The sequence below is a fragment of the Danio aesculapii genome, chromosome 12, assembly GCF_903798145.1.
Source record: "Danio aesculapii chromosome 12, fDanAes4.1, whole genome shotgun sequence".
Classification (NCBI taxonomy): domain Eukaryota; kingdom Metazoa; phylum Chordata; class Actinopteri; order Cypriniformes; family Danionidae; genus Danio; species Danio aesculapii.
This window is the reverse complement of record NC_079446.1, coordinates 30,660,944-30,949,301: the sequence shown is the minus strand read 5'-3', so window position 1 is coordinate 30,949,301 and position 288,358 is coordinate 30,660,944. Positions and strand designations below refer to the sequence as shown.

General features: G+C 36.0%; 7 protein-coding genes and 1 long non-coding RNA gene across 9 annotated transcripts in view; 4 read left to right on the top strand and 4 right to left on the bottom strand.

Annotated features, from left to right (window-relative positions):
* The window catches only part of nrg3b (neuregulin 3b), a 304,468-nt gene extending 298,096 nt beyond the window's left edge, over positions 1-6,372 (top strand). The window contains exon 9 of the mRNA XM_056470054.1: positions 5,177-6,372. Coding sequence (XP_056326029.1) covers positions 5,177-5,843 — 667 coding nt within the window. The 3' untranslated portion in view covers positions 5,844-6,372. The remainder of the gene's footprint in view (positions 1-5,176) is intronic.
* A 43,191-nt stretch (positions 6,373-49,563) lies between these two features.
* Positions 49,564-60,903, top strand: sh2d4bb (SH2 domain containing 4Bb). The gene is made up of 7 exons (XM_056469915.1): positions 49,564-49,742; positions 49,911-50,064; positions 55,285-55,423; positions 55,521-55,830; positions 55,951-56,078; positions 58,035-58,255; positions 60,702-60,903. The coding sequence occupies exons 1-7, from the start codon at positions 49,564-49,566 to the stop codon at positions 60,792-60,794; spliced, it is 1,224 nt and encodes a 407-aa protein (XP_056325890.1). The 3' UTR covers positions 60,795-60,903.
* Positions 60,904-73,170: 12,267 nt separating this feature from the next.
* Positions 73,171-107,983, bottom strand: bms1 (BMS1 ribosome biogenesis factor). Its single transcript, XM_056469508.1, has 23 exons — positions 107,857-107,983; positions 107,163-107,348; positions 106,800-106,990; positions 105,262-105,341; positions 103,538-103,726; positions 103,318-103,460; positions 101,916-102,037; positions 101,189-101,382; positions 100,818-100,957; positions 98,854-99,374; positions 96,286-96,387; positions 95,862-96,016; positions 95,681-95,762; positions 92,468-92,547; positions 92,165-92,383; positions 91,562-91,750; positions 90,260-90,440; positions 86,312-86,370; positions 86,053-86,175; positions 82,698-82,845; positions 79,426-79,601; positions 76,448-76,609; positions 73,171-74,229 (listed from the first exon to the last, which is right to left on the bottom strand). Exons 2-23 carry the CDS (start codon positions 107,339-107,341, stop codon positions 74,002-74,004), a joined length of 3,663 nt encoding a protein of 1,220 aa, XP_056325483.1. The 5' UTR covers positions 107,342-107,348; positions 107,857-107,983; the 3' UTR covers positions 73,171-74,001.
* A 2,268-nt stretch (positions 107,984-110,251) lies between these two features.
* mxtx2 (mix-type homeobox gene 2) lies at positions 110,252-111,464 on the bottom strand. Its single transcript, XM_056468925.1, has 3 exons — positions 111,422-111,464; positions 111,088-111,260; positions 110,252-110,982 (listed from the first exon to the last, which is right to left on the bottom strand). The coding sequence occupies exons 1-3, from the start codon at positions 111,447-111,449 to the stop codon at positions 110,290-110,292; spliced, it is 894 nt and encodes a 297-aa protein (XP_056324900.1). The 5' UTR covers positions 111,450-111,464; the 3' UTR covers positions 110,252-110,289.
* Positions 111,465-114,850: 3,386 nt separating this feature from the next.
* Positions 114,851-126,302, top strand: si:ch211-214e3.5 (zinc finger protein 518A). The gene is made up of 2 exons (XM_056469367.1): positions 114,851-114,912; positions 119,876-126,302. The coding sequence occupies exon 2, from the start codon at positions 119,894-119,896 to the stop codon at positions 124,136-124,138; it is 4,245 nt and encodes a 1,414-aa protein (XP_056325342.1). The 5' UTR covers positions 114,851-114,912; positions 119,876-119,893; the 3' UTR covers positions 124,139-126,302.
* A 12,123-nt stretch (positions 126,303-138,425) lies between these two features.
* On the bottom strand, positions 138,426-180,752 carry adgra1a (adhesion G protein-coupled receptor A1a). Its single transcript, XM_056470150.1, has 7 exons — positions 180,488-180,752; positions 179,842-179,997; positions 161,991-162,118; positions 155,456-155,579; positions 147,081-147,232; positions 142,867-142,962; positions 138,426-142,696 (listed from the first exon to the last, which is right to left on the bottom strand). Exons 2-7 carry the CDS (start codon positions 179,842-179,844, stop codon positions 141,247-141,249), a joined length of 1,953 nt encoding a protein of 650 aa, XP_056326125.1. The 5' UTR covers positions 179,845-179,997; positions 180,488-180,752; the 3' UTR covers positions 138,426-141,246.
* Positions 180,753-228,183: 47,431 nt separating this feature from the next.
* LOC130238992 (uncharacterized) lies at positions 228,184-241,757 on the top strand. Its single transcript, XR_008838665.1, has 3 exons — positions 228,184-228,312; positions 231,389-231,450; positions 241,669-241,757. It is a non-coding gene; the product is annotated as an uncharacterized LOC130238992 (long non-coding RNA).
* Positions 234,215-278,352, bottom strand: gabrz (gamma-aminobutyric acid type A receptor subunit zeta). 2 transcript variants are annotated; one of them, XM_056470115.1, is made up of 10 exons: positions 278,135-278,352; positions 270,774-270,851; positions 255,748-255,848; positions 255,418-255,485; positions 253,898-254,115; positions 248,602-248,684; positions 241,906-242,043; positions 241,661-241,813; positions 237,562-237,755; positions 234,215-235,054 (listed from the first exon to the last, which is right to left on the bottom strand). In XM_056470115.1, exons 2-10 carry the CDS (start codon positions 270,824-270,826, stop codon positions 234,719-234,721), a joined length of 1,344 nt encoding a protein of 447 aa, XP_056326090.1. In that variant the 5' UTR covers positions 270,827-270,851; positions 278,135-278,352; the 3' UTR covers positions 234,215-234,718. The 2 variants fall into 2 exon arrangements, with proteins under 2 accessions (XP_056326090.1, XP_056326091.1); XM_056470116.1 differs by lacking the exon at positions 270,774-270,851.
* Between the last annotated feature and the right edge of the window lie 10,006 nt (positions 278,353-288,358).

Sequence of the window (288,358 nt, the reverse complement as noted above, 5' to 3'; positions counted from 1 at the left end):
TTACTAATATGGAGGTCAATGGTTATAGGTTTTCAGCTTTTCTTAAAAAAACATTTTTCTGTCAGAAGAAAGAAACTCATAAAGGTTTACAACCACTTGAGAGATTTTTTTTTTTTGGGGGGGTGAATTATAACTTTAACTGATGCTTAATGATAACAAATATTTTGTTAATGCATTAACTATCTTTACTTAACCATGAGCAATAGATTTGTTCATTGTTGTTAACAGTACTTTATAAAAGTCAACAACCTTCATAATCCATAATCATGCATAATACATGATCATACAATCTTCAGTGCCAACCTTAGCTTGGATCCATGAAATAATTTTCACATACATTTATAGGCTATTATTCGTCTCCCCTGTTAATCTCCAAAATATATTGACTTTGTTATGAAATGAGCCAAATAAAATGAGTAAAGTTCACAAGACCAAATGTGCCCATAATTGATGGATGGTCAAGATTCTAACCCTCAAGTCAGAATCCTACAGAACACACAAAACGCAGCCAGAAAGCGAAACTAGATTTCATTGACTGGCCCCATAGCATAAATAATGTCCCTCAGTTAAGTAGGGTATATTTGAGCAAGTTGTGCTTAGTCTTGAATTTCCGAGCAATGTTCTCATTACCACTCCAACTTGATCCAGCTTCAGAGTGACTTGTAAACTCCTCTCACTGCCAAACTCTCTCTCTATTTGACCCATTTCCATAATTTACATTCTTAAACAGTGCAGCTTTGAGCTTGGAGACTGTGATCAAGCACATATGTACTAACACGCTTTACAGTTTTTAAAGGGGGTTTTCTATTTCCCAGTGTGTCAGCAGCAGGGATCTCTGTGTTATGTTAAGTCTGCTGGGTTAGTTGGACTTTTGCCTAATTAATTTAAGCACAAGTCAAAAAGCATTGTAGGGGTCCACAGTATTCAGCTATTGTTATTATTGTTCATGATTAATGAAATATTGATAAGCCTCTCTGAACCTTTCTCAGGCCAGTCATGGTCGGCCCGGAGAGAGACAGGCTGGGGCTGAACTGACCTATTTCTAGACTTAACAGCTTTAAAACACCAACACCATCCCCGAACCTCTCTCTTGTTGCCATGGAGACACCCTCCAGTCTAATGGAGAAAAAAGAAGCGAGGAGAGGGGAAAGAGAGAGAGATGGGCACACAAACCTCGCTTATCCCTCTCTCTATGACAGCAGGACCCCCACAGAATGTTGTCAGATTTATATAAATAAAAAAAATTCTCTGCAAAGACACATATTTACCTGTCAGAGATGAAATATGGATCGAAACTGTGTGTGTGTGCGCGCGTGTGCCATTGCTGTGGTTATATTTAGATATTGTTTTGATTTGCTGAGATATGCCGGATTAACCTGCAGCGAGAATACACTTTTAATACCCGTGCATTGTGTTATAGGGCTCAATTATTTAAGCCCTGTTATTTAACAGTCTTTGATGTCAGACAATAACTCAGTGGTTAGACGAACTGGGGGTTTTGGGAAGTGACAAAACATAGCATTTGAGGCTTTAATATTCACTTTTTACCAAAAGCAAAAGTGATTTGGTGCTGTATTTAAATGTCATCATGTCAAGGTTTAGATGAGATGGCGATAACAGTGCCAGCATAAAGAAACCCACTCTATTTTCTATGATTTTTACATCTGACAAACCCTAGATAACCCACATGGGTCACATCACAAGATCTGATTGCTACTTCATGGCAGACTCCCAGCAAAAAAAGAAAAACAAGGTTTTGTGCTTTGTCACCACAAGGTGTGCTGGGTTTGATAAGCAGTCGCCTCCTGCAGATCAAAACACAGCTAAATCAAATAGTGTAGTCTATATTAACTCATAGGTCTGGCTGAGGGATACACAGGCTTAAATGTCAATGGATTAAATCCACTGTATGATAAACCCAGCAGAATTGAGAAAAACCTCAGTGTAATGAGCATGTAATTAAAATCTATTTTCTAGATGCGTATTACAAATCTTATTGTGAACAATTAATCTCTGTATGTGTCATTTTGACCTAATAATGTTTAATCAAAATGTAATTTACTGGTCTTTCCAGAGAAAATATTTTTGCTTATCATAGAGTCTGTCAAATAAAGATCCTCCAAGAGTTTGACACACCCACATCCCAACATCCAATCAGCAATCAATGCACAGAATTAAGCAGGGTACATAAGACCCCGCATGTCTCCATACATTCGTTTCCATAAGGTTTTTGAGTCACAAATAGTATTTTTGGCAGAGTATTATTAATTAGCATTATATTTATTACTTAGAAGAAACTAAAATAATGCCTAAAACAACCGGTCTCAACTTTCAAACGTTAACAAAATATGCAAAACCGTAAATGTAGAGATAAACAAAGAGATGAACAAAGACACAAATTAAATAAATGGGCTATATGCAGAGCTACTGTTTTTAGCCAATGATGAACTTCCGGTGAAAAGTTTGTCATTGTTTTAAATTTCATAAGGTTCCTTTTCCAGCATCGATGTTGTAATGTAATTCAGATATAATCAGTTAAATAGACTTAACCAACCATTTGGTTGTTAAAGTGTAAAAAGAGACGAAATACTGTTTAAACGCAGGCTCTATCATTAGCAACAGGCTAGCTCAGAAACTCCATTGAAAAAACTGGGCTAAAATTCATTTCCATGTTTTAAAGAAAACTATTGGAAAAATATTATTTAATGCAGTGCTTCTTGTTTGGTCTGAAACCCACTTCATATAGTATCTCAGCCAGGCAGTGAAGATCGCTGTTTTTTTTTTATAATTTAAATCAGATCTTAAACATGGTGATTTTGGATAGGGGTTGCCAATTCACCGGAACCTCTGGGACTTGTTGACTGAAATTAAAAGTCTGTGTGCATATACCGTATTGTTTTGCAAGTTTTCCAGGGACACCCTGGTTTACATAGAACTTTAAAAGGGAAGGTTTGTGAAAAAAACTCACTATTTACTAATCCTCATGTGGTTTTAAACCTTTATGAGTTTCTTTATTCTGTTGAACACAAAATGAGAGATTTTAAAGAAAGCTGAAAAACTAATAACAAAACAAAAAAACACTGTGAAAGTCAATGGTTAAATGTTTCCAGCGTTCTTAAAAAATTGTTGGGTTCAACAGATGAAAGAAAGTCAAATGGGTTAAGTAAAATAGCATAGCCCTAACTGTATATATTTTGAAAATGATTATGAAAGTAATTTAGTCAAGAGCAGTGTGTGATTCTCTTAATTAACAGCTGCAGTCATATTAACACCTAATGTACTAACCCAAAATACTAATATGCGTGCACTCTTTCTCAAGTGTTAACATTTAATTAGAGAGATTTACCCAAAATTACTCAAAAAAGAAAAATTACCATTTACCTCCCCTTAAAGGGCACCTATGATGAAAATCATCTTTTGTAAGCTGTTTGGACAGAACTGTGTGTAGGTATGGTGTGTCCACCGTCATATTAGAGTGATATAAACTCAACAAGTCTCTTTTTTTTTAAATTTACTGACGTTAAAATAGGATCCAAATCTCACTGATTTTGAGGCCCACAGCAATGTGATGTAGGAGTGTGGTTTTCTCTGCCGACCGAACTGATAGACAGGTGCCATGTCTTTATAATAACATGCATACACATGTCCACAGAACATTTTTTGCAAAGAACTGGGATTAAAACATGTTACAGCTCTCTGTGATCAGCTGCACCTCAATAATTAATTAATATACATAACATCAATATGTAATTCTTAACCGCTATAATCACCACAGCCGCATGGTCAGTAAACGGGTATATATAGGTGTGTGTACTGCAAATGGCATTTGTGTGTGACTAATCATTTCAGAAAGGCTTGAATAGACTTCACCACAAATACATCAAATAAACCTACTTGGTATTTTTGACCAGTGAGCTTATTTCAGCTTCATCCGTATCTTACATCTTGTAAAAGGAGTAAAATAGTTGAAACACAACACAAGTCAATTAAGAAAAACGTTGGAAACTTGCAGCCATTGATATCCATAGTAGGGAAAATACTATGGAAGTCATTGGCTCCCTTTTTCCAACAATCTTTAAAAATTTTGTTTTTTGAAGAAAGGCAGATTGTATGTCTCCAGAATGTGTCTGTAAAGTTTCAGCTCAAAATACCCATCAAATTATTTATTATACCTTTCAGAATATTAGAATTTTCAGCTCTGAACACAATGTAGCTGTTTTTGTTGCCTGTGCTTTTAATGCTAGTTCTCACTGCCCACCATTCCCACATGCCTCAATCTCCCGCAGTGTGCAGCAGATAAACAGCACAGTGACAGACACGAAGCAGATCTCATGTAACATTTGTGAGAAATACTACAGTAAAAACTAATGATTCTTTGATGTATTAGATGTGAAGGTAGCTCAAGCCCTTCTGCAACAATGAGTCACAATATTGTTACAAAGTTCACGCACATACACACAGACACACACAAACAGCGTGTGCGTTTAACTTTGCACTGTTTTTGCACGACAAATGTGACAGGACACATTAATATCACTGCTGTATGAATATCCATTATGTTAATGTACAAAATAAACCTGATTTAATGTCCACAAAACGGGATTGAAGCGTCTTTTTTATAATTATACTGACAGCTGTGGTGATAAAGACGGTAAAATCGCTGTAATTCATTACAAACATAAAGGTTATAAAAACATTTTAAACTTGAAAAGCTCATTCTTGATCACATTTGATGATGATTGATGATCACAGAGAGCCGAACAGATCTTTTAATCGCAGTTGCTTTGCGCACATCCTGTCTTGTTGATATTATACATGTTACTACGGAAACATGTTAATACATGGCGGTCAATCAATTCGGTGGGAGGGGAAACCGCACTCCGTCGCATTGCGGTCAGGCTCAAAATGAGAGGGATTTGGATTTTATTTTAACGTCAGGAAATTTTAAAAAGAGACTTATTGGACATCACTCCAATATGACTGTGGACACACTACACACAGTTCTGTCCAAACAACTTACAAAAAATAACACATGAAAGTTTGTGGTGTTATCTCAGTTTGATATTTGAATGTTGTTGCTTCTTGTGGACGGATGGTTTAAAATAGCAAAATCCACAAAATAAATGTATTTGATAATGAGATGTAAACAATAATTCCCTGTTTTTTTGTTCTCTAGGTGCCAGTCTCACTTGGACAGCAATCAACAAAACCGTTGCAATTTGAATATGCAAATTATGCTCTCCGCCCATTCCAAAGGGAAGATGGGCTACACCGATGTTCCGTGCACTCGTCTCGACCAGGGAACGACCTTTCCTCCCCCTTCTTTCCGAGCCCACTCTGTACCCATAATCCCCTCCGTCCAGGGACCAGATTTTGGGGGCGGAGGCGGGAACAAGCTGCATAATGGCGGTATGGGATCTTCCAGCTACAACCCAATCAATCCTGAGACTGAGTCAGTGGCAAATTCCAGCCGATCACTTGCCAGCTCCTCTGCAACGGTGCAGGAGCCACAGACACTCACCTGCTCCGAATCGGCACTGATGTCAAGGGGCCAAATCAAACACAAAAGCCTTGTTACCTACACAACGGCCTTGGGATCAGGCACAAGCTCGAGGAGAGCTAAGACTGTCATTTCAATGACTGTGCTGGGAACAGGGGTGAAAACCACGCAGTACGCTGCCAGCCTGCTGTCTAAGACTACCGCAGGACAGGAAGAGCAGTCCGCTTTTGGGGAAGTAAAGCAAGGTGACGGTTTACAAACTCCATTCATGGGGGATGAAAAGGACAGCTCGTTTTCCAGTGGGGTAAGAGGCGAGACTTCCCTCGACCATCCCAAGAGCTGATTGGATAAATGCAAAGATGGCTTGGAAAACTCTATATGGAAGGGGCCAGGACGTCCCCGTTTCTTGTGCAAGACACTTATTTTTGGAACTATTTTACTGCATTGTGAAGTACTACAACTACTGATTTAAAACACTGAATTATTTGACGACACAATGTGAATAGATATATGAAAGAATGAAGACTTTGGTGGGATGTTGATCTAAAGAGGTACCCAAGAAGATTTATATGCCACTATTTAACAAAAAGCTTCAATTTAGAAACCAAATAGTGTGTCATCTCAATGTTGTTTCTCTACTGTAAAGAAGAAAAAAATATAATAGGTGTCAAATCTATATGTATGTCATATATTCCGATGTATATGACATACTGAGTGACGAAAATAAAGATGCAAAACATGGTAATGCCGAAGCTTTTTTTCCAATAACTGCAGTTCTATAATCTCAACCCAGCTCTGTCTTTTTGTCTGTTTTGCTTGAGGTCTTGAGAAGAAAAAAAAAACACAGCAGTTTCTGAATAAAATCTGAATGTCACCCTGTCATTTGATCAGAGTATGTGACCGTGCGATCGATGTTCTGCTTCTAACACCTTTTGTTTTTAGCAGGGAGCTCTCAAGCAGGTATGCGCAAATATCGCCTGAAACGATCCGAACGAACGTGCTGAATAGAGAGAAACCGGCAGAGTCACCGTCTGTCTCCATGGCAACAGAGTCAGATGCGGCAGCCTCTCTATCCAACAAGACCATCAACGGATTTAATCATTTACTTGTTTATCTCCTGTGAAAGTAGCTCTTGCTAATTAAGCCCAGACTCATTATTTTGCATCAGCTATTTTGAAACCGCAAAAGGGAAGGGGGAAAGAAAAAAACTTTCCTTAACTAGCTCGATTTTTTTTCAGGTGAGGGTGGAATTAATCAGCAGAAAGATTAAAGCAAAGTGTCACTGATGTCTCTCATCGTGTTTACCTCAAACGAGGGCAACACCAGCGAGTCGCACCCTGAACGCTTTATGAATTATCGGGCTAATTTTCTGAGCGTGAGCCTCAGCGTGAGGTGACATTATAATCCAAATAGGAAAAAACAGAAAGAAACACACAACCGCTGGCTGTCTGCGCAAACAATTTCTTCCACCCAAGTCCCAAAGAAGCAACATTTGGCGTTTTTTTTATTAATTTGCAGGCAAACATATTTGTTTTGTTCTTAAGCCTCGTCACAGATCTTCTGTGAGCCAATGGCTTTGAAACTCATAATGAATGATCCTTTCATTTTGTGAGAACATTACATATATTCATCCAAAAGCTTAATATTCAATCTCAAGTCAATCTCTACTCCAGTGGGAGGAGGCCATGGAAACAAGGATGTGATGTACAAAGAGCTGGAGTCCTGTGTGGATTTTTTTGGAACACTGCAGCAATGCTATTGCATGTGTTTGGGTTTCTCCTCTATACTGATATATTAATAAAGGCAGGATGTTTCTTCAGGCAGACTGCTAACATTAGAGAGAGTACTAAAGAGTAGACCAACAGATGCTGCTGGGAAATGAGTGCAGCGTGGAGCACAAAGCGCAGAGAACGCAGACGCAATGAGGGCAGAGGCAAGAAGTGAAACATATCTGTCACCTAGAATGAGCTGCGGTAACTTTTTAAATTACTCTTTTCACACCAATGTACCCTTGGTTTATCTAGTTACCTTTTTTGATTCATTTGAAGAATTCTCTCTCTCCTTCGCTCTAGACGACTGGCTCAGAATTAAACTTGTGTGGAAGATCTGTAATTTTCCTAAGAATGCTATAAGGAAAAAAGTGTTCACGATTCAAATCACAGCCTGAACCGAAAGACGCTTTGTGATGGATGACTTGCTTTTTCATTATTCAAGAGATAAAAGATAATGAATAATGAGTGTGTTCAGCGATATGCTAGAGATAAACAGATTGCTTATTTAAAATAGTTTTGAATGGATGTGAAGAAGTTCTCCTGTTTGGAAACAACACGTTTTATATTGCAAATGGGATGTTAAGCAATGTCAACTTGCAAATAGTGCAATGAAGTCTATGATGAAGTGGAAGTTATCTGCACGTTTCACAAAGAAATAGGAGCAAGATTTGTGGTTGTAGCATATGAAAACAATCTCACTAAACAGGCAGTTTTATTTATTTGTTTACGGCTGACTTTTTTAATATGTATAGTTTGTCTTGTGTATAGGTGTCAGTCTGGTTTGGCTGTTTTTCATGCACATTACACAGATACCAGTGAGTGTTATTTTACAATAATTAATGACCTTAAATTTCTTACAAAAACACAGAAATAACAGAATTTTCTTAGACATTAATTATTTCCATGTTGTAAAAAAAGCATCTGAAAATCTAAGATCTAATAAAAAGAGAGTACTGTAGTTTAATGAGGGAGGGAAGTAATGAATGATAGATATAACAATGAAATATAGATATTAATCTACTGATTTATAATTATTTATATTGAAACACACACAGTTGAAGTCAGAATTATTAGCCCCCCTTTGAATTTTTTTCTTTCTTTTTTAAATATTTCTCAAATTATGTTTAACAGAGCAAGGAAATTTTCACCCTATGACTGATAATATTGTTTCTTTTGCAAAAAGTCTTATTTGATTTATTTCAGCTAGAATAAAAGCAGTTTTACATTTTTATACACTATTTTATGGTCAAAGTTATTAGTTGTTGTTGTTTTTCGATAGTCTACAGAACAAACCATCATTATACAATAACCTAATTACCCTAAGCATCAGACAGCGTTTCAAATGTGTTTGTCTTGGTTATAGGAGCTTCCAGTACAGAAAGAACAAACAGTACAAACATATTGCAGACATAAATTATAACATAATAAATAACAATAGTAATAAAAAATAGATATAACATTTATTTTCCTATAGACGGTGTTCAATGTGCATATGTGGTATTGAAAGGTGGTTCAGGTGAGAAATGAGCATGGGGATGGATGTACTTGTGTTGTTTTCACATTTAAACTTAAGCGGTTAGATCACTGTAGTAGTCAAGGGCTGGTAAAAGAATCTGACGGTATGATAACATTGGACAAAAATATCACGGTTTCACAGTATGATTACTGCTATAAAATATGATATTATTAAACGTCTGGGTAAAAACAACAAACTTTTTTCCCCATTGAAGACGATATACATAACAAATAACAGAATTTTCTTTGACATCAATTATTTCCATTTTGTAAAAGCGTCTGAAAAATCTGATAAAAAGAGAGAGTACTGTGGTTTAATGAGGGAAATAATGAATGATAAATATAACAATGAATGATAGATATAAATCTACTGATTTATAATTAGTTATATAGAAACACAGGTTTTACATTATTATAGCAAAAATTTTCATACATTTACAGGGCTTGTTAAATAAAATTAAACACCCTTGTCACTTATAAGTTACTAATCTCATATATAAACTAATTTCAAATAATAGTTCTCATTTTCCTTAAACATTTGTTAAACTTAAACAAAAATTAATACTTTACTATTAAATTACTCAATAGTCTATAATGAAGTGAGAGTTATCTGCACGTTTCACAAAGAAATATGAGCAAGGTTTGTGTTTTTATCGTAGGAAAACAATCTCACAACAGGCAGTATTATTTATTTGTTTACGGCTGACTTTTTTAACATGTATAGTTTGTCTTGTGTAGGTGTCAGTGTGGTTTGGCTGTTTTTTTATGCACATTACACAGATACCAGTGAATGTTATTTTACAATAATCAATTCCCTTAAATTTCTTACAAAAACACAGCAATAACAGAATTTAGACATTAATTATTTCCATCTTATATAAAAGCATCTGAAAAATCTAATAAAAAGAGAGTACTGTGGTTTAATGAGGGAGGGAAGTAATGAATGATAGATATAACAATGAAATATAGATATAAATCTACTGATTTATTACTATTTACAGTAAAAAGAAACACATATTTTACTTTAATATAACAGATTATTCATATTTTTACTGGGCTTGTTAAATAAGATTAAACACACTTAAAAAAGTGAATAACCATATATAAACTAATTTCAAATAATATCTCTCATTTTCTTTTAAAGTTTGTTAAACTAAAACAAAAATTAATACTTTACCATTAAGTTACTCATAAACAAAATCACTAAAACTTTACATAAAATTAAGCTTATCAAAGTTAAAAAGCTTTCCAGAATATTAATGGAGAAAAGCTATCATTTCTAATCATAAAATCTGAATTAGACAGCGTTTATTGCCAATGTGCTTCCAGTACAGAAAGAACAAACAGTACAAACATATTGCAGACTATATGAAATACAAAATAATAACATAATAAATAACAATAGTAATAAAAAAATAGATACAAATATTTTTTTTTCTAGAGACAGTGTTCAATGTGCATATGTGGTATTTAACTCCCCATTCACACAGGGTGTCAGAATCAACACTTCCCATTCACTTTGAATGAGCTTTTGAATCAGCTACTGTCTGAGCTACTGTCTGAGCTTTTGAATCAGCTACTGTCTGAGCAACGCACCAACAGACCCACAAATCAGTTTGGAAGCGTTGGCGCTGATGCTCTGTGTGAATGGGGCATTAAAGGTGGTTCAGGCGGTTCATGGGGCAAAAAAATTAAAATGTTCTTGTGTTTATTTTCATATTTATATTTAAGCGGTTAGATCACTGATGTAGAAGGCATGGTTCGGTGTTAGGGATGCTCAAAATAATCCATTAACCGTTAATCGAAAGGGTGCATTTGTAACCGATTAATGGTATCAGTTAAACTATTAAAAATATTATTTTATATATTTTTAGTTTGGCTACAGGGGCCGATTGAATCTGCTTTTGCGTTAAGAGGGGCATCTTTTGAATGGTTTACTAACGGCTGCAATTGTTTTGCACACAGCTCATCCAAGAGCAGAAGTTTGTGTTGTCAAGACAACTACAGAGAACTTTTAAAGAGCATGGTTTCCGCTACATTCATTCTTCCATGGCGGGGCGCCACAGCGTTTTGTAATATAAATTAATCATTTGTAGAAAATAATTTAGGGCAGGCCTATTTATTTTATTTAGTTTATTCTGTTTTTCTATGCTATTGGAAACACTGCAGGTGCTTAAAGATGCTCTGTTGTTATGCTCTGTTATTAATATGCTAGCATGTTAAAATAAATCAGTATTTTAAAATACAATATTTAATGCGTCAGACACAAAATAGACACGTCAATTTGTTAAAAAAAAATGTAATAGTAACCAGTTAACGGTTAACCGATTAATGAGCGGAGGTTGTCGGTTAGCAAAATTAACCGAAATGAGCATCCCTGGTCGGTATAAGAATCTGATGGTATGATAACATTGAACAAACACATCACGATTTCACAGTATATTGGATTACTGCTATAAAATATGATATTATTAAATATCTGTGTAAAAACATTTTCCCCCATTGAACACAATATATTTTATTAAAAGGAACATTTAAGATACTTGACATAGATATAGTCTATAGATATAGATATAGTCTTTTGTTGCTGGAGATACTGTTGCCCTAAAAAAAGTCTCACAACTTGAAATCAAAAAAAGAAAAACATATATACACAGCAGAAACGGTATAACAAAAAAAATTAGCAGTTTTAAAACCGTGACTGTGATTTTTCCAAACAACCTTAAACCTTGAAACTGCTAATCGTCCGGTGCCCATCGATTTGATTACCTAATTTACAGTGCGTAATGGGAGTTAATAGAGTTCTTTTGGTCTCTTTGCTTGTCAATTCTTTGATATAGGAAAACATGATAAAGACTCATGGATAAAATATTGAGGTGCTATATGAATATATAAAAATTAGATTACAATAACACAAATCAGTTATAAAACAACCCTCAAAGTAGGTCTGTTTGAGTAACTTTTTAAGATAAGTTCAACTAAAGATAAAATGATGGGATCTGGGGGATTTTGAGCACAATATTTAGAAGGTGACGAGGGGCATAGATAGCTTTTTAACAAATCTACTCCAAGCACAAACTTCATCTCATGTAAGCATATCGTTCTTGATGTGTAATACTTTATAAATGAGCACCAGAGACCTGAAGGCACATTTGGTTCATTTACACAACAGCACTATCAACTAAAAACTTTTTCCACGTCATGTTCAGTTTAAACACATGAAAACGCAAACCGGTTTCAAAGTCTAAGCTTCTGAAAGTAAAGCCACTACCACCTCTGTAAATGATGAATTCTTATAAAAAAGTTTTTTTATCATAGACGTATTTTGTGTTGACTTCACAAATGTTTTCCAAAAGCTTTCTGTTTTTAGTAGATTGTCACTGTATAAATGCATCCTTTAGAGTTCTTCAGGCTGTAGAGCTCCACATGCATAACATTCTGCTTTTCCTTAAAGCATTTAATATCTCAAAGAGCTCTTGGTACAGCAGATGAAAGGTATGCATATGCACAACGGGATGAATCTGAATTCCTCCCAGGTGAGACGGAGCTTTCTGATGTAAGGCTCACATTGAGGTTTGGCTATATGGAGGGAACTGAAAATACATCCCAGCGGTGGATCATAGAAGCATTTGTGCCTATTTTAATGTACTTCATCGTCATAAATGTGGAAATGCAATGGAAATAATGCTGTTATTATAAAAGAAAGCTCAGTGTAGCAGGAAATAATTTTAGCAGGACTTATTATGCAAAAATCACTTTTATAGGGGTTTAAACACAATGGTGGCAACAGTCTGTGATTATAACCAGCTTGCTGAGGTATGCAGAAGACCATCTCTGAACGCATAACACGTCCAACCTTAAGGCGGATGGGCTACAGCAGCAGAAGACCACAGCGAGTGCCACTCCTGTCAGCTAAGAACAAGAAACTGAGGCTATAATTCGCACAGGCTCACCAAAATTGGACAATAGATCATTGGAAAAACTTTGCCTGGTCTGATGAGTCTCGATTTTTGCTGTGACATTTCTTATGGTAGAGTCAGAATTTGGCATCAACAACATGAAATCAAGGAGCCATCCTGCCTTGCATCAACGGTTCAGGCTACTGGTGGTAGTGTAATGGTGTGGGGGATATTTTCTTGGCACACTTTGGACCCATTAATACCAATTGAGCATCGTGTCAACGCCATAGCCTACCTGACTATTGTTCATCAATCATCTCAGACTGGTTTCTTGAACATGACAAGGAGTTCAGTGTACTCAAATGGCCTCCATAGCCACCAGATCTAAATCCAATAGAGCACCTTTGGGATGTGGTGAAACGTGAGATTCGCATCATTAATGTGCAGCCAACATATTTGCAGCAATTGCGTGATGCTATCATGTCAATATGGATCACAAACTCAGAGGAATATTTCCAGTACCTTGTTGAATCTATGCCATGAAGGATTAATCAGTTCTAAAGGCAAAAGGGGGTTCAACCTGATTCTAGTAAGGTCATGTTTACCTAATAAAGCGGCCAGTGAGTATATATTTGTAAGGTCTTTATGCATAGTATATAGAGCTGCACGATTCTGGCTAAAATGTGAATCACGTTTTTTTGTTTGTTTCTTTTGCTTAAAATCAAGATCACGATTTTCTCACCATTCTGTAGATGTAAAATAAAGGTTAATATTGGTAGGCTATTATTGTTGTTAATTCTCAAACATATGGTAAAATAATAATAATAATAATAATAAGCCTATGTCTAGGTCTACTGTTGGTTAAAATGCAAAGTTTTGTATAGTCATTATGGTGAACTTGAAGAGACTTTCAATATGTCCTTTTTGTTAATTCACAGTAAAATGATGACATCAGAATATAACTACTCATTCTTCTGATGTTGAATTATTATATGTTTGAGAAATGCTTGTCATCTGTCATTGACATCATTATTAGATCATTTGTGTACACTGGTAAAATGAGACATTTGTCATTATCAGATTCCCTCTTGCATTATATTCAACATTATATAGGCTAGTTATACTGACACAGTAAACAGTTATTTTCATGCACAACAATTTATGTTAGCTATGAAAGAAAAAACATATCAAATGCTTGTCGTACTGAATGTTCTCGGTAGTCAAACAGCTCACGGACCGGTCACCTCATGTGATTTCGCAGCCGTGAATACCTCATTACATTTAGACAGAAATGACATTTCTGGGTGAATTATCCCTTATAAATACAGTATGTGACACTTTTAATGCCATTTGAAGGTGTCCAGGTTGCTGTGAAGACTTGTGCGTCCACCTTTACTCTTCTCTCCTGACCTTGAAAATATAATTGGCTGAATTGTAGAAAAGCTGAATTGAGATTGTGTGTGGGGTCGAATCGAGATTGTGATCTTTTTTCGATTAATCGTGCAGCCCTAATAGTATTTATTGTGAAAGGGGAAAAACGATACATTGTTATATGAATGCTGTAATGTTTAAATAATTTTTCATTAAAAAAAGTGAAATTCAAGTGACCATCTGGAAGATTACATCAACTCATTTCTCACTGGATGCATTGTCTGTTCTAGCAGTCTCCTGAGTTCATTCTTTCAAGGTAACTTGGCAAAAACGGTGCATAAAAGGGCAGTATTAAAAAGTTATAAAACATTGTTTGTGGGGTATTTTGAGCTGCAGAAACTTCACATACACACACTAATCAGAGAATTATTTTACATCTTGTAAAAAGAGGCCCTTTTAAGACACATTTATATCTGCCTAACCCAGCAAGATACACATTTTATTCAGTGTCTGAACATAAAGCTGCCATAAAATACAGTGAAATTACTTCATATCACGGAGTTGATTAAAAAAATGTACCAGTGAGAATACAACCAAAGTATGTGATAGATAAAATACAGAAATATTTAAATTGACTTCAGGGTAAATACAACCCATTAAATTGGATTTTCACAATGAAATGCACAGTGAATAGACTGTTTTCAATCATCAGGATTAGTGTCGTGACAAAGCTTAGGCTGTCAATATCATAATGAGATACATATGATTTAAAAAATGATTTACTGTAAGCCTTTCCTCTGGCAACGAAAGAACCAACAAACAACAGATGCAACTCATTTGTTGCATCTGTGTTGCTCTCCAGTCCAAACTGACTTTGTCCAACTACACAGACAGTGATGGACGCTTCACTGACCACCGCCTGATCAGTCCAGCTGACAGACACTACGGTAAATAACAGACTAATTCGTTTATTAAATGACATGCTCTCGCCCCCTGTTCAGCACAAAGCGTATCAGTGTGAGCTCATGAATATTCACATAAAAGTGAAACTGAAACATATGATGTTGACGTATTACCAGCATCGAAGAATAAACAACATTGACAACATAGAAGCAAAAAGCTACACTTTAAAATCAAATAGCTTTCCTGACTTACATATTGTTAACAGGATGGTAAAAAGGAAGAATTGTTTCATTGTTGCATTTGGAATGACACTACATTCATATGCTGTTGAGTGTGTAAGTGCATAGTGTGTCATTCGGGACACAGCACATGTCAATAGATGACAAGCCAAAAACAATTTGCTAAAAATCAGTAACAGCTAATGCTAACGCCAGTATGTGAGGAAATACATAGATATATATCCTAGACATTGCATAAGGACCCTGAGCATGCGTCAATAGTGCCGCCACATTTGTACAGTGCTCCCAGAACAAATGTCATTCAACCACACTAGTCAAGACAGTGTGCCACTTTTGTGCCAAGTATGAACTTTTGTGCTAAACAAGTCACTTTATTGATGATAATAAAGTCACTTACTGCATCACGATAAGGCAAAGCAGCACCGACTCGCAGGTACTAGGGCTTATGCTAGTTTTGTTTAATAAAATAAGCAGACAATGCAAAAGAAATATGACAACAAGATGCTGCGGTGCTAGAAGCTTGTACTTATTGTCGACTAAGTGAACGAGTCGTTCATAACAGAGATTCATTTACAAACTAATGGATCTCTCTGTTAGCATGAGAAGTGAAAGTAGGAGAGGGGGTGTGTTTCAGGACACGGATTAGATCAAATTTATATGTGTATATCTCTGGCTCTGAACGGCCACAGTCCTGCACTGCACCTTGGTCCCGCATTCATTTCAAAGGAGCGCCACCCTGTACTAAAATGACAGCTCTATTGACGCATTCCTTCCAATAGACAACAACAGGGTAGGCAACATCTAATGTAAATATCTATGGATAAGAGACCAGGGGCCATTTTGTTTTAATGGAAGTCAATGAAGGAGAGGAATCACTATACGGAATAAACTTCTGCGAGGAAATAAGTTATCATTTAATCAATCGAAAGTCTGTTCGCTAATCTTTTAATCATTGAACACTCAACAACACGTTCATGGAGAATCAAGTGTATATTTTACAATTTATGTTTAAATTAGGGGTGTTACGGATCACAGTTGATCCCTGATATGTACAGCTCACAACCCACAGTTCGGAATGCACGTGACCCACAGATTAATAATTTTTTTGAACTTGAATGTTAATCCAACATTTATGACAATTGCAGAGAAATCGCTTCCCACTCATTCAAATCATGTGTATGAAAGCATTTTGGCTTCCTTGTAAAATATTATGATGACGGAAAAAGTGGTGTGACATAAATGCTTTTTTAGGTGTCTTAGTGTTATCTGTCACTGTTTGTTTAGCCTGCATTAATGCATTCAGCGTAAAGCTGCACAAATGAAACATTAAAAGATTGATTGACAAAATTTATTATCAATTAATTCATTAAAGAAAGATTGACTCAATTCCAACCCGCGCAACATGAATGATAAATGATAATGATTTGCACAAGTTTATTAATCCTTCGAAGCGCTGCATTCAAATCTGCACTTGATCAAGAGAAATTCAGTTTTTACACTTTTTCAGTCAGTTACAAACAATTAAATAACACAGAAGTACTGGAAGAACAGTTTATAGTTCAGATATAAACACTGATGTCTATGGTAAAGATTAAAATCGCTGTTTAATGGAACTTGACACTTGTGAATGTTGTAGCAATTGCATTGTGTAAAGCAATGGGTGGCAATAAACAACCATTCAAATTATGTTACTGAACAGGTTTGAAGTTTTTGTGTGAATTGCTGAATCATTAATTGAAAATAAATATGATCTGTTGTACAAGATGTTGGATTTCTATATTTAGCATTATCAGCAACAGCAGCAAAGATCATTTTTCGTATTGAATAGTTTCCTTTTTTTAGCTGGTTGTTTCTTTTTTTTTTTTTTTTTATTAAACTTACATGTTCTGAGTTCTGTTTTTTAAAACCAATGGGTTTTGCATAAATGGAAAGCAAATGACATTTGTCTCCTCCTTTTTTGCTGATCAAAAAAAGGTCTGATCCGTGAATCAAAAACCGTAGTGTGATCCGAACCATGAGATTTGGGATCCCACTAGTTTAAATGTTATTTACTGAATTGTAAAAGCTGTTGAGGACCTATCAGTAGGATATAAGCTAAAAGACTTAACACATTTATGAATCCATAAAAAGACAAATTGTGTATTTAAAGAGATCGTTCACCCAAAATTGACGCGAAATTCTGTCACCATTTACTGACTCTCCAGCTGTTTGAAATTTATTTGAGTTCCTTTCTGAAAAAAAAAGATAAACAGAAAACAGAGAAGATAAAAAACTGAAAAAAAAAAGATGAAGCCATTGGTTTCCGTACTATTTTTAGCTGTTTTCCAAGCAACATAATGCTTTTAAGTGAGTTAAACTTTAAGGTTTTAATCACTGAAAATGTTCCTGCTCCATTAACACAATCTTGTCTCATTGAAAAGAAAAATCCAAACATTAGCAGGATGCAATCGAGATAAAAGAGAGCCAGTGGCATTTCCCAATCAATCCTGATGTAACACTTATTCGGTAAGTAATTTTAATAGTGTTTGTGCCTCAATGTGAAGAGATTGTAACTTTGTAGATTAACTTTGGATTTAAATGCTTAGGAATGTCCGGCTGGGTGCTTAAACACGTCCTAAGAAAAGCTGTGATTGTGAAAATCATAATACAGCAAGTATGCCATAAAGAACATGTTAAAATAAGCCTATCACTGCACATGTGTGACTAGTTTTGCATATGCACATTTATTTAAATCAGCGCCTGAAGTGTGATCTACCTACTGTGCCAGCTGAGATTCTCCCAACGTTTATTCTTCATCCCTCAAGACATCTTTCAGAATTTTTACACTCTTACACTCTCACTGGGGAGCTTTAAAACAGTATTTTTCAGTAAAGCTGTTTTATTGTGAAAAGCAGCATGAACAAAATGACTTAAGCAGCAACTTCTGTTTTAGTAACCACACACGTTTCCATTTCTCATCCACAAATCAGATAAAAGATAAGCATTATGGGCTTCGGCTTTGTGATGCCTTTCCCCACTGATGTTGGTGTGCTTTTTGAACTCGTGTACAGCAGAATTGATAAGAGCAATGAGATTATGCTTATGAGCTTAATTAGAAAGATGGTATCTAATTTCTCATGCAAATACCATTACAGGAAATCATGAGCTGAAGGGAGAAGGGGCTTTATGCATGAGTGCAGAGAGGCTACATAACATATCCCGCTCTCACGTCCAAGAAATTACAAGCTGAAATATACAATTATTTCTAAATTAATAGACATGATTATTTGCCATGGTTTGTGATGGGAGAGACTCGCCACCGTCAGATCAATCCCAAATAAACAAAGATGGAGTACCTGCCAAAGCACTTGAATGTTTAACGACAAAATAATATGATTAATAACAAAACCAAGAGTCTTTCAATAATTCAGTGTTGTTATTGTTCATTAAATGATAAAGCTATTCAAAGCAAGTGATTTACTGTAACTCATAAAAAGGCAAGTGTGTGTGTGTGTGTGTGCGTGTGCAAGTGTGTGTGTGTATAAAATTATAATTTTATTACGTCAGCTTAAATGCATTCAAAATTTTATTATTGTATTATATTATAATATATCATATAATATTAATTGTATATATACACATATATACATACATATAAAGTTGAAGTAAGAATTATATATATATATATATATATATATATATATATATATATATATATATATATATATATAATATATATATAATATATAGTATATATATATATATATATATATATATATATATATATATATATATATATATATATATATATATATATATATATATATACATACATACATACACACACATATACACACAGAAATACATACATATATATACACAGATATACATACAGTTGAAGTGAGAATAATTAGCCCCCATTTGAATTTTATATATATATATATATATATATATATATATATATATATATATATATATATATTTATAAAAAATACACGATAATGCCGTCGAACTGTTGTATAAACGCAATATCATAGCTGTGTATATAGCTGTGTGATATGGCTGTATATCAGCACTAGTGGGAGGCGTGCGTCGGCCGCAGGCCGAGTGCCTTAGTGTCACACCAGTGATACTTCAGACGCTGATTTATCACTCATGTGATATTGCGTTTATACAACAGTTCAACGGTATAAATCACGTATATAAAAAAGAAAATCAAACACGGAGAGTCTAAAAATCTTTTGTATGAGGAACTACTTTCTTCCGCCATTCATTCACAACTGCAGCTGATGTCAGAACAGCAGAAACTCTTACTATATCACCAACGTCACTTTAGATCCAGTATTTGAATGACGCTCTTAATTTTTAAAGTGATGACAAAACAGGTGATTTTGCTGACATTTTAGGATTATAAGGCTGAACGGCATGAAATGCCATCAGTCTACTAAGATTTCCCAGTATTTCTCGGTTGCAATGGGGAGATCACAATAATTAACCCCAAAAAAGCCAAAGCAGCGCAAACACCATAGCTTGGCAAAAATGATTAAAGTGTCAAACTCACCACAGATGAGAAGAAACACATGCAGAAACATCATGAACTAGATTACTGTTGTGTATACGACAAGGAAAATCACTCAACACATGCGGGCATTTCTTCTTTCTTTTTGTTTACTGAACTAGTCTGCAAGAATGAAAACAGGAGACTCATTAGAAACAGATGGCCAACCAAAAAGTAACTCAGGGTTACACAAAGAGTGGCCAACACAAAATACATGCATTCCCGATATGCGAGTCCAATCTCACACTCAACACACTACAATTACAATGGTGTAAAAACAGCACAACAACATACAAAAGAGAGAGATCTATACATCCATTCACACGCACACTTAATATAATTTAATTTAATATACATTTATAATACATTTAAGCTGAAGTAATAAAATTAAATAAATTCATGCTTAACAGAAATACGAGATAAAATAATAAAAGATCTAAATCACTCTAGCTTTAAATAGGAAATACTAAAATAACACAGATTTATAAAACAATAATAATGCACGGTAATTCTTAAAGTGATTGTTCACCCAACAATGACAATTCTGCCATCAATATCACAAGATATTTTAAAGAATGCTGGTTGCTGGCACCCATTTACTTCCATAGCATTTTATACTATAGTATCCCACTAAGAATGTCTATGCAACCGGGATTCTTCAAAACATCTTTTTGTGTTCAACAAAAAAAAAAAGAAATTCATAGGTTTAAAACCATATGAGGGAGAATAAATGATGATGTAATATTCTTTTTTGTGTGAACGGTCCCTTCAAGAATTTATTTATGGCTTGTTATGTCCTGAGACATATATTTTGGTGTGCACAATGTGCTTTTGTGTTTTCTCTCTCTCTCTGTGTCTCTCTCTCCCTGCAGGTAACTGTGTCCACCTGGTAGCGATCATTGGATCTTTCCAGTGATTGGCTGTTGGGAGAGGAGAGAGAGTATTTAACCTGATCTACACTTCAAACCACTGTTGGTGGTGGCTAGATTGTGCAGTGGCTGAACTTTTCTCCACATACAGACCTTGTGGTTGTTAGAGCTTTCAAAATTTGATTTGACTTCAATATTTACAGTGTGGTAAAACTATTTAAGTCAGACTTCTACTTTCAGTGATCTTCTTGTTAACATCTAATAATTCACCTAAAGAGAAGTGAGTCTGGTTGGTTTGTTTGTTTATTTTGAGGGTTAAGTAGAAAGGTGGGTGCTATTTTGTTTTGAATCAGTTTTCTCCTGTTTATGTTAGTAGAGGTAGTTAGTTTGTTTGTGTATTTTTGTTTCTTTTTATTTCAGATTAGCAAAAAGTTCATATTAGGCGTTCGCTTGTTTTTGTTTGTTTTGGCCTTGCCCCCTTCTGAATTAATACCCTGTTTTCTTAGTTATATTTTAATATGTAAATAAACTCCTCTTTTCTTGATTTGACCTTGTGTTTTAAGTCTCTAGAAATTCTGTTTGAGGAGATGAGTTATCAATCTGTCTTTTTCCAGCCATTGCACATAACCCACCACCCATCATTCATTTTCTGTTGCGGTCACATCCCTAGACCTGAAAAAGTCGTAACAGGCTTGACTAGCTGGTTCAGGTGTGTCTAATTGGAGTTGGAGCTAACATTTGCAGGACACCAGCCCTGATATAAATGCACAAAATGACAGTAAGCTATTTAGACATACACATAGACAATTTTGCAACAGAAGAAGGTGCCACAAAACCTTCAAAGATCACCCTACGCCAACAGCGTGGCCTGCCAGGCGCTGTTCTGCTGCAGCTCTACAGATAAAGTCATCTAAACACAGTTTCACTAAAGAACTTTTAAAGCAACCAGAGGCATCACCTCTGGCTAAACTGCACTGGCTTTGCATCTTATAAACCGCCTCATGAAACTTTCATATGCTACAAATAATCATCACAATTACATATATTTGATCTTTTGCTCCATGCACACGCCTGTTCCCTGAGGTTTCCTCAAACAAAACTAACCCCAGTTTTCTAGATCACTGGTCTCGTCGACTCATCCACTTCAGTGGAAGGAAAAGCAGATCTTTTGCAAAGAGGACAAGAAAAGAAGATACAGAGTGTTAAGGGAGCTCTGCATGATCTCTGGCAAATAAACACACTTCTGTAAGCTATTTTTAGTCTTGTGTGAATAAGACAAAAAAAGAGAACAGAAGGAAGATAGTGAGTAAGAGTCTCAGACATAGAAAGGCACAAGAGAAATTAAGTGACAAAGACTAGATGATTTATTTGTCCCTGGATCCTTGTTGAAAACTAAAGGTGACAGAGCTTTTTTAGTTACTGCCCCTCGTCTATGGAACCAGTTGCCGCTAGATTGGCACCTTGCACCTACCATTACTATTTTTAAAATCAAGGTTGAAAACATATCTTTTCACTTCAGCATTTTAATTGTATTCTCTTTGGTCTTTTCTTGTTCGTTTTGTTGGTTTGTTTTCATCATTTTAGATAGCTTTGCTTTGTAAATAAATGTTACTTACGTTTACTATGATTATGTCATATTGACCTTTCAGGTAAAAGCAGGCACATCCATCAGAACCCCTTTGGCTTGAGACTTCCGTTTTCATTCAATTCCATTGATTTTTAGCTGTAAAAATAAATAAATACACTGTAAAAATTCGTGTTAAATTAACAGTAAGTTACTGACAAGAATTATCCAGTAGTTGCAGTATTTCACAAAACATTCAAATGACTGTAATACTAATTACAATAGTATTACATTTACTGTAAAATGTAATACGTCATTTTACTGTTGTTTTTTTACTGTAACACTTATTACAAAAGTGGTACACACACTGAAAAACTGAAAACAGTATTTTACTGTACATTTTTACCATGCAGAACTACAGTATTTTAACGTTACTTTCAATATTAAAGTATTTTAGAGTTATCAAATGTTATTTTATTTGACTTAAGTGCTACATTATAAAGAGTAAAATGTTTAAAAATTGCACAAGTGTTATTTTAACTGTTTAATGAATACAAGATAAAAATAAAAATAAATTTTGAGATTTCTGATTACAACACCTATACAGCTATAACATTTTAACACGTGTATACACTACTATTTACATTTAAACTTGATTATATTTAAGAACACAACGTAATTGAGGTTCTTCATGAATAAAAGATTTAATTTTATGTAAGCTTCCATCACATGGAAAGAACAATCGCACTGTATTTCGTAAACTACACAGTATTTAACTGTAATATGAACTGTATGTTACTGTAGGACAGTTAAGCAGAATATTACTGTATTTTAAGGTTGCATTATGAAACGTACTGTATATTACTGTAAAAACATATACATCAAGATAAATGGTTATGTAAATACAGTACTTTTGCTGTAATTGATTTAACAGTTAACAGTTTATGTAACATTTTGATGACTGAAATCACATCGCTGCATGTTGCTTTGAATCAAATAAAATGACTAACAGCACATTAATGATTTCATACATGAAATGAAATGTTCATAGGCCTGTATTTGACAAAAGAACAAAATGCATTAGTTTATGCGCACTGAATGAGAGCTGATCTCTAAAGCAGACGCAAGAAGGCTGTATTTGAAAAATGTCTTTTTGTCACACACAAACCCTTAATCTGTCTGATTCACCCCTTTTCATTTTCTAGCTAAATTTCATTTTTGCATTGATATGCAAAATTCAGTTCTACGTGTACCTAATACTACAGTATTTTTCAATTTTCCATCATTACCTTCTGATGAGAATAAATTTGTAGTGATCAATGGTAAAATCAGGAACCCGACAACTGTGGAAATTTCAAGTTTCATTACATTTTACATGGGAACAAATGCCATTTTAACGTTGAATAAAGTAATGCTTTAACCCTAGGAATTGTTCTGTTCAAGGTTATCATTTGATAACAGAAATGAAAGTCACTGTTCGGTGATCACAGAATGAACCATTTGTATTTTGTTCAAAATTGTATTTTTCACCCACTGGGAAACCACTGACCAACTTGTAGAACTAGTTAGAACTGATCCACCAAGTCAATGATCAGCCTCATCAAACTGGTTTTGGTTTGTGTAATCATTTAGTCATGATAATGAAATCACAAAACATTTTAGTTCATCAAGTGGACACCAAATGGAGCAAATCCACTACAAATTTACATAACCATATATACACTTAACCTTGTTTATTAATGTATACATATGAATGCTTATGTCAAGTTCAATATTACATAGTGTTTTTTATGTTTTCAGCACAATGCTTCGGTTAATCTGAAATTGGTTTGAAGAAGCATAACCAGAAGTGAGTGCCTCCTTTAACAATTTCATCTTCAAAGGACCCACGTCTGCATGATCCAGATTGTCCAGATTGCACAAAGCTTCAAGACCTTCACCTCCAGAGATCCGGCTACTTCCTACTGCACTAAAGCAGAAGTAAAGATGCCACTTTATCAAACCTCTTATCAGAGACCTTGGTAAAGTGTATTTCAGTAGAAGATATTCTAATTTTCATTAGATGCCAGTAACTAATAACACAAGCTTCATCATAAGTTTACCTTATTAGATTTATCTTTAGAGAAGAAAAACTCATCACACAACCTCCAACTGAATCACATTCAGTATTCATTCTTATGCCCTTCATTTATTGTCCATTTAGTTGTTAGTTATTCTTGTTTAATCTTTTGTTAATAAAACTTAATTTAATCCAATCGTGTCTTCCTTGTGTTGACAACTGAGTAAGAGGCAAAAAAATCTCACAAATCCTTCAGATTGGCATATTTCACCAATAATTGATTGTTAATTATAGCAGTGAAATTCACACTCACCTTAAGTAAACTGAAATCAAAATCTCAATATTAATATATAATATTAAATAAATATTGATGTTAATATTTGAGACCACATTATCACTTATTTGGTGGCATGTATGAGACAAGGCAAATATCGCTACATATTATTGTGTATTTTACTACTCCTATAACTTTGTCTTATATTATTTTCTACATTGTGAATTTACCATTGTGAACTTATGTTTTTATAGCCTTATATCGTTATCTTGATTTATTAAGTATTTCTTTAACATTATTTTGTCCATCGTGAATTTATCTTTAAAAACACAAATAAATTATACATTTATTCATTTTTTAATATTACCACATGACGTAAGTGATATTCAGAGATTTCACAAAGGTATTATATTATTTAGTATGTTCTGTTTTTTAATAAAGTCACTGAATACAATAGTGTATAAACATAAAAAGTAGAGCTGGGCGATTAATTGAAATGTAATCGAAATCGACATTCAGAACCAATAATCAATCTAATTTTTCCAAGTCAATTTTTAGAAAATAATTAAGTCGCCCCGTGTGGAGTCACGTGACCCTGCTCTGTTCGTTACTTTTGTGTTACTTTGTACTACATTGATGATGATTGCAAGCTGAGTCAGAGATACCTTATTTTACATTACATTAAAATTATTATTTACATTAAAACGTTTGTTTACAGAAGATACAAGAGATGTACTGTTTAAAATATTATTTACAGGATATACAAGAGTTTCAAAAGTACTAGGTATTTATTGTGACTTTTTTTATAAAAACACAGTCACTATTGGTTTTAGGCAATGTGTGTTTTAATTTCAGTTGTTCAACGTTAATGTACAATAAATAACCATACATAGTAGATAGTGTGCATTTCCTTCAATTGTTTTAAAATTAAGTAATGCACCCTTCATTCAGAAATCTCACACTTGTAATATGTGAGCATATTTACTGTAGAAAACCTGTCAGTGAACTATGAGGGCAAAAAAATTAAATAAATAAAAATAATAATCGTTCATTAAGCGTAATCGAGTTAAAATGTTCAATTAAACGAGATTTTGATTTAGGTTAAATCGCCCAGCCCTAATAAAAAGAGACAATAACAAAAAAAATATATATATATATATATATATATTACTGCTTCTTATAGCCTCAAGATATGCCAAACGATGTGAATGTGTTGTTTAAAGGGCACCTATGATGAAAATCATCTTTTGCAAGCTGTTTGGACAGAACTGGGCGCAGGTATAGTGTGTCCACAGTAATATTGCAGTGATATAAAGACAATAAGTCTCTTTTTTTTAATTTCCTGATGTCAAAAAAAGGATCCAAATCCCTCCCATTTTGAGGTCCACCGCAACAGGACGTAGAGGTGCGGTTTCCCCGCCCACCAATTTGATTGACAGTCATGTATTAACATGTCTTCATAGTAACACGTATAATCATATCAACGAGACAGGATCTGCACAAAGCAACTGTGATTAAAAGATCTGTTCAGCCCTCTGTGATCATCAAATGTGATCAAGAATGAGTTTCACAAGTTTAAAACATTTTTAAAACAGTGCATGTTCGTAAAGAATTACAGCGATTTTACCGTCTTTACTTTATCACTACAGCCGCATTTCAGTACAATTATAAAAGAAGACGCTTCAATCCCAGTTTGTGAATGTTAAATCAGGTTTATTTTGTACGTTAAAATAACGCATATCCATGCAGGAGTGGATAATAACATATATCCTGTCTAAAGCTCCACGATTAATCGAAAAAAAGATTGCGATCTCGATTCGACCCCCACGCGATCTTAAGCCAGCATCTCTACGATTTAACCAAGTATATTTTCAAGGTCAGAAGAGAAGCGTAAAGGCAATCGCACAAGTCTTCACGTTGTTTTATAAATGCTGCTCAGCAACATGGACACCTTCAATTGGTTTTAAAGAACGTCATATACTGTATTTATAAGGTATAATACACCCAAAAATGTCATTTCTGTATTAATGCAATGGTGTATTCGTGGCAGCAAAATCACGCATGAGCTGACGTACTGTTTGTTTACCTCAAAGAGGACATGCGCTTGCCCACCATCTCTACTTTAGTGAACAGAACCTGCATAGGCTGTGAATAACAGGTAATAAAGTTGTAAATAACGTTTAGTTTGTTGCACAGAGCGATCGTTTGAGAGCCGCACACGTATGTTTTATTTCTCTGAGTGACTGCAGCCATGACATGAACGCACTTGGCAGTGAAAGTAAAACCAGGGCGCACATCACTTAAATGAACATATCGCATTTTAGAGTTAAGATTACGTCAATCGCTTGATATGTTTTTTCTTTTGTAACGAACATAAAGTGTTGTGCATGAGAATAAATGTTTACTGGGTCGGTATAAATACTCTAGCATATAATGTTGAATATAATGCAAGAGGGAATCTAATAATGACAAATACCTGATTTTACTAGTGAAAAAATGGTACAATAATGTTGTCAATGACAGATTGCAAGCATATGTCTCAAACACAATAATTCATTGTATTCTGATGTCTTCACTTTACTGTGAATTAACAACCAGGTCTATTCAAATCCAGTTCCATACATGTCAATACAAAATTTATAATTGTAACTAACAGCAGACCTACACATAGGCCTGATATTATTTTTGTTGTTTTAGCATGTTTGAGAAATAACAATAATAATAGCCTACTCATATTAACCTTTATTTTACATCTACAGAATCGTGAGAAAATCGTGATCTTGATTTTAAGCAAAAAAAATCATGATTCTCATTTTAGCCATAACCGTGAAGCCCTAATCCTGTCACAGTTGCTGTGCAAAAACAGTGCAAAGCTAAACGTGAACTTTGTGTGTGTGCGCCTGTGTGTATGTGCGTGAACTTTGTAATGGCATTGTGTGTACATCAAATAATCATTGGGAAAATTCTTATTGTAGTAATTCTCACAAACATTATGTGAGATCAGCTTCCTTCATGTCTGTCACTGTGCTGTTTATCTGACATAGCCGAGGCGGAGATTGAGGCACACTCTGACAGGCACATGGGAACAGGTGGCAGGGAGAAATAGCAATAAAGGAACAGGCAACAAAAACAGCATTGTGTTCAGAGCAGAAAATTCCAATATTCTGAAAGGTATAATAAATAATCTGATAGGAATCTTAAACTGAAACTTTACAGACACATTCTGGAGACATACAATCTGACACACACAAGACTTATATTACATCTTTAAAAAATAAATAATATATGTGCTCTTTAAGAATTGTGATGGGCAAGGGAATGTTTATATTTGTTTATAGTATATATATATATATATGTAACACTGTAATCCAAAATCATTTCAAACACATCTGGAAGTGTTTAAAAGTGGACAAGCTCAAATGTTTTATACCCCATTGTATCAATTAAAACCCAAAGAAATAAAATCCAGGTGAAAACAGGGCCTTTATAAGCTGTCTTCAGTAAATCTCATTAACACAGAGAGGTATCCAAATTAGCCTAATTGAGTTCCAGTTATCTTCTAGAGATATTGTTCATGTGCTGTGTGCATTAGTATTGTTATTTCATTCTCAAGCTGCAAAACAAACAAGCAAGCTGAAAACAAAGAGAGCGAAAAATGACAATGACACATGGAAGAGGCTGGGGAGAGGAGAGACAAAGGTTGAGGGAAGAGAGAATGAGAGAGGAAGACACTGGAAGAAACAATGAAGGGAACAGGAGAGGATAAAGCTCTGAGAGAGTCAGCCATTTGGAAGATTTCCCATCGCGGGGTCACAGGGTCAACACAGCTTAAACTAGATCTGTTGACCTCTTGGTCTCTTGGCCATGAAAGTGTTTGTTTAGGTAGCCTGGCCTGGAGGTCAATGTTTTATTTGGACATGCTCCATCCTCGCCTTGAAAAATTGTTTCTTTGGCTGGAGATAATCCATCATTCCCTATTCACTGCGAGGAATAAACACTTATAGATTTACAGGTTACAGCAGTCTTTTAAAGGTCGTTCTGGTTATACTGTATGTTTTCATTTGTGCAATATATTTTATCAGATATATTATATTAAAGCATAAACGAAGCAGATGGATTTTAATTGCTTTTAATTCTTCGGTTCGATGAGACATTTCAAAATTTTCAAGATCACTTTGCTCATTCCTTTTCACTGCGAGGAGCGCCACTTACACATTTAAGGATTACAGCAGTGACTTAAAGGTCATTTCTGTTATGCAGTATATTTTCATGTCTTCAACATTTATTATATTATATTATATTATATTATATTATATTATATTATATTATATTATATTATATTATATTATATTATATTATATTATATTATATTATATTATATTATATTATAGGGCGATGCAGTGGCGCAGTAGATAAGTGATGTCACCTCACAGCAAGAAGGTCGCTGGTTCGAGCCTTGGCTGGGTCAGTTGGCGTTTCTGTGTGGAGTTTGCATGTTCTCCCTGCGTTCGTGTGGGTTTCCTCCGGGTGCTCCAGTTTCCCCCACAGTCCAAAGACATGCGGTACAGGTGAATTGGGTAAGCTTAATTGTTTGTAGTGTACAAGTGTGAGTGAGTGTGTATGGATGTTTCCCAGAGATGGGTTGCAGCTGGAAGGGCATCCACTACGTAAAACATGTGCTGGATAAGTTGGCAGTTCATTCTGCTGTGGCGACCCCGGAATAATAAAGGGACTAAGCTGAAAAGAAAATGAATGAATGATATATTATATTACATTATATTATATTAATTAATTTTTAGTTTCCCAGTGATGTGTTGCAGCTGGAAGAGCATCTGCTGTGTAAAACATATGCTGAATAAGTTGGCGGTTCATTCCGCTGTGGTGACCCCTGATAGTCAGTGACTGAGCTGAAAAGAAAATGAATGAATGAATTTCTATGCTTTTTATGACAATTTTCTTAAGGAATCAATTTAAATATAATTGAATTTAAAAAGGTAATTAAAGGGTGACTTCAATTTCAGTCGCATAAAGACTTAATATACAGATAAAGAAAGTAATACTGGTTTGTATGAGTGTCTACAGTAGGGAAAAAATAACATAAGTGACATCAAATTATAACACGAAATTTAGTCACATTTTGAAAAATTTACATCCCTCTGTTTGAAAAATAGTTTATTCATTTTCGTTCAGCTTTGTCTCTATTTCAGAAGTCACCACAGCGGATTGAACCGCCAACTCATTCATTCATTCATTTTTTTTTTCGGCTTAGTCCCTTTATTAACCTGGGGTCGCTACTTATCCAACATACGTTTTACGCAGCCGATGCCCTTCCAGCTGCAACCCATAACTGGGAAACATCCATACACTACGGACAATTTAGCTTAGCCAATTCACCTGTACTGCATGTCTTTGGACTGTGGGGGAAACCAGAGCACCAGGAGGAAACCCACACAAACACAGGGAGAACATGCAATCTCCACATAGAAACGCCAACTTACTGTGAGGCAACAGTGCTAACCACTGAGCCACCGTGCCACCAAAATACAGTTGCAAACTTGCAAATTATATAAAGTAAATGACAACTTAGAAAGTCATTATTTGACAAATCATAAAGGAGGAAGATTTAGATTTAAAAAGTCACTGTAAAATAAAGCCTAAAATACATTTTTAATAATCTGAAACAGAGATCAAACAAAAATAGTGACTGAAACAGAAATAGTGATCTTGAAATATAGACCACAATCATTAATTGTGTTTAAGAAAATCAATATTACAATCTAAAATCAAAATTACGAGAAAGAAATCGGAAACTGTGAGAGATACTGATATTGTGAAATAAAATTATGAGAAATAAATGTGTAATGGCACGTCAATAATGAGAGAACAGTTTGAAATTGTATGAATAAATCCCCATTATGAGCAATAAATTAATAATTCTCTCAGGAACAAAAATCCAGGGGTTACACAGTTCTTTCATGTTGTCCCAGCACAAATCCATTAACTCAACGTAACTAATTTAAGTAGATCGAACATAAATCAATTAAGTTTCCCAACACAAATCTCCAGACTGGTGTTGTTTCAGCTCATTTTAGAAGTCGTTTAAACAAAATCATTTTTGAGTAAATAAAGTTACACTGTGATAAACAAAACTGCAATTACGAGGAAACTGAAACTGAAACTGAAAAAGCGAAAATCACCATCTGAGATATAAAACCATAATTATGAAAAACAAATGATAAATTGCAGCACGATCAAAATAAAAGTTGTTCAAACTGTGAGAAATCTCTCCAATTTGATCATTATTGCAATAATTTGAATGTTAGATACAATCCATCTTTTGGATGAGACATTAAACCGAGGTCCTGACTTTCTGAGGTTATTAAAATCTCATGGCCCTTCTCGTAAAGAGTAGGGGTATAATCCCAGTGTCCGGGCCAAATTCCCTGCATCATGGCCTCCCAATCATCCCCATCCACCGAATTGGCTCTGTCACTGTCTCTCCACTCCACCTATAGCTGTTGTGTGGTTTGCGCACTGGCGCCGTTGTCCTGTGGCTGCCGTCGCATTATCTGAGTGGATGGTGCACACTGGTGTGGAGAGACTCCCCCATCCCCCCACCCCAATGATTGTAAAGCACTTTGGGTGTATGGCCATACACAACAAATGTGCTATATGAAAACACATTACATTACTATCCCATATTGTAAAATCCTTCAATGTTTCAGTTCAGTTGCAAAACAACAGCATTATGTATTTTTACTCTGAAGAAAAAAAGGTCACATCACGTAATTCAAGCTATACCAAACATCAAGAACAACCCTTAAATCACACCCACTCATTCAAGGCCATCCATATTACTTACAGGATGAACACACAAGTAATGTATTGAAGAGTGATATAAACCAGTGTTGTATAGGGTGGAGTACTGTTATCAGCTCTCCAGTGTGTTACACGCGGCTACTTATTATAGCACAGAGCACTAGTACTACATCACCATTAGTAACCTCCGATACCGAAAAGAGGATTCCACCCCCACTAATGCTTTATAGCCTGACAGTGCTAGCAAGCTTGATAAATGTCCACACGGCTGTTATTCCAACCAGCTCCACTCTCACAACGGAGCAAAAAAAAATAATAAAAAATGTGCGCAAAGCAAGCTCTGACAAAGTCTTTACCAATGCAATAATTCAACACGATAATTTTCTTTCAGCACAAACAATTCCCATGTGGAATTTGTTTGTTTACAGTTGGTTTTCCTTCCCAAACTGCTTTCAAAATATGCCAAGGATCCAGTTTGTGAAACACAAACTCTTTGTCTCTGTAGCCCAAGGTTTAATACAACAGTAATTCGTCATGAATGGCAGTTCATGAGGTCCCACCAGGCTTTGGATCTTCTCCGCAGTCTAGACGGCGCTTTTAAGATGGCTGCCCGGCCCCGCGACGAGATTGCAAATGACTCTTGAGTGTAGTCTGCAAAAGCTGACCCCGCCGTGGCCCGAGCTCTCGTTCGCTCACACTGGCAGTGATCCAGTTGTCAGGTGCTGCCATCTCCACTTCAATCAGGAGCCAACGCCGCTAAATGCATCCAGATACTTGCTTAATTTATTCTAATTAACGTCAACACAAAAACAACAACAAAGCATTCCGGTCCAAACCCACAACCGTGTGAGACAACAAATAGGGAGAGGTTTAAACAAATCAGACATTAGATCTGCATCAATTAGCAGTCTTACAGAGAACAAGGGGAAAAAAACAGATGAATCTAAAAAATTTTTAGGGGAGGACAAATGAGGGCAGAATAATTTGGAGGGTTTTTTTGACTAATATATATATTTAATTTGCATTTTCAGTGCAAACCTACAGTTGAAGCCACCTAGTATATTTATTAATTCATTTTCTTTTTGACTTAGACCCTTTATTAATCAGGGGTCGCCAAAGTGGATTGAACCGCCAATTTATCCAGAAATTTCTAATAACAGATTTCTTTTATCTTTGCCATGATGACTGTACATCTTATTTTACTGGGTATTTTTCAAGACACTAGTATTCAGCTTAAAGTGACATTTAAAGTCTTTACTAGGTTAATTAGGTAGGTTAGGGTAATTAGGCAAATCATTGTATAAGTGTTTTGTTCTGTAGACAATCAGAGAGGGCTAATAATATTGACCCTAAAATGTTTTTTAACAAATTAAAAACTGCTACAGAAGATAAAATGTGTGAAAAATTCCAGTTAAACATAATTTTTGAAAATTTTTGAATAATAAAAAAAAAATTCACACAATTTTAGCTTTAACTGTATGTGATGAAGCTTATTAGTATGCAGACATCAAGATACAGAGGCAAAACTGACCTGTACAAGTTATTGTTTTTAGCCTATAGTCTGTTATCTAAATTGATGTCAAGTTCACTTACAAACCAGTTCTGTTTTTGCTTTATTTCATCAATACTGCCCCAAAGTCAAAGCAGAATATTTGTGCTTCTAAGATCAACACTGCGGTGCTTCATTATGAATTAATCTCTTATTGAATAAATCTTTTTCAAATGATTTTTGTTTTCTCTGCAGATCACAAATCAACTCAGTGACCAAATTTCAGTATTATGTTTTCATAATGTGGTATATATAGCAGAAAGAAAATCTAGCTTCAAGCCACTTTTGGATGATATTAGTACTGGTATTTCCTTAAATTCACAGCTACAAGTTTATGTCAGATTTTAGTGCAATACTCTAACTTATTGACCTTATTCTTCAATGTGGAAGTACGGTCGTTTTTGCGATTGTTTTAGAACTTCTGATTTAGATCCCTATGGGAGAAATGGCTAGGAATAATAAACTGCAGAACGGTCAAATGACTCGCTCTACAAACAAGTGTTTGCATGATTATACAAACAAAGCAGAATCATACAATAAGAAAATATCAGTTTGCAACATCAAGCAGCAGAACGAGCTATTTTTAACGTCTAAAAATGAAAGGAAGTGAATGAGACCGAAAGTCTCAAGCCTGGAAAGTAAAGCTGTATGATATTATAAAAAATATGCGATATTGTTGTTGAGTATTGCGATAATGATATTTTTTAAGATATAACATTTCCTAAATGCTATTTTTATTAGCTGTTTTTAAATCATTTATTTATTTCATGATATTAAAATAAACAGGTAAAACATGTCATTTTTAGATCTTATTAATTCTAATTCAGACTAAAAACTGTTAAGGTGCAAACAATACTCTGCGCAGATTCTGATTGGCTGTTTTTTCCTCTCGTCTCGACTCCAGCCTTAAGTATTTATTTTCAGGTCTGGGTTCACCTTTGGGCCGCTCCAGTCAATAGCAGAACAGCAACTACATGGGGAGGTAGGGATAAAGATAGTAACCTGACTGGTCAAATTTCAATAAACAACCAATGCATTAAATAAATGCGATTCATCACACATCAGCGATACATATATTGCATTAACTACTATCGCAAAACAATACTTTTGCAGCAAAGAAAGGAGCGCATTATAAAATCTTGACAAGGGTACCAAATTAGTCAAGAATGGCCCTGATTTTAAATCAGAGATTGTTTTAGGAAAACACTGTTAGTTGTAAACTTTGTGGTAACATCTTTCCACACATGCAAACACACACAAAAGAACAGACACTAATACTATTGTTCAATTAAGTCAAAATGTTATAATTATATTATCAAACTAATTAGAGATCATTTTTACCTACCATCCTCCGGCCCTTTTCAATATTAACACTTTCAGACACATTCTATTAACACTCAGACATCAAGTGCCATTGTTCACCTAAAAATGGAAATTATGTCATCATTTAATCACACATCTTGCTCAAAACCTTTTTTCTTCAGGGGAGAAAAGATTATATATTTAATTGTTTAATTCATTTAACCCTTGTGCACTGTTCAAATTTACTACCCTTTTGTTATGTTACAGATGAAAACATCCACTATTTTTTGCATAAATCTGTTAATCAACCTCAGTCCTGATCAAAACTAGTAATTTTTCAAAATAATTTATAGGATTTTAACTCTTTAATTGCAAAGTTCACATATTATGTCACAGAGCTTGTGAAAAAAAACACACAAAAGGTATTTTCAATATAAAAATTACTGTGGACTGGATAGTTTTACCTTTTATCACAGTCTTAGACATGTGAACGATTAGTAACAACATTGGCTCTGATGAATTGTTAGATTTTTATTTTTCTCTCTAATTTACTGTTGGTGGCTGTTTTTCTCCACTGACTTCCATTACAACCACATTTGATGGTGCATAAACACAGTCTTTGCTTTTGTTTACTTAGTTCTAGAGATGCATATTTTGATTTTCTCAGAGACATAAAGGTAAGTGCGTAAAGGTCACTCTCACACACTCACAGACACACATACACACTTTAATTTGCTGTTATACTTCATATAAAATACAGAAACGAAGCTTTTCTTTTGCACAGGCCTATCTAGGGTTAATGTTGCCAACTGATGATTAACAGTAAAAATGACAACTTTTACCTTATCCCAACCAGGAAAACCACCAATAATCAAAACTGCATGATTATAGTGTCATGGCAAAAACAGCCACCAACAGAAAATTAGAAATAAAAAATGAAAATTAATCAAAAACAATGCATCAAAAGCAATGTTGTTTCACAGATACAAAGTCTGTGATAAAAGGTAAAAAAAAATCCAGTACACATTTTCTTTTTATATTGAAAATACGTCATTTTGTGTGCCTTTTCACCAAATCAGTGACATCATTTATGAATTTGGCAATTAAAGAGTTAAAATCCTGTAATTCTCTAAGCAATTTAGTAGTTTTGAGGTTAATTAACAGATTTATGCAAAAAAACTTTGAAAAAAATATTTATTTGATGCATTTTTACAGCGGTTTAATTCAGTGGATGTTTTCATCCCCAACATAAAAAATGTGTAGTAAATTTGCCCAGAGTGTATTGTTGTATTTTTATTCCAATTTAAAGCATTTTCTCAAAACGTGTCAAAATAACCGAAAATCACCAAACATCATTCTGCCAGCTGAAACACAGAAAATGTTGTGGTCAAACTAAGACTCAATTACATCAACATCCCTGACAGCACATAAGGGTAATTATTTTATTTAAAAAAATGACACTTAGATTATATTTTATTATGTGCATATTGCATTTTAACATGTAAACCAATATTAAAACAACCATAAATCTCAAGAAAAATGGATATCAGTGGATATTTGTCTTTTTTTTATTTTGCTGAAAACATTATGATATTTACATGTACTCGTTAGCACATACCATTGTAGTGACATCCATTGTTCTACATGCGATTCACACTCCAGTCTAGCAGCTGGCAGAGATTTAACATTCTTACTCTTACAATATAATCCCCTTCTGTTTTCTTTTATTCTTTCAATTATATTTTAATGGCAGCAAAACAAGAGAAAGTTCACAAGTGTGAGAATGGTTCATTTAAGCCCCGGTTAGTCTCCTTTGCTCACCAAGACTTCATTTATTTAATCAGATATTCATCAAAACTATCATTGTGAAATACTTTAAAACAGTAAATTTATTTCAAAATCTAAACTTTCAGCAATGATTCTACAGTCCTCATAATTTGTAATATAATTCTTCAGAATTAATTCTTTAATTGGTTAAGTTTATGCTAAATAAGATTTAAAAATCAATTTAAAGCCTCCTCGCTCAATAAAAACATTAATTTCTTCCATGCAAATTGAAAACCTTTGAACATAAGTGTATATGATCACATAATTGTCATTTCTACAATTCTACACAGTTCTACACCTCCATCATTGAATCAGTCATCTGCACATCAATAACTGTCTGGTTTAGCTCAGCTACTAAATACGACCTCCAAAGACTACGTCGAATAGTTCGGACTGCTGAGCGAATCACTGGTACAACCCTTTCTACTCCCCAAGAACTGTACTTATCCAGAGCGAGCAGAAGGGCTGCCAAAATCCCTCTGGACCCCTCACACCCAGCACACTGCCTCTTTGAACTTTTACCTTCTGGTCGACGCTACAGAGCACTGCGCACCAGAACAGCCCGACACAGAAACAGTTTCTTCCCTCAGGCAATCCATCTCATGAACACTTGATGATAATAATTGTGGAGCCAACATCACTACTTGCTATACACTTTTATACACATATACACTTATTTAACAACCCACTTCACATGCCAATTTGCACATAACAGCTGCACATATATTGTTGTATATAGTAATAAACATGTACATACACTTGTCAATCTGTATATTTGCACTCACTACTTCTATTTTTTTTTTAAATATATTTATTATCTGTTTTTTGTCCTGTCTCTGTAATCCTGTTGCACTGTAGAAGCTCTGTCACGAAAACAAATTCCTCGTATGTGTGAACATCCCTGGCAATAAAGCTCTTTCTGATTCTGATTCTGATTTTTTGTGCACTTTACCTTTTGTTCTGTTGCACTATATATTTTAACCTGCTTGAATGCAGCATATGCACACATCAGCGATTTAATACTTTTGATTTAATTAACAGCACTTAATTAAAATGCTAAATCAACATCCCTAACACAAAGGTGCAGCGAAGCATCTAAAAAAAGACCATTTTTATCTAGTCAGATTCATGCCTCCTTAATTCTTTCTTTAAAGGCCTCATGGGGAAAGTGAAATCAGCCCTATTTCAACATGAATGCATGCAGATGAAAAAGTGTGAAAAACAGCCTAAACATCAGTGCCACAGCATCAAAATATGATGTTCAACCCACAGAACACGCAACAGAAGATCAAAGCTTTCTAAGCTCACATTCGCACATACACACACTCTCCCTCCTGCTCAGGCCATAAATCAAAGGTTTGGAAATGGAGCCCTGGATAGTGAGGGATAGAGGAGAAGAATTAGGCTTGAGTGACAGAGCAGTAAAAGGCTGCTGCTGCGCGATGCTCCCTTGGCCTGTCCACTCTGATGGGACCTGTTTGCCTTTTCAGCAGTGTGGGGTGAAGCGTGTATCCGCTGAGAGGCATCCCAGGAGAGGTCGTCACAAGGGTTATGTTTGCATTGTCACGCATTAACAGACATACACACAGTCGGAAATGCACACACAGTGTGTTTGTCACTCCATGTCAGCGTCTGTGTCAGTACAGTGGAAAAGAAGCTGAAAAAAGGGACAGAGGGTCATCTATAGGAGCTAGACGGCAGAAGCCCATCAAAACGTAACACGGCACATCAAAAAGTGTTTTGAGAAAACACTCTGCGTGAATGACAGAAGAAGAGCAAGAGCTTGTCACATCTTAGTGCCTTTGTTCGAGAACAGTGTTTCATCTCGACTGATTCTTTTCTGCTGTTTCAATCTGGGAGCCGCTGTATTCGCCCAGTGAACACTGTCAGTGATGCTCTATGACAAACAAGTCGGTGGAGACTTCACTGAGTAGGGCTGGGAATTGAGAACGCTCCATTGAAGAAAACAAACTGACTCAAATGGGGTGTGCGATATTTGTCTAGAATAATGTTGTAATTGTTTGGGTTTTTTCTTTTTTTTACAATGTGCAAGCTGATATTACAGAGTTTGTCACTTTCCAACAAACATTTTTTTTAATTAACCATGATTTTAAACATAAAACTGTAGTTATTGTAGTTAAAAGATGGTGACCACCAATTAGCTATGGTTTAACAACACAGACTATTGTATTTGTATTATAACTGTGGTAACATATAAATGTTAATCAATGTGTCGAATGCACTATTAGTATAATAAGAGTCTGTATAATTCAAGTTGTGGAAGCAAAAATATCCCTGAATGTGTTTTTGTTTTAGCAATATAGTTAGGCCTACTATCAAATTTCCAAATATTAGCAAGTAAGAATGTTTATACTGTATAGACTTCCACTGTGCATAAAATAAGAAGTTGATACTGAGTGACTCCAACTATAATAGTTACTGAGGTAAAGTTGGTTTTATATTCGCACATTCTCCTTAATAATATAATTTGCGAAAAGTATTATTTGCAAATTCTGAATAGGAAAATCATATTAGCAACCGATGGCTATCAAATGACTATCGATGTTACAAATGGATAGTTGAAGCTTGACTCCAATTATTGTTTCAAAACAGAACTAAACACCATTATATTGCTGTGTGGTGTACAATGTTTGGAACTATTTACTGAGATAAAATTAGTTTTATATTCGCACATTCACTCAATTTCCCTGCTAAAAAAAAAAAATCAGCATATGCTGTTATGTTTTGATGCTGATATGCTGGTCTTGCTGGTCTCTATGCTGGTTTGAATGCTGGCCAGGACCAGCAAGACCAGCATTGAGGCCAGCACTGAAATCAGCAAGACCAGCATTGAGACCAGCAAAACCAGCATTGAAACCAGCAAATGTGCGAATATAAAACCAACTTTACCTTAGCAAACATTGTGCACCACACAGCAAAATAATGGTGTTTAGTTCTGTTTTGAAACAGTAATTTGAGTCAAGCTTTAACGATCCATTTGTAACATCCCTTTTTCTAAATATATATCAGCCATTTTGAACAAATCGTTTGAACTTATGCAAAGAACTCGAACTTTTTCTGCTACCTACAATGTAGCGTTAACGTAGCTAAGTACCATTACTCTGCATAATTTGCAGTTATTTAAAAAAATACGCAACATGAAACGTACTTAAAAAAGCATGCCAACAGCCAATAACTGAATATAAATTTATTGTACTCACTTGTAAAGCACTCCAATGATTTTGAAGTTCGTCACTGAATTCAATTCATGTTCAGTTCATACTCCGACACGACAGAACACAGCAACGCGAAAGCACCCATCTTAAAACTCCACGCTGTTTACACTTGTTACACACCACACCAACATACACAGCAGTGATAGCAGTTTGATTGACGGATAAATGACTCGGTGAATCAACGAATCAAACTCATCGGTCCGAAACGGTGGCATGTGAACTGTATGCAGACTGAATTAGACAGGATCTGGTTATGAATACATTTTTGTGTTAACTAAAAGGTCATAAATAACTACATTAAACGGAAGATAAATGCAGCTAAGTTAAAACAGGCCTACTATTTTTATATTGTTAACTAAAATATGTCAATAGGTTTTAAGTTTTTCTGTTTCATATTTACCATGTGGAAACAAAGTTACATTTTGTGTATCAAAATAATCGTTTGTAACATTATAATTCTTTATTATTTTATTTTAAATCACAGTTCTGTATCACAGAATATGAAATATGAAGCAACTTTCATCAACACTTTCCCAGTGATGGGTTGCAGCTGGTAGGGCATTTGCGGTATAAATATGCTGGATACGTTGGTGGTTCATTCCACTGTGGCGACCCCTGATTAATGAAGGAACTAAACCGAAAAGAAAATTAATGAATACATGAATGTCATCAACACTGATAATTAGTCATGTTTATTAAGCAGCAACTTATGTTCATGCTGAAAATTAATAGCTTTTAAGTTTTAAGACAACTGGTTTTATTGGATCTTTTATTGGATTTTTGATCCTGTAAATGCAGTATTGGTGAACAAGCCTTAATTTTTCACAATTTACCAAATTTTTTATATAAAAAAACGTGCTTTGTTATTTGTCATGCCTCAAAGAAGATGATGTTTAGGCACATGCAAGCTAAACCTATAGAGAAATAAGTGAGCATTTGTGTATGACCTCGACCCCTGAGACAAAGTGATGCTGAAAAACACCTTCTCCACCTCCATCTCATGGGTCACAATCAAAATCGGGCAAATCAATAAATAATAAAACACAACTCACAATCATAAACGTGAAGGGCACTATCCCAACCTTCCCAGCAGAGGCATAAAAATATTTATCAGATTCACAGTTTCTGTCATTCCCTATCTCTTTCTCCATTTCTCTCTGGTTTGTTGTCTGTCTGCTTTGGTCAGGAGATGACAGGCTCTCATGTTAAATTTGTGTTGACAGCACAAGTGCCTTATTTATTGGAGCTGTCAATCGAATGAAAATTTTAATTGAATTAATGACATCATTTGGTGCGAGTTAATCTGACTAATTGTGTACGTCAATGATTGCAGAGAAAAATCGCACAAATTAAGGCAAAAAATGGCCATTATAAAAAAAAAGCCTTTGTTTCAAATGGCTGAACATACAGCAGTACATTTCACAATCAGATTTCTCTCAACCATTCAGACAGATTAATTAAATTTTTGCATGCTTTTCCTTTTTTAATAATTAACACAACATGTTAAATTTCTACTTAGTTTTTTAAAGTTTTTCTGCTTTTTTTTGTGGGAACATTAAAACCTTTTGTGTATAAATCAAAATCTTTTGTAACATTATATATATATATTTTATTTATTGATAGATTTATGTATGTATGTACAGTATATTTTAAAAATGGAGCTTTTGAATGTAATATATCACAGGTCCCACAGGAATGGGAAGCAAGTGTTATAAACACTGATAATCATGAATGTTTCTTGAGCAGCAAATCAGCATATTAGATTGATTTCTATATATAATAATGCTGAAAGGATTATTTAGCATCCAACTCCTTCCCATTTTGGTCTTTTGATTTTGTGTGTGACTCAACAACATTGTGTGTGACTCATTGTTGCAGAATTAACTCCACAACAAATACATCAAACAGACCCTCTAGTTTTTCATGATTTTTTAAATGATTTTTTGTGACTGAATTAGTGGTGGTAATTCCCAGAACTTTGCGGACAATTTAGCGATTAAAAACATATATATACATATAAAATAGATCTAAAACAGTAGGGATTAAACCAAAAGAAGGTTGTATAGCTCTTTTTTTTATCCATGATCTTACTTTCTCTCAGATTTCACTCAGTGGAGAATCTGACATGTAGGCTACTTCACTCAGGATATGTGTTAGGGCTTCCCCTACCATAATACACCTAAAACATGGATTGCCATAAAACTCGTCAATGGCAGGGAAGCGTTTTCTCTTGTTAACTGCAGGAAAAGAGTTAAACAAATTTTTTTTTTTGATTTTACGCACACTATAATACCACCCATACATGTAAAACACAAATAGTGTCCTTTAATTCGGTCACGTCCAGCGGCTGTTATCCTTGAACCAATCTCCATCTTTGTAAGCTGCTTGCTTTTCTGTCTGTTCTACTGCTCCATTTGTTTGCTCAAACTTTCTTTTGCAGTCTGAAGTGCGTTAAATGCACAAAATACCCTATTCGCACCACAGAATGCCAAATCGCATATTTGCATTGACTTCACATGTAAATCACTCATGCTTCATCAGCATCTGCTTACTGCACAGACTGTAAAACAATTCCGCCCCATTCCTTGTAATATTAGGATTGTGAGGGCGCAGGTGAGACGTCATTTTTTGAGAGACACTCAAATACATCACATGCACTGTGTATGCAACGTCTGTAAGTCACGTAAAACAATTAATTGCAAACTGAAATAAATTTAATTTGATTGTATGGTTTGAAATTGGATGTTTTATGAGATTATTTATGTTTTTTGCGATTATTTTGCATTTAATTAAAAAAAGTTTAAAAATTGCAAGTTTTTTTGTTGGTTTTGCATTGGATTGAGCAATTGCAAAATCACGAAAAAATAAGGGGTCTGATAAAATAATCATTGGGAAAGTTCTTACTGTAGTTCTGCTTCCTTCATGTCTGTCACTGTGCTGTTTATCTGATGCAGCCTAAGATGGAGACACTCTGACAGGCACGTGGGAACGGTGGGCGGGGAGAAATAGCATTAAAGGCACCTGCAACAAAAACAGGCTACATTGTGTTCAGAGCAGAAAATTCCAATATTCTGAAAGGTATAATAAATAATCTGATAGGTGTTTTGAGATGAAACTTTACAGACACATTCTGGACACACAAAAGATTTTTCTTAAAGCTTGAAAAAGGGATAAAATAGGTGGTCTTAAAATCATGTGTTAAATTATTCACATAGAAAACAATAAAACAGAAACAGTATTTTAACAAAATAATATTTCACAATATTACCCAACTGCTGCTATTGGATTTTTGATCCAGCAAATGCCTCATCCACAGCAGTGCACTTCACAATCACAATCGTCTCAAACCTTCACACAGATTAATTGCATTATTTAATCAGCACGAAAAGTATGTGTTAAATTGCTACTTTTTTCACCTTCCCTCGAAGAAATCTTGACAGGCTGCAAATAAAAATGCCCATCTATATGCTGGTTCTTCCAAGGCACAGCTGGCGCAGATGACAGACTCTGACAGAGGCTTCCTCAGGAGAATGACCTGCAGGAGGCGAAAGGGGACATGTCCTCTGAGGTGCCGAGGAGAAAAGCAGCAGGGTTCTTCTGCGACGCCAAAAAAACTGATTCGCATACTGTGAAATGAAGGTTTAGTTTTAGACACTTTTACTGCCTCCATCATATTATGTAAAAATGAGGTATGTGTGACCTTTGCGGTGTAAATGAGATCTGAATACAGAATTAGAAGCATCAAGCCAAGCGCAGTGTGACTGCTGTGTATGTGTATATGATTACCACCCATGTCTGTTTCATCCCCAGGTCAAATTGACATGCCATGTCAGGCTGTGTGTGTCACTATTGTCTCTCATTTTCCTCCACTTTCATTTCCAGAGCCGTCTGAGTTGTTCTCATTACCACTCACAGGAAGAGTCTACCGGATGGGGCTTGAGCCGGCTGGACCAATTCTGCCTGCAGTAATTATGTTTTGAGAGGGAGGCAAGGGCACAGACTTATAAGCAATGATGGGGCTACTACAGCACCCTGCTGCGAATGCACTGAAAAACAGTGGCCTCTAGTGGACACGCTTGAATACAGCAAGCATTCTGTCGACACAGATCTGTTCAATCTTCTTCATGTTGACAATTTTTTACACTCATGCCTGCATTTAAAATATTCCACGATTGCAGAGATCAAACAAGGGCAGGGTATGTGGCTGTACTACATTAAATAAACATGTATTAAGCATCAATGATGATGCGAGATGCGCAGCGATCACATAGGGTAAATAATCATTATTTAATGGCCTTGCATGGAAAGCAGCACCTCCTAGTCCTCTCTATAAGGGCCAATTTGGCTGACAGGTCTTCAGATGAAGATGAAAAGTGCTTCTGTTTTATTAAGCACCGCTGACATGAATATCCAGGGCACATCTTTGATAATGCTGTGTACTGCAGTAGTGGTTTTAAAAGCCAGTGCTTTGCGCATAATGGAAGCAAGGCCCTCTCAGGTCGCAAGTCTGCATGGATGAACGGAAAGCTGTGGTGGCTTTGAAAGGAAAGTAAACATGCAGAATGCTGGCTGTGTGGTGCGAAAGGCTAAATTACATAATTAGTCTCGATCTTGGCCCAAATTCGCCCACCATGAATTAGCTGCAATAGTGTAAACACTAAGCTTTGGACAGGCATGACAGGGTTTTGTTTTTGACTAATTGCATTTGATAACGAGTCTCACTGTTAGACATGATTATTACATCAATGGAATAATTAGCATTTGTGTTGGAGTTCTCCCATGAACGCAGGAGCCTCTTCGACAGGTTTTGGCAGATGTGGAAATATTAGCTTTTTTTTGACTGTTAAAATTCCCCCTAAAACATTTCACTTTGTCAATTAGTGGACGCATTCATTTAATTTCACTTGAATTCTTTCTCTCATTCTTTATTCTGTTTCTATTGCTCTCATTCCAATTTCCCTTTGGCTAATAGTGACCAGGATGAATAAGTGACACTAGAATAATAGTCAGGAGAGAGAAGAGTAATTACGAGGTCATGAGGGTTTTATGCAGAACATGAAAAGCCCCTTGTAGAAATCAGGTCCAAAGGGCGACGGGGGACGAGAGGTGAAGAGACATGAAAATGAAAACACTGTCATCAGAAAGACAATTAAACAGAACCAGTGCTGGAGCAGCTATTTTGAAATTGGTTCAAGAAAATAACTGTCAGGTCAAATAACACTTTTGAAGAAGTGGCAAGATAAAAACTACTGTATGAACCACAATCAGTTGCATTAAAGCTCTCTCATGGGGGCCTCTGGTAAAGGTATACATGGAGGTACCCCACATGAAAAAAAACTGCAGTAATTTATAGTAAATACTAGTGTTTTTGAGCCATAGTAAAGTGACTGTATGAGTATTTACTACTATTTGTTGATGAATGCTACAGCATACTGTAGTATTAACTATTGTGAACTGACAAACTGTAATAAATACCGTCATATACTTTTGTATTTATTACACTAAACTGTTTTTTATTGTAGTGTAATATTTATAATTTTAAAATGTATACATAATTTGGTCATTTGTTTATATCACTACTAGTTTTTGTATACTGTTTCCATAGCGGTAACTACAGAATTTCTACAGTACAGATTAATGTATGTACTGAACTATAGTATTGTTCAATAACACAGAAGTATTTACTATATTGCCACTGATGGTATGAAAGTAGTGGTTTGGGTAAATACACTACCTGTCAAAAGTCTTTTCGCCTATCCAGGTTTTAGAAACAAATAATAACTTGACTTCTAGTTGATCATTTGGCATTAGAAGTGGCTTATATGAAAGGCAAAGGCCTCTAGATTACGCTTATTTTACCATAATAAAATGTGATCATATCTTGATTTTTAATTATTTAATTAGGACAGTAAGATCTGACTTTGCTTGTCACTGAACAGAAATAATGAACAGTATAGAATATAGTCATGGTGCAGTGGAAAAAGAATTAATATTGTGTATGACTCCCATGAGCTCGAATGACTGCATCTATACGTCTCTGCAATGGCTCAAATGACTTATTAATAGTCATCTAGAATGACAAAGAAAGCGTTCTTGCAGGACTTCATCAAGATTCTTTAGATTCATCTTCTATGCCTGCTCCTTCATTTTAACCCAGACATGCTCAATAATGTTCAAATCTGGTGAATGAGCGGGCCAATCCTGGAGCACCTTGACCTTCTTTGCTTTCAGGAACTTTGATGTGGAGGCTGAATTCATACAAAAATAGCCTACAGGAATTCTGCAGGATTTTCATTCATGTGGAGGCTGAAGTACGAGAAGAAGCGCTATCCTGCTGAAGAATTTGCCCTCTCCTGTGGTTTGTAATGTAATGGGCATCACAAATGTCTTGATACCTCAGGCTGTTTATGTTGCCACCCACTCTGCAGAATTCTCGCATGCCCCCCATACTGAATGTAACCCCAAACCAGGATTTTTTTCTTCACCAAACTTGACTGATTTCTTTGAGAATCTTGGGTACATGCGAGTTCCAATAGGTCTTCTGCAGTATTTGTGATGATTGGGATACAGTTCAACAGATGACTCATATGAAAAATCTGCCACTTTTCCAAATGATCAACTAGAAGTCAAGTTATTATTGTTTGTCTTTCAACTGGAATTGATGACAAGACTTTTGTCAGGTAGTGTATATAGAATAATAACATAGTTTGTGTATATGTGACTCTTTCAGTTCTATCCTCTTTAAATGGGATACAAACAAGCTTCCATTGATTGTTTGACAATTATTTAAAAAACTATTCATAAAATTGATAACTGGATGGATTGATAGATTGAAAGGAAGGAAGGAAGGAAGGAAGGAAGGAAGGAAGGAAGGAAGGAAGGAAGGAAGGAAGGAAGGAAGGAAGGAAGGAAGGAAGGAAGGAAGGAAGGAAGGAAGGAAGGAAGGAAGGAAGGAAGGAAGGAAGGATGGATGGATGGATGGATGGATGGATGGATGGATGGATGGATGGATGGATGGATGGATGGATGGATGGATGGATGGATGGATGGATGGATGGATGGATGGATGGATGGATGGATGGATGGATGGATGGATGGATGGATGGATGGATGGATGGATAGATAGATAGATAGATAGATAGATAGATAGATAGATAGATAGATAGATAGATAGATAGATAGATAGATAGATAGATAGATAGATAGATAGATAGATAGAATCTAATTTGGTATTAGGAACATGTACTTGATAAAATGGCCAGTGCGTGTGTGTTTATGCTTACAAGACAACATAATAATCAGATGTAATCAGAGCACTATTTATCAGGCACAAAAATTAATAAGGATGTCACACAGAAAAAAAAGCATGTGAACAGATAAATGTGGCACACTAGAAAACGAGACCTTATAAATTATACTTGGTGAACCACAGTCCATTTAAGTAAGTAATTACGGCATTATTGTCTTCTTAAGGGCTACTTGATAACCAGGGTTAAAAGCGGGGGGTTGTGGGTGGGTTAACACCATCTGCTATTGCAGCACTATGGCAATATGAGTCGCAGATGTAAGATTACACCATGAAATGTTAGGGAGAAAGGGACAGGTCAGATAACACACACCACATAAACACACACACATACAGTGGCTTTATATTAAATCATCGATTTTTTTGTTCACGTTCCATCTTAATTACATAATTACACTGAAAGTCCTCCCTTAATAGTATGTCTCTTTCATAATCTGACCTCCATGAGTAATTGCTTGCAAATAGCTGATATTAGTCTGTCATTTGAAGTAATTATTGTGACATACGGTTGGAAACTATTTCTGTGCAAGCCAATCGATGCACAATCATGTAGATATGTATGTGTTTAATATGCAAATGTGCAGGAAATAACAGATTAGAAGTGTCACATTTAGTGTCAGACTCACCTGGCCAGTAGGGTCACTGCAGGAGATGGATAGAGGGGGGAGAGGGTGAAATGAAACCCCATAAAGCCTCCAAACAGAACAAAACACCAGTGCAGGACGCCAGTACAGTGGAAGAGACCGGGTTAAGATTAAAGGAAGGGATGTGGTTGTGATCAAGTGGGTGAAAGGAAAGAGAAGGCTTATAGTGGTGATAATGACACTCTTAAAAAGAGCCTACAGTGCATTACAGTGGACAATCTCTGGGCCTTCAGCCAGCGAAGACTAAGAAACAGACAGACAGACACTTGGACTTACAGTTCACGGTGATAAGAAACAAAGGTCAAAAGACCAAAGAGAGACATATCTGTCAAGATGATGCAGCAGATTCTTCAGGAAATGTATATAGAGCCTGACCTGTTGGCTGAACTTAACGAAGAGCAGAAGCAGATCCTCTTCTATAAGATTCGGCAGGAGCAGGTGCGACGCTGGAATGAGAGGGAGAGAAGAGATCCGAGTTCTGCAGGGAAAAAGAAGAGTGAGTCCTTGGTTCATTTTGTGGCTTGTGTGTGTAATGTCAATGAAACATGAGTGTTTTTAATAAACAGCGGTTGTAAGAAGATTTTGACATTTAAGGCATAATTATAGATGTCTTTGCATTGGATAACAAATTATTATACCAACTGGCATTTATTAAAGCAATACATTATGCAGAAATGTCTAACTAAAGTTATTAAAAATGCTCTGGCAATATTTAGATGTAGATGGCATATATTTGGATAACTTGCGATGGAACATATTTTGTATTATTCAATCCAAGATAAAGACGTGAATACATATTTTTTATGGGATATTATTTATTTTACTGCACTTGCTTGCGCACAAAAAAATAAAGAAATAAATTGTCCCATGTGCAGTATAAATAAAAAAAATCTCCAGTTTTCACACAATACCTGTGTAATCACTTAAAAATTAATTGAATTTACTTGATTTTAAAATAGAAATATAATTATGCAAAAGTATTGTAATGAGATATGCACAATGTTTGATTAGTTTTACAATATTAAACTGTCTGCATGAACACTGCATATGCAGGACTTTTGCTAGCTCATGTGCATAGTGGAAAGCAAACGCCAAAAAGTGCCGATATCAATAATTAAAATGTACTTATCAGACAATGCTTACCAAATGTTTATTAAAAATCCCTTAAATGTTTAGTTTACAATACCTATAGTTTTGTTTTACCAGTTGTTTTGTATTATAGAACTTAATAATTAATGTTTATGAGTTTCTTTAAACATATGCTTTTAAATTATGATTCTTGTTTTAATATGAAAACTATTCATAAATCACTTATTTATTATTTAAATAATTTAATATATTATTTAAATATTTATTTTCATAGATATTGTAATAAAGGAGTTGTCCATAAATTGTGTACCTTCATTTCAATTGTACCATAAAAGGTACAGAACAGTATCAGTAACAGGTGTTTTCTGTACCATATAAGGTACAACTTTTACAAAGGTACAAAACTGTTCCTTAAGGAACATTATTTGTACTGTACCACTGTGTAACTTTTTCTGAGAGTGTAAGGGATTTTAATTCGTATTATTATTTTACCCTTTAAAGCAGTTAATAAAATTAAACAAATAATGATAGTTTTAGGTCGCTAGTTCGAGTCCTGGCCCTGTGTTTGTATGGGTTTCCTCTGGGTGCTCCGGTTTCACCCACAGTCCAAAGAGATGCGCTTTAGGTGAACTGAGTAAACTAAATTGGCTGTAGTGTATATGTGGGTATGAGTATGTATGGATGATTCCAAGTACTAGGTTGCAGCTGGAAGGGCATCTGCTGTGTAAAACATATGCTGGATAAGTTGGTTCCCCTGATCCCCTGTTGGTTAAACCCCTGATGAATAAAGGGACTAAGCTGAAGGAAAATGAATGAATGATATAGTTTTAAAATATCCCTCAAGCTATCTTTGTTCTGAGAATCTGACAGATGCAGACCTTAAACCTGTATAGGACTGATTGTGATGCTGAACGTGGAATTACATAAGACGCCTTTTAGGAGAAACAAAAACAAAAAGGTATTTTATTATATAGGATATATATGACAGCCAAACTGAAGGTAATGGTGCAAATGAGCAGGATGTCGCAAATACAGTCCCATTGCATCAAAGAGGCATCACTGATTTGTCTATGCATTGACAGGTAAAGTTCCTTTGTTTTCAGAAGTTCTTACATTATCTTTTCCAGTTGTCATGTTCCCTTCAGTGTATAAAGAATCCCAGTAGGATAATCTCTTCCAGCTTTGTTGCGCCGTGTGTGTTATTTTGTCTTTATCTTATCTGAATACGGTCTGATGGCTCTGGAAAGTGGAGCAAATATGTTTCCCATGCTATCATTTCGCTGTTTGCTATGTGGTGTCTCTTTCCAGGCAACCGCAGAGGCATTCAGTGGCTTCTGGGCTCAGATGGAGAGGTGTGGGTTTGGGTAATGGGGGATGCCCTGGGGGACAAGCCTTTTGAAGACATTGTGGAAGAGCTGATGGAGGAGAGAGCCAGGAAACAGGCCCAGCGAGAGGCGCAGGAACTCAGGTGAGAGAACTATGGGACAGGGTCAAGGGATGGGAGCAACGGGACATTAGGGGTGGGTGAGGATTGACAGATGTGATTCAGTTAAAAATTGAGAAAGAGGAGGGTAATAATGACAGAAGTACAGGGGCATAGAAAGTGCATCACTCAACCCCTGCTGAATTTCCTGAGGCGTGTGAAGGAGGCAGAGATTGAAAAGAAGTTTCGAGATGCCATGGCGAAGGAAAAGGCTCGCTTCGTGGCAGAAAAATGGAAGGAGGAGACGGATGACAGAAAGGCAGCCAAGCAGGAAGAAGATGAAGATCGCATTAGAGAGGAACTGGAGGTGGGTTTGGCTGGAGTGCGTTTCTTTGAGTATGTGACAAAAAAACACAGAATATTTTATGAGAAGGTGGCGCAGTTCTAAACACAACATCAAATGAAATGTCGTGCCTTGTGTCTTTTCAGATTTTAAAGCCAAGAGGATTTCTAAAGGTGAACGAAGCAATTTTGTCCTCATTAAAAAGTTTTGCTCTTTTAAGCACATGAAAAGTGCCTTTGAAAAATATGTGTAATTTTTAAAGTCCGCTAGACTTAAACAGTTGAGTTTTGCCATTTTTGAAACCCTTTAGCAGATCTCTGGGTCTGGGAAGAGCACTTTTAGCTTAGCTTAGCTTAGCATAAATGTTTTAATTAGATTAGATTATTAGCATTTTGCTCAAACTTTTCAAAAAAGAGTTTACTCTTCAGTAGTTAGATTCATTCATTCATTTTCCTTCGACTTAGTCGCTTTATTAATTAGGGGTCGCCACAGCGGAATGAACCACCAACTTATCCAGCATGTTTTATGCAGCGGATGCCCTTACAGATGCAACCCAGCACTGGAAACACCTATACACTCTCGTATTCACACTCATACACCACGGCCAATTAAGTTTATTCAATTTGCCTATAGCAATTTGCCTATAGCACATGTCTTTGGACTGTCGGGGAAACCGGAGCACCCGTAGGAAATCCACAGCAACAAGGGGAGACCATGAAAATTCCACACAGAAACACCAACTGACCCACCTGGAGCTCAAACCAGTGACCTTCTTACTGTGAGGCGACAGTGCTAACTACTGAGCCACCGTGTCGCCCAGCTCTGTAGTTACATTAGCCGCATTTCCACAGTCGGGCCAGTGCAATCCAGGTCTATTATCGGGCCATGCCATGTCAATAACCCAGGAGCGCGAGCATTGAGGGCGAAATCATGTCGCGTTTCCACTGTCGGGACAAAAACTTGCAACCCAGCACGCAAACATCGCACCGGAACGTCCCTCAAGTCAAATGTCATACAACCCATCCAGTTCAGCAAAAATCAGGCAGATAAATACACCAACTCATCATCATGAAACAATTAAAATTGAGACAACCGAAATTAACACATTACACTATATGGTATACGCATAGGCCTATGTATTTTCATTCATTATATTGGTTTTTTTCACCAAATGACTGTTGGCATCGTGCATCGAGTGGTCTCGCCACTAATGGAGGGATGAACCAGCGCACCATCCATAATATAATCACAAATAATATGGCGCATGTACTTGTGTGTGCGATCCGAAACTAGTGTAATGGCAGCATTCCATCTTTACCAGACTCGGGCAAACTCCACCTCTGGTTTTACTCTGACTCGAAGCTCCAGCTGGCCCTCTTTGGTCCAAGGTATTCAGGGCCAAAAAAAGGCCGGCCGCTGGCCCTGAGAAAGTCCTGCTTTGGCCCGATCAGGCCCCGGAAGGGACTGTGGAAACGCGACTGGTGCAGGCTTGCACTGGCACGCTCACTTTAGGCGCGACAGTGGAAACATGGCTATTGAATACTAAAACCAGAGAAAGTTGAAAAGGAAAATGAAAAGTTACTAGAAACTATCCTCTCATTACAGGCGTAATGATCAAGGGATTTTGTTGCAGTACCGTGGCTGATAATAAACAGCACCTGAATATAGTCCCCCCCAGCTAGCTAGTTCTGTGTAATATCATTGCTCTTATCGTTGTTTCTTGATTAGTATGTCAAAATATGAGTATAGTTTCTAAATCCACCTAGAAAATAGAAACTTTTCATGTTCTGTCACTCTCTACAACATATGGGCCGCACGATATTAAAAAAATCTGACATTGTGGTTTATATTTCGTTTTGGTTTTTTTGCCACATTATATATTGCGATATGGAGAAAATTTCACCTGATGATAGCTCTATTTGGAAAAATGTCATTAAGGGATAATCTAGTCTTTTTCCAAGTATTCAAGAACAGAAATTGAAAAATCGAATGTAAAATGACATGGTCATCTTTGTATAAATAATTTAAAAATAGTGATATTTAATAATATATTTATTTTTTAACCTTTACTAAATAAACTAATCCTGCAATGCAACTATTGCAGATACACATATTGCAATGTTAATGCTGAAACGATATATTGTTTAGCCCTAGATGTAACTACAGAACATTCACGCTTTAAATACAAAAATTATTGAAACTCTTAGTGAAATGCTAATCGTCTAGCCCAGTTAAATGATTTATGCTAAGCTAAACTAAAAGTGTTCCCGCCCACACGTGGAGATCGGCTAAACAGATTCAAAAATGGTAAAACTCAACTCTAGAAGAATTGTAAAATGAGCCTATTTCCAAAAAAAAAAGTGCAGTGTTCATTTAAACTCTAGGCTGCTTTCAGCCAGTATAAAACATTTGCCATACTGGCCAGTTAAAAATAAACAACAACAAACAACATCCTGTTCCAAAAGAAGCATTCATGATTGGATCGGGTCACAACCAATGACACGGCACAGTCACTGAACATTCGACTCCTCCAGCTGAGGCCAGCCATTCACATGCAACCAGTGCTGGCCAACTCACCTCAGGCCATTACAGGCACAGACACCACCATCGCTACAGCAGTCCAGTCACACAGTCGCTCACAGAATGGAAAAATCTATGATAAAATCAATAATAAATGTTCTGGACCAAACTGTGAACATTAATTTTATTAAAAAATAAACATACTGTCACTTGTGATAATGCATAACTATGCTAAAAGAAAGTATTACATTTTATCTCAAATATCTCCCCCATTCATTCAATCACCATCCATTTTAAAAATTCACCTTTATAGTATCAAATTGGACTCTTTTTCCCTTTAGAATTTAAAGTTCTTTAGAGATTTTGTATCCATACAGACACGAAAGCAACACGCAACATTTCCAATGTGAATCTCCTATTTCTCTAAATTCCAAGGGTGCTCTATTGGATTGAGACCTGGTGACCATTTGAGTGTAGTGATTTCACTGTCATGTACAAGAAACCAGACTGGAATGATTTAAGCTTTGTGACATGGCTTGATATCCTGCTCAGAGTAGCCATTATAAGAGTGTGGTCATAAAGGGATGGGCCTGGTCAGTGACAACATATTCTCAGAAATAAAGGCATAAAAGCCTTCACTGGGGAATTAGATAGGCCGTTTGTAATTAAAGGATAGTTCACCCAAAAATTACCTCATCATTTACTCAACCCTGTGTGGTTTTAAACATTTATACTTCTTTCTTCTGTTAAACACAAAAGAAGATATTTTGAATAATGCTGGTTGTTGGAAGTCATCAACTTCTGTAAAAAAAAAATCGGCAGCTGGGGTGCCGGAAATAAACCGTAAAATAACGGCGGTTAAATTACAAAGATTTACTGTAAAATAACGAACATTAAATTACAGAAATTTACCAGAAATTTAAATTTAAGACAATTTCTGTAATTTAATGTTCGTTATTTTACAGTAAATTTCTGTAATTTAACGGCCATTATTTTACGTTATTTACATGTAGGGAAAAAATACTATAGAAGTTAATGGTCTCAGCAACATGCATTTTTCAACATATCTTCTTTTGTGTTCAACAGAAGAAATAAACTCGAATAGGTTTTGAACTAGTGAAGGGTGAATAATTCATGACAGAATTAAATTTTTGGAAGAACTATCCCTTTAACAAGCTTTTTTTTGATGTTTTGATGTACATGGTGTAGAATATACTCACCGGCCACTTTATTAGGTACACCTAATACCTCCAGAACTTCCTTAATTCTTCATGGCATAGATTCAACAAGGTACTGGAAATATCCCTCAGAGATTTTGGTCCATATTGACATGATAGCATCATGCTGTTGCTGCAGATTTGTCAGCTGCACATCCATGATGCGAATCTCCCATTCCACCACATCCCAAAGGTGCTCTATTGGATTGAGGATCTGGTGACTGTGGAGGCCAGTTGAGTACAGTGAACTCATTGTCATGTTCAAGAAACCAGTCTGAGATGATTTGTGCTTTGTGACATGGTGTGTTATCCTGCTGGAAGTAGCCATCAGAAGATGGGTACACTGTGGTCAAAAAGGGATGGACATGGTCAGAAACAATACTCAGGTAAGATGTGGCGTTGACACGTTGCTAAATTGGTACTAATATGCCCAAAGTGTGCCAAGAAAATATCCCCCACACCATTACACCACTACCAGCAGCCTGAACCGAATTGCAGCCTCAGTTTCTCGTTCTTAGCTAACAGGAGTGACACCCTGTGTGGTCTTCTGCCGCTGTAGCCCATCTGCATCAAAGTTGGACATGTTGTGCGTTCAGAGATGCTTTTTGAGTGGTTATTTGAGTTACTGTTGTCTTTCTATAAGCTCAAACCAGTCTGGCCATTCTCCTCTGACCTCTGGCATCAACAAGGCATTTGCGCCCACAGAACTGCAGCTCACTGGATATTTTCTCTTTTTTAGACCATTCTCTGTAAACCCTAGAGATGGTTGTGCATGAAAATCTCAGTAGATCAGCAGTTTCTGAAATACTCAGACCAGCCGGTCTGGCGCAAACAACCATGTCACATTCAAAGTCACTTAAATCACCTTTCTTCCCCATTCTGATGCTCAGTTGACTAGAAATTTACGTTACGAACAGTTGGACAGGTGTACCTAATAAAGTGGCCAGTGAGTGTATATGTATCCATATTATTGGATTTCGACCCAGAAATAAAGGGGTAGACTAACATGTCCAACGCATACATAAATGAAGAATTGCTAATTTGTCTTTTCATGGGTCATGTCTCATCTAACTATCAATATAATAAATGTATACCCCCCTAAAAGCAGCATGGCATTTGTGATCCCAAGTTGTGACAAAAGATCTAATAGTTAAGGGTGTTTACTTTTATTCTTCAACCAGCCTCTTAATTAGGGTCTCATAATAGAGATTGGGGTTAATTAGACTTAATTACTATGTGTTCCATGTTCTGAAAATGAATTATTTAAAAGTTGGCAACCTCTCAGAATGTAGATAGTGATCTCCGAGACACAAGGCCAGCATTTGTACGCCTGATCTATAATAGAGTTGAAGGCGCTGATGTTTGGGTTAATGACATTGTCCCGCGAATTAATCATTTATATTCCCAGCTTAATGACACCGAAAATGAGAAAACTAAAGCATGCTGGGGCCAAACTTTTGTGCCTTTGTGTTAGCTAGGGCTGATTCCTTCTCCCTTTTTGTTACAGAAATGTGAGGAGGAAGAGAGACAGAGAGGCGAGGAAGAAATCCGTCAAACCGAGGAAAGGAGAGCAAAGGAGCTGTACATCTCTCTGAAGCAGGAGGAAAAGAGGAACGAAAGAGATGACAAAGAATGGCAGGAACAATGTGAGAGAACAAACGGAATGGGAAAGAAAATGGGTAGTTCGCCTGCTCTAATATAAAGTAGCTTATTTCTATTTAAATTCCTCCCTGCTTCCCACAGTGCGGCGCTCCAAGGCGGCAGATGAGGAGATGAAATACAAAGCACGAAGGGCTAGAGATGAATACAAGCGGCAGTCTCTGTGGGCCGCCGAGAAGGGTCTAGTGGCTGGACTCAGTGGTCTGTTCCATAAGACACACCTGAACGGATTGGGTCACAACCGACGACACGGCACAGCCGCTGAACATTCGACTCCTCCAGCTGAGGCCAGTCATTCGCATGCAACCAGTGCTGGCCAACTCACCTCAGGCCATTACAGGCACAGACAACACCATCGCTACAGCAGTCCAGTCACACAGTCGCTCACAGAATGGTAAAATCAATGCTGAGATCAATAATAAATGTTCTGGACAATACCTCTCACATACTCTGGCCTGTAATGCCACAATAAAGCGAAACAAACAGGCATTTGATTGTCTTCATTGCTTTTCAGTCCTGTCTGGATTCGTCCGACCAGACCAAACTCACGTGAATCCATCATCCGCTGGTTTAAGGAAGAGCAGAGGCCGAGACGAGCAGGTTATGAACGAAACAGCAACACCATCGCACCCTGGTTTCACGGTAAAGAAATATTAAGGCCTATTCACAGCTCTTGGCACTATGCAGCACTGTGACCTTTATACAGTAAGGTAGATCCAATGGAAGGGCAATTTCAGGAGTTTGTAAATGCATACAATTGAACAACAAGTATGAAGTATGAACAACTTGTTATGAATGGTTTAAAAATATGACAGTTTGAAATAAAGTTCACATTTTCTATAAATGCAGCAGATTTGACATCAAAAACCCAAAAAAATATTCTAAGGTAAGTTTTGACATTGCTGGTCAGGACCACCTTAGAACCAACAAATGAACAGCAAAGAAAGAGCAAAACTAGCACATCACCAGCATAAACCAGCTCATGACCAGTAAGAACCAGCACATGACCAACAAAGAACCAGCATATCCAGCAAAAAGCCCTAGCATAACCCCCCCCTGGAGGCACAGGTCATCAACATGACGTCATCTTGGCATTGTACGCCAACGTAACCCAACATTGTGGGGGCGTTGAATTGTCTTTGGAAATGAAAATCGTGTTGACGTCAATGTCCAACGTTCAACCTAAAATGAACCAAATATCAACGTCTAAACATGTTACACCTTGATGTTGTGTGGACGTTACCACTATGACATCTATCAGACATTGGATTTTGGTCACTTTCCAACACAACCTAAAATTAACCAAATATCAACATCGTTATTGGATGTCAAAAAAACGTTGTCCTTAGATGCTGGTTAGACATTGACGTCATGACCTAAATCCAACCTAATATTACCATATGTTGTGTGCCTGTTGGGACATGAGCAGCACATCACCAGCAAAAATCAGCTCATGACCAGTAAGAACCAGCACATGACCAGCAAAGAACAAGGTTAAAGCAGTAAATGTATAGCAAGGAAGTAGGTTAAACCAACACTAGCATAAACCACCAAATGCCCAGCAAATAACCAGCATGAACCCTCACACAACCAGCAAAAAAACAACACATGACCAGCAAAGAACCAGCATAAACCATCATATGGCCAGCAAAGAACCATCAAGAACCAGCAAATGACCAGCAAAAAACCATCTTAAACCAGCAGCCATGTGTCAAAACCCACCTAACCAGGAAATGCAGGGCTTTCTCCAGAGTTTTTAAATAATGTTTTTAATAATGAGCAAAATTAGGTCACAATATTCCACAATATTATCATTTTACTGTATTTTTGTATTGGTGAGAATAGGAGTTCTTTCACAATCATTCAAAAAAGCCCTTCCAACCCCATACTTACGAAAGATCTGAAAGAACCAAAATATGTATAAATAATTACAAGCGGAGATTGTTTTAAAGACAAGCTCAAACGTTTTAAAGACAGACACATCATGAACACTGTCCTTTTACACCACTGACTGCACTCCGAAAGGTCACTTGCAAATGGGGTCAGCTGAAGTTAGAGTTGAAATAGTTTGAACTTTATGTGGCGCATCACAACGCTTGACCTGGTGCTAACGTAACGCTGATGCTGCACTCCACAGACTTTAATGCTCCGGGGCGTCGTTGACAAGAGTCACGTAAAACAGCCTCTGGTGTACTTTTCAGAAATGGACTCTGAAGTCCCAGTCTTCTTGGAACGCGCAGTAGTTTAGTGGTTGCAACGATAGAAAAACATTGATTAGTTCAAGAAAATAATAATGAAAGAGACAGAGAGAAGAGGAAAGCAGCAGACAGGAAGACTCAATAATTTGCAGCTTGTTGGAGGCACAGTGTGTGGCCTCTGATTGGTCAATGATAAGATTAACGACCATCTGAGTGATGCCATTCGATCAGGAAACACAAGAATGTCACTCTTGAGATCAGAGCACAACACCTGCACTTCCAGCTGCTCTCTCACTCAATCTCTCTCCATATCTGCCTCCTCCTGTCTGTCACTCCGCCTCACGTTGTCTCCGGCTCTCCATCTGTCTATCTCACTGTCACCCATCTCCTTCCTCTGCAGGAATAATATCCCGGCAGGAATCAGAGGCTTTGCTGACAAATGCGGCAGAAGGCTCTTTCTTGGTCAGAGTGAGTGAGCGAATCTGGGGTTACACGCTGTCCTACCGCAACCCCTCGGGCTTTAAGCACTTCCTCATTGACGCCTCGGGTGATCATTACAACTTCCTAGGTGTTGACCAAAACCGCCACGCCACCTTAACTGACCTCATCAACTTCCATAAGGTAAACTTTCCTATTGGGCACCTTGAGGTCAAAATGACATCAAGCATGATGACAGCACAAAACACATCAAAATGCAAATCAACTTGATCTCAAAACATTGAATTCCATTTGACATCTAAACATTGATGCTCTTTTGACCACCAAAATAACGACACAAAAGTATTATGATATCTGAAAGCTTCAATTCCAAATTGCAAATTGACACTAGATTTTGTTTCCCTGCAATGCATGTAAACTACCTTGAGGTCAAATTGACATCTAACATTGGCATCAAAACCATATCAAAAATCAATTACACAGATGTCCCGTAATCGATTTTTGATGCGTTTTTTAACACCAAATTTGGTGGCAAGCGGGACTGACACAGTGCAAACAGTGTCTGCTTGTCTCCAGCAAAAAACACTTTGCGTGATGTTCTGGATGTTTTTAATGAGGGAGGGTTTGCGGCAGATAGACGCAAGTGGCTCTCTGTATTTTGGTTTTGGTATCATTTTGGTAACAAAACCAAAAGATTCATTTAAAGCTGAATGACCATGATATGCGGACGCCTCTAATTTAGCGCTTTGCTTTAGTGGCTGTCACCTCAGAACAATAGCTGTACACAGAGCTGTTGCTGTTCAGAAGGAAAAAAGACAGAGTGAAAACAAACCAGCCGTGAAGGTGGCAAGGGGCGACGATCAAACTTGGGTTCGGTCCAAGCAATTGAACCAAGTGTGAAAGCACCCTTTTTACATTTACAGTATATTCAATATTCCGCTGCAAGTGAATCACATTATACAGTGCTCAGCATATATATATATATATATATATATATATATATGTACACCCCTCACAAATCTATCTTTTAAATTGATATTTTTAATAGGAAGCTATACAATATTATATTTGTGCATATACATTAGATTAGTCAGTACTGAAGCCAAATCTGGAGCTTATCTAACAAATTAACTTACGATAACAGCTCAAAATCTAGTACACCTGAATATATATGTTATAGAAAAATATTAAATACACATTTAAAAAAGAGGAAAAATCAAGAGAAGCAAAAAAATAAAAATAAAAAATTTTGTTACATTTAGTAGGTTGAAATTTATTTTGCAATATTTTGATTGAATTTAATTTTATTATCTTTCAATGTCTAAATATGTTTGGTGACTAAATTATTTTCTTAATAAATATATCTGTTTTATAAATCTGTGGCCGAGAAAGCTTAACACGCTGCAATTTAAGAAAGCACATGCAATTACAAAAAACACCAGCAAATAAAGAAACAATCTTCATCCATTTGACAGCACACGTGTTGCAAATTGTTCACAACACAAACAATTGAAGAAACGCGCAGCAAATTGGTCACAACACTAGCAAATATCCACGTAACACAACAGAAATGTTTCTAGGGGACCCAAAACCACGACGGATCCTACTGAGATATGGATGTGTTATTATGCCGTGACTGTTGCTCAGTGCAGTGATTGGTGGTCTTTGAAACGTGAGTTGTTTTCCGCTTATTTTAATATCTTGATTACACGACATAACAACACATATTTCAGCAGGGTCCGTCATGTTTTTGAGTCCTCTAGAAACATTTCTGTTGTGTTATGTGTATATTAAGTGTTGTGACCAATTTGCTGCACGTTTCTTTACTTGTTTGTGTTGTGATCAATTTGCAACATGTGTGCTGTCAAGTTGATGAAGATCGTTTCTTTATTTGCTGGTGTTTTTTGTAATTGCATGTGCTTTTTTAAACTGCAGCACGTTAAGCTTTCTCAGCCACCTTAGATGTGTAAATGCCCCAAAATACATTGCCTATATTCATAGAGAAACGGATAAAAATATTCATTTTCAAAATGTGGTGTAGTCAGTTATGCTAAGCACTGTACGTATTCAAAAAGTCACATTTTTGTAGTTTATGCAGAGATGCTATGTATCGTTTTTCAAAAACTAACACCTGAATTTTCAGGCCCCCGAAAATGTTTTATCATGTAAATGAATGATCAAAACGCATATAGCGTTTCTTTTTTTGTTTCATTGTGAAAACGTCTTCCAACTGAAGAATGATAAAGGATAAGCTTTTTTTAAATTGCCAATCTACTCAATAAAACATTTTGGCTGAGCTTGACACTAGAAAAGAAATGCTTCTTCAGCACCTGAACAATTTATTATAAAGGATTGCTGAAGAATCCTGCAATACTGAACACTAAAAAAAGGGGTCTTTTTCTCTAAACTTCTTCTATAAAGCCAATAGCAGGCCTACTGTTGTAGCAGGACAGAAAAACATGCTCACGGGGCGACTGCAGGCCCCATGGGGCATGAGGAACACAGACGTGGCGAACACACCTGTCCTTCCATCTGTGCAGCTGATGCAGAGAATTGATGGTGTTGCTAATGCATGGCTGTCCCAGAACTGATGTTGATTTTGTTGGCTGATGGTCTCCTTATCCACCAGGAGGAAGTGATCACCACGTCTGGAGGAGAACTACTCCAGGACCCCTGCAGGCCCAGAAGCTCCGCAGCAGACCACGGAGAACTGTTTCTGTGATGTTTTCCATTGATGTGAATCTCAGAAGGCATCAAAGCTCAGTTTGTAGGCCGTATCGCTGGAGTCCACATCCTTTCAGTGCCGCTGCACAGCTTTTACTTGTGGTCAGCCAAGCTGCTTCTGTCAAATGTAAATAAACACTTTTTACATGTGTTACTTGTATTGAGTGTGGGTCGCAATAGATTCCACTGTGAATGTGCGCAAAAGCATTTGATGTCGCACTAAATAAATTTAAAATGTACTAACAATTTTGACAGCTTTTCCAATGTCAGTATTAAGCAACTGAGCATCTCACTTTCTATATCCAAAGCTGATTGAGTTTTTGACATGTTAGCTGGTAAACTGGTTTTTAGACTGCTTATCCAGCAGTGCTTGGTCAGAAATTTCATCAGAATTGTTCACGTTTTGGAGCCTGAATCTCACTGGCCTTTTCTCAGTGAGCCCAACTGAAGCTTTCCTCAGAATTGGGGTATAAATGAAAATATAACACCATCACAAGCTGTTAAATTCACTATAATCTGTGCTAAACACAAACATTGCACATCCCGGTGTTTCTCCAGGCAGTTTGGTACTACTTTTTTTTTTTTGCTTTTCACAGTACCTGGAGTGATTCTAGCACTGGCAGCGTGTATAAACCTGTTCTTTTTAGAGATAAGTTGAAAGTGAAATACTTGATTCACTTGCATGCTTAAAACCTTTCTCAAGCACAGTTTTCCATATTTAATCATACAGAGAAATATAGTAAAAAGTTAATTACTACAATATTCAATATAAATTGCCATAGACAGGGCTGGCATTTCTTCAGCTCAGCTCTATATTAAATTAAGTTTTTATAAACAGTGTTAAACCAATTTTTCTGGCTTAACCACCAATTGAGTGGAATGGTACTAGATCAGACAAAAAACAGAAATCCACAATCAAACCATGTCTGTAGGGCACTCAATTAGAACCTTCGTTCCACTAAATAGCATCAGAAGAAGGCACATTTTGTCTGCTGATTCCCTCCCTTGTTCAAAGTTTCAAGGCGGTATTGAAACAGCATCAGCCAGCTAACTAATAGGGGCATTATTTGTACCAAATAGTAATAGAAGTTCAGTAATAGAAACTATCACCAGGCTGGCCCCCAAGCACTAATAATCTCTTCCATATTCTAGGTTGTATTCGCTCTGTCTAAAAGAACTCAGTAGTCATGTAAAAAGCTACATTTGTTTTCATTGTGTGTCATGGGTTTCATGAAAATGGAGATGGATACAGACAACTTTTTGAGCAATGTTTCTGGGTAACTGAGAAATTGCTATCTCATGGCAATTCGTAACTTTTGATTTTGTGACGATCTCATTTTGTACAATTTAGTATTATTTGTTTATCCCCCAATGACGGTTGGGTTTAGGGGTGAGGTTCAGTGCCAAGCCTCCTTTTTAAATAATACATTTTCATATGAATTCATATGAATTAGCCACTAAACTGACAACACGTAAAATACTTATGTTTCCTCGTGAGATCAGGCTGAATTATGCCATAAATAGGCAACCAGGTGAGACACAGGGTAACTGATCAGGGCAATGGGTTACAGATACAATAGTGTTGCCCAATCTTAATAGAAAAGTAGCCAAGCAACATCGCTCTGCAAAATTGCCCGGCAAAATTGCTCAAAAAGTTACCCTGTCTATCATCAGCATAAAAGTTGGGCACTATTCTGAAGTAGGAGTTAAAGGTGCTGCATGTATGTTTTTGACTCTTCTAAAGCAGAAAAATACCATATCATGTTTGCAGATTCAAGAAACATGCTACGTAAACATAGTTGTTTATCTGAAAAACAATGCTGAAGTCAGATATTCTGCTTTGAAAATGTGCGTTACGTGTCATAACAGGTGTTTTTGTTTGGTTCTTTTAACCCACCCAATGCCAGTTTAGCTAATTATATTTCAGCAAATAGTATAAATATTATGAATGTAAACATTGTAACCGCGTGTCCTAACAACATGCTACGTGACAAAATTTGTAGTGATAAGCAGTTTGGCCATTTTACACCAAACGAAACACGACAGAAATTTAAATACAGCCATTCAGAAGCACAGAATAGTGCACTTACTGCACTCCAACTAAATGGTAATGTTTATTATCTAATTAATACATAATAAACCTCTTTAGCATTAAATGTACATGCTGAATCACTGATAAGTCTTGGCTTTCACTGTTCAGTCACAGTTCTAAAGTTCAATTCCAAACGGTTTAGTTTATTTTCAAGATCTGAGGGGAACTATCTGCTGCTGTATTCAGTAGTATGGCAATAAATGTCATGTAAAATGGCATTAAAACTCACATTATTAGCAATAAACACTGAATAAAGCACATAAGGTGTACTTGAGGTAAAAGATTGTCAGTTTATCCTGGTGTCCAGCTGCAAGAAATAGAAGCTGTTTCTAAAATATAGCCTAAATTTCAGGTGTTACAACAAAAGCTCTGTTAATATGAAAAATATTCCTTCTATCATGTGTCCTTGCTTTCATTTAGAATACAGTTTAAATCAACATTCAATCTGCACTTGCGTGTGTTTTAAACCAGACCTAGCTCAAACTCACATACTGCAACTTGAATATAGTTCCCCAAAAGTCTTTCCAATAGCCAATATTGTTTTGAGTAGTTTTTGTCTTATTTCTAGTATAAATATCTAAATATTCTTAAATCAAGAAGCATAGTCAACGTGTTTATATATATTGTTTTTGTCAACATTAATGAGTTTTTACTTAAAATGAACAAGATAATGTGCAAAAAGAGCACAGAAATCAGCTCAAACTTGAAACTGTCAATATGTCAGCGTTAACAGGTTGGTTCTGGTCCTAGTGTGCTGTGTTCAAGTGATCATGTGGAATCTGGATTTACAAGACTCAGATTAGTCAAAAGCAACAATAATGTGCCATATAAAAAAAAACCTCTATGCATATTCGCAGTGTAATGTGACCATCTCACCCCTGTAATGTTTCAAGCGCTAGCCTTTCTGCCAATTTTCCAGCCTACACAAGTGTCCCTCTATGATTCTGCTTGTCTCATGTCCCTGAGCTCCAGCAGTTCCCTCTCTGACTTCCTGCGCACTCCCACAGAGGCCAAAGGGGGATCAGGTTTCAGTGAAGTGCATGGCTGACCTTGCTAATCTGCACATTGTTCAAGGGGAAGGAGCTATTTCAGCTTGCAGCAGCGACAAAGACCTGACAAACACTGGGTACAGTTGAGTAGAGGTGCAGGGTGGCAGACAGAGAAACTGTGATGAAAGAGGATGGGGGAAAAAAAAAACTAATGCAAGGTTTCAGTTTACCCATATATTTCCAGTCAAGCTGGTGTTTTTCCGATGACCATCAGCAATTGATAAGGCCGTTGGGTGTTTATGTGCATATCTCAATGGAAAATGAGATACTTATTGATACAGCAGGCAGCCAATGACAGTCAGAAAACAATAACAAAGCCATTATACCGGACACAAAGGATTCCAGTCAGTGTAACACGATGCTGATAGGCTTCAGGGATAACTGACTCGATGAGCTTCACAACCTGCTTAACCCAAACACATTCACTTAATTAAGAGTGTATTCATTCTTGTAGTTCGGTTCATTTGGTGCGGACCAAAAAAAGAAAATACATTACATTTACATGATAAGTTTAGTCACGGTTCACTTAGCTTTCACATGCCTGCTTTCAATGTGTCATATTTTGCATCAGAACTTGCAAAACAATTCAAAACAATGCAGTGTGCTGGGCTATAAAAGGTTGTTGAATGTGCGTACATGTGGTGGTATTTCTATCAGGAGAGAACTTGCGAAGAGCTTATAAAATGTGTTAAAGGATCAAAACAGCATTAGGAACTCATCATACACATCAATGAGCTGAGAAAAAAAACAACTGATCTTTTTATTGTCGCATCCTGTGACATCATTTCCTGTTTTTGGTTTGTTTAGATGTCTTTGTTCTGTGTATTGTTCATATTTCCGATAGACTGCACCAACCAAAGGCCATCTATTCAATGGTCTCATTCACTTGTTCAGTGTTTACACTAACATTTACATGTAACACACTTACTTTAGGTACCTATTCCCACTATTAACTGTTGGCTTATTACACGCCTATTAATAAGATATTGGTTGTTTAGTAGTACTTATAAAGTACGATCTTATTCTACATTTATAAATCGACAATCGACAATTTTTTGAAATTAAAAAAGTATTTTATTGTAAGACAGAAATTCAGTATGTTACTGTATTTTTTATATTTATTGTGTATTTTAAAGTATATATATTTTTACAGTATTTTACAGTATTTTACAGCATACCCAATATCTAAACCCAATTACTTTATTATTAATAAGTACTTAATGATTTGTTACTAGAAAGAATTGTACCTTAAAATAAAGTGTGACCAAAATAGCTTTTGCCGGCCAGGTACACCTTACTAGTATCGGGTTGGACCCCCTTTTGCCTTCAGAACTGTCTTAATCCTTCGTTGGCATAGATTCAACAATGTACTGGAAATATTTCTCAGAGATTTTGGTCCATATTGACATGATATCATCACTCAGTTGCTGCAGATTTGTTGGCTGCACATTCATGATGCAAATCTCCCGTTCCACCACATCCCAAAGGTGCTCTATTGGATTAAGATCTGGTGACTGTGGAGGCCATTTGAGTACAGTGAAATCATTGTCATGTTCAAGAAACCAGTCTGAGATGATTCGCACTTTATGGCATGGTGCGTTATCCTGCTGGAAGTAGCCATCAGAAGATGGGTACACTATGGCCATAAAGGGATTGACATGGTCAGCAGCAATACTCAGGTAGGATGTGGCGTTGACACGATACTCAATTGGTATTAATTGGCCCGAAGTGTCCTAAGAAAATATCCCCCACACCATTACACCACCACCAGCCTGAACCATTGATACATAGCAGGATGAATCCATGCTTTTATGTTGTTGTCACCAAATTCTGACCCTACCATCCCAATGTTGCAGCAGAAATTGAGACTCACCAGGCCATATCCTGAGCAGCTGCTGTGGTGGTCATGGAGGAGTGGAGAGCATGATATTGATTCCAGTGAGACTCCAGGGACAGACGAGTCTTTGCTGACGTCCAGCATTCTCTAGCCTCCGGCGCCTAGACTGCAGCGCTGCACAAGACGTTTGGCCATAAGAGAAATGGTCGTGCCCAACTGAACCTGGTTTCTCTCAAGGTTTTTTTATCCTTCACTTTCGCCAATTGGTGAACTAGTTCGGGACTTGTAGAGCTGAGCATCGATAGATTTGCTCTTCAGTGTTTGGACTCTCAGCAGTGAATATTAAACCACACTGAACTGAGCTAAACTGAACTGAACTTAAACTCTGAAAACTGAACTGACACTGTTTTAATTCACTATAATCCTCTATGTTTAGCTGCTTTGACACAATCTACATTGTAAAAGCGCTATACAAAGAAAGATGAATTGAATTGAATCAACGTTTTCCCAATCTTCTATTGTCTAATTTTGGTAAGCCTGTTCGAATTGTAGCCTCAGTTTCCTGTTCTTAGCTGACAGGAGTGGCACCTGGTGTGGTCTTCTGCTGCTGTAGCCCATCCGCCTCAAGTTTAGACGTGTTGTGCATTCAGAGATGCTCTTCTGCATACCTCGGTTGTAACGTGTGGTTATTTGAGTTACTGTTGCCTTTCTATCATTCTCCTCTGACCTATGGCATCAACAAGGCATTTGCGGCCACAGAACTGCAGCTCACTGGGTATTTACTCTCTTTCGTACCATTCTCTGTAAACCCTAGAGATGGTTGTGTGTGAAAATCCCAATAGATCAGCAGTTTCCGAAATACTCAGACCAGCCTGTCTGGCGCCAACAACCATGCTACGTTCAAAGTCACTTAAATCCCCTTTCTTCCCCATACTGCTGCTTGGTTTGAACTGCAGCAGATTATCTTGACCATGTTTACATGCCTAAATTTACTGAGTTGCTGCCATGTGATTGGCTGATTAGAAATTTGCGTTAACAAGCAGTTGGACGAGCAGAGTGTACCTAATAAAGTGGCCAGTGAGTGTATGTATGCATGTATGCATGTATGCATGCATGTATGCATGTATGCATGTATGCATGTAGGTAGGTAGGTAGGTAGGTAGATAGATAGGTAGGTAGATAGATAGATAGATAGATAGATAGATAGATAGATAGATAGATAGATAGATAGATAGATAGATAGATAGATAGATAGATAGATAGATAGATAGATAGATAGACAGATAGATAGACAGATAGATAGACAGATAGACAGATAGATAGGAGTAGCAAAAATCCATTATGTAGCAAAAATGTGCCACCTGTCCCCAAATTGTGCAGGTACCTTCAGAACATTTCACTTAGCTTGGATCACATAGACTAAAAGACAATAGTTTGTAATAAAATGCTGGTAAGACGCAATAGATGACCTTGGGGTAAAAATGAGTATATCTCAACTCGACATGAAACAAGCTATAAAAAAGAGACTTTCAAAGACTTTGAGACTTTCAGAAACTTCACCATCAGCTTTTCCTTTAACAGCATGAGCTACCATACAATACCAGCCAGAGATAAATAAAAGAGGTATTTGAAAACAACAACAACAGAGCCTATGTTACTGTATGTAGTCCCACTCGATATTAGGTGACCTTAAGGAATATGTGCTTATACTGAAATGAATCACTTTTTACAATGTACTTATTGTGTAAATACATGTGGTTACATCGTACTTATGTTTGATTAAATACCTGATGTAATTACCTGTTAAACTGTTGACCATCCCTTACCCCTTAACCCACCCTTAAAGGTCCCATGAAGTGATTTGAAATGTAGCCCCTCCCCTTTAAAAGAACAGCCAATAGTGTTTAGTTTTTCTCACAGCTCTGCCAGTGAGAGTGGCTGAGCTCAAGTGCATCAAATATGAAGTGTCCTGAAGGGGGCGGGGCATGTCAGACACTGGAGAGCTTTTGATTAGTCATGATTCGATGAGATAAATGAGAAACGGTAAAGTCTAAATAGGATACAGCTGCGGATACGCACATCAATATAGCATCATTTTTGTGACATTGTATAACAATAATTAATATTTTTACAGTACTGTGATGGTTCGCTTTAGGGTTGGGTAGGAGTAGACGTTAAAAAATACAATGTATTGGGTAATTTAATAAATAAAATAATACTCGGTACAACTACTGTTTTTACATTACTGTGATGGTTGGGTTTAGGGTTGGGGTGGGGGTAGACGTTAATAAAATACAATTAATGGTGATGGTTTCGGATTTCTGTCTTCCAATGCGTCCCAGCATGGATCAACATTTATCCTTTTTCTCATTACTTTATTAATATGATTATTTGAGTAATGAATAAAGTTAACACATTGCTTAATGTAAGAATGTTCAGTGCCTGTCTCTTTGTAACTCTATTTTCAGGAGCCACCAAACTAGGTCAGAGGTCCAAGGAGACCTCGAGTGGAACTGAAGAGTGCTTGATGATTGAAAACAACTGTACAACTGTTTTCCTACTTGTATTGCGATGGGTTAATACTGTCCAAAGTGATCTTGATATTACTGTTATCATGTGTACATTCAGATTTTCCTTTTTATTCAAGATAGACTTTGTGTGGTAAGAATATAGCAGTCTGAATGTGGTTTATACCAGTTTTGAACTAGTTTAATAAGACAGATGAGAATACGAAGAAACAATCTTGGGTTTTTATAACAGATTGTCTCTTGCATGCGTATATGCATCTGATGGGCCAGTTCTACAGGTCTGAGACCAGCTATTAATTGTCTACAGGCGACTTGACCCAAGCCTCTTGTCTCCATCCCTATCTGGGTTTAGATACAACCCTGCATTGACGTACATATTTACAATTGTTTATCTTTGTTTTAACCAATCGGAACTGTTCCCTGAATCACACCCTTTCCGGTGTTGTGTAGAGAGTATAATTGTTAATGATTGGTGATTGTAAGCAGAGCGGCCTAGGAACTCATTGCAAGTGTTAAAGCTGGCTTCTGCTGATGAAATGGCAAACTATCTTCAGTAAACTTTATTTATTTATTTGAATCTCTGACTCTTCTTCATCTGTTTCTTTGGGTTAAATCTGTAAAATATCCCTACAATGGGAAATGTAATAAATAATACAAATAATTCGTATTAACTTCCAGCCGCAACCGTATCTGATCTAGCAACAAACATGAGAAACTGAAGGTATGAGGTGACGTGAATAAAACTGTTGATCCATTTAGGTGGAAGTGACAAACTACAAGCTTTACAAGTTTATATCAGTTTTATATCTCTAAACGCAAATGTTGTCACTGTTTTTGTGCGCACTAGCTTATATCTCAAATACTGATACTAACATCTAAAACATTTTATTCTAATTTCATGGGACATTTCAACCTACCACCAAACCTAAACCCGTATCCCATCTCAGGAGCACCAGAAGTGTTCTACAATACATTATGAACACAGTAAGCACATAGTTTTTATGCTTTGATGTAAGTAAATAGTAGTTAAAGCCACCCAATATAAAGTTAGTCCTGGAGGGCCAGTCCTGCAAAGTTTAGCTCCAACTTCCTTCAACACACCTGCTTGAAAATTCTAGTATAAAACAAGTGTGGAATGTTGGATAGCTCATGCACTCAACAGTTGCAGATTTGCTCACATAGCTGAAGAGGTGAAGCTATCAGGCTCTACTTTATTTTAGATTGTGAAAGCAAAACTCTCCTCATTGAACGATTATGCCGCCTCCTGATGGTGAATGCGGTTGTACTCCTGACAGGTATTTAATAGTTTGGTCTATTATTACACTAATTTGGCAACTGCTAAACATGGTCTGGAAAATGGTTTGAATTTCCATTAATTAAAAAACTTAGTGTTCCATATGTGACGGCACTAAACTCACACATACACAATGGCTCCAAATTACTGACGGTGCCACTGTAGTTTGCAAACGATAGTGTCGTCATTAATAGTTTGTCTACAAAAGATAATGTTGCATGTGGAAAAGTCACTAAAATGCTCACACGTTTGTGCAACAATAGACCATTTTATTTGAATAGTCTGTGAAGTCCTTTAGGTTGCAAAACTGTGTAGAATTCACGCCTTTTATGATAGCCTATTGCACCTTTTCTAACGCTTCAGTTTGAACGCACATCTGAATCAGTTCATTTCTGTTTCTGTTAAAATGATTTAGTAGCTACAACAACCACAACAATCTCTAACAAAGTGAAATTTTTAGTTACTTTGGATTGTTACCTGAGAAGACTGGAAAAAAAATAGACCCAAAAACAGCAACAGAACACATTGAAACAATTTTTGACCACTTCATATAGGCTAATATTGTTGGGAAAAATGCTCTTTTTGTAACATATTTCATTCGGTATAATTTGTATCTTTATTTTCATGTATTTTTTGTTGGTCAGTTATCTACAAAATAAACAAAAACAATGAATAAATTTTAGGTGAAGTGAGGGGCAGATAATACTTTTTGCCCTGAAGGGAATTATTAATTAAATTCAAGAAGGCCTATTATAACAAAATATAGTATTTCTGACAATTTTCTTTATAATTTGAGTTATGAATGACAGTATCACAATACTACTTGGTATCATGATACTTCAGCTGGTATAGTATTGTAAGATTAATTAACGGTATCGCAACAACCCTAGTACATGCAACCATATAGTGTATAAGTGCTGAAAGAGGGGAATTTCTGATGTATCTCCATGACACATCCTTTCTTATGACTTTATGATTATTAATAATGTTGAATTTGTGTTTAAGGGCCTATATCAGCGGTGTCCAAACTCAGTCCAGGAGTGCCTCTGTCCTGCAAAGTTTAGCTCCAACTTTAGCTTCAGCTTGGAAGTTTCTAGCATACCTAGAAAGAGCTTGATTAGCTGGTTCAGGTGTGTTTATTGGGTTGGACCTAAAATATGCAGGACATCAGCCCTCCAGGACAGAGTTGTTGTAGTACTAATTAAATAATATTATAAATGCATTTATTATTTTTAATTAGCTTTCATTTTTATATTAGCATTTATTCTCATATGCTTTAGTCATTTATATTAGCTTTTGTTTTGTACATTTCCGTTTAGCCTACTAACATTAGCATTTTATCTTGACATTAGCATGAGATTAAGTCTGTTATTTACATGCACTTCTAATCTCTGCTTAAAAAAAAAGTAGGACGGGACTTGTTATTATCCACTGGGAATCGATTGCTATTGGCTGATGTCATGTGATTGACAGATAGTCCTGTCATCATGTCAATAAACTAATCACCTGAGAAGAGATGAGGAGGGAGCAGAAGATATTTTGACAGATTAACGATTAAGGGCATGTGAATTACATACATTTCAACATATGAATGAATTGTTTACGAGAAACAACAATATTCCATTTAAAAAAATAACATCCAGAGGCACTCGGTGGCAAATAACTATATTTTCACCAACAAAATGATATGTTACGCTTCATTTTCAGAGTTATGTCTGTGAAATACTCTGAACCCCAGACAGATTCTAATTAGAGACACATTTTCCGCAATTTCCCCCTATGTTTTCTGTATCACTCTTCACAGGGACTGCCATTATTTCAATTAATTTCTCCATGATGGGCTGTTATTACGGTATAATGCATTTTAAATAAATCCCACTCTAAACAGCATACCAGTCGATATGCCAAAGGTCTGTCTGGATTTAGCGGCTACCCGCTATCTGAGTCAAGCACGAGACATTTAATGACCAATCCTGTGCGGTTAATTGCTAGTGACTGGAGACTGGTTCAGGAATCAGGACAGACATGCATTAGTCCTCAGAGAAGCTCGCTTATGCAGGACAATCTCTGTGATGTTTTCTTCCTCTAAAGACACCAAAACACCTCACATGCTTAATTACCAACGTCAATAAATCTCGATCACACATATGGAGACGCTCCCCACACTATTGAACATCTGTCCATACAATCCCTGACGCTGGCATTCTGCAGTACCGCTGCTATTCATAGGCTTTTCATCAACCTGCTGCCTGTTTTGCTTTGTGGGAGGAAAAAAAAACACAACATATATTCTAGAAAGCTTCTCAGCAGCAGGCAGCGGATTATATCTGACTCAATAACTCACACAAAAAAGCCTTCCAATTCAATAATAATGGTTAAAACAGGGCTGTCGTTTCAAATGACGGCGCACAGGACTACTTTTAAAGGCATAGTTCAGTCTAACATCAAAAGATTCTGTTTGTTTAATACTCACTGTCAGGTCAAAATGGTGACTATTTATTCAGTAGAACACTTACAGGTGCTCTATGTAAGTTTGACTCTTCTAAAGCATAAAAATCCCTTAATATGTGTGTAGATATAATAAACATGGTAAGTAAACATACTTGTTTATCTGAAAAACAATGCTGAAGTCAGATATTCTGCTTTGAAAATGTGTTTTCCGTGCCAGAACGTGTCTTTGTTTTGGTAATGCCAGTTTGCCTTGGTGGAAAACCGTGTATTTCATTCATTCATTCATTTAGAACCCCGGGTTGCAAACATTTGTACTGAATCCGATCACAGCGGCCGTCCGAAGCACGCTTCATAGTACAGTTACTAACAGTACCACAATACCCGGTTCTCAACAGTGTTATTCAGACACCTCACCCTCAAACATAACCCCCCGGTCTCCCGGATTTTCAGGTACAATTGTGGCAATGTGTTTCAGGGGCAATTTGGCTCTTTGCACCAGATGAAACATGACAGAAATGTAAATACAGCCATTCAGAAGCACAAAATGTGCACTCACTCATGCAATGGTAAGGTTTATAATCTATTTAATACATTTTAACCCTCTTTAACATTATTAAATGTACCCGCTGAATCACTCATAACGTTATGCGTATAGTTCTAAATTTCAGTTTCAAACGGTTACTTTTATTTTCAAGATCTGAGGTAAATCTGCTGCTGCTTTCAGTATGGCAATAAATACTCAAAAAGTGCATATATATATATATATATATATATATGAAAAAATATATAATAATTAGGGCTGTGCAATTTCATAATATATATATATTGTGTGAACTAAATAAACTCATATTGCCTCGCATTAAGTGCCGCTAGCCATCGATTAGCATTTTAAGACCCCTGAGTGACCACAGTTTCAGTTAAAAACCTGTTAATCTACTACTGAAGACTAAAATTCCCCTAAACATTGGATGAAATGTTTATTTCTGGGGTACTATTTCTTTAAGGACACATTGGGGAGGTTATTAGAGGACACTAGTGGGCGCATAAATCCCCTGAACCAGAATGCACTGCAAGCTGAACATTGACAAGCATCATTCTCTTCTATCTCTCACAAACACACCACTTTTAATGTCACACATTTTGACATTTATTGAAAATATCTATAATAAAACAAGTGTAAAGGATTTGATGTGATTATAAGAAATGGTTGTATTGACTTTTTTGGATCTTTCTGGCAACATTTCACAAAAAAAGGTTCAATTTATTAATATTAGTGAATGCAAATGAAACATAAGCTAATGAATAATAAAGAATAAATTAAATGTAGGTTATTATACACATATGCAATTTAATGTTTATTAAGTTGAAGAATGCACCCAAAAGTGAAAGTTCTGTCATCACTTATGCACGCTCATGTCATGCTAAATCTATATGACAAACTGACATATTTAAATAGAAAACTAAATATTCAGAAGATAAATCCTTTCCTATTGACTTGCATTGTATTGTGTTTTCAATCCATACATTGAAAGTCAATGGGAACTAAATCTTTTTTTATTTGTCACCGAAATTCTTCAACATATCTAGCATTTTTTGGGGAATATTATCTCTTCATCCTAGATTAATAAATGCTGCAATGTAATCCTAACAGTAGTTCATTATACCAAGTGCATAAACTAAATTTAACAATTGAACCTTATTGTAAAGAATTGCCAGCAACAGTTACCCAGGCAGTTCTGTGGAAACTGCATCTTTAATACGTCAACCAAACCCGTCTTCAGGTCTCATGCAGCGTCATCATCTCGACTCTTCATCCAGCTTACAAACAGCAGCTGCTGTGAGAATCCAATTATGGCGCATTTCAAACAGTCTAATATTGAGCGTAACAACCTGATCCGACGGGCTTGGAGTCTGTGTGGAACTGGAACTGAATCAGGTGTGAGCTGAGCTAGACTCAATTGTCCTTGGATGTTCCCTTCAGGCTGGATTTGAGCTTCTTCTTCTCCTTTTGTCCCATTGCGCGGTAGGTCTTCTTTTTCTCCACTTTGAGTCTCTGTTGCCTCTCTGCTTCCTGTTTTTCTTTCTGCTTCAGGAATTCTTTGTGTTTGGCGCGTTGTTCTGCATTAGCCTTCTTAGTCTTGTATGAGTAGACTGAGGTCAGAGCATCAAGCAATGCTGCCACCTGGTGGAGAAGGTTGAGGGATTTCATTAGAAAACATGTTTTGTCTATATACACACAAACACTTTTAAAAGTATTACCAATGTATTTGTATGCAGTTAATAATATTAAAACTATTAATAGCATAAATAAAACTGACAAAATGTATAGATATACATACACCCCCACACTCTCCTCATAACTTACACTTACACTCCCCATAAACACTGCATTATTTATTATTTAAAAATTGCACAATTAAAATTGCACTTATTTATCGTACTACATTGCACTAATTCATCTTGAATTGTGCACACGCACTGTACATTTACATTTGTAATTATGTTCATATCTATCTGATACTCTGATTATTAATGGCAACCTGTCCATATATTCATCTATTGTAAATCTCTGTTCATATTAATACAACTTTTATTTAAATGTTCATAGTACATCCATCTGTAAATATCACCATAGTTTTACTATAACTGCCCTTTATAACTTATATTTATATCCTGCACTTGCTGCTATTGCACTCTTGGTTAGACCTAAACTGCGTATTGTTGCCTTGTACTTGTACATTTGTAATGACAATAAAGTTGAATCTAATCTAATCTAATCTAATCTAATCTAATCTAATCTAATCTAATCTAATCTAGATGGTTAATTTGATTGACATGTTGTAAATATATAATTCAATATGAAAATAATTTAACAATAAATAACACATTTAAAATACATATTGCAACAAATAAATATATAAATATACATAATATGCATATGTTTTACAACACAAACATACACATTTTAACCATTTTAATTGTATATTGTTAGGCCAATAACCTCTTAAGGCCCAAGGTGATTTTTTTTTTACATACATCTCTTTGCTATTTGGGCTTATTAGAACCTAATTAGAATAAAAACCTAATTATCATCTTTTGATACGATGTACTTTTAGAGAAAAACTATGTCAATATATGTGGAAATTTATGTCTAAATTTACATAAAACCCTTTTCCCTGAATTTTTTAATGCATATTTAACATATAATTTATTTTTTTAACTTGCTTTGACTATCAAAGAGTCTTTTTTCCCCAATTTTAGACAGTTAAAAATAGTGTTTAGGACATTTCATACGCTGCAAAACAGTTGCAGGATGACACAATATGTCTGTAACCAAATATAAAACATTCAAAGTATTTTAAATAGCCACTTAAGAGCTAAAATGTGCTGACCACGTATGTGGACACTCAAGCCCTAGGAGGATAATAAATAATAATAATAATAATAATAATAATAATAATAATAATAATAATTTATTATATTACTTATTTAATTTAATTATTATTATCAGCTTTGTATTACAACAATATAATATAAACCTGGTAAAATTCCCTTTTTTGTGTGTGTTTCTATGTAATGCAGTTAAAAAAATTAAAAATAAAAAAGTAATAAAAGCATAACTAAGAACACATAAAATTTATACATAAATCATTTGATTTCAATTAACTTTTAAAAAGAAAGATTATATAATGCAATACGATAAGAATGTAATAATAAATAAATCACTTAAAATAAATATTACTACAATTAAATACAGTTGAAGTCAGAATTACTAGCTCCCCTTTGAATTTTTTTTATTTTATTTAATTTAGCCGTATTTATATATTATTTTCTTAGTAATTGCTTAATCTATACAAAAAAACATTTTTTTTTTGGTCTTTATTGATTTATTTCTTGCTTAACTTTTCAAAAAACCTGAGGTGTTATTGGCTCTTCAAGCAACTTGTCCATGTAATTACCTTTTTGTAACTGAATAAAACCTTTTAGTGGCAAGAATTAATACTGTGGCCTCCAAACGAAAGTCTTGCCGATTAAATGACGATGATGATTAAAAAACTCTTTATTACTTTGTCAAGTCAATGCTTGGAACAAGGAGCATGAGAAGAAATTGATTAAAAAATGTAACCCCCTGTGTCATCTTTTAGACAGCAGGATTTCAAAGGGGATTGGTGAAGAAATTGGCCAGCAAGCTGTCGTGGTATTTGCCAGGGACACGGATTAAAGAAATATGATATTTCTCAGCTACTCTGGAGGTTTCCTTGGTGGATTAGCTTTAGACTAATAGTGGATATTAAAAACATCTTTGTAAAATGACAGTAGGAAAGCTCAGTGGAGCTCACAAAAGACATGACATATGTAAAACAAAAAAGAAGGAGCTGGGCAAGTCAGAAAGCACTTACCTTTTTCTCGTGCGGCTCTCGTATGACAGCCGGTCTCTGCAGGTCCCGTGGGGTTTTGCCTTTGGCCTGCATATACTTGGGTTTGCTCTTGAAGGGAAGCGCCTTCTGCAGCTCTTTGGGAATGCGGAGTGGGTTGAAGTGCCGAACTTGCCTCTCAATTGGCTGTGAAGATTTAAAGATGGGAGGAAAACAACAAATTAGTGATGCATCAGAATGGATTTATTGCTAATATACAATTAGCCGATATTCAGCCAAACTTCTTTTGGCTGATAGCCGATAGTCGACACTGTATTGAAGTTTGATGGCTCCCTGGGCATCAGGAAAGGAGGCGGTGGAGAGCCGAAAACCCTCAATAATTTTTAATAATGAATATAAACTTAAAACAATTGAGCAGCGACAGTCTCTCATGGACGGCTGTCATTTAAACAGAAACTGAAAACAAAACAAGCTCCAGGCCTGGTCCTCTCGTATTGCACTGCAGTCTTTCCACTTTTTAGGTTTCCAGAGGGGGCAGTTAATGCATTGTGCCCCTAAACTGCCAGGCAACCCAATCACAGATTGTGTGCTTTGCATCGCCATGACGTGCATTTAAATTATATTAAATAGTGCATGTCAGGCTACAGCAAAGTTTATGCATATTTGTGATGCAGGTATATAATTTGGCCTTAAATGACGACACAAGTTTCATTCAGGAAGTGAATCAGTCCTTAAATCAAATCAAGGTGAAGATTTTATGACATAACTTCAATTCACTTTCACTATAAACTAGCGACTGTTAATGACTTTGGGTTTATACACAGAGTCATACCATACTCACATTCGCAAATTCAAGTTGGCAATCAAAAACACTGAACCTAAATCAGCACAAAGGCAAAATTTCACCAGACTGAGCAGACTGCTGACCCGATCGTACTTCTAGCAATCCGGACAAACAAATAAGTTACTGCAAGATCATGATCAACACGTCATCTTATTGATGCATGGATATATATATATAGATACAGGTGAAGTCAGAATTATTAGCCCCCTTGAATTTCTTTTCTTTTTTAAATATTTTCCAAATTATGTTTACCAGAGCAAGGAAATTTTCACAGTATGTCTGATATAATTTTTTCTTCTGGAGAAAGTCTTATTTTGGCTAGAATAAAAGCATTATTTTTTTTGTTTTAAATTTTTTTTATAAAACTATAAAAAAAAAAATAAATAAACAGGAGGGCTATTAATTTAGGGTGGCTAATCATTTTGACTTCAACTGTACATATTATATATGCTTATATAAATATATACATATATATCAGGCCATCATATTATAATTAAAGGCATGGATTTTCTGATGGGTGTCCGCTTCAGGATGCAGTAACATGTATAATTTCTTATGTCTTTGTGATTATTAAAGGGCATCTATGACGAAAATCTACTTTTGTAAGCTGTTTGGACAAAACTGTGTGTAGGTATAGTGTGTCCACTGTCATATTGGAGTGGACAAACACAACAAGTCTCTTTTTTTTATTTCCTGACATTAAAAAAAGAACCCAATAAAGAAAGTAAAATCACTACGTAATTCTTAACAGATACAATCACCACAGCCGCATGTGTGTGTGTGTGCACTGTATTTCAGCTTTATCCATGTCTGTCTCTATCACTTACTGCTGTTTATCTAATGTAACGCATGAGAAGCAGACAGACACGTGGGAATTGTGGGCGGAGAGAAGCAGCTCATTTGCATTTAAAGCCACAGGCTACAAAAATAGCTACACTGTATTCAGACAGCAAAATGCGCAGATTTTGAAGGCTATAATAAATTATCTGTTGGGTATTTTGAGCTAACTTTACAGACACATTTTGGAGACACCAGAGGTTTTTTTACATCATGTAAAAAGGGTAAAATAGGTGCCCTTTAATAAAGTTGAATGTTTAAGAACCTAGATTATATTTTGACTTTAGTGTCATCCCTCTTCAGAGTAAAACTTTAATGATATGAGTATCATTGCTTTTTCTGTATAATTAATTGTTTCCTCAGAATCTACCAAGCCACAAATCATGGACACTTGAAGGAATGAACCAACTGTTTTCTGACTTATTTGCCATTTGATGTGTTAATACGTTTGTAGTAAATTCTTTTGTATGCAAGATATGGTTTCTGTGTTTTAGCAAGATGCCAGTTTGGATGTAGATTGTACCAGTTTTGATAAAACAGCGGAGTCTACAAAAAACAGCCTCGAGTATGTAGTGCTAATTTTCTTTAAGGAGGCTCTGTCAGTGGTAAAGAAGACAAAGTCTTACCCAAAGTGTCTTTTAAAGTATTATTCTTTGCAAAGATGGCCACACAATCATAGAGCAACGCAGGTTTCTGCAGAGTGTGTGAGACGCCAAAACAGAGTGTGATCTCTTTTTATCTAGTTTGTAATACCCCCATGCCCATCAGTGACATACAGGATGAATCACAGTTACATCAGGGCTCAAAACTTCATTTATGACCATCTACATTTCAGCCTTACATCCCATCTGAACATGTAGCTTGTTAAATCACCATGTACTTATCCAGATCTTGTCTGGTGATAAACAGATGTTAAAGTGGTCACACTTGGTCTAATGTAAACAGTACATCCATGGAGGAATAAAAATTCAAGAACAGACCTTTAAAATGTATATAAATAAATTTCCACCACAAGTACGAAACAGATTGTACTCTGTGTGTGTGCGTGTTCTATTCATTTGTGGATTAGTATTACAGGTCTGAGGTCAGCTCTGAATATCGTAGCCTACTAACTCTTTGCGAGTGTTGAAGCTGGCTTCTGCTGATGAAACTGCAAACTATCCTCAGTCTCTGGGTCTCATTCATCTGACAGACTTGTTATTTTTGGGTTAAAAACACAATAATACTTTGCATACCACAAAATAATAATAATAATAATAATAATAATAATAATAATAATAATAATAATAATATGAATAAACTTTTCAATAAAAGGTCTTACCTTGTACAGCGAGTCCTGCTTGGGTTTGTTGTGGATGCCCAGGTCATGTTTAAGCTGTCCAAGGGTCCTCATTCCTGACCATGTGTGTTTTTGTCCAACCGGCATCAGTAAAGACGTCACTGGGTTATACAGCCGAGGAACAGAGACCGGATACCAGGAGCGCAGGAACACAATATCTAAAGACACAATAGTAATATTAAAGGCTGTTTAAAATTCTTCTTTGCCATTACCAAAATAAAATCCTTTTTTTTCATTTTTGTTTTTAAATGTAATAATATAATATTACAGTTTTTGACCAAATAAATTCACTGAGCAAAGAGGCTTGAATAATTATTAATACAATCTAGGAGTGTAGATGTTTGATCCGTAAATCGTAATCACAACTCAGAACACAGGTGACCCGTGGAATAATAGTTTTTCTTTACTGGTAGATTAATCCTAAATTGTAACGATCACAGAGAGATCACCTTTCGCGTCATTAAAATAAAATGTATGAAAGCAAAGATTTAGGCTTTCCTGTAAAAAGGAATAATGACGAAAGAAGTTGTGGTAAGTTGTTCAGTATGTGGTGGGTTTCTGCATTAATGCATTCCGTGTAAGCTGCACAATTAATTAGTAAAAGATTGGGATCTCAACACCCACACAACATAAATTATAAATGATGGTGATTTGCATATGTTTATTAATCTTTCGAATCGCTGCATTCAAATCTGAAAAAGCAAAAATCAAGAAAGATTCAGTCTTTAGTCTTTTGAGTTAGTTATGAAGTTACAAACAGTCAAATAACACAGAATTACAGGGATAACAGTTCATAGTTTAGATAAAACCATTGATATTTATAATAAAGATTAACCGTTATATGCACTTAACTTGAGGCTCAAAAATTTAAGTTGTAAGCAGCAATTACATTATTTAACCAATAGGTGGTGACAACCAGCCATCAAAAATATGCCACTGAATGATCCGAACCATGAGATTTGTGATCCGTTACACCACTAATACAATCATAACAATTATACAGGGTTCTAGACTAATATTTGAGAGAACTGGCATGGTGCCGCTAAGTTACACAGATGATGGCAGTAACACCTGATTTTGACATGTAAAATCAATAATATTATTGTCTCTAATATGGTCTTATAATTAAGAAGTCATAAAGTTATAACTGTCTCAGAGTTGGTGAGAGTGAGTTGGGTGTACAATGTAAATTCGTTTACAAGAAAAATAGAACTGTAATAGCTTTCTTTGTAACCTTTTATATTCATAAATATAAAAAGTAGGGGTGTAACAGAACATGTATTAAACCCATGCCATGATGGGTTTGCGATGAATACACTCAGTCCAGATGTGCATCACTTAGTTAAGACAGAAAAAGATATCAGCAGTAGAACAACTTAGCAGCCATTCACAAAGAATGACTCTTTGCATCTGAAAACACAAGATGCAGAGCTCAGAAATAGTTCTGCCATTTTGCCATGTCAACTTGGTACACAGAAACTCGTGAACAACTCTTTTCCCGCCACAAAGTTGTTCTGGTCCTGCTATGTAACTGACAGTTATGAGCGCCACTCATGTGCAATACTGGCGAGTTGATGTGCATTACCGGAATTTATTTATTTTTTCTTTAAAAAGCAGGAATGTCATGGTAACGACATTACAAACAATATTTCAGACATATGGACACATATTAGACAAGTGGAGCAAAGCCATAGCACGCGCAACAACTTGATCTTCCACAGTTAAATGAATTTGATAAAAAGTGTGCAACATTTTCACATTAGAAAGCATGTTTTTATTCAGGAATGTAAAAGATTTGCTGATATGTTGCAACGGCCGCTTTAAATATGAGATCAATGTAGCGAATTTGGACGCTCTCACCGCCGGAGCTGTGAAGGCAGACTTGTCTGTCACAAGATTAGGTTAGGCCTGTCACAAGATTTTTGTAGTACAATATATTGCACTCATTATATAATGCCAAAATGACAATATTAAATCAACACAATGTAAGTACACTCTTCCAAATAATACATAATATTATATTCCTGAGAATATTTAATTTAACAATTTAATAATTAGACATTGAAATCATAATGTGAAAACGCATATCCTAAACAAATAGTAATAAATGTTAACCAAAAAATTACAAGGTGAAAAGTAACAACGGCTGTGATATCTGCTACCAGATCTATTTTCAGTTGTCAGACATCCACATGAAAATATACTAAAGTAATTTATGGTAAATACTACAGTGTTTTTTTAACCACTGACACTGATACCACCAATAGAGATGTTGCACAATCAGCTGAAATGTTGCTAGAATTGGTTTTTATGCATGAATGATATATATCAAATCACCAAAAATGATTGAGGTCATGTCCATGTGTTGTGCGATAAGTAATTATATTGATTATTGTGACAGGCCTACTACCACTATGTTTCTTTGACATTGGTAATGAAAAACAACCTGAAGACATTTAGTACAAATACCATCTAATATGTCTTATTCACATACAATCCAGTAAACATATCACATTACCACTTTAAAATTAATTATAATATTCTATATGAATATTCTACATTTATGCCAAAATGTGACTATTAAAACATTAAAATATATCTAACTCCTGTAGAAAAAGTGGAAATAACGGTGTTCAGTATGCTCCCCATTTCAAGCGTAATGTAATGCTGTCATCATCTACTCTAACCTAATGTCATTTGCATGTTAATTAACAAGTCAAAACATTTAGAATTATGCAAAATGTTTCTATTTTGCCTGTACTTACAGTAGACATGCATCTCAACACAGACAGAACAGACTCATACACCTTTACTTTAAAACACATAGTGCAAGCAGAAACTTATTTTAATTAAATCACAGCCTTTTTGCAGGTTTAATACTCGCACAAGGCCATAACACGATCCCGATTTATTATTCAGATTAATTTCACAGCCCTAATACAAACAATCATCATCTAATTCAAAGACTTAATAAGCCTTGAATACGCAAACTGCCTCACTGCAAGAATTTCCACATGCCGTCTCTCCAGAGAGGAGCATAATAATCAGTAATAATACCCTCCATTTTAACAAGGTGCTTGTTTATGTACAACCGGGTTTCTTGAGTCATTCCCTTCGCATTCCTTTTTCTGATAAATAAAGCGCATTGAAGTCCCAAAGCATAGCTCGTTATATACAAATTCAAATACATAAATGCTGTGGTAAAAGCAGAGGCAGCAGACATATTTATGAATAGATTAAAGAGTTGGACTCACCGCTCATCAGCAGTCTGTCCTCAAACGTGGCTCTGAAGGCACCCGGCGGGGTACGCAAAGCTTTCTTTATCTGCCCTTTAATGCCACTGACTGTGCGGATGGACGCTCCCTCAAACTTCGCAACCTCCAGGATGGTGTTAAACATTCCCTTTGAAACAAACAAAACAAAATACCTTTACATTATACACTTCTTATGCCCCATGATGCTTTGTGTGAGTAACAGGAGTAATTTTTTATGAATATATCTGTTTAATAAATCTGTTTTGTTCAAATGCACCAAAATAGATTACCTACATTGACTGAGAAATGGATAAAATTGTTTGTTTTCAAAATGGGGTGTACTCATTTATGCAGAGCATTGTATATATCCAGTAATTTAATAGGGCACTATTAAGGCTAAAGAACTTAATTCTTATTTGCTTAATTTTTGCAGCCTAGGGCTATACTTGTCACCATGTATTGTCTCTTTTCTAAAACATACAGTTTAGTGTAAAAGCATGTTTATTACCAAGAAAACAAACAAAATTATAATTTAATTCAACACCACATCACACAAGGTACATATACAGTACCGTCCTATCTAGTATTGTGAAAAGGCAAAGCTGAAAATCTATGGTTAAGTGCCACCCAGGGGTCAAAAGCTGCTGGAGCACCTACTACTGCCGCAGCGATGGCAAGCACAGCGGTAGAGGGAACATATTGAAGTGGTGACATCTGTACAAACACGTTGATCTCCTCACCATTCATTTATCGAATATTAAAATGCAGCTTATTACAATTATTAAAACAAACTACTTTCAGCGGCCCATGAACAATCCCAAAATTCTACCACTGCTATATTACATGCGTATTGAATGTTACTGTATTGCAGGGAATACAAAGAGAAAATAATCAGGAGAAACAAAACACAATAAATTCAAAATAGATTTAGCTAAACATATTCTTGTGACATTAATGTCCCTTTAAAATACCAATATCACCAAATGAATTATTTGTACAGGGTTTCCACTTTAAGCCAAATATCATATTTATTTTCCTTGCAGCACCTTTTCTCTGACTATCACAGAAAAAAGGCTGAACTTCCATGACATCAACTGAACAGAAAAACAGTCAGCTGGTGTGCTTGTATATTGGAGCTGCTTGATTAATCATAAAAAGATTGTGATCTTGATTCGACCCTCCACACAATCTTAATCCAGCATTTCTACAATTCAGCCAATTATATTTTTAAGGTCAGGAGAGCAGCATAAAGGCGGTCACACAAGTTTTTACATTGTTTTATATACGTTGCTCACCAAATGATGTTGAAAAAGTCACCTACTGTTTTACCAAGGTGTATTTCACCCAAAAAATGTAATTTCTGTCTTCATGTAATGATATATTCGACCGCGAAATCATACATGAGCTGACCGTGAACTGTGCATTTACCATAGAGAGGACGCACGTGAATAAAGTCTACTTTAGTGAACAGAACCTGAATAGGCTGTGAATAACAAGTAATAAAGTTGTAAATAACGTTTAGTTTGTTGCACAGATCGATCGTTTGGGAGCCGTGCGGGAAGTATGATTTGCATGTATGTTTTTTAAGTGACAACAGCCATGACATGAGCGCACTCGACAGTGAAAGCGAAACCAAAAGCGCGCACATCATTTAAATGATCATATCACATTTTAGAGTTATGATTATGACATAATTTGATGTATTTTTTCTTTCATAGTGAACACAGAGTGTTGTGGGTGTGAATAAATGTTTAACAGTGTCAATATAACTACCCTAGCCTATATAAAGTTAAATATAATGCAGGAGGGAATCTGATAATGACAAATTTTACCTGTGAAAAAAGGGTCTAATAATGTTGTCAATGACAAATGGCAAGTGTATGTCTCAAACATAAGAATTCAACTTCAGCATTATGAATAGTTGTATTCTGATGTCATTGTTTTACTGTGCATTAACAACCAAGACAAAATTAGTCTATTCAAGTCCACCATTCAAAGTCTATATAAAATTTAGCATTTCCCAACAGTAGACCTACACATAGACCTAATATTGTTATTGTGGTTTTACCATATGTTTGAGAAATAACAATAATACCCCACTCATATTAACTTTTATTTTACATCTACAGAATCTTGAGAAAATCTTTTAAGCAAAAACATTGTGATTCTCATTTTAGCCAGAATCATGCAGCCCTATTTTATATAGTAGTTTGTATAGTAATATACCATATTTTATATAATAGTTTATCATTAAAATAATCATATATAATATGATAAATGACATTAAAATAATAGCTTTAGAAACATTTTGCATGGCTTCAATAGCCAGTATAATAACAACATTATATGAAATTGTACCTCAGATTTCGGGTGCTTCCTCTGTCATATTTGATAGCTCAGTGACAGTTTTACAAACATTGCATTTAGTTTTCTGTCATCCACTTTTTAAAATTTAGATTATCCTGGCATGTTACCATTAGTTAACAGCTTTTGTCTGGTGACTGCATTTGGCTGAAGTGACTGCCTGTTAACCGGAATAGGTACAGTTGAGTGAAAGGAATAAAATGCAGCTCAAAAATAGCCTATAACCATAACAATAGGTGTCAAAACGAACAAACATTTATTCATTTTCTTTTCCGTTTAGTCCCTTTATTAATCTGGGATCGCCACAGCGGAATGAACCCCCAGCTTATCCAGCATTTGTTTTATGCAGCGGATGCCCTTGCAGCTGCAACCCATCACTGGGAAACACATACACACTTATTCACACACACATACACTACGGACAATTTAGCCTACCCAATTCATCTGTACCGCATGTCTTTGGACTGTGGGGGAAACCAGAGCATCCGGAGGAAACCCACGCAAACGCAGGGAGAACATGCAAATTCCACACAGAAACGCCAACTGACCCAGCCGAGGCTCGAACCAGCGACCTTCTTGCGGTGAGGCGACAACACTACCTATTGCACCACTGCGTTGCCACGAAAAAAATATAGTATAGAAAAATTATATTTTGGTAAATGCAACTACATCCACTGATATTCCATGACAAGGACAAAAAAAATTGGCTGACTTTTAATGTCTGGATTAGACCTTTTCCATTATATTCCAGAAACACCATGACCAGCGGGAACCTAGCACCACATTATTGAAAATGACTTGTTTCATTTCTTTTAAATAGAAGCTCCCCAAAACCAGAAGTGCAACCCATAATATGAAAAGTAGTAGTCACATGTGAAAAAAAGTTGGATAACCAAAGATGAGAGCCTCCAATTATTCAGAGAGAGAGACAATTTATACAGTTCCCTGATGTGCTATGCGCAGAAACTCCTGACTCTGCAGGACTCCCTACCTGGATAAAGCAGGTGTTCTTAAAGATTTTATAAGGGTATCCAATCAGTTTGAGCTTCTTCACAATGGAAACTGATTTGTCCAAGTCCAGAACCACTCCTGTGGCAGCGATGCGGAAATTGGCCTGAGGGGAAATAAGATAGGATGAGTCCAAGAGAAAAGGGAAGCCTTTCATCTGGCTGTGCTTGTTGGACTGGGGACTGGGGCTGAAGCTGTGACCCAGGCTGCTCCTGCGTTCTCATAATATGCTGGTGTCTTACCTTAACGCCGCCAATCGTCTGCACTGCCAGGAAGCCTGTGCCCTGAGGTGTTATGGGTCCTGTTGAGCAGAGAAACAGTGGAGAGTGAGCATGAGATGAGGGAGAGCAGAGCTTCAGGTAGTTGCACATGGCTTGTTTTGGGTTTGGTAATTGATTTCACATTTTGCTTTGAAAAGTAAAAATCATTTTTTATAGATGTAGCAACTTTAAAATTCCTAAAAATGCAGATAATGATTTTCATAATGTTGCAATTCTATACAAAACACTGGCAGTTGAATACTGAATGTTGTGAAATGTATATTTTAAGGGAAATGTGACTTTTATTATGTCATTTAAACATTAAAACAACAGCATTTGTACAGCATGGAGTTACCCTACACCAAATTATTATTAATATTAATGGACCAGTATTGAAATTCCTATATGATAATAATTATCCCCATAGACGAACATTCTCTGCAATTTATAATTACAATGAAAGCAGATGTAAGGCGTGGAGGTTGCATTATACAAAAAGCATCATCATCACCATCATATCTATATAATTTGATGAAAAGGCCATTGGTGGTTACTTAAAGCTAATAATCCAAAAAGTATACATCCAATTTATTTTAAACTACATTTTGGTCACACATTATTTTTTTATGTACAATTCTCTTAATTAACAAACCCTTAATTAAGATTTGTAGCTCAAACAACTAACTAGTTGCTTATTAATAGTAAGGTAGTAGTTGTATTTAGGTAATGTGCAGGATGTAAAGTAAGATCATACTTTATAAGTGCTAACGAACACTTAATTTCTTAATAATGGGCAGGCAATAAGCCAGTGATTTTTTACTTAAACTAAAGTGTTACTTACATTTGAAAAATAAAATCATGGCATGCGAATATATATTTAGTTGTCCTAGGACAAATAATATTTTAACAATAATAAAATTCCAGTAAGAAAATACTTAAAGGTGCAGTAGGTGATTGTCTTTAGAGACATTTTTTGTTGTGCTGGTTGAAAGTCTTTTCACATTCCAATTGTAATGATTAAAATAAACAATCTAAATGTATTTATATGTACTTTTATATTCTGGGTAAGGCATGAGACAAAAAAATTTTCATCCAATTAAAAATCGGCAGGCCGACAAATAACTCAATTACAACAGGTAACTCAAACTGTCTGTCAACAAATTAAAATTTGTAGTTCTGCACAGCCTGTCCACGCAGACAGATCCGTCATTTGCGTGTACACATGAAGCATGGTCACCTAAAGCTGACAGAGAGACTCTGCATCGACCTGAACTTCTTTCTAAAAGACCAACGTGGCCTTGTATCCATGAAAAGAAAGATTGTTTTTGAAAGGGGTATTGGCAAAAAAAATGCAGAATCAAAACTTTTCTAAATCCTGAATCAATTTGAGAATTACTATTGCATGCTGGAGAGAAATGACATAACGACAACGAGCTAAAGGATAACACCAGGGCTGAAGTATTATTTTAGACATGTATGTTTTAAAACTATTTTAGTCATGCTAAGCTTATGTAGATTGGGTTCTTTTTTATGAATGAGTTCATATGCATCCAGGTGTTTTTCAGCCACTGAAAACGTCCAGCAAAAGAATGGCTACTTTGAAGTTTATGGAGTACCTTTTACAGCATCGATAACATAGTCGGGTAAATAGACATAAGCATTAATTTAGTTGCTCAAGTGTAAAAGAAGATGAAAACAAGCGATGTACGAGGATCAGCGAGCACAATTGAAAATGAATGTAAGTGTAATGCAAGGAGATGACAGGATATTTCACTTTTTAGCACTTCTCCTTTTTTTCTGATCTGATTTTTATTTAGTTGAATAACAAAACATAAGTAAATAGTGCTCTTCAGCCTAACCAGCTTTACTGAGGTGAAGTTTGATTTATATTCACACATTCATTCATTTTGAACAGTGACAACCTGTGACACGCTCCCACTCTAACGTCACTTTGAATATTGGGTCTGCAATAACATGTAGGTATAACTTACGCCCGATTCACACGATGCTTTAGAGTCAATGCTTGACAGAGGGTGTGTCTGAAGTTGGGGCTGACGCAATCGTCATAGCAGTGTCAGCCAATGAAATTAGTCAGCAATCGGCTGTATGAGCTGGTGTATTTGCAAACAGCGGTTCGCCAACATCTGACGTCACCCATTCAAAGTGAATAGGAAGTGTTGACACTGACGCCCCGTGTGAATGGGGCATTAATGACTTAAAGGTGCAGTAGGTGATTGTCTTCAGAAACATTTTTCTTTGTGCTGGTTGAAAATCTCTTCACATTCCAATAGTAATGATTAAAGTAAATGATCTAAATGTATTTTTATATTCTGGGTAAGGCATAAGACTAAAAAATGTTCATCCAATTAAATAGTGTCGGGCCGACATCGCCCATAATTCTGATAAGTAGCTCAAACTGTCTGTCAGCAAATGCAGATTTTAACTAATGCGCAGCTGTTAACGTGCAGATCCGCCATTTGTGCGTACATGCGCTGTGGGTTCATGTGAGAGAGAAAGAGAGAGAGAGAGAGAGAGAGAGAGAGAGAGAGAGCGGTAAAAACAAGCTGAATCAAAACTTTTTAAAATCCTGAATCAATATTGGAGTTACTTTTGCACGCTGGATGAAGGACGGCACCATGGCTGAAGTATTTCTGTTAGACAGGTAATGCTATGTTTTAAAACTATTTTAGCTTTACGCAAAGCTGATGTAGATGTTGCTGTTACAAATAGGTTATATGCACAGAAGAGTTCAGCCACTGAAATCTTCCAGCGAAAGATTGATTCGACTATTTTCAGTTTCATAAGGGACCTTTTACAGCATGGATAATGTAGATTTTTATTTAGTTTAACAACAAAACATTAGTGAATAGCGCTATTCCACCTAGCCTGCTTTACTGAGCTGAAGTTGCTTTTATATTCACATTGGTTCATTTTTGAACAATGACAGCTTGTGACAAGCTCCCTATATTGTTCACCATGCTACTCTAAATATTCGTTCTGAAATAGCATGTAAGTACGGCCAAGCACTAGTCGCTGATTGAGTGTAATTCCTGCACGCCGCCGGCCAAAGCTCTAGTCGCTGATTGAGGGTTCTGCTGTCATCTTGGGTTCTGCGCGCGCTTGTATTTCAGGAAGCGTGGCTTTGGACGGCAGGGGTGGGACTGTATTTCAGAGATTTATGCTAGCCGGTTAGCACTGTCGCAGATCACCTACTGCACCTTTAACTGACTGTGAACAATGTTATAGTTTATAGTCTTTAGCTGATTGTATGATTTCTCTATTTAGAATTTGTAAACAATATTTTTCTGAAATTATATTATTAAAGAAAAAATTCTAATTGTGTGGATATAAAACCAACTTTACCCCAATGCCAGCTTTAGGGTAATATAATTCTTGCACCCGCTGGCCTGTCAACAACTACGCTGGACAAAGTGTGTGTCTCCATAGAGTGTTCTAACTAGTAAATGATGATCTAGTGTTATGTAAGGTTTTCCATCTTCATCTATTCTGTGCGGGTTTGCACGTTCATTACTAAAGGAGGCGTGGCTTTGGACGGCAGGGAAGGGACATACATTTTCAAAATTATACTAACACAACATTCTGGCAGATCACCTACTGCACCTTTACTTATATGGCCATAAAATAGACAACAGAAAGATCTATAACATTTTATAACTATATAGAAAATATTTTAATGTATTCTTTTTTTAAAGCTGCAAGTACACTTAAGGCATCACAGGATTATAATGTACAGCACAAACATTCACTCATTCTGACATCTGCTAAGGATTACATTTTACCGTGTCGTGACATTTCAGAGTGTTTTAAAAATGTTTTTCAAGTGAGAATTAGATGATGGAAAATGTAAAAACGAGCATGTGTGGCTTTATTTCTAACACTGTAGAGGTGCGAGTTGGGTTTGTCTCTCACCCCATATGGTGGCACCACAGTGCATGTGTTCAGGTGTGTATTTGAGCAGGCGGTGACGTCCGTTATGGTCCTCGATGTAGTACAGAGGGATGGTCTGAAAGCGCCTCCAACCCAAAGACAGGATAAGAGGGTCACGGGTTTTTAAGATACGATTGTGCCAGCGGTGTTTCTTCAGACGCATCTGTGTGGAGGAGATAAAGAAAAGACCAGGAACAGTCCTGATTTGTAATGACATTTGGCTTTGAGTTTCATCAAGTGCCCTTCACTTTATTCACAAGGTTATCAACTATGTCTGAAGTTATTAAACAAGCAAATGTGGTCAAACTTTATATTTTAAGTCACAGTTCATGGAATTAAGAAACCAATAACTAATGCTTCAAGTTCAATAAACTACTAATTAGTTGTTTAATAATAGTTAGTAAGATGGAGGTTGGGTTTTGGGTAGGATTAGGGATGCAGAAGATCATACATACTTCTACTGAACAGTTAATATCTTAATAAAGTGGCTGGTAATAAGCCAGGAGTTAAATCACATGAATTGTTCTTACACCTTTTCCAACTTCAAATTCCAGCACTTTTTAAGCACTTTCAAGGTGCATTTTCCAGCTTTTCCAGCACCTAACAACCACGGTAAATTACGTTTATATATACAGTATGCACTTTTTCACATTTAAATCCTTTGTGCTATTTTAAAAAACACAATATGACATTTCAATTTCAATTGTTGAATACTTTGGAGCATAGATTTATTGTTATAGTTCACCCAAAAATGGTGGAAAAAAAGGTTCAGTTATTGGATGAAGTATACTTTTAAGTTTGAACTGTTTCTACCTGAAGTGGATATTTTAAAAGATGAGCTTATGGTAAGATTTTGTTTGAGTCTATTAGCAAGTTGACATGTCTGTTTGAAACTTTTCCTGAGCACTTCGTTTGGCGTTTTAGGTGCAAATATTCATTCTGTGTGAATGTCTCCTAAATACGCGCATGTGGTGAACATTTTGCTGTGAAAACTGGTCAGATGGCAACAATTTTATGCATTCGCACAAATGCTCCCAAATATATTTTGAGCTTGCATAGATAAAATTTTGGGTGCATATGCGGCCAAAACAGTCGCAATTTCGAGCCCTCCAATTTCAAATTCAAGCAGGTTCAAGCACTTTGTCCAAAATCCAAGGACTTACCTAACCTTGAAAACACTATATTTATAATCAAGAATTTTCCAGGATTTCCAGCACCCGTACGAAGTCTGTAAAGTGTTACCACATATGTAAACCACTAAAAACAGTCTGTAAACACACTTACCTGCAAGTAGCCAACATTGCCCTCACTCGCTCCCAAACCTCCAAGGATGGTGGGATAGTGAGGATCAAAGTTGGTGACAAACTCGCAAGGCACCGCAGGGATCTCCACACGCACATACATGCCTGGCCTGAAACCCTCATACTGAACCCGAATTTCATCATCAACATCTTCAAACTCTTGTCTGTTCAGCTACAACATTAAGAAAGGAGAGCTGGTGTAAGTCGAATTCTCAATTAAATGACTCAAAAATAACCATTTTGTCATCATTTACACTATGTCACTTCAAAGCTGTATGAATGGAAAACACTGTATGAATGAAGTGTTGATTATACATACAATGAAAATCAATTGGGTAACATCACTGAACCCCATTGGACTTTCATTGTATGTACAAACAACATCATGGTATGCTGGAACCCCATTGACTTTTATTGTACACAAAAAAATAATTAAATTTCTAAAGGAAGTTACACATGCCTGTAATATGGCATAAATCTAATTCATAGTTCAAATTTTAAATGCATTAGTGAGTAAATGAACAAAAACAATAAGGTTTACACTTATTATTATACTCCTCAATAAGGCTCAAGTTTGACCTCTGACCTCAGCCTGTTTCTGCATCTCCTCCTTCAGGTCATCAAAATATGTGGCATCTCCATCATCATACTGTGCATCGAACCTCTCCTTCAGTCGCCTCTTCTTTTCCAAACGCTTGTTCTTTTGAACTTCATCATCATCTAATTTCATTTGGGGAGCCTCCTCCTCTTCATCATCATCATCATCCTCATTGTCATCATCATTATCATTATCATCATTCTCTTCCTGGATTTAGATCAGGCAAGCGATTAATTAAATCCCAACACAAAACATGCGGAGGCAAATTAGATAATGTATTTATTTTAATACCTCAGCTTTGTCTTTATTTCCAGTCTTTGCTTTGTGAACTTCTCCTGTTTCCAAATCCTCAAAATCACCATAGAGATCATCTAGAAAGACAATGATGCAACATGGATGTCACAGTTCCAAAATGTCAGTGGCCAGAATCAAAACCAGTGATTTTTTTTCTTGATAACAGTTCTTATATGGGCAAAAACAATAATACACCAGTAAAAATCAATGGATAATATCAATAACAATGACACATTGCAACGCATCTTTAGAATGGTTTTCTAATGGCCGCAAGCATTTTGCACACAGCTTATCCACCCTGCGTGACTCACATTTTTGCCATTGGGCACGGTGCGTCCACAGGTGAAAAAAAGTCAACTCTGAGCAGACAACGCATGTTAAGTTAGTTGTCTCTTTTTCATTTTAATCAAAAGAAAGCAGAAGTGGGGTCTCTGGTGAGGTGACAGCAGTGTTTGTGTTGTCAAGACGACTACAGAAACTTTTAAAGATGGAGGAGAGACTTGTGGTCGCTGTTTCGAGTTATCCAGAGCTGTGACTTCATTGATCTTAAATATCACAATATTATTAAATATTACAAGTATAACAATATCAACAGCAATGCTCAAGCACAATACACAGCTGATTCAGTCGTTGTTCTAGCGACATAAAAAAAGTGCACTCCACCTCTTTTAATTTAAATTCTTGTCAACAAAAAAGATGGAAAAATGGAAAAGCGTGTTTGGTGTGATCAGCCCCATAGAAGTATTTGATAAAGAGCTTCATAAAATTAATAGGAATGTCATACATTTATCATCAAGTATTTTTTGTACTAAGAAGCATTTGAATTTTTTTTTAATGTAAAGACAAATTGTAGAACATTTTATAGTGTTAAATTATTCCAGTACTTATTCCAGTAATTAGTTACCTATTTTGCCAATAGGTGGTCACTTGAAAATATTTTTATAACCTAAATATTTTTATGAAGCATGAAACTGTGAGCAATATTTCTTTAGTAAACAAACTAATTCCAATAATTGCTGTTGTTATTGTTGTTGTTATTCATTCATTCATTCTCTTTTCAGCTTAGTCCCTTTACTAATCTGGGGTCGCCACAGCGGAATGAACCAACAACTTATCCAGCGCATGTTTTACACAGCGGATGCCCTTCCAGCTGCAACCCATTACTGGGAAACATCCATACACACTCATTAACACACATACATTATGGCCAATTTAGCCTACCCAATTCACCTACACCGCGTGTCTTTGGACTGTGGGGGAAACCGGAGCACCAGGAGGAAACCCACACAAACACGAGGAGAACATGCAAACTCTACACAGAAATGCCAACTGGCCCAGCCGAGGCTCGAACCAGTGACCTTCTTGCTATGAGGCAATCGTGCTACCCACTGCACCACCGTGAGGCCCAAATACTATTATTATTTATTTTTATTATTACTATTATTATTATTATTATTATTATTATTATTATATCAACTGCAAAATCACAAAACTAAACTTCATAGATGTCTTTCTATTTGTTTTCAAATGTTAAACAATAGAGGTTTTATCCTAGTGGTGTCAAAATTAATTGTTTCATCAATCATTTGTCATATAGCGGTAGATTACTATGGCGAGGGAAGAGACAGAGAGTAATTAAAACGCTCCAACTACTTAAAAAGCAGATAACTGCACAATTCACTACTTGTAAGTTTGCGAGACAGTCTTTCACTGACAGGGGAGTACATCAGAACCCAGCTAGGTAAAAATAAAACTGTAAACTCTCTCTGTCTGTGGCTCCTTTTACCAGCTGGAATGTTCATGAGGTAATGTTTTATCTCCTCTCTCGGCTGTTACAACAATAACATTACTTGTAGATCCAAACATGAGCGAGTATTCCTCATCGCGTCGCCGTCTATAATGGATCAGCTGATCACCGCAGCCGTTTAACATCAATGTCTGGGTCACTGTTTGCTGAACAGCTCCAGAGCTGCGCTGACCGTTAGGGCTAATCGGAGCTTTTTCTGTTGAGCGTGTGACCAATCATAGGCATTTAAGAACTCGCTCAACATCGCTCAAAAAGCAAGCGGGATAATATTTACATTTGTTTATTAGCTATAAATGCTCATGTTGTTCTGTGCAAGTTCTTTAGTTTTGTTTGATACATTCAAAATAGAATGTTTTCTTTGAGCAGGTAAAATTAAAGGTACAGTACATACAGTTGAAGTCAGAATTATTAGCCCCCGTTTATTTTTTTTTTCCCCAATTTCTGTTTAACTGAGAGAATATTTTTTCAACACATTTCTAATCATAATAGTTTTAATAATTCATTTCTAATAACTGATTTATTTTCTCTTTGCCATAAGGACAGTAAATAATATTTGACTAGATATTTATCAACATACTTTTATACAGCTTAAAGTGACATTTAAAATAAAATAAAAAAAGTTAATGTAGAACTATGTTAATGTAAGTTAATGTATAACTATGGTTTGTTAACGAAATTTGCTTAAAGGGGCTAATAATTTTGACCTTAAAATGGTTCACAAAAAATTAAAACCTGCTTTTATTCTAGCCGAAATAAAACAAATAAGACTTTCTCCAGAAGAAAAAATATTATCAGACATACTGTGAAAATTTCCTTGCTCTCTTAAACATCATTTGGGAAATATTTAGAAAAGAAAAAAAAATTCAAAGGGGGGCTAATAATTCTGACTTCAACTGTATATCTGACTGCTTGTATTTAAGGACAAAATTGTATTACAAATCATATACAAATGTAAATACATGTAAAAAAAATTATACATTTTAATGCAAGAATTATTGTTGCTAAGTAAAATATCAAATGTTTATTAAAAACATCGTCAATGCTCTGTGATGCATCGAGACATCAAATTGAACCGACTCGATGGCATGATAATCGTAACCGAACCAAACCGTGAGACCAGTGTAAGTTCACACCCTTATTTGATCCTGGTAAAACCTGATAATTAATTATTATTTAACAAATTTTAAAGCCTATTATGCTACTTTATAATACATTCACAGGCATTTTTAGAATTAAATAATGACCAACCACATGGCCACATTAAGAATTTCCTACACATTCCCAAAGCAAATTTGTACTCACATTTGACCCTTGATGAGCATTAAACTTAGATCTGTGCTATAAGACCCCAAGAACCCAACAGAGCAGAATATTCAGCAACAGGTACATTTGACTTTGCTCACCATCTTCCTTAAGCAGGGTTGCAGCATCTTTATCCTCCTCCCATTTTCCCGTCACAAAACAGTCCCTGATGGAGGCTAGCATCTGAAAACATACCATTCTTCAGTAAATGCAAAGGACACAGACGGCATATTTACATGCATTTACGTGTATATGCTAACGTGTTTTCATGAAGTCTCTCACCTCCTCCTGATCCCAGTCATGGCTGCTGTCAGGCTGAAACCGAGAGCAGTCCATCATATCAGCTCGTACTTTCCTACTCTTCTCTGGTCGACTGACTTTAAATAAACCGCCCAGCTCTTCATCATCATCAGAATCCTCCTCTTCCTCCTCCGCCACTGGACAAAAAAATACATAAATCAGATTCATGTGCTTTGCTTTATGTAAATGAATGCTGGTTTTGGGCCTTATTATTTTCCAGTGAGTGAATTTAAATGTCAGTCTCCAAACACAGCATCATCATTACCTCCCTGCATGCAATAAATACATATATAAACTTCAGATTAAAATAAAAAACGACATTGAAGATACAACTGCACACAAGACGGAGAAGAATGAGGAGGAGTAAAGAAAGGTTATTATGTTGGAGATTATTTTCTGTCCTCACCTGTGCCGTATACTAGCTTGCGCAGGTTTGGAGCGGCACGCTGTTGTCTTAAATATGCCTCAGTCGCTTTCTCAGCCAAGCCTTCCTTCCACCGTAATGCTCCTTCAACATAAACGTTCACAAGATCATTCAATAATGGTTCAGTTTCAGAGCAATACAATTATATTAAAATATAAAAAAAGAGGTACATGAGGGAGCTTGGGTGAAATTTTTTAAATAAAAGATAGATTAAGAAGGCAATTTAAAAGTAAACACAAAGAATGTTTTAGGAGATAATTTATAATAATGTGGCTAACTATGTACTAGGGCTGTGCGATTAATCTAAATTGAATCGCAATTGCGATTTGAAGCATTGTAATTAGCTAATCGCAAGAGGCTGCAATATGAAATATATATTATTTAACTTCCCCCACCCAGAGTAAATGCGTGACTGCCGTCTGTGTGTGACAGTCTTACTAGCCAATTGAGTAAGCACACTTTTGTTCTGCCCAATCAGAATTGCTCAACCAAACTATGAAGAACATCCACAATAAAAAAAAACCAAACAAACCGGAAAGCGCGAAAGAGTGAGATGATGGCATCTGCCGCTTCAGAAGCATTAATAGATGAATTAATATAATATCAAAGAGAAACAGCACGTCGGTAATATGGGAATATCGTCACAGACACCAAACAAAAGCAGGTCATTTGTAAGAGCTGTCACAGAATTGTTGCCACAGCAGGAGGAAATACAATAACTAGCACCTAAAAAAGCACCACAGGCGGCTACATGAGGAGCATCTTGCTAAAAAGCCAACTAAAAGCATTGCCAGTGACACTTAATCTAGTAGCAAGCAAAGTACAATTTCAGAGTTGTTTGCTCATATAAGTTGATATCTTTTCAGTTCCTTTTTTTAACGAACACACACTGCATTTTAGCAGTAAGAAGCTCCAATACTGGTCACTGAGCTGAAGGTTGACTACAAAATTAAATCGCAAATCAAATCGAAACCGCAATATCTGTCAAAAATAAATAAAATCACAATTAGATATTTTCCCCAAATTGCACAGCCCTACTATGTACTAACATTTAAACTAGGGCAGGACGATATGGGATTTAAAAAAAATCCTAGACTTTTTCACAAAAAAAATCGATTTATGATTTAAATAGATTTTTCCCCCCACAAAAAAAAGCTTGGAGTTGAAGGTTATTGACCTATATAACCTTATCATAATTATAGGATATACAAATGCTAAAGGAAAAAAAGCTGCCATTTAAAGACCAAATTTCACAAGCTCCATTTATAATAGCATACAAGACTTTTATAATAATAATAATAAAAATATAAATTACACCATTTTATACAACTGAACAGTGAAAGTAAACTACAGTGAAGGTAAACTCATAATCATTGTTAAAAAGGGACCTTTTTCAAGATGATTTATTTGTTTTTGTTCAATAAACATGCATTCGGAGCTTTATTCATTTTTATTTTGTGTTATATCAGTTCATATAAATTACTCACATTAGGCTAGTGAGCTGCATATTATTGCTGTTATTTGGAGATAAAGTTTTTTTACATTTTAAGTTTAAGTTTAACTTTTTATTTAAAAAACAAATGTTACACACATACTGTTTGCTATATGTAATGCCAAAACTTTGAAGCTCAATACCTCAAAATCATTCAGAACGCAGATGTCACCTTGGAATTAAAAGGTTCTGATATATTAAAAAGACACTTCTAATATCAGTGCGCTCTATTATCTCTATTATCTATTTAAATTTTAAATACATTAAACTTGGTCGTCTTTAAACAATTAATGAAATCTAATAAGAAGAATATTATTTTGTTAGTATGCACTATTTTGCTGGTTTTAATGCTCTATTATAAATAGCTGCTATTGGTGCTCAATTATTAAAAACGCTGAAATTTGTTTCTGCTTCATATTTTTGTAAAAAGCATGATAAACGTTTACTTTCAAGATTCTTTGATGAACAGACAGTACAAAGAAACAGTATTTATTTAAACTTTACTTTTCATCAATCAAATCTGACCTTCCTTGATGAATAAAAATGGTTTAATAATAGTATATTTGAATGTTACTTTATCATGGTTTCCACAAAAAAAATATGAAGTAACGCAACATTGAAAACTATTAGAAATGTTTCTTGGGCAGCAAATCTACATATTAGAATGATTTCTGAAGTATCATACGGCAATAGAGTAGTAATGCTGAAAATTCAGCTTTGAGTTACAGGAATGGTTAAAATTAAAATTATATACACACACAAAACTGTTACTTTAAAGTAATATTTCTCAGTATTACTGTCTTTACATTTTTTTCTCAAATAATAGTAACTTTTAAACAATACAGTAGTTACAGTATACCTGCCTAAAAATACTATCAGTTAATTACATATATTAAAACTAGGTTTAGATTAGGTTCAGGATTAGATAGCTCTGTCATGGTTATTGTACGGTCATTATTCTGTTTCTATAAAAAGCAAACATGTACTTGAGGAAAAAATAAGTGCTATTTATTCTTGTCTTAAAGCAGAGCATCTATAAATTATACATGACCACTTACCTGCTGTTTCAAAACCCATCTCTACTTCTTCTGTGTTTATATCTTCTTCCTCTGGATTCTTGCTCTCATCTCCATCTTCCTGCATATCAGAATCATCTTCTTCATCATCATCATCTTCCGAGCAGAGTCCAGAGTCTGGACCTGAGCTTTTCTTAGCAGGCTTCCCTTCTTCCATCTCCTCCTCATCCTCTTCTTCACTTTCATCCTCTTCACTTTCCTCTCCTTCACTCTTTTCCAGTTCATCTTCACTATCAGCAAAAGCAGGCATCTCCGCAGGATCCTCCACTTTCTGTTTCTTCACAGGAGGACCCATTGCAGTCTTATCTGGCTTTCCCAGTGTTGTCTCTCCATCTTCATTTTCCTCATCTTCATCATCATCACCATCCTCCTCCTCCTCTTCATCATCATCATCATCATCATCATCACCACCATCATCCTCCTCTTCATCAGCAAAGACAGCTCTTCTCCTCTCTCTCTGTGCTTTTTCATCCCATTCACGGCTTTCCGTAGGGTTCTGCTTCCTGAAGATTCATTTAGAGAAGCTCATGTGAGCATTTAAAAATGATGACAAAAGCTTTTTCCATTATAGTTCTCTGCTTTCAATTCTAAATTCTAAATGACTGCTGTTTAGAGGACAAGAATTATCAAATCATACTCATTGACTAAAATCTGAAGTTTCAGCATCATTACTGCAGTCTTATGCCAAGTTCAGACTGAACGATTTTCAAAGTAGTCACAGATGTTTTCACACTGCATGACTATATGGGGTAGCGTTCTGTCGGTATTGTGTTTACACTGTAGGATAGAACGGTGACAGGGGGGTTCATACTGCATGACTTTAAAATAGAAAGAATCGCCAGCAACTTTGTCTCAGTCCGCAAACCACGTCTCACAACCAAACACACGAGAGAAGTGACATAGAAACAACGTGAGGTCATAGTATATCTTTTGTTATTAACTACAAAATGAGAAAGAAGCCTTTAGTAGGGTAGAAAATGTACTTACTTTGCTCACCTGGCTTTTGAAACGAGCAATTTCTCCTTAACCTTTTTTTTTACTCAGTTGTGCTCCTGCCAAATTTACACTAGTGTTTCCTTCATTTCTTGGGTCCAAATAGACCAAAAATAAGTGCTTTTAACTTTTTCCCAACCTCCTGCTGGCCTGCAGATACCTATACTTGTGGATGCTGCTCGCTCATTGGCTGTAAGTGATCGCCGATGTTATTTTCAACCAGAAACGAAATGACGTGATTTTGAATCGCCAACAGCTCCAGATATTTAGCATGCCAAATATCTCAAAGGTATCAGCGACTCATTTGCGATTCTCTCAGATCATGTCTTTGATAGTTCACACAGTGTGATTGTTACTCACGTGAACGAGCACCGATTTGCCTGTGATTTCAGGCATTTGTTGATGATTTCTCAAAACCTGTTGGCGAGTCAAAATCATGGCTAAAATCATGCAGTCTGAACTCAGCATTAGTGTCACGTGATGAACTCATTGTAATATGTTGATGTGCTGCTCTATTAAAATGAATAAACACTGGCTTGCAATCTTTCAAAATTTTACGTATTAATGTTTAAAATGCTTGAGATATTTGTGGAAAATAAAAAATATATATTTTAAGATTCTTCAATTAACTTAAAAGTTCAAAAGAACAGTATTTAAAACAAAAACAGATAAATGTCCAATTTAATGGCCTTACCTTGATGAATAAAAGTATGTTAATAGTACTTCTGAATGCAAAAAAATTTAGTATGATGGTTTTCAAAGCTGGTCTTTTTTTTTGTGTGTGTGTAAAAATGACTTTTGAGAATGATTTCTAAAGTAAGACCACCACATAATTGAGGGGTAATCAGCTTTTAAAAGAAAAAACGGGCAAACCAGTTTTTATTATTGTTCTTTGCTGTCACATCTGATACATTACAACTCTGCTTTGGATTACAGTAATTAACAAATCATACCCGTTTTCCTCCACCTCCTCTGGTGTCAATGCAGCAGTTCCAGTAAACAGCGACACTTTGCTGGCAGCCATTTTTGCATCCAAAGTTGCTTGCGTTCCAATAAGAGACTGAACAAGTTCAGTGGTGGGCCGCACCTCCTCCTGGGACAGACATTTCTCACACCATTAAAACACTTAATATCCATCAGATCGCAAATCGTCTTTAAACCCCAAGGTCATATTCGCTGATGGAACAAAATTGAGTGTAAAAAGTGTTATTACTTGGTGTAATAAGCTGTGACTGCCCTGTAAACTGCAGACATTATTGCGACTGGTATTAAATCAGCTGTAGGTAATGTTGTCACGGGGGACGTGCTGAGACTGAAATCTGACCTGCTGCTTCTTGGCATGTCCGGAGGGCATATCGATGTAGACAGCATCCTTATCATAGACCAATCCCCCTACGCCAGCCATGGGGGCATATAATAACCGCTCCTTTACATTCAGTGCTCTCTTCTTGATCACCTCTGGTAAAGGACAGGGGTCCGGCAGGAAGCCAACATCTGAAACAGTGAAGTCTCCTACACCTGCAGACAGAGTTATAGAACATTTATCACCTGTTGAAATGATTGAGTTCTTTATATATTTTGTGGGAACCGGGATAACGTTGCTTTTCAGGACTCTTTGATGAACAGAAAGTTGAATAAACAGAAATTCATTTTAACACTGCAAAAGTTTTTTTTCTGCCACTTTTAATGCATCCTTGATGAATAAAAGTATAACTTTATTATCGCGTCCAATCAAATTTCATCTGTCATTTGGTAGAAGCAAGTCAAATTGATGATATACTAACATGGAGCATTTATGTGATTTGTCCTCATCTATTAAAAAAAACTGACTAAATTATGGAATGTGTAAAAGTTTTTAATTATATCTAGGTTCTCTTACAACAAAGCAGTAAAGTATTGGCTACAAACTGAGAGCATTCGGCTTTGTACTAAATGAGATACTGGTTTGCCATGTACAAAATGTAAAATCAGTTTCCTGAAACAAAATCTGTTGAGTTTTTAAATAATAACAATATCTGCAAGGAATTGGTCACGTTTTAAAGATAACTCACCAGGAATGTGGACCTGAGATTTGTTCTTCATAAATGTCCCTCGCAGGTATCCGTACAGAGAGACAGTTCTGTCACATTTGGGATTTAATCGAATAGCCTCAGGATCAGTAAGATCCTCCATACTGTATGGAACATAAACACATTACAAACCACTGCCAGTTACAAAAGGCACCACTATATGCTTTTTAATACAGACAAAATAAAGAGCATTGTTATTCTAACTTGTTATAGAAATTAATCAACGGGTCGGTGCCCAAAAAAATTTTTTTTTTTCATAAATCGGCCCACTTTGCTGGTTGTATTTACACCATCAATAGAAACTATGAATTGACTAAATGATGTAAGCACTAAAAATGTTACTTTTCCACACTTGCAGCTATCAAAGAATTGAGGAGTCAGTGATCAGACCTATTTGTTGTGGGATTTGTGATAAAAGAGATTGACAATAGGTGTAAAGTTTGTGACCACCTGTGGTGCTTAATTTCTCTAAAGAGCAGGACACACCAAGCCAATGCCAAACATCTAGTGATGATGAAAACCAACTGTGTTGTCACCTTGCACTGACTCACATCTGGTCCCATCTGGACAAAAAAAGCTGCATGTAAATACACAGAGCGGACGGCAGCAAGCTAAATTGAAAGACCGCATTCTGTGTCTGAGAGGATGTGTCAACTCGATCCAACATTATCTCAACAAGAGGAGAAGTGTGGAACACACCAAACCAACTAGCTGAACCAACAAATAAAAAAACACAATGTCACAGACAAAGCCAACAGGCAAATGTCATTAACATTAGCTTTCTTTATGTCTTCTAACACAAGAAGGTCGCTGGTTTGAGCCTCAGCTGGGTCAGTTGGCATTTCTGTGTAGAGTTTGCATGTTCTCCCCGAGTTTGTGTGGGTTTCCTCCACAAGTCCAAAGACATGTAGTACAGGGGAATTGGGTAAGCTAAATTGTCCGTAGTGTATGTGTGTGAATGGAAGTGTATAGGTGTTTCACAGTGATGGGTTGCCGCTGGAAGGGCTTCCGCTGCATAAAACATATGCTGTATAAGTTGGCGGTTCATTCCGCGGTGGCGACCCCTGATGAATAAAGGGACTTAGCAGAAAAGAAAATGAATGAATGTCTTGTTACACTTTAAAATACTGTGCCAGTGTTGTGGCATGATGTCACCAAGCAGCATCAATCACCTAATTCACCAGTAGTTCCTACAATGCTTCCGAGTTAAACCCTACTCTGAAGTAGGCGCTAATTAAGTTAAACTATAACACAATCCTATAATTAAAACTACTCTCAGTTACTGTGGTGCAAACACAGCATAAACTGGTACTTTATCCAATAGTTAAATGGGCACAATGTAAATGTTCCTCCAATGTAAACACTTGTTTTTCAGTTCACTCACCGGTCAGCCAGAACATAAGGGTGAGACGTCTGCCAGACAAGAGGCCTGAACTTCATGACTGAGATGAACCGGCCAAGATTCTTCACTTCCTGTATCTGGTACTCTCCATACACCATTCCGGACAGGTAAAAGAGTTTGGCGCCCTGCAAGAATTCACTGTTCAGACACTTTACAGGTCTTTTTAATGATAAGTCTGGTAAATAAAAGCTTGCTGACATACCTGGAAGACTTCAGTCCAGAACCGGTCTTTGAGGCGTTTCTTTGTTTTTCTGAGTGTCTTGTTGTTCTTGAAGGAGTCCAAATGTGTGAGGACCCCCATGATCCGAGGGAAGCCATGAACTTGGCAAATGTTCAGGAACTCAAAGGTCTCCATTTCAAAGCCAAAACTTGCATCAATCAACATCAGAACCTAATAAGTCAAATAACAGAACAGTCTTACAAGAAAACATAAGACAGTCTATTGGTCAAATAATGCTTTTTTCCCAATTCTGTTCATCATTTCTCTATAATTCAACACAGACTCTACTTTTGTTAAGCAAGGAAACACAGATTTAAAAGGAGACAATAAAGAAATCTACAATGTTTAAAAAGACTTCTGTTCAAAATAATGCTCTTCATTCAAACCTTCTATTCATCAATGTGGCACAATTTGGAAAACTATTTATCTGCACTTTTTAAATATTAATAATGTTAAGAAATGTTTCTTGAACATCAATTTATTCTTTTATTTTAATTTGTGGAAATTAAATGCCTGCTACAATAGAAAACAAACTTTTATTTACAGTAAATACAGTAATATTATTTATAGCAATAATATTTCACAATAACCACAAACCTTTGCAAGTATAAAATATTTATGACAGCAAAAAAAACTCTAAAATTTATAACAGCAGTATAAAAAGAAACACCAAACATTTGTATAAAAAATGATGCATGTTTTTTTACATAAAATGTTTTAATACACTTATAAATTAAAGCATTAATTTAATCTAGGATTGGGCGATATCAACCAATTTGGCATTGTATGATGTCGTGAAACATCGCCATGAATGATGACATTGTCGTCGAAGGCGGCGGTGAATTAATTATTCATGACTAATTAATTAATTCATAAATTAATTATTTGTAGCCAACAATTTTAACTACTTGACCCGCATGGTCTTTATTTTAGCCATAACCAAATCATAAATAAATAAAGAGAAGTTACACACAAATTACCACCTGTCAATCACTTTTCCGTGGGACACTGGCATGAATAGGCAGAGTGATCTGTCTCATTATAATGGCGTCGACAAACTTGGTTGTCAAAAAAGGTGCACAACCAACAGCAACCAACTAACAGTATCTGAGTTTTTCTCTAAAATTAACAAGTACAAGCGTGAAATTGAAAGATTAAAGCAGTGTACTGATGCTGTGACAAGTTACCTGATAGATTCAAAAGGCCGAAGAGTCGTTAGATAGAGACAAAATTAATTAAATATCATGTTTAACAGCCATAGTGAGATGCAATCTAGCAGTATATCCTTGATAATCTGTCCGACATGCACTGCTCTCTGGAGTTTTGTGCTCAAAGCTCAAAGTTTGTGCCTGGAGCTCAGACGTGGGCATTTGCTGCAGCGCATGCCTGTGTGGGGTCACGTGATGTGCGTTTCAGCAGTATAGTATAGATGTAGATCTTTTCATAAATGCTAGATGAAACACCAGTGTGGACGTGGATCAATTCGTTCTGATATGCCATTTTAAAACTAAGACATATAAGAGTAAACGGAGCCCAAGTGTGTATTTTTCGCAAGCGGGTTGCTGCTGTGACGGAAGGATCGCAATGCCGGCTCAGTATCACGATGTCTATCAGCCATCACTGATGGATGATGGCATTGTCTATAGACTCAACTTTAATTTAACCCAAATCAGTTTTACAGATGGATAACAGAGGTCTGCACTCACCAAATCAGCAACCTTTGCCAAATCTATCATGCTGTTGATGTCATTGTTGCATTCAATGAATGTCAAGCGGCGTTTCTTTCCTACAAACATTTGCAAAGGACAAAAAAGAAGTCATTTTACATCTTTCTTATTAAAAAAAGCAGTTAGAATGCTTTGAGACCAAAATAACCATCACTTATAATCTTACAACAAAAGAGACAACAACTTACAACAGTATGTTATGGCCCGTTTCCACTGAGTGGTACGGTATGGTTCGGTTTGGTACGCTTTTATAGCCGTTTCCACTGTCAAAAAGCGTACCGTACCGAACCGAACCGTACCGTACCACTTTTTCGGCACCCTTTCGAAAGGGTACCAAACACGAGAAAGGGTACCAAAAGGCGGAGCCACACACGCAGCTGAACGCTATTGGTTTACAGAGATACGTCATTCGCTTACGCAACAAGCCAGAATGAAAACAAAAAACCCGCCATGTTTGAAATACACGCACAGCGAGAGATTACAGCGGAATTATTTATACATATAATAACGAGCCATGGTCGACCCGGGCTCAAAATAACTTTGTCGTCTTGATAAACAGCCACAAAGCCATGGAGTAGAGCAGATTTACCCTGTGCCGCGAAGTTTTTTTACGAGACAGTCTGAGGCGCGAGCGGTTTCGCTTTCTTGCTAGCGCTCGCCCGCGTCTAACATTATATCTGAAATAACAAACTTCTTGAGCTGATGATAATAACCTGCGCATTATTATTGACGTGCTTTTGAAACCCGATCCTGTCAGACACTGACCAACGCGAGAGTGAAGCGCGGAAAAAACAAGAGAGGAGCCGCTAAAAAAGGAGCACATTATTTTTGAGCAGACGTGAACACACTGCCTTATTTAATTATTATTGTTATTATCACCTTTTGGACTAATATGAACTCAGAATGATGGAATTGTTCTCTAACAGAGGCTACATGTGCTGCTGAAGATTATAGACACAAATGAGAGGTTTTCGCTGACTGTAGGCTATATATTGTGCTGTTTTTGAACCTAAATACGGACGAAAAGTCTGTTGTGTGTAGTTCTTCTGTAATTGATAACATATCGAATACTGTAGGGGCTGTTTGTGTTTATATATGTTCATTTATTTAGTTATTTAATATAATTACAAACATTACAGTAGGCTGTTTCGCACTGTCATTGATCTGCAGTTATAATCAACTCATGTTCATTGAAGTTAGTAATAAAAATTTCTACACAAGTATTTATGTGAATAAAGCATCTGTTTTTATGAGAAGTGCTTTTCATATGATATGTAAGTGACCTGTACAGCTTTATTGTAGACATTTCCTCCAGCGAGAATGACGTCGACTGAAACTTTCTGTCGTACACCACGCCCACCAAAAGGGTACCCTTGTTAGTGGAAACGCAAGCTTGATAAAGGTGACCCGTACCAAACCGAACCGTACCGTACCAGTCAGTGGAAACGAGCCTTTACTAGCATGTTTAAATGAGTACGATCAGTCATAAGCCTTGCATAATGTATTACAAAACTGACCAGATACAATAGTCACAGGACCACAGATGTCAGAAAGCTTCTGGCGTGTGAAGTTTTTGATCAAACATCGAATTAGAGTGCTTTTGCCCACTTTTGGAGGTCCCATCACCACTATAACAACAGGCGGAGGCTCCAGAGGCGTCCGGTCAACAAGGGGAATGTGATGTTTCTTCGTTTTAATATCCTGCGCCCTACAAAACAACATTAAGAGACATTAAAACTAATGAAATTTAATCAAATTCTCCTTTAGTGAAAAAAGTAAAAGCTATGGAAGATTGATCATGAATTTGTTGTCATATGAATCTGCTGATAAACTGGATAAAGAAAAAAACAGTGGAAGTTTAACAATGCCTGAACACTGACCGATGGAAGGTTTTTGCCATGCGCACAGCTGACTGCACACTAAACGCCCGGGGGTTCCTCTTGCGCTCATCCTGCTCTGGTTCAGTGCTCTGTTCCTTCTTTCTGCTCTTCTTCTGGGCTTTGGGACCGCTGTGCTTGTGCTGGTGCCGCTTCTGCTCTTTCCTTTCCATCTTCTCCATCTTTGCTCTTGTGTGGAGAATGAGACAGATTACTGTCAGCAAAGAGCTTTGACTTCACAGATGCAGATGTTTCATATTTAGTAAATAACTGGGCTCAATTGTCATTAATTTGAATGGAAAATGAAAACTAGAGAAGCAAGGTTGATACATGTTTTATACTGCACATTAACCTGCAATGTCTGACATCAAAACATGTTAAAACATATTGAACATTCAACATTAGTATGACATTACTTTCTAAGCATTCACCAGTAACACAGTTGTTGAAAATTATAATCTACAGTTATAGTCTAAAACAGAATAAACTGCACATTATTTAATCTTTCTACCGTCAAACTGTTAAGCAATTACAAAGAAACATGGATGAACAAAGAAACCTAGAATTACTAACGTTAACTATGTAAAATGAATATAAAGAATTTAACATGAGAATGACATCAACACATATACGTTTGCCTTTTAATCAACTTTGATGTAACTGCTGTGCGCTTTTAGGAAAGAATATGCAGTCTCACCTTTCGCGGTTACAGTTTATTTAAATCCGATGCATGTGTAATCTCAGAATTGTAGGTGTTTATTAATGTTTTGATATAACAGGCACACAACGTGACTCTCTCCACTGTTTACACGTGTGCTGCACTTCCGGTTAGCAGTGGAAGTGGTTGCGTTCGGCACAGGCTATCGTGTGAAACACCAGGATCTTCATATGAAGATCCGTGTTACACGTTCCGCCTTTAGAGAATATTTTCTCTTTTAAACACAGTTGATGCTGATTTTATGGTTACGGTAAAACTGTACGATAGAGCAAGTTGTTAGGCAACATAAAAGCGATAATAAGTTAGTTTTTTGTGCATGCGTTCTTTGAGAGAAAACGGGGACTCTCTTCTGTTGAGTATCATCAATAAAGGGAGACGTGTAACACCAAATATGTACATTTAAAATGTGACTTATAGTATGTTAAAGTTAAGTTAAAGACCCAAAGTTTCACTTTGTTAAACATAATACAACGAAGGATCATTAATAATCAGGGAAAATGGAACTATTTTGCTTTAAGGCTAGTATTTTTAACTCATGAATTTCTGTGTATAGGCCTATATACTCAATCCAAAAGTTACTGAAAAGAAATTCACAATGATGCACAGAGGAATTATGTATGGTCCCCAAAGAACTGTGTGGTAACCATATTCATTACTAAATGAAAATAAAACAGGCGATTATGTTCGGCTCGAGACTTCAGCTCGAAAAATACAGCGCTCTTGGGGCCTCTACATTAAAAAAAATCACCCTTTTGTTAAAAATCTTTTTGAGGAATTTTTTTATTGACTCAGATCTGAAACTTGACAAGCATAAACTCTGTGGTTAGGGCCTTCTTCCAACCAAAGCAACTACGCAAGTTAAAGCCCTTTCTTTCTTTTAAAGTCTTGGAACCTGTTATTCACGCTTTTATCTCTTCTAGGCTTGATTATTGTAAGGCACTGTACACTGGCATCAGTCAGTCATCACTCTCACACTTACAAATAGTCCAAAATGCAGCAGCTAATTTTTTGGGGGGACAAAAAAGAGAGAACCTATTTCTCCATTCCATGGCTCTCTTAACTGGCTCCCTGTGAAACAGAGAATTGATTATAAAGTTTTAACGTATGTATTTATAGCTCTACATGGACTTGCCCCAGCCCATATATCTGAACTCTTAAGCACCAAAATACTAGCAAACAATACAGCAATTATACAGCACCAGAAAAAAACAATAAAAAAAATTCAGCCAGACTAGTGGAATAAAAAACAAAATAAAATGACATGTAAAAAGGAAGGAGAGAAAAAAAAATAAAGAGACATTTTTAACATCTGGGGTCCCATATTTTGTCATACATCTTCTGTTTGCCAAATCTAGAGAAACTTAATCTTTCCAGCTTGAGGGCAGAAACAATTTTAGGGATTCACCATGTTGTGGATTTCCACTCCATCAGAATCACTCTCTTGGCCAGCCCAGCACCATGCCAAACATAGTTGTTGATGTTTAGGCCAAGTTGGAGCCTGGTCTGAACATTCAAACAATGGTAATTCCATATTAATTTTCATTAAGTGTTTCTGTCAAAGCCTACCTCCTCTCTCTGGCCTATTGATAATTTAGGTTTTTTTAGGACTCATTGACTAAACTTTTTTTTTTTCATTATATTTAGTTTTTACATTTTACTGTATATATTGTACTGTATCTCTTGTTTTTTACTGTTGCCATGTTTGTTAAGCACTCTGGTCAATATTCATGTTGTTTTAATGTGCTAAGTTGACCTCTTGAAATAGGACTAACCATTTAAAAATACACTCTAAAGAAAATTTTGAGCAATTGGTTTTGTGGAAAGTAAATCGTTCTTTGCGAGATCATAAATTATTGAAGTTGGTAAGAAGTCACCCTGTAGGCTATGTCAGGGATTTAATATGTCCAGGCATGCTAGTGCATTCACTCAAGGTAACCAACTCTGCAGTTGATATTGATTGTCAAAGAACGATTCATCTTATTTCTCTTTGATAATGAAATATATGAAACTAGAAAAGTAAAAAAGGCAAGCAATCCAGAGGACATAAATTCATACATTTTAGCATTTTATTTCAAATAAATATACATTAATTTACAAAGTGACAGTATAGGTTGTGTGAACTGCATGAAATGTAGTAATAAATATCCCAACTGCACTAAAATACCTTTAAAAAGAGCATTAAGAATAAATAAGCTGGTGCAACCATAGGCTACTCGTTACGATCTACATGTTGATATAAATATAAATAAATAAAGTCCATTAAATAAAAGTCCAATGTGGATATCTGATATTGCTCTGTAACCTGCACTTGCACAATACCATGCATCCCATATAATACAATTCAAAAGTAAGAATACACCCCCTCAATATTAAAACACTGTTTGTATCTGTAGGTTATGGATGTTTGCAAGATTACTGAAGATCCATCTGGCCATTGAAGCTCCACCAGGCTGGCTCCATTTCCCCAAGCACATCCTCCAGACACTGAGAGGACAGATCTGGAAGAGGGGCCACTGGCTGCTCTTCTGTGAGCCTGTCCCATGGGCTGCCACAGCTGGTGTAAGGCACAGATGGAGAGCAGTTATCCAATCCCATGTCCCAAAATGCAGAATCAGAAGACGCAGGAGATGTTGAAAGCGACTCCATGCTTCTAACGCATCCAACTCTGGTGCTTCCATAAGGGTAAGGAGGTGGTGGATAGAGAAAAAACTGACTATCATCCTTGTAGGAATTCCCCAAATTCTCTGCTGCTTCATTCCATGACTCAGGAGAGATCTGTATGCTTCCTCCAGAGCTCCAGCTGTCTGGTGTTGCTTGCAGATCAGATGGAGAATAAGAGCTGGTTCCCATCAGTCTGGCTTGTCGAGGCTTTACAGCAGGTGTGCTGTAGTCGCTTGGAGGAAAGGTAAAGTGCTGTGGAGATGTGTGAGACATCTGGATGTTGAAGGGCGACTCTTGAATGCCTCTCTGTTGAGCGCTGACTCCCACAGAAGCCATGTGAGGAGGTAAGAAAGGGCTAGGAAGAGGAGATGTGTTCTCCAGCTGTGGGGAGCTCCGAATGGCTCTGTTCTTTAGGGTTCTGGCTCTCTTGTTCTGGAACCAGACCTGGGAGAAGAAGAGGAATTCAGTTAGATGTGAATATATTGGAATTTTTACACTAATTTAAGTTTATGAAAATAGTTTTTGTCATTAATATTGATTTTGACATACCTGAATACGTGATTCTGGAAGGCCAGTGGCTTGAGACAGACTTTCTCTGACACTAATGCCAGGATAAGGGTCTACGTTGAAAGCCATTTTGAGAAGCTCCAAGTGTTCTTTTGTGAAGCTGGTTCTCTTCCTGCGGCCTGCAATCTTACTGGCCTGTGAGTTTCCATCTTGAGCTGTAAAAGTATGCAGATATGTCAATATTATTCCATGGTAGAATTAAATATTTCTTAAAAATGTGTTTCATATATATTATATATATATATATATATATATATAATACATAAAATTAATAATTTATATATAAAATAAAGTAAAATTAGTAAGTAATTCTTACCAATGCAGTCAGTCCACATGTCTTTCATTGAAGATCTCTTGCAGAAAATAAGTAAGTCAAGCTTGTGGTTCCTCCTTGTGCTACTGATGAAGAACTGAGGGTAGCCACTATTTAAACCTGCCCAATTAAGTCCAGAAGGGGCTGTCCTAACACTTGGTCACTTTCAAGTTTGAGTGAGCTCTGTGATCCTTAATGGGCAAGTCACACCTTTATCTGTGCCACACCTTAATTTGCACTTCATTCTTCACAAACACTTGATCAATTTGCAAAACATGGCAGGGCAATTTGTAAGACTGTTGATGGAAACATAACTTATGACGTAAGCGTTAATGCTAACAGATTTTTGAAAACATGTCAAAACAAGTTGTAAGTATGAAAGATTAACTTATGATATGTGCTACTGCATAATACAAAAATAATAAATATTGAGTAAATATATATATTTGCTCATTATATTTCATTTATGCATCATTTTCTTAAATAAATACAATTAAGATTGGTTGATTTAAGGTTGATTTAATATTTAGTTAATGACAGTGTTTATTGAATTTAAATAAAAATGAACAAGTAATTTACTTTACATCTCGCTCTGTTGTGTGTCTAGAGCAGAATAATGATATTTATATCAATTTAATATGTATATTTAGTAAAGATAGATTTGTAAATAAATCACTGTGGCCATAAATTTAGCTAGAAATAGTTTGTGATCATTTAAAATATTAAACATAAGTATATAAGAAACATTTAAGCAATGATAAAAATATGTAAGTATTCACAACTTATACTGTTTAATATTTAATATCTCAATAATGTATGTTTATTTTATGTGAATTATGTGGTCATATATTTAAATTCATTATGCAGTAAGACATCATGTACATTTGGTAATTCATATTGAAGTTTAATGTAATATAGAATACATATTTAATAAAATATTTTTAATTACATTATGCATTAACTCTTTCAAAGATATGTAAAGGCTAATACTGACGTTTATTTGACTGAAAATATAACAGAAGTTTTACTAAAACATTTCTCAATATTTAGTATTGAGACACTGTCAAACCCAATAAGTTAAGGTAACTCAAACTGTTTGAGAAAAGTGATTGCAACAAACAATTTAAGTTCACAAACTAATCCTATTAAGTACTGAGCTTAATCCATTTGAATAAACGAAGAAATCTGAGCACAGTAAAACCCAATAAATGAAGAGAACTCAAACCAACTGAGGAAAACAAATTTATACGAGTACTGTGAACTTACTCCATTTAAATTGTAGTAATGAGGTATTTGATTAACCAGCCTGATCTCACGAGAAAACGTACGTATATTACGTTTTGTCAGTTTAGTGGCTAATTCGTACAAATTCATACGAGTTCAGTCGTACAAAATTGTACAAATTTTAAAAGGAGGCGTGGCACCTAACCCCACCCCTAAACCCAACTGTCATTGGGGGATGAGCAAATCGTACTAAACTGTACAAATTAGATTGTACAAATTCATACGAATTAGCCACTAAATCAAAAAGTTTTGAATTGCCGTGAGATTGTGTTGGATTAACTCATTACCTTCAACACTGAGTTCAAAACTGTTTTCAAATGAGTAAAATTTACTTTCAGTCAATTTTGAGTTAACTACACTCATTTCATTTGATTCAAGTTGACTGTTGGGTTTTACAGTACAGGAACATTTATAATCATTTTTTTAATCATTGCACAATGTTTTTCCTCATTACTTTAATTTAAAGCAAGCAGTTAGTATTAAATAAAGTGACCTTAAAATGTAATAAGTAGTGTGGTTGTGTTAGAACATTCTCTCAATTATGAAAAAAACATATACTCTATAATTTAGAACAAATTAATCAATATAGTTTTACATATGCAATAAAGAGGAAGATTAATCTGCCTCCAAATGTCAGCATTTTGTGATAATCAGAAAGGATTTTGACTTCTGTCATAGGTGTCAACAGGTTTGATGAATGTGTTTACACCTCTTTGATTGATATGCCCCAATCAGTCTACACAATAGCTCATGTAGAACTATTTTATACCATTTAACAACTGTGGATATCCCTTTATTAATATGAATAGACCTCTGTCACAGGTGCCTATATGATTTTTTTTCTGACAATAATAGTGATGTGATTAATTCCTAAGCTACTAAGGCATACATTTTTTTTAATGATCTTATAAAAACATTGAATAATCTAACATAGCTAACTTTGTGGCTTGCAAATTTTTGTTACATACGCTTCATGAGTATTTAGGACAAAGCTAAATGTTCCCTTTTATACTTTTTTTAAGATTGGAAATGCATCAAATTCAATAACAGCCTGGTGACCTTCCAAGGCCTGGTAAATTTCTCATCTGGATTAATATCCCTTTTTGGTTTAAAAAAGAATCTTTTATTTGAGTAAAAAAGCAATTTGTATGGTCTTCCTATTTGGAGCAAAATGTAAAATCATTATAAACAGGTTATTATTTATTAATATATTATTTTACAATATTAATCCATTTATTTTGAAAAAGGGTCATCTGGATCTTTTGTGAGTCCAGCGTTTGTTATATAAATCTGTTACATAACCATAAAAAGTCATACACACATCTGAATCATAAAGCAGCATGTTACAATAAGCACTTCAGGTTAAACTTTATGTGTTGTTATAATTGCGGAGTAAAATTACAAACTACACGTACTTAAGAGTTAGCCGACTATAATTATGCATAATTTATTGTTATTATACGTGGAAGATGTGTAACAAGGACACTGTAATCATAGCTGTATTAAACTACACATTAGCAAACAACAGCCTAGGATGTTTTCTTTGTGAGGAAAATAAATTGTTACATTTATATTGTGGAACAAAATGTGAAAACTTTAAGCAGAACTGTGACATTCATTTCAATAACACTATTACCCATTTTATTCATAGGCTATGTTTATTATTACAACATTATGATTAACCTGATGTTTGTTTTGTTACATAAATCTGTTAGATAACGGTCTACCGTGTAACGTATCATTACAGTAAAACAAGGATTCATACAGCGATGCGGACATATATTAATATTTAGGTTTTAATACCGTAGTAAACGTTATATTAACAGTGCATGGAGAAGCTAATGATAGTAGGTCAAGATGGCGTGCCATGATCTAGAATGAGTCATGGCGTCTCTAGAGTCTACAAAACAGCAGTAATGCATGGCCACTTTAACACACAAACAGAGTTAACTATAAATGACCGAAAACTACACGGAGTTTGGGTTAAACAACAAATCCAGCTCACTAATTGACCGAAGTGACTTCGTGTTCAATTTAAAGTACTTGTTTTGGGGTTTTAAACGAAATACAGATGACCTAATGAGTCTTTCAGGTAATCCATATTCATCCGCTCTGAGTTCCTGCCTGCCTCACGCGGCGAAGGGAGCGGAACCCGGATGAAACTGTCATGGCTGCCGTCACTGACCTACCAGTCTAAAGAGAAAAGAGAGGTAAATATCTATAAACTAAGCATATTAAGCACAGCGGTTTCAAATATAACATAGCGGCATTCAATTCTAGTGTGACGGTCACTTTTTTGAGCGGTGTGAGCTCGCGCTATATTCTTTGTTTTTAATCGTTTGATTGCATCCAGCGTGGGTGGGGGCGAGTTGCTTTATTTTTGTTGATGTGGATAAATAGCGTGGCTTGTTATGGAATGACTTTTGTGGATGTGTTCGCGGAGAAAGAAGCGGAAGATAGTCCGTGTGCATCGCAAAATGCTCGGCCATAATTGTCGTGTTGAGTCGATTGACATGGCACTTCCTTTTAGTTGGCTGTGTATTGTGCGTGTCCGCGGTGCACAAAGTTGTTGAATGTCAACTTCATCTGGAAAAAACGACTTGGGTCATTCACAGATGCTGCTTGGCTTTGTTGTTTGTGCCTTGCTGGGTTTGTGTTTTGTACTTAAAAAGTTTGTTCGTTGTGCCTCTGTGGAATGATTGTGATGTAGAGAAATCCTGGTCTAAAGTTTGGCTAGTATGGCAGAATCCGTAGAGACATAGACGTTCATTGATGTACATATGAGAATGTAATCAGGCTGATAAAGTTTACATGCGAAGTGAAGCATGCTTTTTCCCATCATTTCACATCATCACTTTCTAAATGCACTAAAATTCAGAGTCATGTTTTAAAACATAATAGCATATAAATGCCATGCAATCATCAGCTCCTAAAATAAACTGCTTGCATTTCCTAGTTTTGAACATGTTGGTGATGCTGGCCACAGTTACATTGATTGGCAGTCAGACTAGTTAATTAGACACTACAGAACATTTAAAACATTAAAGAGTACATTTACAAATATATATATATATATCAGTTAGTTGTTACTGAATATACAGTGCTCTGCAAAATTGAGGACACCCCATTTTGAAAATGAATGTTTGTGTCCGTTTCTCAGTGAATATAGGCAATGTATTTTGGTGCATTTAAACAAAACAGATTCATTAAACAGATATATTTATTAAGATAATATTTAAGTCACCAAACGTATTTAGAAATTGAAAGATAATACAATTAAATTCAAGCAAAATATTGCAAAAAACACTCTTGATTTTTCCTTTTTTTAATTTGTATTTAATATTTTTCTATAACATATAAATTTGGGTGTACTGATTTTTGGAATTAAGGTAAAGTTGGTTTTATAGTCGCACATTTTGACTTTCACCCTAATAATAAAATGTCAGCATAGTATTCTTCGCGAATTCTGAAAAAGAAAATCATATTAGCAGCCAATGACTATCTAAGTACATCATTGTTTACAGTCAATGAAATAGTGCTGATGATGTTTTAAAGTCATACTTGCATGCGATTTTCAGATCGAATATTCAAAGTAGCTGGGTAATCAATAATGGGACAGTTACAGTGAGTTACCATTATTGTAAGTTATTTAGTTAAAAAAGCTCCAGACAGATTTGGCGTACTGACTAATCTAATGTATATGCACAAATATAGTATTGTATAGCTTCCTATTAAAAATAAGAATTTTAAAGACAGATTTGTGAGGGGTGTACATAAATATGCTGAGCAGTGTGTGTGTGTGTGTGTGTGGTATGTATGTATGTATGTATGAATGTATGTGTATACACATACATTCATACATACATACAGTTGAAGTCAGCATTATTAGCCCCCCTGTTTATTTTTTGCCCCAATTTCTGTTTAACAGAGATTTTTTTTTCAACAAATTTCTTAACATAATAGTTTTAATAACTCATTTCTAATAACTGATTTATTTTATCTTTACCATGATGACAGTAAATAATATTTTACTAGATATTTTTATTATAAGGTAATTAGGCAAGTTATTGTATGACAATGGTTTGTTCTGTAGACAGTTGAAAAAAAATTAGCTTAAAGGGGCTAATAATTATAAACAAAAAAAAAAAAAACAGTTTTTATTTCTATGTTTTATTCTAGCCGAAATAAAACAAATAAGACTTTCTCCAGAAGAAAAAAAATGTTATCAGACATACTGTGAAAATTTCCTTGATCTGTTAAGCATCATTTGGGAAATATTTAAAAAAGAAAAATTCAAAGGGAGGCTAATAATTCTGACTTCAACTATATATATATATATATATATAATATGAGCAATTCCATGCAAATGTCAACCTTGCCATGAAATAAATTAAGTTTTCACCAAAATACGGAAACCATTTGTAAGTTTTTTTTTTTTTTTTGTGTGTGAGCAAGTGGCAATTTCACATCAGTCACATCCATAACGGAGAGACGTCACATCCATAGCGACACTTTTTCCTCATAAATGCAAAAATATTAAATAAAGTCAATTTTTGTTTCATAGAGAGACATATTTTATCATTCTGATTATCATTATTTCTTTTGGGTTGTGCTGTTTAATTCACAGAATTTCTACAAAGTATGTTGTATACTGCAAACTCGAATACTTTTTTGGTCACATCCATAACACATGTTTATTATGTTTACAGATTGAAATTTTTCAGATGCCGTAACTCTGTGGTTAGTTGTTTTGGAAAATATAAACCGATGTTTCACTATAACGTTAACATAAACTTTCTATGTGAATTTATGTTTTGAGTTTTTACTGCAAATGTCACATCCATAACGCTGGAATTTCTCATATATATATGTTTTTGTCATGTCTGCTTTTATGGAGAATTGATAATCATAAGTCAGAGGGATAAACTACAATTATAACTGTAGTTGTGAGGCCATGGGTGGTTTACACCTGTAATAATGATCACGCTAAATCATGGCCATCTCCACCGTCATATAGTGTTGATAACTATGTGTAAAATATATCAGTAACTCATTTCAGACTCTTGACTTAAAAGTACATTTTGCCCACATTTGCAGTTAGATTATATAAGTACATGGAACATTTGAGATTGCACTCATTTTTGTAGTATTGTTAAATCACAACATTTTTTACATCTAAAAAAAGTAAAACTCTTTGTGTGTGTGTATGTTTATGTATGTAATTTTAATTGTAATATGTATGTTTGTATGTATATAAAATATTCTGTATATATTTTTTTGTAATTATTTGGGATATTACAAAACATTATTACATTTTACTGGCAACAGTAGTTAAATTATGTTAGTCATTTCGAGTGTACATTTCAAAATATTATTTATGTAAACAATATTACAGCAGTTATGTGACTTCTACATTTGTAACATGACATTATGCACTGCATGTTTAATTCATCAATGAGGAGCGATTTATCATCATACAAATAAAAACATATATTCCATACACTGGAAATAGGAAGTGCTATATCCTGCACTAATAAATCTAGGGCCTACTGTTTTTTATGCATTTCATGTAAGATTTGCATACTGTGTGCAGTATACATGTTAAAAACTCTAGCAGCAGGAAGTGTAGTATTATAGCATGAATTGTTGATTTTTTAAAAAATGTTGGTTGTTTAAATTCTGCGAAGTAAGTTGTACAATTTAGGCACTAAATTCTGGCACCTAATTAATTTTTCATTAAATTTTCATGTAATGTTTCATAGTAGTATTGTATAAGCATTCATAGCTAAGGTTAATTGAATCTTAATTTGACAAGGAGAAACATTTTTGTTTACATGTGATTTTAATCAATGTCTTTTGTCCGCCTTCGTCCAGATTGCCAACAAAAAACTAAAATTAAAATAATTATACTCTTGTTAAGAGACTCTAAAAGTTTTTTCCATATTTCTTTTTGTGTAGTATTTATGTATGAGGCTTTGGTGTGTGAAAAAGCATGTATAAGGAATTACGGTTGAATGATATTGAAATGTTTTTATTCTGCTTTTTTGATGAACTCAAAGAGAAGAAGCATACAAGAAAAGAAGTAGCCTGTAATTGTAAGCAAATACTAGTTTTGTAGAATGCACTTAGAAGTAAATTTTTTATTTATTCTTTTGTAATGCCTGTATGGTTCCTTTTCACAAATCTAGTATGGCGCATTTAACTGTCATCAGCATCTTAAATTCTTTACATTTTTAAATTTTTTAAAGATTTTTTTTAATTGTATGAACATTTATATGCATTTATGTATGTATTGGGTCATATTTGCATTGAATTACAAAAAACGAATTACTGCTTATGTGAAGCGTTTGAACTGCAGAGCGTATGGGCAGGACAGTAAATTTGACATTGTTCTTTCTTCGGGCTATTGTTATCAGTCTCAACCAATTTTTTTGTTTTTTTTTTTACTATAAGTATTGATAATACTATTGTTGAGTTTCTTTTATTATTTCAGCAAATTGGATTGTAAAAAAAATGTTTGTTGTACGCTCCCATTTACATCGCTTTAAGTTTACCCAACTATGACGACTTCCGGTGTTGAGAAACTCGGAAATGTGAAAAGGGTCAATTGTGCATGTTTTGCTCACAAAGTAAATTAAAGCTACGCTGTAGAACCCAAAAAGTTAAGGTAACTCAAACCATTTGTGGAAGCCGATTGCAATAAACCATTTAAGTTCAAGAATTAATCCTAATGAGTACTGTGAACTATTTGAGTAAATGGAGCAATTTGAACACAATAGAATACAATAAATGAAGAGAACTCAAACCAACTGAGTACTGTAAAACCCAAATAGTTAAGGCAACTCAAACCGTTTGGGGAAGCTGATTGCCACAAACCATTTGTGTTAAAAAAAAACTAAACTATATGAGTACTGTGAACTTCATTTAAGTTGAAATAATGAGGTATTTAATTAACTCATTACCTTCAACACCAAGTTCAAAACTCTTTCCAAATGAGTTAACTACAATCATTTCATTTGTTAAAGTTGATTGTTGGGTTTTACAGTGTAGGTAACTGTGTTTTTAATAGGGATGGTTTTCTTAAATGCTATAACATTAACTGCACTGTTGTTTCCCTATATTGCAGTTATCAAATAATGTTTTTTTTGTTTGTTTGTTTTTCTAAAACTGCAGGAGCTTTTATTGTAAAGCATGGAGGTTGACCTGACAACATCAGATGATCCCCCTGAAAACCATGACCAGAGCCAGCATGAGGACACCTCACTGGACCACACTTTGCCTGTTGAATTGGTGCATCAGCTTCCAGAAACAGCCTCTTGCAATGAGCATTGTGACCAAGATGAAACGGCCCCTGAGGACTCAGCCACGGATAATCTTCAGACAGACGGCAAAGCTTCTGGAAAGACTCCATGTAAGATGCAGCAGGGTGCAATCTTCTCTGGAAAAATACTGAGTTTTTGTTGCTCTGAGTGCAAAGACGACACCACTTACAGCCCTAACGACTTGCTGAAACATTTTCAAGGAGTACACAAGGGGACTCCTCCAACTTATCCTTGTGATCTATGCTTGTTTGTCACCAATGAATTCTCATCTCTTCAACGACATCGCATTGGGCATCGAAACACATTGGTCACTTGTGAGATTTGCAATGATGGAGTGCAGTATTCACTTCTTTTGCTTACCAGGCACTTTACAAGCTGCCACAGCCGTAATGGACAGTTTAGCTGTAAAAAATGTGAGTTCTCCACCCGAGATGCAGGAACCTTTGTTCAGCACATCCATCATCACAATGAACTCAATCACAACGCTCGCAGAGAGTACCTGACCAAACATCTTACTGTGGCACATGGTGAGGAAATGAACAAGTGGAGACCAAATGAGGACAATTCATCTGGTCTAAAATTGTTGCTTAAAAAGTCTCCTCCAGGTGGAGGATCCAGGGAATCACAGTGGATGTCGAAACTTAATGCTATTCCTGGTGTAGGTCTTTTTGATAATAACGGCAGGCTGTTTAATCCTGAAAAAACCTTGGAGGACACCCAGCAGTTTCTTGAAAGAGCTGTTGGGGTTAAAAAAGAGAGTAATAAATGGACAAAGTCTCCCCTTAAAAGTGAGCCACAAATTTTGCAGCTCATTCCCTCAGCAACACCGCAACCAAAGTTACAAGAGCATGAGATTAGTCCTGGAAGTCCAGGACATGGCAATGGACTGACTGTTCTTATGGTGAAAAATAAAATTTCTATTCCACCCAACTGCACCACGCAAGTCATGGGCTTTAAGATGGTAGATGGCAAAAAGCATTTAGTTCTAAAGGTCATACCGACAAAACAAGAGGACTCCACTGAAAGTGAGGTTTTTGAGTCACATATTAGTGAAGATGAAAATAAACCAACCAGCAGCCCTTGCTCTTCATCGATAGCATCTCTCCTAAGTTTAGAGTCTGGAGAATCAAATGAAGCCTCTTTAATATCAGAGGAGTCACATGAGGTTGAAAACCACATTGGCCACCATTACTCCTTGACAGAAGAGCACAAGGTTAACTTTGAGACCACAAGAAATTCAGGGAAGATTAATGAGGATGCTGAAATTGCACATAGTGTTAAAGTACTGTCTACAGCATCAAAAGATCACTCGCTTTCCCCGTGTCCGAGTCATCGATCGAATGGGAGGTCATCGCCTCCTCTTCACGAGATGTCTTCCTTTTATCCAAGTGAAAAAAGACTCACTGATGATACCCAGACATCAAATTCAGCCACCACACTTTCTGATTTGCTGATGGCTCCAGTGGATGCATCTAAATGCAAGACTACAGCATTAGCTTCTCTAATGGATGAAGAATCCACACATACTGATGCAGTTTCACATTCAAGGTCTCGCTCTGAAATTTTTGTAGATGACAAGCCCACAAATGCTGATATCCTAAAATCTAAACTTCCAACTGCAAATGCAACATTTTCTAAAAAAACTCTTATCCAGGAACCTCAGCTCAGTTCAAAAGGTGATGAATCATGTGAGAATAACATTGAACCTACTACAAGTTCTGTAGCTGAGGAAGGGCAGGATCCCGATTCTGACAAAGCTAAGACTTCATTATGTGAGGTGACTGACAAAAAGACCAGTAACGCAGAATTAGGAGAGAGCTCTCAGTTTTGTTCAAATGGTTTTTCCAACTCTGAAGATTCAAACATAGTAGTTGAAAATTCCACTGAGGTAACAAATAACAAAGCCACTGAGGCAGACTTCAAAAATAAAACTAGTAAAGGTAAAACTGAATATATAAATGCCAGAGATTCCCTCTCGGAGGTTGAAAACAACTTTCTAAATTCCCCAAGCCAAGAGGTCTTTAGTTTCCACAATTATTCCAAAGATACCTCTGGGAGCTCTCCTGAGTCAATGCAGCCTGAAGAAGACTCACAAGAACTGGAGGAAGAAGAGTGCGAGGAGGATTTTGGTGACTGGAGCTTGACTCTGCCAGCATCACCGCCTCTTCCAGCTGAAGAAGATAGCAAGGAAGGACTTAATGAGAGCGATCTGGTCTCTGAAAGCGGAGAGCAAACATTAGAGCGAGTGTCAGACAGTGATATTGAGGTTGATGAGTGCATAGCTACTGTTGATGATTCACTCATTCCTGTGCTTCCAGAAAAAGAAGGTGAAACGGCTAGTTTATCAACAGAAAAGAATTTGGAAGGTCCCGCTGTTGCAACTGAAAATACAGCGTCTAGCTTAAATAATGCAGCTGTTCTGGGCAAGATACTTGAAAAGCACTCAGACGCCATTATCAGCCAGCAGCTTGAGAAAGAAAGGATGATGTCTTCGGCTCCAGTACAAGAAACTGTAAGGCCCACCAAAACCACACTTCGGATCTTGCAAACACCTGAAGGAAAACAGCAGATGTTTCTTCAAACTACAGACACTCCATATCCTGTGCCTGTTCAGCTAAAAAGCGGAGCGGGCTTCAAGCTGATAACCAAGGCCTGTTCTCCCAAAATTAACGTGTCCTATGTGAAACCAGGGATTGAAACGGCCAGCAAGACTAAGGGAGTAGCTCTCACATTAAATGGAGGTAGAATTGGCTTGTCTGCTCAAAGTTCTGGTCTGGAAAATAAGGGTCAAGCATCAGTCCAAACAGCACAAAGTGGAAACCGCTACTTTGTCAATGCCTCAGCCCTTAAAGCTTCTCTTCTCTTATCAGGTCCCGTCAAGTCCTCATCTGGAGAACCAGCTGCTAATGTGCCACAGACTTGTTATTTAGTTCAGAGACCAATCCCTGTTAGTAGTGAATCAACTGGTCCAAGTACCAAGACTGTGCTTGCAACTCGTCCTGTATTAGCCGTGCCTGTGAATTCAGCTGATAAAGCTAATTTATTACAGGCTGGGAGACAAGCTTACTTGGTTAGATACATTTCTACAGCTAAGTCAAGAGTACTTTTGAACAGTTCAGATGGAAAAACCTTGAGTCAGGACAACCAAGTAAATGAGGCTGGCAAAAACAGAGTATTCCTTAAGGTAGTTAGAGGACCCGATGGCACTAGATTTCTTTCCACTCCATACAGCACAGCCAAAAAGCCAATATACCTTGCCACAAACTCTTTACAGTCACCCTACTTGTTAATGTCCTCAAATCAGTCTCTAAACAACATGTCTGCAGGTTTCAAAACCTCTGCTGATCTCCAAGGTCTCACCCATAAACTCATCCCAGCGTCCCAGCTTCAACATATTCTACCCCAATCCAAAATTCAAATCAAAAGGATAAGCAGGGCTGATCATAATGTAGCATTACAGAAGTCACCACTTGTCCCCGGTTCCAACCGTCCACTAAGCCAAAGGAAACGGAGGCAAAGGGCTTCCTTAGAGGAAATGCGAGAGAGCTCCTCCAAAATGAGGAGAATCTCAAGCAAGTCGTCAGCTGAGAAAGACGCTACCTCAGTTTGGGAGCCTGGTGCAAAAGATGTTGTAAGATCGCTGAGGCTCTGTCCCTTTAGTCCACTCCAAGAAATCAAATATCCCCGTCGAAACCAGCCTGTGGTGGTGCTTAACCACCCAGACGCAGACATTCCTGAAGTTGCTAGCATTATGAGGTCAGTGAACAAATACAAAGGCGAAGTTCTCAAGGTGGCACTGTCCGAAAGTACAGTTAAAGCCCTCTCAGAGTCTCCAAGTACACTTTTAAAGCAGAACGCTTCCAGTGGCAGTGACACAGAGAGATCCAGGCCAGTAGGAGGCAATGTTCGAGAGAGATTCTTTCTGAAACTGAAGTTAAAAAAGACCTCCAGAAATAAGTATGAGGTGGTGAGGTCCTCAAATACAGGTTTAGAGCAGCAGACGAAATTTTGCTGCTGGTTTTGTGGCAGAGTTTTCAAAAACCAAGAGGACTGGATTGGTCATGGTCAACGCCATCTAATGGAGGCAACGAGAGGCTGGAGCAAGCTGTACTAATGCAACTACAGGCCAAACGCCATCCTTCATTGTAGAAAACAGATTTTTTGTAATCTTTCCTTTTTTTATAGTACAGATACAGTTAACTTGTCAATATTATTTTTCCATAGATTTGTTTTGTTCTCCTGAAGCTTTTAAAGGATATAGTGTAATAGAGAAGAGTTTGGTACCTGAAACAAGTTTGTATGTAAATAATTTTCACCCTTGTATATTTAAATCAGAAACCCTTGAGTATGTATAGAACGGAACTGTGAAAACTGGACACACTGTATGTTTATGGTGCAAGCAGAAAGATCACTGGTATAAAGATGGTGCTGTCTCTTATAGACCTCTTTTAATGCAGACAATTGAATCAATATCTCAGGTAATTCCACATTCTTTGAATGAGCGAACTGTCCAGTTTATAAAGAGTTGTCTTTCATTCTGAAGCTGTGTTTGATTGTAGATTTATACATTATGTATCATTTAAGTACGGTTTAAGTTGGATACATATGTCATACCTACATCACTGGACCATAGTTAAGAGACTGTAAAAACAATCTTCAAAATGAATGGAAATATCTGCAAATTTTAAAGGGCTAGTTTGCCTAAAATTTAAACCTGGTCATTTACTCACCCTAAACAAATTAAAAGGTTAAAAGTAAAGTAATAAACAACATTCTGAAGAATGTTTTACCAAACATGATCCCATGAGGTTCAGTATATGAACATAAAAAAGATAATTTTGTAATATATTGTCTCAAAATATCACAATTGTAAGTATGGAATGTGTCAGAAAATGATTGGATATTAAATTTTAGGTTGAAGTATCCCGTTAATTGTTATTTTTATGAAAATATTGACTAAAAACAAGCCCAACTGGTTCCTGTGGAAGCCTTCCTTTTTAGGAAAATTCTCATTTGAGGTGGTTTACTATTAATACAGTGTATTTTTTCCCTCATGTTGTTTTTTAGGCTCACTTTTATGTTTCACTGGTACCACGCATCTCCCTTCATTATATCAAACCAGACCCGGTGTCATTTCAGTAGCAATAATGAACTTTATAATAGTTGTAAAGGATTTCTGATACCTGTTGGTTGAAGTGTTGGTGCTATTTGTTGTCCTTTCCTTATTTCAAATGAAGAAACGCACCTCTAAATGTTCTATTATTTTTATGATTAAAAACAGGATATATTGAGATGCAAGCCAACAAACCTCAAATAGCCAACCAAACACTAACTGTGTTGTTTCTGTGATACTTGAGTGCCTCATTCTGCCTCAAAGTTTTAACGAGGATCTGCTTCTTTTCCACGCTAAAGTCCAGATTTGTTAGATTCCTGTGTGCTTAGCAGAGTTCAAAGATTACATTTTGACCATTGATCCTCGCTAGGCTACATTGATTGTTTTCAACTGATTTGTTCGTATTGAGAATCTATTTTCTGATTGATAGCCCCAATATCAAGCATTTTCTATATAGTTTTCTGTAAAATATGAACAGTAAAAGCATTTGATGCTAGTATTAATTGGTCAACTCTTGTAAACACTGTGCAGAACTGATACAGTGAACATAATGGTGCTTTTGAACTGAGTTGAACCGCAATTGACAGATGTGTTCATTTGTCTTTGTCTACTGTGTTTGAAAGAAGCTTTGATGGCAGAGAGGTAATAATCCATCCTTCATTCATCAGTCGATATGCTCCTTAATCATAGTTTAAATCAGAGGCTTTACCTTCTCACGTTTGGTCTGTTCACATTTGTTTCTAACGCATATTGTCGGCTTCGTTTTTAATATTCACTCTGTATGTTTGTCATTCTCTTTGTGACATGACAATCACTGTTATACACGTGATGTAGTGGAATTGTTTATGCAAACCATTAACTGTTGACTAATATTCTGCTCAAATGGCCTAGCTTGAAACATGTAACACCATAAATGAGCAAAAATAATGATAATGTTCTCACTCAGACATCTGTCAACCAAATGATGTTGTGTCCTGAAGCAAAAATGTCCTTCCTTTCCTTGTTGTAATGCCCAAGTCACACAGGTTTTATTAGGATCAGAGAGACGAGTTTATTTTTTTATGCGAAGTGCCTAAAATGTGATGCACCAGGTTGACACTATATTGTACTGTATTTACCTCCTTGCAGTTCCTTCTTTAATAAATGTAAATACCTTTGAACAACATGTTTTTTTATGATTACTTTTATTTGAGAATTTTATTGCCTCTCTGGGGTTGTTTTTTTTTATATTTATGTGACTTTTGATTTTGAAATAATCATTTTTATAAGAGCACTCACCTCCAGGTGGCAGTGTTGCATTAGGTTAGTAATTTATTAGACTCCATCTAATGTTATTCAAAGGGTGTTTTACTTGCACGTCGGCACAATATTGACTTCATTGGTATTCCATAGTATGATGCAAACTGGTAGAAACTTTAGCAATATTGTTGTAGAGTTGACTGCTTATTTCTTCACCTTGACTATAGAGTCTAGTTTTATATATGTATTACAGTGTGGTCTTATAGAATTGATCCAAAATCAGTCACTTCAGTTTCTAAATATAGTAAGTTGTAGATTTGTGACAATTTCAGAGACTTCAATTTGTGAGCTACTGTTTGTACATTTCATACGTTTGTCACCAAATCATGTGAAACTTATTTTATAACTCATCACTTTAATTTTCTGACATTTATTGACAATGTAAAAAGCTAAGTAAATTAAAAGGTTGTCTATTTGAAGTAAATTGCACTAGTACCTTGAATGAAAAAGCATACATGTTGATGTTGAAGGCTAGTTAAGCTCCCATTTAACCAGATATTTCTGAAATTAAGAACAAGCCAAAAACCAGAATGACAAACAAAAATGTCAGAACATCGTTTTAAGCAACAAATATTAAAATTATTTAATATACTAAATATATACTGTGCCCAGCATAATTGAGTACACCCTAACATATTTCTTATGAATAAACCCATATCTCATTTTTGAATAACTTGTATGAGATCACTTTTAAAGATTTATGTAAGACCAATAAACCAGATTTGCACAAATAATAATAGTCAGTGTTGAAGGCAATATTGTAACTATTCTAACAAAATAATTTTAAGATTGTGGTGGAGGGAAAATATATATGTATTAAAAATTTTTTTATATATATATATATATATATATATATATATATATATATATATATATATATATATATATATATATATATATATATATACATACATACATACATACATACATACACACACACAAACACAAACAGACAAAGTTTTGTAACACTATACAGTTCCACTTGCTTTTTTTTGGTATAAGCACAAAAGCTTTTTTTTTGGTATATATATAATGTAAATGGTTATTTTTATTTATCAAGGACGCATTAAATTGATAAAAAGTTGGGACGGGAGACTTTAATACTTAGAATTTAATACTCTGAAATGTTTATACAATGTGTAGTGTTTCTGTGACTCTCCAAAGCACATTATGAGAAGGCCTACACGCAATCTGCGCATGCAGAAATCTGCAAATTTTCAGCCCATCATTGAGTCTATTTATTTAGTTGTGTGTAAATTTATATTTATTCAGATTTTAAGTTAATTTCAGTAATATTACAGACTAATATGAAAACGTTCATATGATTTATTTACAATACAGTTTGTAAAGTAATATTTTCTGTCTTTTAGTAGATATATGATCCGAGAGACTTCCTTTGTTTACCAAATAAATGGATTTAATAGGATTTGCATTGTAAACATTAAATAAAAGTTAAAAATCATTCCACATAAATCCACCGATATTTTTTATTTATTTATTTTTTTACAATATTCTGCACAGAAATAGTGAAAAATCTCTGCAAATTCTATCTGGCCCTAATTATGCAGTACATGGCTGACCAATAAGTGCCAAGCACATTGTTTTCAACATGACATGTTTAGTTTTACAAAAACAGTGCTAGCACTGCTCAATTGCAGGGTTTCATTAACCAGTGACAAATTGTTTATCCCGGTTCTAACTGGGGTGAAACATTGCTTTACCAGGGAGTTAAAACTAAGTGGAGTTAAACTCAAACATGCATACATCAAAAAACACATAGAAAATTTTAGAACGTTATTTTTAACTAAGTTTGATCTAAAGTACAGCAAAAACTCTAAAACATTTAATATATATATATTTTCAAATTAAAAATAACTTTTGTATTTGAATAAATATAAACTGTAATTTATTCCTGTGATTTCAAAGCTGAGATTTTGTTGACATGATTACTCCAGTCACACAATCCTTCAGAAATCATTCTAATATTCTGAAATGCTGCAAAAAAAAAAAATCTAATTATTAAAAATAAATAAATGTGGAAAGAAAATGTTGAAATATGTTGAAAACAGCTGGGAGTTTGCATGTTCTCCCTACACTTGCGTGGGTTTCCTCAAGGTGCTCCAGTTTCCCCGCACAGTCCAAAGACATGTGGTACAGGTGAATTGGGTAGGCTAAATTGTCCATAGTGTATGTATGTGTGCGAATGAGTGTGTATGTGTTTCCCAGTGATGGGTTGCGGCTGGAGGGGTATCCGCTGTGTAAAACATGCTGGATAAGTTGGCAGTTCATTCCGCTGTGGCGACCCCAGATTAATAAAGGGACTAAGCCTAAATCTTTTTGGAAATATACATATATCTTTATCATCACTTGATTGATTTAAATCATCCATGCTAATTAAAAGTATTAATTTCTAGAATTTCTTTGACACAAAAAGAAGCTTTTGTTTGTTATAGTGTTACAAAACTTTATATTTTAAATAAACTCTGATCTTTGGATCTTTCCATTCATCAAAACAAATGTAGTGTTTAAATGTAATGTTAACTACAATAACGAATTACATGTTAAAATATATTTAAATGGTACAAATATTTTTAAATGTATTTTTAGGCTTTGGATCAAATAAATGCAGACTTGGTGAGCAGAATCGACTGTTTAATAAACAAAAATCTTACTGTACTGAAACTTTTGACCTGTAGTGTATATAATGTGACAACTAGCCCTCCAGTATAGCCTATATATGTACACACTGGCCTATTTTGTGGATTCAGTACAATGTAGTCATCATGCAACAGCCCTCCCCATCTGGCCCTCAAGTTATTATTCATGCTACATCTCAGCTAAAACAAGAGGATCTATATATATATATATATATATATATAATACAGTTATAACATTACATGACATGCCAAATGAATGTATTTATTATCCTATTTAAGATGCCATCCCCTACACGCTCTAATTTACCAGGCCCTGCTTTCACTATCACCTTCATTTTCATGAAGGCTCTGTCACGATAATGAGGGCAAAATCTCTGGCCGGGCTATGATTTGCCGTGAGTCATTATCCTATGTCATGAAGAGGATATTTGAGACGCTTAAATGGGCCGTTGAATTAGGAGAGACTTATGGCCACGTGGACAGATCACATGATGCAGACAATTAAAAAAGATCACAGATCTGCGACTGACTGATTGACTGGCTTTGGGATGGACAGATTGGTGGTGTGTGCTGCTATTGTAAAAAGTCTCACCGAGCAGGAAAGTGAGAGACGGGTCCGCCTGCTTTGACAGGATTTAAATAGGTCAGGCTTGTACCAGAGCTGTCTGCAGTCTGCCTCTGACTTCCTGCCATTGAAGTGGTTCAGGCCGTGGAGTGGCCTGCGGGAACGAGGGATGGCAGCCTATTCCATGAGAAATGAAGCATTAACACACAACGATGAGAAAAGGAGGGGTAAAAAGAAGAGAATAGAGTGCTGTGATTAAGCTATTGTTAGAGAGGCCATTTTGATGCATGGATAAAAAGAAGGATATTTTAACCCTTGTGTATTGTTTAAACTGACTACCCATTCGTTGTCTTCGTGGCTGTTTCTGTCTCACTGACTCCCATTATAAAGACATTTTTTGAATGCAAAGTCATGACACCAAATAATCATGCATTCTTTATTGTGGGTGGGTTTCCCTGTTGGGAAATTTGTAATTTTTACTGTTGATTATCAGTTGGCACCATTAACCATTTAGATAGGCCTGTGCAAATATATTTCTGGCGTAAATATATTTCTGGTGCTTATTTTTTAACAATCAAGAATGCATATAATGGAAGTCAATAGGGCAAAAACAGTCATGAACATAATGAAAGGGTAGTAAATTTGCCCAGTGTATTGTTGAGTTTTTGAAAAACTCCAAAGCATTTTCCCAAAAATAAGATTTGTCACCAAAGTTCATTCCATTTGCTTTAACACAGAGAAAGTTATGGCCAAATTAAGCCTCAAAATTCAGAGTGGATGAAAACATCCCCAACAGCACACAAAGGGTTCATTTGTGTTTAAACAAATTTACTAGGATTACTAACCTTAGAAGATATATTCAATGTATGACCTGCCTAATTGGGGTCTGAGAAATATTTACTTCCGTGGCCGTAAAATTAGCCGCACCATGTTGGTGTTTTGTAACATCTAATTTTTACAAGGTGGGACGTTAGCCCAATGCTCAATCCCTAACCTGGAGGACCTCCTAACCTGGAGGACACTACAGCCAATTTAGTTAATTCGATTCATCTATAGCGCATGTCTTTGGACTGTGGGGGAAACCAGAGCACTCGGAGGAAACCCACACGAACACGTGGAGAACATGCAAACTCCACACAGAAATGCTAACTGACCCAGCTGAGGCTCAAACCAGCGACCTTCTTGCTGAGGCAACAGCGCTACCCACTGTGCCACCCCAAGAAATACTTTACCTGAATAAATTTACCTAAATGATCCTCTGTATAGAAAAAATAGTTATAAACAGTACCAAATTAGGGTTCTCCAATTTGTAATAATAAGCAAAACGCTTTTGGTTGCCAAAACGTAATTTGAAAGTGCCATAAAAAAGGGCCTTAAAAATATTTGAAATAATATTTTCCTAAATATTGATATTTTCTCTCTGCAGATAATATATTAGAGTATCTGAATTTCACAAATGAGTTTGAAATTTCAGTGCGTCTACTCCATTTGTTTAGGAACAAATAATTGTTTTTGAATGCCAAAAGTAAAACACTTTATAGGCTCATGTTTCAACTCCCATGGAATTAAACAGTTGAGATTTATCATTTTTCAATCCATTCAGCCGACCTCCGGGTCTGAAAATGGAATGAAAGTTCCTAGACATATCGCCAACTTTTAATTTTCCATCAAACTATTTTTTTTTTTTTTGTGCAAGATGCTAATGGTCTATTCCTATTAAATGATCTATGCTAAGCTAAGCTAAAAAATACTTCCGCCAGACCCAGAGATTGGCTGAATGGATTAAAAATGGTAAAATTCAACATTACTGTTATACGGTATACCCTATGCTATGGTATATATTTTATCTTTTTTGTGACTTTTTATGCGTAAAGCCAAGTAATAATTAGGAAACAAACAGGTGTTACTTGGAGAAGAAGCATCCTCAACTGAACAGAGCTGACGCCATATTCTGTGAATTAAAAAAACATGATTTTTCCAAAAAACAAGTCACAATTTTAAAGTTTAACAGACATGTTTAAGTAATATAATAATTAATTAATATAAATAAGGAATTTACCTGTTGAGAGGGTGCGGAGTCTGTGCAGTTGATGCTTGAGCTCCAGAAAACTAATGAGTTGCAGGTGCTTTGTCAGTTACAGATTTGAAAACAAAAAGGCGGGAAATAAAAAGGCCTGATCTCATATAAAACCATTTCAGCATAGCACAGGGTTTTCAGGACAATATTACAATGTACAAGTAACCTTTAACCTGTTTTTAACAGGTTATATTTTTTAAACATAGAGCTGTAGGCCTATACTTGTACAAAAGTAAATTGAATCAACACTCAAACTCAATACTGACACTGCTGCCTTGTGTAGAGCTCCTTATAAATGAAATCATCAAGAAATTACAATTGGTCAAATAGGATGCCATTTTTTTAGACAACACAATGGTTTAATGTCAGAAAAGTTAAAATATCTAGTAGAATGACCCTGATTCCTACTCACAACTAACCAATATACTTGTTATTTTTACCAGTTTTCATTATTTGTTAAAAATAAATAAATAAAATTAAATATCTTGACAATTTTTTAATTTGAAATTTTGTAAGAAATGTTGCCAAACTTTTATAGAATAAAAAAAAAATCAAAAATAACAAATATAAGCATTTTACTTAATTATTCTAATATTAGATATATTATATACTGTATATTAGTCATCCTACTATTCCTAAATTTGACATTAAATACTGAAGATTTCCAAAACACCTAAAACAGATATCTACAACAAAATGTGCTATTTTTAAGACACCTGCCCACTTCTCCATCTCACCACACTGTTCTATTCCTGTCCTGTGCCGTCCTCCGCCTGGATCTATTTATCCTCCTCCCTCTTCAATATTTCGTTTTTACCACTCCAGCCCACTCTCACTCTCTTTGTCATCTGACTTGAGCTGTGCGTTCTGTCTATTACCACTCAAACCACAGCCAGAACATCGGAGAGTAACCATCCGCCCGCCTCTGTATAAAATAAATAGGTCATGCCTTCCCGTGAAACTCTAAATAAGTAATGTCAAAGAGGGAAGTAATTGTAATTTTTCAAGTGGTACTACTGAGTGCTCTGGACTGTCATATAACACTATCCAATGTTGAAGTTGAAACCAAAAAATGTTATTCTGATGTACACCTTTAGAAATAAAGGCAAGTGAGAGTCACTGGGGGCGGTAACTTTTTAAAAGGTACACTTTTGTACTCTTTACAGTTATAGTGAGAATTGTTAGCCCTCCTAAATTATTAGCTCCCCTGTATATTTTTCCCCAATTTCTGTTTAACAGAAAGAAGATTTTTTTTTCAACACATTTCTAAAGATAATAGTTTTAAGTCAAGTGCTATTTTGGGGTTTCTGCCTGGATTTTGCCTACCCAAATTCAAAAGCTTCCCAAATACACATGCAGAGATGTAAATGCAAAAGTTTAGTAACATTTGAAATATCATAAAACACAATTGAAAGAGATTAAAACAATTGTATATGCTGTCTGTGTTATTATAAACCCCTCCAAATAAGAGGTGCTTTTTTTTGTAATCTGTATCTTTTAGGTTCTGTGTGGTTTAGGTTCCTGCACATGTCAGTAATCATAGGAAAAAAGAAAAATGTGTCTATCATAATCTATGTAAAAAAATTATTCTATTCTAACAGATGAGAGAACGGAACCACTTATGGGGGTATTGGGCCAGTACGCACCTTTAAAATTTGAATGTGGAAGTAAATGATGTCACAGAGTTTAGAAGGTTAATAACTGACTTCTTTTATCTTTGCCATAATGACAGTTCATAATATTTTACTAAATATTTTTTAAGATATTCAGCTTAAAGGGTCATGAACATGGGAGTGTTGAGTGGCGAAAAGAGGGAAGAGTTTGCATGAAAAGAGGAGTTTCATTACAGTACATGTAATACAGCTGATTTTCACAGCGGCAACACAAACAGATGCAGGGGAGATAGACAGTGAATCGGAAAGCAGCATTTACAGCGTATCTGAGAGCTGTGTGGAAGTGCAGGATTTTCAGTCCATAATATTGTAGTGAAATTACTGTAAAATTAGTAACTAAATCATTTTGACTAAGGTCAAATGTCATTAAAAAATGAAAGAGTACTGATGACGATACTTTGACATCTGAATAAACATAAACAAAGAACATTGATCACACACTTACCAAATCCGTAGAGGCAGGACAATGAACACCAACAAGAACAGCATCTTTTTTTAAACGAAGACGAGTGGCAAATCCAGATTTCACCATTTCTAGATTCAAAAAGCTCTTGGGTAAAAATGTTCCCTACAAACATATTTTTGTCGCATGTTAGCAGACCACTTTAACCCACAGTATTATAATTATAATGGTTCCTATGCCCTGAGTATACTAACAAAGCTGTGAATTATTTTCAGAATACGCATTATATATGATTAATATTTGGCCTAATAGCTTGTTGAAGGGATAGTTCACCCAAAAAGGTTGAGTCAAATTTTTCAGTTAAAATAAAATAAAACATTCAGACAAAACTTTGGCTCCTGAAGATATGTCGAGGTCTTGAGAAGCAAAATGGCTGAAATGAGCAATTTCTGAGGCTATGAGTTAAAGGTAATAATGCAGTAAATAATGTTCAGATTCTTAAAGGGACAGGTCACCCAAAACAACTGGTTTACTCACCTTCAAGTGTTTCCAAACCTTTATGAGTTTCTTTTATCTGTTGAACAGAAGATATTTTGAAAAATGTTAGAAACCAGTGACCATTTTTTAAATTACTATGGAAGTCAATGGTTGCCGCTTTCCAACATTTTTCAAAATAACTTCTTTTGTGTTCAACTGACAAAAGTAAAAACTCAAATGTGGGTCCACAAGCGAGCTGTGCTCTCATCGTATGGGGGAATGGAAACAAAACCTTCGTTGCGGCACATTTATAAAAGCAACACTGACGACCCATGCCCCTGAACAATTATTCTACTACTTGTTTGAATTACGCTTGGCAACACAACATGGCATCTCTCTGGACACTGTAACAGGTAAAAACAGGCTTCGAAGCAATATCATGCATATTAATGAAGTTGCATCTCGTTCACAATAGAGCGCGCTGATTGGTTCAAACCAAGTCTTTCTTGTGAATTAATGAACTGATGTGCTGAAAAACTCAATGATGTCACTTTGTACTGGCCATTACAGACAGCAAATCTCCATTTTCTCCAATTTACACAAGGATCTAATTAGCAAAATTTCTCTTTAAACCAAAAGAATGAATTTGCACAAAACAACGAATTTTCAATTGTCAGCTTAATATATGTGTCTTAAAAGTGTTTTTAGCAATGTGGGACATATAGAAGACTGTCAACATCTCAAAAAAAGTGTTTTGGTGTTTTGTGACCCTTTAAAGTGCAATTTAAAGGCTTTACTAAAGTCAATTAGGTTAACTAAATTAGGGAAGTCAACAGTGGTTTATTCTGTAGACAATGGATAAAAATACTGAGAGCTAAGAGAGCTAAAAATATTGACCTTAAAATAGTTTTAAAAAAAAAATAAAACTGCCTTTATTTTACCCAAAATAAAACAAGTACGACTTTCTCTAGAAGAAAAAATATTATTGCAATTACTGTAAAAAATTCTTTGCTACATTAATAATAACTTGAAAAATATTTGAAAACGAATAAATATTTCTTCACAGGGGGGCTAATAATTTTGACTTCAACTTTGTATGCAGTTTAGCTACTTAATAAATAAACAAATATGGACCATTTTGGTACAAACAACTACCTTTTGGAAAAGGAGCCACCCCAGTTACAGCTCTCATATCTTTATTTCAGAGTGTAAATCAAAGTTCTTGAAACAGAAAAAGACTTAAAGAGATAGTTCACCAATAATTAAAATCACCTCATCACCTTTATGAATTTCTTTCATCTGTTAAACACAAACGAAGATATTTTGAAGAATGCTGGTTGCTTTCGCACATCGACTTCCATAGTCAACATAAAAAAACATTGCTGGTGCCAGCTACCAGATTTATCAAAATATCTCTTTAAACAGAAGAAAGAAGATTGAAAAGAACAAGTGAAGGTGAGAAAATAATGGCAGAATGTTCATTTTTGGATAAACTATCCCTTTAATTACGTCCATCATGAACTGATTGGATTGTGTTGGGTGAAAACTACATGAAGGCACACTGCATACAATCAGTGCTAATGTGTTAAAAGATAAACAGAAGCCAATGTTGATTAGCATTCACACATTATTTGTCCCACCCACAGCTAAAGCAAGCAGCTTTATGCTGAATATGAACTGATCTCAAAATATCTGCTTGTCGGCAAAAAGTGTTAATCAGTTGATGCCAATATGTACTTATAATAAGGTAGTCAGCTAACAGACAGTTCTGTTGCAGTTTTAACAGATTTATAAGTCATTCAGGATAAGAGAAAGGATAAAAGGATGATTTGAATTGTTATGGTTATTTTTGGTTATCCTTTGATCACATCATCAGCTCCATATTTAACACAAAAACAAACATAAGCGTAGCAAAATACAAAGCACATGAACCAGAAGCTTTTAAAAAGAGTATTGAAATTGTTGTGCATAAAACACCATTATAAAATACAAAACCCCAATTATAATGGTTCCTATGCCCCGGGTACACTAACAAAGCTGTGAATTTCTAATGTTTTAGTTATTAATTTTCAGAATTTTTGTCTGTTTTAAAGAAGGTGTGCATTATATATGATTAATATTTGGCCTAATAGCTTATTGAAGGGATAGTTCATCTAAAAAGGTTGAGTCAAATTTTTCAGTTAAAATTAAATAAAACATTCAGACAAAACTTTGGCTCCTGAAGATATGTTGAGGTCTTGAGAAACAAAATGGCTGAAATGAGCATTTTCTGCGGCTATGGGTAGGCCCACACGGAATCTGCATGTGCAGAATTCCTTAGATTTTCTGCAGATTTTTAGCCCATCATTAATTCTGTTTATTTACTTGAGTAAATATGTTTAAATCTATATTTATTCAGTTTTTAAATTAATTAAAGTAACATTATTGATTAATATGAAAATGTCCATCTGATTTATGCAAAATGCAGGGATAAAAGGTCAGGGATAAAAGGCGGAGGAAGGATAAAAAGGGATAGGTCACCCAAAACAACTGCTTTATTCACCTTCAAGTGTTTCCAAACCTTTATGAGTTTCTTTTATCTGTTGAACAGAAGATATTTTGAAAAATGTTAGAAACCAGTGACCATTGTTTAAATTACTATGGAAGTCAATGGTTGCCGCTTTCCAACATTTTTCAAAACAACTTCTTTTGTGTTCAACTGACACAAGGAAAAACTCAAACAGGTTTTTAATAGTGAAGAGTGAGTAAATGCTGACAGAAGTTTAAGTTTTGGGTGAACTACCACTTTAAAACCTTAATGTGTAATAAAAAAAAGCCATGGTATTAGTTTTGTTTTGCCTGTAAGTTTTTTTTTATTTTTATTTTTACTGATAGGACAGCATAGAGAATGGACAGGAAAGCTATTGGTGCTGACTAGTATGTTTTTACCTTTTCTTAAACTGCCAGCAGCCAGTGAATCACATTTATGAACAGCAAAGGGCTGCAGTTTCAGCAAATAATCTTCTTTAAATGTTCTGCTAAAAAATCATCACAGCAAACAGTCAAATTAACAACAGATTCCTAATTTAAGATGACCTATTCCTTTTAAACATTTAAAAACTTCCATTTTAGCAAATCATCATCATTATCATTGCCAAAAAACACTGTTAATAACAAAAACACTCATCAGTAATTTCATTGACAAGATTAATACTGCCAGAGCCTTAAGACAAAACAGACTTAACCACAAGTCAAGCCCAAATGACTGCCTGAGCTGAGCCTGTCAAGCCTGTATTCTGTCTGACAGTGTTGAAATCCGCCAGCAGATGGGAGTGAGGAGCAGCGTCCCTGAGCTTCTGATGCGATTGGAAGAGAAGGCGCTCGTTTCCACAGAACATTTTAACGACAACACCCGATGGGTTCGCAATGAACGCGGCATTGCTTAATCCCATTTAACTGTGCGAATTAGTGTAGCCTGAATGCATTTGGCTGTTTGTCTTCCACTTTAATGAACGACCTATGTTTGCCCCCTCATTCTTCTCCTTTCCTTCTTGATCTGTATTCTTGTTGCAAAGTAGGCCTCTTTCATTAAATATACAGGGGTTTTGTGCACTTCAAGAAGTCTTCTAGCCTAGAATCATTGTGGGCAACTAAGTGTTGCAGCAAATGTTCAGTATAAAACATTGAAAAGTTCCCATGTAACCCCACACAGCTGTTGGAGGCTTGGGAGGCTCTAAACTCTGAGGTTTAGTGAGGACAGGCTGACAGTTCTTCATCATCTCTTGGTTCCTACGGTTGCGAGATGATGTCAGAGTCCTTGACAACAGAATGCGTGAGAAGGGATCAGCTGCAGAACGGGGAGGACTGATGAATAAACAATCGTCCAGACCCTGCAGCTCTGAAGACTGTCAAGCTAGAGCCGAGACGCAGCCACGATGAGCATACGACCGACTCAAGGCGAAGGCGATGGCTTTTCTTCCTGATGATTTTGACAAAGCGCTCTGGCCTTCACACAACACTGAGAATGGACGGGATGAAAAATAGAGCTAGTTATGAAAGCACCCAGCAGGCTTCTTTTTTGGCATTATGCATTGAATTTTCGATCATTACTTCGACGCCTCTAAAAGACAGAAAGGGAACCACGGCATCAGGTGATAAAATACATTTATTGGAAATTGTGACATGTAAAAAAAATTATAATTTAGCTTTGGGTCAGGTCAGACCACAAATCACATGTACTGACCAAAAAAAAAAAAACGCATTTCTCATAAATGACAGGTGGGTCGCGTGGGTGAAGATAAATCACAACACATGGTAAATCTGGCAGCTAGACAAATTTCACTTCCTCCAGAAATCCAAAGGAGGGCTTAATAGTATCCATGTGCTACACATCTGCATGGGTTGGATGGTGAGGGATACTTCGAAAATAAATATTTAATCTGGTGACACACTCGGGGGGTCTATATCCGATGGTAATTCCATGCAAATTGATATCTTCAGTGATTTTACTTGTGAAAAACGCAACATGATCCCTGAGCTCACAAACAAAAATCAATATAAACAAGGAATTTTTCCTAATGTTTCATACGACTCTTCTGTTTGCATTACGATTATATAATAGCACATAGTATTAAGTCTGAATACCGTCATGTGGTATAGAAAAGCGTTTAAAACACCCCTTAAATGAACACAGAAACATTGTATAGATTTCTTGGTAGATTTCTGGTATTGTTTATCATTGAAATCAAGAATAAAATAGAATATGCTCACTGCTAATATAATCTAAAGACAATGTAGAATCGGGACTGTATATTTTTTATATCTATAAGCTAGCTCTCTGCAACTTTCACATGGTCGCCCACTGAAGCTAAGCAGGGCTGTGCCTGGTCAGTACCTGGATAGGAGATCACATGGGAAAGCTAGGTTGCTGCCGGAAGCGGTGTTAGTGAGGCCAGCAGGTGAGTTCATCCTGCGGTCTGTGTGGGTCCTAAAGCCCCAGTATAGTGAAGGGGACTCTATACTGCTTAGTGAGTGCCGTCTTTCAGATGAGACGTTAAACCGAAGTCCTGACTCTCTGTGGTTGTTCAAAATTCCAGGATGTCCTTCGAAAATTAGAAGAGGTTTAACCCCAGCATCCTGGCCAAATTTGCCCACTGGCCTCAGTCCATCATGGCCTCCTAACCGTCCCCATATCATCATTGGCTTAATCAATCTGTCTCCTCTCCACCAATCAGCTGGTGTGGGGTGTGCAATATGGCTGCCGTTGCGTCATCCAGGTGGATGCTGCACACTGGTTCCCCCCAATGTGTAAAGTGCTTTGAGTATCCAGAAATGCGCTATATAAATGTAAGGAATTATTATTATTTTATTTTAACTATTTGGGCTGATTCAAATAATTACTTTTGATAACCAAATCACACATTGAGTTAAACTAAATGAAGAACAAACCCGAATATGAACTATTTTACTTGAGGTAAAGTCAAAACGTTCCTACATTATATGTAATTATGATCAGATTCAAGACAAATTTTTTATTCTTTTTAAATCACATTTTAATATTGTAAGCATTCGGCCTCACATTTCACAGCTTAATATGTGAGATTAAGTGCTCAGCTTCTATTTTACTCTTGATTTATTGTGTATTCATCAATGAACCCAATAATTACTCACAATACGAGTTGGCATGGACACTTTTTCCCTTTTGTCTTCATTTACCCACTGCTCGTTTGACAGACGAGATCTATTATGTTAAAAATCTGACAATACCTGTGAGCACGGTGAGTTGGCACAGTGATAAAAACCGTTAATGAGTCTCCTTTCTTCCAATGTAGAAAGTAAAGCCCTCTGTTTTTGGCTCAGAATAAATATCATGAGTGTTTCCAGTAAGCGAAAATGCTTTCCTGTCAATCACATGAAAGTATGTAGCTCATTAGGCGTGTAAATGATTGCTTCATTATGGCAAACATGCATTAATGCTTTAGTGCAACATAAGACATTTGATCAATGCAAAACGGATGGGTTCTGTAAGGCCATTGACTTGAACTGATCATTGCCAGTAACTAAACACTATATGTGCATACATCGCATGTGCAGTTCTGACTGGGCACCTCTCTTCATGATTTGTCACCATGGAAACACAGGGAGACTATTTGTTTGCTGTTTTTATGTCTGTAGATGAAAAAAAAACCTTATGACAACCACACATCATTATCCACATTTCACAGAGCAGGTATTCAGGGCATATCTCAGTTTTAAAGTTGCATTTTAATTATTGTACTGTTTGGCACATTTATCTCACATTTATGTTCACTGATTACTCTTAATTACCTTAGTGATAATTCACAGTTTCTTTAGAAGTGAAAATCTAATTAAGTGCTGCTTTTTCACACTTGGCAATGCATTTTTTCTTCTTTTTTTACTGAAATGCAAAACAGAAATGTGGGAGATTTTGGCTCTAATAAAGAGGACTCATCTGCACAAATGGAAATCTTGCTATCCAGTATATACACACACAAGCATGTTGTCACATGCAAATAGACACAAACACATGCACTCTATTCTTTCTCACCTACTTAACACACACACGCACGCACGCATACACACACACACATCCACAACGACATAGTTGCACATTTTGTAACCATACCCAAAAACACATGTACAAAAATCAGTTTGATTATAAAAGATCGTCCAAATTAAAATGTATGGCATGGGATCTTTGCTGCCATATCGAAATGGCAAAAGGACAAACCCAATGGAGCTGGGATGAAACATGAAATGAAGTCTGAGAAGAGGTAAGCAGAGGTTCAAACCTCTTTAAAGGGGAAGAGAAGGTGTATGGGACGGGTGAGAGAGGGAAGTCACAGCAAAGGGACTACACAGTAGCTTAGCTCAGACAAGAGAGGGCCTTTGGGTAATAGCCCTGGGACTACACAGTAGTTTAGCTCAGGCGAGAGAAACAGGTTAGTCATTCACAGGCCTACACGGTTGTCTCGTTTTTCCAAGGCCCAGTCCTAATGTTACCTGTGGAGTCAGATGTAATTGCGTAATCCTCATGTTGACTATTGTTCCGGCTCAATGTCCCTCTCCGGCTGAGGGTGCCTTTCCTGCCGAGCGTGGCGTGGCTCACCCGTGGAGGGGTTATATCCAAGTGCAGCATGCTTTCGTCCTCTTTATCTGCCATTTTGGCGCAGCTGTACATCAGCGATCCCATGTCAGGATCCTCTGCCTGGCAAGGGCTGACAAATGGGTCAGCTTTAGGGCAGCATATGCTCGAGAACGGGTCTGCTTTGGCACAGCACATGTGTCTGTGGCAGGAGAGCTGACTGTCCAAGTGTGCGCTATGGCAGGAGAGGCTGTCGTGGAGACCGTGCGAGGCCAGACTCTCGAGGTGAGGACTGGGACTCGGGCAGCGCAGCTGGTTGTCAGGATGAGGGCTATGACATGACAGCTGGGTATCCAGGTGTGATGTGTGGCAGGTCAAAGGGTTGTCCAGGTGCACGCTGTGGGGGCTGTCCAGGTGGGAGCTGTGGACGCTTCCATCCATGCTGGTGGAGGTCATGTGGTAGGAGTAGTCCCTGAGGCAGGGCCGAGGTCGGTTGAAGGAGCGAGTCTTAGATCTGTCCTTTAAGCAGCTTTGAAGGGGAAGGGTTGGCCGGGGTAGTTCATCCGGGAGGGACTGGGGGCGAGTCGAGCCCCCGATTAGAGAAGAAGGACTGTGTAGGGTGGCACAGCAGGTGCTTGTGTGGTTCTGGGTAGAGGGGAGGCTACCCAACTTGCAGTGGGGTGAGAGGTGTGGGGAGAGCAGAGGTTTACCCAAACAGGATGAGTCAACCTGGCAGTGGATTTGGTTCTGCACGTGAGATGGCGTATGGCTGTGACTTTGTGTAGTTGAGACGGCATTCCCCGCTGCTTCCCCATTGACCTCCACCTTTGGTTTATTAGGACAACAAGCCCACCAGCGGTGCCACACATCGTCACGTTTTGCACAGTGCTGAATGAGCAAAAAAAGCCCCAATGTGACTGAAAAGGCTCCATACAGGCAGCTGAAGATCATGTCTAGAAAATGGCCCTGTGATACAGCGAGTGCTCCGAAAACCCAAGTGGATAGGAAGAGGAAGAGCGTGAAGGCGGTGGCCCTAAGCTGAGCTTTAAACGAGTGCTCGTTGGCCAGCATTGAGGCTGTGATGGCCGTGCACCCTGTGTGATCGCCGTGCTCACCTGGCTCTCCGCTGACCGCGTGACAGTGGCCGATTTCAGCCACAGCCAGACGCTGCTGCTCTTCGGTCATGGCCTTGAGCTCATATTTGCGCTCTGGATGCCGCTTTAGTTGTACATATGTGCACAGAAAGTAGATGCACATTACCAAGACCAAGAAGGCAGTGGGTCCGTAAAAGCCCCCCAGACTAGGCTCCCAGGCCATCCAACAGCTGCAGGACACACAGACAGAGACAGTGATTAAAGTGACAGTGTAGTCACCACTCCACATCTAATTACAGAGCTCATGGTAATTTATAGCATTAAGCAGGAGACATCTCCCGGAATCAGTGATTTGACTAAAAATGTTACAGATGACACAAGCAGTAAATGTGATACTTACTAAGGGGCGTCATCTCTGCTACCATAGTTGTCCAAGTTAACAGCAGCTGTAACACCGACTATGATGAGCGGGACCCCACCACTGACCAGATAAAACCTGGTGAAGACAGATTTATACTGTGTTTAAGAAACTTTACTTCTGTGATGTTTCTGCTCCTTTTTTAGGACGAATAAAAGGGTAATGTTTGTCAAAAAAATTATTTACGTCTTTTTTTTGTTAGTTTTGTTATTGAGATTTGATCATATTTGAATATGCTGACCAACTGCTCCCATTCTGTGGTTCTTTTACAAATAATATCTTTAAAGTATATTTTCAAACTACTATAGGTAAATACTATATTTTACAAATACTACAAATTTACTTTATCTTTGACAAAATGAATGCAGCACTGGTGAGCATAAAATAATAGTATATAAATATTAAATACAAAAAAATAACTTAATAATAATATAAAAGCAACAAATGACGAAAAAGAATACAATTATTAACAACAAGAATTGTTCTTTTATTATTATTTTCCTTTTTATTCTTGTAATTATATGATATTATACTTTCTAGAGTGATAGTATACTTTCCTGTCCCCCTCAACCGCACATCCCATCCACCCCCCAAATATTGTTTACTCTTATTTAAATAGTTATACTAAATAATATAAATGAATATAAGCAGGGCTTGACATTAACAGCCGCCAACCTGCCAATGGCTGATAGATTTCACCTGTGGCGGGTTAGAAAGCCAATCCCACTAGCCACTTTGGCTGGTAAAAAATAATATCTAAATTGCCAGTGCTGGCTCGTCACTAAAGATTAGAATGTTAGTTTATGACTGTTTGTCAATATGTGTGCAAATGTGATCTTAGAATCGAAAAGCAGCACGACTGATAAGTGTTCGTGCGAGCTAAAGAAAGCAGGAAAATACAGAATGAGAGAACGATCAGGCGCACAGTGATCCTCGCTCACTAACGACAGTGTTGCGCGCACAGCTGATGTAATACGTGCGAGTGTTTAAAAGCTCCCGTGTCCCATTTCCTTGCGTGAAGCAACCGTGCCTGGAAATGCAACTGGTGTGTTCGTTTCTTTTTGAAATAGACTGGAAAAAAGCAGTGCTCATGCATGTAGTCCTGCTACTTTCAAGAGCTCGAGATTTTTTGTTGCTGCTTTCACTTTAGCCATTCTTTAAAGAGATTTATTAATAAGCCAGAAAGTTAACAGTGTGCACGTGATCATCCTTTCATTATCGCACACGGTTTGTTTTTCCCCGGCTTTCTTTTGTTTATAGTTATTTTTGTTAATATGATTTAGTAATCATCCTGTACAATAACGAGATTAATAATAATACGAGATTAACTCAACATTTATCTAGTGAACTGATGATCAGGGATTTTTAGCCAGTACAGACTACTGTGTATAGTTTTATGGTGCTTTCACATCTGTAGTTCGCTTCATTTGGTCCGACCAAGGGCAATAATTGATACATTGTAGCATTTTCTGCCGTCTTTGGGTTGTTTTCACACCACACTGCTGGCTTTGGTCCAAACTAGATGAAAAGAACTGAAATCCAGTCATTTGACAAAATGCACATCTCTCATTGGTCAGATGTTGTTGAACATAGTTGCTAAACTGCTTATCGATTGGTTCGAATTCACATGCGGGAAAATGCTAATGGAACTCCCGCAAGTAAACAAACCAGCAGACACAAAATGGCACTTTTTTACCATGGAGCTACGACTGCGCTGACTGATTGCATCCCTACTCATAGTATACATCACTTTAGACAAACTATACATTTCGAGAATGAAGCGCGGCTGCAACTAGAAAACAATGTTTTAATGTATCGCACGTCACTTCAGGAGGAGGCGTAAATAAGTTTTGCTAATCTGCGACATGGTCATCTTGCGGAAATATTAACAACTATTTATCAGGTAATGTTTTTCCCTTTCCTTCTCTCTGTTGGTAAAGCACTGTCAACAAATATTTTTCCACCACATTCCATAATGCACAGCACATCGGCCTACGGCAGCTGGATTAGTCCAAAAGGCGCAGTACTATTTGCGGTTGGGTCTGTTTTAATTTGGATCATATTCTCACCACAAACGAACCGCTCCAAGGTTTGTTTGAAACCGTAGCAAGACCACCTCTTCAAGGAGGTCTCGGTACGCTTTTTTGGTCCACTTTTGGTGTGCACTCGAGTGCGATTGCTACATCCACACCTGCTCAAATGAACCGCACCACGAGGGGAAACAAACTCTAGTGCTATTCAACCGAACTAAATAAGGCAGGTGTGAAAGCACCCTTAGACACATGACAATCATTTTTTAAATGTCAATTGTTTTTTTAAGAACATTTTTGTTGAATAAAAATGTCAATTTAGCTTGTTTTGACCATTATTTAAAATTTGTGGCAAGGAATTATTAGTTTGTTGTGGCCAGAGAATTTTTTTTGAAATCCTTAGTGCTGAGCTGTAAAAAGTCATGTGAAATAAAACTAATTGCAATGCGACACTATATAACCACAACCCATTTACTCATGCTCATTGAGCAAGGTCACAACACACAAAGAAATTAAATGAACGAGGCGGCATGTCGACATAGCACTAAATTTAAGTCATTTTAGCATGCCAAAGTCAAATTTATGCATATAAAGTATATTTTCCCAACAAACAATTGTGGCTAGTAACAGTGGAAAACTACTAGCCACAGTGGCTGGTGGTCAAAAAAGTTATTATCAAGCCCTGAATACAAGTATTATTATTATTATTATTATTATTATTAAAGTATTATTATACAATTATTATTCTAAAAAATAAATAACAGAAATTAATCCAAGGTAAAGACTGGAGTGATATTCTAAGATCTTCTAAGCAATTTTTTGCATGAATATTAATTTCATATGACAATTCGGAGAACACAACAAAATATGTATAGAGTTATCTTTTGTCTGAGATCTGTAATGGCAAACTATTTTCTACCTGTTTACAAAGAACACATTTTAATGTGAAGACTGAAAATAAATAAAGTCAGACAAAGTTTGTCTTTCAATTGCTTTAATTATCCGTAAAATGATCAGTTTACACACTGTGAGCAAAAGGATCCCAAGGATAAGCTCCCAGGAGCTTTTAAAGACAACGGTACAACGTTTCAGATAAGATTTTCTCTACAGCCCTTAACTCTCAAACAACTAGTAGATAATACATGGCTGTAATAGCCCAATGATTATAATGCATTTGATCTTTTCATTCACAAAACCATAATCAATTAATAATATTAATATATATTTGTCAATCATCAATATATGATCATCATTATAAGTAAATTCCATCACAGACCTGACTCTGATCGTCGGGAATAATTGTTATTAAGTTTCACCTCCCTGACTTATAATATCTACTTTCTACTTCATCCAAAAACATCTTACAGGAGCCATTTTTAGTCAAAATAAGATCATAATCATATTACTTAATCATTAGTTTTGTCGACTTACAAAACCTACTGCGTGCAATAAAGGCTGTTATGCCAGTTTTACAATGTATGACTGCCACATATTTTTTTGCTGTGCAGGTTTAACAACTAGGAGCAGGAGCAGCACGTCAGCATTAAGCAGGAGGATTACGTGAGGTGCACAGGTATATTTTCTAGTTTGTTTTCTATTAGAATACATTGGGTTTACAAAGCGTTTATTCGGTTGTACACAAACAATAACGTCTTTATTCTGGGATTACCACTCTTAATTAATAAACTTACATATGAAGTAAACTGTTACTCAAAGCATTTACTGGGGCACTGGCGATATTTACTGGAACACATGCCTTAGTAAATGGGGTCTAGCGATGCCCCTGCATAAGAGAATGTCTCCATTTTGAGGTTTTTATCATCAGAGGAGCAGTAATGTTCCATAGCCACTGCTTGTTGTGTTCTATTATCACTTGTTGGATTTGTGCTGGTCAGACTTGCAACATTTTTCCTCCTTCTGCTCTTCTCTGTCTTTTCTCAGTCAACATTCTGGCTGATAGAAGACTGTTTTGAGTACTTGACAGACAAGTCTTGCTGTTAACAGGTTTTGGGTATCAGTCATCTCTGCAAGCTGACTGTTTAAATAACAGAAAAAAAAACCTGACAAGATCTAGCATCTGATCTAGATAGCTAGATCTAGATCTGATTTATATGGGATGGACACCAACAATAGTCGATCTTCAATAAATTCACTGATGCAGTCTACCTGAAAATGGTGGCTTTCGGGCGTGGTTGAGTGGGAGGGTCCCTGTCCTGAGGAATGGGCGGAGCCTTGGACACCTCCTTGCAGACGTTCCTGGCAGTGAAAAGCAGCCACAGCATGCTGGAGAGGGAGGAGTAGTGCAAGATAATGCCAACCTGTCAACAAACAAGATGAAACATAAAACATTGAAAGCTCCCTCAGCAGCCACAGAAAACTAAGCATACTTGCTTACTGCCTGCTGCCCAGTATACAGTACATAAGGCATATTACATTTTTAAGAATAGTGTGTAAAGCTGCGGTCACACTAGAGCAGGGGTTGGAACCTTTTTTCAGGAAAGAGCCATTTCTGATTTTTTTGGCAAATGCCTTTTTTAAAGCGCCATTGGGGATATATATGAAACATCACATGTTGAGCAAGTCTTAAGAATGGACAATTTATTGAATTTCTGGTCAGACTTTATTTTAATGGTTCGTTTGTTGAATTTAAGTCTACATGCCAACTTATTCTCAGTAGATTATATGTAGAATGTTAGGTTGGGGTTGGGGTTAGTGTAAGTTGACATGCACTTGCAAAGTTTCTTATAATCAGTTAAATGTCTGTTGAAGGAGCAGTATCAGCAGATATTAAGCAGACACTCTCTTATTACTCAAATGAACCATCAAAATAAAGTTTCCGAATTTCTTTCTTTTCATCATCACCACTCATAAATGTTTGAATTTACTTGCGCAAGGTTACCATAGAAATGTAAGTTGGATGACCTTTATTGGTGTCACTATTCAAGTTAATACACAGCGCCGCACACGTACATTGGTTGAAAGGTCCTTTTATTCTTATTCTTATTCATTTTGCTGTAAAAAGATATACAAAAGGTATAATTTTACAAAAAGGTAATTTTAATTGCATTTTCAATAGGAAATTATTTTATTTATTATTTTTTATTATTATTTTTTTTACACTATGAACAGCAGCTATGCTAATTATTTTCTTTATTCTTCATTTCCACCTGGGGATACTCTTCCCGAGGCCCTCAGACTATGCAGAGTCACTGATTCGATCCAAGACCAACGACGAGATGATCCCAAGGTTTCCATATCCTGGACCTGGCCGAATCCTGAGCAGCTACTGTGGTGGTCATGGAGGAGTGGAGAACATGAGACTGATTCCTGTGACGCTCCAGAGACAGACGAGTCTTCGCTGAGGCCAGCTTCCAGCCTCCGCCACTGAGACTGCAGCAAGACGTTTGGCCAGCGGAGAAATTAAAATGGTCGCCTGGTTTCTCTCAAGGTTTTTTTTTTCTTCACTTTCGCCATTTAGTGAAGTTTTTTTCCCTCTCAGCTGTCGCCACTAGCTTGCATGGTTCAGGATCTATAGAGCTGCGCATCGTTGGATTTGCTCTTCAGTATTTGGACTCTCAGTAGTGATTATTAAACCACACTGAACTGAGCTCAACTGAACTGAACTTAAACACTTCAAACTGAACTACACTGTTCCTATTTACTATGACCCTTTATGTGAAGCTGCTTTGACACAATCTACATTGTATAAGCGCTATACAAATAAAGGTGAATTGAATTGAATATTGAAGGGAGACAGCTGGAGAGCCACATATTTTTGGTTAAAGAAGCCCAGGCCATAAGCTCCCTACACCTGCACTAGAGTTTGAGCATGTGAAATTTGGTTGTGTGTCGCTGTGAAAAGTGGCGTGAATAACCTTCAGCTTAGTCCCTTATTTATCAGGGGTTACCAGAGCAGAATGAACCGCCAACTATTTTCTCATACGTTTTACGCAGTGGACGGCCTTCCAGTCACAACTCAGAAATGGAAAAACAAGATGATTAGACATTAAAAAAGCTAAAGCAATTGCTCCATATTTTAAATTTCTGTACTGAGATGTCATGTTTTGATCATCTCACACAATCACATGATGCAATTTTGCAGGTCAGAGTTCACCAAGCTTGAACTTTGCAATGCGACGAGCTTGCATTTCCGGTCTGCCACATTTGTATGAATGGAAGTCTATGGGGCGAAAAGTGCAGTATACACTATGCAAACTTTTTTTTACTACAATGTTGTCACATGACATGTCTGCACGGCAAGTCTTCACAACTTAAAATAAAAAGTTGAATTACAGGTGTAACAAATAAGCATGGATAAAGTCTAACAAACCAGCAATGATCCCTACAAACGTCTCCAAAACTACACTTTTTTGATGAGCATCTATTAAAAAACACTGTACTTTAATTTTGACCACTAAATTATTCGAGAGTGCACATACATAATGCTTTGCTTCTAATGTATTCATCTATCGCTTTTACCTTGAATGTATCAAAACTTGAACATACTTTCGTTTTAAGATATCACTTAGATTCAAGTGAAAGAAAGAGCTATACAAATTATGAATTGGATAACAGCTACACTTGGAAAACAGCTACATATGTTTTTTGTTTAGAAGAAATAACTTGTTTAGCCTAATTATTATATGTTCTCCGCCTCCAGCCCACTCAAGCCACATATCCACAATTACTTTCAAGATGAAATATCACTCAGAGAAATCTAATGCATACATCAGACTTTAGCAACAGTAGTAGGTAATCCAGGAATTTCACACATATAGAAAATGTGCATACTATTTATAGTGCACATATTACATGCTGCCAATATATATGTAGTTATTAGCAAAAGAGAGCAGCGAAATTGTAGTCGTATCGTAATATATATCGCAGAATAAAAAAATATGGCAATGTTAGATTTTTCCAATATCGTGCAGCACTAACAGTTTATTTCGAACACTGTGTGTGTGTGTGTGTGTGTGTGTGTGTGTGTGTGTGTGTGTGTGTGTGTGTGTATGGATGCACTGAAGGGGAGATTGAGGTAGTCCTCCTCAGACAGCGAGGTCATGCTCTTGTCCTCTTTGCTCCAATGCACTTACTGCATCCATCCAACCAACCCACACATCTATTATATATATATGATATATGTGACATTTATATGGGGCACTGGATGTGAATTATTACATGCTGAGAATCTCTGTCATGTTTTTTTCAATAAAAAGGTGTATGTAGACCTGAAATGACAAAGATCAAATTTATGAATTGTATTTTTTATTTCAATCATATAATGAAAATAGAAGATTCTTTGAGCAGTTTATATGAATGATCTAGCCTTAAATACATCAAGAGACCAATATCAATAAACGCTCAATATCAATAAACTTTACCCAAACTTTTAGACAGTTGTGTTTTATTTTAAAGCAGGTTTAAGGGTCTCAAATCATCTCAATCTACCATTACAGCAAACACTAAGACCCATCAAAAAACTTTGACCTGAAAGTGTTAGTTCGCCCATACTGACACTGAAAAAACTGTTATAAAGTTATCTAATAAAGTCTGTAATAAAGGCATCATATTTGTTTTATATGTGCACAAAAGTATTTTCGCTGCATGATAATTTTCTGATTGAACCACTGAAAGTATGTTGTCTGGAGTCTGGAATCTTGCTGTATTTGGAAGATGAAGGAGCTTTCAGATTCACCTTAAATATCTTAATTTGCCTTCTGAACATAAACGAAGGTCTAAGGGATTTGGAACAGCATAAGGGTGATATGAGAGGGTGAACTAACCATTTAAAAACGCTTTAACTGAGTAGAAGTACACACGGTTATTACAGGTAAAGCTAAAACTGTAAGATTTTAAAATGTTGTTGAAAGTCCTTCTCTAAACAAGGCTGCATTTAATAAAAACTACACAGAACAGTAATATTATGAACTGTGAATTCAATTTAAAACACCATTTTTTCTGTTTAGTGTAATTCTTTCCTGTGATGGCAATGCTGAACTTTCAGCAGATATTTTTTCTAATATGCTTATTTCGTATATTTTTTATTGTTATGAATGTTGAAAACATTTATAATGTTTAATATTTTTGTAGAAAGTTATTATTCAGCTTTTATTTTTAATTTAAAAATACTTAAAAGAACCGATTTTATTCTTTTCTATTGTTGTAAAAATGCTCAACACTTAATAAAAGTATTAATCACAACCATAACAATTTTGAATGGACGTGTCCTTGTATTTAAATGAACTACAAATACACAAAAACTCTACATTGAAATTAAATACACTAGTACAAAGTGTGCAATGTGATGATAAAAATTACAGCAAAATGTTTTGATTGGGGTGTGCCAATTTTGTACATCTGTAAAGGTGTAACAACTGTTTATCACATGGCAGCCAATGAGTGCCTGCTATTCACGCGACACAACAGTCCTTTGCTCTCTGCCTTTTTTCCTCTGCCCACAACTTTCATTTAAAAAGTCAACATACTGCTCAATATAATGGCATCATTTGGTCACACATTCACGTCTCTATCAGATTGTTTGTCCATGATTTGCTACAGTACACAGTTAGGAAAGGAATGCATGGCAATGGTGAAATGCCACATCATCCCATTCAACTGGCTGATGTCATGATGTTGATCAACTGCTCTCTGTATTCACATGGCATAAGCCTTCCTTTTACACCATGCACCAATGAAACACTTGCTTTTCAAACTAAATAACTCATTCACAGATTCCAACAAATAATATCCCTTAAGAACTAAATTGAGAATTTGAATTTGTGTTAGATTTGGCAGGCCTGGTCCATTCATTCATTTTCCTTCTGCTTAGTCCCTTATTTAACAGGGGTCACCACACCTACTACTCCAGCATTTATTTTACGAGCAGATGCCCTTCCACCAGCAACCCACTACTGTGAAACACCCATACACTCTCAAATTCACACACGCAATCATACACAATAGCCAATTTAGTTCATCAAATTCACCTATACTGCATGTCTCTGGGCTGTGGGGGAAACCCAGAGGAATCCCATGCCAACACGGGCAGAGCATGCAAACTCCACACAGAAATGCCAACTGGCTCAGCCAGGACTTGAACCAGCAACCTTCTTGCCATGAGGTGACAGTGCTAACTATTGAGCCACTGTACCACCCAGGCCTGGTTCAATTAAAACCAATTCTGGTGCAATTTTCTGTTAGTTCATTTCAAGAGTAAGAGTAAACACAAGTTCTGTATTAGTTTTTCCTACTATAGCTGTTAATGGTTACAGGTTTGCAACATTTTCAAAATATTACCTTTTGTGTTCAACAGAAAAAAAGATACTCACTTGAGGGAAAGTTTCACGTTTGAGTTATACAATCCTTTAAGCAATTCATTTTGTGTAAAGTCCAGCACCAAACAAACCAAGAGACCTGGGGTCATATGTATAAAACTTCTATTAAAAAATGCTCTTAAGAGTAGTCTTAAACTTTGACTTAAGTGTCAAAAAATTCTTAGTAAGAAATAGGATTTTTTTTTTCCAAGTAGGAGACTTTTATAAAGTATCTAAAAGCCACTTTCAATAAAGTTTGTGACTGATTCTTAAGTTCTGACTTAAGTGTTGTAAATTAAGGACTACAATGATTGAAACACAAAATGACCGCCCTTGACCTCTGAATCAGCCTATCAGGAGCCTGCAAGGATGACGTCACAGCAGCATGACACCATTCACTGATTAATTAATAAAATTATTCAATAATTTAAAATATCATTAAGAAGTAATTTTGTATTATGTGAAAAAAATACAAATAAGTACATGCATTTTACACAATCTTGCACAAATTGATTGATTGCATGAACAAATGTGATGCTACTTAAGTCATTAAGCTGATAAAACACATAACTGTAAATTACACCCTTAGCTGTTTATAAAAGAAAGACAAAAGTTTAAAACCCTTTAAAAATGGATTCAAAAAGAAAACCAAACTGGTCCAAGGAGGAAAGTGTTTGTGTTAGATGACATTCACGGGGAACATAATTTTGTTCAAATAACCCAGTGAGGCCACTTTCTGAAAGAACCCGAGCATCATGTGTTGACCCTGGCCATTTTGGCACAAGATCCAGTATCTTGTAATTGGCATCAAACACAACTTGAACATTGATGCTGTGAAATCCTTTTCTATTGACATACTGTATGCCTCCTTATTTACAGTCAGAGCGATGATGCGAACATGAGTGCCATCAATGGCTCCAACAACTCCAGGGAAACCCGCAATCCTCATAAAAGCCGCTTGCTTTTGCTGTATAGTTTGGAGGTCACTTGGAAAGTCAATTAACTGCCTTATTATGTTTGGTGTTGTTAGTGCTGCTATTGTGATGTTTATGACTGCTGACTGTGGATTGTGATGGGCCTAAGTCATCACTGGTGTACTGCTGCATCTTTCCAGTCGTGAAAAAACGCAGAGTCATTATTACCTTCATTTCTGCAGTTATGGCATTGTTTCATAGAGTGGGAAAAGTTATTGCATTTCTGGATAGATTAGTTGCAAAAAGAATACTTTCATGATCAAACGTTTTAGCAACTCCCTGTTATCATATAATGGCAACACATTCTTTTGTTCTTGAAAGGTGCGTGGTCTCCTCCTCTCTGCTGCCATCTTGCTACTCCTAACTGGGTTAAGATACATCCCAAACACTCCTAAATAATTTAGGAGCTGAGACCAAGTCTTAACACTTAAGAACCTTTAGAAATAACTCTTAGGGCCCTATCATACACCCGGCGCAATGTGGCGCAAGGCGCGACGTAATTGTAATTTGCTAGTTTCAGCTTGGCGCAAGAGTCGTTTTGACGTTTTACTCCGCACAGTTTAAATAGCAAATGCATTTGCGCTTATATGTGCGCCCATAGGCGTTCTGATCTAAAAAGGAAGGCGTGTTGAGGCGCATTGCTGACGCGTTGCTATTTTGAGGAACTTAAATAGTCTGTTCAATAGATTAGATCAAAGCTGGTCTAAAGTCCAGTTAGTTGTGCGCCTCGCTTACACATTGCTTAATACACACAGGATGTACAGCAATACGCAAATGTATTTTTAAATTATTAAAATATTACAAAAATTATTATTTTCTAGCCTACATAAATATAAAAACCACTGCCTTCATGCTTTCTTCATCTTGGGGGGCTTTTTCAGTTTATTCATAACAATTTGCTTTTGTAATGTTATCATTATTAGCAGTATTATTTATTATATGCATATTTATATTTGTTTTATTTAAAACAAGCTTAGATTTGCCCACCAGTCAGGTTTTAGACCATATGGGGCATAGCATGTGTATTTGGATACAACTCCGTTTTTTGACCACACTTCGTTATTATTGTTCATTTATTCGTTTGCTGGAAATTAGAACTGAATTTAGAAATAGTTTTGAAACAAACTTTGCGCTTAACAAACAAATTAATTATGTACAGGCTAATAGATGTCTGTGCATACAACACGTTTCACTATCCACGAGAGTGAAAGTAAATAATGAGGAGGCTCATCTCGAATTCTAGCCTGTAGATGCTCTGTTTAACTGTTTTCTCATTAGTGAAGCGTTCAGTTTTTACACTTACAAAGCTTGCCATGTAAATAGCAAATGCACCATAGCGCGACGCAACTGACTCTTAAAGGGAATGGGAGATGAGACTCTGATTGGTTTATTGTCAAAACACACCTATAACTCATTAAGAGAATAAGCTCAACCCTGTTAGACCGTGCGTCGTGGTGCAAAGCGGATTGTTTCATCCTTAAAATTGCAAAAGTGGATTCTGACATGCCCTTAATGCATTTGCGCCCTGTGCTTTGCACTTTTCCGCATGGATCATCAAAATAGAGCCCTTAATGTTAAGTCTAGAAATAAAAGTAAAATGAAGTCATATTAAGAGTTTTGACACACTTAAGAGTAAAATTCTACACTGAGCAGCTTTATACATACGGCCCCTGAGCTACAACTGTGAACCCTAAAATTCTGATAATAAAAACTAATTTTCTGACCTTCCTGTAAACAGGACACATCGTCATTTGAATTTGTGGAATAAAAAAAATAATAGAAACATGTATAAAAACAAAAACAAACAAGATTAGCCAGTGTGTTCATGTATTAAATATATATACATTTTGTGAGATGTGCTACATCTCAAAAACATTATGCATCCAGCAATAAATCTGGTGCTTTTCAACCTAAAGCAGTCAATCAACTGCTTTTATCAAGTCAAATACGTTTAATAAGCATGCAGCTATAAACCTAATCAAATGAATCTAACTCACGGGTCCTGGCTGCAAATGCTCTGTGATGAAGTAAGTGCTACACTTTGAAAGGCAATGGCAATCCTGGAGCCCCAGTGCATTAGACTCTCAACACTGAACACTCCTGCCAAACAAAGCCCTCTGTGCCTTAGTTAATGGTGACCATGCCAATTCGGGAGTCAAAGAGGCCATATGTTAGTGACTCTGAGCTGAGAGCCACAGACACAGGGCATGAATAATGTGGTTCACTCAGGCCAAAGAAGAATTGGGAGACTTACCACTTGACAGATCACAGGGTACTTGATCTGGTTGATGCCTCCTGCAAACACCCCAAACGTCATGGCAGTGTGGAAGAGGAAGTTGAGGAGCATGTGCCATCCTTTCCTGCTGATTCGGATTATGCTGTAGAAGCAAACACACACACACTTCTATCAGTCGAAGAGACAGCGGCTCTATGAGTAATACAGAAGGGAACAAGTATCTGCCTTTGAAGCGCAACGCTATGACTAAAAAAATCTTTCTGACCCCGTCTGCAAAGTGTCTCGAACTGGAGCGGCTCACTAAATTTGGCACTGTCCCTCTAAGGTTAGAAGTGTCCCGCTCTCCACGGAGCAAGCATTACTCACTGAAAATATCTGTGACAGTCAGGGGTGATGATACTATAAATATTGGCCGTCTGACTCAGGATCGCAGCATTATCGTGGCGGCAGTCTGTCCCAAAAAACATTCCCTACTGTGACCTTCCAGTGTTAGTGCTGGTGCTGCACATGGCTATGTTTTGAGCCGGGGAAAGCTTTCAACTAGCTTTGATTTATGCAGTAGGTAAAATTGCACCATGTAAAATATAACATCAATTTTAAAGATCATTGTTGAAGTTCGGCTGAAGAAATACACAGGATCAAAGCAATATATACATTTGTTCTGACTATTTTGACCATTTCGTTGATTATTCAAGTCTTTAAAACTTGCTTCAGCTGCAATTATTGTGGGAAAAAAATAGCAAAAATATTTGTGGTCACAGTTCATGAAGAATCATGAAGAAAATGTAAACAGCACAACTGTTTCAAGATTGATAATCATAAGAAATGTTTCACAAGAAACATTTGAACGGTAGAAACAGTTCTTTAAAAATTCACTAAACTTGCCATTAGTGAACTAAAGAGCTTTTATGGCTTGTTTACATGAGATAAAATAAACCAAAAAAAACACAATAAGCTAAAGATACAGTGAACTAAAGAATTCCTTTGAGCGTACAGATGACAAAACTCAAACTGACCAATGTTTACACAAATATGTGAAAATAACACAAAAACAATTATGCACTCTGCACAATATATCATTTTAGCATCGATATCGCAATGTGTGAACATGCAATATTTACATCGCAGGATCTGTAATGTGAAGTCAGGATTACAGTTGACCAGGTCACAATTGTGGAGTCATTTTAGTTTAACCATAAAAATATGAAAGTTTATTGTTAGTCGTTAGCGTGTTTTAACCCTTTAACTGCCCCGACAAGAAAAAATCCTAATGTCGCTAGTTAACACACTCAATGCATTTTTATCAACACATCCCATAATTTCTAAAATATCAACCTCTACCAAATGGTTGACATGTCCGTTTATGGTAAAAGTACCGGAATTAATACATCTACTATGAAAAATCTAAAAAATATGAAGTGTATGACCAACTTATCAAAAACATATTCAAAATAAAAAAATTGAATACTAATCATCTATATTTTTTGTATGCCATAAAATATGTCAGATTCTCATTTAACATGTTTTAATGTTGTTGTTGTTCTTAAACCAAAATCAAGTGTAGTGGTGCAACAGGATTATGTTTGTTCGATTTTGGTGTGTAAACCAACAATGCTGTGTAGTGTAAACCATTATTTAAAACAGTCAATCTTTAAATGAATTTAACAGTCATTATTTAAAACAGTAAAAACATGGTTAACCATTTAAAAAGGCAGGCAGTTAAAAGGTTAAGGCCTGTGACTGTGTTTTAAGCATTTGGGCACAAGGAATTATTGCATTTTCTAGCTTTAACAAAAATGCATTTTTTCAATAATGTACATAATGAAGACTAAACAACTTTATTGTTTGTTTGATCATTTTATTTCTGTATTTCAGTACCTGAAAACTGCTAGATTTCTTCATTTCTACTATTGCTCTACTGTATTTATCTATGCTGGTAATTTGTCTATTATATTTTCTGCAGATGCAATCCTCTTTAAAAATGCTAAATAAGATGACATGTAAGCAGAAAAAAATTATATTAATATTTCACAATATTATTATTTTACTCCAATAAATGCAGTCTTGGTGAGCGTAAGAGACTTTCTAAAAACATAAATCTTACTAACCACAAATCTTTGAGCCGTAGTGTATGTGAGGTAATTTTAGAATTTCAATATCAGTCATACACAATCTCTAACCTCTAATATCTACAAATTTATATTGTATTTGTGCTGTATACAGTATTATCCATCTGGGATACTACACCAAATTTCAAACATTCTTTGTCAGTAAAATTAAAAACATGTTAATTAAAATTTCAAATGTTGTTCTATGAAATGTTTCATTCATTTGAATCATGGGAAAAAAGTGGTTATAAAAATAAAAAATTCTGATTTTTTTTCACCAGCTGCAAATCAGAATAAAAAAACGATGACATTTTTAATTCATTTTGGCCATCAAGGAATAAACACCATGTAGGATACATTTACACAACATAAATGTACTAACAATTCAACAACAACAGACACACACACACACACACACACACACACACACACACACACACACACACACAAACTTTTAAATGGATCCCTGCCACGAAAATGTAGAGTCAATAAATCTCAGAAATCAACTAAAACCATTGCATTATGACAGTAATTTGTAAAGAAAACTGTCTGACATAAACATTCAATACAAACAAAAAAACATGCTTAACTACAGTATAGACTAAACCTATTATGTGTATGCATGTGCAGTCACTGTAGTATACATTTAAAGTTTCGTTTTCAAAACTGTGCCCTTTGAAACCAGTTTTGAAATGTTTGCATTTTGTGGTCAAAGTGATTTGTCATATAAATTAAAGGAATAGTTCACCTAAAAATGAAAATGACCCCATTAAATAATTAAATACACTTTCAAGCATTCTCTTTGTATATGATTTTCTGTCAAACCAACACAGTAAAGGTAGTTTTAAATTTGATCCTGGCTCTCCCATGCTTTTATTTTGAAGATTCCAAAAGCACATGAATCCCTGACCCATATTCCACCAGGGGTTTAACAAACATCTTATGAAGTTGATCGATGTGCTTTTGTAACAGAAATATTTCCAATTTCAATCACTGGCTTTCAGTAATGGCTGAATGCACATTATGCAAATGATATATGATTTATGGCGCATGCTGAAAGACACCAATGTGGCATTGTAAGCATAATATACTGCATAGCATTACACAGTAATGCAAAGCCGTCTGGTTTTCAAGTTCACCATTGTCTTCTGTGGTAAACAGTGTAGTAATTGGTTGTTACAAGACAAATCTATTCACGGAGCTTCCTCTACGAATGCATCTTATGTCATGACTCATACATCGCTAAACGTGCATTTACGTGCCTCCGCCAGAAGTCAGTCTTTGTGACGTCTGTGGGCTTGCCCTTACTGTCAGCAACATACATGACATCATTCCAAATTCCACATTTCAACTTGCCGCATCAACTAAAGCGTCTACAAACTGTGGGCTGCCATTAAGAGCACCTGTATATGCAGCCATACTTCGTTTTGTCACTATGAAAGGCAGAGAGTAGTGATGGGTTGTTCTTGGACGATTAATTAATTTTGAACGAATCTTTTGTATGACTCGAGAACGATGAGTCCTCTCAGGGAGTGATTCATTCATTCGTGCAGAAGATAGTTCCTTTTTCAAGTCCTCTATTGGGTTTGAATCGCATGAAAGACAAAACCAATCATATGCATTTAGAGCAGGAAAATAATTTGATTCGTTCATCTCTCGAATCCTTGGTTTGAGTCGTTCGTTCATCACATGAAAGACAGAAGCCAATCATATGCATTTAGAGCAGGATTATGACTTGATTCGTTCATCTCTCGAGTCCTCAGTTTGAGTGGTTTGTTCATCACGTGCAAGACAGAAGCCAATCACATTTAGAGCCGGAAGAAGATTTAATCCAATAGTTTCTCGAGTTCTCGTCTCTTTACATGCTGTCATGTGATAAACAAATGACTCAAAAACCAGAAGACTCGAAAGGTACACTAATCATGGATCCTTTTGGCTCAGACTGTGTGCATTGGTTAAGCTTATATAGGACTTTCAGTGTGATGTGAATGAACTACTCAAATTTGAAGACCTGTCAGAAGAGGTGAGCTGACATAATCATAGACAAAAGACCAAGTAAACATTAAATGATTATTTTCTCTTTCTTATAGCACACTAGTTATTACTTGTTTGTAGTGTGATCAACATTTGGTGTAGTTGTAGATGAGTTTGGAAGGAACTCAAACTATTTTAATACTATTTTGACCGAGACTCAAAGGTCCGAGTCAGTAAAATGATCCTATCTTCCCATCACTAGCAAAGATTATGTTGTGCACACAATAGCCGAATTTCCACTGTTGCGCCTAAAGTGAGCGAGCCAGGGCCAGTCGCATTTCCACAGTCACTTCCGGGGCCTGATCTGGCCAAAGCGGTGCTTTCTCGTGGCCGGCAGTCTGTCTTTTTCAGCCCGCCAAATACCTTGAGCCAAAGCGAGCCAGCTGGGGATTCGGGGCGGAGTAAAAGCAGAGGCGGAGTTTGCAAGATGATGTGTTGCAGTCATTACACTAGTTTTCTCATCTCGCATGAATACATGTGCCAAAAAATAAATAAATAAGTTAAGAAAAACAGCTACTGGTCAGTTTAAGATATTCCATAAAACACCTTATAGGCTAGGGGTCTTTTTCTTAAGATCGCCCTTATGTTTCCCTTTTAAATTTAAGGCTGTTGCATAAAATAATAATTAAAGTACTTTTAATTTAATAAGGGTCCTCCTTGGAGTTTCAATAACGCATACTAATCTTTACACCACATTGAAGACACAGCAACCAGTAACGTTCAGTTGTTGGGAGTTTTTGTCAAGTTTAAAAGGTATGTGTGTGTGAGAGACCGGGCAAAAGAACGCTCGCTTGACAGCTCTGTCGTTACCGCTGAAGGATTCGGATTTCTGCTTTCCAGTTCATCTCATAATAGACCAACGTTTATCCTTTTCATCATCCTGTTTCTTATAATTTTTTTATCAAATATGATTATTTGAATGAGTATTTAACTGTGAATTGATTTTAATAAATGAATAAGTTAACACATTGCTTAATAACAATGTTCAGTGCATTTGCCTGTCTCTTTTTAACTATTTTCAGGAGCCACCAAACTAAGTCAGAGGTCACGGAGACCTTGAGTGGAACTGAGGGCTGAGGACTAGAAGCAACTGTTTCTATTGTTATTTCTATGAGTTAATACTATCTAAAATGTCTGTAAGTGTATGTAAGGGATTTTGCTGTTTTTACGGTTAATTCTTTTAAAGGGATTCTACTTTTTTATTCAAGATAGACTTTGTATAGTAAAGATATTATAACTGCTTGAATGTAGATTATACCGGTTTTTAACCAGTTTTAATAAAGACGGCTGAGAGTACACTCAACCTTGGATAAGAAACAGACTGTACTTTAAGTGTGTGTGTTCTATTTGATTGTGGATCCGTTTCACAGGTCTGGAATCAGCTCTAAACAGTCTAGTGGATGTCTGACGTTTATGCTTGAGATATTGTTCAGAATTGTATGCACCAACCCCACGTGGAAATTTTCCTAGTCTAACTGTGTTTTAACCAATCAGGTTAGAACACCTATATGTATGACGCAGTTAATGACCTTATGTGAGAGTATAATTGTTATTGATTGGTGATTGTAAGCAGAGCGGCCTAGGAACTCATTGCGAGTGTTGAAGCTGGCTTCTGCTGATGAAACTGCAAACTATCTTCAGTAAACTTTATTTATTTATTTGAATCTCTGACTCCGGCTCTTCTTCATCTGACAGACTGCTCAGTCTTTGGGTTAAATTGTATACCATCCCTACACCGCGAGCGGCTTTTCTTTCTTTCTTTATTTTGTAGATAATACAATATATGATTACAACATAAAGACATAAAACTTTACAAAATACGTGTCCATTTTTGTAGTGTCATAGATATATAGGCATATAATGTAATGTTGTACAGTAACGTGTAACTTGCTTGTTTCGGCTGTCTCCATTTTAATCGTTTCGTGATGATGAATAATGGTGTGCTGAACTGGGCGGGTTGTCTGACGTCTGATTTGTGGGGTGTTCTAGGGGCAGGGTTTGCATGCCGCGCTGTGAGATATTGGCCTGACAGTGGAAACGCGACATGATTTCGGCATCACTGCTCAACCTCCCATGCGATTGGCCCGGCCCGGCCCGATAAAAGCCCTGGCTTGCACTGACCCAACAGTGGAAATGCAGCTACTGTGCAGTACAAGCAGTGTGCTACCCCCCACACTGCCTTCTATTGTCCAGCACACCAAACTACAGCTGTCAAAAGTACCGGTACTACTAAAACGAGAAACCGTATCCTTTTTTGAGTGCCAGGGTATTGCAATATCATTTTAGCCCTGGTATATTGCGCAATACTAAACTCTAATCAGCTAATCACTGACCGCATCACTTTTTCCTCAGATCTATGCTGTATTTAATAATTAATGTCACTAGTGCAGCTTAATGACTAGAAAATGTACCTGTGGTGCACAATGTATGTCATGATAGAAATCAGCAGGCAGAGCAGCATCACTGCAGTGCAGGCGTACACCACTGGGTGCAGATAATCCCCTGGATATGGAGGAAAGGACAGCACCCTCTTCAAATCCTGTCAAGAAAAGCACAACCAGGCAAAATTAAGCTATGAAAAACACCAAATGATAAAAAGTCTTTATAATGCATATGAAGTGGCAGCAGTGTGCTAATTTGTTTTAATATATTATTAATGCATAGTGCTGGTGTCCGTTTTCAGTTAAAACATTTGCAGACAAATAATTGACCCCTCGTACTGCTTTGTTCATGTAGTGCCTGAAGCAATCAGTCTCTCGGTGAAGAATGCATGACGGTTTGAATGCACAACATAAATTAAGCTGTTGTATTTAAGAAACTGACCAGTAAATGGTTACAGTATATCTATCTAAATGTGAAATGAAAAAAAGAAAAAAGGGAGCAAGTGGGAGGGGGAGAAATGATGAAAGAAAAGCAATGGAAGAGAAGAGCGTTGTCCCTGTGAGTCAAAGACTACGCCCCCGTACGCATCAATCTCTTTCAGCATGTCTATTTTATCACCCGGCCCCAAGATCCCCTTTGTTTTGTGCCTGAAGGGCTTCTTCCCCTCTGTAAAGCAGCACCACAGATGTACATACATATCTTTACACTCTAATGGACTGAATGCGCTCTGTGCTCCACATTACAACAGCCACTTTCACTTAGACTTCGTTTTTAAATGCGTGACAAATATTCACAGCTAATTCAACATCATCTTTGCTAGTACAGTGGGTTATATTAGGTTATAGTGGGTTATATAAAAAAAATAAATTAATTAAAAAATTTGAAAAAAATCAGAAAAAAAACGCCATCATGGACAAGATGGCACATTTTAAGAGCCCGTTTTTTTTTGTTTTGAATGTAGTTAAAGGTGCAGTATGTAAGATTGACACCCAATGGTTGAACTAGGTATTGCACTCATAATTTAAAACAGTTTTGCCCCCTCCTCTGACAACTTCACACAAACGCAAGTTGCCAGATTGATGACACCAACAGGAGCAAGCGTGCCTGACTATCGAACCAAACACTGTGTCCTATTTACAAGCAACAACATGCTATAGAAGGATGTTGAATTTTCCATGTTCAATGGAGTTTTTGTCCTAACCATCAGCTGAAATTTCTATTTTAGAAATGGCTTCTATTTCTCGTGACTGAACAACTGCATAACTATATGACAATGATCGCCACAGGTACTGATTAAGTGCTTCATCTACTGGTAAATGGTAATAATGTGAGTTTGAATGCTATTTTAGGTGACATTTATTGCCATACTGAAATCAGCAACAGATAGTTTACCTCGGAGTTTGAAGATAAAATTAACATAGTTTGAAATTGAACTTAGAACTGTGACTCAGTGCAAACCAACAGGCATCAGTCATTCAGCATGTAGATTTAATAATGTTAAAGAGGTTCAATATGTATTGCAGTGCACTATTCTGTGCTTCTAAAAGTCTGCATTTAAATGTTTCTGTCGTGTTGCGTCTTGTGCAGCCAAAATGCAGCCAAATTGCTTATCAAATTGGTTACAATGCAACCTGCTCACCTAATGTTAACATTCGTATTATTTATATTATTTGTGAATTAAAAACCATCTCATGTGGAACTGGTTTTCGGCCTTGAACTCTGATACTTTAAGAACCTTCATGACTGAAATGAAATACGCTGTTTTCCACCAAGGCAACCCCGGGTGCTGAAATATAGTTGGATAAGCTGGCAGTTGGCGGGTTAGATGTGCTTTCACTGTCACTGAGAGTGAACAGATGTGAAAACAATTTACTATACTTGTTGCAAGATAAAAACATGAAGGCACATTAGAAGTTATGTGAAAGAAAAATAGCACTGTCATGAGGGAGGTCATGGCCGAGAGCTAAGGGAGCATTAACACTCATGCCACCGGTCTCACTCCAGTCCCACAGCTCTCGACCCTCCCTTCCCACTTGTGACGAGTACAACTTCCTGAAATGTTTTAGGTCTCAAATTATGACTGAAGGGAAATATGGTCACTCCTCCAAAGAATAAATGCTCGAGCTGTAAAATTCAGTACAAAAGTTGGTAAAAGTATGCACATCCTCTACTCAAGTAGAAGTACAGATACTCATGTTTAAAAAGACTGTGAATGTTGAATTTAAAAATGTAAGGCCTAGAAAGTACAGATATTTGGGTAAAAATGTAAAGAGTAAGAGTAAAAAGTTGTCAGAAAAATAAATAATGGGGTAAAGTACTGATATCAGTAGCTGACAGCAAGCTCTCTGCAACTCTTGCATGGTCGCCCACTAAAGCTAAGCAGGGCTGCGCCTGTTCAGTACCTGCATGGAAGACCACATGGGAAAACTAGGTTGCTGTTGGAAGTGGTGTTAGTGAGACCAGCAGGAGGCACTAATGCCCCAGTACAGTGATAGGGACTCTATACTGCTCAGTGAGTGCCGTCTTTCAGATGACGTTAAACCGAGGTCCTGACTCTCTGTGGTCATTTAAAATCCCAGGATGTCCTTCAAAAAAGAGTTGGGGTTTAACCCAGGGATTTGCCCACTGGCCTCTGTCCATCATGGCCTCTTAACCATGCCCATATCATAATTGGCTTCATCACTCGGACTCCTCTCCACCAATCAGCTGGTGTGTAAAAGCAATGTGTAAAGCAATTTGAGTGTCCAGAAAAGCGTATTATAAATGTATGAAATTATTATACCAGAGAAATCTACTTAAGTACAGTAATTAAGTATTTGTACTTCGTTACTTCCCATCTCTGTTTATAAAGCAATTTATTCACCTTCTTTTGAAACACAAAAGAACTTATGATTCATTTGACTATGAATAACAAACAGCAGTAAATGGTTAAACTAATTGCGATACAACCCAGTGTGTTTCTGACAATAATATTTAGATATAATCAAATGAGAAAATACCAGTTTGTAGCATCACGCAACACATTGAGCAGTTTTGTACCGCTAAAAATCAATGCAAGCGAATGAATTTACAGTGGCTGCCCCTACTCTTACGTGAAAACTTAGAATGGATACCATTAGATTTTGATGACTGAACAGAGAAAACCAACCTAAAAGGACTTCAACATCAAAGTTCCAGAAACAAACCAATTACATCATCACCAAAGATCACTGACAGTTGGAACCATTTTATAAAGTTTGCTGTTGCAAGCGGTCTTAAACTCTTAGAACAACCTAGTTGTTGTCCCGAAAGGATGAATTGATGTCAAATTCATTCTTCTATTTAGCTTTAAGTACATCATGGTCTTTAGAGAGACTGGATTCCTGAATAAACCATTTCATACACCGTATCAAATGATTAATATATTATATTGTATATTAGATGTATATTATACAGACATTAAATTGGGTGACACTTAAAAATGACCATCGCCGCGGCAGTATTAAGGGATTGAGAACGTTTTTTTAGGTGTAACAACAGTTTATGACAATGCCGCCAGGTGGCACAAAGGGACAGAATGTGAATGGACAGAAATATACAGTAGCTGTATGAGGATATTTCAATGACAAATGTCATGAGCACAGCATTAAAAGTTGAGAGCTTAATGTAATACGAGCTAACAAATCTCTTTGCTCGCGCACTGATTTCCTTTGTTCGTGCACAAACCTTCATGCGCAATTTCAAATATATGCTACTAGCACGCAAAACTTCAAGCGTGCTCTTAAATTTACGCTACTCAAGTGTGAATTGTCTGCTTTCGCTCGGTGAAATGATGCGGACTCACAATTTGTGCCTTTTGCTCTCCAGAGATACTCCTGTTAAATTAGTTATCCCAAGAATCCGCATCATTTCACTGAGCGAAAGCAGACAATTCACACTTGAGCAGTGTAGATTTTAGAGGGCGTGTGAAGTTTTGCGCGTGAGCAACATTTATTTGAGAGCACATGTGAAGTTTTGTGCATGAACAGAGGAAATCGGTGCACTAGCAAAGAGATTCGCTTGCTCGCATTAATGCGACTTGTAATGCTGCTCTCATGACATTTGTCATTGAAATAACACCATAGCTGTAAATACCCTGCTACTTGTAAATGAAGATGAAAAAGCATTAAAATTGCTTTATTAATCATTAAAAAATGTTAACAAGCTTTATTATAATTGTAAACTTGTTGAGTGCAATGAGGATTCATTTTGGAAATTAAAAACTAAAGAAATAAAAAGACAAATAAAAGTACAAACATACAGTTGAAGTCAGAATTATTAGCCCCCCTAAATTATTAGCCCCCTGTTTATTTTTTCCCCAATTTCAGTTTAATGGAGAGAAGTTTTTTTCAACACATTTCTAAACATAATATATTTTAATAACTGATTTATTTTATCTTTGCCATGATAACAGTAAATAATATTTGACTAGATTATTTTATTTAAAGACATTTAAAGGCTTACCTAGGTTAATAAGGTTAACTATGCAGGTTAGGGTAATTAGGCAAGTTACTGTATAACGATGGTTTGTTCTGTCTATCGAAAAAATATATAGCTTAAAGGGGCTAATAATTTTGACCTGAAATGGTTTTAAAAAAATTAAACTTAAAAAATTAAACTGCTTTTATTCTCGCTGAAATAAAACACATAAGACTTTCTCCAGAAGAAAAAATATTATCAGACATACTGTGAAAATTTCCCTGCTCTGTTAAACATCATTTGGGAAATATTTAAAAAAGAAAGGAAAATTCAAAGGGGGCTAATAATTCTGATTTCAACTGTACATACATAAATGAATAAATAAATAAACGAATAAGTAAATAAAGCAGTGTTTTAGCCTAATATAGAGAGATTGAAACAGTGTTTGTTAATGTTAAAGTGATAGGACTAAAAAAAAAATCAATAAATAAGCTTTTTCATTTACAGTTTTCATAAAAATTTTCTTTGTTGATTATATTTTTCTCATTTTATGTCCTAATTATTATACATAAATAATGACTAAATAATTAAATAGGCCAAAATAATTATTTATTTGAAGTTGGATAAACGTGTTATGTATATTAGCATTTTTTACATGAATGGATGTAAACCTATTGTAAGAAATATCCAAACCAAATCTGTAACCATTAAAACAGCATAGGGATAGTCAAATTCTTTTGTCATTTTACTATTCTGTTGTTACTAGGGGCATTTTAATACATATTGTGAATTTTTTATATATTTAAACCATTAGCTGTGGGGAAAAAAAGCACATATCCAATCATCAAACAATAAAAAAAGCGAACGTAATCTTAAAATATAGTATGTCTCTCACTCTTTAAAATAAAGGTTCTTTATTGGCATTGAGGAGTCCATAAAACTGCTTTCCGTTGCACACAATGTTCTTTACAGTAAAAAAAAAGGTTCTTTAAAGTATTAAAATATTCTTCACACATTTTTTGGCATCACTGCAAAAAGTCCTTTTAGAATCTTTATTTTTTAAAGTGTTATATTTCATGATTTAGCTTGACAGTGTTTTTGTACTTGGGTCCATTATGTCCCATCACCCAGAGTGCATGTTCGCTTCAATCCAAGGTGAGATCAGCACAATTGCAGCCCATTAATCAGTTTCCCATAAAGCATCACTCAGTGTCACAATATTGATCCTCTGACCTCAGTAGTTCAGCAAAGATACCACACCTTTAATGCCCTAAGACATCAAACCACTGTTGCGCTAAAAGTTCATTTTGATTAATATCAAATCCTTTAGTGCATCCTAGAGGAAGTGATTGCAAATAGAATGTCCAATAAATTGTTTATCAAGGCTTTGGGGTAAGCTATAGTGAGAGTTTGTGCTAAATAAAGATCTAATCAGTGTCACCTTAGTACAGGGAAAAAAACTAGTCATTTTTACACAATGCATGCTAAAAAAAGCAGTGTTTGTCATTCTTTTAGGACATTTAGTCAATTTCATCATAGACAGAGCCAAAGCACTTTTATGCAAACCAATAACTTGCTTGTAGGAAACCTTAAAATATCATGGTCAAAATAGAGTCTGCCATTGAGGATGGGTAAAAATAAACTCCAGCTGATGTCTGTGGTGATTAGACACAAGCACAGGCGACACCGCAGCCTCACAGACACAGACACACACACACACCATTGCTCATCCACCCATCCACAGCAGTCTGATGAGATTTTGACTACTCTTCAAGTTCTGTGACCATCCACCCCTTCCACTGACAATAAACTGGGGAACTTTGTTAAAGAACATTGTTTTTCAAAAGTTTGAGGTTTGTAAGATTTTCCTGAAAATGTGTATTTATTTATATAAAAACATGTATTATTACATTAATTATATTATTATAACTATTATATTTATTATTCAGATATTTAGAATATCATACAATTCAGTATCATATATTCCATCAGTAATCACTGCTACATGCTGATTAAGTGCTGATGAAACATTTATTATTATCCATATTGAAATTGAGTTATTCTGCATAATATTTTTGTGTAATATTCAGTGACGTCTTTTCAGATTTCTTTAATGAATAGAATTAAAAGAAACTGATTTTGTTTAAATAGAAATATTTTGTAAGACTTTGTTTTAGAGGGTTAGGGTTAACAGTATTCTGTCAGATCCTATGACTACATCTATGGGCTCACCACAGGAGTGTGTTCTTACCATCCTACACACAGATAAGTGCGCTAGTCCCTTTGAAAATTGGTACATTGTTAAGTTTATGGATGACACCGTTATTGTAAGTTTGTTGGTTGGTGAGGAGGGAGAACATGGACCTGTTGTTGAGTATTTTACAAATTTGTGTCGAGAGGCTGGTCTACGCATGAACATAGAGAAAACAAGGCGATGGAAGTGCGGTGGAAGCAAAAGGCAGGTTTTAGGTACACTGTAAAACCCAAAAAGTTAAGTTAACTCAAACCATTTGAGGAAACATTGCAACAAACCATTTAAGTTCAAAAACTAATTCTAATGAGTACTACGAACTTATTCCATTTGAGTAAACAAAGCAATTTGAGCACAGTAAAACCCAATAAATGAAGAGAACTCAAACCAACTGAGTACTGTAAAACCCATTAAGTTAAGGCAACTCAACCCGTTTAAGAAAACCAATTGCTACAAACTGTTTGAGTTAAAAAACTAATCTATGAGTACTGTGAACCTACTCAATTTAAGCTGAAGTATTGTAATTTAATTAACTCATTTCCTTAAACACTGAGTTCAAAACTCTTTTAATATGAGTAAAATTAACTTTCAGTATGTTTTGAGTTAACTACACTCATTTCATCTGATAAAGTTGACTGTTGGGTTTTACAGTGTACGAACTCTGAAACTGGACTGTTTTAATTTACTAGAACTTTTATGTTAAGCTGCTTTGCCACAATCTGCATTGTAAAAGGGCTATAGAAATAAACATGAATTGAATTGACAATGGCATTTTATAAGGCCTACGTAGAATCCATTTTAAGCTTTTCATTGATTTGCTGGCTTGCTTCTTTAAAAGTAAAACAGAAGAACTTACTGTCTAAGGTTTTAAATACCTGCAGCAAAGTATTAAAGGTGAAAGTGCCAGGGTTATCCAATTTGTATGAAATCAGGTGTTAAAGAAAGCCCATCAAATTACATCTGATATATTCCATCCTCTTTTTGATTTATTTTAAATCCTTCCCTCAGGATCTCGGTGTAGGGTTCCTTTGGCAAGGACCAACAGATTTAATTTTCATTTGTTCCTTGTGCGATTGATTTGCTGAATTTTAATGGGAAGAGGTAGTTGCTGTTTTTAGTACTATTAATGTAGTTTAATGTTTGTCTTAAGTGTGTGATATGATATATGTGCTGTAAATCTATTACGCTGCAGAACAAATCACCCCAAAAGGACACAATAAAGTTTACAGTAACAACTTTGAATGTCGCATCCATATCTGAATAAAAAACTAAAAAATAAAACATTTCAATGGTGAAGTCAGCCTGTCTATCAATAAATAAATGTAATTAAACTCCAGCAATAAACCTGTGACCATCTATGTGTATGGATGTATGACATTTTCCACATAATATTTTTTTCTTTATACAAAGAAAGCATAATAAATGCAATTAAATTGCTAGTTTAAGGCAAAATAACATGTAAAAAAAAAAAGAAAAGAAAAACCCAACATACTCATTCTGACCTATTGGTGAATTACTGGTTTGTAAACATTCAGGATGCACACACATTTCGGCGGCAGAAAAACCGGGAGCACTGGCATTTACAGCGAGGGAATGACATCCGATGCGGAACAGAGTTTGTTGTTGTATTAAAGATAAGTTATATTGATTACATATTATATATAATATTTACATAATGCTTTCAGCGTACCCAGTGATAAGCAGTTATTTGGCAAAATTAACGTTAAAGTGAGCGGCGTTCGTCTGACAGGTCCATTTGCGACAGCACCCTCCCAATGGATATTGGATAAGACAAAACGCCCAAGCATCCAGCCAAACAACTGCATTCTGACAGCGATCTGCACCTGTACGGCAGGGTATGTGAACTTACATTTTTACATTTCATTCTAAGCATTCAGTGTCCACAGTTTAATTAACCATATTGAACTGTTTTTGCTGAAATCATTGCTGCAATCAAAAACAAGTAATGTTTATGATTCAGCATAGCGTGAGCTTACCTGATATGAAATGAGAACTGCAGAGTCAAACATTTTTAATTAACATGAGGTCGTCACTCCATTCAGCTCTTTTGATGGCTGTTAGCCAAAGATGTCTGCGGTTAGCATTAAAAGCAGTGTGAGTAGATGGTGTACGATAAAATTGAAGTTTTCTAATTTCTAATCGATTTTGGCACCATACCGCACAACACGACATGTTTGCTATTTGTCTTCTGTAACTGGAATGTGCAGTTGAACCTGTGTGACGTAGGTTGGTAATTCCCCTATACTTATAAAAGAATATATAAAATAAGTCTTCATACAAATGTTTACTAGACATGTAAAATTTTGTAACTTGAAGGAGAGTGGGAATTGGTTCACATTCCAAAAGTTCAGGCATATAAACAGTTCAACGCATGCTCATTCTGAAAACGTACCACTATTTACATTTCTGGAGAGTGTCAAATACATCACAGGAGGTACGTTTTTAGCGTTTGTTTTCACGAATCCACCAAAGACCGCTGTGCATGCTTTTTGAGATCTCAAATTTCTCTCGCGAGTGCCATTCATGCCTGCTGTTCTCAGGTAAATCCACCAGAGGCCGCTGTCAACTGACTGACTGACTGACTGACCAACGCTCCTCCTTCTCTAAACCCAACTAATAGTGTTTTTAAAAGCACCGATTGACCCAATCACCCAACTCCCTACCTTACAGTGTTTTAAAAAGCAATCCAGAAAAAGAAAACCCCTTGTCTGATTTTTACCACATTTTCAGATTTTACCACATTCTCACTCTGTTATTTACTTGTTTATTTTATTTTTTGGCTTCTGTTTTTGTCTTATCCGCTTTTTGGAATTGTTATTAGGCGGACTCTGATCCTGTCGTTGTGATCAACTCCTCTTTGCATCTCAGGTTCGCTGATGTACACCGTAAGCTACTGGACAAACTGGTAACAGTGGAAAAGCCATCCATACAGAGGTAAGCGGTAGGGTTGGGTATCGTTTGGGGTTATTTTGATACCGGTGCTAAATCGATACTTTTAAAACGGTACCGGTGCCAAAACCGTGCCTGAACCGATACTTTTAAGCCACAAAATTATGGTGGATGACTTTTATTTGACAATCTTTTAAAAATTATTGTAATAGAACAATACAATTTAAGTTTAAAGTTAACATCAATTCATATTTGATATATTTGAATTACATTAATATATTTCCTTTGATCATTTGTTGGTTAGCATGAATTTAAGATTTGCATTATGAAATTACATTAGCTTACTACTAACCTGTGGAAAGGCTGTCATCAAAATACTGAACTCCTTTTTTCTAGGGTTATGGCTTGTGACTATGTTTACATGGTTATCAGTAATCTAATGATTTGCCTTAATCTGAATAAGACAATAACATGATCAAGGTGTTTACATGAGTTGCTTTTTGAATGTTTCTTTCATGATCACACTTTAACATATTTCACAAAATGCTTAAAAAAATATTCGAAGTCAGTTTTTTTCATCTTCATAAACAAGATAATTAAATAACTTAAACTCAAAATAATCTTCCTTGTTCATTTATTTGACAAGTAACTTTGTACTGGTGTAGGATAACACATTTCTAACAGACAGGCCTTCAGTTGAAGTCAATTTATTTTGCCCTCCCATTCATTTAAAATAATGTTTCTGAACATTTTCACAGTGTTTCCTAAAAAAAATATTATTCTGGAGTCATAATAAGTCGTATTTCTTATTGTTTATTTCTTCAATAAAAGCAGTTTTTAATTAAAAAAATTAAGGTCAATATTATTAGCCTCCTTAAGAAATATTTACTGTATATTTTTTGATATACACAACAATTCAGTTACAAAATATTTTGACTAATTTCAACTTTCGTAGTTAACTGATTAAGTCTTTAAATTACACTTTAATCTGAATAAAAGACTATAAAATAAAAATAAAGGCACTTTGTCTGAATACAACTGTCTTGCAAAATAACGTAAAATGTTATACACCGACTGTCACCATGGGGAAGATAAAAAAGTAGATATTAGAAATTAGAAACTATTATGTTTAAAAATGTGCTGTAAATACATCATGTGTTGAAGACGGAAATCAAAAATGAATGAAGGCAAAACTAAACGAGTTGAATATGATTTACATGAGTGTGACTAAAACTTTTGATCAATGTGTTACATCTGTTCTTTGGTTCTTGCCGACTGTTTGTAAATTTAATACTACATTTCCTAACGTAAAACTATGTACACTAGATATCTGATTAATAATGGTCTCTGCATAACCGAGCTCTTCCTATATTAAAAGTGTTAAAATTGCTATTACCTGTGTCAATTTGGGCGTCAACCTCTGATAAATGCGGGGAACTAGGCTAATGCGCGCAGCACCGTCACTGACAGAGAGAGCAAGTGCACACGTTGCTATCTCAGAATCCTTGCTTGTAAAATAAGCTTTAGAACGCTTAGTTTAAGTAAATTTGGTGAACGCAATCATGCATATTGATCTGAAGAGAGTTGCTCTCGCTCACTGAATGCGCTGTACTGCGTACGTGCGTTGCGTACGTCTGTTCCCTAAGCGACGAGAGGAAGCGCCTGACCGTATTCCTCTAAGTTGTTTAGAATTAAATGTTTAGAAATGGTGTGACAACGCATACCTATGTGTGCCTTTGATGCACCCCTTGATGTTTCTTACATCCTTGTTGCAGCACCAGAGGCACCGAAATTAGGCACTGAAATTCATATGCTGATTTGATCCAGTACATACCGGTTACAAAGGTACTTGTGCTATAATGGCACTGGGTTTCAGTACCCAACCCTAGTAAGCGGTCAGCTGGTAAGTGCGAAAAGGAACGTCGTCATACCACCCCGTAGAGTTCATTTTAAAGATGAAATGCAGCCATACGTACTTCTAGCTAGATAATTTGGGATCTCCAGAAATATATGTAGGGCTGTGTTTTCAGAATGAGCCCATGTTGAAACTATGCTACACTGAATGACATTTTAGTGGGTGTCTTCTGTAAACTTCTGTACTTTACTATTTTGATACTTGAATATACCATTTTCATCTTTCACCCATGTATTTATAACACAACTGAACTGAATCACATGACTGGACTTTGTAAAGCCACCCAGGCCTCTGTCAACTCCAGCCAAACAGCAAGCGGAAAAAAAAAGGTCAATGAATAAAAAGTGGGCTCTGAAGAGATGCCATTTCAGCTCTCAGCCAACAATGCATGCAGAGAGGAAGAGGATCATTGCTCGCTCAGTAGGAACTGCTATCATTCCACGCACTGGCCCTCTTTCTTCAAGTAGACCAGTTCAGACCACTTTTAGTGACAGAAGAGCAAACGTTATCCATCAAAACATTCAGACTTGCAAAAAACAAAAGGAAATACACAATGTGAATGCTAGAGGGGATAAAGCATGACATCTAAAAAGCTGCTTTACAACGTGTTCCATTGAGAGAGTCGAACTGTTGAGATTTTGGAGAAGGTGAACATATGAAAACTGACAGATCCAATTCTGAAGCAAATAGCGACGGTGAGACAATAGAAAAAGAATCGGCTGCTGTCACTAGTAAGACACCATGCGTTCTCACTTGGACAGGCTGTGCTTGGATTTAATATGATTAGTGAAATAGCGTCAGCCTATGGCCCTTAAATTGATTAGGGTGCAATCGTACGTTTGCGGGCCAATGTGATTGACATTTTCACACTGTCGTATGAGGAAAGTGATATTTAATGAGCCATTGAAATTGATTGATCAACGCAGCGCCTTTACAGCAGGCTAAAACTGTTCGATCTCATAAAACGCGCTGGTATTAATATGATGTTATAAAGATTGCCGTGGCTCCTCCATATTTAGTCTCTGATGCGTCTTGAGCATTAAGAGTGTTCTTGGCTTCTCCTTCTGTGTGCCTCAGTGAGCATGCTTATCTTGGAGACAAAACTTGGTCAATCAGTCTGCTCCAGTACACAGACTCATCTTTCCAACTGAACATGACTGCTTGAGTTTGTTGCAGGCGTTTACAGATATATTCATAAACATATACCAAATGTGCACACTCCAATTTGCACACATGCAGAAGAATGCAACAAAGGCGCATGATCTAATATATAAACATCGGACACATTAACGAAGTTAACAAGCGTGCAAGTATGACAAGCTGTTTTAGCATATTATCACATCTTCAAACATTCTAATATCTCTTATCATGCTACTAATACTTATTTTCATAACTACTTGTGTTTTTCAAATTAAATTATGGTAATTATTTATTAGTTACTAGAGCTACTGACTGTAGTCTTATTCATTACGTACTAGTTGTTAATCTTAGATATTTGTACTACTTATTATTTAGATATTAGTACCAATTGACTGAGTACTAGATTTATTAATTGGATGTTTTATATATTATATATACTGCCCAGGTATAATATTGGTCGCCCAAGAATATTTGGTGACACTTCATTTTTTTTATTATTATCATCCTTTTACCAAACATCCATGATCGATTAACTAGTGGAAAATCTCCTCTCGCCCTACACATTTCCTACTTCTCTTTGTCTCTTTGTTTTTCTCTTTTGCAAAAACTCCCAAAGACAATCTCAAGTGTTCTACAGAGACTCACAGAGACGTGCCTTTTGGGGACTTAAAAATGTGTCCGTCCAGGGTTTCTAAAGCTCCTATAATGTCCAGGATTCTGCTTTTGAATTCGCTTTCTAAGCCATCAAATCTGTTTTTGCATTACAATTTTATTTTAAGCCTGATTTATTTTTGCTTGGCTTCTTGAGCACGGCCGCAAGACCAAGAGAAACATTATACAATTAATTATTTGATCTAAACGATTCAAACTTTTCTATTTACTTAGAGAGGAAGAAATTACATCAAAAACGGCTGCAGTTGTTGTTGGATAACATAATGTTCTTTTGAAACTTTTTTGGGTGAGAATGCAGCTGTTTAGATTGCAACTATGCAGTTTATTTATAAGGATAAGTGCCTATTTGAAATATTTAAAATTTCAGAGATTCTGTGCATTGGCGACCATTAGTCTGTCATACTGAGCAGAGCAAAGACTCTTGTGCCACAAGATGGCGACAGAGACTGCATAAAAACTCATTTCATTTTCTTTTCGTATTTCAAACTACAGTTGATCAAATCATTATAAATCATGTAAGTGACATTCTAAATCGATCACTCTCTGTTGTGGTGCTGTATTTTTACCATAGTAATCTACTAGTGTTTGCTTTGCTTTGGCTTTTTTGGGGTTATATCTCCTGATTGCAAGAGAGAAATACTGAGAAATCTCTGTAGACTGATGGCATTTCATGTTGTTCAGCCTTATAATCTTAAAATGTGAGCAAAATCTCCTGTTTTGTCATCACTTTGGATGTTATTCAAAAGTATGATTCAAATATTAGCTGTGTGTGACGTTGGTGAATTAGTAACGGTTTCTGCTGTTCTGACATCAGCTGCAGATGTGAATGAATGGCGGAAGAAAGTAGTTCCTTGTACAAAAGTATTTTTAGACTCTGTGTTTTGATTTTATTTTTTATATACATGATTATGCCGTCAAACTGTTTTATAAACACAATATCACACTCGTAGCAATGCGATATGGCTATATATTGTCACTGGTGGGACACTAAGGCCTCCCACTAGTGCCAATATACAGCCATATCACACTGCCATTGCTACTAATTTGCATTATTAACAGATATTGTTGCTACTAAGATAAGTTCTATCCAATGAATAAGTACTAATATTTTATTTATTAGGTGCTAATAAGTACTAGTATACATTAAGTGGCAACTAGCATCAAATGAAAAAGTACCAGCATCTAGTACTTGTATTTTAATAAGCCACTAGTACCTAAAGAATAAGCACTTGAAGCTAATGAATAAGTTCTAGTACTTAATAGAAAGCACATCTGTAACTAAAAGTAAGTACTATAGCATGAACTTAGACACTAGTATGTTTTATAGATTAAATGTCAAAACAGCTTGCCATATGTAAACACACATTTTTTTCTCTCACAAACAGCATAAAACAAAAAGCGGTTTTTATGTAACAACTATCTTTGCGTTCTTTCTACAAACACTCTTTAATATTCAAGATTTCCTTTCCATATAAACAACTAAAATGAATTACCATGCGATTAATAATTAAACCGACTTTAGCATGCAATTCCATTTTCATCTGCAATGTTGGTGGTATGTGGCCATGATCTGTAATCCGTGTGGAAAGGGGGCACTTGTGTGCGGTTTTAAAGAGCTGCTCTGCACATCTCTTGCACTTTCATGTCCTCTGTAATCTGAAAAAGCTTTTTTGCTAGGTCTAATGGATAATGTGGTACTCTTAAAAACATATTTAGTGTTTTTGCACAGCTCTCTGAAAAACTCAACTCTAAATTGGCCGATTGCAGCATTCAGTAGTCAGTATATTGTTTTGTATATAGGCAACACTATATAACTGAGAGCTCGATAACAAGATGTGTTTTTGGTTTAAAATCTTTGCAGAACATTGATGAAATAATATTTACTGCCTATTTATTTACTTAAATACATTGATATTTAAATATCTTAAGGGTCGTCCTGATCACTTAATTTCTAAACTTGTAGAAGCTGAGATAATAATTATTATAAAATAGCAATGCTGCGAATAGACCATTTCATAGATTTGGAACAAATAGGATAAGCAATGGAAAACTTTTTGCTGGCCACAATTAATTATACTCCATAGATTTGTATGATATTAACATATTCCAGCCAAATTAGGAATGCTCCAACAAATATTTGGGGGAAAACTATTTTGTTCACCTTTTTTTTTTTTATTAATAGAAAAAAAATAGTGAAATAATGATTCACTGTCACTCACTCATATTCCTTCAGCCTTTTCCCTGCTTTATCAGGAGTCACCACAGTGGAATGAACCGCCAATTTCTCTGGCAATTGTTTTACACAGCAGATGCACTTCCAGCTGAAACACACACACTCTCCTCTTCACACACTACATTTAGTTTATCCAAATCATCTTTACAGCATGTCTTTGGACTGTGGGGGAAACCAGGCCATCCGGAGGAAACCCATACAGTATAAGTTATCACACTAAATTGATTAAAATACATTGCTCTATAGAAATGTAGAGTGTTCTCCTCTTACCTCCATGAAAGTTATATGTGAGAAAGATTGTGGAACAAATTTTAGTGAAGAAGAATGTTCTGTTCTGGCATATTTTCCTAAGGTGCCACCACATCAAACCACAAGCAAACACCAAATTTAACACCATTTCGTCTCAATAAGATATTTACTAATGTTTCTCAATGTCGTTTTAAGTGCAAATCCAATGTTGGTACTGTGGTGCATGTATTCTGGGACTGTGACATGATTAAGACATACTGGAAAGAAATACACAAATTAGTTAAGAAGATTATTGGTAGACCTTAGTTATGGACTAGAATCTGTGTAACATTACTTGGGTCCATATATGGATAAATAAGATTGCCATTTTCTTACACTTATAAAAACTAACTTATGACTTGCATCAGAAATCTGACTACTTCTGGCATATCTGGAATCCTCTATGGGAGTTTTTGGAGAATGTATCTTGAAAGACTATTTATATTTATTTATTTATTTTTTGTAGTTAATTTTACCCTTCACAAAATACATGAATTACTAGCAGATGAACGACTGCTTAATAGATGGCTATATTATTGTATATGATGACATGAGACACCTATACCACTGTTCTGTCATGGCAAATCTTTAATTAAATGTTTAAAAAATACATTGCTGGCGAATGGATAAACCCAGGGGTCTGATGGATAGTGGAAAAGTAAAAAGATTTATAAAGGCCCATAATTAGTCATTTGGGGATGCTTCTATCTTTCAATTGGATATTTTAATATGTCATAAAATGTTTCCAATTCTAAACATACTTGAAATGATTCATAAAAAAACATACATACTTTCTTTTCTTTTTTCTTATGTTTTAAAAACCCTTTTTGCTTTCGACATATTTACAGAATAGGTCAGCTGTCATATAAAGTATTGTAGGGTTCAGAAAAGTACATAAAATGAGACTTGTGTTCTCATGGAATAAATCATTCTCTTTATCAACAGATGTACCACCATGAGGTGGCATTTTTCTACATCAACACTCTGATAAAGGTCCTGTGATTCACTGTTCTAATCACTTGTTTGTTTAAAAAAGATTAGAATCTTATCTTAATCTCATCCCTGCCTCCTCGCAATATGTCCCTGTTTTCAAAGCAAACCTACGCCCTTGCTGAGATCTATGTTCTTAAATTATTAGATCAAGGCAATTTCTAACACTGTCATTGACAGTAGGCCTTGCTGGTTCGGGTCTCTGTCCTTGGTGCTTAAAACAGATAAAGCGCTGAAGGCGCTCTCCATGGTGCTGCTGTGATCTTATGTGCTTTCTGTGTGGCGAAAAAAAAAACCTTTTGCCTGGTTGGCTGATGACGATGACATGATTGGCTGGATACCTTTAAAGAGGAAGCGGCGACAGGCGACGTCATACACCTATTGTAGACGTCATAACATGCACAGTTAACATCTCTATCCACGTCATACAGCCGCGAGTGTAATTTGGTGCTGTCATAGATCTTTTTTAAAAAGTGTAATTGGAAAAACAATGTAAAATCGCCTTTGCCTCGGGGATAACCAAGGCCACGGACACGCCACAGCCCCTTGTGATGATTAGCTGACAATGACAATTGATATTCATTGCACGCGCTCTCCAGCTTCCAGAGGCACCAGTGCGGTTTTCCCTCTCACTAAATCCCTTCTACACAATCTCTATGCAATTTTTAGAGATTCAGAGACAGTGTAACGACTACACGTAGCTAAATAAACTTAATTTAACAGTGCAGGGGTACTGAGCACGCGGACAAATGGATCTTCTTTCTCTGCGGTGAGGAAATACAACGATAATATATGGTGCGATACCATTGTGAGGCATCGCTTTATATTCGTGCATAACATCGAAGATCAATTCTATGTCCCACCGTAAATCCCCGTTTGTTTTTGGGGACGGAGTCTCTTAATTCCCTGCCATTAGAATTAAACAGAGAATCTAAAAGAAAGTTTTTTGTGTGCGTAGCCTATATAAGATTAAAGTTGTATGTTTTAACATGAACTGCCATAAACTGTAACTAAAACAGAAATTAATTGCCCTGAATCACTCACCATCAGATCTTCAAAGTTTAGGTCCAGCTTTAGTGCAATAGTATCAAGTATCACAGTCGGTTATGATGTGGCCATCTGGCGCGTGGCCCTTGTGCACGCGGAGAGAAACGGCATTCCGACAGGCGCTGAGGGGGGGTCATTCTCCGACAGGAGAGGCTGTAGAACATCCGAGAAAAAAAAGCAGAAAACAAAGCGAACGTCAACATGAACCATTCCTCGTTGAAAAACAGCTCAGAATGGATGAATTTAAGTTATTTGCTGAGATTTCCTTTGAGCACGTGCGCATTCGCCGTGACGTAAGTCTTTGGAAATATCACTCGTGCAAACGTTAAAGCACAAGCGTAAAAAAAAACATCGCGACGACCTCATCATCACAACGTAGGTAGTGTAAAAATACACTAGCTCTATGAATGCGTTAAAACACTCCGGTATTGCCAAAATTGTAATTCTATGACGAGCAAACGAAGCCAACACCCTTACCTTACACCAAAATGGCAAATTCAGGACTTTCATCGGAAAATGTTTTAAATGAACGTGGCACCGTGAATTTATGAGCTACCTTGGTGGGTATCACTTACAGCATCAGAATAAGATCGCCAAAATAGGCTGCTATCTAAAACATCGCGTTAACTGAATATATTCTTACCTATTTTAAAGAGAGCAACTGGTGTCGTACCCCATCTTTACGTCCCATTATCTGATAGACTTGTCGAGCGTGAGCGCATATACTCCATCTCCAAGAAAGACCAATATCAGGTCTTGTGAACCAAGAAGCGATGAACCGGCTCCATTTTTCATACAAAACAGCGCATCCAAGTGATTTTCATGACGTTCGGTTCGGTTAACAGTGCTCGAAGGTGCATTGTTCCGCCGATGCAGAAGGATCACAGCATTGAAATCCTCTGACAGGGTTTCCGTACTACCATGCACCGCAGCACCGCCACTGAATCTTACAGCGTGAGATCAGTTTAACGAATGACTCCTATGAGCCGGTTCTTTTTTTTTTTTTGTGAATCAATGCAAACAGAAGCTTATTAGTCCGAATCTCGAATAAACGATTCTTACGAATCGAATCTTTCGAGAGGTTCAAAACACATTTCAACCTTTTAGAACAGTTACTGAATTTATGTGACTCATTTACTCAACACCAAGTTTTTACTTTCGTCACGTCTGACTCGAAAAGAACCAAGAACTGTTAATGTTTCGTACTTAAAGGGACAGTTCACCCAAAAAATAATGATACACTCAGGTCATATGAAGCAAAATTGAAGGTATATGTGCAAGAAACTGAACATTTTTTACAATGTTGTTTCCCACAGCCTGGAACACGAGTTTCTTGTTGCATAATTACACACATCAACAGAGATGGGCAAAAATACATTGAAATGTATTTTACAATTAAATACCAAATACCTCAGTTTCAAAATCAAAATAAACAACAACATACAGCAGCCAGAAATGTATAAAAATAAAATACTGTATTTTGAAAATACTGCAAAATACCTTTACAAGGGAGCATGAAATTTATTCACAATCATTAGATCAATAGGCATACTTCATCAATCCCTTTATCATTAAACTGACTTAGTGAAGTAAACAAGTCTCTGGGCAAGTTTAAGTCAGCTTCCTAGCTACTTTTGTTTCTCTTTGATTTTAGCCATTTTGTACAAATATCATACAGAAAGTCCTGTCTTGAAGATGATCTCTTAAATCACTGTAAAACCATGTAATGCAGATAATGAGCAGTACTATGAGTAGGAATGTAGTACTATATCTCTTCATTGTGTTTCCATCCATTGTGTGGCCAGTGAAACTGCAACAATCTCTTAACAGTTTTATATTTTAAAAGTGATATATGAAGAGGTTTTTTGTTGTTGTTTAATAAATGTAGTTTTTTGCTATTGAAATCTTCAATGCCTAATGTAAAAACACGATTTCTGAAAACTGGAGTGATCTGTTTTTGTATATAAACTCTTCATATACATCCTGCTGCTGCTGTGTAACAGAGTTTTTGACCAGTCTGTATAGACAGGAGTATTATTAAATATTTGTGTCTCATATACTGTATTGTGCCACTTTGACATCTCTTAATCTCTTATTAACTGTATACTGCATCTGCAGATCAGCTACTGGCATTTGAAACAGCCAATGAAGTATTGTAGGAATCACCACTGTAACCAAAACCATTTGAACAGTTTACTTATTTTCCCAAGACTTTATCAGTTCTTCAATTGGAAGAGTCCCAGTTTGCCCCTTAGTGAATGCCAGTACACCATCTGTACACCATGTCTTAAGCAAAGATGCTCATAAATTGTACACTATACTGCCATTATATATTATTGGTTTTAGCATTGTGCAGTATACTGTTTTCAATGATTGTAGACTTTTATTGCCATTTGTCTTATTTTCTTTGTGTGTTGCATAATTTCCATCCATCCTCCAAGCATTGACAACCCTCTAATTCAGTTTTCTGTTCTGATCCCAAGCCTATAGGCAAAAAAACTGAGACAGCATCAATCTGAGGCCACACTTTTATGATGTCATCATGTACTTCTTACAAAGTATTTTACAGGGTTTTAAAAATACATAAATACAAAACACTAAACTATTTTGATACCAAATATAAACCCATTTTCATAAACCTTATCAAATACAAATTACTATTTTGTCTTTGAAATACATGTCTCATAAATACTGCCCATCCCTGCAAATCAACATACTACAACATTGGTAATCTGTGCAAAGTCAATGTTTCAGACTATGATCTCACACACATCTAACTTTTTTAATACAGATACCAGCATACAATATAAACACAAGTAGGATAAGTTCCATAAGCATTTTTTTAATAATTATTTTTTAGGGGTTTTCACCTTAATTGTGATAGTACAGGAAAGTGTGGGGAGCAGAGATAGGGGAAAGATCAGCAAAGGACATTGAGCCGGGAATCGAACTCAGGTCACCGTGAGCACCTCTGTGCTATGTGTCGACGCACTAACCACTAGGCTATTGGAACTGACCCATAAACTTTTTTACTCTCTCTCAAACTACATTATGAATCAAGGACCACAAGGAAAACTATTTTGTTTTTAAAACTGTATTCTGTTTTCCTAGACAAATTAAGTGTATTCATTTTTTTTGTCAAATAAAAAGAAAAAAAGAAAGAATCAGGCTTCACTTCAGCTAAATAAATCCTGTTAAGACCTCTGTCTTTAATGTCTTCATAACATGTGTAGGTGTATTGTTTAAAAAAATAATTATAGAATTTTATTCCTTATAAATATTTTTAGAACTGAAATGTTAAGGAACTCTTATTATAAACACTTATTATGAAGAAAACTAAAACTGTTTATCAGAAGTTTTGTGGGTTGAATATTTGTTCTTTTCCCAAAGATGACGTTCAATAAGTTCTCAGTTTTATCGTGGGATCTACCAGTCTGTAGGAGAGAGAGAATGTGAGTGTAAACTGAATGTCATCAGTCGCGTGAGAGGTGATGTCGAGCGCGCGCATTTAAAGTTGCCCACTGCAGAGGTGGATGTGGTTGAAACCGTCTGAGCTCGCGGGCACATCACCCCCGCAACGCTGATTTAAAGAGACAACCTACCAGGTTTTACCCTTCACAAGCAGCACGTTTTAGAGAATCACATTGGGAGGTTTCACCCCACACTGTTTTTACCTAAAAGCCACACTGAAAATAGTGTTCGTCCAGTGGCGTAGCGCAAACTGCGCACCTCACTGCATAATCAAAGTGTTAAAAAATAAAAAAATCTGTGTTTTGTCTACACAGAGAGGGTCATTCATCACAAGACTACAAGTGCTCCCATGTTGACATGACCAGAGTTCATAAAAACAGTAATGAAACTGATAATGACAACAATTTCTTAATATAATAATAATAAAACTTTCCCATGGAGAACTTCTACTACACTACTGACATGCAACCCCAATAGTACAAAGAGTTAAAATAGTTGATTACATGTCGAAAAATAAACTTGCAGTAAATTAGTGCAAACAGCTTAGGATGTCCCGATCAGGTTTTTTGCCCGAGTTCAAGTCCAAGTCATTTGATTTTGAGTATCAACCGATACCAAAACCTGATCCGATATTTCTACAATACATAAAATGCTCATTTTTTTATTTAATTCTTCTTATTTTAACATTCAACAACTCTGTTAACAAACAGGACTGTGCATCATTATTGCATCATATACCGCCCCCTTTCCAGTTGTACACATTTGTTGCTCTGCAAAGGTCAGTTTTACGTGAAAATTACTAAAGCATGTACTGTACTGTAACTTTAGCAGCACGGGATGCGCATCATTCACTGATGTACAGTCAAATCATTTCGTTTTTAAAAGCACGAAAGAAATCACATGCTGTTGTGCGTGTGCGCTCAGCGTCAGAGATGAGCAGAGCACACACATCTAAAGTCATCTTAATATGAGCGCTTTAATGATCAAATACATGCAAAATTGTGTCAAAATGGTGTTTAGTGATTATTCATATTGACCCTCATTTATGTAATAAACAAACGAGTTGAGAATTAAAAGACATGTGGAAGTAAAACCATAAATCAGAACCGTACTGCTCTGCGCGCAACATTCCTGCTGTAAACAACAATAGGACAAAATCACTCACTGCTCTTGACTGAAGGACTTTTGTAGCTATAATTAATTTTTTTTTTTGTCTTACAGTAATGATGCTTAAAGCACAGTTTGTTTCAGATTTTTATTCTATTGTATTTATTTCCCTTTTCTTATGTATAGGGAGGAAAATAAGTGTATTTATACAATTGAAGTCAGAATTATTAGCCCTCCTGAATTATTAGCGACCCTTTCCCCCCAATTTCAGTTTAACAGAAAGAATGGTTCTTCAAATTATTTCTAAACATAATAGTTTTAATAACTCATTTCTAATAACTGATTTCTTTTATCTTTGCTATGATGACAGTACATAATATTTTACTAGATATTTTTCAAGATACAAGCATTCAGCTTAAACTGCAATTCAAAAGGCTTAATTAGAGTAATTAGGCAAGTCATTGTTTAACAGTAGTTTCTTCTGCAGACAATTAAAAAATATATTGCTTAAGATGGCTAGTAATATTGACCTTAAAATTGGTTTCAAAATATTTAAACCTAGCTAAAATAACAAATAAGACTTTCACCACAGAAAAAAAAATATTAGGAAATACTGTGAAAAAATGCTGAATCTGTTAAACATCATTGGGGAAATATTTATAAAAAAAAAAATTTTCACAGGAGGGCGAATAATTTTGCCCTCAACTGATATCGTTTTGAATAATCGTGATTAGGATTTTTCCCATAATTGAGCAGCCCTAATATATACAGTTGAAGTCAGAATTATTAGTCGCCCCTTTGAAGTTTTCTTTTCTTTTTCAAATATTTCCCAAATGATGTTTAACAGATTCAGGAAATTTTCACAGTATGTCTGATAATATTTTTTCTAATGGAGAAAGTCTTCTTTGTTTTATTTCGACTCGAATAAAAGCAGTTTTTAATTTTTAAACACCATTTTAAGGACAAAATTATTAGCCCCTTTAGGCAATTTTTTTTCAATAGTCTACAGAACAAACCATCGTTATACAATAACTTACTTAATCACCCTATCCTGCCTAATTAGTTAAGCCTTTAAATGTCACTTTAAGCTGTATAGAACTGTCTTGAAAATTATCTAGTAAAATATTATTTATTGTTATCATGGAAAAGATCAAATAATTATATTTATTATATTATATTTAATTATTTGATAATTATATATAAAAAAAAAAAAAAATATATATATATATATATATATATATATATATATATATATATATATATATATATATATATATATATATATATATATATATATATATATATATATATATATACACACACACACACACACACACACACACACACTAGGGTTGCACGGTTTACCGGTACTATGGTAGTATCCCAATACTATGTCTCCAAAATACTAGTGGTGCCACTGTAGTTTGTAAACAGTAGTGTCATCATTAATAGTTTACATTATCTACAATAGATAATGTGGCATGTGAAAAAAAAGTCACTAAAATGCTCACACGTTTGTGCAACAATAGACCATTTTATTTGAATTTATGGTAGCCAATTGCACTTTTTCTAACGCTTCAGTTCGAACGCACATCTGAATTGGTTCATTTCTGTTTCTGTTAATATGATTTAGAAGAACCGCAACAATCTCTTTAAAAGAACCATTCACAAAGTGAAATTTTTAATTACTTTGGATTGTTACCTGAGAAGACTGGAAAAAAAAATAGATGAAAAACCCAAAACAGCAACAGGAAACATTGAAAAAATTTTTGACCACTTCATATGGCCTAATTTTGTCGGGAAAATGCTCTTTTGTAACAAAATTCATTCTGTATAATTTGTATCTTTATTTTAATGTATTTTTTGTTGGTCAGTTATCTACAAAATAAACAAAAACAATGAATAAATTATAGGTGAAGTAGGGTGCAGATAATACTTTTTGGCCTTCTTTGAATTACATTCAAGTAGGCTTATTACAACATAAAATATAGTATGTCTGACAATTTAAAAAAAAATTGGAATAACAGTATCACAATACTACTTGGTATCGTGATACTTCAGCTGGTATAGTATCGTAAGATTAATTAATGATATTGCGACAACCCTAATATATACATTTATATTCGAGTCCTGATCAGGAGGTAACGTCAGATTCCAATCTAGTCTGAATTCTGTGATCAGATCTGGACATCCCTACAAACAGCATCACACAAACATTAACCTGCAAAATCCTGGAACTTGCTCCAAATGTTTAGTTAATCTCATAAAAGTATTTTCATTTTAATAAACACATCGGTGTTATCAAAATGACAAGTCCTTGTTATTGTTCACAAACAAGGTAGTCATGTTGTCAATGTACCAATGTATCTTGACTGACACTATGGTGGTGTTTTAAAACAAAAAGTGCACAAAGCTGCACTTTCCTGTACAGCACATCAATTTTAACAGTACAAATTGACACTATTGCATTTTTGGACTGAAATCCTGTTTTTGACAGTATATGGTTACACTTTTACAGGTGGTCTGCAACCCAGAAAAGAAAAAGATTAGAGGATAGAATAACAGTTTACAGCGAGTGCACATTACTAAATTGCAAACCTGTCTGTTCACAAACATTTGAATGTTCTCCCAGTACTCAAATGCACTTTTGGACTCGCCTTGGCCATGATAAGGTCAAGATTAAGAACATGCATTAAAAATAATGGCTCTTATTCCTTCAGAAATGAGCCGGTGTCCTTGGTCTCTCCTATCTTTTCCACTATTTTGCTTCTCTATTATTTCACCATTACACTTCTTCTATCAGACTCTTGACGAAAATATGAGATTGAATTCATACAATAATCATATTTTCTTCTTGGCTTCATGCATTAACTGTTCATTTGTCCCATGTATTCTATTGCTTGATAACAAAAAGGCCTGCGTGTCATATTTATTTAATTTTTGACTAGATTTTGAAATGTAATTGTGAATTTAGTAAATGTAAATTTTGAAATGAAATATAATTGAAATGTAAATTTTTACATTTAGTTTACAGCAAGTGCACATTACTGAATTACAAACCTGTTCACAAACATTTGAATGTTCTCCCAGTACTCAAATGCACCTTTTGACTCACCTTGGCCGTGATTAGGTCAAGATTAAGAACATGCATTAAAAATAATGGCCCTTATTCCTTCTGAAATGAGCCGGTGTCCTTGGTCCTCTATTTTGCTTCTCTATCATTTCACCATTACACTTCTTCTTTCAGGCTCTTGACCTTGTTCGTTTATAGTTTTCTTCCTTTGTCAGAATATTTTTTTTTATTTGAGAAGTTTTGTATTTTATGGTTGCCAACTAGAGGTTTATACAATTGGTTAAGAACATGTGTCCCACACACTGTGTCACAGACACTTTTTCATTGAACAGATTAGTTCATATTGATGCTTTCAAACGGCGTTCCAACGTGACGCACAGTGACTTAAAAAATAACAGGAAGGCTTTTAAAGGGTTTAAATAAAAGTATTTGGAATCCAAAATAAGGCATCTCCATCCAAGGAAGGCAGACAGATTGAATCAGATGTAATACCACAATTGTTTCACTAGTTTTATAGAGATAAAGGGTGGTGTAATATACATTATTACTTCTATTATAAAGCTTTAGGTTTAGCATTTAGATGCATATTTACATAATTGCCTGATGTCTTTGCTGCAGTCTGTAACCACGATGACGTACTGGACCAGGTTCACTATGTAGTGTACATTGTATCGTCCAGTTGCCCACTAAGGTAACGCCTATGCTGCAAAAAACATATGCCAGAATAGTTGGCAGTTCATTCCGATGTAGAGACCCCTAATAAATAAGGGACTAAGCTGACAGAAAATGAATGAATGAATGAATTTATATAGTTATTCATAATTAGTTATAATTAAACAAGTAATTTATTTCATTGTTTCTCATATGTCTCTTTGTCAGTTAAGATTTGTTACAGTAAATGGGTTGAGGAAAGACTGTAGAACATTACAAAAATAGAATAGAGAATAGAATTACACCTCATACTGTCCCCTTCACTTCTGAAAGGATGACTACCTAAAGGCTCTCTGAGCTATTTTATTGAAGACTGATAGAACATGGCTTAATCCAATCATCTAAATTCAGTCTAAATCTCCAGTAAAAGTTTAAGTAAAAATTCAAGATTCACCAGTACGATTTGTCCACACGTTTACCAAACAACAATATGCCTGATTAATTAGCAGGGTAACACCATTTAACCAGTATTTTTATCAACATGACATGATACAGTAGGAAACAGCAAACAGTGGTATATAATTAAATGCACAAAGGGAAGAAGTTTTCTTAAGTGAAGTTTCACAAACTAATTTTAAGAGAAGCACTTGATATGATTGATTGCGGATGGTCTCTCATCTGTAATCATTAGTAAATCAATCGGATCATTCCAAACTCACTACAAATAGCCCGTCTAGCCTTCATGTCTTATCTTCATTTTTTTGAGGAATCCCCCCATCCACCCCATTCCCCCTTTTCCTCCTTAACCAGGGGGAGCTCTCAAGAACTACCTGATCTTGTACCCCTTATATGCATACTGACCAGGTGGGAACCCTGGGCTCACTTATCTCAGAGCTTTGGGTTCTCTCCAAGGACAGCATGCCAAACCTGCTTATAGGATCAAGCAATATCCACTGTAAATGTGAACTCCTGAAATTATAAATTTCAACAAACCGTTTATACAATGAAAAAACAAAGATACATGTGAGAAACTATAATGATGAACAGAGGAGAAACATAACAGCAAACACCATGCAAGACAAAGAATTGAACAAACAGTAATACCAAAGTCCCTTTAATGGCTCGTTTCCACTGACTGGTACGGTACGGTTCGGTTTGGTACGGGTCACCTTTATCAGGCTTGCGTTTCCACTAACAAGGGTCCCCTTTTGGTGGGCGTGGTGTATGACAAAGTTTCAGTCGACGTCATTCTAGCTCGAGGAAATGTCTACAATAAAGCTGTATGGGTCGTTCACATATCACATGAGAAGCACTTCTCACAAAACAGATGCTTCATACACATAAATACTTGTGTAGAAATGTTTATTACTAACTTTTTAATGAACATGAGTTGATCATAACTGCAGATCAAAGACAGTGCGAAACAGCCTACTGTAACATCTGTAATTATATTAAATAACTAAATGAATGAACATATATAAACACATACAGCCCCTTACAGTCTCCGATATGTTCCCAACTACAGAAGAACTACATAAAGTAGACATTTCGCCCGTATTTAATGTGCTCCTTTTTTTCCAGCTTCTCCTTTGTTTCTTCGCGCTTCACTCTCGCGTTTGTCAGTGTCTGACAGGATCGGGTTTCAAAAGCACGTCAATAATCAAGCGCAGGTTATTATCATCAGCTCAAGAAGTTTGTCATTTCAGATATAATGTTAGACGCGCGGCGAGCGCTAGCAAGAAAGCGAAACTGCTAGCGCCTCAGACTGGCTCGTAAAAAACTACGGGGCACAGGGTAAATCTGCTCTTCTTCTTGGATTTGTGGCTGTCCATCAAGATGACGACAAGGTTTGTTTGAGCCCAGATCGACCATGGCTCGTTATTCTATGTATTTATAATTCGGCTAAAATCTCTCGCTGTGTTTTTCAAACATGGCGGGTTTTTTGTTTTCATTCTGGCTTGTTGCGTAAGCGAATGACGTATCTCTGTAAACCAATAGCGTTCAGCTGCGCGTGTGGCTCCGCCTTTTGGTACCCTTTCTCGTGTTTGGTACCCTTTCGAAAGGGTGCCGAAAAAGTGGTACGGTACGGTTCGGTTCGGTACGCTTTTTGACAGTGGAAACGGCCATAAAAGCGTACCAAACCAAACCGAACCGTACCGTACCACTCAGTGGAAACGGGCCATAAGGCAAGAAATTTCACTCTGCGGCCATCTTTGAAACACCTCTCGGGCAATATGCTCAGGCATGGGGAAACATCATATTCTCCAAAACTGTTTGCCAAGCTTACGATTACATTACATATTTGGAATCACCAATAGGATTAAACAACAACCGTCTCATAAGTTTTATTTCTGAATTTCCGAACCAAACAAATCCAGCATACAGCATGCTTAGGTTGCCCGAGCCAATGCACATGGGATCACGACACCAAACTCATTTATGGCCATTCTACTCATTATCATCCTCTGGATAATGATTCTCTGATTGCGCTGGTCCACAACTTGGTTTAAATGGCGAATCTTCTCCAGAAATGACAGCGACTTTTTGTTTGCATGTTTGTGGGTGTTTGAGTAGTTGCTGTCATGTGATACGTGTTTGACAGGACGGACTGTACCTTGTGTTTGTTTCATACAGATTATAAAACCATAAAACTTTTGTTTTCAAGTGCACTTGGTTCATTTAAAAGCACAGATTTCAAGCTTTATTTGGATATATTTCTTATGTCTGTGAAGCACGTATTCGCTGAGATTCCAGTGCATTTGCTGACCACCAAACTGTGCACACATCTGGTCCGAGTTCTCCCCTGGAGAAATGTCAGTCTATAGCGATCTATGATTGGCTCCACTACTAGTAGTCGGCGCTTTATTCACTATATTGACCATTACACCTTTCCCCATTGAAAACTATACGAGTGACACATCTTATGTATTCTATAGTCTTTGGTAATACCAAAGAGCTTAAAATGACCAAGAGGCGACACTCAATAGAAGTTCCATTGCAACAGCCACGCAATTCCGCCATTTTGGAGTGAAAGCGATCAGCCATCCATTGGATCTCATTGCTGTCGCGATGGCAAGCAGCTGCTTTGTTTTTTATTTTATTTATTTAAAAAGTGCTTTAAATCTGAGATGCAACCTGAAAGACGACAATACAACAACTACTATCACAATCATCAGCACTTTTAATAGTTTATTTTACAGGCTTATAATACGCTGTTGTTCTATTTTCATTTCAAAATGGCCACCGCACCATCTAGTGGCTGTTTCCTAAATCGCACTAGAGTGTCACCTCTTGGTGTTTTATGCTCTTTGGTAATACACAGGCAAATAAGCAGGTGTGCAACACAACCAGTAACCATGGAAACAATTATTTAGCAGGAACACAGAAAACTGTAACAAAACAGAGGAAAACAAGATCATACAAACTAGGAGTCCATGTCTGAAGCCACAGCCTATCCACACTATATAGTGCACAATATCAGCTGCCTGCCATTTTGTGGTGGGGTAAGCATTCTTAGTGAACGACTTCATTACCTACATTCGTTCACTACTTCTTGCTCACAATCCACTCTGAAAAAAATAAGACGGCTGAGGTGAACACTAGAGGCTGCAAATTTCATTCATAATTTAAACCAGGAGTCACTCGAGCGCATTGGAAACCCATCAAAAATAATAAGTAATGATGTTCATACACTTATAGGTTCTTAATGCTTTTTTTTTTCAATGAATTAATAATTGATATGATCTTCATATAATATGATCATTTCTATTTGCATTTTTATGAACAAATAAATGCAAATATAGTGTTTTCATTTAAAAATATAGTTAAAAAAATACAATAAATTTGACACGCAGGTCTTTTTGTTATTAAGCAATACAATTCACATGACAAATGAACAGTCAATATATAAAGCCAAAAAGGAAACAGGATGTGTGTAGGTATGGGCCGATATAAGTTTCTGATGGTGTGACAACCTTGGATGAAAATATAACAGTTTTGCGGTTTCACGGTATTGTGATTACTGCTCTAAAATATATATTTTTTAAATGTCTGAGCAAAAAACAAAAACGTTTTTCCCTTTTAAGCACAAAATATTTGATTTTAAGCAACATTTGAAATATTTTGTAACAGTAAACATGTCAGGCTAATTAATTCAAATGAATTATTGACTTCTGCTGTGTATTTTACAATTTAAAATGGCGTCTTTGGATAACTTTTTTTTTTTTTTTTTTTTTACCTTTTTATTGTGATAGGATAGTTGAGGACAGACAGGAAAACAATGGGAGCAGAGAGAGGGGAAAGATTGGCATAGGACCTCGAGCCGGGAATCGAACTTGGGTGCACTTAACCACTTGGCTATTGGTGCCGACTTAGATATCTTTTCTGCTGGAGATACTGTTGTCCTAAAAAACTAAACAAAAAATAAATAAATAAATAAATCGTACACATACCATAGGAACGGTATCACAGGAAATGTTGACGGTTTTAAAACCTTGACTTTTCTAAACTGGGGTATAGACCAATTACCAACCTACGTCACACGGGTCCCCGGTTGCAAAAAAAGACAGGCTGAAATAGTAAACATGTCATGTCGTGCAATAGGATGCCAAATTCGTCTAAAAGTCTAAAATAGACAACTTAACTTTTACCATACACCACACAGCTTTAATGCTAACTGCAGATGTCTTTGGCTAAAAAAGGAGCTGAATGAAGTGATGACCTAATTAGAAATGTTCGACTCTGCAGTTCTCCTGTTATATCAGGTAAGTTCACGCTATGCTGAATCATACACATTACTCGTTTTTGATAGCATAAATGATTTCAGCGAAAACAGTTACATATGGTTAATTAAACTGTGGACAGTGAATGGAGAAAGTCCGAATGTGCGAATATAAAACCAACTTTACCTTTATGTGTATGTTCACATACCCTGCCATACAGGTGTAGTTCACTGTCAGAATGCAGTTGTCCCAGGCCTTGAATAGCTCTGTCTTCTTTCCTTGTCTTTGGCTAAGCAAAACCTCATTTTTTAGCACTGCAAAGTTTTGAATCTGGTAATCATGGAACATTATTTCTTGCACATGACTACACAGGACAACATTGTTGGCATCCAAAGACTTGTAGGCCTTTAACTTTTCTCTTGTAAAATCACTTGGAGCTTCAATGAGATTGTATATTTGTGTCTGGATGCTTGGTCATTTCGTCTTATCCAATATCCATTGGGAGGGTGCTGTTGCAAATGGACCTGTCAGTTGAACACCGCTCACTTCAACGTTAATTTTACCGAATCACTGGGTGACGAGCTGTTATAATACGCTGAAAGCAATATGTAAATAATATATTCAATATGTAATCAATATATCTTATTTCTAATGCAACAACAAACTCTGTACCGCATAGCATGTCATTCCCTCGCTGTAAATGCTAGCGCTCCTGTTTTTTTTTCTGCCACCTCCCTGCGCACGCATCCTGAATGTTTACAAACATGGTAATTGGTCTATACCTTGAAAACGGTTGTCGTCCCATGCCTAGATGTGTGTGCGTAATGTTCATGATGAAACGACACGACAACATGATCATTGTACGAATTTGCTCACATATTTTCATTCGCTCTTTCTTTATAAAGAATACTCAACTGGCATTCACTTCAGTGAACGAGTGAACAAGTGAGCAGTTTTAGACATGAAACAAAACACAACTGCAACACTGTCATGCATAATGAACATTTATCTGGATTAAGGTTAGAAGCACATTACACATGCTACAAAAGATATGCATATCTATATATACACACGCACACACACACCACATATGTGTTTTTTTCTAAGGTAGAAAAGCATGTCACCTTTTGAAATTCCTCTTCAAACTATGACCACCCACTTGCTCTCTGCCTTGTTAGGTCTTAGTGTTGCAATGCCGTGGGGTGTGCTTTTGCCCTGTCACCCACGTCGCTAAATGAAACCAGTCTCTGGCTAAACACTAACCTGTTTTATCAGCAGTGGAACAGCTGCTTGCTTTCATGCAATGCCCTCATGTTTTTTCACAAGTGTGCCTAGTATTTTATTGTTGTTGTTATTGTTTTCTCTGACACTCATTATATGCAGTTACACTACAATGCCACCCAATATGGTTATATTAGCATGGTAATTGAAATTTATAAAGCAATTGCCCTGGAGAACACGGAAAGGTCCCTGATCCAGTTGTTGTTGCGTTAAAAGCATAACTAGCCAAGTGTAATTAAACCCTGTAACTTGGTTTCCATGACAACGCGTCTGCATCCCCCCTTGACTGTTTTCAATTTAAGACAAGATTAAATAATTCCTCCAGGGAAAAATCTCAGCAATTACGATGTATCGGGTTCTCCAAACCGATATTAAGTAAACTGACCTATATGTTTTGCCAGATGCCTCAAACAAAACGTTTCGCCTTGGGTCAAGACTTGTCTTGACTAATCCATGTCAGTACAGCTAAAACAGAAAATGTTAATCTGGGAAATTCAGATAAACAGCAGAACATAAATGGAACGCAACATGTTAAGAGAGTTAAAATAAGTCATAAAACATTGACTAATTTAGAGAATTTAACATAATCAGAATTATTAGCCCCCTTTTGAAGTTTTTTCTTTTTTTTAAATTTCCCAAGTGAAGTTTCATAAACCAATTTCGAGAGGAGCACGTGATATGATTGAGCACGTCTGGTCACTCATCTGTAATCAGTAATAATCCAATCAGAGTGATCCTAGTTTACTATAAATGGATCATTTTCTCCCTAACGTTTTATCTTCGTTTGGAAGAATCCCCTCTTCCACCCCTTCTCCTCCTTTTCCTCCCTTTTCTAAAGGGGGAGCTCTCGAGACCTACCTGATCTCGGATCTCCTGATATGCTTATCGACCGGGCGGGAGCCCTGGGCTCAAATATCTCCGAGCTGAGGGTTCTCTCCCGGGACAGCATGCCAAACCTGCTTTAAACGCCAAGCATATCTAAGTGGGAACTCTTGAAATGATGTTTAACAGAGCAAGGAACTTTTCACAATATGTCTGATAATATTTTTTCTTCTGGAGAAAGTCTTATTTTTTATTTCAGCAAAAATAAAAGCAGATTGCAATTTTCTAAAAGCCATTTTAAGGTCAAAATTATTAGCCCCTTTAAGCTATATTTTTTTCGACAGTCTACAGAACAAACTATTGTTGTACAATAACTTGCCTAATTGCCCTAACCTGCCTAGTTGACCTAATTAACCTAGTTAAGCCTTTAAATTTCACTTTAAGCTATACAGAAGTGCCTTGAAAAATATCTAGTCAAATATTATTTACTGTCATCATGGCAAAGATCAAATAAATCAGTTATTAGAAATTAGTTATTAAAACTATTATGTTTAGAAATGTGTTGAAAAAAAAAATCTTCTCTCTGTTAAACAAAAATTTGGCAAAAAAAATAAACAGGGGGCTAATAATTCAGGGGGGCTAATAATTCTGACTTCAACTGTATATTCAAAAATGCTGTTTATTAAAAATTAATGACTAAAATACTTTAAAGGCAATTTAATTAAAATATAACAATTAATTACATTTTAATTTACAACTAATCATTGCAATTCATTAATTTTCCTTCAGCTTAGTCCTTTATTTTTCAGGGGTCGCCACAGCGGAATGAACTGCCAACTATTCCAGCATATGTTTTACACAGCAGATGCCCTTCCAGCCACAACCCAGTACTGGAAAACACCCAATCTTTACAATATTTTTATTATTATTTTTATTATTATTAATTAATTAATTAATTTTTTATTATTATTAATATATTTTAAAATGACAAAAACAAACCAAACACACTTAATGCACAACAAAAATAGAAATTATTAAAACAACTAAAACATTGTCAAATTAATCGCATTTTAGTTTACATTATTAATTATTTCTGTCCTAATATCAAGTTAAATCAGAGTTATATTTTGATACTTTGAATCTGTGAATGAAAATGTAAATCGGACTGCACTATATTTATATATCAAATCTGTGAAAATCTATGAAAATTAATTTTGCTTTGATGACATCTCAAAATAAACCTGACATAAATGTAAAAATACTTAATAGCAAACCCGCTGTGAATATCCTCCCTTAATTTACATTTTTATAAACTGATTGAGAAAATATTTGGATTTATAAAGCATTTACAATCCTAACATTTCAGATTTTTTAGGACAACACCACCCCTTCTAATCTAACCGAATGTTATTTGAATCAAGCCCATTCCTCTCAACTGATGCATATTCATAAAATGATTTTCAGTCCTTTTCAGCCATCGATGCTAGCAGATTACTTAAATATGAGAAAATGAGTTGACTTTGCTGATGAATGTTTAATGAGAAGCAACTTGGCCTAACGTGACTCTTACTGATGGTCTTGTCAGTAGGAAATGCAGAACAGAGTTAGTGCGCATGACGGAATGAACTGTGAAATTAATACATGAAGTAAATGTTTACTAGTCAAGCTGTGCAACATCTGCTAGCATAATGGCTCTAATGATTCTTACTGCATTGCTAAATGATCAGAACGGGAAGCTAACCGATTCTCCAAAACCTCTTAAAACCCCTTAAAATTGCGATTTTGTAGTTTTATTTCATCTGTTAACATCATCAACCATGCTATACACATATACATATATATATTAATTCTTTCAGTGTGTACATCCATTATTCATCAATAAACCTGAATCAGATAAATAGAAATGAATCAGAATAAATTTAACAAAAATTTATAATCTTTAATTTATCAAACATTCTGTGTAATGACAATTTTGCCCCCAATACTAGCTACTTAAAAAAAATAACAACACATAAATAACCCATTTTCCACTATTAAAAGTATTAAATAAAAACACACTGGAGTGCATTAGGAAGGATCCATGGGTGTTAAAGGCTCTTTATAAAAACACATGCCAATAAAGAACCTTACATTTTTAATAGTGCATAGTAAAGACTATATTTACTATTTAAAAGACATATAAAATAAATAGCATTTCTATAACCTGCTGATATTCCTGCTTCAATAAGAAATCATCAAATAACAGAGAAAACTATATCAAAGCAGAAACATCAAAGCATCACGTGTGGGCATTACGAATCAGAAACTAATATTTAGTGATCTGTGATGTAAAACAGAACAGTTAAAAATGTGTTATTCTGTTCTACCGAGTTAATATTTAATCAAATGCAAGAGCAGATGTGGATGAAGTCTCTCCACTAAGTATTCCCATTTAACCCACAGGACTCAAAATAAAATTTAAGTAAATATAGACTCTTTCAGAGGTTTAACATGTTCTGTTGATATCAGCTCTAACACAGTAAACTACTGGAAAGTGGAAACATTGACTCCTTAAAGGGATCTTTTCATCCATTTAAACAGTTTTTAAAAATCATATTAATTAATTTATTTGTAACCTACACTGTAAAAAATGTCAGTAAATGAACAGTTTTCCATTTTTAAGATTCATGTTTTTATTTTTCCGATTATTAATGCTTTTGAACTGCATTGATCTTTAATCCAACAACTTTTAAAGGGCGCCTATGATGAAAATCATCTTTTTTAAGCTGTTTGGACAGAACTGTGTGTATGTGTAGTGTGTCCACTGTCATACTGGAGTGATATAAACTCAACAAGTCTCTTTTTTTAAATTTACTGACGTTAAAATAGGACCAAAATCCCAATGATTTTGAGACCCACAGCAACGTGATGCAGGATTGCGGTTTTCCCTACCACTGAATTGATTTACAGGTGCCATGTCTCCATAATAACATGTATACACATGTTCGCAAAACATTTTTTGCAAAGAAACTGAGATTAAAACATGTTACAACTCTCTATGATCAGCTGCAGCTCAATAATTCATTTTAAAACAGAGCATGTTTGTAATAAAGACAGTAAAACCGCTATGTCATTCTTAACTGCTATAATCACCACAGCCACATGCTATCAGTAAACGCTAATGTGTGTGTGTGTACTGTAAACGCCATTTGTGTGTGACTCATCGTTTCAGAAAGGCTTGAATAAACTCCACAATATTCATTCATTCATTCATTCATTTTCTTTTCGGCTTAGTCCCTTTATTAATCTAGGGTCGCCAACTTATCCAGCATATGTTTAACGCAGCGGATGCCCTTCCAGCTGCAACCCATCACTGGGTAAAAATATCAAATAATACCAAATACCAAAAATACCAAATAAACTTAATTGGTATTTTTGACTAATAAATGAATGAATAAATAAATAAATAAATGAAGTTAAGTAAATATTAGTTATATTTTCATATTTTTATAAGGCTATACGAGTAAGTGACAGCATTGTCTGGGACAAGAAGTGGCTGTCAGCTGTCATATGTGATTTACGGCCAGGTTAAATATTTGTCAGCATCCATTTGGAGAGGCTGCCTGAACCAATCGCTGTTCTCCAGAAACATGCATTGTGCTACTGTTAAAACACAATGAGCGGCTGACTGCTGTGATGACAGGCTGGATGGAGCATCATCCACTCAGCACAGCTCGCTGAATGTCACATCCCAGAATCAAATCACACTGTGGATATGGTAAGGTACTGACGGTGTAAATGCACTATACAAAACCCAAATGCACAATTAATTATATGACGTTTTAGATGTAGCCTTAAAAAGTTACAGGAAAGTTGACTTAATGATCAAAATTTTGTTGTTTGCTGAGCATGAGAGATATTTGGTGTTTTGTTCATCATTATCAGTGGCATAACAGAACTGTGGATGCATTGTTATTTTGGGATTCTGGCTGGAGAAAGTGCTAAATGCTGGGCTGTAAGCCAAAGTGATGAATGTACAATAACTAGCTGGTGGCAGCATTATGGGTTTATGGGAGAAAGGAACCATTTTCAGCGTGTTTGTTAGAGCTGCACTGGTTAAAGGCAGATTTCAGCATTGATGGGAATATATGCGAAAACAGATTTATACCTATTTTTAAAGAGCCCCAATTAGGCATTATAAAACGTCATATTTTGGTTTTGAGGGTCTCCAACAACACATGTAAGGTCAAAAAACACATTTATTGTCTTATAATATGCATTTATTTTTACCTAATTACTCCTTCCACAATTTACAGGGCCCTACACAACTTGCATAATGTGCGTAATATAGGGCGAATCGGTACTGTAGAAGCTATATTTCTCTGAAAATGAACTCATGTACTGTTAAAACCTATTGGTTCAGTATTTTTTAAATAGGCTTATTTATAAAAGAAAGTTTTATTTAGCAAGGATGCATTAAACCTTTAATAATGACAATAAAGATATTCCATTTTAAAAGCAGCTATAAATGCATTATATTTGCAGAAGAGATCGGTTTAAAAATATTGTTTTAGCACAGATATCCAAACTATCCCCAAACCTAAATTTAAATAATATCTTAACATGACATTATAGTTCAAAAATAGAACTTTTTTATTATCCTGAGTATTTGTTTTATTATAAGAGAGACTGTGATTAGCGATTCTACAGTTTACAGCAGGAGCGCCCAAACTTTTTCTTATGAAGGGCCAAAAACCTGTGACTGTGGGCCGAAGTTAAATATACCAAACTTCATTGTATTAAATTCGCCATTCGCCATATTAATTAATGATGCAGTATAATTTTTAGCATTTTATAATGAACATATTGCAACAAAAGATAAACAATCCCATTTTTATGGAGTTCAATGCTGAAATCACTAGTCGAGCTGCTCCTGCCTTTCCTTTAATTTGCATCTGTCAAATGACAGTATTTAAGTTTCGCTTCACAGCAAGAAGGTCACTGGTTGGAGCCTCGGCTGGGTCAGTTGCCACTTCTGTGTGGAGTTTGCATGTTCTCCCTGTGTTCGCGTGGGTTTCCTCCAGGTGCTCTGGTTTTCCCCACAGTCCAGAGACATGCGGTATACTGCAAGTGAATTGAATAAGCTAAATTGTCCATAGTGTTTGTGTGTAAATGAGTGTGTATGGATGTTTCCCAGTGATGGGTTGCATCTGCTGCGTAAAACATATGCTGGATAAGTTGGCGGTTTATTCCGCTGTGGCGACCCCGGATTAATAAAGGGACTAAGCCGAAAAGAAAATGAATGAATGAATGAATGAATAACGTGGAAATATCAGAGTATTTTAATTAACTGTGCAAGAGACTCACTAACGTAAAAAAAAACACTCATAAATGATTCAAATGGCTTTCAACAAAAGGAAGCATGTCCTGCCACAGTAAAACAGGATGCAGCAGGATGAGTGAGAGATGATGATATGGCTAAGTGACAGGCAATGTCACCTGGGAGACTGAATCACAGTTCATTTCCTACATGGATCAGCCCACGTCTCTGCTACTATGGAAACAACCCGGTACCTCCAAGTAAAAAAAGTGAGGATCAGTTGAGGTTAGGGGTCAACAAAGTTCAAAGGGATCAAAGGGTTAACCAGGCGAAATGCTGAAAACATCCACACAAAGTGCACTCAGAACCCAGCATGCGATGGGGGTTTTCACTGTACAGCAGCCCATCTCAGCGATTGAAAAAGTCATTAATTATATATGAGAGAACGTCTGCTGAAAGATGCAATGACACATCCGAACGCATACGCTCTGACACACAAGCAAACAAAGCCCTGAAAATGGACATCACTCTAATGTTTTAAGACATGTATGAAGCTTGAATGAACATCAGCACTCCACCGGCAGTAGTAACTCAAAGAGAACGCTTGACATGGTTTTTATAGCTCAGGTGAGGTCGGTGTAGCTGAACATTTCAGAAGGTTAAATTACATATCGCTAATAAAATAAAGCACACAAAGGGCTTCCAAAACTGCAGCACCGGGGACAAGGAAATCTGTTTAGAGCAGCAGGCGGTTTTCTTTGTAAACTGAGTTAACCCACTTTTTCAATGGCATTTGGTGGCATCAGATTGCTCAATGATTCGCTGTTTGCTGTGGGTTTTTTCTAAAACAAACAGGGTATGTTTACTTGAAAACAACTGACATCTTTTAATGCATTGTAGTTATTCATTTAAATGACAATGGTATTTTTGGTGTCTGACAAAGCACACTTTTGAAAAATGGTTTTAAAGGGGGTGGTCTCCTATGATATCATATTTTAAACTTTAGTTGATGTATAGCTGTGTGAACATAAACAACATCTCTGAATGTAATATGCTCAAAGTTCAAAGCAAAAGGAAGACATTGGCTTTTACAGAGTTAGCTTAGCAAGTCCTACAGCGAACACATTTTGGGGACTACTAAAAAAATACATCCGGGTTAATGAGATCATAAACCCTTCAGATTACGCGCAGCAACAGGGAGTGGCCAGAGGCACTGTAATGTTATAGCAGAGAAAGCTAATATGTCGTCCAAACGTTGCAATTTCCACAGAGCTTCTTCTGTTTCTGTATTTTGGTTTCCAAAGGTCACAACACAAAGAGAGAAGTGCGTACAGTTTAATTTTAATTATGTTCCAGAGAATTATTAAAAAAATATATAGCTAGCATTTGACAAAGGAGAACTTAGAGAATCTCTCCCAGTTCAGTGCTGGATTCAGCTAAAAACTCCTCAAAGAAGGAGCAGCTCCAACCATAACACACAAAGCTGTGAATTGTGAGCCACAACCTGTAAGTGTATTTATTTGTTCAAATTGATCTATTACTTGCATTGTGCCTAGCGTTAACGATATGTTGTAGCAAGGACGTAAAGAAGGATATAAACAACGGAAAATGCTGCTTGGCACCATTAACAATTTAGCTACAAATTCATATTTATCCGTCAAACTGCTGTAAACACCCACAATTTTCAGTAGCGCTGCAGTGTCTCTCTATGCGGCCGCTTTCCCTGCGTTATACATCTCAAATAGCAAACTCGAAAAAGATATGAGAACGTTTTATATTACTTACACACTCTTATAACCCAAATATACATGAAAGACACCTGTCAGATTTTATTTTAGAGAGCAGGCATGAGGTTCAGCTGTGTCCTTTTTACATTTTTCACAAACTGAAATGGCTAACAGCTCTGACTGACAGTAGTTACCCAACAGAGATGAAGCACGTGCTTGTAGGGCCATGACGCTTTTCCTGGCGACTTGGAGCCAATGCACAAATAACAACACATTATGTTAGCTGACCAATCAGAGCCTCTTAAAGGTGGGCCTTTAGAAGGAACTAGCAAATATGACATTCGTTTACATGTTAGCTGAGTAACTATATATAATCAAAGTAAGATGTATGAAAAAAAACGTGATTCTTTTCACAAATGAAGCATGAGCACACATTCTTTGAAACATAACCAAGCCTTAAAAATACACCCTGTACCCTTTAAAGCTGAAGCTTTTGAAATTATAGTGTCATTTGTAGACAATCAAATTTTAATTTTGTGAAATTACCACATCATGCACATATGCATAGTCTATAAGCACGAGCTGGAACTTGACAATTATAAAAAATGGTGAACAACAATGGGGTGTATGCTAGTACAGCAGATCAACCAGCCTGATCTCATGAGGAAACATAACTATTTTACGTTTTTTTCAGTTTAGTGGGTAATTCATACAAATTCATATTTGTATGAGTTTAGTCATATGAAAATGTACAATTTTAAAAAGGAGGCGTGGGATCCAACCACACCCCTAAACCCAACCATCATTGGGGGATTAGCAAATCACACTAAATTGTATGAATGAGATCGTAAGAATTTATACAAATTAACCAGTAAATCAAAAAGTTGCAAATTGCCATGAGATTGTGTTGGATCAACACGAACAAGGATTGTTTAGAGTAGTTTTTCCCAACCCTGTTCCTTGAGGCACACCAATAGTACATATTTTGGATTTCTCCCTTAACTGACCCAATCATTTCAGGTTTTGGAGTCTCTACTAATGTTCTGATGAGTCGATTCAGCTGTGTTTGAGTAGAAATTGATTAAGTTGAAAATGTGTACTGTTGGTGTGCCTTCAGGAACAGGGTTAGGAAACATTGTCATCTTTACGGTTGTGTGGAAAAAAAAAATCAATATTCACACAGAATGTGTATTTCTTTTTGTATGTGGTTCTATTGAGGCAGATTTATGTGAACTTTTAGCAAAACAATATAATAATGCTTCTATGTGAGTCTTGTTCAATAGGAATTGAGCCTTTTCTATAATACTATTGTTTGTTTAATTAATAAGCTATGACTCACAGGTTTAACCCACTCAACATGATTCAAATATTAGCTACATCGTGCATAATAGTACCGCTAATACCTTACAATACTCTCATTTTCACAATTTGGTCAATAAGTTTTAGGCCATGCATTTTGGCACAGAAACAAGAAAGTACTCTTATTATTCATAAAACGAAAGTGAGCAAAAGAGGGCTGGAGAGCGGAATGTACATCACCACGCGAGTGTCAGTGCTGATGGCAGCTTAGAGTACTGATAGTTATGCAGTTTTACTTAATCATGTAATGAGAATGGTGAAAGAGGGCTAACCTGAGAGCTGCTGCAGCAGGATATTAACATGAAGAGCTTTTTCAGATATACAGCAGCAAAATATAGCCTCTGACACTTATGATAAGAGGTTCTTTAAAAAGAGTTGCGTCTCCAGTAGTTACTATTTGCAGGATTTTTTTTAATGGTATAATTAGCCAAATCTATTTGAGGATAATCAGCATGTTTACAGTCATATACTGTAAGAAGAATCTTGTGATTAAATGTAAAATCTTCAAAAAAAAACAGTTAGAATTAAACAGTGATAATGGTGAATTTGGTAATTGTGCAACAAAACTTTTACAAAATACAGCAAAAAAATAAAAAAGTTGATTACATATATTATTTTAAATATACGTGTAACGGAAGTCAGCTAGTGAAGTGCTATGCAGGTAAACCTCCCTCATCTGACCTCTAAAGGTGCTCTAGCGACAGACGCTAGAGGCCATGGTCTTTAGCATCCTTGTTAGAGCAACAGACTGCCATACAAAGAATCGCAGACTCGATCCCAGCTCAGCTCATATGTGGGTTACATATGTTATCATTTTTATATACATGTTTTTGAAAGTCCAAATTATTCTTATGTGAAGAAGCATAAAATATACATTTTGCAGAAGGTTTAGGCTGTTTATGTCTAATGAAAACTAATGGGATCTAAATAAACAAACTCTACTATATATATATTTTTACAGTGGTGTGAAAAAGTGTTTGCACTAGGGCTGCACGATATTGAAAAATTCTAACATTTGCGATATTGTTTTATTCTGCGATATGTGTTACGATATAAAATACAATTTCATTAAATGAGTTGAATAACTATTTGGAAAGAATTTAGCATTTTAGATGGATTGGGATGATTCTGTAGGGGAGAACATATGCATAAATTATAAGAAATAATCTACAAGCATAGATAAATTCAATAAAGAAAAACATACCAATTAAATAAACAAATGTTTTTTCAATAAGTCAAACTGTATTCAGGTGTACAGTAACTGAATAATCAAATGTAAAATAATACTGCATAGTCTTTCGGATGACATGTTAAACTGAGGTCCTGACTCTCTGTGGTTGTTGAAAATCCCATGGCACTTCTCATAAAGAGTAGGGGTGTAACCCCGGTGTCTTGGCCAAATCCCTCTATTGGCCCTTACCCATCATGGTCTCTAAATCATCCCCATCTACCAAATTGGTTCTATCACTGTCACTTCACTCCACCAATAGCTGGTGTGTGGTGAGCGCACTGACACCGTTGTCCTGTGGCTCCCATCGCATCATCCAAGTGAATGCTGCACACTGGTGGTGGTGTGGAGAGACCCCCCTCATGATTGTGAAGCACTTATGTGCATGGCCATACACAATAAATGCACTATATAAATACACTCATTACATTTTTACATTATTAGTCTTCATTTAATGAACTATTTAATCATTATTCATTTGTCAATGAATCCTGAATGCTTTTAAAACCCACATTTGCACATTACTGATTTCTTATGTTTAAATTAGTTTGATAATCTGAAACATTAAAGTCAGACAAACATGCAAAAAAAAAAAAAAAAAAATTTCAGTAAGGGGCAAATACTGTTTCACACCACTGCATAAGAAAAGTTCAAATGCCTCTTTAAATGTTGTCTGAAAATGTATTTTAAAATGGGTATTTTTTCTTAGACTCGTGTGTAAGATGAATAATTTCTCTATTACTGCGATGAATAGGTTTTCATTGACTTTAAAGTGAAATAATTTAACAAACAGGATGCTCATTTTAGGAGAAAATTTTATATGGCATTTAGAGACTTTTGCAGCATTTTTTTTTTGTATGCGTCACAGAAGACATAAGTGAATCCAACTGGGACTGCACAATATATCATTTCAGCATTGATATTGCAATGTGCACATGGCAAGACCTGCAATGTTAAGTAGGAATTATAGTTGGCCAGGAGCTACAGAACACGTGATTTGTAGAGTTTAACCATAATAGAGTGAAAGTCTATCATGTGCATGTTTTTAAGGCCTGTGACTGAGCATTTAAAGAGAGTTTAAAACATTTGGGAACAAACAAATCTGATGTTTAGAGGTGTAACAAAGATGAATTTTACTTAATTATTTATACTTAGAATTTACTTAGAATTTTTGTCTTGTTTCGGGTCCACATTTCAAAGCAAAAACTAAATTATTTTACTTACCCCATTTGTGGAGAATTTAGCGAATTAGCGAAAAGGTGAAAACAAAACAACATTTTTACTTGATCTAAGAATTTGAGATATTTTGCCAAGAAACAAGGTAAAAAAGCAAAGTAAGAAAAGCTTTTCTTGCATTGTGATTATTTAATTTAAATACTCCACAGAAAACTGCCAAATGGAGTTATTCAAACTCATTTGAAACTACATTCATATCAAAATATCTATCACAGAAAAATACAACATCACTATATCTTATTTTTCCAATATCATGCAGCCTTAAATCCAACAATTCCAATAACTTAAATTATGTTGTTTAAAAAAATTGACCACAGAATTCCAAAACAGATTGATCAAAATCAAGTATTTCCATCTACAAATGTAATAATATAGATGACACAGAAAAGTATGAGCCTCTGTGGCATTTCTCTCATAAGTGTTGGCAGAAGTGTTATAGATGAGATATTTGCATTCATATAATCATTACTGTGTGTAAAAGCATCATCGAATGGCCTGTGGCAGTGACAGCACTTAACTATCAAGTGAAGTTTTCCTGCAGAAATGCAGTTGGCAGCAGCCTGATAATTAAGGAGCAACATCTGTTCCTGTTGTTATGAAGGCCACATCTCGTACAATCTGAGGCATTAGCTGATGCCCAAAAGAGCACAGAGGTGTTAAAAGGTTGTGACACAATGCCAGAGGCTTAGAGTTTGTCTTAAAAACATCAGCTGGCTGCAGAAAAAGAGAGTTAATTAAGCAATAAGGTGCGGGAAACCATGCTATATTGTGATTACAAACTGTAGTCGCGTCTAGGGTGTTATTGCTTTTTTAACAGTTAACAAAAAACATTACGTATATGTGTTACCTTTTTCTGAAAATGTTCTAGAGACTGTAACTTTTTCCATTCATTTTGTCATTTAGTTTTTTTAACCTAGATGCCAGCATTGTTTTTTGCTGTAGTTTGTAATACATGGAGGATTTTTTTCAGTGTAATATTATGTCTGTTGCTAAGGATTCTGCACACTGATGTGTTTAGTGGTGTGATCATTGCACTTTTTAAATGTACACTAAAAGCTCTATGGCTATTGACCAATCAGCATCAATGAATGGAACTATTCCTTATATAATGCTGCATAACATTTGGATGTGCTAATATGCAAATTATAATACAGGACAATTTAAATAAATTAATGACAGGGATTATGAGCACTTTTGATGGAAGGCAGAATGAAAACAAGCAGTGCATGGTAGTAGTACTGTAGTACTACTGTATGTACAGTATGTACATTACCTGTCTTGTCACCTATCCAAGTTTTAGGAACAACAAACAATAACTTGACTTCTAGTTGATCATTTGGTATCAAAAGGGGCTTAAATGAAAGGCAAAGGCCTCTAGATTACGCTTATTTTTCCAAAATAAAATATGATGATGCCTTGATTATTAATTAATTAATTAATTAGGAGAGTAAGGTCTGACTTTGCTGAGACAAAAGTCTTGTGACTTAACAGAAATAATGAACAGTATAAAATATAAAATCATGGTGCAGAGGAAAAAATTAATAATGTGTATGACTCCTATGATCTTGGACGACTGCATTCATACATCTCTGCAATGACTCGAATAACTTACTAATAAAGTCATCTGGAATGGCAACGAAAGCATTCTTGCAGGACTCCCAGAGATCATCAACATTCTTCGGATTCATCTTTAATGTCTCCATCTTACCCCAGACACACTCAATAATGTTCATTTCTGGTGATTGGGTTGGCCAATCCTGGAGCACCTTGACCTTCTTTGCTTTCAGGAACTTTAGTGTGGGAGAATAAAAAGGAGCACTATCCTGATGGGGAATTTGCCCTGTCATTGTGGTTTGTAATGTAATAGGCAGCACAAATGTCTTGATACCTCAAGCTGATGATGTTGACATCCACTCTACAGATCTGTCACACGCCCTCACATTAAATGTAACCCCAAACCATGATTTTTCCTTCACCAAACTTGACTGATTTCTATGGGAATCTTGAGTCCATACGGGTTTAATAGGTCTTCTGCAGTATTTGTGATGATTAGGATGCAGTTCAACAGATGGTTCATTGGAAAAACTACCTTCTGACACTTTTCCAAATGATCAACAAGAAGTCAAGTTATTATTTGTTGCTCTTACAGCTGGGATCGACGACAAGACTTTTGTCAGGTAGTGTATAGTTATATATAGAAAATGTCTGTGAGATTTACTGGTATGGTGAGTAAAATATTGTAGCATGTGCTGTGTATAGTGGAAGTGGTAGTGTAGTTAGGAAATAGCCAGTATAAGATTTTGACGATATGATAACCTTGGTAAAAATCTTACGGTTTCACGGTATTGTAATTACTGCTCTACAATGTTATATTTAAATGTTAGGGTTAAAAGAAAACAACTCTTTTACCCCAACTGAACACAGTATATTTTTGTTTTAAGAAACATGTAGAACATTTTGTAATATTTGTAATATTATCAGGAAAAATAATTAGAATAAATAATTGAAATCTTCTTAAATAAATTAAATTGCAGTCATTTGTATAAACCTGCAGCTTAACAATAATCAACATAAATACAATTTTCAAAAACAAATCATTCTAAATGGAAAAATGCTGTCACTTGTTGACTAGTACTAGTATGTGTTGTATATGTAAGGCATAATCAATGGATTGTTATGCGTTTAAAGGATTTCAGTTCCAGTTGAGGTCAGAATTGTTTTTGAAAAATGGATGTGGAGAGCTATGAGCAGAAGGTAGGGGAGTAGGCGTGATGGGGCAAAGCAGGAGAGAAGAAAAAAAACATCATTTGTAAGTGGCTCATACCTATTCTGACATAAAATATTGTAGGTAACAAAATGAGAATGCAATATATGTGCAATGCAATGAGTGTAAGAAAATGCACTATTTTATATTTAAAGAGTGTTTTTAGTGACTTTACACTGAAACTTGTCTATAGCACTTGTTCACTGCTGCTCTTCTAGTTGTGTAAATTGCTTCCTTGTCCTCATTTGTAAGTCGCTTTGGATAAAAGCGTCTGCTAAACGACTAAATGTAAATGTAAATGTTTATTTTCTGAACTTAGACATAAAATGCCTGCTTTGAAGGGACATAAAATCCTCAGGCACTGTAGCGTTTAAAAATCTTATCTGTGTCAGCATTTGAATGCTGTGATAATCCACTGACTGATCAGCTGATAGACACAGCTTTCATTTGCTCCAGTGTTTCATTCATTCATTTTCGGCTCAGTCCCTTTATTAATCTGGGGTCACCACAACGAAATAAACCGCCAACTTATCCAGCATATGTTTTACGCCGTGGATGCCCTTCCAGCTGCAACCCATCACTAGAAAACATCCATACACACTCATTCACATATACACTAGAGCTGCACGATTCTGGCTAAAATGAGAATCACAATTTTTTTTTTTTTTTTTTTTGGCTAAAAATAAAGATCACGATTTTCTTACGATTCTGTATTTGTAAAACAAAGGTTAATGTGAGTAGGCTACTATTATTGTCATTTCTCAAACATATGGTAAAACAACAATAATATAATGTGTGGGTCTACTATTGGTTAAAATGCTCAATACTGTATAGACTTGGAATGGTGGACTTGAATAGACTTTAAATTTGTCCTGGTCAGTAATGCACAGTAAAGTGAAGACATCAGAATACAACTATAATTCTAAAGTTGAATTATTATGTTTGAGTCATTTGCTTGCAATTTGTCATTGACAACATTATTAGAACATTTGTTTTCTACTGGTAAAAGCAGACATTTGTCATTATCGGATTCCCTCTTGCGTAATATTCAACATTATATAGGCTACAGTAATTATACTAACCCTGTTAAACATTTATTCTCATGCACAACACTGCGTTCACTATAAAAGAAAAGCATTTTAAATGCTTGTCTTAATCATTACTCTAAAATGCGATATGATCATTTAAATGATGTGCACGCTTTCGGTTTCATTTTCACCGCTAAGTGCTGTTCATACTTACCGTTTGGCTCTCAAGTGATCACTCTGTGCCACAAACTGAATGTTGTTATTTACAACTGTATTACCTGTTATTCACAGCCTTTGCAGGTTCCGTTTACTAAAGTAGACTTCATTCACAGGCACCCGCCCGCCCTCTTTGTGGTAACAGGTCATGGTCAGCTCATGTCACGTGTGATTTTGCAGTTGTGAATACGTCATTATGTGAAGACAGAAATAACATTTTTTGGGTGAATTATACCTTATAAATACAGTATGTGACTCTTTCAACACCATTTGGATGTGTCCATATTGCTGAACAACACATTTGTGCAGCCTCCTTAACTTGAAAATATGATTGGCAGAATTGTAGAAATGCTGGATTAAGATTGTCTAGGAGGTTGAATCGAGATCGATATCTTTTTTCGATTAATCGTGCAGCTCTAACATACACTATGGACAATTACCCAATTCACCCATACCACATGTCTTTGGACTTGTGTGGGGAAACCGGAGCACCCGGAGGAAACCCACGTGAACACAGGGAGAACATGCAAACTCCACACAGAAATGCCAACTGACCTAGCCGAGGCTATGCTCCAGTGTCCGTATCATAAAAGCCAATCCCAGTCCAAATTACCAGGACCGCAACTCATTATGAAAGCCTATATAACTTCTAGTGTGTAGTCTCACAGCTTGATCAAATTATTCAGAAGCAGCTCTTCTCAAAGAATAAGGAAACCTAGTCTCATGAATATAATTAAATCTACACATAATTGAAGTACGTGCAGATCTATGCTAAATCACCACAAGTGACACTGCCCCATATAGATTTTAAATCCAGAAGATAGGAGGAAAAGCTCAGAATTAACCAGTAATTCCCTACAATGAAAGCATATATATATATATATATGTTAACTTTGTTTTAATTGATCTTAAACACAGAGAAATCTTTTGAAATCTCAGAAAAATTGATTTAGGGTTTCATGACCATTTAAATGCCCAGAAAAAACCCCCAGAAACAATGAAGTCAGACAAAGAGAGAACGAGCACCCTCATGAAAGAGAGCATGTGTGCATGTAAATGACATGGTCAATAGCTCATAGCAACGTGTTAGCTAATTCTTCACAAATATTTTTTAGCATCTTGGTGATTTATTTTGGTTCCCTGGTGAAGCACTTGTTGGTGTCCTCAAAATTACACACATGAATAAAGGCTCCGGCAAATTACTGGGGTTACTACTAATGTTTAAGGGTAGCGCATAGATTTCAAACTGTGATTAAAACTGCCTGCAACTACTTAAATAGTTTTACTGGACACTTTCCAGCCAATCAGAATCAAGAATTTTAACAGACCATGGAATAAATAGTGGTATAATTAAAAACACAAGTGATATATACTGGTATTATGGTAGTACTATATATTGTACTTATATATTGAAAACATTAGCCGTATGTTGTGATATGGTGTTCATTGTAGGGCTGTGAATATTGAAGAAAAATTAAATAAGTCATAGCATACTAAATAATAGGTTTGGGTACCGAAACCCGGTGCCATTATACCACCGGTACCTTTGTAACCGGTATGTACCGGACCGAATCAGGATATGAATTTTGGCGCCTAATTTCAGTGCCACTGGTGCTGCGACAAGCGTAAGCATCATCAAGGTGTGCATCAAAGGCACACATAGGTACGCGTTGTGCCACCATCTCTAAACATTTAATTCTAAACAACTTTGAGGAATACGGACAGGCGATGTCAGGCTTATTGCTTAGGGAACAGACGCACGCAACACACGCAGTACAGTACATTCGGTGAGCGAGAATCTTTTTCAGATCACCAGATCTTTTCAGATCAACACGCATGATCGCGTTAATCAAATTTGCTTAAACTAAGCGTTCTAAAGCATATTTTACAAGCAAGGATTCTGACACAGCAACGTGAAGCAGATGCTTTACAAAAGTTGCGTGTAAGAGGTAAACACGTCAAACTTAATGACACATTTGAGGGCTCATGGAATCAACTTAAAGGCAGAGGAATGTGCTGTCTCTGAAAGCTTGCGACATCATCTGGCAATTTCAATGAGTATGTACATGGACACCAATGCTTCGATTTTAATATGATTACGACAATACTCTGATTAAGAGTCTAGACAACCATGTAAACAGTGATTTTTGATTACCTTATAGGACCACAGACACCTGCGTCATGAAATACAGTGGTTTTTTCTTTCCATTCAACGTGCGATATCAAATTCCATTAAAAGAACACTCTTCCACCAGTCCTTACTTAATGTTCCCATCAAATACCTCAGTTTGTCATGGGGGCATGGATAAAATGTTCCTGAATGAAAGTGAAACTGCAGTTTAAGTCGAAAAATTTTAAATGAAACACTTGAATGAAACTCTGGAGGAAACATGGATAGCGTGTTGACGCAATGACATGATCGATCTATGTACTATAACATGTAAAAGAAACCTTATAGAATACCTTGATCATATTATTGTCTTATTCAGATTAAAGCAAATCATTAGATTACTGATAATCATGTAAACATAGTCAAGCCACAACCCTAGAAAAAAAGGGTCGCAAGCTTGTTAATTTCAATTGAGACACACGAGTTGCGCACACATATTGGGAGCGACACGCACGCTGCGCTTGAGCGACAAGATGCCCTCACATTTTCTAGGCACACTTAGTTGAAAGAATGCTGCGGCGCGCCACAAGTCATGTGACAAGAACTGGACCGATCAGCTTCATACTTTGTATGAAATACACATTTCTATGCCAAAGACAAAAAACACTAAATGAAAAATATTAAACAATTTTGTAATATAGTTGATCAAAAGTGCCTTTCAGACAGAGGTTCAGCAGCCTTTGACTACATTTGTTCTCTTTAAAAGTAAAATACTTAGCTAATAGCTTTAATTTACATTAGACAAATATATATATATATTTTTTAATTCAAATTTTTATTTAATTATTTATTGCTCTGTCATAAATTTTCAATGTAAAATGATTACTGTTTACAGGCCAAAAAGTTTTTTTCACAGAATATTGGGATTTTCTGCTCTAAACACAACCCACCGTTCCCATGTGCCTGTCAGAGTTGCCCTCAATCTCTGCCTCGGCTGCATCAGATGAACAGTGACAAACATGAAGGAAGTAGATCTTGTGTAACGTTTGTGAGAAATACTACAGCAAGAACTTTCCCAATGATTATTTGATGTATTTGTTGTGGAGTTGCAACAAAAAGTCACACACAATGTCGTTACAAAGTTCACGCATGCAGCAGAAGCACACACGCAGTGCATCCATTTAACTTTGCACTGTTTTTGCACGGCAATATCCACTGCTGTATGGACTTATCCGTTATGTTAATGTACAAAATAAACATGATTTAACATCCACAAACCAGGTTTGAAGCTTCTTTTACAATTGTACTGACCCACGGCCGTTAAAGATGGTAAAATCGCTGTAATTCATTACAAACATGCACTGATTTAAAAAGATTTTAAACTTGTAAAACTCATTTTTGGACACATGTGATGATGATTGATGATCACAGAGAGCTGAACAGATCTTTTAGTCCTGGTTGCTTTGCACACGTCCTGTCTAGTTAATATGATTATACACACGACTACGAAGACATGTAATTATGCAGCTATCAAACAATTCGATGGGAGGGGAAACCGCATTCCTACGTCACGTTGTGGTGGGTCTCAAAACGGGAGGGATTTGGATCTTATTTTAACATTAGGAAATTTCAAAAAAAGACACTTGCTGTGTTTATATCAGCCCAATATGACAGTGGACACACTATACAGCTTCCAAAAGATGATTTTCCTCATAGATGCCCTTTAATTGGTTACTTAGCAGCAGCAAAAAAAAAACACTTTAAAATATAAGTTTTCATGCGATTTTCTAAACTAGTAGTGTTTTAAAATTAATGAATGCATAACAATCGTGATAACCATGAAACCATGATTGTTCCTCAGACTATAATCATACAACCAAAATCTATAACCACTGCATCCCCACACAAGATAAGATGTTTCTTATTATTACAGGAAAACGAAAGCAAAACTGCAAGGTCAGAAAGTGAACAGCCATGATTTACTGTTGCATTAAACAAACCAGAAATTTCAGCAATGAAAACAAAGAAAAAGAAACATCACCACCACTTTTCTCCACCGCAATGTATCAACCTGAAAACATCAAGAACAAATCAAAACACTTAAAATAGAATAGATTTACTTCTTTGCAGTCTTATTGCTTTCAAACACGAGTTGATTGCATGGTCAAAGTGTTACAGCTCCCATTCGAAAAAAATTACATTTCCTGATGTGATGTTTGTTAATGGCACTTTTGTATTATATCATTCATTTATTCCAAACCATTGTGATATATATAAATCGCAATTCACACTGTACAGCTTTATATTATAGTATATTTAGTACAGTCAAAACTAGCAACCGGAATATCTGTAAAATATAGGAGAAGCATTGGATAGATTTCCTGACTCTCTCATGATCAGGATCATCACAGTCATTCCAGCACAAACTCTCATGTCCTCAGTTCAGAGGCTGTGCCGAAAGCCTTGGGCTCAGCTCTGCTAATTAAATTAGTCTCAACCTCGCAGCATGCAGAGAGGCGATGAAGGAACATTAGTTATTTTATCTTGATGCCTACCCCTTCTGTCTCTCCCTGGTGTTTTAATTGGATGAAGGGAAGAGTGAGCAAAACTGTAGTTTTTAACACTGTCTCTGGCAGATTCTACAGGAGGGTCAGCTGACATTTAAAAAGATCTCATCAGCTGCCGTTTTTTTCAGCCCTAGATGCAATGAGTCACACACCAGGATGGTCAGTCATTAGATCATCCAGGAAAGTCATTGTTAAATGAGATGGTGTCATTATAAAGAGTCCAGTTTTGTTTACAGGCTGCCAACAGTCCTTCACAGGCGCCATGATGCATACTGCAACTTCAGAACAATGCTGTCTGAAATTGCCAGTTTCAACTTGATAATCCCCCCCATGCTTTTAATGACAATGAGATGCATTAATAATAAAAAGAAATGTTTTATTCCATTATAAATTTGTCACAGCCTCAAAAACATACAGAATAAATCTAACTGACCCTTAAGTTCGTATTTTGGTGTCTCCATTAAATTCACTTTACAAAACAGATATTTTATACCTAGACCTATGCCCAGCTAATTAAATTACAGTGTCTGCTCTAATTTAATGTTTTAAATAACCTTTGTGATATATAACAAAGGTGATCAGACAAAACTGTTTGATATAATAGATGATTATGAATATCTTGCTTAAATATTTGTACTAGTTTGGAGTATCATTTATTTTATTTTCGGCTTAGTCCCTTTATTAATCTGCGGTCGCCACAGCGGAATGAACCACCAACTTATCAACTTAAACACTGTAAGAACAATCCAACACGCTCTTTAAGATCTCAAAACTTAGGGCTTCTGGTAGTACCTAGAATAGCAAAGTCGAGTAAAGGAGGTCGAGCCTTCTCATTTATAGCTCCTAAACTCTGGAATAGCCTGCCTGATAACGTCCGAGGCTCAGACACACTCTCCCAATTCAAAACTAGATTAAAGACCTATCTGTTCAGTAAAGCATACACTTAGTGCACCACTTAGGGGGCTTCCACACAGGCTATGCGTCTTGTTGATATACACTGTGAACATCAGCTACGCTAATTACTTTCTTTATTCTCCATTTCCACCTGGGGTTACTCTTCCCGAGGCCCTCAGACTATGCAGAGTCACTGATTCGATCCAAGACCAGCGACGAGATGATCCCAAGGTTTCCATATCCTGGACCAGGCCGAATCCTGAGCAGCTACTGTGATGGTCATGGAAGAGTGGAGAACATGAGACTGATTCCTGTGACGCTCCAGGGACAGACGAGTCTTCACTGAGGCTAGCTTCCAGCCTCCGCCACTGAGACTGCAGCTCTGCACAAGACGTTTGGCCAGCGGAGAAATTAAAATGATCGTGCCCAACTGAGCCTGGTTTCTCTCAAGGTTTTTTTTCTTCACTTCCGCCATTTAGTGAAGTTTTTTTTCCCTCTCCGCTGTCGCCACTGGCTTGCATGGTTCGGGATCTGTAGAGCTGCGCATCGTTGGATTTGCCCTTCAATATTTGGACTCTCAGTAGTGATTATTAAACCACACTGAACTGAGCTCAACTGAACTGAACTTAAACACTTCAAACTGAACTACACTGTTCCTATTTACTGTGACCTTTTATGTGAAGCTGCTTTGACACAATCTACATTGTATAAGCGCTATACAAATAAAGGTGAATTGAATTGAAAAAAAGAACATGCAAACTCCACACAGACACATCAACTGACCCAGCCGAGGCTCTAACCAACGACCTTCTTGCTGTGAGGCGATCATGCTACCCACTGTGCCACCGTGCAGCTGGTTTGGAGTATCAACTGGATTAATTGGATTACAATTAATAAATAATTATCAATATTTTAAGGTTGCACTGTGATCAGGTCTTTTAATGCCGCAGTGTCTTCTGTAGATTTTGGTACAAATATGATTTTGATAGTCAAGTAATCCTCATAAGAACCCATTTAAGCATGACACATTGTTAAAAAAAAGAGATTACAGCAGCATTACATTTTTTCCACCAAAGAATCTACACTCACCAGCCACTTTATTAGGTACACCTTACTAGTACCAGGTTGGACCCTCTTTGACTTCAAGAACTGCCTTAATCCTTCATGGCATAGATTCAACAAGGTACTGGAAATATTCCCCAGAGATTTTGCTCCATATTGATATGATAGCATTACACAGTTGCTGCAGATTTGTCGCTGCACATCCATGATGCCAATCTCCAGTTCCACCACATCCCAAAGGTGCTCTATTGGATTGAGTTCTGGTCATTTGAGTGCAGTGAACTCATTGTCATGTTAAAGAAACCAGTCTGAGATGATTCGCGCTTTATGACCTGGCGCATTATCCTGCTGGAAGTAGCCATCAGAAGATGGGTACACTGTGGTTATAAAGGGACGGACATGGCCAGCAACAATAGTCTGGTAGGCTGTGGCATTGACACAATGCTCAATTGGTACTAATGGGCCGAAAGTGTGTTAAGAAATTATCCCCCACACCATTACACCACCACCAGCAGCAAGAACCATTGAAACAAGGCTAGATGGATCCATGCTTCCATGTTGTTGATGTCAAATTTGGACCCTACCATCCGAATGTTGCAGCAGAAATCGAGACTCATCAGACCAGGCAACGTTTTCCAAGCTTCTATTGTCCAATTTTGGTGAGCCTGTGTGAATTATTGCTTCAGTTTCCTGTTCTTAGCTGACAGGAGTGGCACCCGGTGTCTTCTGCTGCTGTAGCCTATCTGCTTCAAGGTTTGATGTGTTGTGCGTTCAGAGATGCTCTTCTGCATACCTCGGTTGTAACGAGTTGTTATTTGAGTTACTGTTGCCTTTCTATCAGCTTGAACCAGTCTGGCCATTTTCCTCTGGCATCAACAAGGCATTTGCACCCGCAGAACTGCTGCAGAACATATTTCCTATTTTTCGGACCATTCTCTGTAAACCCTAGAGATGGTTTTGCGTGAACATCCCAGTAGATCAGCAGTTTCTGAAATACTCAGACCAGCCTGTCTGGCACCAACAACTATGTCACATTCAAAGTCAGTTAAATCAGCTCTCTTCCCCAATCTGATGCCCGGTTTAACTGCTGAAGATCGTCTTGACCATCTCTACATGCCTAAAAGCATTGTGTTAGAAACTTGCGTTAATGAGCAGTTGGACAGTAGTACCTAATAAAGTGTATTTAATAAATACAGTAGTCCCAATACTGCATCTGCAGTTGGCTGTTATACATATCTGTCAGACAGTCTTATCAAAGTGGGCAGTCCTTGGCTACAATAAGCTGCAATGAGAAATGAACTTCATCCATAGTTACAATTCTGTCTACCTGAGACTGTTGTGAAAAAAAATCAGTACACAATATTACAGTAAGTGTAACTGCATTTACTTCCTGCACTACCGTGGTACCCATAGTGTTTCGCATGTTCCCATCAGTTCTGTTCAATTCATCCGATGCAAGAAACATGTCTCAGCTAGTTACCTTTGCAAGTCCAGCATGTAGTTTAAGGGGATCCGCTGTCAGGATCTATCATTAGACATGTCATACGCAATCAGTCATTTAAATCTCTCCATCGCTCCCTATCTGCATCCACTTGCTCCTGTCTGCATTTATATATATGCTGTTTGCAAATATAAACACATTTCTGGGTCAGTACAAAGAGTGAGCATAAGGGCAAATGCTCAGACTTTAGCATGATCAAAATCCGGTCTGTGTTCTTCCAAAAATAACAACACAGCAGCCACCCTGACAGAATGTGTGTGTGAGTGGGCATCTATGTAATGTTATGCATGGAATAAACTCACTACTTTCTCTCTCTTTGGACTCGCATTTACAGAGATGGGTACCAGGAGCAGCCTGTGCGTTTTTGCCTTTCTCCTTGCAGAGGTCAAACTCTTCCTTTGTTGCAGCTCAAAGAAATAAAAGGGCTTCAAGTTAAGATTAATTAACATTTGCAACCAATTGTGCTTATGTAACGTGATGTAATTCCAAGTGAACCTGCATATTTAATGAGAAAATATGCAAGACATGACTTCATTTTATCCACTGGGAACTGAATAGTGAAAAGCTGCTATTGCGCAAAAGAATGAGCCTAAAATTGAACACTTAAATAGTTGGACTATTGCTTAAGAAAAATATTACTTAATTACTTAATCAATAAGCTCAGTCAATAGGATGTGTCATGATGCTGATTTAGTAAAAAGTATCATGATGCTTTATGTAATATATTTAATCCAACTATAATATAATAAAATTCAATTTGACTACCTCACCTTTTTTTTTTTTACTACACAATATATATATATATATATATATATAAAGCCATATTCTGCAAAGACGATTGGCTGGATGTACTTTAAACAGTCAAAAACAGCAACAGACACAGACAAGCATTTTGCGATAGCTGAGTTTATCAATTTGCGATTGCAAAATTTTGCGGATCTTTTTTTTAAAAATGCTGCGGATTTCCCGCAAATTCAGGGTCTAGATGCTTTCTATGACAATATCACAACACGGAGTCACCCAAAACAAAGGCCATGTGGACGCAAACAACCCTCGCTAAGCCATGATTTTACATACATAATGATCGTATGTGGCAGTATATACACCTTTATGCCGGTCTGTAACTCAGCATTTAACCAGGAGAAAAGACAGTGCACATTCAATAAGTAACCATACAAAGTCACATTTAACTTTAAATATTACTGTGAAAGACCATGAAAACTTGAGGTGAGGCTGTTTTACAGATCCTTCTGTTTCTATTTACCTGAAGTCAGAATTATTAGACCTTCTGAATCCCCCCCAAACATATAGTTTTAATAACAGATTTCTTTTATCTCTGCCATGATGAGAGTACATAATATTTGACTACATATTTCTCAAGATACTAGTATTCAGCTTAAAGTGACATTTGAAAGACTTAACTGGGCTAATTAGGCAAGTTATAGTAATTAGATAGTCATTGTATAATAATGGTTTGTTCTGTAGAATATAAGATACATTCATTCATTCATTTTCTTTTCGGCTTAGTCCCTTTATTAATCCGGAGTCACCACAGCGGAATGAACCGCCAACTTATCCAGCACGTTTTTACACAGCGGATGCCCTTCCAGCCGCAACCCATCTCTGGGAAACATCCACACACACTCATTCACACATACATTCATACACTACAGACAATTTAGCCTACCCAATTCACCTGTACCACATGTCTTTGGACTGTGGGGGAAACCGGAGCACCCGGAGGAAACCCACGCGAACGCAGGGAAAACATGCAAACTCCACACAGAAACGCCAACTGAGCCGAGGCTTGAACCAGCCTCTAAGATCCTATAAGATACAATATAATATAAACAATATTATGTCCCGCAAAATCCTGGAGAGACTGGCATATATATGGATGTGAATATATTCACTGATGGTCAAAGTACCAGGATGTGCCTGTGCTTCAGTTAATTTCAGGGAATTACATGTCTTGGAATGCAGCGACTGACCAATCAGAATCAAGTATTCCAGACAGCCTTGAAATAAACCAAAGTCCCTTTTAAGGCAAGTCATTTCACTAGGTGACCATCTTTAAACGGCATCAAATTCTCCAAAATTGCTAGCCAAGCTGTCATATTAGGAATCATCATTAAATTAAACAACAACTGTCTCTTTAGTTTCATTTCTAAACGTTCGAATCACACAATCTGCAGAAACTCTCATCTGGTCCGAGCTCCTCCCCCAGAGAACTACTAGTCTATAGCGATGGATGATTGGCTTCTGTACTAGTAGGCGGGGCTTCATTCGCCATATTGTCACACATGTCTTGTGCATAAACTACAACAATGGTTTAAATAATATGTGGACCCCTAAAACACAATAATGTGACCTAAAAACATCCATGAAATCAGTCTTTCACACTCACAGCTTCATAGATCCAGGGAACCAACTGAAGTGCACTCCATGGTGAGTTTCGCTTTTCATTTACACAGAAAATAACATCATGAGCCAATGGTCACTGCTGAATAGGGCTCTGCGATTTGGGGAAAATATCTAATTTCGATTTTTTTTTGGCAAACACGGTGAGAACATGCAAACTCCACACAGAAACACCAACTGACCCAGCTGAGGCTCTAACCAACGACCTTCTTGCTGTGAGGCGATCATGCTACCCACTGTGCCACCGCTGGTTTAGAGTATCAAATGGATTAAAATGACAATTAATAAATATCGTCACCTTGGAATTATAGGGTTCTATCAGCGTTCTGAATGATTTTGAGATATTGAGCTTCAAAGTTTTTGCATTCCATATAGCAAACAGTATGTGTGTAACATGTGTTTTTTAAATAAAAAGTCTTAAAATGTAAACACTAAACAACTTATAAAAAACATCCCATAAAGTAAATAAGTTGCCATTTAATAAGAATGTCAATAACTCAATTTTGACAAGAATGTCAGCTAGAACCTTATAATTCTAAGGTGACGATATTGCAATTTTGATATTGTGATTTGATTTATGATTTAATTCAAGCTTCAAGCTGCATCTAATTTAATTCTAATTTAATTTAATTGCAACAATTCTGCAACAGCTCTTAAAAATGACCTGTTTTTGTTTGGTGTTTGTGACTTTGAAACCAAAATATTCCCATATTACAAATGCTGTTTTCTTTGATATTAATTTGTCTATTAATGCATCTGAAGCAGCACACGCCAAAATCCCACTTGTCAGCACTTTCCTGATTGTTTTCGTTTTTTAATTGTGGGTGTAGTTCATTTGCACAATTCTGATTGGGCAGAACGAAAGTGTGCTCATTCAATTGGCTAGTTATAAAGCCCCGGTCAGATCACATGATTTCAGCATGATTTTCTTGACATAGCCAGGGTGTTGTGGGGAGTCGTAAACAACAAATAGATGTTGTGACACAAGATTCAATCGTTTCTTCTTGTGTAATGTGGCATAGTTCACGACAACCGATACCATGTCTGTGATGCCTCACGACACCATCGCAGGAAGTCTAGCATGTTTAATTTAAGCATAGCAGACTGGTTATTTTGTTTACATGTATATTTTATATTGCAGCCTCTTACGATTAACTAATCGCAACGTTTCAAATTGCGATTGTGAATCAATTTCGATTAATCGCACGGCCCTTATGCTCAATCTATTTAATATAAAGATCTTCAGGTTTCCAGATACATCACCATTTGCAAGCATCTGAACCACACTGATTCCTTCTAATTAGCAATGTCCTGCTCTACACTGCTCGCCCACTCCTACCTCAAGAAAACGTTCACATCGCACCACACAAAGCTAGAAGGACAAGATATATCCATGGAAAGCAGTCGTCCATGTTTAGGCCCCCTGGCCCTTCATATATGCACTTACTGTGTTGCCCATGGACTCGCTGAGCATGTTCAAATGTGCAAGACCATGTATGTGTGCCTTTGCTGGACAGCCGAGTAGATGGCCTAGATTTACAACGTGCCAAAGAACACCACTCCCTGTGTGGGAGCAGTGTGCTCTGAAGCATACTCACCCTGAGAACCGCACCACGCTTTTCATCATTCACACACACTCCTCTCAATCCCTTGCCATTCACCATCCTTTCTCCTTCATGTTCATTCTCTTAATTGCCTTATTTTGCACTTACGAACACGTGATCAATCGGAAATAGGTCAATGTGTTAATAGCACCAGATAGCAGTGCAAGACTATTATGCTTCAGCTTTAACCCAAAATTTGCCCTTTTCCATCTTGCAACATTATAATGGCAGGTCTCATATCCTGCTGTATGGCCAAGCTGTACGAAAATCTGTATGCCATTACAAAAATACGAGCTGTATGACATTTACAATCGCTGTACACTTACAGTAAGTGCAAAACAGACATTTATGGTGCACTGCAGATGGGCGTCCATGAGCCTCTGAGAAAGTAGATGTATAATAGTTATCCTTGTATTTCTGTTCTCATAAAAACAGAGAGATGAATATTCATGAAGACCCTTAGGGATAGATTGCTGCGTGTCTGAAAACTAAAAATAAAATGAAAAAAAAAAGATACAAATGTGCTGGGACTGAGTCCTACACCTTGCATGAACCCAGCATGCTATAGAACTGCAATCACATTATACACCCTTCCCTTTCAGTCCAAAAAGCTTTATCCGATAATATGTATACCAGTTAGTTTCTGCTGGAACAGGAACATTGTGTCTTCCCGAACTGAAAATAATGGCTGAAAATATTGTGTCTAGCCAAAAATCTGTCTCTAATGATTGTACCCTACACTTCAGCTTTAGAGTTTCGGAGCTTTCGAATATGCCTAACATTGCAGCTCAGTCAAACACATAGCTGTCATACTTTATTCCAGAAGCGAGGCCTATTACTTGGTGGGTATATTCAATCCACACAAAAAAAGAACCAACTATTGCACAATCTTTCCCACAAGATGCCACAACATATAGTTAACTACCAATATATTCAGATACACAAAGAGGTTATGAAAATGTAACATACAGGCTAACACTCATTGCTTTTAACCATTGAATATAATTTTTGGTTTGCGAAACAAGATGACAACTTTCCCCAGTGACAGCCTGCTTCATCATGTGTGAGCCCTGTTGGACCACAAAACCATTCATTTATAGATTTGAGATTTATAATCACCTAAACAAATAAGCTTTCAATTGATTAGATTGTGAGGGTAATATTTTGCTGAAAAACAACAACTTGAAAATCTGTAATTCCATGGTTCAAAAAAAAAAAAAAATCACATTTGTCCAAATGATGTGCTTGACAATGCACATAACTAATCAGAAAATTAGTTTTTATATACAGTAGGAAATTTACTAAATATCTTAATGGAACCCGACTTGTACTTAGGCCCATTGCCTTGTTCTATTGTTTTTATGGCAAAAAGAAAAATCTAATATTTCGACCCGATATAGATTTCTGCCTCTTGCGAAAATGTAGGCCACAACATGAGTTGTTTGTAGTCCAGCGTCACATATTATATGCCAGTGTGTTAGTGCGGCTCTAAATCTACATTATTCCACAACACCTTTCTTTCAACAATTTTTGTTTCTTACCGGTTATTTGTGTTCCGAATGATGTTTTCGTTTCATTCTCGTGTTTCTGTCGATTTATATTGACCATAAAAGTCCAACTAAAGTCTTCACAGGCCATCTTTACAACAGAAGGTTAATTAAAAACCTAAGACGGAAGATGGCGCTAAATTGCATTTATGTTTAGGTCAAATATGTTTGCAAAACGATTGAGCGCCGGTAAATAATAATAAAAGGCATAATAGCAGTTACATTTTTGTAAACTATACTATGGAACCTTGTTTTCAGCTCATCTGTAAATAATTATGAGGTAATACGCGACGTAAAGGTGCACGTGCACATTGCGCATGCGCTGAGTAAGTCAAAACAACGAGAAAGTTTTTCGTAATTTTGAGAAAGTAACAATTATTACGAGAAAGCAAGTCATTATTATGAGACAATTAGTCATTATTATGAGAAAATTAGTCATTATTATGAGTAAGCAAGTCATTATTATGAGAAAGTAAAGTCATTTTTACGAGAAAGTCAGTCATTATTCGAGAAAGTATGTCCTTATTATGACATGTTAAGTCATTATTACGAAAAAAGACGTTATTAAGAGATGTTTAGTCATTATTATGAGAAAGTATCTCATAATGAAAAACTAAGTCATTATGATTTTCAAATTATTAATATATTTTTTCTTGGCAGAAGCTTACATAATATTCAGAATAAATACATGATGTACAATAAACTATACAAACCATTAATAACATTTGTTTTACTCCAATTAAAACAAATAAAAAGGTTGTTGTAGTAAAACAATGCTAACCACAAATTAAGTAACCATGGTTTTGCATTAATCATAGTTTAAAAATGTAAAAACAATACTTTTACTGTAATAAAATCTGTTGTTGTTGTTGTTGTTGTTGTTGTTGGTGTTGTTGTTGTTGTTGTTGTTGTTTGTGAGAAAATGTGACTACAAAACTACAATTAAGTGCCATAATTGAGAAATCTATCTTATTTAAAACTTGTATTGAACCTGAGAACAAACTTGCTTCCCTGACAAAAAGGAATCATGGTTATAGGTTCTCCTAAGAGCATCTATACATTTTGCTGAACTGAATGATTAATTAGTAGTTTATATGCTGTATCTTCTGTGGGGTTTTTGCAGTGAAACAGGTGTTGAGGGTAAGGAGTTACGTAATATACTTTTCGTAACGAGTAACGCATTACTTTTAAAATTTAAGTAATAATATTTGAGTTACTTTTAGTGTAGTTAATTTGCTTTTAAAAAATAAATTGCCTGTCACGGGAGAATTGCAATGAGAGAATGCAGGAACAGACAGAAATGAAGACATCAGAGCCTTACATTTCTGCGATGGAAAATTCCTTTGTTTTGAACCCATGAAAGAAAAAGCAAAGAGGATTATCATAAGACAAAATCATACATTCATTATTTTTGTGTTTGTGTTTTTTTAAAGGTAAATGAATGTTATACAATGTGTTGTTAATTGCAGAGCTCCTCAATTTATAAAAAAAAAAAAAAAAAAAGAAGAAAAGATTTGGGAAAACCACCATAGGCAGCTTTTGTGTAATTGAACTTTCAAAGACTCAAAACTGTATATAGGCTGTAGTTCCTTTGACAATTTTAGCCCTCCCAGTGTGACAGGCATGCTCTCTCTAAAATATAAAAAGCCTGACTGAGCCAATTCAGCTCCAGCGTGCATTAGTCTGAGCCTGTCCATCAAAGTGTCCATCAAAAGTGTGTGTACTGCATTGACAAAAACTCATTTAAAAAGTCCAAGAATGTTCTGAAAACTTTCAAGAAGTGATTGAACAACTTCAGAACACAACACCAGGACACTAAAGCATATTCACACCATTCAAGTCCATCTGCTTTTACACATCAAGGGAACAAAAGGTATTGCTGGCAAAAATCAATAATAAACGCACATAAATATATACGTATATCTCCAAACAAACATTGCTGGAAGATGACCTCATCCATAATTCAGATCTCCACAGTATTCCTCAGGTAGATTCACACTCACACACACAAATCCTTGTATATAAATATTCTGCGCTCTTGAATACAAATGCTGGACTTTCTGCTTAACTCGCACATTTGCATCATGTCGGCAGAATATAAAATGACTGCTGCTTCACATGTGACCTGAAATCTGAAAATAGAGTAGAAGAGGCAGGGCTTTTACCCTTTATGAGAAGGGAGGAAATGAGCAAAAGTGGAAAAGGATCCATATTGTACAGATTTTGACCTTCCTGTCTCTGTGCCACATGCATATGCCACCTGGCCCTCGTTGCTCCAGGTGCAGACAGAATGTACTGGCTCTTTTTCCTTACTCGCCAAATGTGCTTGTTGACTCAGAGGGTTTGGGGAGTGGAGAGCGGCTCATGTGTGACTCAGTGACATAATGCACCGTGGCTGCACCTCTCAATGCTCCGCTGAGCTAAATAAATAAAGCGCAGATGTTACACGTGCTTCAAGGATTCCTTCTGGATGATTTGTAATATAGGAATCTAAAAAGTCTGAGTTACTGTACATCAAATAAAATCATTTACACACACAAACATATATTTTACACATAATTATACATGAATTAAAGGTATTTTTTTATATCTCAGTAGCAGTAGCAGTGCAATATGGCTGTATATGGTGGGAGGCATGCGTTGTGCATGCTTAGTGTCCCACCAGTGCCGATATATACAGCCATATCGCACTGCTACTTGTGTGATATTGCGTTTATACAACAGTTCAACGGCATAATTGTGTGTATAAAAAAGAAAATCTAACACGGAGAGTCTGAAAACCCTTTTCTATGAGGAACTACTTTCTTCCGCCATTCCTTCACATCTGCAGATGATGTCAAAACAGCAGAAACCGTGCTTAAAAACACGTCATTTTAGAGTCAGTATTTGAATGATTCTCTTGCGTAATGTCTAAATTTGTGACAAAACAGGGGATTTTGCTCACATTTTAAGATTATAAGGCTGAACAGCATGAAATGCCACCAGTCTACCAGATTACTGTTGTGTTTGCGAGAAGGAAAAATGCTAAACACATGCGGGCATTTCTTCTTTCTTTCTTTTCACTGGACTAGTCTGCAGTAGCAAAAAAACGAGACGCATTCATTGTTGCCAACTATTTCCGATGAAAAGTAGGTAAAGCCTGGCCGAAAAATAGCTAAATGTTGCCAGATGACATCACGAACTAATTTGCATATCAGTGACGTCGTCACATAGTATCTGACAAGCGTAAGCCCATCATGTCTCTGCTCTCTGATACGCTGTGTATTATATTATATTAAAACATTACATCCAGATGCACAATAAATAGGTTCTTATTAACATATTACTTTGTGTGATGACGTCATTGCGTAATCACAACTCAAAACTACATATTTTTGTGGTATACTAAATAATTTATGTTTTCTCAAATTGACTGGCCATCTCAGCATAAACATAGTTTGAAATATGTCCATTTAGATTTGTATGAAATAGAGTTGAATATTTGTAAAATACAAACACTTTTTGATAAGAATTTTTTTATTTTTAAATATAACACTGATAATGAAGAGTTACATTCTTTTAAATAATCACAGCTTGTGTACTTACTCTTTTTAACTTGTGAAATTAACAGATTTGTGAAAGTGACAGCAACTATAGCACTATTGGAATTTATTGCTACCTAAATTACCAACAATTATACATGTCAACAAACATCAGTAAATTAACAGTTATGAAAAACAATCTGAGCTAGCAATTTAACTTGAATGTGATATGTGTGTGTTGAGTGAAGCCTGCAGCCACTGCTTTTTGAGTCACTTTTTAAAAATTGCTAAAAGTAGCCAAATGAATGTTAAAAATGGCTAAATTTGTTGCTAGGTGCTTTTTTTTAAAGTTGCTAGGGTAATATGAAAAGTTGCTAAATCTAGCAACAAAATTGCTAAGTTGTATATTGCTTAATTATAAATACTAAAAATAGGCACTATCCACATAAACTGCATAGTTGCAGTCTAAACAACTATATTCTCGGGTAAAAAAAAAAAAGCCTCAAAAGTACATCATATTGTACAAGAGCAGCAATATTTTCTAAACTGAAGGGTGTCCTCTGCTTGTCGCTGTATGTGGGCGGAGTATAACACAGGGTGAGGGGTTAAGAGGCTGGACGAGTGCTGTAATTTATATATATATATATATATATATATATATATATATATATATATATATATATATATATATATATATATATATATATATATATAATACTTTAATACTTTATTAAATTTATAAATTAATATTTTATTACATTCTTATAAAATAAAATTATATAAATAAATAAAACTAAATAAAATGATAATAAAAATGTGTGTTTAAGAGATAGATTAGCATTAATCCAACAATAAAATAAGCAAAAAGAAATAAAAACGTTTTTACATTTTAGCTCCATTAAATAGCGTATATTTCTTTTACATTTTTTAAATAAAAAGAAACAGGATAACACTGATATGAAATACATCACTAAGTTGCCTAATAGCAATTCGCAGTGCACAACAGTAAAGCCTGCGGCTGTCACGTGTCTGCCGGATAGAGGAGCAGGCAGGAGGGGCTTTGATGAAGAGAGCTGATTTTTTGGCTTGGCAGCTCGTGCTCTTCATATCCATTCCTTTTTGTGTGTGATCCCTTTGCACGGCTGACTGGACATTTCACCGAGATGTTAACAAAACCACGGCCCAAATTCCCACCTCTTCGTCTGTTTAACCGCCTCTGACACCGATCTCCAACGCTGAGAGACAGCTGATTATACAGGTTTGGGCCAAAGATAATGGCTATTGGGTCGTCCCCATTCTTCTTAATCGAGAAAATCAATGAGAACTGCTGTGACGTCTATTTTGATCTCAGTCTTTCGTAATGAAGTTGACTTTACAGCGCCACCATGTGGTGAGGTTTAATCAGGGTGTAACGAATTCTTAATGTAATTAAGGTGAACGTGATTAATGCGAAACTACATGAAAATCTATTTTCATCCATCTGTATTTCTGGTATTACATAAAGGGATTATTATTTGTGTAATGGAAAGTAATAATGTTTAGTGTTTGTTTTACAGCAATTTATCGATTTGAAAGGGGTGGCTCTTTTTTTCTGAAAAACTGGACCTTTTTGCTGTTATTTGCCTCATTTTGTATTTAATTATGAGGTTTAAAATGTTGCATTATAGTGACACTTTAAGCATTTTTTTGTTCGCTTGATAGATGGTGACGATAATCACACTTTTTGATGTGTATTTCCTACCATTTTGCCAAATTACTTACCATACTATTTTACTATTTTAAGTGTTTATTTCCAAATGTGCATTTAAACTGTGAGTTTTATATTACAGTTTTATAAAATAATTTTGAGATTTGCATTTTAAATTCAAAAACTTAGAATAAAGAAATATGACAAGATAGCTATTATTATCATTGATCATTAAATTCTTTTATAGGGATCTGTTAAAACTTGTTTTAATTTAAAAACTGAAGCCTATATGCAAATAACAATCTGGCCAGTACATTCAACTTTCCTCAGTCAGAATATGGCCGTTTGAATAATTCGCACATAATTTTCAAAGATAATAATAATAATAATACAACAGAAGATTCCTCTGGGTCTTAAAGCCTTTTTTAAATAGTTAGTTTCAGAATTATGATAGCATAGAAATCAAACATGGAATAAATGAGCTCATATAAGGAACCAATTCTGGACTTTTGTCAGTGAGGGGTGGGTCTTTCGAACCACCCGAAGCTACAGGCCTGCATTTATAGGGAATTTTTACAAAATGTTTATTTTTTTCGCCTATTTATCAGTAGTTATTAATTAATTCATTCATTATCCTTTGGCCTAGTCCCTTGTATAACTAAAAACTTAATATAGGAAGTAAAAAATAATAAATGTTTAATGCAAATATAATTAGATCCACTTATTTGGTAAACAAAGCAAGTCCCTCATATAATATATCTACTAAAAGACAGAAAATATTACTTTACAAACTTTATTGAAAATAAATCATATGAACATTTACATATTAGTCAATAATATTTCTGTAATTAATTTAAAAACTGAATATAGATTTACTCACATTTACACAAGTAAATAAATAAACTCACGAGTGGGCTCAAAATATGCAGATTTCTGTGTGCCCAAATTCCGTGTGGGTCAACTTTTTAGCAGTTAAATATACCATAGTGGTTCCCAAAGTAGGGGTTGGGACCCCCTTGGGGGGTCGCAGGACAATGAGGGGGGTTGCCTGATGATTTCCAAAAATCAAATTCACTTTATTAAACTATTAGAATTACCATATTTTATCCATAACATACTGAAGAACAAAATAGTAGTTAATAGTTACATTAAAAAAACAACATGCAAATAAAAAGCCATCAGCCTTTCGATTTTTTGCAACCCCTGGGGTGATGGTGATTACATTACATTAAAGACACAGCACATTGATTTTATGGCACCAGGTTAAACTTTCTGACACATTTACGGCACTCATGTACATTAAAAATAAATACAGGCCACAACTGAACATGGAGGATGATCTCCGAGTGGCGTTCTTCAAAATTAATTGATGAATAGACTTGGGCCTATTGGTCTGTGTGCTAGTGTGTAAGGTTTATATACTTATAACCTCAGGAGATATTGGATGTCGTGGGCTGAAAAATTTGGGAAACCCTGCCATAACTGACAGTTTTAGACATGTCTGAAAGTTTTTACAGATGAATACGTACACATTATTGGTCAGAATTCTTGCTGTTTCCAGTCTTTTATGAAAAATGGAACGACTTTTGAATTTATTATGGACTTTTTTAAAATAAATGTCTCATTTGCATTATTTTAAAGAAAACTTTAGAAATGTTTAATTGTTCCAAAAATGTTTTCAATTATTTTTAACTGGAGAAATATGGTGCTAAATGTTTCATATATATATATATATATATATATATATATATATATATATTCACCTGCAATTTCATCAAGTCAATATTATCTTGATGCAGCCTTTATGATGCAAGCTAAGATTGCATATCTTAGAAATGCAATGTCAGACAAATGCACTCAGTGGAGCTAGTGACGTCACTGTGAGGTTTAGGGTCAGGTGTGGGCATTAAAATACTATGCATGCAGCATCCAGACCCCTTTTAGAAGCAGGGGACAAATAAATTGACAAACGCTCAGACAAACATTCAGCTTTCAGTAAAAAGATTTTATTTACTTAAACATTTACTTTACATGCATAGTGAAACGTGAGTTATTGTACTACATTAAAAAAACAATAATTTTAGGCTTTTTCATTTGAAGTTATTTTTTTTAATTAATTACAAGTATTAATTATTACATGCTGAATTTTTTTGTTCATTTAATACAGTTATTATAATATACTATAAGCAGTAATTGCAGTTTATGCAAATGAATGTGCATAAACGAGCAATTAGAATAAATGAATAGCTATTTACTTTTCAAAAGAAAATGCTAAAGGCTGGATATTAAAAATGCTAGCTCTTTGGCTTCAGAATCAGGACTGACAGCATGCGAACCTAAAGGCAACAACATGCCGCAGTGACAGATGTATTGCCGAGTGTGTATTTCTGTATCAAGTTGGTTCTGGATTTAGATCAGGATAAAAATAAATGTCAAATGCACTCGCCAGTCAGGGGCAGTACTTTAAGATTTTGTGGTAAAGTATTTTAGAGTTCAAACCTAAGCGTTGATAAATATTTCCAGATCATAGTGTTTACTGGTCAGAAATGTATGTATTTCAATAGATTTGTAGATAGTACTTTACATTTTCTTGTCAAAATTGATTGCACATCTATTTTTATAACCTTTTTCTAATCTGTTCAAACAGATGCAGATCTCCCCATGCATGAAAAACATAAAGCAATATGGCCTGCTGTCTCTTCAACAACGGTATGCAACTTTCATGCATTATTAAAATAACAGTATTAATAATAAATATTATTTGGTGTACATCGTTTGCAATATTCAGCCAGTATGTACAAAAACAAAATGCTTCTTGGCAAAGTAACATTGCCTTAGTAATTTAAAACCTCTGTGCAAAAAGGAGAACCCAAAAATATTTGTACAGCTTAATTTGAGCACGAAATAAATTCACCTGTAAGAATTGAATGACATTCACAGTAAAACATAACAAAATCCCACAGAGGTCAGGTGAATAACATGATATTTTCTGAAAAAGGTCATACAAACCAGCATTTCTCTATGACATATCTATAACAAAACATGTTGACAGTGGGGGAAATGTACAGTATATTGCAAATTCTATGCAAAAAACAGCAATACAGACATAAACAATGCATCTGTAATTGTCAGAGAAGATTAGCAAACACATTAATGTACACACATACTGTAAGTGTTTTAATTTTGACATTTTCCCAAAATAGTCAGCTATCAAAAATACTGTAGTGCAGTTCTTTAAGTAGGTCAGAGAGGCTTAGATTTCATTAACAAAAAATAAATAAATAAATACAACAATATACAGCAGAATAAATAAATAATCATGCAAATAACACAGAATCATTCATCATCAGCGCTTCTATCCCTAAGAGAATATTCCCAAACTACTCCCATAAATAAATCAGCAGGAGAAAATGAGCAAAACCGGCTTGATTCCTGTTTGGCAGCTGATAACAAGACATATCACTGCTGAATTGACAAACACATACAGTATATGCCGCAGAAACAACGGAGAACTTGTGCTCATTTGAATTCAGATCGGAATTATGAAGAATGAGAAACACATTAAGTCTTTGGTCCAGTTATTTATTATTAAAGTAGCTGTCAAACATGCTTAAATGATTCTGATGTTCAGTTCATAAATGAAACAGTTGTTTTATTCATTATTTGTGTCAACAGTGACTTATAAATCATGCTTTTTGTGCTAAAAGACTATGTCATCATACTTACATTCAGGTAAGTTTTTAATTGTTGTGTGGTTCTTATAAAACGGTAACACTTTACAATAAAGACCCATTAGGATGGAGTTTTTGTGTGTGTGTGCGTGTGTGCGTGTGTGCATGTGTGCGTGTGTGTGTTCTTGCATTTATGATTTTTCTCCTTAGAATTGCACAACAAGTTCCAATTGTATGATTTTACTCTCTTTTTTACTTTTACTTTATATTATTTTATTTCTTTTTAGAGTTTTTTTCTTAGAAATGTGACTTTATTTCTCATAATCAAAGTTTTAGGATTTTTACTGCAAAACATTAACTCAAATTGTCTCCTCTGGGATATTTTTGTGAGGATTACAGAAATCTTCTACAATTACAGATAGTTAATATTTTTGTATGGGTTATCTATGATTAAAGGGGTAATTCACCCAAAAGTCATTTACATTTCCTGGTTTTAAACTTTGAGTTACTTGCCTTGAGTTAAATCTATGAGTTTTTTCTTCGTTCAACACAAAAGAAGATATTTAGAAGAATGCTGGTTGTTGGCACCGATTCACTTCCATAGCAGGAAAACAAGTACTATGGACTATGGAAGTCAATGTTTGCCAGCAATCAGCATTTTTCAAACTATCTTCAACAGAATTAACCCTTGTGCACTGTTCAAATTTACTATCCTTTTGTTATGTTAAAGATGAAAACTAAATTAAACTGCTGTAAAAATGCATCAGATATTTCTTTCTTTCTGTATAAATCTGTTAATTAACCTCGGTCCTGATCAAAACCAAATTATTTAGAAAATTACAGGATTTTAACTCTTTAATTGCCAAATCCACAACTGATGTCACTGATTTAGTAAAAAAAAAAAACACACAAAATGACGTATTTTCAATATAAAATTAATGGTGGACTACAAAATTAATTGTACCTTTTATCAAAGTCTTAGACATGTGAAAGATAAAAAAACAACATTGGCTCTGATGCATTGTTAGATTTGTATTTTTTCTCCCTAATTTACTGTTGGTGGCTGTTTTTGCCCCATTGACCTCCGTTATAACCACATTTGATGGTGCATAAATAGTCTTTGTTTTTGTTTACTCCGTGTAGTTCTGAGAGCTGAGATACATATTTCGATTTTCTCAAACACATCAAGGTATGTACATAAACATCACTCTCACAGACACATACACACACTTTAATTTGCTGTTACACTCCATATAATATCCAGAAACTAGGCTTTTTTTTTCTATCGAAAGGGTTAATGGTGCCAACTGTTGATCAACAGTAAAAATGACAAATTTGACCTCTTCCCAACAGGAAAAACCACCAACAATTAAAAATGCATGATTATATGTGTCATGGTTGTGTTATTTAAAAAAGGAGGTTACAATAGAAGTCAATGGGACAAAAACAGCCACCAACAGTAAATTAGGTAGAAAAGAAATGAAAATGAATAAAAAACAATGCTTCAAATGCAATGTTATTTCACATGTTCAAGACTTTGATAAAAGGTTAAAAAAATCCAGTCCACAATTACTTTTTATATTGAAAATACGACATTTTTGTGTGTTTTTTTTCAGCAAATCAGTGACATTATTTATGAATTTGGCAATTAAAGAGTTAAAATACTGTACATTTTCTAAACAATTTAGTAGTTTTGATCAGGACTGAGGTTGATTTCATTTTTAAAGCAGTGTAATTCAGTGTTTTCATATCAAAAGTGTAGTAAATTTGCCCAGCGTGTATCATTGAGTTTCTTTAAAACATCCCCAACAGCACATAAGGGTTAAGAAACTGTTACAGGTTAACAAATGTTAACTTTCTGGTGAACTGTCCCTTTAGCTAACAATTAGCAATACATTTGTTACAGATTTGTTGAATTTTTTAACTTAAGTTCATAAAAATACAAATGTTACCTTATCATAAAGTATTACCCGTAAACTCATACTGTACTTTACAACGAGGCCGATTTTATTGCGAACTTTAGTAAATCTGAAGCTCCATCATAAAACGAAGGCCACATATTCTTGACACAGAAATGTAGAATCCTCATCCAAATGCAGAGTTGGTCCAAATCCCACTCAGATCCTCGTCACACCACAATAAAAATGACGCACATTTGGATGACATGAACACAGTCAGTCATACGAGCTGAACTGAAATGCATGCTGACATGTAGGAGCGTAAACCCTTAGGAAAACTGTGACACAAACACACACCCACACATGACTGTAAACGCCTCAAACACACACTCACAGAAAGCAGGAGGTTCAGAAGTATAAGTAGTAGGTCCAGTAGAGGAGGTTGATGATGACGAAGGACAGAGGGAAGGTCAGGCGGGAGTAGTTGTCGATGTAGTGTGGGTTTTCCACCTTGCAGCAGTTCAGACAGCGTATGATTCGACGTGCCCTCGACATGCATTTGGTGCAGCGTGTCTGTGGCTGCGAGGAGCTGACGTCCTCCTTACTTTCACTGGGGGTTGGGTTGTTGACGCTGCCCATGCGGGACAGCATCTCCTCCCGTTTGCGGGCCCGCAACGCGTGGCTGCCGAAGGAGGTGACGATGCCATTCATTTCATCCTCGCGCTCCTGCATTTCCTGGCCATACTAATGCAGCAGTGAGATATAACAGTGGTTTAGTTTTTGTCTCAACTATGGCAAGGTTAAAAAAAGAAATAGTAATGATAATAAAAATGCTAAATTGAATGCAGCTCTTGACAGCTTTTTTTGTCAGAACTGCAAAGAAATGTGACATAAAAAGTTTTTAATTTATCTTTTATTATTTTGTATAGTCAAATCCAGACTGTGTGATATAATTGACAAGGTAATCTATTAGAGTACACAAGTAAAAGTGTTTGAATATGCAGCGATTGAAAAAACTTTGAAGTGTTCTTGATGTACAATTGGTAATTATGTGTTTAAGTAGAATTCTATAGAATTGTTCTGTGTTATTTTATTCTGTGAACCATTGATTATATTTCTTCCAAATTTACAGTAAAAATGTTGTAAATTAGGGCATTTTGCATGAGATGACAATTGGTCAAAATAAGAAAAAAGAGCCTTTGTTTTCCGACATGTTCTGAAAATGTTCAATTTAATACAATTTTTACAGTGGCCGAGAGAGCTTAACGGTTTGCAATTTAAGAAACACTGCAAATTAAGAAAAGATCTCCAGCCATTTGACAGCAAATGTGCTGCAAATCCTGCAAATTAACATATACACACATAAACACGCTGCCTTTTCCCACAACACAAACAAATGAATAAAACGCGCTGTAATTTCTCACAACGCATATAATTTACGAAAGCGCTGCATTTTCTCACAACACTTTCGAATAGCACGGAACACAACAGAAATTTGGGGTACCCTAAAATGTCACGGATGCCGCTGTGCCGTGATTATTGCTCAGTGAAGTTGTAGTTGATCTTTTTTTAATAATTATTTTCTCAGGGTTTTCACCTTTAATGTATAGGACACAAGAGAGTATTGAGCACCGGAGTGCATGTGTCGACACACTAACCACTGTACCATTGGTGCTGATGTAGGTGATCTTGATGTAGGTGAGTTTTTTTGTTTGTTTATTTTAACACCCTGATTCCCTTGTCTTGTTTTTTATTAGCCTAAATAACCATAACCTAAATAGCTGGGCCTGTCACGTTTTAGGATCCCCTTGAAACATTTCCATTGCGTTTCGTACTATTTGCAAGTGTTGTGAGAAAATGCAGCGTGCTTTCGTAAATTGTTTGCGTTGTGAGAAAATTCAGCACGTTTTATTAATTTGTTAGCATTGTGAGGATTTGCAGCAGGTGTGCTGTAAAATGAATGAAGATCTTTTCTTAATTTGCTGGTGTTCTTTGAAATTGCATGTTTTCTTAAATTGGAACACACCGAGCCACCGAGAGCTTTTCTATATAAACACACACACACACACACACACACACACACACACACACACACACACACACACACACACACACACACACACACACACAGACACACACGCACACACACGCACACACGCACAAAGAAATAAAGAAGACATCAAAAATAGACAAAGAATAGAATAGAAAAGAAAGTTTTATATACGTATAAAGGCCAGAGCAATTTTCCTACAAAACAATGCTGTTCTGGTCCTGCTGCATTGGATTTTGTAACACGTTTTTCCCCTGAAACCTACTGTTGGCCAAGATTTCATGCACTTAATGGAGTTTTACATCATGTAGACTCTTTCAGTCTGTATCTAGTGGACTGTGTTCTGTTCAAAAGTTTGATTTGATTTTTTTTATGTTGGCATGAAATGGAAGTTGGAAGACAAAAATGGATGACTTTGTTTGTCTACTTTAACATATATTTGAGTAAAATAACATTTTGAATGAGAAAACGTTGATCTTGATCATGTCTATCAGGAATTGATTGGACGATTGTGGTTTGCTACTGGTGGATCTCACATAAGTGACAGTAAGCATGTCCTCAGAGAAGATATAATGTTGCAGGCGGGAGGGAAAGTCTTTTTGATTAAAGATTCTTTTATTCATTCATTCATTTTTCTTCGGCTTAGTATTTATCAGTCACCATAGCAGAATGAACCACCAACTATTCTGGCATATGTTTTACACAGTGGATGCCCTTCCAGCCGCAACCCAGTACTGGGAAACATCTACTCACACTCACATTCACACACACGCATACACTACGGCCAAATTAGTTAATCCAATTCACCTATAGCGCATGTCTTTGGACTGTGGGGGAAACCGGAGCAACCGGAGGAAACCCACATGAACACGGGGAGAAGATGCAAACTCCACTCAGAAATGCCAACTGGTCTAGTTGGGACTCGAACCAGCGACCTTCTTGCTGTGAGGCGACAGTGCTAACCACTAAGCCACCGTGCAGCTGATTAAATATTACAATGGAATATTTTCTTAATAAATAATTTTTTTTTTTAATTCCATCAAATTTAACTCTAAATTTTATTTCATGATGACCATTTATGTAAACAAGAACAGTAAAATTGCAAAATACAATTACCATGTGAAGTAAACTAAAGATTATCATCTTCACAGCTGTTATGGTATCCTAACTAAGTTATATGTATTTTATTGAAGGTTCTCACCATATATGCGTTGGCAGCATTCGGCTGGTGTAACGTGCAGAAATGGGCGACTGCGTATTCAATCAGTGCACCAAAGATGAAGCTGAAGCAGATGCCCAGATACACATCGATAGCTTTAATGAAGCAGTTGGCATTGGGTAGAGAGGTGCGGGCACCCATCATCAGGGTGGTCATCGTCAAAACTGTCGTTACTCCTGTTAATGTTAATCACAGAGTACTGAGTGAGAAAAGATTTGTGAACCCACATTGTGAAAGTCTTTTGATAATATGATTCATCACACTAAAACATTCTTCTAGCAAATGGTAAAAAAGTAGACGTAGCAAAGTTTTATCAGTTGGAGTCTGATTATTACTTGGTGTGAACTGAGTGAGATTACTTCAAAAATGTTTTAAACAAAAGGGTCTCCTGTTGAACTTAGATATAATAAGGGGCGCTGCTGGCCACCATGGGCCCTCTGACTAGCTAGTTGATATTGAAGGGGGGGGGGGGGATTGGGGTTGGTATTGCGGCTGAAAGTTTAGAGCGGGTGGGGGGTGTTGGTGGGGGGAGTTGGTATCGCGGCTGAAAGTTTAGAGCGGGTGGGGGGTGTTGGTGGGGGGAGTTGGTATCGCGGCTGAAAGTTTAGAGCGGGTGGGGGGTGTTGGTGGGGGGAGTTGGTATCGGGGCTGAAAGTGAAGAAGGATGTAATATTTGATTTATAGGGAACCCTTCTTTCATGATGTTAAATAATTTCCTGATGTCCCTAGAGTGTGTATGTGAAGTTTCAGCTCAAAATACCCCACAATTAATGTTTTATAACTCTTTGAAACTGTCCCTTTTACGCTTTGTGTATTGTGGGGGGACTGTTACTGTAAATTCAAATGAGATTGTGCTCTCAGCCTGATTTTCAAAAGAGAGCGGAGATACAAATGCCTGTGTGTCAGCATAGCAGCAGATTAAAAACATGGCTAAAGTTATTTCTCTGTGAAAAATTGAAAATGTCAAGAATCTCAGAAGAGACTCTGAGACTCTGTCTGTATAGAGACTATAGTGTTCATTTGTGCATCCTAAAACGCAACCATCATAATGTCTTTTAGATGCTGACATTATCTTCAGCAGGTACACAGTGCTAACTTTAATGATGGTCGGCTGCTTTTCATTCAGGGCTGTCTATGCTAATGAGGTCACTAAAGGGAGAGCATGAAAGTGTTTCAGCAGACTGTTTTTATTAAGTGTGAGAAAAAAATAGAATTAATTACATTTTTGCCAGTAGAGGCTGGCTTTATTCATACACTGTTGCCACTGTTGTGTTTAAACCCCTTATAATAGTGATTTTTGCATAACAGGTCCCTTTTAAATCTGTCCAAAATCTTATTTTGCAGTTGTTCAAATTGACTGCAATGTTGTTTATGTTGGCTGTTTTGGCGAAGTAAAAATGTAAAGTTTTAAGGAAATTATATTTAACATGTTATGTCTGGATGTATGAATGTTATGTCTGGTTAATGTTGAAAGATTAACAGTTACTGTATTTGATGTGTTTTTGAGAAAGATGAGATACCTGTTAGTGTTTAATGTGAGATTCAGAAGGGGGCTATCTTGGTGATGAAGAGAGTTCATCGTTTAGTCAGAAACAAGCTATTATTAGCCAAGAGTGTTGCATAAGATGTTTATGTGAAAAGGCAAATCCAGATTTACTCCATTAGCCATGTCATTACTGTAATGGATTATGATCTGAAAATAATAATGTAAGAACAAAATCTGTTCTTTCGCTAAGTGCTCACATTGGCAATCACCTCAACACTGCAGCTGAAACTGCTTGCCAGTTGAGCACAGTGTAAGGATCTCGACATACAGTGTCTCAGCGTATAAAAGAATTTGGACTGTAGGCCAACTCTGATTGACCAAACATCTCATCTGCATTAGATAATAAAAAACTAATCTTATGCTGAGGAGCATGTAGTTTACAGCTGTCAAACTCAGGGCTGAAGCTCTGCACAGTTTGGTTGCAACCCTAACCTGATCAAACTAATTGAGTGCTTTAGGCTTGTTTGATACCTACAGATAGGTGTGTTGAAGCAGGGTTGGAACTAAACTGTGCAGGGTTGACACCCTTGTTTGTAGTTTAAACAGAGAACTGGTCCAATGTTCAGTTTACTAATGGAGTCAAGTTTAAACAAAATAAACACTAAAATTAAATTTTAATACAATTCTAATAAGCTGATTTGGTGGTACGTTTTGTGTCCTATAGACAAACCTTCTATTATTCTTCAAAGACAAAATTTATAATAAAAACCTATTTGAATAACACAAATTATATAAAGTAATATGTAAAAATAATGTTTGTATTGACATTGAGGGACATTTCGCCCTGAAAATATTAATATAAACACTTATTTTTGAGACTTGACCTGGTCTACATTTTGTATCTATTTATGTATGCTTACTCTACTAAGTTAAATTAAAATGACAGGAAACATCTATTTTCTGTATTATTTGTAATATAAAATTACATTGCGTGTCTGTACCTATCTAGTCAACTCTGTTACTGAACTGTTACATTAGTAAAAAAGAAAGAAAGGCATAACAATCTTTAAAGCGCTGATAGAAAAAGCATGTGAAATTGTGAAAATAAGAAAAAGAAAAAGACCAAGTGGAATCCTGTGTTGACCGTCCCTTTGGCATGACTTCAGCTTATCAGTTTTAACCAATGCAAACAATTGTTTTTTAGTCCAACATCCAGCTGTGCAAGAAAACATACAATCTGACATAAGTAAAGTCACCTTTCACTACTGTATTGTTGTTAAATAGAAAAAACATTTTACAATTAACTTTTATTCTAAATCTTAAACCTTATTCTTATAACAAAAATGGTCACAAGCACAAGCGGCCCATATTAAAATGAATTTTAATACCAATTTGGCAATTATTGTTATCAATGAGTTTTCAAATGTAAAATCGTGGCGCTCTACATGATGATGATGATGATAATAATAATAATAATAATAATAATTATTATTATTATTATTATTATTATTATTATTATTATTATTATTATGTATTCATTTTTTATTATTCAAATGACCAAATTCTGACAGAGGAAAGTTGATTTGAACTGGTCAGTTTGATATTTGCCAAATAAATGACAATAGGCTACAGATTTTAATTTAGAACTTTAACAGATTCCTATTTTTTTCTAATGATATATTATGTGATAAATTAGTATTTTAAAAATAAGTATTTACTCATATTTATTTATTAAATCTTAAAGGAATTATTAAGGAATTATCTTAAGGAATTATTTTTGGTACATCAAAAGTGTTGTTGTGAACACTCAACCAGCTAATCTAGCTAATCCAGCTAAAAGTAGTGTTTAAATGTCACTAAAACACAGTACTTAAATCTCATAATTAAATTGAAAATGGTGAATAACTTCAAAAATTTCCACTTTTTGAGGAAAAAAAAAAGCCACCTCTTTCACCAACAGGCCTGGAATGTCAACTCTGTTATTGTGAAATTTTAGTCATTTAGTAATTAATTTTTTTAATACCGTAGTACAATGAAATACTTAAAATTCTGTTTTAAACCTGCCATGTTTAAATCATACAATGAGCTAAATCATAAAATGATGGGAAATGTCAACTCTGTTAGCGGTTTAAAAGGTTTAACGTTAATTTAAACAACAATTAGTAGCATAATCAAATGTTTCCTATCAAATTTGAGCATTTTTCATTCTTTTTTCTTTAATTTTTCATTAAGAAATTGCTGTATATAATTTCATTTTGAGGAAAATGAATTGAAAATGCTCAAAATCTACCTGTAAATCCGGAATGAGTCATGTATTATTTTTATAAATGCTGAAAATAGTCGTTCTGCGTAAGATCTTGTTTTAAACTGACACTTTTACTTGAGCATGTTCAACACTGAGCGTATATTTACTCTCACTTCAATTTAATGATGAAGAAAAGTATTCATTTTAAACAAAAAGTATCACCTCAAACTCATGTAATAGACTTTATTAGCTTATTTGTCATCCATTAGGCCAGGCTGTCGAACACTAAAGCACATATTTGAATTGAATAGTCATATTTGAATGTGCTAACGATTGCATTGTGTTCTTACCTATGCAGATGCGAGCGGGTACTGAGGACTGACTGATCCAGAAGGAGACCCAGGACAAGACCACCAGAGCACTGGAAGGAACGTACGTCTCCAGAATAAAATACAGGATGCTTCGCTTGAGTTTGAAGTGGAAGATCAACTTTGGGTAGTTACCTGTCACATCATGATTAAATTTGTGATTAGATTGTCCCCAAAATATCATTGTGTGTGTGTGTGTGTGTGTGTGTGTGTATTTGTGAACATACCAGTCTCATAAACAGCTTCAGATTCAGAGGTGTAGTGATCCTCAAGGGTGTACTGTGCCAGCTGTAAATTATCCAGACCGCTAACCGATTGGTTTCCCCGTGTCCAATAGAAAACAACATCTTTCACGTTATATCCCCCTGTGGAGAACATAATATAAATCCAAGAGCCAATTATCACCACAGAATAAGTCATTTCAGTGCTGAGAGCTACTATATTTCCGCTGAATTACGCATTCGGTTACTACTAATCTTATGTGCTGCTAGAGCACTATACTGTAAAGCAGGCATTAGCATAATATCAATAATTCTAAATGGAGCTATTCAGTGTTTTTTTAGGGTAATGCTGATTTACCATGGGATCCCTATGGAATTTTAAAACAATTGTACAATCGACCAAGCATGTGAAATAACATGCTTGTTAGCAATCTATATTAAAAGAAGCCCTGAAGCAGTTAAACATGCAAGAATTACATTTGCTGAAAGCACACACTTTGTGCTGAGCTTTAAATTAGGTTATTGAATGAGGGGTTGGTGAATATGTACTATAACAATCACAAGGATAGAATAACTTAAGGGAAAAAAACTAATTGATTTTTTTACGTCATTGATCATTATTATACTGGAGATTTTCTGCAAGGACATTATTCAGTTCAGTTCATTTTACAAGCATTTCTTGAGCTTAAAAAACAGACATGCAATGTATAATTCGAAATATAGGGAAAACACCAGTAAAAAATATTAACACTCCTATGAATACTTGTTTTTGGCCCATTTCCTCCTTATTTTTTTATTGTACAGGATGTTCCGAGCTGATTCCTTCAGCTTAGTCCCTTTATTCATCACAGCGGAATGGACCAGCAACTTATCCAGTATACAGTTGAAATCAGTTATTAGCCCCCTTATCAAATCAATTATTAGCCCCCCTTTGAAATGTTTTTTCTTTTTTTTATATTTCCCAAATGATGTTTAACAGAGCAAGGACATTTTCACAGTATGTCTGATAACATTTTTTCTTCTGGAGAAAGTTTTATTTGTTTTATTTCGGCTAGAATAAAAGCAGTTTTAAAAGCCAGAATAAAAGCAGTCTTTTAAAATTATTATTGATAGTCTACAGAACAAACCATCATTTTACAATGACTTGCCTAATTACCCTAACCTGCCTAGTTAACCTAATTAACCTAGTTAAGCCTTTAAATGTCACTTTAACTTGTGTTGAAGTGTCTTGAAAAATATCTAGTCAAATATAATTTACTGGCATCATGGCAAAGATAAAATAAAGAAATCAGTTATTAACTATTAACTAAATAAACTATTATGTTTAGAAATGTGTTGAAAGATATCTTCTCTCCGTTAAACAGAAATTTGGGGGGGGGGATAAACAGGGGGGCTAATAATTCAGGGGGTTTAATAATTCTGACTTTAACTGTATGTTTTACACAGCGAATGTCCTTCCAGTTGCAACCCAGTACTAGGAAACATCCCAGTAACGCAATCACATACACTACGACCAATTTAGTTTATTCAATTCACTTGTAGTGCATGTATTTGGACTGTGGGGGAGAGCATGCAAACTCTATACAGAAATTCCAACTAACCCAGCTGGGACTCAAATCCGCGACCTTCTTGTTGTAAGGCGACAATGCTAACCACTGAGCCACCCGATGTTCCATTTGTTAAAATGCAATTAACATATAATATATAAAACAATATTTCATTCATACTATTTATAACTTATAGTATTTAGTGTTCTATAAGTGTAATTAATAATATTTAGTGTAATTTTATTTATAAAATATTCATATATTTATTTTGCTTTAGTGTTCTATAAGTGTAATTAATAATATTTAGTGTAATTTTATTTATAAAATATTCATATATTTATTTTGCTTTATTGTATTTATTGTCTGTGTTTTCATGATATATTTATTTATTTACTTATTTTGTATTAATCATCGGTTATTTTAATACATCAGCACATTCAAATACAAAAACAGGACTGGTAAACAGATTAATACAGTCAGGCTAGAAGCTAAAATATACACCATAGAATAGAAAATCAGGAGAAATTTCTAATGTAGTGTCAAAAAGGTGTCCATAGCTGCTCAAAGTCATCTGACTTTTGACGTATGCCATAGGTGAGTTTCTCGAGTGGAAATAGCGCACATGAGACAACCACATTTTAAAGGAGGGTACCTGAGGAGATGACCACAATATAAGTATTGCTTTGCCAGATAAACCAGGATTAAAAACAAATGCTTGGTGTGGGAGTCCAACACAATATCTTCTCCACCATTCATTAATTTTCTTTTCGGCTTAGTCCCTTTATTAATCTAGGTTCGCAACAGCGGAATGAACCGCCAACTTATCCAGCATTTGTTTTACGCAGCGGATGCCTATCCAGCTGCAACGCATCACTGAGAAACTTCTCCACCATATAACAAATAAAATTCCAGAGAGAACTAAATTTCCTTGTAGAAAATGATGTATTTTCTAACAAAAAGAGATGATTTTGTCACAATACCAGAAACAGTGAAGGATTTTTTGCAGTTAAAACAAAGATCATCAAGTCATGATTTTGGTGCAGATTATATGACTATATTATATTCTTACTTTATAATGAATAAAGTGAGTTTGTTTGATAGGCTGTATAGATATTCATCATATTCATATCAAAAGTCAAAATCCAAAGGCGAAAAAACATGTCTTTTCAGTGTTATGACAAAAATAAGCAGCAAGTATTATTCATGCAGCGCTACATCTATGTAAACTGTTGTAATACATAATCTACACCTCAAGATGGCACTGTGTCATGCCAAGTTTAGCATGCAAGCGCATTCTCCCAAAAATAACTTTCAGCACACATTAAATATTTTTCCTTCATCTAGAGCATAAAACATTGTGAAATATGTTGCCCTGATTTCGCAGAGTATTTGGATATATTATGAAAAAAAGCAGCATATAGTGCTCTGTGAAGAGTAAATAAGCTCTAGCTGTCACGCTGGTTTTTGCAGCATGTTTAGCTAATTAAACTGTTCATACCATATTTATCATGCTGAAAATACAGCGTATTAAATATAATAGACTGGTTTAGGCTATGGAGTTGGTGATGATGGCTCATTAAACCGTTCTAGCATAATGGCATTACAAAAAGCAAGCAACTAGACAAGGTGGAAACACCAGCAGCATCTAAAACACACCATATGCTAGTATTTTCAGGAAGCTAATGTACACTGAACTGCCCAAAATCCTCAAGCGAACATAACACCAGTTGGCAAAAATATCTTAAAATATTTTGCTATATTTTTCTAACTGTGGCTTCAGAATCAATGCAAAAAAGAAAAAACAAAATCTTCATCCTTGCTGAAATAAACAGCATAAAATAAACAGCATGTTTAAAGATGTATGGCTGCTTAATATTGGAAAAAATGTCACTGCAATATTTAATTTTTCTGCTATAGGCTATATCTATTGCGATATGAATATAATTTCACAAGATGGCTTAAGTATTTGGAAATAGTTTAACATTTAACATCAATTAGGATGATTTTGTAGGGGAGTGTATTTGCACAATATTCAAAGCTCATTACAAGCGGAGTTGAATACAACAGAGCTAAGATAGCAATGAAATAACCAGTGCTTTATGGTTTTCTGTGGAGTCTAACAGTAATGAGGTACAGAAATTCAATAATCAACCTTAAAATGACCCAAAAATATAAGTATAAATACAATTCATCTTTGTTAAAGCTACACATGTTTGACATTCTTGTGCCCAGAGGTTTTAAATTCACTTGAAATAATACACAGACATGGGTATTAAAAACTTCTGATTAATAATTTAGATTAGATTAGATTAGATTAGATTAGGGTTAAACGTTGCAGGTTGCAATATGTTCTGAGTTGTGGTCCCTGGTTAATTATAATCTCAACCCGACATTGCAGATCCTGCGATGTGACTATTGCAGATTTGCATATTGTGAAATGATATTTTTTGATGCTGATCTGTGGTTTATACTGGTTTGTGCGGATCTTTTGCTGGTCTCCATGATCAGCAAAAAATGGCAAACCAGCATAAAATCATACATTACCAGCAAATGTCATTTATTTCAGCAGGGATGTATCTCAGTAGGTGAAGGAACATAAAATAAACTGCTCTAAAATGTTCATACTCGGCAAAATCCTCCCACAGCAGTGTTAGACGAGTGAGCATACGTGTGCAGATGAATTTTTAACAACTTAAGGGACATTTATGGTGTGTGCACCTGGAGCATCTATCATTAGTGAACTGAATATTTCATCGGAGCTCAACAAATTTAGAAAAGGATTTGAAACATGCATGATGACACTCTTGGTTGTTACACAGCATATGTGTACCAAATCACATTTTGATGGAAACATACAGCACTAAGGTCAGAATGTTCATCAGAAAAATACTGTAGTGCTGACCGAGTAAAAAGCTATTCACTAATTAATACACGATTCAAACTTTTGCTTTATCAATGAAATATGATTCTATATATATAACTCCAGAATCGCTTCACAAATTCAAACCGAACATTCCAGATGAATGCGTAAAATGTAATACAGATAGGAACTCACCGGCCACTTTATTAGGTGCACCTGTCCAACTGCTGATTAACACAAATTTCAAATCAGCCAGTCACATGACAGCAACTCAATGCATTTTGGCATGTAGACATGATAAGACTATCTGCTGCAGTTCAAGCCAAGCATCTGAATGGTTGAAAGGTGATTTAAGTGACTTTGAACGTGCCATGCTTGTTGATACCAGATGGGCTGGTCTGAGTATTTCAGAAACTGTTGATTTACTGGGATTTTAAAGCACAACCATCTCTAGGGTTTACAGAGAATGGTCCTAAAAAGAGAAAATATCCAAGTGGGCACCCTACCTGAGTATTGTTGCTGACCATGTCTATCCCTTTATGACCATAGTGTACCTATCTTCTGATGGCTACTTCCAACAGGATAACGCACCATGTCGTAAAGTGCGAATCATCTCAGACTGGTTTCTTGAACATGAAAATGAGTTTACTGTATTCAAATGGCCTCCACAATCACCAGATCTCAATCCAATAGAGCACCTTTGGGATGTGGGGTAACGGGGGATTCGCATCATGAATGTGCAGCTGACAAATCTGCAGCAACTGCGTGATGCTATCATGTCAGTGTGGACCAAAATCTCCAATACCTTGTTGAATCTATACCACGAAAGAAAGGAAGGCAGTTCTGAAGGTAAAGAAAGGCAGTTCTGAAGGTAAAATGGGGTCCAACTCGGTACTAGTAAGGTGTACCTAATAAAGTGGCCGGTGAGTGTATATCATCGTTTATGGAAGTGTTATTTGGTTGAACACTTTTGGGAGTAAGTTATTTTATCCGTGGCATTACAACAGAATATTGTCAAATGTTCCAATTTTTCTAAATATTTTTCCTGTTACAAGCTCTTTTACAGTTTTTCCTCAATTGCTTTAACACATTTCTTCTAACTATGCCTCATGTTCTCTAAACAGTAAACACAAATCCATAACATCTCACCCAATTTCCCAAACATCCTATTTTTAGGTCAAAATGAAGCTCTACACTCAAAACCATACACTCTTGCTGAAAAACCAAGCTTTGCTCTCAGACATCACTCACAAGGCCTTAAAAGTTATGTTGTTTATTTTTTCCCGTGTTAAACTTGTTTTTTAAAAACAAATACAAATATGTATATAATAAATAATACTGCTAATAATAATAATAACATTATACAAATGCAAATTGTCATGAATAAACTGAAAAAGGCTCCCCAACATGAAGAAGGCATAGAGGTAGTGTTTCTTATATTTATGTAGAAAATAATAATTGTTGTAACATTTTAATTCCTTTTTTTTAAATGTTAAGCAATATGTAAGCGTTTAGACCTGCGTAGGCGCATAACTAACACGCTCTGTGCTGGACTTTAGACCAGCTTTTAGTTGGTCAGTTGAGCAGTATATTTCAGTTCCTCAAAATAGCAACACGCCAACAATGCGCCTTAACACACCTCTTTTTTTTTACCAAAACACCCTTGGGTCTACAAAGTGGCACTGGTCTGAAAATAGCAACAAATCGCGCCAAACACATTTTGCGTCTTATTGCGTCGGGTGTATAAAAGGGTCCGTATCAAACCTGAAAAGTACATTTTTTTCTAAATACATAATCCCTTTGTAGGATTTCTGAAGGAAGCTGCAAATCTTTTGTCCATATAACCTGTATCGCCTGCTATTAATATACCATAGTTTTGATATCTTTATATTAGTTATGAATGTACATGCATTTATTTATTTATATACTTGTTTTGTTTTGTTTTCTTTAGTACATGTTAAAAGTTCCTACAAATGAATAAAGACAGTGTTTAAAAAAAGCTATTCACTAACTTGATCTTAACCACTACTGCATTTGTAAATTTATACAATGTTTTAATTCTAGCTATATACTGTAAATGTACCCATCCCTACAATGTGTCTTCAGAATAACACATATCATGCATTAAAATATGCTGCATTTGGTTTAATAAAAAAAGTTCAGACAAGAACAGTCTAAGATAATATATTGTGAACAATTATGAAATTACTACTGAACAAAACCCAATTTGTTGAAAATACTGTAAAATCTGGTTATGGTTTTAAATGAAATAGTATATTATTATTTGAGACATACAGCTTTCAAGTTGCAGCATGCAGGTCTGTCTGTCCATGGGGTATTTGGTGAGGTCCATACTGCAGGCCACTGTGGTGGTGATTCTGGAAAAGGAGAGAATAAAACACAGTGCCATACATGAGCGAATGCGACCGCTTATATAACACTGGAAATGAGCTCACTGTTTATGGATGCTACATTCAAGCTTAATTTCTGATGCCAGCTGCCCATCTGCACATAGGCTCTGCGTCCCCTGCCACCACCGCCTCTGTTCTTACTCTGTTTTCCAGCATTTGAACTCTTCCACTGGCCTATATCACATCCATATTTAGTTGTCCTCTCATGCCCTATAAATGCCCTCTGCTAATATTGGCAGCCATGGTTAATATAAGCAAATACTGTAAGAAGCAGTGAAGAAATGTCTTTTGTTTGACCTTTATTGTTTTCACGAATTTTTCCACAAAACACTGTTTGTTTGTGAATTTTTGTTTTTGTGGAACACTGTAAAAATGCAATTAGTTGACTTTACTTTAAAAAAGTGAGTAAACCCATTGTTTTTAAAGCGATTAGTTGGATTTACTTTAAAAACATACCCGTCAACCCTCCCGTTTTTCCAGGGATTCTCCCGTATTTTACAGCTCTATCCCGCTATCAGCCCATAAAGGTAATCTCCCGTATTTCTCCCGTATTTTCAGTCTTTCTCCGAAGGGTGGCAAGTAAACATTAAAGAGCCGAGCCTCCTTAGTCATTATACGCAACCCATACCGCCGAACCACCAGAGGCCGCCCGTTGCACTTAAATGCGAGTCTGTTTTGTGCTTTCGCTTTGTTTAGGCATGAAAACACGTTGAAATCATAGACTGTAAAATATATGGACGTAGTATCCGTGACGTCACCCATAGGTTTCTGAACACTGCAAAAAAAGCTACAAGTAGGCGCGGCCAACCGTCGCCATTTTGTTCGTGCATCATCGCACCCACGGCGGGATACCAAACAAGGGCAAAGAGCCGGAGAGTGAGCGGAGCTACAGACACCTGCTGGCACTTTGCTTAGACCTGGCAGACACTTTACTTTGGGAGAAACACTTAATACTCTATTGCCTGCGACTCGTTTGTGTTCTGACCACATGTGCTTGGCTGTACACTATATCAATAAAGTGTTTAGACTTTTAAAAACACTGCCATTCTAACAGTGGGCTCAATTGCAATTTGCTCTATTATGGAGCCAGGACTAGCGGAGTTTTGATGAATTGCAGTTTCAGTTACTTCCGTATTGGCTTCCCGAGGGAGAGCGGGAGGTTGCCGCTTGGTTGAAATAAACATAAAAACGGCGGGATTCCCTTTCCTATTCGTTACAGGTGCCGTCTCCCCTTCATACAGTATGCAATCCTCAAAACAGTCATATAGTTGTGCATGACTGTCTGCTGACGCACTCCATAGTGATAAACAGACACTGTTTCCCAAACGGATTCTGTACACGCGATTTGAAGAAAGTCTGGGTTTTGGGTGCGTGTTTAAACAGACATATACACATAATTAATGATAATAACATTATAGATGTCGATCTTGGTGGGGTTTTTTTTCCAAATACAACTGAATTCGTCCTAAATGAGCACAAGAAGTTAGGAAAGCAATCGAATGCTTTTATTATAACATAAAATGTGTGCAGTTTTAAAGTGACACCTGTTATTTAATGTAATCAAACGAATAAAAACCTAAATAAATAAGAGATTCATTGGTTACTCTTTAATCAGAATGTGTAAGTTATACAGTGAAGAAACAGCTAATGAGATTTGAAAACTTGATTCTATTTCAATATAATAGTTAATTTTAATAAGCTGAACTGTTTGCTAATGTATTTGCTGCTAATGTATACTATTTTTTTTCTTTTGTAAATAATAATAATAAAACATATTACTGACCATTTAACTATTTATTTACTATGTTTAATGTGTATAATTAATGTGTATAATTTACAATATTTAGTAGTTTGGGGATTTTTAAAAGGGGGGGGGTCCCCAATTATGGTGGGCATATCCCTTATTTTCACATCCCAATGTTGACAGGTATGTTTAAAAAGGGAGTAAACCCTTTGCTTTTAAATTATTAAGTAAATGAACTATGTGCAAAATTGTAAAAATTTGTTTAAGTCAACTTAAAAAAAGTTACATGTTACAATAGGCTTACTTTTATAAAGTAAAGTCAAGTTCAAGTCAAGCTAAGTTGAGCTTTATTGTCAATGCAACTTTTGTGAGCATAAAGTGAAATGTATTGTCATGTCTCGCAGGACGACAGTACTACATAAATAAACTTAAATGTGAACACAATATTGGATGTAAAAGCAATTTTTAAACCTATGCATAACTAACATACTGTAGCGGTAATCTAACTCTACATATATAATAAATCAACCCAGACTCATTATTGATATGTACCCCTGTATACATTTCTGGACATCTCGAAATATGTCCTAGGAGTTTTTTTTTTGTTGTTTTTTTTTGCAGTTTTTGTTTCCGTGAAACCACCAGAGGCCACTGTGTGTGCTTTTTCAGATATCAAATTTCTCTCAAGAGTGCCATTCATGCCTGCTCTTCTTGTATAAATCCACCAGAGGCCGCTGTCGACTGACTGACTGAGCGAGTGATCGTCTGAGCGTCACCCACCCCTTCCGTAAACCCAACTGATAGTATTTTCAAAAGCACCAATTGACCCGAAAACCCTTTTCCCTAAACCCAACCGACAGTGTTTTCAAAAGCAATCCAGAAAAAGAAAAGCCTTTGCAGCCGCCTGATTTTTACCATGTTTTCCGATCTTACCACATTCTCACTCTGTTATTTACTTGTTTATTTTATGATTCGCCTTTTGTTTTTGTTTTACCTGCTTTCTGGAACCGTTCTTCGCCAGACTCGAACTTTTCATTGTGGTCAACTCCTCTCTGCATCTAAAGCTACTGGGCAAACTGGTAACAGCAGAAAAGCTGTCCATACAGAGGTAAGCGGTCAGCTGGTAGCGTGAAAAGGAACAGCCATACGTAGCTCTGGCTACATAATTCGTGCTCTCCAGAAATGTATACGGGGGTACGTTTCCACAATGAGCCTGCGTTGCAACAAATAGTAAACTATACACATAATGCAGTATAATATTGTGTAAGATATCATGCAAATGAGGTATTTAATTAAGGCTAAAAAAGCAAGTAGTGTAAGATTACAGTGGCAAGATTTAATTGAGTCTGTGTCTGCTCGGAATTCAGTGTTAAGACACTTTGCTGCATTGATAAAATTTTTTGAACATTTACGCAGATTCAGGTTTGGTTTCTGCACCGCTTTTGCTGTATAAAGATGCTTTTTCTGACCCAAAGATCTAACATTTAACTCATTAACAACTCTCCAGCTTTATTCTTGGAGATTTTTTATCACTTGTGTTACAAGTCGTTGTAGTGAGTGTGTGTGTGTGTGGTGTTTTTCTTTTTCCTTTTCTTTCTCTCTCTCTCTCTCTCTGTCATTCACAGATGCAGCGGAATACGACGGATCGTTATTGCCACTTTGATTGGTGGCGGCCGTATTTAAAACACCAGAGAACATGGATTCCTCAGCTCCCCGTTCTCTCTCGATTCCCTGCTCGTTATTCTTTGTAAAGATGTTGCTACTTGAACGATGAAAAACAAGTGATTGTTGCTGATGTCTTTTGTTGCCATTTTATGAGATGCCGATGTGAAGTTGTACATTTCAATCAGAGAAACATGGTTTTCTGACTCCCTGTCTGGCTTGGAGAATGGTAGGGAGGTATGGTGCCTTCTGTTTATTATTTTCGTTTTCTCCTGTGTTGTTAGTAGGGAGGAAAGTTTACTGTATTTTATTTTCTTATTTATTTTCCAGGGAAGTTTTTTCTAATTTAGTTACTTTGGTTTATTGTCATTTATTTTGGTTTAACCCCTCCAGATGTTATTTTGCTCCTTATTTGTTGTAAATAAATATTTTCTTGTTAATTCTCAGGGGTTTTGGTTTATATCTTGGGGAGAGAGAGCGTGGGTGCACCAGGGATTTTTTAATCCCCGTTATCTAGTTATGTTTTTGGTTTAACTTCTTTAAAGTCTTTTTGACTTGAGGTATTTTTATTTATTTTGTAACACTTGAAACAGTGGGTTGGGAAAGACCGATCTTCCAGATGTTTCATATCACTTCCGGTTCTCTATCATTGGTTATAATTGGAGTTTTTAGTGTTTTTGCCATTATTAATAGCCACTTTCCATTTAGTGAAGCTCAATAACTTTTGCAGTAAATCCCAGCCATGCATTGATGTGACGTTGGCCTGTTTTACCTCATTTTACCTGCATTGGATACTGTTTACCATGGTGCACTAAGATTTATAACTAATTTATAACTAATTTTAAATTCCTTACTCATTGTAATCTAGGGTAGGTTGGTCTTGCTTTGTCCATTTATAGGCTCAAGCATTGGCATATCTTTGTTTACAAATCTATATTGGGTTTACTACCATTATATCTGTATTACATTTGAGAATTACAGAATTACATTTGTAAATAGCGTGTCCTTAGCCATGGCCTTCGGTCACAGGATATTTATTTACTGTCTGTTTCTCAAGTGCAGACTAAGATGGGGGGGGGGGGGGGGGGGGGGGGGGGGGGGGCTTTTAAATACACAGCCACTTTTGCATGGAATAATCTACAAACAAAGCTGTGGTTTAAAGAATTAATTTCACTACATGCTTTCAAAAAGAGTATAAATGATTAAGAAATTGAAACACAGGCTTGTGGATGTTTGAAACAGTTTGCTTGTCAGTGTGTGATTCATGTAATTGTTTTTTGTTTGTTGTCTGTTAGACCCATGTGACATGTATACTGCCTAATCTTGACCAGGATGCTCTTGTAAAAGAGATTTTTAATCTCAATGTGTCTTTCCTGGTAAAATAAAGGTTATAATAATAATTATTATTATAATTATAATAATAATAACAATAATAATAATAATCATCATCATCATCATCATTATTTGTACAGCCCTTGTGAAACAGGAGCTCTTGGTTGAAGACATTTCAGTTGTTAATCACCAACATGCACTAAATAAAAGCATAATATCATGCTTCAAAAATATTTATCTCATATGAATGCATGTCAATTGTTCATATTTTGAGCTAAAAGTTAAATAAATTTAGCTTTTTTTTTTTTTATCTCTGGTGCCAACATAAGTGGAGGGCACTGTATTTTAACCCTGCGGTCAGTGCTTCAACAGTGAGCCCTTTCCTATAGTTAGAGTCCAGTAGCATCTGCCTGAGGAGTGAATGTGAATGACATCTCACTACCTGAGGGCATACAGGACGGTCCCATTGGGGAATATCCGGATCAGTCTGTTTTCGACAGTGATGTCGTGCAGGAAGGATTTCTTGGAATCCACAATGAACGTATCGGGGACCCAGAGGAGCTCGACTAGCCTCCCATCCAGACTCAAGCTCTTATTGCCATCGAAACACAAGCGTTCGTCAGTCCAGCGCTGGCGGAGGAAGATGGTAGCAGTGTAATCCTGAAGAGAGATGTGTGTTTCAGCAGCGACACAAGCTTACATTTACATCATGCACTCAGCTCTTATACAACTCTGACCAAAGATCAAAGAGGCCCTTTGAAATATGGGCCAGTGATCTGACACTCATTTTTGTCTTGATCTACTGAGATTAAAAACCTACACTCAAATGCAGTTCGCATAAGGAAAAGGACTTCTACATGCGTACCTCTTCTCTAAGGAGATTGAATTAGTTTAGATGTTGTTTTTCTGGTGCTTAGAAAAAAATGTGTGTGGTGTATATGTCCACAGATAATAAAAGTAAATATAGGTTATGACAAGTTTTTTACAATGCATAATAAGACATTTAATCTTTATATTATATTTATTATATTGTATTATATTATATTATATTATATTATATTATATTATATTATATTATATTATATTATATTATATTATATTATATTATATTATATTATTTTATATTATATTATATTATATTATATTATTTTATATTATATTATATTATAATATATTATATTATGAGTTATGATAAACAGTGTTGGGGTAACGCAATACAAGCAAAGCGAGTTCATAATATTTTCTAAGTACCGAGTAAAATAACAATTTCAAAAAATAGGTAATAATATTTGAGTTACTTTTTTGAAAATGTAATGCACGTTACTTTTTAGTTAAATCAATGAGCTTTTAAAAAATAAATTGCTGAATTAAAATTAGTCACAATGAATCACGCAGTCAATGAGAGAATGTGTTCATTATTTTAAATGCATCCAATAAAAGGAAAAGGGGATTGTCTCAATAGACAGTGATTTTACTTAAGACAAATAGTACAAAATAGTAAACACGCTGCTTTAAACTTTCAATAATATGTACATACGTTAAGTAGAGCTGTGGGGTCAGGAAGTTCTGAGATAACCGTATCCTTAATTTTTATGTGTTTTTTTAAGGTAAATAAAGGTTATACAGTGTGTTGTTAATTGCAGAGCTCCTCTATTAAAAAAAGAAAGAAAAAAAGTTCTGAAAGAGATCAAGCCTCAGCAGGTCATAAAAAGTAATGCAAAAGTAACTTAAAAAAATGGAGCACATTACTTTCTATAAAAAAAGAAACTAAGCAACAAAACTAGTTAGTTTTTTGGGGAGTAACTCAATATTGTAATGGATTACTTTCAAAAGTAACTTTCCCCAACACTGTATATAAATGCCTTTATATTAGTTGCATATATGCAAAACATTCACAGGAAGCAGTACTTCAGTAATCAATAATCAATATGTAGATGCTTGTAGCTTGTGAAATCATCCTACCATGTTGATTTCTGATATTGTGTCTATGCTGGCGATATCCAGACTCATTCCCACAGTAACAGGGCCATCTGAAGAGAAAAACAAAATACAAAGCAACACGCGCTCCATTTACTATAAAGCAACAACACTGCTAACAGAGAAAGACGGCAGAAAAAGTTCTTAATTTACATGCGTTACAAGAGCGGACTGCATCAACACAAGCCCGGAGCGTTTCCGCTGACTTTACATTTGTTTTAATTGCAGTCGTTGATGATGATAGGACTTTAAGAGAAGATAAAAATCCACTTATGTAAAGATAATAGTGTAAATGTAAAGCTTTGTTCGTCGTACTGCCGAAGAATGGCCTAAGGTACTTGTTGTATCCCTTCATCAGTTTCTGAATGGTGGGGGGCAAGATCTCCTCAGTGTTCGCGACAGAGCCATCCATGATCCTGAAATGGAAGAAAAACACAAAACCAAAGCTGTAAAAAGTACTCTGAAATAATACTGAAGTGAAAGTACAGATACTGAGTGTAAGTTTACTGAATAAAAGTATTTAGTTGACAATATATTAGAGTAAAAATGAAGAAAGTACAGCCTTAAATTGTTCTTAAGTATTAAAGGTCACACTTTACAATACGATTTCATTAGTTAATATTAGTAAATGCATTTAATTACATAAATTAATAATAATCAATCATTGTAAAGCATTTATAAGTTCAACATTTACTAATCCTTGTTAATATTAGTTAATGCACTGAGTTAACTTTAATATGAAAACTTTAATAGAGTTAACAAAGATGAATAAATACTGAATTATAATAACATGAATAAACACACACACACAATTGAAATCAGAATTATTAGCCCCCCTGTATATTTGTTCCACAATTTATGTTTAACAGAGAGAAGATTTTCTCAACACATTTCTAAACATAATAGTTTTATTAACTAATTTCTAATAACTGATTTATTTTATCTTCGCTATGATGACAGTAAATAATATTTTACTAGATATTTTTCAAGACACTTGTATTCAGCTTAAAGTGACTTTAAGGTTTCACTAGGTTAATTATGGTTATTAGGCATGTCATAATGGTGGTTTGTTCTGTAGACAAAACAATATAGCTTAGGGGGGCTAATTTATAAATACTGACCTTAAAATGTTTTTATTTTTATTAAAAACTGCTTTTATTCTAGCCGAAATAAAACGAAAAAGACTTTCTCCAGAAGAAAAAATATCATATGAAATACTGTGAAAAATGCCTTGCTCTGTTAAACATCATTTGGCAAATATTTGAAAAAGACAGAAAAATTCACAGAAAAGCTACTAATTTTGAATTCATCTGTATATTGTTTGTTGTTTGTTCATGTTAGTAAATATAATTAAAGAATACAAACTTGTTTTAAAGTGTTACTGTTTTAAAAAGTTTTAAAGAAATTGTTTTTCACTTATATTGAATCATCATCCAATGCAAAGCTGAATAAAAATCTAAAAGTAAATTGTCAACAGAAAACTGAATATTTAACCAAGTTTTCATATTATATTTAACCAACATAAAATATTGGTTAAAAGAGGAAAACAAAACAAAATGCAATAGCAATGGTCAAAAACATCTATTAATACATACAACAGCAATTGAAATACAGCAGAGTGGAAGACAAAAAATACAGCCCTTAAATTGATAATAAACTAAAGCATCAATATATAATAGTCAATATTTTATTGTAATAACATTCTCCACCCAGGACACTATTGATTTACAACCAATTTAAAATAGAATATTGCCTTAAATACTTTTTTTGAGCTATTTTTCACATTTCATAACAAAAAACTAAGCCATCAAATATTAGTAATTGTATTATTGCACACAATTTATCTGAGAATTAAAAATTCTCATCACTAGATTTAATTGCACTTATTCATGCACATTCTGTCAATATGCTAAACAAGATATACAGTACAGTTATAGAAACCTAACTTACTTAGTTCTTAATTTACATGCGTTACAAGTGAGGACTGTCTAAGGCCCAATCCCAATTCTAGCCCTTTACCTTTCCCCTTACCCCTACGCCTCGTTTTGCGCCTTCACGTGAAGTGGTAGGGGTGTCCCAAGTCTCTTTAGCTCGTAAGGCGTAAGGCTAAAGGGAAGGGCTAGATAGCCCTGCAAACAGAGATTTTCCAGGACCACACTCGAAACCAAGGGGTAAGAAAAGTTTCCTCTTCATAAATATACTCAAGTAGTCAATTTGGATTGTAATTGCATAAAAGTACAACTAAATACCCATAAAAATAATATTTAAGTACAGCAATCAAATAAAAATTCAAAACACACAAACATAACGCACAGCACCATCCCAGATGTGTAAAATATAAGCAGAAAAGCAATGTTACCTCGACCGAGCCAGGGCATGTTTTGATCATGCAGATTTTAATTGCCAATAACTTATGACCTAGATTTGAAAAACACAGTATATTTTTAGGTTTCATCTCCTCTCTCATTAAAGCACTGCTACTGAAAGCGGTGTGTGTGTGTGTGTGTGTGTGTGTGAGTTAAAGGCCCTCAGTGATGGTAGAAGCGACTGCGTTTCTTTCCTGCTGAGCGAAGTCTCTGTTTCTACAGTGTAAAAGACCCGTGAGCTTCAGATATTATTCAGCTTCAGGGTAACAATCCCATAGAGTACAGCAGCACGTGTTGGAAATACTTCAAGAGATGTCTGAGGGTAGGAAATAAATAAAAAAACCAGTTTGGTTGACACTACACAATATCCTCATAAATATTCTAGAATGGAGAGAAACAAGTACTGTAGGCCAGATTCACCAGGGGGACGGAGGTACACATGGATTTTTGCTGCTGCTCGATGCGGCAGATCTCAGATTTCTTCAGACATCGCCCCTGCCTATAATATTTGTCTTCTATAAATACATATTCTACTGCCAGGGCCAAAGTCTGAGGCCATTATAAAAGTCTGGGATTCGAGATGTAGTTTAGACCTGATGATTTAAAGAAGGTTAAGAGATGCTGATTTATTCTTACATTCAAATGTATTTGCTTCATTCTCAAATTATGCTGGATCACATTTAGTTTTAAGGTGTTTGTGCAGCTTAAGTGTTGTCGTCATTATAGCTAATTGGACGATCACTTAATTATACTACCACCATATTCATGGGTGTTTTTAGTTTATCTAAGGTTTTGAAGTGCATTATGAGACCTTGGTTTATACTCTGACAGCTTTACATGTTGAAAATAGGTCAATCTGCAGTGTTAATGTGACTTTTAATTATTTTTGGTCATTTAAAGCAATATATTGTTCTATAAATAGTCAAATATATACAAATAATATATATATATTTTTAAAAATCACAATTTGAAATGAGCAACAAATCAGCTTCTAACAATAAACTCTGAGGGCTATTTACATTTTTCAAAATTGTTTACTCTATTTTAATAAACTACTGTTTGTCTGTATTTTTGGCCTAATTAATGTAGCCTTATTGACTTTAACAGATTGTGTTATGTTGTGTTCTGTTTTTAGACTTTCACACCATGACAGCAATCGCATATTTCCCTACTTATACCGTTTCAGACTCAGCATACATTACAATGGACATTAGATATCAGGTGACAGGTCATGTTTTTTTTTTTTTTGCTACCAAAGCATTTCACCTAATTTAAACCCTGCTGCCTATGATATTAGGCATTTGTCATATATTCAAATGGCAGTAAGGCTTTGCATGTTGTAATACACTACACACTCAGAAATAAAGGTACAAAAGCTATCACTAGGGTGGTACTTTTTTTAAAAAGCACATATTTTTACCTTAAAATAACATTTTTGTACCTTTAGTGTAGACTTTTGTACCTTTAAGGCCCTACGAGGTAAACATTTGTACCATTTTAAGTATAAATATGTACTGTACCACTAAGGTACAAATGTGGACCTGATAGGTATAAAAGTCTACCTTTTGAAAAGGTATCACCCCAAAGTGGCAGAACTTTGCTCCAAATGCAAAAGTAAGCATCATTTTGAATGGTTTTATCCACATTTATTGATATGTTTGGCAATATTTCATAGACTGTATTGAAAAAAAAGGATTAAAATGAAAAATTGATTGTAGAATTGCAAGCTTCAAATCACATTTTTTGTATTTTAAATTATGTCTGTCCATTATAATAAACTGTGGACATTTTCATGAACATGTCAATAAAATTATTCAAATTAATTTGTTTACAAATAAATAGACTCAATGATGGGTGAAAATCTGTGGAAATCTGCAGATTTCTGTAAGTAGTTTTCATTTGGGCCTAATTATGCCTATGGAATTTAGCAAAAACTCTCATATACATTGCAAATACGCTTTATGCTTAAATGAGGTGGATATTTGGACTCTCAGTAGTGATTATTAAACCACACTGAACTGAGCTCAACTGAACTGAACTTAAACACTACAAACTGAACTACACTGTTCCTATTTACTGTGACCTTTTATGTGAAGCTGCTTTGACACAATCTACATTGTATAAGCGCTATACAAATAAAGGTGAATTGAATTGAATTGATTTTCAAGCAGTGTTTTTTTTTTTTGGGGGGGGGGGGGGGGGGGGATAAGTCATTTAATCATTCATTAAAGATGTGGCTTTGCATTTATTTGTAAAAACTGGCCAGAAAATCTACAGTTCCTCCATAAAATAGTGTTGTATAACCAAGACAGCCGGAAAATGTGGACGCTCCCATTTATAAAGGGCTTTCCTTGCCATTAATGCTTGGATAACATACAGTACCTACTCAGCATATATAAGTACACCCCTCACAAATCTCTCTTTTAAATTCACATTTTAAATAGGAAGCTATACAATATTATATTTGTGCATATACATTAGATTAGTCAGTACTGAAGCCAAATTGTTTAGTTGTTTAGTTTAGTTGAAAGTTTAGTTGAAATTTTGTAGGTTTAATTTTTGTATGCAATATTTTGCTTGCATTTAATTGTATTATCTTTCTATTTCTAAATATGCTTGGTGACTAAAATATTATTTTAATAAATATATGTTTAGTAAATTTGTTTTGTTTAAATGCACCAAAATACACTGCCTATATTCACTCAGAAATGGATAAAAATATTCACTTTCAATATGGGGTGAACTCAATTATGCTGAACACTGTAACTATATCTTGTTTGATGAAACAATGGCTGATACAGATGCAGCAATATATTTAAACCTACCAAAATCATTCATCAGGATTTTTGGAATGACTTATTGTAAGAAAAAGAAAAATTTTTGTCGCATATTCATTCATTTTTTTATCGACACTTAGAAAATATTTGCACACATCTGTGATGGAAATCAGGCAAGTGTCTAATTTAAACATTCTGTTAGCCTCAAAAAAACAACACTCATGTGAAGCTTTCGTATTCCACTGTATGCAGGTATGAGCTTGGATTGCCACCTGTGTTATGTACAAAATTAGTGCACAAACTTGCATAAAAGAGAAAGACAGAAAACGACTGGGAAAGATCAAACGAGAGGAAGTGAGACAGATGGTGAGAGACACGGAGAAAGAGAGTTTGGAATACAGACGGAGAGCTTCAGGTCACTGACATGATGTCTCTATTATTACTCTCATTAAACTGTTACTGAAGTCTAAAAAAATCATCATAAATAAATAAGAAGCGAACCATGGGTCACTGCCAATATATTAGCCTTCATAAACACTTGGAAGACTGCTCAAAAACATTTTTCACCTCTGAAACGCAAGCAAACTCAGTAAGAAAGAATGATCTTTGGCAATTTTCAGTGGTATCAGAACATTTATATTTTGGCATGTTTTTCTAGATGAAGTCTGACTCCACACGCCTACCCCAATAAAGATGAAGTCTGCACGTTTTTAATGTTACCGTATTTTCTCCTACCTTAGCTTAATAAGCAGAGACAGCTAAAAATAAGTCATCTGTAGGTTGTTTTTCCTCCTCAAGAAAAAGCGTAACACTCTGTGGTGATTTCAAACATTGTTTTGTTTGTTTGTGCATCGCGACAGTCATTTTTTACAGTTTTAAATCAGTTTGGTCACACAAATTACACACTTCAGCTTTAATCGTCCATCCGAATCATGAATAAGGATGGGGTCTTTACCTTAAGGGGATTTATAAGCCTAAAACTAAAGAACAAAGGAGTATTCTGCTATGCAAGGAGAAATGTCATGCAGGTTAAATAATAAACAGCCATATTATCAAAGCAACACCAAGCTATGTGCATTTTCAATGACTCCTTTTTTAAGGCATTAACGTATTTTAGACTTCTCTAATTGATTTGACAATTGGTGTTTAAAGGATAGGTCATCCAAAACATTACAAATCTGTCATAATTTACTCACCCCCATTGACTTGCTTCAAACCAGTTTGAGGTTTAAAAGAAGATGTTTTGAAGAATGCTGGAAACTGCTAACCACTAACCATCCATGAAGGAAAACAAATACCATGGAAGTCGATGGTTACAGTTTCCATTAGTATTCAAAATAAATTATGATCTGCACGTGCGGACAGATTATTCCTTGTCCTTTTTTATGTATTTGAAGTTAAGGTCTGCAATGAAAGCATATGGAGTGCCATGGGATTCATGCTTAGATGATCACCCATCATTAAATGGTATTAAATATACTGGGAGTCTTCAGGGTACAGTTCCCTTGATATATAAACAGCTACTTGAATGTTCATTCAAACCCCTGAAGATATTAGCTGTATGGAACAGAGAACTCTCCTGGCTGGGTTACAGATGGGACACAATTTGGTCAAATATCTGTCTTACCTTCAAAAACCCCTTGCACATTCTTAGTGTGGTTTATTTATCACATGCTTAAGATTGAAAACAGCTGGTACCACATCAGCTCCGTATATTGCACCAATCAGATGAATACTGACAAATTATAAACAACCAGAGTTTTCCACTCCAGTCATCTTCGTCTTGAAGAATCCCCCCTTCCAACCCTACTCTGATAGGGCGGCACAGCAGCCCAGTGGTTAGCACTGTTGCCTCACAGCAAGAACGCCACTGGTTCAGCCCCTCACCAGGCCAGTCGGCGTTTCTGTGCAGAGTTTGCATGTTCTCCCCATGTTCGCATGGGTTTCACCTGGGTTTCCTGGTTTCCTCCCACCATCCAAAGACATACACCATAAGTAAATTGACCACTCCAAAATAGCATCTTAACACAACTCTCAGCCAGATATATCACAGCACGCTCACAAGCAGGGTAGTTCTCGAGACCTACCTGAGCTCAAACTCCCCTCTTGCCCTTCAAACAGGAGGGAGCCCCGGGCTCGAGGATATTCTGAGCTCAGGGCTCTCTCCAGGAACAGCATGCCAAATACAATTTATTATCAATCATCAGAGTGTGAACTCTTGATTCTATTTTAAAACTGCACACAAAATGTATTGTCCCCCATACAAACGATATCTTATGAAACTTTACCAAATCCGAACTGCAGTCTGTGTAACAATAATTATAAAGGTACCTTTTTGCATATGTTTTGGGACTGTTTGGTCATATCCAAATTCTGAAAACATGTAGTTTATGTACTTATAATACATGCTGTTTAAAATACATACTGTGACTTATTTGAGTAAAATACCCCAAGCTTTTAAATGATTTTTCTAAATGGAAGATGCATTACTCTATGTAATTACTTGCTGCTGTTGGTTAACTGTATGTTGTATTTCTTTTAAATGTGTATATGTAGAAGTATATTTACTGTTTGTCATTCTCTTTAAATGTCTGTACTTTCATCCTTTCTTTGTTATGCTACCATTTTAAAATGAATAAAAAGACAATCACAAAAAATATGATTTGAAACAAGTCAAGGCTGAGTGAATGATGAATGATTTTTGGGTGAACTATCCCTTTAAATGGCATCCTTCTGTTTGCTGCCCCCTTCAGGCTGATGTCCAGTCATGTGTGAGTGAATGATGGGTTATTGGCCTTTTCTGCTAATTGTGGCAGTTGATAAGCATTCATCATGCCCTTAAAGGCATCTAACACCCTTTTGACACATTTTTGTTACATGCTTTGACGTTGCTGTCAGAGCTAATAATATTATGCATCAAGAGAAAATGACAGCCATTAATACAGTAGTATTTGCACTTTACTTTTATTATTAAAAATAAACCTACACTTGCATTTATTCATTTAGCAGATGCTTTTATCCAAAGTTCAACTGAAGTAAGACGTGTCATTGACCAAATTGTCTTTTTATTCAACATAAAGCAATGAATTCCACTGAGCAAGCATAATTATTTTGAATAGGGGGGTTTTAGTGAATATTTGAGTGATTTATTAACAAACTGAACTGAATGATTTGTTCATTAAGATGACTAAATCTGAGTCATCTTACCTCAACTTCTTGAATTTATAACTTCAGACACAACGTCCAAACAAGTAATTTTTTAATCATATATTTTTTAATGATCAAATTGAACCAATTCACAGAGCTGGCCAGTGTGATTGATTAACAAACTATGATTTCTTAACTAATCAGTCTGAATGTGGTGTCTTGGCTTGACTTGAGTGAATAATTTGGCATATTCTCTCTGAATAAGATCCATGATAAAAGCTCACAGACTCACAGAATGAATTAAAAGATGTTTCTTTCAAGAAATGTCTAAATCCTATAAGTTAATTGCTCACCCTTAATGTACATTTCCAAAAAAAATATTGCAGGCCACACAAGATATATGGCATTTGGAGATCCAGTATTTTTCTTAATGTAATCTATTTGATCAGGCCTTGACATACATTCATCATTTCTGAATGTCTAAAATCCATTTTAGCAGCTTCAAAAAAAATATCTCGAAATGCATTCCTCCAAAACCTTAATGTAAAGCTTAACTCTTTGGCTAAAGATAGAAATTCACATACATCTATAGGATGAACTGGATTAAAGTGAACAATTTTACTCATCTGGCAATTATTAGAAATGTTTAGGATTAATATTATTCAAGTAAAATAAATAAACTTTAGCATTTTATTAAATGCATAAAAATGCTAATGAAGATTCATAAAATTACATTAAATCTTAATATGCTTGTATTAAGCCAAACTGTAATGTGAACCACATTGACAGCAAACTAATTTCTGAATCTGTGTATTGTGCTGATTCTTCACAACTAAATGTTAGCATTACATTATGCCAATAATATAAAAGCAACCCAGGCTTATTATGAATATGTACCCTGTGTATACATTTCTGGAGAGCACAAAATACATCCCAGGAGCTACGTTTTTTTGCAGTTTTTGTTTTCGCTGTGTAGGCTTTTTCAAATCTCAAATTTCTCTAGGGAGTGCCATTCGCACCTACTCTTCTTGCATAAATCCACCAGAGGCCGCTGTTGGCTGATTGACCGACTGACTCACCAACTGATATCCCCACCCACCCCCTTCCCTAAACCCAACCAATAGTGTTTTCAAAAGCACTAATTGACCCAATCACCACCTTCCCTAAACCTAACCAACATTGTTTTCAAAAGCAATCCAGAAAAAGAAAAGCCCTCGTGGCCGTCTGATTTTTACCTGGTTTTCAGATCTTACTACATTTTCACCCTGTTGTTTACTTGTTTCTTTTATTTTTGTTTTACCTGCTTTCTGGAACTGTTTTTTGTCAGACTTGAACCCCATCATTGTGGTCAAGTCATCTCTGTGTCTCAAGTCTGCCGACATACATGGCGAGCTACTGGGCAAACTAATAACAGTGGAAAACCGTCCTCACTGAGGTAAGCGGTAAGTTGGTAACGCAAAAGAAACAGCAGCCGTCAGCGGCGTCATACCACCCATAGCCTGTGTTGCATTAAAAAAGGTCCGAAACACAGAGGTGAATTATAACTGATAATTATGCATTTTTTCCTCTTTGTTTCCTTGTTCGGAACCATCATTGAGCCTAAATCCAGCCCATGTCTCTGGTGTTTAAGCTGACTGACGTGTTTTGCATGGAGGAAAAGCGCTCTTAGCAGGACTGCCTCCACAACACTTTCTGCTTTAATCCACAGAGACTGTTTCTCAAGCTTGTATCAACTCCATCTCCCTTCTACACACATCAGCACTCGTATGAGACATGAACCCAATTGCAACTCCGTGGAAGAATTTGTCCAGCACTAAAATATTACGCAGAACACGATTCGTTTCGTTTTATTCAAACTGATAGAAAACAAATAACCCAGCTAACAAATAAATAAATAAACAAGCTAGCAATGTGTCCGGCGATTTGTTTAATTAAAACTAGTGGGTTGAGAGTGATGATGACCTAATTATTTTTATAAATCTGAGCACATTGTTGATACCACCAGTGTGATCTCCTCCTGCGATTTGGATCTAGTCTGGTTTACTCAGAGGAACGTGTCAAAGAAACGAATGCTTACTGTACTGTGGGTTCATGCATTAAATATGACTTTTTAAATAGAGCGCTCAGCGGTGTATATTTATGTTTCTACAGATCATTGGCATCTGACTGATAAATACAACTTTAATCATAGAGGGATCAATTTAAAACACTTCTAATAAGGTCATAATATGAATATTTGTCTCTGAGGTCCAATTATAATCCTGGCACATTCACAAAAACGGTTCAGTTATTCAGGCCTATTTCAACCTCTCTGTGATTCTTGAAGTAAAACGAGCATGTGAAGTGAAAAACAACACTTATCTCCGCCAAATCCTAAGCCCTTAAAAGTATTGCCATGTCTGCTTACTTAAAGCGACTTTGGGCTTGTTTTTCATTATGTTACTTGCAAAGTTGGACATCGCTAGATTGCATTAGATTGCAAGTTTACTTCCAAAACACGCATTAGTCCTTGAGAGAGATAAAGAGAGATAAATATGATAATATAAAGAGATATACAAATAAATATTCATGGAAATGGTGAGCCAGTTCTTCTTTTAAATTGTGCAGTTTAGAATAATGTATTATGATAACAAATTCTCTGATCATTATCAATTATAAATCACATATTATATATCATGAAAACAAATTAAATTAGACATTTCTTTCTCTCTCTCTTCTGTGTGATTTTAGAAAAGTTGTTATCATGACTGACAACATGTAACATCATATAAAGAAACTAAACGTCACAAGCTTCACATACTTTTGAAAATGTAGAGTTAAGTTGATGCTGGTCAGAGCTAATATAGGCTAATACATGCCAACCAATCTGATGACAAATAATTTCCTATTATGTGTGCTTTATGCATGATTTATTGAGTGTGATGTGAAGTATCTGAGACTAGTCATTACTTTTGTGTACAACTAGCAATTTATTTTTAACAAAACTGTAGTTGGTAGGCATTACAATTAGCTTTCTTTTGCATGACTTCTTCAGGTCTAATGTTTCGTTTTAATGTCACGTTTCAATAAATGCCATTTTTTGAAGTAGATTCTGAGTTCTGAAAGTTACAGTATGATTTCACAGTACTGTTCCTCAAGCTCTTCCCTCTCAAAAGATCAAAGTGTTTTATTGAAAAACCCCTTTAACCCTTGTTTTACATTCTAAATGTAGACTTATGTTGTGGGTCTGCAGTGTAAATCATACAAAAATCTGATCAGTAACTTTATCACAAGCAATCACACAACTTGTGGCTGAATTAACATTGTATGATGCATCATTTGAAATATAAATGATGTGAAGACCTGTTTCCTGAAAGCTCCTTAAAATGTAAAACTTCTGTAATGATGTTCTTAGAGGTAGAGTAACAACTTCATTTGAAAAAAATTACCTTTTTTGTTTATTTGTTTTTGCACAGCACACACACACACACACACACACACACACACACACACATACACACACACACACACACGCACACAAATACATAATGGATTTTATTAATTTTGGTAAGAGTGGTAAGATTTGGTTTTGGTAAGAGTGGTACAGTGGCTCAGTGCCTTGACACTGTCACCTCACAGCAAGAAGGTTGCTGGTTCGAGCCCCGGCTGGGTCAGTTGGCACTTCTGTGTGGAGTTTACATGTTCTCCCCGTGTTAGCGTAGGTTTCCTTTGGATGCTCCAGTTTCTCCCACAGGCCAAAGACATGCAGTATAGGTGAATTAAATAAGCTAAATTGGCCTAAATTGGCCATAGTGTGTGTGTGTGTGTGTGTGTGTGTGTGAGAGAGAGAGAATGAGAGTGTATGGGTGTTTCCCAGTGATGGGTTGCAGCTGGAAGGGCATCTGCTGCATAAAACCTATGCGGGTAAGTTGGCTGTCTATTCCACTGTGGCAACCCCTAATAAATAAGTGAGTTTTGGTAATAAACGTTTAGCTTGTTTGCCTCTGCCTTTTATTCCTTGCAGTGTCATTGCATGAAGTCAAGCACCAGATGTGGAAAGCACTGCACTATGAAATATATTATTCATTCATTCATTCATTTTCTTTTCGGCTTAGTCCCTTTATTAATCAGGGGTCACCACAGCGGAATGAACCGCTAACTTATGTTTTACATATGTTTTATGCAGCGGATGCCCTTCCAGCTGCAACTCATCACTGGGAAACACTCATACACTCTCATTCACACATATACAGTACGACCAATTTAGCCTACCCAATTCACCTATAGCACATGTCTTTGGACTTGTGGGGGAACCCAGAGCACCTGAAGGAAACCAACACTGACCAAGCCGAGGCTCAAACCAGCGACCTTCTTGTGATGAACCACACATGCCTAGTAATTATTCTTGCGGTTTGTAATAGCACTACTGAGTCAATAAAAAGTCAGTATATATGAGTTCAATTTAAAAGGTCTTAAAACAACAAATAATTATTACAAAGCATTTTTGCTTTCGGCTTTAGGTCTAGTGCAACCAGATTTTTTTATTTTGGCCCAGAATTTTCATTTTGCTGCATCCTTAGCATCAGTGGTGTAAGGTAACTAATTACAAATACTCAAATTACTGTAACTGAGTAGTTTTTTCTCAGGAATTGTAATTTACTAAGTAGTTTTAAAAATGCTTTTCTCTCCCTTGAGTACATTTTTAGTGCAGTATCTGTACTTTTACTCCACTACTTTCCTTCAATCTGCAGTCACTACTTTTTTTTTTCTTGTCTGTAGGGATTAGAAAATTCAGTTCTGTGATTCCTGTCCAATCAAATCGCACATAGGAGTAAAGAGGTAAATCGCATCATAATGAACTACCTCAAGACATGTGCACTTTATAATTGCAGCAAACTGTTTAGAAGCATTAAAAGTGTCCAAGATGACGGATGTTTACTGTATGATGACCGAAATGGCCTTAAACACCTAGCAGGCACAAGACGTCAACATGATGTCTGATTGAAGTTTCACCCCAACGTCGTGGGGACGTTGCATTTTGTTTGGAAATAAAAATCACGTTGACGTCAAAACCCAAAGTAAGGCTGACCTCAATGCCCAACATCCGACCTAAAATCGACCAAAGATCAACATCTAATGACGTTGTGTGGACGTTACCATTATGACGTCTATCAGACGTAGGATTTTGGTTGCCATACCTGACAAATAAATGTCAGTATTTGTCGTCAATATGAAGTTGGTTTAAGATGTTGGCTTGACGTTGGATTTTGGTCACTTTCCAACACAATATAAAATCAACCCAATATCAACGTAATTTTACGTTGTTATTGGACATCAAAATAATATTGTCCTTAGACGCTGGATAGACATTGAATGTTGGTCACCTAAATCGAACCTAATATTAACGTGATGTTGTGTGTCTGTTGGGCAATAATTAAGGTACTACAGAAAGTTACATTTACACACATCCACTAATTACATGTAAATGCATCAGCTTTTTACAGCGTAATACTCACTACTCAATACTCTTCAGTACTTTTGAAAGGGCTCCTTTTTACTCATACTTTGAGTAATATTTACAACAGATACTTTTACTCTACTTGCACTAAATTCTTAGGCAAGTAATGGTATTTTACTTGAGTATGATTTTTCAGTACTCTCTCCACCACTACATAGCATAAATTTTTAGCAGTGAATATGAAAATAGATAACCTAAACTGTAATAAAAATTACCATTCAAAGCGATAAAGAAAAGTAAAGAATAGAGAATAGGGGAGGGGGAATACAGCACAGACAGGAAATATGCTTCTCTCTACAGGTCTAGAGTAGTAGTTGCAACTAGACAAATTTGTAATGCCATTGAATGTTGGTTTTGGGAAGATCACCCCTGATTTGCAGCAAAACTTACAAGCATGGTAGAAATTTTGTACATCTATTTTACAACACATTAGAGAGTCAGAACTCTGTATGCCAAGAAAGTAGCAAAATATATTTAAAAATCACTAGTATTACTAGTATGTCACAAATCCCAATGGGCTAAATAATACAACGGGTAAAACCCACTCTCTGTATGGACCTGTATGGATGGACAAACAACTACATGTCCCTTTGTGAGATTAAGCCTTCAATAACACATCCTTATCTTCATGTGATAAACACCCAAAGATGAGGTATTGCTCTTGTTATTGTGCTATAGATTGTTACATGTAGGAAGCTGAATTCCTGGCCAAACTATATGTACACCCACTAAAGTCTCTTGCCAGGAAGAGAGCCGGGTGGTTGGAGGGGAAAAGGAGGACAGGAAGGAGGTGGGGTAAAGCAGATGGTGAGGTGAATTGATACTGGCACACTTCCTTTACATCACCCTTTGATCTTTAGCAGAGTCATCCTGACCAAGTCTTACATCTCCCCATCAAATTTCAAAGGTCAGGCCGGAATATCAGCATAAGTGATGAGATGCGTATCACATTAAATGGAAATTCCCATTGAACATGGCTGAGCGGCGGCAGTTCCAGTAAATCAATGTGTCTTGTGTCTACAGTGTCACCAGTAATCGTGTTAGCATTGCAGCTACTGTACCACTGCATGGAAAGATAAGCTCAAGCGGGCAAAATAAACAGGAGAAATGATGTGAGGGCTGGTGCTTCCATCAGTAACCTGTACATGGACTCCGACGGTCTCATTCAGGCAAGTCTACAAGGATTAGCTATAATTCCATCCTTCCTTTAGCAACAACCCACACAATCCGGTGTGAATGGATACTTAAGACATATAGTCTTTAATTTCCTGCCAAATAAGTAAAACCTAAATTATACCCGGTTTGTCAATTCTGCAAAGACGACGCACTGAAAGCTTATCACCAGGGAGAACTTCTTGACAAAAATGGGTTTTCCGCCTCGTCTTGTTTGTAGTAACTTTACAAAGTCACTACAGAGGGTTTTTTTTGGCTCAAATCAATTGAGGAAAACACAAAAGCACTAAACAGTGTAGGAAGCAATTATGTTCAGCTTGCCGTATGACAATAATGAGTGAAGGAGCACCGAAAGTGAGCGCATAACAAGGAGTTTCTTACCTGCTGATGAAAAGGAGGAGGAGCAAAAAGCCCATGAAGCTACACACATGCATGGCTGCTCGAGCGTCAGGCGTCTGACTGGGAAATGAGAAACAAAGAATGAAGAGATTATGCAGAGATTCAACAGATTTGTACAGAGATTAAGCATTACTGACAAATTTCGCAGTTAGCACAAGAGCTTGACATTTTAGCAGGCAAAATTAGGGCAGGTTTTCTCAGTCCTTTTCGTAAGTGTATCTAGGGACTACTTAGTCACAAAATATATTCTCACTCAAGTTCTGACTGAAGAGATAAAAATAAAGACTTCAAACTGCACTGCACATTTTGAGAACATTTTTGACCAGCAGCTAACCAAGGGAATATATGGAAAAATACTGTACTTATACTTAAATATAAAGATTTTAGATGATGGCTCACACTATAAAAATGCTGTTGTTTCAACCCAGTTTTGAATAAAATATGGACAGACTCAAGCACTGGATAAAATATTTCAATTATTTTAAAGTGGATAAAATGGGTAAAAAAAACTAATAAGTATCAACATTCATTCATTCATTCATTTTTCTTCAAATTAGTCCCTTAATTATCAGGGGTCGTCACAGTGGAATGAATCACCAACTATTCTGGCTGCAACCCAGTACTGGGAAACAGTATCAACATATAAATGCTTATTCATTCATTCATTCATTATTTTTTGGCTCGGTCCCTTTAATAATCAGGGGTCGCCACAGCAGAATGAACCGCCAACTAATTTCGCATATGTTTTAAGCAGCCGATGGCCTTCTAGCCGCAACCCAGTACTGGGAAACAGTATCAACATGTTAATGTTCATTCATTCATTCATTTTCTTTTCGGTTTAGTCCATTTATTAATCAGGGGTCGCCACAGCAGAATGAACCGCCAACTATTCTGGCATATGTTTTACACTGCAGATGGCCATCCAGTCACAACCCAGTACTGGAAAACAGTATCAACATATGAATGTTTATATATTTAATAAAATCTGCACAAATTTGCATACATTTCAAGCAAATCTTGGATAAAAGGTTTGTTTGACACATTAGAGTCAGAGTGTATTTGTGTAACTCATATGAAATCTTTAACCTTAGACCTGTACACATAAATTTAACCATCTCTGCTGCATAATCCCAGAGCACAGAGTGAAATAATCCCTCAAAAATGTTTTAACGGAGGAATCCAGTTCACTCTCATAACAGATTTACTGATGGTGATATAAAACTCGATAAACACTGTGCGTATTCCTGGGAATTACATAAAACCACTTTAGCTATGCGACCAGCAACTGCGCAAAGATGACAAGATGCAACAGTATAAATAGTATTTAGGTTATAAAATTATTCTCAATCCCCTCATTCTTGAATTCTGTCCATCTGGCTGGAAGCCTTTTGGGCTTGTAAATACCGTAGCTTTAATCTGGCCCTATTTCACAGCTACTTTTTATCTCCCTGATGTCAAAAAATAGTTCGTGGTTCTTTGCTCAGTCTTCCAGCACCATTGCAATCTGTGTGCAGCTGTGACGATGAGCTTCAGACAACAGACGTCTGCCCTGAAGCAAGTGTTCATACACACACAATGTGCAAAAAATGCTTACATTTGGATCACATGGGTGGCGTTACAGAGTATTTAAAGCAGTCAGGGTTTCTTATCACGTTGACATGGTTGTCATTTTGATGAGGCCAAACAAACACAAAACTGTCATGTTGCTAACTTAAAAAAACTGGATCTTCATGAGCACTTCTTTCACAGAGACCAACACAAACAAAAACACACTGGGATGTAACTCCTCTATTATGCCTGTCAGTTCAATTAAATCCAGAACGCTCCATGCAGACTACTCATCTCTAAGATCAGAACATGTAATTCATTATTATTTTAAAACTCCTGTCTCTTTTCTGCTCATCAGCTCAATAATAATGGATTGTGATAGAGGTGGGTAGAAGAATATGTACCGCTGCTATGCTTTTTAATATATATTACCATGTTACAATCAGTGCATTTTACAGAACGATTTATTCACTGCAAAAATGAACATTCTATCAATGTTTCCTCATGTCATTTTAAACTCATAAGACTTTCCCTAATCTTTATAACACAAATAAAGACATTTAAATCAAATATTTAAACTGAAAGTTGAAACAATCATATAGAGATGAAAAAAATAAATCCATACGAATCCACAGGTTTAATCCAAATCTTCTGAAGATACATGATTGCTTTATAAGATAAATAGATTTCATTTAGGCTTTTATTCACATGCAGTATAACTGCTCAGGGAGCGTATAAGCATAAGAACTTTATCTGCTTGACGTGCAAGAACAAACATCATTGGTTCTTGCAGCAGTTCAAATGTGCAGTGTGTCACACAACAATGAATCTTACTGGTTCTCGTGTGTCAAGCAAACATGATCTAGCTTCAACAGTGAAAAATGAATAATAAGAAATCAATTCTGCGATTTACAAAATCCATTGCAATTCTCTCTTGAATCGATCTGAGCCTAGTTTTTATACTCAAACTATCACGTAACGGCGTTTCATGTAAGCTAGCTTTAATGTCACAAGATTAAAGTAAACACAGCTCACTATACGTAATATTTGTTGTAATTTGCTTAAACCTTTCCTAACTTTAATAGCAATCATTTTAGGTTCAAGTGGTTTTTGTAAAAATTAAGGAAGTTAATGCAAGCAAAATAAGGCTGTTTGTAAACTGTACAGTGTCATCTGTTGTTAAAAACTAGCTCAGAATCGATTAAAAAAAATAGCAATTCATTTTGAAATTGAAAAATCATTCATTTATTCATTTTCTTTTTGGCTTAGTCCCTTTGTTCAGCAGGAGTCACTATAGAGGAATGAGCTGCCAACTTATCAAGCATATGTACACAGCGGATGCTTTTCCAGCTGCAACCCATCACTGGGAAACACCCATACACTCTCATTCACACACATACATTATGCACAATTTAGCTTACCCAATTCACCTATAGCGCATGTCTTTGAACTGTGAGGAAACCAACGCCAACAAGGGAAGAACATGCAAACTCCACACAGAAACGCCAACTGACCCAGCCGAGGCTCAAACCAGCAACCTACTTGCTGTGAGGCAACAGCGGTACCCACTGTGCCACCCGAAATAGAAGAATCGATTTCTCAAACTATTGTTTACCACAGGTCTAAACATGAATGCTGTAAACATGTTTTTTCAAAAGAATTAGATTATGACTTTTTTTTCAGTACTGGGTTTCAGCTGGAAGGGCATCTGCTCCGTAAAACATATGCAGAATCGTTGGTGTGTCATTCTGCTGTTGCAACCCCTGATAAATAAAGAGACTGAAGGAAAATTAATGAATGAATGGATTATGCCTTGCTTGATTCAAATTGGTGTAGTTTTTAATTCCTTATGAACATTTTGAAGTGCCAGCGTTTGGAGTGAATAGACTTTTAATAGAAGACAGAAAAGATTTTTGTAAACATCTTAATTTGTTGTATTACAAATGATGACACAATTTTCATTTCAGGGTAAACTAATGCATTTGTTGTGATTGCTGGTGATCTGGCAGTTGCAGATCGCCGGAGAACTACACACACATCACAGTAATGAACTACAACTCCCAACTTGCACCTAAAACACACACCGGTTCCTGTTTCCCACTGATTACACTCACACAGTTTTAACTCATCATGGACTACCTAGCAAACATTACAAAGCATTTTCCTGTTTGTCTTGCCATATTTTTGATCCTTGTCTGTTTTTTTTTTGCTTCGATTCTTTGCTGCCTAGCCTCACCAATTACCTGTATTTCGACCATGTATTTAGGATTACTTTATGCTACTGTTTGCCCCTGTTTTTGACCATTGCCTGCACAACCTTCCTTTAATAAACTGCATGTGAATCCTTATCTCCATTGTCCTCTATTACAGATTTTTGCAGGACAAAAATACATTCTAATAAAATCATCATGTCATTTAAAAACTACTAGGTTAATTTAATTCCTTCATACTGTCCCAACACAAATCGTGTGTGTGGAACCCATCATTTTTTACAGTGTAATGTTTTTTAATGGCAGTCACTCACTCTCAAAATATCTTCTTTTATGTTCCACAGAAGAAAAACCAGCATACAGAATTAGAACATCGTGAGGTTGAATAAACAATGACAGAATTATTTATAGGTGAAGTCAACCTTTGATTTTTGTTCATTTCACAGTTGACACCTCTTTGGAAAAAAAATCTTGACTTATTTGTTCTTAAAATATGCAGTTTTTCACTGTATATCCCATTCCCAAACATCCCTCAATTATGAAAAGCTGTTCTCCCTCACTTCCACCCCTGTCATTTGTGAGTCAGTGGCTGCTCAGAGGATCCTGGTCTTAAGACTGAGATGTCATTCATTTAGAGTGACAGGTGACATCTTCAATGAGGTCTGAACCTTGATAAGGAAGACCCTACGGGAAGGGTATGCTGGACGTATTTAGCAGCCTTCCCAGTAAAACCCAAAAAGCCTGCAGCTGTGAATGCGCTCGTGAATATGGGTATTGGGTCTCCGGTGCTACAGATACACAAAATTGCCCTCCTGACTTTTGTAATATTCACTATCATTGAAATGTTTGGGGCTTGTAAAATTGTAAACGTTGTTGAGTCTGTTGTGCACACCAACCTTCTCGGTCTACCAGTAAGGTATAATATCAAAATAGCTCTGGCTTTCTGTACACACTCATAAACACCAGATTATTTCAACTTACATTAAATTACATCAAATTGGGTAAAATATGGACTAACCCAAACACTGGGTTAAATTAGGTCCTTTAATTTAGCTAAAAAATTAAACCTACAGTTGGATTAGTCCCTAAAACACCTATAATTGGGTTGAAATAACCCATCTCTATTCTATCAAATGTATACCTATAAATAAAAACAATTGGCATGAAATAATAAAAAGTTGAATAAACCTGATCACAGCAAATGTAAACCTTTATTATTCTTAATAATCGTCTAACAAAAAGCTCTAAAGGACAACATCAGTATATGTATATGTGTACTTGAGTGTAAATATACATATTTTTCAAAATATTAAACATAAATGTGATTTTCTTGTTGAAACTGTGATGCTTTTTTTAGGATTCTTTGATAAAATGTACCAAAGAAGTGTATTTATTGGACATATAAACCATTTGTAACATCTCCACTGTCACTTTGATCAATTGAATGTGTTATTAGTGAAAAAAGATACTATTTCTTTTAAAAATGAAACCTCATTCTAACCCCAAACTTTTGAACTATGATTAGGAGGCCTGCATGACGGTTTGTCTGACATTACTAAGTGACGTTCATCTACAAAGCAAACAGCCTCAGCTGTTTTTCTTTATTGTGCACCTTCTTGCTATATTGACTTCAAACAGCAGAAATCTCAGAGAGAATCTAGGTCAGTGAATGACTGAGTTCTGTATCTCGAACAGCAGGGTCCAATTACAGTTCTTTGAGAAACTTAAAAATATATCCACCGATACCTTCTAAATTAATCATGAAAGCAAAACAGGAGCGTAATGTGCAATATTTTTAGCCTTATAATTTCATGAAAAATAATTTTGTTTATTTGCATGATGCAACAAGAAAAACATCTTATTTTTTCCTCTTAAATATTGTAAATAATAAAATATGAATGTGGATGAGAGAGAGTTTGTGTGCAGGATAAATCAGATTGCCTTGCTTTGATAAAGATTATGGCATCTTATGGTACTCAGAATAAACAGCTTTGACACAACTGATCATTTACCAGCTAACAGAGCATATGAAAAATGCTGATTTGAAAATCAGCAGAGAGCTTAGACTAAAGCCTTTAGCTAATCACGAGATGGAAATCTGTGTGTTTTTTCAGGCCACACTCTATAGTAATGGATACAGTCATAGCAACTATTAAGTCTTTGTGTCAGTTGAGGTTGTCAATTAATCTCAGTTCAAGGGCTTTTCTATAACCTTGTGTCTTGTTTGACCCATTATATCGACTTTTCAATCTATGAGTGCCATTACAAAAAAACAATCATATAATAAAATGAAGCGTGGTGGTCTGTGACACCAGGGAAAAATGTGAAGCTGAGAGGATGATAATAATGCTCAGTTCACTTTAAATTCATTGTAAGTGGGTCTAAATGTAAGCAAAAGACAAAACATGCATATAATGGGTCTACATATTCCATGCAATCTTTGCCAGAACTGAGTCAGAATATCTTTAGACCACATCTGTCAAAAGTTATTTTCAACTTAGTGCCTCTACAGAAACATCCCAGAGTTTTAGTTTTGGAACTGTCATTCATCTGAAAATCTGAGCTGGTCACTGAAATATATTGTATAGCTGAATCCTGCAGGGAAAAAAAACAACTGCAAAAACTGAAAATAATTGCTGGCCATGTTATCCCTGCTTACAGAAACATAAATATGTTATTTACTGTAAAGCTTTAATGGTCTTGCATTGATTGTTATAATAAGATAGTTATAATAAGTTAGCCACTCTAACCACTTTGAAATGTAGAATATTAATATTAATAATTAGTATTTTATTTTATATTAACACTATACATAAATTCTCATGTTAAACCATATTAATGTTATATTCTAAATGAATACTACACACACAGATTAAACATATGTTCACTACAAAATCAAAACAGAAACATTAAGTTCAAAATAACCATTTAAAAATTACCAAGAACATTCATTAATTTTCCTTTTTAGTCTCTATTTCAGAGATTGCCACAGTGGAATGAACTGCCTTCCAAGAACATATTTCTAATAATTAATTTTTTATGCCAGCATTTACAATAAAAAACATGAACATGGACCTATAATATGACCATAATATTTAGCCTAGTTCAATACTGAAAGGGTTAAGTTTGACGACCTGTCACACCTGAACTTCGTTATAAACACCAAACCAGTATACATTAGTGAAACCAATCATAAAACGCATATCAGCATAAACATGTCGTATAAAAGAAGCCGTTTTAAACTAAATTAATAATTTTTTTCCCACATTAAATGGTTAAATACCTTAAGGGTTAAATTTGATGCCCTGTCACACCTGAACTTCGTTATAAAAACAAACCCAGCATACAGTACATTAGTGAAACTATTCACACGAATCATAAAACGCGTATCAACACAAACTGTTTCATATAAAAGAAGCCGTATTAAACAAAAAGAATAATTTTTTCCAAATTAAATGGTTAAAACAAGCACGATTAAGAGTAAACGAAAATAAAAACATAAATCGTTTACTCCCGACTTTTTCAAACACTTCATTCACATTTATAAACGTCCATCGCCTCACACATGTCTCACTGCGTACTTACATTTAAAGCCGGACAATAGTTTGCATTTCCCAAACGCTTATAGAATCGAATCACTCATCTGCATAAGTCGGATCTGTCGTAAATCCGAGCCATTTAGCTCAGTGAGGAGAAAGATGTGACTTTCGGCGGTTTCCGCGGCGCTGGAATCCGTCAGTGATGCGCAACTACTTCTTCACAGCAGTCAGTCAGTCTAAACTACTGGTTGCATCCCAGACACATTCCGCGCTGTGCTCACAGCAGAACAACCAACCTATCCGCGATAGACTGATGATTTAGTGCTGATTGGGAGGGGGGCAGCAACGGAAAGTGACATCTTACATATTTGGAAAAGAAACATTGAATCAAAATGACATGTAATTAACACATAGCCACACGTACATATACAAATCTCCATAGGCTATTGATGCCACCACGTCTGTCATCTCTTTTACGTTGTCACTTTGGTCATGAGGTTATTTCCTTGGAGGCATGAAAATGCAGTTTCACATGCTCGCCCACTTCTGGCAAATAATAAAATGTTTGACATTGCATCATTACCATACATAGATTATGCCATAGCACTCTAGGGAATTATGTGGTTATCAAGTGCAGAAATGCATTAGCTTCTTCTAGCAGGTTGTCAGAGGCTGGATTCTGCAATTTCAGGGGAAGCTCCAGTTCCAGCACCCACAGAACTGGCAGGTCTTCATAATAAACCCGCTTACTGCTGCTCTCCAACATATAGGTGCCAGCAGGCATGGAGATCTGATTGTAAGAGATTCTTTTGAAACTGATGGATGTCTCCTCTGCATTTTTCAGAGCTTGAAATATGTGCAGATCGCTGTACGTTTGGCTGTAGGCGATTGAAGTTTTGAGAAGGTAATTTAACCATCTTAAAAAAAATCCCAGAACTTATTTGTTGTTGAAAAGAGTTATGTCTAGGCTGATCTATCTTCATCAGGCACCTGCAAGTCAGTCGGCGCCAATGCTAATTGACTGCATATCCATGCACATCAGCATGTTACCTGTCAGATCAAACATTACACAAGATGCATTCAAATAGGATCCTCCCACATGGCTGCGGAATAAAAACTGTTTCAGGGTTGCATGCCAAACGCTGTGCTGTTCCTGTCCAAAAAGTTCTCTGCTCGTTCATGCAAATACAAGCGTCGAAGGCTTCCTGCAACACTCCCACACGAGACATTTAAATATGTCCTTTAGTGTAGCACCCCATTAGAACAGAGCAGAGAATCGTGAGCCCATGAGGGATAAGATCCATTATTCAACATAAAGTGTGACTTGAGACAAAAACTAGACGATGCTAGAAGAGACGTTAATTGTGTAAATTTACTGGGTGGCAAAATAAACAAAGCTGATTGCTTTGACATTCTCATACAGAACATTATTCACAATCTTATCTATAACAGAGAATTCATGCAGAAAAATCAGGTCATGCAGACAAAAACATGAATGTTCTTCTAAACCAAAGCAAGGATTGGATACCAGTCTTTATTTCTGTGCTGTATACAAAATGACAACCTAAACATGCTTTTTTTGTGCTAGTATCAGAGTTAGCTTACTGACTGAGTGACTGTTGGTTAGCTATGATCTTTCAGCTTTATCTACTTCAAACAATGAAATCTTAATATATTCACTGGCCACTTTATTAGGTACACAAGTTTAACCATGCAATTCCATGCAAATACCTTGTCATGAAAAAAATTCTAAGTTTTCCTTATTAATGCAACATTGTTAAATAAAATAAGATCAATCATTTTAGTTCTATAGAAAGACCGTTCTTACCCTTTTGATTAGCATTATTTCTTTTGGGTTTAATTGACAGAATTTCTACAAAGCATGTTGTAAACTCTAAACTTGCTAACTTTTTTTTTTGGTCATTTCCATAATGAATGTTTATTTTCTTTATTTAAAATCTAAAAAACGTTTACAGATTGTTATTTTTCTGATCCCATAACTCTGTGGTTAGTTGTTTTGGAAAATATGAACAGATGTTTCAATATAATATTTTCTCTATGAATTTCTGTTTTGAGTTTTTATTGCAAATGTCACATCCATAATGCTGGAATTGCTCAAATATCTAAACAGCCAATCACACGGCACCAAACTCAATGCATTTAGGCATGTATACATGGTAAAGATGACCAGCTAAAGTTTATTACAAGCATCAGAATGGGGAAAAAATGTGATTTAAGTGATGTGGTGGTTGGTGCCAAATGTATTGGTATAATCTTTCTGAAACTGCAGATCTACTGGGATTGTGATGGATAATTATTTGTAAGGTAATTATCCAAAAAAAGACAAAATATTCAATGAGCAGTATTTCTGTGGGTGAAAATGTGAGCATCTCTGAATGTTGAACCATGCAGATGAACTACAGCAGAAGACCACACTCAATGTAAAAAATGCTGAGTTTTACCAGCCTGATCTCCCGAGGACACGTAAGTATTTTGTTTTTTCAGTTTCGTGGCTAATTCGTACAAATTCGTACAAGTTCAGTCATATGAAAATGTGTGATTTTAAAAAGGAAGTGTGGCACCAAACCCCACCCTTAAACCCAACATCATTGGGGGATGAGCAAATCATACTAAATTGTATGAATGAGATCGTATGAATTCATACGAATTAGCCTCTAAATCAAAAAGTTATGAATTGCCGTGAGATAGCATTGGTTTCACACAATTCATTAATGTTGTCCCAACACAAATCAATTAAGTTAATTGACTTTGACAAATTTAAGTGGATTGAACATAAAAAAATTAAGTGGTACAATTTTATAAAGGAGACGTGGCATCCAACCCCACCGCTAAACCCAACCGTCATTGGTGGATGAACAAATAGTACTAAATTGTACAAATGAGATTGTAGAAATTCATACGAATTAGCCACTAAATCAAAAAGTTACAAATTGCTGTGAGATATTTATTGGTTTCACACAATTCATTCATGTTGTCCCAACACAAATCAATTAAGTTAATTGACTTTGACAAATTTAAGTGGATTGAACATTAAACAACTTCAAAGTTATTGTTGGAAAAAAGGAATATATATATATATAAAAGATATATATCTTTTTCTGTTCATTAAACAATTGTATTTGTATTGCTTAAGGTGAAATATTAACTAAACTTCTTCTCTTGAATGTGATATGTTTTGCATACTAATGAAGCATTTTTGCAGAAGTAGATGAAGCTGAGAGAAATGCAAAGGTCTGATTGTCTAATATTAACTTGAGCTCTGCAGCTAAACTTCCTGTGAGCAGAGATGGGTTGAAACTGAACACAGTATATGTTGAGAAGTCTTGTGTTTAATGTTGTGCAGAGAATTCGAAAAAGAGGGCGTATGTATGGGTGCGGCCAATGGAAGACTGGAGAATGATTGACAAGTGATGAATTCCACTAAACTCCACCTGATAATATCAGCTGCTTATAAAAGCTCAAGTCAGGAAATTAAAATTGTTGCGCACATCCTGAATGTAACTTCAGCATTGCAATTAGGATTACAGAATTCTGTGAATCGAAATTATTCATTTGTATACAATAAATTACTCCTCTTTATTGAACACGCATGGAATTGATTAGATATTCCTCAAAACATATCAAGAATTGTGTTGTTTCAACTTATTCTAAACAAACAGCAAAAAATATTATTTTATTCTGGTGACGGACCAGTTAGATAATAACACCAAAATGAGGCACAGGCTTACCAGAGTTTGTAAAAAAGAACATTGCAAAAGGTTGTTTGGTCAGATGTGATGTTTTACTAAAAATTTGCTAAATTTCTAAAGATTTTTTCCAGCTCACATAAATGCAACACAACTCTTGAGGGATTCTTGGGACAACTGAATTATGTTCAATCCACTTAAATTGTAAAAACTAAGATAACTAAATTCCTCCATGCAAGTTGTGAAATCGTACTGGGGCAGTGCGGTGGCGCAGTGGGTAGCACTGTCGCCTCACAGCAAGAACGTTGCTGGTTCGCGCCCCTGCTGGGTCAGTCGGAATTTCTGTGTGGAGTTTGCATGTTCTTCCCGTGTTGGTGTGGGTTTCCTTTGGAAGCTCTGGTTTCCCCCACAAGTCCAAAGACATGCGCTATAGGTGAATTGGGTAAGCTAAATTGTCCATAGTGTATGTGTGTGAATGAGAGTGTGTGGGTGTTTCCCAGTTATGGGTTGCAGCTGCAAGGGCATGTGCTGCGTAAAATAAATGCTGGATTATTTGGTGGTTAATTCCGCTGAGGCGACCCCAGCTTAATAAATGGACTAAGCTGAAAAGAAAATGAATGAATGAATGAAATCCTACTGTGTATGCACTTTTGGTTTGAGCAATTTTTGATGTGCCGTTTAAACTGCTGATCCAAGCAGTGAATGGCCTGTACAAGTAAACATGTTTGTCCAACCTAATGAAAACTGTGTAAAAAGTGTTAAAATATGCATGCATAAATAAAATAAAAATATCTTCCGTACTGCACTTTCTGGCAAGACTCAAACTGTCAAGTGGATGCAAACTCAGCTGCAAATTTATAAATGTGACTAAAAAGACATGTACAATGAATGTTTTATTCAAATGCCTCTTGCCACCGCTGCCTGATGTCAGACTACACACCGTGTTTTTGAGTTTTAATTGCCTGCAAGTAGTCCACTGGGACAGTTCCTCATTTTGTTTGATAAATCTTTAATTGTAGCATGCCATGCCTTCTGTTAAGATAAACCTGGGCCTAATTATAACTAATTATAGCAAGCATGAATAATTGATTTAACATTTTATACAATTATATAAAACATGAAATAGCTCAACCACTATTTTACTGTTGTTCCCTGATTGCACTCGAATTGCACACACTTTTTAAATTATTTAATTAAATAACAAGCAAAAGGGCAAATGAAGTACTCATATTAAAATGCCAAAAATTGTAAGGCTTGTTCAAGAGCTTAGGTGATATCCTGTGTCAATTTCCACAGTTTTTTTTCTTATAAAATACAATAATTTTTGTTTCATTTATACCTTTGACAATATTTTTTTACAGTCTACATTAGGAAGTGGGACCTTAGATAGAAAACGGTAAGCCAAGAGTAAAACAAGTCAGCACTCAAAATATTACTTTTGCTGCTTTCTTATTTAAAATGAGTGGAAACACCACAATTCTTAAATGTTTTTTACTAGTTAGCACACAACTAAATTCTGCAAAATTAAGACTGTAATTGGAGTAAACTAAGTGAACATCATTCCTCAGCATACAGTTCAGGTGAGTTAACATAACATAATTGATCTAAGTAAATGTGACTCAATTTGACCAAGAATTACTTTTACTACATTAGTAAATAATACCTGATTTAAAGTTAAGATGACTTACAGTTTTTTACAATTGCTTTGCTACAAATTTCAGAACCCCTCACTCAATTTTCAAAACTCTGGACAGAAAACTCTAAACAGTCACTACTTTTAACACAGGCTCTCCAGTGTTAGAAATTCTGCATGCTGCATTCAATTCCTTATAAAGAAGTCCTGCATTTGCAATACTTTTATTATACAAATACCACAGGAACATAACTTAAATTCACCCACACACAAGATACACATCACTTCAATAAACAATTATTCACAATCATTAAATACTGTTGTTTAAAACATATACAGGTTGAATACAGGTTTCATTATGGTTTATACATGAGTGTAGAGGGAACATGTGTGTTCATATATGGACACCTATATAATGTATAGGTCTTATATATGTAGGTAACATATATAACATAATAAGCAATATTTTGACATGATATATATATATATATATGCATGTTCTCTCCATGTTTGCGTGGAGTCCTCCAGTGTGGGTCAACAAAGAAGCCCAAAGACATGCGCTATAGGTGAATTGGATAACCTACAGTAAATTGGCCGTAGTGTATGAGTTCATGCGAGTGTTGGGTGTTTCCCAGTACCTGGTTGTGGCTGGAAGGGCATCCGCTGTGTAAAACATATTCTAGAATAGTTGGCGATTCATTACGCTGTGGCAAAATCAGGAACTAAGTAAAAGGAAAATTAAATTAAAATAAATTAACTGTGATGTCAGCTGTGACCTCACAAACACTGATTAAAACCATTGGTTAGGTTTAAATTCATTTAAATTCTTACTCATGTTTTGAGCCCTGTCTGCCAAATTAATTAGCTTATAAACAGATTCACTAATTGAAATTCTTTTTGATAACTTTTTATCTTTATAGCGTCTATAGTTGCCATTTTTTTCAGTTGATTGGTTTGGGAGATTGAATAAGAATGCTTTGGTAACCCAAATTGGCCAACAAACCTCAACACGTTCTATTAATGTTGTCCATTAGAGGAAACACAAGGATAAGAAGCATCTGTAATTTGATCCCCTCAGTGGGAACGAGATACTTTGTCTGACATTATGACAGTTTGGGAATGGCTCTTTATGACTGCATCTGAAGCACCTGTCTAATCAATCGATGGTGAGACGTCGTCCTGTGATCTATGATGGTATACCATGGAAGCTACTGTATAAATGTTTTACCAGGACTAAACATAGTCAGCTTCTGATTGGCTCAAGTCACTCACAGGCATGCAGGGAGTATAGCAAGGTGATGAAGAGCAGTGTTTCTCGACCACATTCCTAGAGGACTGCATGTTTTGGGTGTCTCCTTTTTCTGTCACACCCATTACTGGTCTTACAGTATCTGCTAATGAGCTGATGATCTGAGTCTTTTTAGTTATGTAGTTGAGAAACACTGATGTAGAGTCACACTCTCTCATAGGGTTAAAGTCGTAACCTGAGGTATACCCGTTAAAGGCATGGAAATGTGAATACGATATATTGACAGGTTTCAAATATTTTAATTGACCTCAGATCAGTTTTACAAGTTTGTAGATAGTTTAATGAGGCTTAATGTAAATGTAAATGTAAATGATAGTTTATGCTTTCAATTTAATATTTGCAATGTGTTTTAAATAAGGCGAAGCAGTGGCGCAGTAGGTAGTGCTGTCGCCTCACAACAAGAAGGTTGCTGGGTTGCTGGTTCGAGCCTCGGCTCAGTTGCCGTTTCTGTGTGGAGTTTGCATGTTCTCCCTGCGTTTGCGTGGGTTTCCTCCGGGTGCTCCAGTTTCCCAACAGTCCAAAGACATGCAGTACAGGTGAATTGGGTAGGCTAAATTGGCCGTAGTGAATGTGTGTATGTGTTTCCCAGTGATGGGTTGTGGCTGGAAGGGCATCCGCTGCGTAAAACAAATGCTGGATGAGTTGGTGGTTCATTCCGCTGTGGCGACCCCGGATTAATAAAGGGACTAAGCCAAAAATGAATGAATGAATGAATGAATGAATCAATGTTTTAAATAAATGTTTTTCCTGAGTTTCTGTTGCATTTATACGGTTTTGACCACCAGGTATCCCTAGTATGTGGTATTTTGAACGCTTCAAAACAGTGAATCATTTTGCAAAACAACTGAATCAATTGTTTTGAAGCTTTGAATCCAAACCTTTATGAGTTTATTTTACTGTTGAACACAAATTATTTTGAAGAATGTTGGAAATTGGTAGACATTGTCTTCCATAGCAAGAAAAAAGATATTATGAAAGTCAATGGCTACTGCTCTCCAACATTTTTCAGAATATCTTCTTTTGTTTTTAACAGAAGGGGAAAAAATTATTTTTGGATGAACTATACCTTTAAGAGTATGAATATATTCAGAACATTTGTCATATCAATAGATTAAGCTTTAGTCTGGCTCATTAACTTGTTAAATCCCAGGCTGTGTTCAGTTGGTTTCCGGGCTTTAAATTATAAAGTTATCACACTTAGATGAGTGGTTTCTACAAAGCTAACGGGCTCTAATTCATTGTAAGCTGTTGAGTCAGCATTCTCCGCCTCACACTTCCTATGTGATAACCTGAGTTTAATGCTAAAGGGCAACGATTGCTTTCACAACCTATTATGGTGTAGCGGTGCATTTCTTGATGATGATTTCACAGCACAGTGCATTTTCTTCTGAGATAGATGAAGTTTACATCAGCCACAGGGTGAGATTTATCCAGTCTCACATCTACTGTATCATCACTTTTCACACCTCTTATTGCTGCAGACATCCCAATGGCCCCAAGAGCAGAGGTTTGGAAGAGCTGAAGTGTGTAATTTTTTTTCAATCTTAAAATATTTTCAACTATCTCAGCTTAATACGCAGAGACAGCTATAAGTAAGCCATTTGTAAGTTGTTTTCTCCCAAAGCACTGTGTAAACAGTGTCTCTTTCTGTGGCTTTATCACATGTGATTCATAATTTTTGTGAAGCACCACTACCAACTCAACCTGAGGACATTATTCCAACCCATGGTAGTCTGAGTCTTGAAACCTGAGAGGAACCTGTTTGGAACACTCATTGGAGCTAATAACTATTAACTTTCTTTTATTTAATGTATTATTTACGCAGATAGCCCTGCTGAACCCCTGCTGAGGGGTTTTGGCCATTTCCAGGCTAGTTTCCAGCCATTTTCAGCTTAAAACCAGATAAAACCAGCTTGACCAGCCTGGTTTTAGCTGGACATAGCTGGTTTTGTCTGGGCTCCCTGCCTGGCTAGGTTGGTCAATCTGGTTTTAGCTGGTCATTTTCCAGCCTGACCAGCTAAAAACCAGAGACTGTAAAATATAAAACCTGGCTAAAATGGCTGAAACCAGCCTGGAAATGGCCTAAACCCTTCTAAAACCAAGCTGCCAAGGCTGGTTTAAGCTGTGTTTTCAGCAGGGAGGAGGCGTTCTGATTAATTCTCAACAAAAAAGTTTCGATACATGTATAAATTCAATCCTACCTTCGTTATTTGTAATGACGAAAGCAGATCGACTCTGCAGCGTGTGCGCGTTCACTTTTTCGTGCGCACACTGGTATGACAGCATGAGCATCGGTACTTTGTGCCGGTTGTTGCTATAAGGCAGGGGTTCCCAAACTTTTCAGCCTGCGACCCCTAAAATAACAATGCCAGCGATTCGCGACCCCCAAATTCCTCTGAGGTGTTTATAAAAATACAAAATTGCGCACACAACAATAGACTTATATAAACATGGGCATATTAACAACACAAAACAGTGGAACAGTCTAACAACCATATCAGTTTTATAGTAATTTATTAATTTGTTTAATTTATTTAAAAACCTCAACTAAAGAGACTGGTGGGCACGATGCTTTCAGTACAAGTCTATTCTTGGATTTAATTTTGGAGCCAATCAGAGATCATTCTCAACATTCAGTTGTGGCCTGTATTTATTTTTTGTGTATTTGATCGCCATAAACGTGTCAGAAAGTTTTACCTGGTGCTATAAATTAAATCTGCTGCAGCTGACACTATTGCTGTGTTGTTAATCTAATGTAAACACACCAATTCTATGAAGAAAAAAAAGCTGATGGTTTTTCATATACATGTTGTTGTTGTTTTTTTTTACCATTAAAACTACTATTTTTATCTTCTGTTGGTTATGGATTAAATAAGTGACCCTTGCTATTGTCCTGTGATCCCCTAGGGGGTCCCGACCCCCACTTTGGGAACCACTGCTATAAGGGATACAGCTGCAGCCCGAGGTTAACGATAATTATTTATTAAATTGCCCATTAATTGTAATTTATTAACGTCTACTCCTACCCCAGCCCTAAACCCAACCATCATGGTAATGTAGAAACTATAATTATACCGGGAATTATTTATTAAATTACCTATTAGTTTGTATTTTATTAACGCCTAAACCCAGCCTATTCCTAAACCTACCCCCTCACAGTAATGGAAAAAAACATATTAGTTTTTGTTGAACAGTGTCACAAAAATTGTGCTATGTAATGTGAAAATCCGCACCTATATCCCATCAACACTTGCCCTTTGTGCCGTTCTCAAACGAGTTCAGCATTAAGTGCAGACGATAGTATTCATGCCCTTTCATCTGTCTTTTATTTTATTTCTCAGAAACAAATGATTAAATGTGGTCTATTCCTCAATTTGTTAACTATATAATTGTAAAAAAAAAAATGATTGTGTAATTAATGGTTTACCATAGCCAACAAATAGCCTACCGACAAGGCACAGACTGATCCAGCAAAACCCAATGTGTGATGGAAAAAGAGATAAAATTGTGGTAAAATTAACATTTACGTTTAAATTAATTTATTTTACCATTTTTAGAAACGAAATTTATGTGAAATATCTAAAAAATAATTGTTTATATAGTAGGACTGTATTTTTTTAT

Bases quoted from the DNA above. Each gene is read 5' to 3' on its own strand.
- sh2d4bb (XM_056469915.1), top strand. From the start codon at position 49,564: ATGTGGTGTCTCTTTCCAGGCAACCGCAGAGGCATTCAGTGGCTTCTG. The intron at 55,424-55,520 runs GTGAGAGAACAA...TGCTTCCCACAG, and splicing joins CAAAGAATGGCAGGAACAAT to TGCGGCGCTCCAAGGCGGCA. The intron at 55,831-55,950 runs GTAAAATCAATG...ATTGCTTTTCAG, and splicing joins ACACAGTCGCTCACAGAATG to TCCTGTCTGGATTCGTCCGA.
- bms1 (XM_056469508.1), bottom strand. From the start codon at position 107,341: ATGGAGAAGATGGAAAGGAAAGAGCAGAAGCGGCACCAGCACAAGCAC. The intron at 101,383-101,915 runs GTGAGTTATCTT...CTCTGTCTGCAG, and splicing joins ATCTCAGGTCCACATTCCTG to GTGTAGGAGACTTCACTGTT. The intron at 74,230-76,447 runs GTAAGTGCTTTC...CTTCTCCACCAG, and splicing joins GAGAGCCGCACGAGAAAAAG to GTGGCAGCATTGCTTGATGC.
- mxtx2 (XM_056468925.1), bottom strand. From the start codon at position 111,449: ATGAAAGACATGTGGACTGACTGCATTG. The intron at 111,261-111,421 runs GTAAGAATTACT...ATACTTTTACAG, and splicing joins CATGTGGACTGACTGCATTG to CTCAAGATGGAAACTCACAG. The intron at 110,983-111,087 runs GTATGTCAAAAT...TTCTTCTCCCAG, and splicing joins TTCCAGAATCACGTATTCAG to GTCTGGTTCCAGAACAAGAG.
- si:ch211-214e3.5 (XM_056469367.1), top strand. From the start codon at position 119,894: ATGGAGGTTGACCTGACAACATCAGATGATCCCCCTGAAAACCATGAC.
- adgra1a (XM_056470150.1), bottom strand. The intron at 155,580-161,990 runs GTACATTTTCTA...TTGCTTCTACAG, and splicing joins ACATACATTGTGCACCACAG to CATAATCCGAATCAGCAGGA. The intron at 142,963-147,080 runs GTAGACTGCATC...TGTCTTCACCAG, and splicing joins CCGAAAGCCACCATTTTCAG to GTTTTATCTGGTCAGTGGTG.
- gabrz (XM_056470115.1), bottom strand. From the start codon at position 270,826: ATGCATGTGTGTAGCTTCATGGGCTTTTTGCTCCTCCTCCTTTTCATC. The intron at 242,044-248,601 runs GTATGTCTCAAA...TGTTCTCCACAG, and splicing joins CATGCTGCAACTTGAAAGCT to GGGGATATAACGTGAAAGAT. The intron at 235,055-237,561 runs GTGAGAACCTTC...CTGCTGCATTAG, and splicing joins ATGCTGCCAACGCATATATG to TATGGCCAGGAAATGCAGGA.